Here is a 282,452-nt window from a genome sequence, read left to right on the forward strand (position 1 = left end):
ACATCTAATTAAAGAAATAATTATAGCCCAAATTTTCCAGGGCACCCTCAGCCTGTGAGCACAACGAAGTTGTGTCAATAGCAGTAATCCAAATTGCACTGGCTCAGACCCATGTGCTTGTACTGGGCTTCATCCCCCTGTAAAGTGCTCCCCAGGAACTTGGAGGAGTCTGTTGGGGGCATTTCCTACATGCTTCTCTGGATGCTACTGTGCAGATACGTGCCCTGGAGTCACTGCTGAAGTTCTGGTCCCCTCGCAGTGCCATGCTCTGGGGAGGTCTTCTGCCAGAGTATCCCCAAGGTCTAATGAGCTTTCCCAGTGTACTTGTGGAGCTCTTGTGCTCTCCAGTAGACTTGGTGGGAACCCTCTGGGGAGTAGTGGTAAGCTGGAGACTGGTCCCCAGCATTGCCCTCCATCCCTCCCAACCAGGGGACTTCTCCCCCATTCTCGGCCCCTGATTTCCTCCTGATGAGTTCTTGTCCAGGAGCATCTTGTTTCCTCTTTGAACATAGGCTTCTGCAAGGTCCCCTCTCCCCCATCAGTTCATCAGGCAGGTCTGAAGTCCATGCTGGGGTTGCTACGAGAATACGATGTTCTCAGCTAGAGCAAGAAACTCACCCTAATAAAGTACCTGAGCAAGTTTGACCTCCAGGAGGCACTGCTGCCCTTTCAGGTGGGTGGATTTTTTTGTCCTGATTGCTCTGGGAGTCCCAGCTCTGCCACCCACCCCACGCCCCTGCTCCCTCCATTCCCTGCCCCCTCACCTTGTTGCTGACACTGCTAAGGAGAAGTTGTCACCAACTCTTCAGGGCAGGAACTGCTGTTGCAAAACTCTTGCTCCATGAGATGGCAACGGGATGCAACTCTAGGTGGCCCTGACCCCAGGAGGCAGTCCACAGGCTCTGGTCAGGCCACAGAGTTGCCCAACCGTTGCAGAGGCTGTGGCAGTCATGTGAGGCGGGGGTACAGGGACGGCATATGCATGCCTGCTTGGGGCCACAGAGTCTGTCCTCTTAGAGAGTGGGGCCCACACTATTTCCGAAACAGTATTTTCAGTTGGGTGCCCAGTGAATGACACAATTTGCATAAGGCTTCTTGGGCAGTCAGAGGAAATAATCTTGTCCCACAGAGCTACTTGAATTCTCAATAACTGTCTTTATTAAAGTCTAGCTGAGTGAGCCCTGTACAAAGAGTCACCTAGACTCAGTCCCTCCCTCCAGGCCTCACAACTGGGGACTGCTCAAGTCACCATAGTGGTTGGAAGGGAAGGACAGGGAGGGCCAAGTTCCATGTCTGTGTCTCCTCTTCTGCTACCAAACCAAATGCCCTGGGGAGCAGCTGGGACTCCCACACCCTGCTGGCAGGAGGGTACAGCGCATAATCTCTTTGGGAAATAACTCAGCAGATTCTTAAACATATACCTGCCCATTTCATTGTTAGGTATTAATCCATGAGAAATACAGGCATATGTCTACACAAAGATTCGTACATAGATGATTATAAGAATTGATTTGTAATAGCCTCAAATTAGAAACAACCCAAATGTCTGGCAACAGGTGAATGTATAAAGAGGTTGTGCTATATCCATGCGGTGGAATACTATGCAACACTAAAAAAGGAACTGTGGGTATGAACAACAACATGGATGAATCTCAAAACAATTGTGCTGAGTGAAAGAAGGCGGACAATATGATTCCATTTATATACAATTCTAGAAAATGCAAACTGGTCTCTAGTGACAGAAGGCAGGCAAATGGTTGCCCAGGGATGGGAAGAGGGGAGGGGCACGGGAAGGGAGAGATTCCAAAGGGCACGGGGAAACTTTGGGGCTAATGGATGTGTTCATTATTTTGAATATGGTCGTGATTTCATGGTTGTAAATTAAAGTCAAAACTCGTCAAATTGTACAAGTTACATGAAGTGTGTTATATGTTAATGGTACCTCTGGAAAGCTGTGAAAAACAGCAAAAACAGACCCTGAAGCAGACTGCGGACAGGACACTCCCGAGCACCTTGAGACAGAGCAGTGCAGTGAAGGCTGGGCTGGGTGAGGAGGGGTGTTGAGGACGAAGCCCAGGCCATTGGGTCTATTGTTAGTCAAGGATTTTCAGAGCCCAAAGGGACCTTAGAGCGGATGGTGTCCGACTTCCTCACATTACAGAAAAGCCTAGAGAGCTGAGGGTTCTGCCAAAGTTGCCCAGGTCATCAGTGGTACATGCAGGGCTCAAACCCGTCTCCTGCCTGCCAGCCAGGCTCCTTCCACTCTCCACACCACTGTCTGGCTACTCAAGTGCTGTCTGCCTTAAGTCACCAAGTTCTGGAAGGTAGTACTGGTCAGATCAGAGGTCACAGAAGGGCTGGAGGGAGGGGGGGTGGAGTGACCAGTCCTGGGTGGGTCCTGGTTAGATGACCTGGGCTTCCTTCTGGGCACAGGGTGGGCAGCAGCGTTCTCGCTTCTTGTAATCCACAGAGCAGGCATGGCAAACCAGGCCTCCACATAGCCTGGAGCAAAGGTGGAAAGAGTGGGGAGCACATGGGTGTGTACAGGGGAGAGGGTCATGGGGTTTAAGTATCTTCAAGTCCACCTGCCTGTCTCTCATCTCCCGATAGAACAGCCCTGGGACTGTCCCAGGAGGTCTCCGCTTTCCTAAAGGGTGTCCCAATGCCCCACTCCTCTAAGGTCCTCGAATTCCAAGCGGCAGGTTCTCCTGATGGCCCACTTTCCTCTCTCCTGCTGCTTGTCCTGCCTCAGTGTCCTCTTCCCAGACGAGAAGCCCATCAATCAGTCTATTCTTGGAAGGGTTACACCGTCCCATCTTCCAGAAGCCCTTCCTGTCTGAACTTTCTCCACTGCTCTTGTTCATGTCTCTGCTAAGTGGTGGGTACTATGAGTGGCCAGCTTTCAGTAGCCTTTCATAAACGCCCAGTTCCTATGTCCCTCCCTTCCCTGGAGTGGGCAGGGGGCCGTGGGCAGGTGGAAACTGGGCTGTCCCAGAGGAAGGATTCTCTGTCCTACTCATTACCTGCATGGGTACCGCCGAGACAGCCGGCCAAAGAGCTTGCTACAGCCGACACAGCATCCAGGGGCCACGGAAGAGAGATGCTGAACCTTCTGCCACAGGCTATCCTTCTCTCTGATGGGCAGATGGAGTGGGGGTGGGGGTGGTAGAGAGAGATTAGAGAGAGGGAGAGAGAACACACACACAGACAGGAAGATATAAAGTTGGAAATGGCACAGATGGAGACTCAGAGATGGACAGAAAGAGAAACACAGAGACAAAGAATGAGAGAGGGGAGCCACACAGAGATACACTCGCAGAGACAAAAAGAGACAGAAATAGCAGGGCAGAAAGACAGACACAGGAATGGGGAGGGAGACAAAGAGGGACAGCAGGAGACAGTCACTCAGAGAGAAAGGAAATCAGGGAGTGGAGAAGGAGACAGGCACACACAGAGAAGTAGAGAGAGAAATGCAGTGGGAGAAAGACACAGGGAGAAAGATGCAGAGACAGACAGGGACCAAGACACAGACAGAGAGGGAGAGACAAATATGAAGATGGAGAGAGAGAAAGAGACACAGTGATGGGGAAAGAGAGAGAGAGAAATGAGACAGAGAGACTCACACACATAGGAGAGATCAGTGAGACTCCAGTGTCTCTGGGAAGACTCGATGATGGTGGCAGGGCCCTGTTGCCCATCAAAACCTTGATCCACTATTAGCAATGTGTTCATAGTCCTCCTCCTCTCAGGATTGCTCCCTGATGGTAGGGGGCCCCGTGGCTTTCTTGCTCCAGACTCCTATAGCATATAATGCCTGTTATCTTTTATTTGGCACTTAGTACAAACTGCCTTGGAGTTATATATGTTTATGCCCCTCCAAAACTATCGCCAGTGCTGTTTTTTTTATATGATGTGCTAGGAAGGCGGGTTGTTTTAAATTTTTATCAAAATGATACATACCCATGATGTAAAAATTGAACAGTTCAGAAGGATTTATATCAAAAGGCAATAGGCACCTTCCCATTCTAGGTGGCAAACCACTTCGTACATCTTTTAGCTTTTCCTCCTGATAGTTAGCTAACATGCTCATGGCCCTCCTTTTTGATTTATCAAGAGAGGACTCCTTCTATAGAGCTCCTTACTTTGCTGTCAGAGGATTTAGCTTAGTTATGACCATTTCCATCAAATCCTCCTTCCTCCCAATGTAGTGATATCCCTATCTTTGGTTCCTTTATTGGTTGCTATAGGACTTTTACAGGATACTCTCACACCTTTATTTCTCACTCATTCTATTATCTATAGGTAGTGTTTCATGACAGCCATTCTGTGATACAATGACGCCAGCATCCCCTTTTTCTCCCACCTCCTAACTTGTCATCTGTTCCTGCGACATCTAATAGGGTAGCCCCTAGCCACCTGTGGCTATGTGAATTTATATGTAACTTAATTAAAATTGAATAAAATGAAAACTTTAGTTCCTTAGTAACACCAGTCACACTTAAAATACTCAATCACTATATGTGACTAGTAGCTACCATATTGAACAAGAGAAATAAAGAACGTTTCTATTGTCACAGAAAGTTCTATTGGATTCTGTTCTACAATCAATATTGTTTGGGTGGTAACATTTATGTTTGTTGCATAATTACAATCATTTCCTGGGCTTTGCCTTTAAGTTGAAAAAAATCAGTGACTAATATTTACATCATTGGACAGTATGTGAGCATATTGCTTCAAGCAGAGCTATGTTCTATAACATTTGCCTTCTTGGACATTTTTTGTTTTTTTCTAGGACTGTCTAATTGCCTTTCTTTTACAGTATTTTATTTTTTAAAATTGAATTTATTGGGGTGACATTGGTTAATGTAATTATATAGGTTTCAAGTGTACAATTCTATGATACATCGTCTGTATATTGCATTGTGTATCTAATTGCCTTTCTTTGTTCCTTGTATCACTTGCCCTTAACATAGCCTAATTATTTCTGCCCACCCAGATTCTTTTTTTAAAATTTAGCTTTATTGTTGAAAGTATTGCAAATGCCCCCCTTTCCTCCCCATTCACCCCCTCCACCCTGCTCCAATTCTTCATTATATGAAGTATTTTATTGATTCTCTTTTTATCCCCAGAGACCTACTTCCTGGGCTAATACTTCTGCTACAGCCTGGATGGACTGCTTCGTGGCCTTGCTGCCCACTTGTCACCTTGGGAATCCCCTTTTGTTCTCTCCTGGGCTAGAGCTACTGCCTCCTGAATTCTACACCTTCTCTTTTCTTGACTTGCTTCCTTGTTTTTCTGGGACACATCCTTAACTAGCTTCTTAAGAAATGCTGCGTGGGAGGTTAATTTTCTGTGACTTGTTTGTCTGAAAATGCCTTTTCCTCTATCCCCTTCCCCACTTGCTCCATAGTTTGATTGGACAAAGAATTCTAGGGCAAAACTCAGCTTTTCTCAGAACTTGAAAGTATTACACCATTAATTCTTAACATTTGTTGTGTTCTACTTCTTTTATAAGTGACCCACATTTTAAAATAGTCTTCTTATCTTTGTTTTGCTGAAATTTCACAATGATGTACGTAGATGTGGGGTTCCCCCCTTTCATTTATTGTGCTGGTCACCTAGTGAAATATTTAAATTGAAACTCTATGTTCATTAGAACTAAGAAAGTCTCTCATATTTTTATCTGATAATCTCCATTTTATTTTCTCTCTCCCTTTTTTTTCTTTCTGAAAGGCTGCCTCATCTTTCTCTTCCAATCCTAGTGAATTTAGAAAAATTTCAGTGGTATTTTAATTTCCAAGAACGTTTCTCATCTTTGGCGGTCACTTTTCCTAGCATCTTGTTTCACGGGAGATGGATCTTTCTTTATCTTTGTCTCTTCCTCATGTTCTAGACTGTCCTCAAATGCCTATGAAAACTTGGTTGCCTTTCAAGTTTAAGTGGAGGCAATAAAGCTGCTGGGGCTCCAACTAGTGGACAGGATGACTGCCTAGGGCTTTCCTTTAGGAGGGACTGGACTGGGAGCTATTGGCCACACCAGACTCAAAAGCCAGAACACGATGCTCTTTTATTTGGGGCATCTCACTTTCTCCAGATAAGGACTTTTGAATTATTTGCTTGGGAGATAAGCCCCTCTACTGTTGGGTGTTCTGCAGTCTCTTTCTACTGCCTTCATCAGTTAATTTTCCTGATTTCTGCCCTTCATCTCACTTCTGCCATATATGTTCCTGGTGTGTCTGGGCCCTGAAGTTCTAACTTGGGCTAAATCCAGTATCCACTTCTCCATCCATTTTCTGGCTTCTGGAAATTAGCCGAAATCTCTCACCTGTGGCTGGCTCCTCCACCTTTCTCTCTGCTGTAAGTTTTATTCTTTTACAATCGTTTTAGTGAGAGCTGAAGATGGAGAATAGAGGATGTGAGGTCGGTCTAGCATTTTGAAGCAGAAGTCAACCTCGATGGCTTTTTTCTTTTCTTTCACTTTTTGCTTAGGGCCATATCTCCCAAAATGCTTTTTGCAAGGGACACTATATTATATAGTTTGGGACCTTGGGATGAATTTCTTTAGCACTAGGAAAAACATTTGTGTCTCCTCATGAACTGGTATATTTCCTTTGAATGCACAGTGAATTTTAGGCAACTTTCTGTGTTTCCCGTTTTGATTCTGCTGCCAAGATGCTCAGAGCTAAATTTAACCCTAATCCTAACACTTTGGGAGTATATATTTTTTGTCTGCCATGAAATCTTCTATTTTTCTTTAATAATCCTATATCTATATCTGTATATTTATCTTTCATCGTTAGCTACCTTAAATTGTTTTGTGAGATACATAGCTACTTTTTGATATATCCCTTCCTCCCAGCTGAGAGTTCCTTGGAAGAGCTCACTCCTTAAGTTTGTTTGTTCTTTTCAGGCGATTTCTCCCTTTTCTCATCTTTATTATCACTTGGATTTTGTGCAAGAGGATTTCATCTTAGATGATCCTGCAGCAACCTCCCAATTCTAGTGAAACGTGAATGCAGTGGTCTCTTATTTCCTGAACTGGGTAAAGGATGCCATATCTGTGAATCATCTCTCCATTAGACTGAAGAGCAGAGACCAGGATCTACATATGTCCTTCATCCCTCAGTGAGCTTAGTGGTTTGGAATTGACTCTGGCAAGTTCAGCCTTTGGAACCTAGGACAGCGGATCCTGGACAGGCCCACAGGCCCAGTGATCTGAGGAAGTCCAAGTAGGCAGGCAGGTGTAGGATATGTTATTACTTCTTGGTTAACCTGCCCCCTCTCCCAATTCTTTCCCAGCCTATGGGCTCCTCCCCCTTCTCCTAACTTCAGTATGTGTGTGTGTATGTGGGGGTGGGTTGGGGTGGAGGGTATGACTTAGAGTCAGAGGACTCTATGCAATTTATATGCTGTGTGTCCTTGGTGGCCAAGTCAGTCTTTCTGACCCTCAGTTTGTAAAATGGGAATAATAGCAGGGGGTTGCTAAAAAAAGGAAATGAGTTAATATATACACAAGGTCCAGAGTCCTGCTTGATAGTTGTTAGTGGTGCAGAATTTTCATTCCCTAGCCTCTACATTCCATACCATTTCCCTGTCTGCACCCCTGCCCACTGTCCCCCACTTACTGAATCAGTTCCAGCACCCGCCTCTTCATGGCATGGACCAGGTCCCGCTGCCCTCCAAGCTCCTCCTCATACATGGCGCCCCTCCTTTCAGCCTCCTGTTGCTTCTGCTCCAGCTCTGCCTGCAGCTGGGCCCGCTCTTCCTGACACCTGGGCACGAAAGGCAGGCTCAGCTGACTCAGCTTTTGACTGAGCTGGGCTGGGCCTCTGCCTGCCAGGGAGCTCTGGGGGAGCTGGTGGTACCCCCTGCAGTTGAAGTCCACACACACCCACCCATGCACACATACTACATACTATATATACACACAGTTTACACTATACGCATACCACACTACATCACACACAGACTATACATAAACGCCGCCCACTACACCCCCCACTATACATGCACAAACATATCACATTACACATATACATATACACACCAAATACATTTACGATACAGCACACGTACCACACACATATTCAAAGTATAGCACACACACCACATGCCATACACATACTCACAACACACCATACACACATCACACATGCACACCACACATACCATATACACTCACAACACACCAGACATACACCAGACACGCACACACTCAAACACATACTGCACACACATCACACACCACACACCACAAATGCACAACACATACCACACACACATAATACACACACCACACACATTCATGGCACACTACACACACTGTATACCACATACACTTACAAAACACTACATACTCTTAACATAATACATGCCACACCCCACAAACACCACATCGCACACCAAACCGAGCACTGTGTGGACTGATATCTAGAGGCTGACTCCTCACCAACTGCTCAGAGAAATGAACACAGGGTCTAGTCTTGTGTATTCCTTTAAAGGAGACAAGCCAACATTTCCATTTGTTCTCTCTTTAAAAATATTTCCATTTTACAATGTCAACTTCTGCAAAGGCATGTTCACAATCATGGCAGCTCTCTGGGGAAAGGTGGGTATCTGAGAACCCAGCAGCTGAAAACAACTGTGGTACTTGGGGAAGTGGGAGTAAGTGGCGTAGGATATGGGGCGATTTTTTGGCTTTAAAATATTTTGAAAAATTATGCTACATTGTCTTTTCAATTTAAAAAAAGTAATATTAAGCACATGGCTTTCTTAAATTTCTGTTTCAGCTTTGGGCTTGGACCCTCCTCAGCTTTATTCTTGCATCTTCTCTTTGCCTTTAGTGGTTTCCTAGAAGGTTCCAAGAAATCTGACTGGAAACAAAAAGGTCCCGCCCCTTACTCTGTCACTCAGACTGGAGGGTGTCCCGGTGGTGGTGCGTGTCCCATGACCTCTGATGCGTGTGCAAGTGAGTCCCCACGACCCTGGGCCTGAGTGTGTTTGAGGGGAAGAAGAAGCTTGCGAGAGGCTTGACAATGAATTGAATTATTAATTTTTTAAATGCTGTTGTGTGCCTGCTGCAGGGAAGAAAACTGGGTGGGCCATGACATCAAACCCACAATAGGTAGCCACTGGAACTCCAAAAAGCCAGTCCCTGCAGCCTTAAGGAAGTGTTTGCATGCTCGGGCATTGGATCAGGGCTATGTTTTGACTTCTAATGAACATTCTAGCCTTCAGCCTCCTCAGTTTTTAGCTGCTGATTTTATTTCCCTGAGAGAGTTTACTTGCCCAGCGACCCCAGGGCAGTCCCACATCTCAGTTCCAAGTGTATTTTCAGGGGAACCCCGGGCAGGTCTGCTTTGGCACCTGCTGCTGAGATGGTCTGCTGTGTCCTCCCTATGCATCTAGCCGGGCCCTGCACCCCCGCCCACTCTCAGTCTGTTCTCCACAGCGCAGTCATAGTCATCCTTCAGAAACCTCAGTCAGCCCACGAGCCCCCTGCGGAAGACCGCCCTGCGTCCTACAGCACGGGCACCCCCTCTGCTCCCGCCACGGCGGGCTTGCCCCACGCCCGCTTCTCCTGGGCCTCTGTGTTTGCTGCTCCCCTGCCTGGAGCACTGCTCCCCAGTTTTCCCACGGTTGGGGTTTCTCCTTAAATGTCACCTCCTCAGCCCTAGCCTGTTTGGCTCAGTGGTTAGAGTGTCAGCCTGTGGGCTGAAGGGTCCGGGGTTCAATTCTGGTCAAGGGCACATACCTTCGTTGCAGGCTAGACCCCCAGTCCCAGTCGGGGCACATGTGGGAGGCAACCAAGCGATGTGTCTCTCTCACATCGATGTTTCTCTCTCTCTCTCTCTTTCTCTCCCCCCCCCCTGAAAAGCAATGGAAAAAATATCCTCGGGTGAGAATTAAAAAAAAAAGTCATCTCAGAGAGGCCTTTCCTGATCCTAAATCTAGAAGACTATCCTGTCTCTCTCTCCCCTTCCCTGGACTGATTTTTCTGCACAGCGCCCATGACTGCCTGACACTGTGTTTCGACTCGTTGATCTACTGTCTATCTCCCCAGGTCTTTGAGAGCAGATGTTGCCTGCTCTGTTCACTGCTGTCCTCCCCACCCCCTGCTCACGGTGTATGTAGTAGAGGCACAATAAATATTGTTGACTGATCGAATGGGCCCCATGGCACTCCTGTTTCCTGGTGCTGAGATAATCTGTCACCAGTTTGATGACTCAGGAGCTTCTGTTACTCACCACCCACATTTCAATGACTCTCCAGTAGACCCCGAGCCCATGCCTCTCTTCTGAACCTCACTTAATTGCCTTTCCAAAGGCTCCACTTGGGTGTCTGATGGGTGTCTCAAACTTAACATGCTCCAAACTCAACTTCTGAATGATCCCCACAAACTTACTCTGCACAGCGGATGGTCACTGTTGACTCTAGCTTTCCCGGCCTGAAAACTCAGTCATTCTCCACACCCCCATTGCCACCAGCGCAGTCCGAGTCACCAGCACCCTCCCCTGCATGGCGGGGTAGCTTCCTCATTGGTCTCCCTGCTTTCACCCTTGCTTCCCCACAGACTAGCTTCACAGAGCCCTTGACGACACGGGCTAGTCCAGAATAGGCACATCTATAGAGAGAAGGCAGGTTAGTGGTTGCCTAGAGCTGGGAGGTTCGGAGGAAATGGGCAGTGACTGCAATGGGTACAGGGTTTTCCTTGGGGGAATGAAATGCTCTCAGATCGATTATGGTGATCCATGCACAACTTTGTGAATACAATAAAAACCATTGAATTGTTTAAAAAAGCAAATAAACAGATTTTTAACATAAAAACTAACAGTCACATCTTATCCCTTCTCTGCTCAGAACTCTTAATGGTTCTCACTTTACTCTCAGTTAAAGCCAATGTCTTTTTGATGCCTACTAGGGTCTCCCTAACCTGGTCCCCATTACCTGCTTGACCTTTCTCTATATCCCCTTCTTTCTTCATTCCACTGGGGCCGTGATGGCCTCCCTGGTGCTCCTAGAACCTACCATGCTCATTCCCGCCTCAGGGCCTTTGCTCTTGCTGTTCCCTTTGCCTGGAACATTCTTCGACCACATATCCAAATGGCTCATGCCTCACTTGCTTCAGGTCTTTACTCAAACATCACCTTTCCCTGACCATGCTACCTTATTTAATATCACCCCGATACTTCCTATTCCCCTCTCCTGATTCCCCCCCCCCCTTAGAACTTATCAACCTGACACTCCATGTATTTTACTTGCTTATCATATTACTGGCTGCCTCCCCCACTAGAATGTAAGCTCCATGAGGGTGGGAATTTTGTCTGTTTTGTCCACAAGAGAATTTCTGGCACATAGAAAAGGCTTGGCACAGAGTGAGCACTTTGAGTGTTTGTGGAATGACTGAATGATGGATGAGATGACAGGGAGCAGCTTGGGGCTGGAGCCTCTCAGCTGCTCCCTCCAGTCTGTCTTGATTCACAGAGCAAGCCCTTGGGCGGGCAAAGCCCCTGCATTCAGTTAGGCCCTGAATCATGGGATCTTTAGCACCAGGAGCAGCTGCTAAAATAGCAGGAGGGTGAACAGTGTTGGGTGAATTGTGTAGCATTTTTGAATCTTAGTTTCCTCACCTATAAAATGGGGGTCTTTAGAGAACCTCTCATAAGGCTGTTATGAGGAAGCGCCTAGAACAGTGCCAGGTATGTAGCAAATGATAGTTATGATTATGATTATCCAGAGGGTGAAAGAGAGGTTGTACAGTCGGGAATGGGAAATGAGAGACAGGAACAGAAGGAGTGTGGTGGGGCAGGGAGGCAGAGTGGATTGCAAAGAGAGAGGAGCGGCCCAGAAGAGGCAGCAGAAAGGGGCTGAGATGAGTACGGGAGGGAAGGGAGGGACAGGAGGTGTAGACCTATCCTGGGGCTACACAGGGAGGCTAGAGAAGGAGAGGGCAGGCAAGGGAGAAGGGAAGGCATGGGAGGAGAAGGTGGGAGCCCTTGAGAACAAAAACAATGCCCTGTATGCATCAGCATCCCAAAGTTGTGCCCCACACAGGGCTTGGTGCACAGGAGGAACTCAGAAGACGCTTGCTGACCATGAATGCCAGCAGGAGCCATGGAGCGCGGCCTGTTCCCCCAGCCTCCTGGCTCTCACGCCCCCGTGTGTTGGTGGTTGCCAAGGTTACCTGCTGAGCTGCTCCTGCAGTGCCTTCAGCTCTCTCTCCTGCTCCTTCAGCAGCTGGTCCTGATGCCGGGCCTGCTCCTTGGTCTTCTGCAGCCTATGTCTGAGGCTCTGGGGGAGGGGAGGGTAGAAGAAAGGGAAAGTGAAGATGAAGAAAGGGGGCAGAGACCCCAGCTGGGGAATGACTTGACAAACATCCCTGTGAGACTTCAGGCCATGTTTGACCACTCTTGGGTGGAAGGTGCTGGGAACTGTGATGCCTGGCTTTGCCCCTGGGTGAGCCTGGAGCCACCATGTCTTCTTTTGTTGAGGGATGGAAATTACAGAGCTCCAGGACCTGGAAGGCTGTCTAAGAAGGAGGATGAAAGAAAACTTAAAAACTATCTTGGGTGACCTTCAGGAGCTGCATCTCCAGCAAGAGCAAGTAGGTGAGATAGGCAACAATAGAATTTACGTATTAGCAGGAAACCCGCTGAGAACAAGGGCCATGAAAGCTGAGAACAAGCAACCGCTCCAGGAACTTTTGGGGACATATCTCAAATGTGAATGCCTATAGGGACTGGGCAAGTAGTATTGATGAATAGTGAACCCAGTGTGAGGCAATAGGTGGAGGTGGGGACTGTGGTGAATTGAAGAACGCATGGCTTTCAAAAGACATCCTCAAATAATAACAATCCTGTGAAAGCCAATAAATATGGATCTGTGTGCTGGAATGGTCCCCAGGCTACCACTGAAGATCTCCGACTGTGGACCAGTTTAGATGGAGAATAGACAGGTACAGAGCTCAGCTGCTCTCACCTTGACCACCTCCTGCAAGGCCACCTCTGCTTGCTCTTCCCTCCTGGTCACACTGGTCACTCCTGTTTGCTCTTGTGGCTTCACTGTGGTGGAGCCTTCCTTTGTTCCCAGGCCCTGAAGGACACTCGGCTCCCCCAGAATGCCAGGCACCTTGTTCTGCCTGTTCCTTGACATTGAGTCTGTCCCTCTGGAGCCAGAGACCAGCAGCCTCTGGACGTGACCCCACTCTGCTTCTCCTTCTTGAGTACCCTCTGTTGTTCTCTGACCTTCTGCACTGAGCAGAACCCCTCTGCCCTCACCCTCTGTCCCTGCCACCTCCTTCAGAGCCCAATTGGCCTCCTCCCTCTGCCCCTGGATGCTGGGTGTTGAGGTTCCCAGGCAGATCCTTGTCCTTGGGGCTCCCTTCTCCTGGTCTTGCTGCAGCTCCTCCCCATCTGGTTCCCACATGCCGTGGGGGGCCCTGAGGTCATCTTTCTTCTGGGGATCTTCTTTCTTCTTTTCCAGAAAGGGAGAAAGAAGCCTGTGTTGCTGGGACGTGGGGAGTCCAGCCAACCGGTCTTCCCGTGGTGCATCTTGCAGACAGCTGGCTTGGCTGGTGTGCAGCTCCTCTGGCTGGGCTCCTTTGGGGCCTCCATTTACAGCTGAGATCTGCAGAGAAGCCCCCAAACCCATCATCATCCCTCTCAGCACCAGGTCACCAAGCTGGTGCGTGGGAAAGACCAGAGAGCCCTAATCCAACAGGCTTGCTAAACAGATGGATTCCCAGGCGCTCCCACTAGAAATGCGGATTCAGCAGATCTGGGGAGGGGGTGGGCAGGAACCTGAATGCTAACACCAGGTGATCTGATCCTAGGCCCCACCTTTGACCTGGTCAGGGAGCAGCAGCGTTTCTCAATGTCCTTTACTCCCTCACCTCTAGCCTGCGCCCTTCTCCCTCCTTCATTTCTATCTTCTGCATGGATCTGTTTTCCCTTAAGTTCTCACCTCTCTCCTCTGATCCTTCCCTCTGAACTTAACTTCTTGGTATTTTCTCGTCTACAAAATGGGAATAATAATACCTGTCTCGTAGGGTTGTGGTGAAAGTTTAGATTGACCAACAACCTGCTAAGAGTCACCTCTGCCATGAAGCCTTGCCTGGGCCCCACGTTCCCCTGTGTACATCTGCATTCCTATGCTTCACGTTGCAGTGTGTTCTTTTAGGGTCTGTCTCCCTGATCAGACCTGGAACTCCTTCAGGTCGGAGACTGAGTCCTCATAGTGTCTGTACCTGGTGCCTGGAAGCTGGTGGGGGTGTAAAGTGAGCTTGTGAAATAATGATAACTGCAAACTACCACTTACTGAACATGTGGCAGGAGCCTTGCTCTGTGCCACACATGGTCTGTCCCAATGCATCCTCACCATCGCCCTGCGGGGCATGACAAATAACTTGCCCAAGGACTGTGGTTAGTAAGGGGTGGAGCTGGGGTTTGAGCCAGGTGATCTGGCTCTTCAGTCACTCCCTGAACTGAACTGAGACATCTGCAAATTGTCCAGAAGAGGTTGTTTCCTTGGTCTGTTTCCCGTAAGCTTCTGGTCACCTTCTCCAGCACCTGCTCCTCCCCTGGGCTCCACTAGCTTCTGCAGAGGGTGTCAGCGGTCCCTTCCTCTCCCTGATATCCCCACCATCTTAAGAATATGAGCCTTCGCTTCTGTGGGTCTCCAGTCCCAAGGTCCACACATTGGCCTCTCTCTGTCTGCCCAGTTGGTGCAGGGCTCAGTTACTGCTCAACCTGGGAGGCCCTGCAGAGATGGAGAAGAGGTAACTCAGAGTGAAGGTCAGGCAGAAGCACCTTCTTTGGGGAATCTTTGGTTTTCCTTGGCCTTCGTCCCCGGGTCTGGCTGGAATTGGAGCAACGGGACCTGAAAGTGAAAGGAGCAGGAGGACCCTGGGCCTCTCTCCAGAAGTGGTCTTGGTTCTTGGATGCGGGATATGCCATCTTTCCAACCACCCATTCGTCCCACCACCCTTCCCACCTTCCTGCCCTCCCAACCTCACATGTGCACCCCACTCTCCATCCATCCCTGCATCCCACCCTCCATTTATCCTTCTAACACTACCCCAGCCACCCAACAACTCTTTAGAGTGTATATTCTATGCAAAATGATGGGGCATCATGGGATTTTGCTGGGAAAATAGAAGGCTAGGGAGGTGGAGATTCAGGGCCTCAGGGAGCAAGAAAGGAAGGAGAAACAGATGGTGCTAGTGGCTGAGGGCTTGGGGCTAACTTGGGATGGGTGATGGCACTGGCAGCAGGCATGAAACGAGGCTCCCCTCCACGAGTACCACTCACTCTGAGAACATGGGCCAGGCCCCATCCAGGTCCGGCCGCTGCAGATCCAAGTCGAAGGCCACTCCATTGAGAGCATAGAGAGAGTCCAGGATGTCCTTCTGGAGTTCAGGGCACACTAGAGGGCTCCAGGGGCCATACCATTCCCTGTGTTCACAGTGGTCAGCATCCATGGCCTTTGGCAATTGGCACTGTTGCCACCCCCAACCTCAGAGAGTTTGCCTCCACTGCACACCCTAATGGGACAATTCCCCAGGCAGGGTTGTGGCCCTTGGGGAGCAAGGGGCCTAAGAACCATGGTGAGGGAGCTTCCAGGACTGGGGTTCTAGCCTCCTCTCTGCTGTTTCTTCCTTGACTTCCCCCTTCTCTCTCCTTTTAGCTGTCCTTGATATTAAACCATCCTTCTGGGCGTCAAGGGGTATGGGTAGGCCAGCAGGCTCAGATGGTATGGGTAAGAGCATGTCCCAGCAACCCTACCTGGTGAGCTCTGGGTCCAGGAGGCAGAGCTGCAGGCTCTCGGCCAGCTGCCCGTGGGCTAGGCAGAAGCGGATGAAGGCACGGCCTCTTCCCAGAGGGGTCTTCAACTGTAGAGCACACAGGGGGCACAGTGGGGGGTGGTGTTAGGACAATGGGGACCCAGTCAGCACTGAGAGGGGGGTGATGGTTGATGAGAAAGGGTGTCCTGGGACTTGAGGCTGTGGGAAGAAAAGGGATGGCTGGAGGGGGCTAATGAGAGATGAGGGACAGGTGAGGGGGGCCTTTGGTCAGTGGAGCTGGGATGGGTGAGAAAAGGGCCTTGGGCAGGCCTATGTCCCTTGGCCCCAAAGTGATCCTTTCAAGAGCTTGGTGGCAGGGCCGCATCATGCTGGGGTCAGCCTGTCTGCCACTTGGCCCTCCATACCTTGTCCTGTGAGTGAACAAAAAGAGCTGGCTCCGTTTCCCCTCGCTGCCGCCACAGGGCAGTGCACAGAAAATCCCAGTAATCCTTCCGAGGCCGCAGGAAGCTCTTCTGCTGTTTCTGGTCAAACTGGGAGCAAGACGAGGGAAAGGAATCAGAGATGCTTCCTCCTAGAACCCATCCTGTGTTCCAGCATGCTGAGCAGCACATGGCAGAGGGAAAGGGCTGGTGCAGACAAACTTGGCTTCAGGTCCTGGCTTTGTGACCAGGAGCAAGCTGCTTGACCTCTCTGAGCCTTCAGTGTTCCCATTCATTCATTCATTCATTCCAGAAATACTTATTGAACACTTACTATGTGCCAGACCTGTACTAAGCCCAGGAGATACAGCAATGAACAAATTGACCTCATGGGCTTACATCTTGGAAGGGGAGATAGACAATGAAAAAATTGAAGAAGTAAAAATATATACTATGTTAGATAGTGCTGACCACTAAGGAGAAAAAAAATAAAGTAGGGAAAAGGAATAGAAATTGTGTGGTGTGCACATGCATGTGCATATGTGTGGTGTGTGTGATATATTTGTGTGTTAAAAATTTACGTTAGGGTGGCTAGAGAAAGCCTTACTGAGGAGATACTATTCAAGTCAAAATCTAAAGGAAATAAGAAAGTGTACCATCTAAATTTCTGGGGGAAAGCATTCCAGGCAGAGGAATAGTAAGTGCAAAGGCCCTGGGGTGGGTGCATTCCTGGGGTACTTTAGAAGATCAAGGAGGCCAGTGTGACTGGAGGGCAGCAGATGGAGGGCAGACTGGCAGGAGACTCACACATGCACACCACATACCCACAGCACATATACACAAACCTCACACACACATATCCATACCCCCCCAACACCACACACATACACACATGTGCACACTCACACTACACACACATCTACATACATAGAGAAGTTGGAAGGGGGTGTGTGTATATGTGGGGGATGAGTGGGTCATGAATCACCTCAGGGGGTGAGAATGAGAACTGAGTAAGGTGGGCATGTAAAGCCTTAGCCTGGCACATAGTATGTGCTCAGTAAAAGCTAGTGATAGTGATGACTTGGGCTCTAACCCACTGCAAGGAGGGCTAGCCCTAGGACATCTGTGTCTTTAGTCTTCAGAGCAGGGTGGCTCCCCAAACCCCTCCCCACCCTGTCCCAGCCCTGCCTCACCTCACCTCTCAGGCTATAGTGACAGCCTCCATGAGTGAGGTTAGATGTCAGGAAGGACTTGCTGACTGAGGGGGATGAAGTGGCCCAAGGTAGCAAAGGAAGGGTGGTTCTTCCCTCAGTATCTGAGAAATCCCTCCTGGTTATCTGGGCCTAGAGAGGGGAGAGGGAGGGGACCAGAAGAGAGGGAAGGGGAGCAGAGGAGGGGAGAGGAGAGGGGAGGAGAGGACAGGGCCCCACCTGCAGCAGCCGCTCCAGGCAGCCACAGAGTCCGTGCAGCTCAGCGCTGGCATCTGTAACCTGATGCTCACCCCCATAGCCCTGGAGGATGGCAGAAACAGCAGCTGTGAGGGGGATGGTGGACATCGGACATCAGGGAGTGAGGTCTCTGAGGGAGAGGCTCCCTAGACTTCTCACTTCTCCCCCGGTTCAGTCCCAGAAAATCTCTCAAGACTCACTCACCTTGCAGGTCCCTGGTGACCTTGAGGGCAGCCCCGTCTTTTGCCATGAGTGTTTGAAAATGATATGATTCCTTGTGGCTCTGGAAGTTCAGCCCAGGAAGGAGCCTCTGGGTTCAGCTGTACGATCCTCTCCTCATACAAAGGAAGACTCAGAGTCCAGTGAAGGAATGTGATGTCTCTAGGGTCACAGTGAGTTAACTGGTAGAACAGAAACCCCAGCTTTCTTGTAGGCAGTATGGGAAGGTGATGGCATGGTCTCTACTTATGGAGCAGTTCCTGGGTGCCTGACATTTTTGTCTGATTCGGTCTCCACAATAATCCTAGGAGGTTATCAACTCCATTGACAAAAGGCGAAATGGGGGCTCAGAGAGGGTGAGCCTTTTACCCAATGCCATAAAGCTCGAAGTTGTGAAACTGGAATTTGAACTCAGGTCTGTGTGCTCCAGCACCCGTGCTCTCAGCCCTGATGAGTGAGTAAGCCTGTTAGTGCTCATGCCACACAGATGTTGGACTGAGGGACGGTCACCCTCTTCCCACGGGAAGCCTTGCCAGGGAGTCATCATCCTCGAGACACTTTCTCACCCTTTCCTGGGCCCCAGCTGAGTGGAAAGTGTGCATTCTTTGAGGAGAGGGAGACAGAAGTAAGGTGAGGCCCTAGAGCCAGGACTGGGGTGTGGGGAGCAGGACACCTGCTTTTAATCCTGCTGCCCTCTCCCAGTTGAACTGCAGCTTGTCCCTCCCTCCCCCAGTGGCTCCTGAGGCTCAGGGAGGAATACTGTAGCCCCAGAGGGCCAGCGGGCTTAGTCTGAGAGCCTGGAGTAAAGACTGGGCGTGGGGTAGGAAACCCAGGTGTCCCGCCTCCCAGGCTGTGGTTGCTGGAATTTGGGGTGGGTGGGAGGGAGTGAAGAAGCAGTGGGGCACTGTGGAGGGGACAGGATGGGAAAAAAAACAGAGTAAGGATGGAGGGCGGGTGGGGGATGGTGTTCAGGAAAGACTGAGCTGGGAGTCAAGGGACCTGTGTCTCCATCCTGGCCCTGCAATTCACCCTGTGGCCTTGGGCACACCACTCACCTTTCTTGGGCTTCAGTTTCCCCATATGCAGACTAGGGGTTTGGACTTAGGGTCTCTGAAGTGCCTTCCAGCCCAGATTGATTATGAGATCTGTGAACACCTATATGCATCTTGTCCTGTCCCTCATATCCATCAAGATCTCTCAGCTCCTTGCTCCTGCCATCATTTCCCCTCTCCAGCCTCCCCCAGACAAAGGAGTCTCTCTCTACTCACCTGGGAAGGCCCGGCTGGTTGAGGCATGGAGAGCAGGTGCTGCAGCCTGAGCCTGGCACTTGGGACTAATCCCTGTACAGCCTCTCAGAGTTTGCTGCCTGGTAGGTGACTCAGGCCCAGCCCAGCCCCCTGGAGGGGAAACCCTGCTCGGAGGGGGAGGAGTAGAAATCTGCCGGGGAGAAGTGGCAGAGGCAGGGTCAAGGGCAGCAGGCAGAATGTCTGAGATGGGGATGACTAGTTGGCCAAACACGACTCATCCAGGGGCGGGTAGCGGAAATTGCTGCCGTTCAAGTTTCCATCCCTTCTCATCGCGGCCAACTGCTCTTGTCTTTCCCCCTTGTCACCACTAGGTGGCACAAGGAGGCTGGGATGTTCCCCCATCTGATACTTTTACTCTCAGTTGGTGGGAGTATGACGCAGGTGGGGAGGGGTGGACAAGGGTCCCACCACGTGTCTCTCTCCTCTTCCCTCCCTCAGTCTTCTGAGGGGGCCCCCATGAGCGCTGGTCACCAGTGCCATCCTGGTACTCACCCCTAAAAGGAGGCAAGTGACCCCTGGTGATGGGCCAGGTACCTTGCCCAGGTGGGCTGTGGCCCTTCCACCCTGGATGTGCTCTGCCTCGTTGAGGCTGAGCCTGGGTCCTCAGGTTCTAGGCTGGGGTGCCGCAAGGGCTCGGGCTGGGGCCAGAGCACAGCGGGGCGGGCGCCTGGGGGGCCGCCGTCTCACAACCCGCAGGAAGCGCGCGTGAGCCCCGGCGCGCGCCCGGCTCCGTCTGCCCCCGCCCCCCCCCCCCCGCGCCCCGCCCGTCTCTCCCTCTCCCGGACTCGGTCTCCCGGGTGCAGAGGCTCTGTCCCCCTCTCTGTGCCTGTCTCCCCGTCTCTCCCTCGATATCTCTCCTTATCTGCTTCCTGCCTCTTCCGTCGCGCCGCGCGTCCCCTTCTCGCCTTCCCACACTCAGCCGGTCCGCCGCCCCAGTCCCCGGGACCCCGCCGCCGCCCCTCCCCGAGTCCCCCGCCCTCGGGTCTCCCTCTGTCACTGGCTGCTCCTGGCGCCCGTGTCACCGCCCCTCGCCCGGCCCCGAACTCCCCCGCTTCCCGGCGGTGCGGTTGAAAGGGCTCCGGGAAGGGACGGGCTGGGGGCGTCGCCGCGCCCCTCCCGACGTCGGAGGCGCCCGGGGCTGGGGGCGGGCCAGCTCCCGGGGCGCCCGCGTCCCGCCCCGGCCCAGGCCCGCCGGGCGCCGGGCGGATGGGCTGCACGGTGAGCTTGGTGTGCTGCGAGGCGCTGGAGCCCGGGGCCCCCTGCGGCCCCCAGCCCCCGGGGAGCCCCCCGGCCCCAGCGCGAGCTCAGTGCTGGGAGCCCGGGGCTTCGGTCCGCGCCGAGAGCAGGCGGCTCCTGCAGCAGGTAGGGCGCGGCGGTGATGGGAGGGGGAGCGGGTGGCAGGCAGAGCCCAGCTCACCTGAGATAGGTAAGGAGCCGAGCCAGGAAAGTGTCCATCAGCGGTCGGGAGGTGCGCAGCAAGGGCAGGCCGCCCAAGGGCACGGGCTGGACTAGGACTAGAAGAAGGCACAGAGTTCGGTTGAGGTCTCACCTAGATCTCTAGTGCCCTTGGGAGGAGGGTGATGTAGCTCCTGACCCTTAAAAGGGCAAATAGTTCTGGTGGGTTTAGGAGCCATCCGGGAGGGGGCAGGGCTGGGAGTGCTGGGACAGGCACTGACAGCGTTAATTTCCCCTGAGCTGGTCCAGGAGTTGACAGTGTGTCCCTCCTGGGAGCTGTGGCTGTTGTCCCTGACCAGGGCTCTGTATTCAGGAGGGAGGGGGCCTTCTGAGGCAGGGAGGGCCCCCGCCAGAGCAAGACTGACCTGAGAATGGTGGGGGCAGCTGGACCTTCACTCCTGCATTCTCTGTTCTGGGTAATTCCTGGAGCCTCGAAAGTGGGAAACTGACCCAGAGGGGTGGTGACAGGCTGGTGTTTGTTCTGGATGAGGCGCTTGCTGGGAAGCACCAGGTCTGGTGCAGGTGTGGGCACTGGGTTCCTCCCAGGCAGAGGAGGGGAGATATTTGGGGTCACTAGGAACTGTATCACCTTGCTCTAGGCTCCTGGCACAATCCCAGCCCACCTCCCTGTTTGGGGCTGTGAGGGCTGCAGCCTTCTAAGACTGGTTTGCTGTGTGGCGTTTGGATTATGGTGCTGTCTTATATCTTTCCACTTGGGTCCACAGAGTTTGGAAGGCTCAAAATGTACCTGTGGCAACATTCCAGCTCCCTTCTTCCCCTTCACTGGGGCAGCCAGTGAAGCCAGGCCTGTGTGTGTGTGCGCGTGTGCTTGCATACACATGTCCCAGAGTGATCCCTCTGCCCCGCTTGCCTGGCTGCCCCTGAGGGCATGGATTATGGCATATTCATGTTATACTCCACAGTGCCAGGCATAGGCTGTACTTACAAACAGAACTCTCTGTCCTTCCTAAGCTTTGGCCGGGTCATCACCACGGTGACAGACCATGGTGAGGGACTGGCCTGGGGAGTAGTTGGTGCCTGAGCCCTTGCAGTGGCTAGTGGCTCAGGTGTGATTCTGACAAAAGCCTGAGCCTAGTTTAGGGCCCAGGGGCAGGACGAGGCCTGGGGGTGTTGTCTGGAGAGTGTTGGCCGGTCTTCCCAGACTACCGTTTCTCAGTCCTGGCAAAGGGGCAGAGGGTCCAGCCAGGGAAGGTGGCATGGCAGAATCTCTGGACTTTCGGGCCCCTCCAGGAGTCATCCAGACTCCCCCTCTTTCCTAGAGCCTCATGAGTTTTCAGGGGGAAGTGAGCTCACAGTCCCCCTTCCTTCTCTGTCTCTATCAGACCCTCTTGACTTTACTTTCTCTGGTGGGTGGTGGGTCTCCTTGCTTCCATGTCTCCCTACCTCCTGCACCCCCCATGCAGCCAGCTGTGGGGTAGGTGCCAGGTGGGCCACCCCAGGCTATCTGCCGAGATGGAGGAAGGAGCCAGGGCACAGGAGCTGGTTGATCAAGGAGAGGGAGGGGAGAAGGAGGGGAAGGGAGTGTGTGTGTGGGTGTGTAGCAGCCACAGGGACAGGGATGGGGACGAGTGTCTGTCTGCATTCGGATGAGCTGGTTTCTGAGCTGCCTCTTGAGAGAGCCTGGCTTTCGCCCATGACTCACTCCCTTCTTTATCTGCAGGAGTACACTCTCCGTCCCAGCCCCAGCCTGTGCCCACTGCCCCTTGGCTCTGGCTCCGGGGGGGGGGGGGCTGTTGCTGGATGTTCTCCTTGCCAGAACCACCAGCTCCCCCCATTCATATTGCAACTCTCAGGACACTTCAGTGACCTAGGAAAGAGTAGCCAGGCTGTGTATCCCCTCGCTAGAGGAGGTATTTTACCAAGTTCTCGTGGCGGATAAACATCTCTTGGGCTCTCAGCCCCCCTTGGGAGCCAGGGCTTAGAAGCTACTCAGGCATCTGGGCTTGCAGCCAGGGCACTCCCACTGACAGTCCTGCCATCAACATGCCACCATTCCTGCCACAGAACATTCCCCTCCTAACCCCCATCCCTGGTCCACAGCCCAAGCTCCTCTCCTCTGGTCATAGGCTGTGCTCAAATCACCTGTCCCCACTCCCAGGCTCTCCCCTGTCCTCTCTCCTCTTGGCAGCCCCCTCCCTGCCAGGCTATCCTGCCCTCTTCCCCCTGCTTGCTGTCCCCAACCTTCCCACTAAGCTGACTGTCCTCTGCACAGACCACAGTGCCCTCCTCTCTGCTATCAGGCCCCATTGCCCACACTAGCCCCCTTCCCTGCCCTGAGTTTGTGGCCTGCTCCTCCTCTTTGCTTTGAGAAAGGTTGCCCACCTTGGCTCCCAAGTCTTTGGGCCCCAGCTCTGGATTATCAGAGCCTGGAGGTGTGGCTCTGTACCCCTGGGGTAGCCTCCTCAGGGTCCCATACATGCTGAGCCCTCCTCTGGCAACACATGCCAGCCTCAGGAGAAGGGAAGGTGGGGCTTGGCATTCCTCCGATGCATTCCCGCCAAACCTTTTCTGACCTGGGCGCCAAGGGGCCTGGAGGGCATCTCCAGGTGCCAGCCTCGCCTCCTCACTCTCTTCCTGTACCAATACAAGTGGGTGCTTGTCGGATGGTGGCGGGAGCAGAGGGCAGGATACTCGGGGTTGCTTCTGCCTTTTCTCTCCAAAAGCAGTTTGGACTCAGTTCATCTGGCCTTAGTTTTGAGTAGAATTTACTTCACTGTAAGTTTATGTATTTTTAAATTTTTGTTTTTATTGAGATATAATTGACAGATAACATTGTATGTACTTAAGGTGTAGGGCGTGTTGATATGATACATTTATATATTGCAATATGATTACCACAGTAGTGTTAGCTACTAGTAGTATTAGCTTTAGCATACCACGATAGTATTTCTTTTTTTGTGGCGGTAACAAGTAAGATCTGGTCTCTGAGTCAACCGGCATTTTTGAATAAGCCAGGCACCGAGTTAGGAGCTGGAGATAGAGCAGGAAAGCAGACAGCTCTGTTCTTGCCTTCAGAGGGGGGTGTCAGCCCAGTGGGAGAGAGAGAACAGAGTGTCAACAAGTGATTGCACAAATAAAGATGTTATTGGAAACAATGTTATGGAGGGGAAGTGAAGGATGTTATAGGAGATACAGATGGATCCTATTTAGACTGGGAGCTGGAGGGAGCCGCATTTAAGCAAAGAGCCAAAGTGCAAGCAGAAATTAATGAGGACAAACATTCTAGGTGGTGGGAACAGGATACTTGAAGGTCCTGAGACGGAGAAGAGTTGGGCGCTCTTACGGAATTTTACAAAGTCTTCCTTTGGCTGTTCCTGGCTCCTCCTAAGCCCTGACATCCATGTGGATTGGAAAGGATGAGAGGCACAGCCCAGAGACCTGGGGGAGGTGATCATAGTCATCTGCGTGATCGATGGTAGTGGTTTGGGTTAGAGAGGGGGTGTGCCTTGGGGAGGGCTCGGTGGGGGGTGAGGCCAAGACTGATTCAGGGGGAGAAGGGACAGGACTTGGAGGTGGAGGGAGAGGGAGTGTGAGGAAGAGGTAAAAAGGATTCCTTTTGCCTTACAAAGATGGTGGCTGATAAGGCTTCATCACACATCCCTCCATTTGAGTTTACTGAAGTGTTTCACAAATACGGAAAAGTACACAAACTGAATACAGTCACGCACCCAATGTACCCAGCACTAAGTCTGGAAATAGAGCATTGCCTGCACCCAGAAGTCCCCTTCCTGTCCTCTTCCAGTCACTAATTCCCCCCTGAGTGCTTTTCACTGTCCTGACTTCTGCCAGCATAGATTTGCCTGTTACATACAACGTCTTATAAATGGAGCATGTTGTGCGTGTTATTTTGTGCCTGACCTCCTTTGCTCAACATCATGGTTGCGAATCTCTTCCTAATTCTTATGTGTGGCTGTAGGTCATCCCTTCTTAATGCTGGGCAGTGGGCCACCACGTGAAGATGCGCATTTGTCAATTCTTTCTAGTTTGAGGCTATTGCGAGTGGCCCTGCTATGAACATCCCTGTGCACGTCTTTGGTGGTCCTACGATCTCATTTCTGTTGAGTAGCTTCGTCCCCCTGTTATGGTGGGTGTCTCTGGAGGGCCCAGGCATCTCAAGAATCAGAGGCATCATTCAATACAGGGAGCACTTCAGGCATTGTGGTAAGAGGGATGAGAGACAGCCTGGAGAAGAAAAGGGAGAAGGGTTTCCAGCGCCCTAATCTGTCCTTTTGTGGTGACTCTCCTCAACTTGCCCCCTAATGTGGAGCTGAAGTGTAGGAGGGGAAGGAGGAAGAAGCTCCAGAGACCAAGTTGGAGGGGGGGGGGTGAGGTCAGCTGGCCACTTCTCTCAGCCCTACTCACTCTCCGGGGGCAGGACTGGGTCCCTGGTTGATCAGGAGGGTGTGAGGCTGGGGATAGGGCCATGCCCTCTAGTCTTTCTTTCCAAAAGGCAGGAAGCCAGCCATTGCCTCCATGTTTGATGTATGAACTTGCCAAGGGCCCCTGGCACCAGGGCAAAGTGTGGTGCCAAGGGCAAGCAAGCTAAGGCAGCCCCTGGAGGGTCAGCAGCCTGTGAGTGGGAAGCAGAGGTTGCCATCTGCAGAGAAGCCGAGTGGTGGGGAGCCAAGAGGACCCAGGTGATGCTGAGGTTCCAGGGGGCCTTGCAGACTGACACAGCTCTGATCCCTAAGTTGACTCCCTTTCCCTCAGAGACCCCAGCCCTGGTGCTTCTGGCCAACTCCTCGGTCTCCCAGCCTGAGTAGCTCTAGAGTTCAGAGCAGGAAGCTGGGTCTCCACCCCACCCCAGGGAGAGGGCATAGAGGGGTGTCAGCTTTAGACTTCCTTTCTGGCCAAGGATAAGAGAGTGTTAGGGTGCTTCTGGTGCTATTGTTCACAAGCCTGTCTTCCCAGTAAGTCTGTGAGCCAGTGTTTTCAGGACAGAGCCAAGTTTTAGTGAACTTGGTATCCCAGGAACCTAGCAAAGGACATGCAGCATATAGATGCTCAGGCAGGGTTGCCCAATGGATGAATGGATGAATGGTGAGAGCAGGGACAGGTAGAGACCTCAGAGAAGGAGAGGGAACGCAGGTGGAGGCCAGGCAAAAGATGAAGATGATCCCTATTGGCCTTGGGCTTCCACCTGGGCCTGAGCTCCTCTGGGCACACAGTGAGGGGGCATGGACATGGGGATGGGAGCTAGAATGAGACCCTCTGGGTCAAGCTCAGGCATGGTTGGAGGTCAAATAGGAATGTCTGTAGGGTTGGAGTAGGTCAATTGACAGAGGCCTTTTTCAAGGTTTGAAGAGAGTGGGAAGGGAGATAAGACCCTGGTGATCAGCTGGGTCTGGCAGTGGGCAGCAGTCACACAGAGGCCTTTGGGGGTTGTCTTTTGGCCTCAGCACAAGCTTTTGTCTCTGCTCAACTCTTTTTGGCATTTTCTGCCAGCATCTCCTTTCCGGGAACTTCTGGGTATCCCCTTCAACCACAATTCACCACGCTCCTGCCACAGCTGAAACCACAGTTGTCAAGAATGGCCAGGTGGGCACTTAGACCCAATTCTCAGAGCCTTCTGGCAAAGGGGTCCAGATGTCCTGTAGGTTGCGGTGTGTGTGACATGCTGATTCTGCACCCAGTAGAAGCTTCTCAATTCTCATTTGTCTTCTTACTTCTCAGCCCATCTGCCTTTCCACCACCTGTTCATTCATCCATCTTCTCTTTTACCCATACACCCTTCATCCTTGTATCCATCACCTTTCCTCCCTCCTACCCACCCTCTGCCATGTACCATGCACACACACTTGGTTTTTCCAATAAGTCCTCACCTTCTGTTATGACATCCAAACATACCAACCTGAGACAATGGCAGGAAGGCCTGGACAAGCTGTCATCGGCATCTAGAGCAATCTGGAAAGCCCTCCTGGAGGAGCTGACATTTTGAACTGGGTCCTACAAGGTGAGTAGGAGTTCACTGACACCGAGGGGATGCAAGGCCATTTTAGTCAGGCACAGAGGTGTTTAGTATGTGGTGCCCTAAGGGAGCTGCAGTATAGGATGGGAGGGCAGAGGCCTGGTCAGAAGCTGGAAAAGAGGTGGGTCTGGATGGGAAAGGCCTAGAAAGTCAAGCTAAAAAGTTTGGACTTTAGACTTATGTGGGCTATAGAGAGCCCCTCGGAGGGTCAACTAATGGTGGGGAGTCTGCATTTTAAATTATTCCTGGCACAGGGCAGAGAATGGATGATGGGTGGGTGTGGGGTGACTTGAGCCTGCTGATGGGCCTTTCTCATGTGGTTGGTCCAAATGGGAATGTGTGTGTGTGTGTGTGTGTGTGTGTGTGTGTATGTGTATGTGTAGGGGTGCCCCCAGGATGCTGGTTCCCCTCCTTGTCCCTGACTTCACCTCCACCAACCCCTTCAGCCCCTAAACAGCAGCCCCAAGAACTGGAGCCTGGCAGGCCAGGAGTTAAGCTGAGGGCTCACCTGGAGGAGGTGCGGCTGGCTCTCTGCCATGTCTGTTTGGCTCAGTTTCACCTGCTGCTCAGCCCAGACGTCACTTCCACAGAGGTTGGGCAGACGACAGGCCTGGCTTTGTTGAGACCCTGAGACCAGGCTAGGTCTGTTGGCCCTGCCCTAGAAGAGTTGGTGGACAGGGAATGGAGGGGGCGGGTAGGGATCACGATTCCTGGGACCTTGTGTGCAAAGAGCCTGGCTGCCTAGTTCCTTGGCTGGCACCTCCGGCACACCCTAGTCACATGCCTGAGGGGGGCGAGTTGGGGGTGGTTGGCCAAAGATGGCAAGAAGTGGGTAGGGTTGGAAAGTGCTCTAGGGCCACATTCTCCCTCCCCTCTGCTTCCTTTGGTCCAATAGCTCAGCCTGTTCCTGCCCTGGGGTGGGGTAGTGCTCAAGGTTTTAGGATCAGGATCCTTTGGGGGCCAGAACTGGCTCTCCTCCTGGTCTCCTCTGTGTCTCATTTCCTCCTCTGCTTCTCTTGAAATCTCTCTCACCAATATCTCTGTTTCTTTCTGGGAGTCTGTGAGTTACAAGTCCCCATTCCACCCTCTTTCTTCCCCCAAAGGGCAGGAGGCAGGGACGGGTGACATCTCTCTTACAGAGGAGGCAGTGTGTAGTAGTGGTTATACCAGTGGCCTTTGGGGTTAAACTAAGTTCAATTCAGGCTTTGCCACTCCAGGGCTGTGCATTGCTGAGCATATTGCATACCCTCTCTGTGCCTGGTATCCTTTACTTCCTTAAAAGCACTCAGAACAGTGAAGGGCTCATGGATAACATTTAGTAAAGGGTAGCTGTTGTTGCCTTTGTTATGGTTATTGAGCAATTGGATTAGCTTGAGTCCGCTGAGAAACAGGATGGGATTAAAATGTGTAAAGGTTTTACTATTAAGGAAAATGCCCTAGTGGAAAGAGGGAGCCCGGAAAGGCTCGGAGAGCCTTCAGATGGGCATGTAAGTCTTACCCGGAGTGAAGGGGAGCCAGAGCGAATGAGGGTTAGACAGAAGTGTCCTAGTCTCTGTGCACTCTAAGGAGAATTCAGCAAAGGGAATCTGTGAGCCAAAATTGTCCGAGAAGTCTGGAGTCTCTCAGGACTGGGTCTGCCTTAGCATCACTCATGCGCTTCGCCAACGGAGGGGAGCAGCCCCGGAGGCACGGCCCCAGCAAGCACAGGAATGAAATTGCAAGCACACAGCTGGGGCCTTTGTCAGCCCCGCTCCCCTCACCAGGTCTGTGAGGTGCATTCTTGTGGCTGCTACAGGGCCTTGGGACATGGAGGAGGACAGGATCTTCCATCCTGGGGGTCTGAGGGGGGTTGAGGGGTACAGGAGTGTCACCCAAGCATCTGGAAAGAGGCTGCAGCCTGGCCCCAAACTGTCATGCTCCCTTCCAGGCCTGGCCTCTAAGCCTGGCTCCTGGCCCTCCTCCCCTGGGGCTTGGCTTAAGGCTGGGGCCTGGCTGTTGAGTTCATATCTTTTGCCCCAGTCCTGGTAGATGGTGTGTCCTGCTTGGGGCCAAGGGCTGACTCCATCTGGCCTTGGACACTGCTTTCTGTTCCCCTCCGCATCTTTCCTTCCTGCTTTGCCTTCCTACTTCAGCGCTGCGGGGCAAACAGGGGCACTGGGCCAGTGAGAGTCTAGGGCAGAGCGTTCAGGGAGCTGCATTGTGCTGGTCTCCACTTCCCCCCTGGACTGAGCTGTCCACCTCCAAGTTCATCCTGGGGGAGGATGGGCAGCCTGACACTAACCTTGGGTGTTCCCTGGGGTGGGCAGAGTGTGGGGCAGGGGTGTGCAGAGTAGATGCCAAGCTGCAAAACCATTAGGGAAATGAAGTTGGAGCAGGAGCAAGTGTTTCTGGACATTGAGCTGAGGCCAACTGTGGGAGGTCAGACCAGGCCCAGCCTGGCCAGAATGTCACCCCCCCCACTGGCCCTGCCAGCTCCCCATCACTGCAGGGCAGGCAGACTGCATTGAGATGTGTGAGCCACCCAGACAGCCTCTTGAACCCCAGCCACTGAATATGCTAAGCAGGGCTAATTTATTCCCTTGTTTCTTAATGCAATTGCAGCAGAGCAGCAAGGGGGTAAATGTGTTGGAGATAGCACTGGAGGGGGAGAGGTTCTCTGTGGTCTCCCACACTCTGCTGCTAGACCCCTGGCTGTCTGTGTGACTCAACATGGCCCCTCCCAGGGCTTCACCTCAGAGAGGAAGCCAGGCAGTGGAGGGAGCACTGACTTGGGGACAGGCAGCTGGATGAGTCCTTGTTTACTGCTTCCTGGCTGGGTGCCCTGGGCAAAGTAGTGTCTCTGAGCCTCAGTTTCCTCATCTGTGAAATGGAGAGAATAGAGCCCACCTCCCAGGCTGTTTGGAAGAGCCAGCTTCACAGTGCCTGCCAAGCTCTGGGACCCAGCGGGCAGGCAGCATGGTTTGAGCTGTTTACACTCTGTTCCCATTGGCACCTCCTTTCCGTCTTTTGCCACTGTCTGCAATTGGGAGTCCTGGGTCCTGAGGTCACCTGGAGATGGGTGTGACAGAGGAAGCCCTTCTGAGAGCTCTGCTCTGGGGTTCAGGGACTGGGGATGAGGGGTGGGGACAGAGGTGCCTAGAGCACCATGGCAACAAAATAGGGAGGACTTGCGGTAGAAAAGCGTGGACCCAGGGGTTGCTAATCTGGTCACAAATCTGGGCTCTGGCACTGACTAACTTCATGAGCCTTGGTTTCCTCATCTGGAAACGGGAATGACAGCACCTGCCCTGCAGAGTTAGCAAGGGGATTAAGTTGGGTAACATATGTAAAGGCCTTAGCATGTAGTAGACCCCCAATAAACATCAGTGTCTTTCTCCCCCTGGAAGGGGCCTTGAGGTCATCTGGCTGACCCCTCAACTTGCTGGCTTGGCCAAAGGCTTCCCCTCTGAGCCCCTCTCAGAAAGCAGTGGTAGGAATGGGGGAGAGCCCTGGGCTGCGGGTCTCTGACTTGGCAGGCCGGCCAGGGTTCACTTAGCAATGATGACAATAAATGCCCGAAAAAGAGCCTCACAAGATGCTCACAACAGCCCTGATGTGAAGTGATGTGATGTGAGCAGGCATTGTCACCCTCTTTCACAGATGGCAAAGTCAAGGCCCAGGGAGGTGACTTGTCTGTGTCTCACCACTGTTAGTGCAGAGTGGACGTAAGCCAGGTTTTAGGATTCCTGGCTCGGTGTGCTTGGCTTTTCTCCTGCATCTTGCCTGTTCATTTTCCACTGTGCAGGACAGTGCCCCTCTCCCAACAGTACCACGGAGGGAGGGGTTCCTTTTGTTATCAATGGTCCCTTGGGAGCAAGAAGTCATTGCCTTGTTTGACTAGTCAGTTCTCTGGGGGCCACCATCCCGGACCCTGGCCTGGCCTTCTAGCTAGACCCGAGGCAGTGTGGGGAATGGATAGGGGTCCATCTGCGGCAGCCATCCTCTTTGGGGACAGGGTGGGGTTAGACCTGTTACCTCCTTGTTCAGGCCAGGCACAGAAGCCCTGCTACCTCTATCTAAATCACCTCCAGCAGGTTAGCACTCTGCCTCCTCCAGGAAGCAACTTCTGGTCCTGCTTTCCTCCCCACCCCCTGAGCACATGAGTTCCATCCCCCACTGGCCTCTGTGGTTGTGAGAACATCCCCCATCTTGCTTCCCAGACACACTGACTGGGCATTCCAGCTCTGGGGTCTCCCCTCTCCCCCTCCCCTCCTTCCCCCATTTATCTCCTCCTCTGGGAGCCAGAGGCCCTTTGTGAAGCTCTTTGTGTGCAGTTGAGCTCCCAAGGCCGGGCAGGGGGACAAAGGGACACCCCTCACCCTTCCCCATTATCCCATCTCTTCCCAGGAGGCTGTGTGTGTGTGTGTGTGTGTGTGTGTGTGTGTGTGTGTGTGTGTGTGTGCATATGTGTGCGTGCATGCGTTCAGGTCCCAGCTTGGCATATTTTTTATGTAACTTGGGGGCAGGGAGGAATTTTGAAGGGATTCAGGGATGTGCAGTGGTCTTGGGGCCCCCACACCAAGGCTGAGAGGCCCTGGTGGGAGAAAGGAGCCCAGGTGCCTTTGAGGAGAAGGAAATAGGGCCTGGGAGTGCCTGCGGGAGGGGGCAAGTCATTGATTCTCTGGCCCCAGGAGTGGGTGCTGTCACCCCTCACCACCTCCACCTCTCTGATTCTTTCCCTCATTCTGTCTCTTTGACTGTTTCTCCCTCTCCCTCTCCTCTCCCTCTTTTCCCAGATCACTTTCTTCATACCCATTCCTTGTCCTCACCCTGGCATCTGCCTTCCTTGGCACTGCCCCTTTCACTGAGGAGAGAACAGAGAGGCACCCTTCCTTACACCCTGATGCCAGTTCCAGGGAGGCCTCATCACCCACTGCCATTCCAGTAATCTAGTCTTTTCTTGACTTATGTTCCCAACTCAACCCTCCCAGGCACCGACTAACTGCCCTGGGCCCTACTTTTCCTCCCCCTCCCTCAATGTGGGGCCCCTCCTCCCAAGGGTGCTATTTCCTAAGCCTCAGTTGTGGCTCCCCTTTACCCTGGCCAGCTTGATGAGCCCACAGTCTAGAATAACACTGAATGGCTGGCTGCCCACTGGGGCCTGGCTAAAAATAGACCCATGCTTGGTGTGCTTTCAGGATCAGCTGGGGCAAAGGCAGGGTCCAGCCCACAGGTTCCTCATGGTCTGCTTGGGGGACATATTCAGCAGGGGCTCTGGGGGCCTCCCCACCACCCAGCTACAGCCAGAGGCCTGGTTGGAGGATCTGGGAGGGATTTTCTGGTGCTGGTGGCTGACAAATACATGGGCAGATAGAGGTGAACCGAGTGCCGGGATCAATCCAGGATTCCTAGCTGGTAAAGTTCTGTAGTCTGGACTTGAACCCCAGTCCCAACTCTCAGGCTGGAGGCACAGACACTCCAGCCTGAGATGGTTTGGTTGCATGCAGGTTAAGACAGAAGTCCTCTTTCCCAGCTCGGTATTCTTTTGCCTTAGATTCTGAGCAATGACTCAACCTCTTTGAGCATCAGCTTTCCTACTTGTACGATGGACTTTCTGTCCCTTGGGGCTGCTGCGAGGCACATCTCTGCTGGGTCAGTGGTTGACAATGCTCCAGGGGCCATCCATAAGCTCACCAAGCTGTCAGCCTTTGTCCCTTTTCCACCCCAACCTCTGTCTCTTCTTGGCCCCATGAATCTGTCCCTGTGTCTGGGTCTCCATTTCCTCTCTGGGCTTGGGTTGGGTCGTGGACTCTGGCCTTCTGCCAGGGAGTGCAGAGGGTGACGGGGCAGGTGTGGGCTGGGTGCCTAGCACAGGCCTCAGGTTTGTGTGTTCTCTGAATATTCTCTCTTCTTTTTAAAAAAATGTATCTTTATTGATTTCAGAGAGAGGAGGGGAGAGGGAGAGAGAGAAACAGCAGTGATGAGAGAGAGCCATTGATTAGCTGCTTCCTGCACACCCCGCATTGGAGATCGATCCAGAACCTTGACATGTGCCCTGACTGGGAACTGAACCGAGATCTCCTGGATCATAGGCCAACATTCAACCGCTGAGCCCCGCCGGCTGGGCTCTCTCTTCTTTAATGCCTCCTGTTCTTGTTTCATGGGTGCACTTTCCTCTCTGAGCTCTCTGAGAATGTCGATACTTGTGTATCTTGAAGTTTTCTTCTCCCTGTATTCCACCTGCTTTTTCTAAGTCATGTTTCGTCTCTATTGCTTCTCTGCTAGGCTTTCCTCAGACACCTGGTAGCCCCGGTTTCAGCTTATATTTCAAGTGGACACGAAAGGGATTGTTTGTCCTGAGGGTGGGGATGGACCACAGAAGGCCTGGCTCTAGGGAGTCTGGCTGGGCTGCTGCACTGGGGAAACTGCTGTCAGTATCTTTGGGTCCTTCCTCTTGGGCTTCTCAGATTCCAGAGAAGCTTCCACTCTTTTGCCTGGGGGCAGGTACTGGCTTGGCTGCCTCATACTCAGTAAACACTCACTTAGTCCCCTCTTTCCTATCAATATTCACACCCTCAACTGTGCCCTGTGGCCCCCATCTAGGGTCTGCTATTCTACCCTCTCTGGAAAATAAACCTCATGCTGGGGGTCAGGACAGGATCTGGAAATCTAACCACTTCTTTATTGCTCTACCAGTCTTCCCGATTTAGTTTCACTCTTCCCCCATCCCCAAAGGTATTTGAGCCATTGGAAGGTTGTGTGCTGAAGAATCCAGCCCCTTCTTGGCTTTTCCTGCAGCCAGTTCAGCTTTCTGAGTCTCACGGTTCCCATTCAGCCAGCTGCTCTCCAGCTCCCAGAATTTTGACACTGTTGTCATGGGTGATAACCAAAATATTTAACAAGGGCTCCTAGAGACTGAGCTGGGAGGCTGGAGCAGGTCCTGAGGCCCCTTCTAGGCAGGGAATTAGGCCTTGTAGGTCCAGGCGAGGGCTACAGCCTGGGGAGGGTGGGTGCGCTTTAGCTACTAACCCACTGGACCGGCATTATTTTAGTGCTCGACAGCTGCAGTGGTTGTGCTGTGTGGAACACTGCTCCTAATTTCAACAGCAAAATCTTCACTGTTGCTTTAGAAGGATTTCAAGAGGGAGCAAAAGTCAATATGTGTGTTCAGTTGGCTTGAGTAACCAGAAGTATCCACCTCCCTTCTTTGGGTTCAGGCCTCTCTCACTTGCAGAAGAGCAAGATAGGCAGGCAAGAAGGCTGCGAGGGGTGAGGAGGACTGGGGGATGCAGCTCCTTCTGGGGCCCAGCTGCAGGGGATCCTCCACGCTCTTGCTCCTAGATCAACTGTCTTAGGTATGGCCTTGGGGCCATTGATAGGATGGTGAGATGTGAAGCCAGCTTGAAAACAGCAGGAGGACAGACATTAGGAAGCACTTCCCAGCCAGCCAGGGCTGTGAAACCAGATAACAGAATGACCTGGAGAGGCTGGGGGAGGGGTCTCCCTTCCAGAAGAACTTTAAGACCTGGTGGGACCCTGGTTGACCTGGGAAGAGGGCACCTGCCCTGCTCTCATGATGGTTGATTAATTGATTTCCCTTTTATTGCCTCCCTTCCTCTTTTCTTTCTCTTTCTTTCTTTCTTTCTTTTTTTCTTTCTTTCTTTCTTTCTTTCTTTCTTTCTTTCTTTCTTTCTTTCTTTCTTTCTTTCTTTCTTTCTTTCTTTCTTTCTTTCTTTCCTCTCTCTCTCTCTCTTTCTTTCTCTCTCTCTCTCTCTTTTTCTCTCTCTCTCTTTTTCTCTCTCTCTTTCTTTCTTTCTTTCTTTCTTTCTTTCTTTCTTTCTTTCTTTCTTTCTTTTCTCTCTCTCTCTCTCTCTCTCTCTCTCTCTCTCTCTCTCTCTCTCTCTCTCTCTCTCTCTTCTTTTAATAGGTTTTTATTGATTTTAGAGGGAGAGAGAGAGAAAACATGGATCAGCTGCCTCCTGCACACCTCCTATTGGGGATGGAGCCCAAAACTCAGGCATGTGCCCTGACCAGGAATTGAACCAGTGACCTCTTGGTGCATGGAATGGTGCTCAACCAACTGAGCCACACGAGCCAGGGCCCTTCCTCTGTTCATTAACAGAAAGCTGCTCTTCATGGGAGGCAGAGTTCCCCTTCTTTGGGGCTAAGGGACAACCTCCTTGCAGAAGAGGAAGTCTGTGGTGTGAGTGGCAGATGAAGAGCTCTGGGGGCCTAGAGAGAGACCCAAAGGTAGGGAGAGGCCCCATGAGGCCCCCCTCCCTGGGACCCAAAGCTGCAGGGAGAGAGCGGCATCCTCCAGGGAGATGGGAGGCTTGAGGAGGAGGACTGGGGTGGTTCTTACCTCCAGGGCAGCCTCCATACTGACATCTTCTTAGAGTCAAGCAAGACATAGACAAGAATTTCTGGTCAACCCTCATTTGCATATTCTTTTGCGTCAGGTTTGCACGTCATTTGGGCTCCAAAATGGCCAGAAACTTCCTTTAGCACCAGCTTTTCTCTTTCTGGGACTACTCAGCTCTAACCCTTTCATTCTTTCCTGCCCTGGTCCCCCATTGTCTCCAGGGTCCCAGCCCTGGGCTCTGTCCTCTGAGACACTTTCCTTGTCCTGGGGGCATGTATTTTATGTGTGCATGTGCATGCGTATGTTGTATACAATTCCTCTTTTTCCAGGCCCACTTTTGCGTCTTTCCTTTGGCCCCTTAAACAAAACATGCCACCTGTCCAACCAGTTCCCAGTCCTTTCTTACAAACTTTCTGGAACAATATGGCATTCCATCAGCTTTTTTTTTTTTTTTTTTTTTTTAAAGAGGGGTCCATCTTGTCCTCCAAATTGCTTCACAATTCCCCCCACCTCCACCCCATCCTCTGCCTCTGCACCCTTCACTCTGCCTCCCCAGAGACAGAAGGCTTAAGGAAGGGGACAGGCTGATGCTGGACAGAATCAGATCTGACTGAGGAAGAGGAAGGGGTTTCTGAGGAGTAAGGAGTAGGTGTGGATGGAAAGTGGTTTCCTATCCCAGGGATCTAAGATGACCATGGATGGTGGGAACAGGTTTTGGTTTCTATAAGAAAAACCATACAGCCCGGCCGGGGTGGCTCAGCAGTTGAGCATCGAGCTAGGATCTGGGAGATGGAGGTTGGGTGATTCCCTGTCAGGGCAGATGCCTGGGTTGCAGGCTCGATCCCCAGCAGGGGGCAGGCAGGAGACAGCCAATCAATGACTCTCATCATTAATGTTTCTATCTTTCTCCCTCTCCCTTCCTCTCTCTGAAATCAATAAAAATATATTAAAAAAAGAAAAAAAAAGAAAAACCATACAGAGGGTGCCTAGCTGAGAGAGGCTGGAGATTTGGGGACCAGGGGAGCAGGGCCAGACTATTTTCCTGCTAGGGTGAGCAGGGACTTCTAATACTGAGGTTTTATATTGAGTCATGGGAAGTTGAAGACTCACAGCTCATTTGCGGTTCAGAGGAGAGTGGGGAATAGTAGGGTGAAAACAGGGGCTTCTCTGGCAGTGTGGTACTTCACTGGAAGTTCTGCCTATTGTCTAACTTGAGGATTTCCTGCTTCAGTCCTGACTCATTTCCTCATGTTTATCTTTAGTGTGGGGTGGGAGCTCAGTAACTCACTGATATGCCTCCTCTTCTGCCTTTTCTGCTGGAGAGGCATCCCTCAACTCCTCTCTCTTCTTGTGTTCCAGCCTCTTTTGGGCTCTGGTGCCCCCACCCTACCTCTCCTCTGGCCTGCTTCCAACATCTCCTAACAATGCTATTTTGGCTTCATCCTGCTGGACTCCTGGCTCCTCTTCCTCGGGTGTCCATTCCCCAGATGGCAGGATGAACTGTGTGTTCCAGACAGGGCGCTCTTGCCCAGGGTTCTGGAGGGCAGTGTCTGTCTGGTGGTGGGGTGGGGTGGGCACTGTGCAGCCACCAGACCCAGGAAGGCTTGGGGGATGGGTGAACTTGCTTTTAAAGTCACCCCAGGGTACCCCTCCTGGTCCTAGGATCAGAGATAATTGCCCAGCAGCTCCCCAGGGTGCCTTGATGAGTTAGGTCTGGTGCCAGGCGTTTTCACATTTAATTTAATCTGCACAACTACCCCATGAGGTTAGGATCCTATCTCCATTTTACAGAAGCGGAGACAGGTTCAGGATGGAGAAATCATTTCTTCAAGGTCACACAGTTGGTATGTGTCAGGGCCAGGATTCGGACCCAGGTCTCTGCTGACTCTGTGCCTTACTTCTTCTCTGTGGGAGGTGAGAGTGGGCATGGCATACATTTTCTCCTGGCACGCCCTCAACTGTACTGGGAGGGAAGAAAGCCGAATACAGTACCATTCCCCAGGCGACACTGGGCTCCCAGAGGGCTGAGCCCAAGCCTAGTCTGGGGTGTTGCCTCCTGTCCTTGAGTCTGACTCGTCACTCCTCATGGTTTCGTGATGGGGCTGGGCTGGGGCTGGGCTGCCCAAGGGAGGCTGCAGCCTCCTCAGCCTGGTCTGCCTGGGGCCAGGCCTGCCTTGCTCTGCCCTGAAGCTAACAGAGTGAGAATAGGAAGTGCCAGAAGCCAGGCTCAGGTGGATCACAGAGGGGGTGGGGGACCCTTTGAAGAGGGGGAACAAGAAGCCGTAATGTACTGTATCATTCAGGCCAGGGACACGAATGGAGGTCCTCAGGCCCCGGGAGAGCCCCCAGCCTTGATTTGAGGGGCTGTGGGAATATTACCCCTGTCCGATATAGGGTTTGACTGGGGCACACTGAGGTGCCAGCTCTCCTGGCTTCTGGGGAGTGGTGAGGGATTCACATCTGACGGGACTTGAGGTCCCCAGGAACTTGTTCTGGGCCTGGTCCCTGGGCCAGCCGTTGCCTTCTGGTTAGGAATCAAGTTCCCGGAGAGCCTGGGCTCAGCTCCGTGGTTGGGCCCAGGAGGGAGTGCCTGGGAGCCCCAGGCCCCCTGCCTGCTTCTGAAGTCTGGGGATGAGGCCATGTCACCTTGTTTTGTGCCTCAGTTTCCCTGGCTGGCTGGTGGCACCCTATGCTTTCTGTCACTCCTTCCTTTCCTCCCCCTTCACCTATGCTGGCCTTTCACTGCTTTTCTCTGGGAGATGGTCAGAGCCTTCCACTTCCTCCAACTCCTTCCCCTCTTCACCCACTGCCCTTCTGTTTTCCTCCCTCCTCTCTCCTCACATTGCTTTCTCTTCCCCAGTCTTCAGAGGGTCCTGGGCTGAGTGGGGAGCTAGAGAGTCCTGGGGCCCCATTTCTTGAACTCTCTATTTCCTCACTCTGCAGAGACAATGGTCTGGATGACTTGTCTGGAGAGGGGTGAGGGGTGCCAGTGAGTGTGATGGGGGAAGTTACGTGGTAGAGAATAGGGGGTAGGTGCGGGTCTGCTTATTTGTCTGTATCTGTGTCCACTTGCCTCTGTCTCCTGATGTCTCTAGCTGCCTGCCAGTCACTGTCACTGCCTTTGCCTTTTTGTGTCATCTTAGTTCCTAGGACTGGGGGTTTTAACCCAGCTTTCCTTCTGAGCCTCCCACACGCAGTCCCCCTCTCTGTCCAGTTCAGGGCAGACTAGTCAGTGGGCTGGTTTCTCAGGAAGGGGAGGGGGCTGTGTGGAAATGGGTTGGGGCAGGGGGATTGTAATTGTGTTAGCTAGTTCTGATGCAACTGGGCTTCCCAGACTGGGTCCTCCTCTGTCCCCCGCCCCGCCCCCCCCCCCCCCCCTTTCTCATCTCCTCCCTCACTCTCCATTCATCTCACTCCCTCTCCCAGTTCCATCAGAATCAATTAGACAGTCCTGCTTTAATCTCATTGCAGGAGCCTGGGCTCAGACCCAGCGGCCTGGCTCCTAGGTCTGCAGTCTCCATGCTGGGCCCTGCAACGAACACCCTAGGGGCAGAGGGTTGACCAGATGACCTCAGGGCCCTCTTTCTTATTTCTCCACCCCCAGATGCTCCGCCTGCCCTGCCGTGGGAGGGAGCCCAGGCCTTGGGCTCTGGAATGGATCAATACCCACCATCGTTCCAGGTTTTCCCCCATCCCTCCCCCACTCACCGTTTATCACGTCAGCTGCTGGGTGGTGATGGAAGTCATTTGGAAAGGGGCCCAGAGGACCCAGGTTTTTCAGCTTGCAGATTAAAGAGGGCGGGGGTGGGGGGGTGGGGGGGTGGGGGGTGGGGATGGGATGAAGGCTTGAATAATGGGCTGCCAGTGTCTGAAGGCATTTATTGTGTAGAAGAGAGTGACCAAGGTCTCCTTCTTAGGCAAGGCAGGCTAAGAAGATATGGTCTGGAATTTGAGAGGGGGGGATAGAGGTTAGGTATCAGGAGGAACTTCCTGCCTGTCGAGGGTCAGAGACCTGGGTTAATGGTGGTGAAGGGGAGAAAGAGGACTTATGTGCTCACCTCCTTGGGATACCTATAACAGGAGAAACATTTCTGTCCTCCCTCTCCCCCATCCTCCTCTCCCTCCTCTCCTCCTCCCTCTGCAAGGTTGTGCGATGGGAAAGTGAAGAACCAGGAAGGGGGGGGGGGGCTTTGATCCAGTTCTGACACTGCTACTTCCTAGCTGTGTGACCCCTGGCAAGTCACCTTACCTCTCTTGGCCTCAGTATCCTCATGTGTAAATCATGTGTGCTGTGGTATGGAACCGGGGAAGGCATTGGGTCTCTTTCAGGTTTAACTGGTATCAGTACTGGATATTGGGGAGCTATTGTAAAACAGGGAGATGGGCCCCTTGTCAAGGATGGGTGGAGTAGAGATGCATAAAGACTTCACCAAGGACCCTGAAAATGACATTCGTCACTGGCCCCTCATCCAGGGCTATGGAGGGATCCAGTGGATTTGGAAGCAGGAATGGCCTCCCTCTCCGCCTCTCTTCCTTCCTTCTTTCATTCATGCAATCAATTAGCCAATCTACCAAGTAACTCATGCAACTGTTAACAACTGACAAGGTCCTCTGGGAGCTGGAATTCTGGTGGGGAAGGGGGTGAGACAATGAAGAAGTGAGCAAATCTGTCAACAAGAGATAGTGTAGTGCTTTGAAGAAATGCACCTGTTGGTGTCACAAAAGTCTGGGGACTGGAAGACATGGAAGGACTTTAATGGGGTAGTCAGAGGAGATGGGAACTAGGAGGTGACATTGGAACTGATAGGAGATGGGAGTCCAGCTCTGCAGGACCCCTATTCTGCTTCATGGACAGAAAACTTGGGGGCTGTGTGTGAGCTCTGGACTTTGTATATGGTTGGGCAGTTTAACCCTGAGCAAACCGATGAATTTCATCCCTGATGGAGGTGCTGGGGTCCTGGGAGACCCAGCCTGGGAAGTGAGACCCAAGTGAGAGCCCCAGGGGGGCCACAGGTGGAATCGCTGTGGCTGGGAGGTGGTGAAAGGGAGAAAGAGGACTGACTTGCTCACCTCCTTGGGATACCTGTGAGAAGAGAAAGTGAGAAAGTGCCTGGAGAGCAGGTACTTTCTCACTTTGCAGAGACAATGGTCTGGATGTGAGAAAGTGAGAAAGTGCCTGGAGAGCAGGCAGGCCTCCAAAGCTGACCCCATCTGATGGAGGAGAAAGGCTTGGAGGCCCCCCGGGAGCGGCCTCTGTGCATCTCTCTCTGGGTGTGAAAGCGAGACCAGAACCTCCGATCAGATGCCCAAGCCATTCTCTTCTAACAGGAGCTGCCTTTGTCCCCCCTCAGACAAAACTAGCCGGGGACAGTGGCCCCGGGGGCCCAGGACAGAGGAAGCTCTGTGCCTACCTTAAGCCAGGTGGGCCCTCCTCCCGTGGCCTCTTCCCAGGGGGCTAGTGGCTGTGACCTGCTCTCTTGTTTCCCTGACACCTTCGCTGGCTGCCTCTGGGAAGTTTCCTCTTCTAGTTTCTCCCCGGAAAAGAGGGCCTTTGGGCCCTGACTCAGGGAAAAGTTGGGGAGAAAGGCCCAGAGCAGCCCCCTCTCTGTGAATGTGGCCTCCATCCCACCTGGCTCTAGACTCTGGAATCTCCTCCCTGGCCTGCACTCAGCATCTGGGTGTCCAGGCTTCGTGAACAAGGGTGGGATGTAGAGAAGAAATTCTTCCTCCTTCAAGCCCTGGCCAGGCCCATGTGCAGTCTGCTTCCAGCCTGGACTCTAGCTGAGGAGGAGAGGCAGAGGAAGAAAGAGCGGGGTACCAGGAGGTGGCAGAGCGGGGAGACAGTCCTGGGGTTTGAGGGAGTCTGGACAAGGCAGGGGACAGGGAGTTCCCAGAGGATTGGTTAACTCTCCAAGGATGGTGGCCACCTTTTAAAAAGCTCCACTGGGAGAAACAGATGAGGAGCTGGGCGCCCACGTGGTGGCTAAAGAACAGTTGGGGTCTGATATGAGGCCCATTTGATGGAGCAGACCCTGCTCAGGCTCATCTTGATCCCTCACTTACTCCATGTTTTGGCCTCTAATGCATGATCCCTGTGTCTGAGCATCCGCATCTGGTCCATTCCACAGAGCCTTGTATCTCTGTCTCTGGTGCTGGGGGGGCCTATAAGGAAAGAGAGGAAGGAGGGGAGACCTCCTGAGCATCTGCCAGGTGCTAGATGCAGTTTCTGGTGCGTTGAGTCCTCTGAGGAAGAAAGAGATTGAGAGGCAACCTTTTGGGATTGGAATCCTCCCCACCTCCACAAAACATATAAGTTTGGGTAAAAGAGGAAGCAAAGGGGTCCTTGCTAAAACTTTCCAGGAGGTTCTGGGGATCTTTAGGATTCTGACCTCCTCTAGTGATGAAAATAGAACAGAGAACTTATGATTTTCCATAAGGCACCAGACTCCCAAGGACATACTTTGTGCCCTGTCAAAGTTGTGCACATGGAGGAGGACAGGATTACATTGACCTTCAGGAGTTGAGACACCTGGTGTGAAGCTATGTGGGGCGTGGCAGGGCCAGAGGCTAGGAGGGGAGAGCTGGGGAGAAGATCCAGGCACTGCCAGGCCTGACTTCATGTCCCCATCAGCTACTGACTCTTCTCTTCCTCTTTGGAGGGTCACTGGCTTAAGGACACCTCCTGCTGGGCAGTGGGTGGAAATGAAGGACTCGCCACCCTTCTGAGCCCTTTTCATCAGGATCTGCTTGTTAGAAAGGGCTGGATCTAGCCATCCTTTCTGTCTCTTTCTTCCTCCCCTCCCTGTTTTCCTTCCTTTTATGTTTGATGAGGGCCTTTATGCCCTAAGTGCTGAGAAAACTTTAAGAATTCTCTTAAAAAAGTCATCTTGCCCTGCTCTCTTAGTCTAGTCAGGGCCACAACCAATCTACCTGAACAACTTCCTATTTAAAAAAATCAACAAGTGATTCCTTTCCATTAAACTTCATTCCACTTGCTATGGATTAAATCCATTTTCTCAGTCTCACATCTTAAGCCATTTCCTCTGGTGCCAGGGTGGGAAGGCTGTGGAGATGGCAGGCCCCCCCTCCCCCCCAAGGAGGAAGACCCCCTCTTCAGGCCTGGAATAGACTTCAGCAGTGCAGGGCACTTTGCTGGAGATCATGGGCACGAACGAAGCAGGAGCTGCTGGGGATGGGCTCACTTTAGTGATCCACAAACCACAATTTAAGTAATGAGGGTCTAGATTCTAGACTCTACTCCACTTACTTACCTGATGCATCCTCCCACCCCAGCTTTCATCCAGAGCCTTCGTGTGTGTGTGTGTGTGTGTGTGTGTGTGTGTGTGTTAGAGAGAGAGAGAGAGAGAGAGGGAGAGAGAGGGGGGCTCCCCTTATTTAGGAACTGTTAGGGGCTGAGGACCCTGACGCCTGTTTTCCCCTCTCTAGCTATACACTAGCAGGGATCTCTTCCTTCACTGTGCATCTGCCCAGTCTCTCCCAAAGTGCTGTGTCTGCTGCGTCCTCTCATGGTGGGGAGCTGAAGTGGGGCCAGGGTAGAGGGGGGCTTGGGTCAGGGGTTAGCTCCCTGAGAAACTCTCAGCTCCTCAGGCCACATGTTGGGAAGGAGCCCCTGGTTACAGCCCCTGCGATGCTGTCTTTGTGTCTCCATTCTCCCCTGAGGAAGGGCCAGGGAGACAGCATTGACAGGAAAAATGGCCCTGAGATGGTGCCCAGGGAAGCCCAGGTCCAGGAGTACAGACAGTGTGGGGTGTGGGGGAGGGGCCCCTGGCTGGTGCTCCAGTGGCCTGTTGCTGCAGAAGAGGCCCTGACAGCTTCCCCCTCCCTCCTTTTCTCTCTGGACTTGGCTGGCTGCCCTCCCAGTTTCTCTGCAGCAACAGAACCAGGGACAAAGCTCCACCTCTCCGGGGTATGTCTGTGGGTCTCCTACTTTTCTCTGTCTTTGTTTCTCTGTATCTCTATTTCTCTCTCCCTCATGTCAGAATCCAACACCTCCTTCCCACCTCTAGCTTCTTCCCTTTCCTTAGTTCCAGGGTGACAACACAGTCACCCCAAACAATATTCCTGAGAAGCCCCACCCTCTGTTCACATCACCTGAGTACGGCAGAAGCGGAGAAGGGTGCCGGCTTCCAGTGGTGGACATGGGGCAGCACAGAAAGTGAACAGGGCAGGGAAGCGTGGGAACCTGAGCAGAGACGCCTCCTCGCTGGAGGTGACCTGTCCAGCTCCCACTCATCTGAGCTGGCTCAGCCTCCCAGGCAGGGTCCCTTCCAGCCTGTGGGGGTGTTTGGGATGCTCAGAGCTGCCTCACTCCTGAGTTGGCTGGAGAGAGAGCGCCAGGCAGAGGAGCTGGGGTGTGGCCAGGGTCAGAGGTCGGTGGTGAGTTGGGACAGCTGGCCCAGGTTGTGTTCCCTGTCCCCAGGTGCACTCCTGGGTCCATGGATTTTTTGGCTTCGGTCGTGGAAGCTTCCATTTAAGCTAATCACATTATGCTCTGGGGAGCAATATGGGAATTGGAGTGAGGTCTGGAGGGAATCCACGCACGCACACGCGCGCACACGCACACTCACTGCGGCCGGGAGCACAATGCTGCCGCCGCCGCTGCCCAGGCTCGCGCCGCCGCTGCGCCTTGCCCTCAGGTGGACGCCCGGCGCCGCCTCTGCCCTGTCCCGGCCGGCCTCTCCGGCGCGGCTCCCGGAGCCTCCGAAGTTAGCGGGGCGCCTGTGCCCATCCCCCAGCCCGCCCGGGAAGCAGGCGCGCCCGAGGCTGTGGGGCCGAGGGGAGGGGAGGGGGGGCAGCGGAGGAAGTGTCCGGGGGCGGGCGCGCCTCCCGCAGGGGCTTCCGGGGAGATGGAGGCACGTCGGGGCCGCACCGCCGGGCCCCCGCCGCGCTCCTCCGGCTAGAGGGGGCGGGACACTGGGGCTGCTCCTGCGGGGCAGAAGAGCCGGCGCACCCCAGGGCAGGGCCCTCGTCTACCGCCTCACCCACCCCTCTGCAACCCCCAAATCCGCTCTCGGAGCAGCCGGTCCCCTTCCCCGGACCCTCGCGCCCCAGGCACCCACCCTCGGGGTCGACATGACTCGGCTGAGCTGGTGCTTCTCCTGCGTGATCGGATGGGGGAAGTACCTCTTCTCCTGCCTCCTGCCCCTGCGCTTCTGCCTCCGCAGCCAGGTAAGCCCGACCGCCTCACCTAGCACCTGCCCCACCCGTCCCCGATGGACATTCCCCTCCCTCAGTCGCCTTGGCTTCCCATGCATCACCCTCCCACCCCCACGAACACACCGTCTTGACCATTGTCAGCCTGGCCGTCAACAGTCTGAGGACTGCTGGAGAGCTCCCAAGCCTGCTGCCCCATCCACCAGGGGGAGTGGCCGCCCTTTCCCCAGCGCGCAGCCCTCCTGTCCCGGCTTTGGGTCAGGAGTCTGAAGGATAGCCCCAGAGTCTGTGGCAGGGCCCTGGAGATTTGGGTACAGGGGAAGTTTCTGGGGCGTTAAGCATCCCTCTCAAGTTTCTGTGAGAGTGGAGGGTGAGTTCCTGGAAATGTCTCTTTTCCCCCACTGAGGACCCAGCATTAAAGCTGGGCAGTAACAGAGTGAGATGGAAATGGGGCATGAAGGGCTGGTGGGCGTCAGGAAGGACTTCCCATCTATTCAGGAGAATGGAAGGACCAGGGAATTGGATGGGAAGAAGGCGGGGCTGGGGCACCAGGGTGGAGCAGTAGCTGGGTTAGTGGGGCAAGAAGGGTCTGGTGGGAACTGCAGTGCTGTAGGGTGGGGTGTCCTGGTTGAGCACCTTTCTCCTTGGGATCATCCCAGAGAAGACCCTTGACAGTGCTTTCAGGGTGCATGTGTATGTGTGTGGGGGGGAGCAGGGGTGGGAGCATAGCTGCCAAAGTGTCTTGAACAGGACAAACAGCATGTAACCTTAAATTCTCCCCTGAAGGGCAGAGAGAACCCCAAGAACATGACCTTGAGCTCCTGGAGCCCTTCCATGAGGGACTGGGGGTCCTGTAATGGGGCCTGGCTTTCTGATCCCTTTTCCTCTCCTTTGGAAAACCAGAGAGTTTCATGTTTCATGGGAGAGGGGCCTCCATACACCTCTCTGGTTGAGTGCCAGCTGTAGAGCGAGTCTGCCTGGCTTCAAACTCTGCCCCTACTAGCTGTGGACCTTGGACAAGTTACTGAGTCTGCCTGTACCTCAGTTTTCTCTGGTGTAGAATGATGATTTAAAAAATACTGGCCTCATTGGGTCATTGTGAGGATTAAATGCATTTAAAGTGTTACCAAAGTGCCTACGCCATGGTAGATGTTCCATAAAAATCAAGGATATTATCTTTATTATTATTATGTCTTTTCAATGGGGATCACCCGCCTGTAGACTTCAGGCAGGCCAGATCTGGGGTAATGGGGAGGAAGGATTTCTCCCAGGATCCATTCTTTCTATCATGTAGATGGGAAGGATCCTTCCACTCCATAAGAAGCTTGTATGTTCAGCTCTTCCTCCCAGGGGCTGCCTCTGGGCCTCAGTTTCCCTCTCTGCCACTCCGCAGTGGGGAAAGGTGCCAGCAGGCTTCCGCCCCAGTCACCCAAGGTGTGCTTTGAAATCTTCTAGCAAAATGCATCCTCCGCCAGGATTGGCTGGGAGGCAGGCACTGCAGCTGTGGACCTTGGGGATGGAGCCCCATCTACATTCCAGTGGGCTCTGAGTTCACATGCTGTGTGGTCTGCATTTTCAGATTTGAGAAAAGGCAGCAAGAAATGGCCAGCCAGGACCAGGTCAGTGGTACCCCAGGCCACTTAGCAATCCCCCCACCTCATTCGCAGAAGTAGAGGATGACCTAACCTTCTCCCGGGTCAGGATTTGAGCTGGGGGCTGGCGGTGAGGGACTGGATGAGAAGCTGCAGCTGCCTTCCTCCTGCCTTTGAGGGGCCCGAGTCAGGCAGGAAATTAGAGCTGGGAAGAGATCAAGATCACTGACTCGGGCTCTGGGAAGGATTTTATTAAAAACTGTTGGGATTAGGCCCAGACACTGTCCCCACCCAGGATACTAGTGGAGGGGAGGTAGGGGAATGGGATGTGAGTGCTGGTCCTTCCTGTGTCAACTGGGGAAACTGAGGCTCAGACAGGGCCTGGTTGGAACCTCACCTTACCTCTCAGGGGACATCCAAACTGAGGAACAATGACCTCAGTCTTGCACGGGTGATGGGCATGGGGGCAAAAGGCAGGACTTCTCCTACCCACAGGGTGCCTCGGTGGGCTTTAGGGCAAGTGCCCTTGCTTTGGGCTGATGCTTCTCATGCCAGGTTTGGTGAGTGGAGCACGGACAGGACTTCAGCCTCCACTTACACCCTGGCCTTACCCTTGTGCAGTGAGCACCCCGGGCAGTGGTACATGGAGGCCCTGCTGGGGCTCTGAGCATCCCAGAGCTCAAGGGCTGAGTGTGTGTGGGGGTGGGAGCAGGGTGAACTAACCTGGCTTACCTGAAAGGGGGCCCTGTGGGCTGCAGGAGCCAGACCCTGTCCTCACTCAGATCCTGGGCCCCAGGTCTTGCCAGGACCACGGTTTTTCTCTTCTTGTTGGCTTTTCTAGAGTCACTAGCGGGCCAGTCGGTCTTATCCTGACCCATGTTTGCAGCACTGTTCTGTGTGTCCCTCTCTGTCCTCCCCCTCCCTTGACCCAAGCCAGACCTGGGCCTGAACAGCTGACTCCTTGCCGAGGCCACAGCGCCGGCCCTTGGATAAGGAATGGGCAAGATGCTAACACTGCCAAAATATGGGACCATAACTCCTAGGCCCTGGGTCACTGCCTTGCTACAGTGGCAGCAGGAAAATTCTTGGTTCCTGAGAAATGTGGAATCAGATGCCCTGGACTCCATTCTCGCACATATTAGCTGTGTGACTCTGAGCAAGTTGCTGTACTTCTCTGTGCCTCAGTTGTTGCATCTGTGAAATGCGAGCTGGTAGGAGGCTTACATGCAACATCACATTAAGTGCCTGGCTAGTTTTTTTTTTCTTTTCCTGGGGTAGGGAGCAGATTGGCAGAGTCTGAGGGGGCAAAAGGGTAGAGGTACAATTGCCGAGTGCTTTGTTGTCAGGTTTCTGTGTCCCGTGCTTGTGATATCTGCAGTTGGATGTTGGAGAGGAATCCAAGTGCCAGCTTTGCACCCCTTATTTGATTGGAGGAAGGCTTTGGTGTGTGCAGTCCAGTGTGGAAGGCAGTGGGCTGTAGGGTTGACAGGAGAAAGCTGAGGGTGTGACTGTGGTCTTACAGTGACTGGACAGCAGGTGCTTCAGAAAAACATCTAGAGTTGCTAGGGAGTCAGTTGATCTCATCCTGACCCATGCGGCAGCACTGTCCTTGCTGGACCTCTGTGTGTTCCCTCTTGCCCTCATCCTCCACCCCAAGCTAGACCTGGCCTGGGCAGCTGACCACTTCCTGGGACTCTTCCTGCCCAGCTCTGTGACCTCAGGCAAGTCCCGCCCTGTGCTCTACTGCAGTGTTGTCATTTGTGAGACAAGGGGGCTGGGTTAGGTGAGTGGTGCCCCAGAGGCAAAACCCTCCTGGCAAACATGTTGAATTTGGCAGGCAGAATGGTTTAAATAAAGAAAGGGCCAACATTTAAAATTTGCATTTTTTCATATTTTATATAAAAGATTTTATATAATATAGATTTGGGGCTTGTCTTGATAGATCAAAAGATCTGATGGTTGTGGGCTTCTGTAGCTGATGTCACGGTGGTTGTCCCAAGGAGTGGGCATCCCCTTTAGCTGGGTCTGCCATCTCCAGGTCCCTAAAGAACTCTTGCCTGCTCCTCTTATTTAAGTTCTATCGGGTCCCTGAAGGCTCTGACTGTGAATCTTACTAGTCACCCTGACCATGACCACTATCTGAGCCTGAAGGTCTTTCCAGCTCTGATGTTCTGTGACGTTCAGATTCTGTGACCAGTGGTGACAGAAAAAAAGCTTGATGCCACGGTAAGAGATGGGCTAGACAACAGGAAGAACTTTTTGATGAACGAGTGTCAAATCATAAGAAGAATCAAGGGAAGGAGCTGGGCCTTGGCCTTGGAAATTTGTGGCATCACAGAAGGTGGAGCTGGGAAGGACCTTAGAGACCAGCAGCTTGGTCATTTTGCAGGTGAGGAAACTGAGGCCAGAAGGGAGGAGTGCCAGGCTGAGGCTTATAAGGCTGTCACCTTCATTCCTGCTCTCATTCACCCTTCCCTCTGCCTCAGCTCAGCTGGCCTCTGGGCCCAGGGCCAGCCCCAGAGCCTGCAGACCTGACTGTTTCTTCAGCTGGCTGCTGAGCTAGGGGGTGGTGAGCTGGAAGGGCTCTGTGTGCAGAGGGGAGAGTGGAATTAAACACAAATCTGCTGCAGAAATGGCCAGGGCAGTGGGTGGTGTGGCACAGGGTAGTGGTGGGTTCTTAGGCTTTTGGGATTTCAGCCCAGAAAACCCAGCCAGCCCACCAGCATGTACCTAATGTCTGCTGCGTGTGAAACCCTGGTCCAGGCAGGGGTGTGTGCCCTGGGATGAGCAATACTTCTGGCCTCTGGAGAGTGTGAAGCCTGAGTGAGCTCGGGGGTTGGGTAATGAGGGGATGGAGGAGAGATGGTGCTGAAGATGAGTGGGTATCATGGGCATGTGCAAAAGTGTGCGGGTTAGGTTTACCCCAGGTCCTTTCAAGGGGGCCAGAGGGGAAGAGAAGGAAGATTTGGGGAGGTAAGAGCAGGAAAACAGGTTAGGACCTATTGATATATTGGTCCATTCCTTTTTCAACCATGTCAACCTGCTGTATGGCAGGCTCTGGGGATGCAAAACATGGGACATATCCTTGCCCAAGAAACTCTCTGCATGTGTGGGTGGGGAAGGGGACCCCAGGCTGTGAGGATGAATAATGGATAACAAGCTTGAAACAGGGTCATTATATGTAGTTAGAGACACCTCAGGTGGCAGAGTTGAACATTCAGCAGGGAGGATGGTGGTTAGGTAGCAGGAGGGACTTCCCAACAATGGTTGGTAAAGATACAGGAGAGACCTCCATAGTCTTGGAAAAGAAAAAAGAGGGATGGAGATAATTCTGGGGTCAGGATTCCTCCAAGAGGACCCCCAGCACCAGGGCTCTCCACTCCCATTTTCACTCCCAGTTGAGAGGACTGGGGAGGGAGCTGGCCTGGGGGCCGCAGGGCCCCCTTGGGCTGTGTGGGAGGCCAGACAAGTTGGTGTCACTGTGGCTTGGTCTTCACTCTCATTTCCCAGCATTTCTGGGAAGCTGCAAGGTGATTTCTCAGAACTCCCAAGATAGCTGCAGGGAGGAGGCTGGCAGGGCTGGTGCTGGCTCAGGGGGTGGGCTCAGGGGCTCTCAGAGAGGTCACCTGAAGACCTCTCCTCCCTGCTTGCCCAGTGCTCTAGCCAGAGCCAGCTGAGAGAGGGAGGATTTGTGGGAGTGTCTCTGTGTGGACACCCCCAGTGGTGGCTGCAGGGCCAGCTACACCTGGAACACCGGTCCGTTTCAGTGTTGGCTAAACTGTTGGTTGAGCCCCAGAAGGCTTAGGAGTGGGTACCGAGGGGCATTGTCATACTGGTGAGGGGAGCAGGGCAGAAACTTTGGCAGCCCCATACCTCTGCAGAAAGACTTGGAGAGATGTGAGGAGGGACCCTGATTCCGCACCCTGCCTCCTTTATCAGATCAAAGACTTAACTCAGGCACTTGTGCCAGGAGGGACCAGAATGAGACACTTGCTTCGGTGTCCTCCCGACTTCTCAGCACCACTAAACAATAAGGTGCCTGTCCCTTGAGCAGGGCACCACCTGCGTAACCGTATTATCACAGCTTTTTCCCAGACGAAGTATGAATGTTTCCTACTCATTCTGGAGGATTCCCTCTCATCCCAGGTAGCTTTCTCGGCTGGACTGTGGGCTGGGAGCCAGGGCACCTGGCTGGGCAGGTCCACCTGAGGGGAGAGGCCAGTCATACAGACTGAACCCTGGGGTTGCACTGTGTGTGGTGCTGACAGACAGTGACAGGGCATGCTTCTGGGTGGGTGGGGGAAAGAGGCAGGGGATATGTAACCCGTCTTACATGTGGCCTAGGGCACGTACAACACACGCATGTGTCTGCGTAGGAGCTCAAACGAGAGGGCTTTCTTGCCAAGTTACTCAAGCCAAGAAAATGGTCTCAGAGTGCCTACTCTGGGTGTGGCCCTGTCTTCGGCCTTTTGTGTTTATGTGAGTTGGACCGTGTGTCCTGGTGTGTGTGTGTCTCTAGCAGGGGGTGGGGCCGAGCCCTCTTGTCCTCCCCTGAAAAGCTCCAAAAAGCAGAGCTGGTGATTCACCAGCCCCACCCACCCTCACTTGGTCCAGCCTGGCCAGAGCTCCGAGAGGAAAGTTTTTTTGAGATGTGTGTGTATATGGGGATCGAGGCAGTGAGGGCCTGGGCCGATTTTGCTGGCTTTCCCAGCAGCGCTCCCTGGGAATACACTAGGATCCTGCACCCCTTTTCTTCCCACCTTGTGGACCCCAACCATTGCCCCTGGGCTGAGGGAAGGGGCAGAGGGGAAGGGAGGGCTGGTGGGCCGAGCAGGGGGACACTGTGAGGAGGAGTAGGCGGGGGAGGGGTGGGAGTGAAGACTGGGCCCTGGACGGGGAGAGAGGAGGGGGAGGAAGTGGGGAAATGCAAACCAAATGTTGGCCCGGGGTACAGCAAGAAAAACAGACTCTCGCGGGAGCCTGGAGCGGGGCTCCCTTTAGGAAGGGCAGGAAGGGCTGGGACAGATGTTTGGAGAAAAGAAAGAAAGAAGGAAAAAAAGAAGTAAGAAAAAAAATTGGAACGAAATGCATAGCCTGGGGGCTGGGCCATTCTCCTGGAGTCTCAGCCCGGTTTCTCTTGTGTTAAGGCCTGTAGCTGAGTGTGTGCAAATGAGTGTGTGTTCCAAAGGCAGGAGGGCCTGTGCGTGTCCTTGGAGATGGGACAGTGCCAAGGAACCCCAGGGTGTGCGGACTGTGCTGTCCTGCGCCTGTCTGTCCATTCATGCGGGGTTTGGGGTGGAGGGCTCTGCAGTGAGGAGATCAGAAGGCAGGAGAAACTTTGGTGGCTCACGGGGGTTGTCTGTCTGGGGGTTGGGAGGTGGCTTGGTGGTGGGGGGCCTGCCTCCAGTAGTTGTCCCTTTGCCCTATCTCCTTCACACCCCCTGCAAAACAGGGCTTCTGCCTCCCACCGCCACCAGTGGAGCCTGGGAGGAGGGAGGAGACAGGAGGCTGGGACAAGGGGGTGGAGTGGGGGGGGGGGGAGGGAGGGAGGGTGAGCTGGAGGCAGGCAGGGCCAGAGGCCCACAGATGCTGGCTACGCCGGAGCAGCAGCCTGGGATTCAGAGCTTTCTTCTCCCTGCTTCAGTGTCTGTGAGCTCAAGAGGGTCATTTGCAGGCCTCGGCTGTGGCCTGAGCTCAGGGCCCACCGAAGATGACGTGGATCTGTCTGTCCTGCATGCTGTGGGTAGGTCTGGCTGCGTTAGCTAGGATGTTGCACCCCCACCCCCTTATCCTTAGGCTGAGAGCTGGTGGTGGGGAGAGTGTTGGTGGTGCAGGTGGTGGGGGGCCTCTCTGCCTCTGATGGGCAGAAGGACAGACATACCGGAGCAGACCATTAGCTTGTGTCCTTCCCCATCAACAGGGCCCAGGCCTTGGTTCTACGGGTCAGTACACCCTCCCACCCCACTGCTCTCAGCCCCAGTTGAGTCCAGGAGCTGTGAGTGGAAGGAAGGCACCAGGAAGCTTGTTTCTTTTTGGAGCCTCTCCTGCCCCTACCTCCACCCCCACACTGGGGTGAAAATTCTTCACCCCCTTAGTTGCTCAGCCTGAGTTTGAGGAGGGGTTAGTGGCAGGGGCCTGGGGAACAGGGAGGTATTGACCTAGAAAATGAAAAGAGCCGTGCTGGAGGAGAGTCCTGCCCTGAGTCCATCACTTTTATCCCTTCTGGACCCAATTTCAGTTTCTACCTGCTGCCGTCACTTCCTTCATAGCCCCCAGCCCCCACCCTGGAGGAAGCTGTGGCCTCTCCTTTCTCCCTTCTTCCCAGGTTCTGGAAGGTGTGTGTTGGGGTGAAGGTGCCTGAGTAGTGAGCAGTCAGGGTCTGGGGGCCACATGGTGAGGGTTAAAAGTCTTGAGGCCAGTTAGGGGCAGAGGGGGGCTGGGAGAGGGTCAGCTGCTGCAGGAAGGGTTGGAGGTGGGAGCTGGAGACCCTTTCTTTGTAGGGACTCCGAGGCTGTCTTGGCGAAGGCATGCACCAGGGTCAGGAGGGCGAGGAAGTCATCCCTGGCCGAGGTTAATGTTGGTTTCTCAGAGAGTGATGGCTGGCTTGGGGGAGGGGGCTTCAGGCCGGGAATCCAGATGTGGCCTTTCCTGCCCCGTTCCCTGTTCCCAGCAGTCCCTGGGAGAGCCTCTTTCTGCCCAGGCCAGCTCAGGCTGAGGAGGTTGTGGAAGATCAGACTTGGGCAGTCAGGTGTACTTTGGGCAGAGAAGGGAAGGGTGGGGAGGGGGCTGGAATGAGAGGGTTTAGGTGGAGCTGGGACTCAGGTGTGGGGATGGGTCTGAGTAGTAGCTTGAAGGTGCCTGGAGCGTCCTGCACAGAAGATACGTAGGTGGTTTGCTGGGCTGGGGTTGACATCTGTAAGGGGGATATTTGACCAAGTCCACTACCCAGGCCCTCCAGGCTCCTTCAACCAGCTCTGGAAGGCCCTTGGAGTGTGCTGGGGACTGAGGTGGGCAGTGAGGGAGCCCCGCAGTGGGAAGATGGCAGTTAGACTTCTAGGGGTGATGTGTAACTGTGGATGGAGAAAGGACCACGTCTGCTGAGGGATCATGGGAGAAGTGCTTCACCCCTGTGAGCCTCCGTTTCTCCATGGGCCAAATGAAGACAATGAAGGGGTTGCCAAGAGGTGGCATGAGTGCCCTACTGTGTTACTGCCCTCCCTCAGAGCGGGGAGAGGGTGCTGGGGACCCATGGCAGGTGCAGCTGCTGCCACTTTGGGCTTCTCTAAGCCCCTCCACTTGCTACTTTTCCTACTCTCTCTCTGGGTGCCATCCTAGCCCCTGTCCCTCCCCAGCTCTGTGGTGCAGCCTAGTGGGCACTTCTCTGAAGGGAATGGGAAGAGGCTGGTGGGAGTGGGCTGGCAGAGGGGTGCGCCTGGATGCCCATCGTGAGGGTGAACCAGAGTCCAGGGGAGTGTAGACTGGACAGATCTGGACACAGTCCTGGCCATGTCAAGGTTCTTGTCCTCTCCTCCAGCTGCCCAAGTTAGTGTACCAGCCACCTTCCTCCCTTCCAGGTGGGCCTTGGTGGGTGTCTGTGGCAGGGAGTATATAGATGACACCAATTACAGAAAGGGAGCTCTGAGATCCTGGAGGCTTTCCCAAGGGGCTGTTTCTGCCCCAGAAGCACCTGGTGGTGGGAACTGAGTGGACTTTGACACCAGACAGAGCGAGGCTCAAACCCCAGTTCCATCATTTACCAGGTGGGCAGCCTTGGGTAAAACACTTCTTTTTTGAGTCTCAGTTTTCTGATCTGTAAACTGGGGAGAATAATAGACATTTTATATGGCTGGGGTGGGGACAGAGATAATGTATGTTGAAAGACCAGGTACCCAGGCACATAGTAAGTGCTCAGTAAATGCTGCTCCCTCCCCTACTCTGAGACCTGCTGTTTGGCTCATGGGATACCCCGTATCACTGATCTCATGTGAGGGAAGGGTGTCCCTGGGATGGGTGTTGTGGGATAGGGCCCCACCTCTGAGGCTTCTGACTTCCCAGGGACTCTGCCCAGCTATACCAAGAACTGGCTGGATCTGGGGCCTCAGGGAGGTAAATTGAGGCCTGATCTGGAAGAGATAGGTCTTGTGCCCCAGTGTGAGTGCTTGTGTGTCTATGTGTTCACATGTCCCTGGATGGGGACAGCTGCGAACATTTCATCCAAGTAATCTATTTGTAGTGCATAGTTTTAACAAGCTCTAAGAATAAAAAGCACTTTATTAGCCGAGGAGCTAGGGATATATTATGCATAACTTGATTTTCTCGGCAATTGCTCCCATTTGCCATTACATATTCAAGTATGGCTTATTTAGAAAAATAATTACATGCCTTTTAATCGAGGCTTTTGGTGGTGTGCTGATGGAGTTAGAGCTGCAGGCTCTTCCTTCCAGGGGGGCTCGCTCTGTTCTCAGGAACTGGGAAGGGGTTTCTTAGGGCTGGGCTGAAAGAGCCACAAGGCAGGACTAGGGTAAGCACAGCCCTGTACCTCCCTGCCCCTTGCCCTGAGCAAGCCATGTGGCCTCGGGCTGGTCACTGGAATTTTCTGGACCTCTCAGAAGCTTGGATATAATCCTCTGAGGCCACTTCCAGCTGCAGACAATGGGGTGTTCTCTTCCCTGGAGTTGGTGTCCTTCCCAGGATGAAGCACACATTTTTGTCAGAAGGGTCCTCGTGAACCTCCGGATCCCTGGGGTGTAGTTCCTGCCACATACCCCCCCAGTCTGACCCCTTGGCCCTGAACTCACTCTGTCAGGAGTGTCATTTGCCTGTGAGGGCTGTGTCCACCCAGGGCCTCCTGACCGTAGTTTTGGGAGCTAGGCTGCCTGGGTTGCATGTCATTCACTAAGGTCTGACATAAACCATCCTTTTGCAAAGTTTTTCAACTTTGCAAATACCGCACTGTTTCTCAGCAGCATCCAGAGGAAGTGGAGTGTGCCGGCCGGGTGCAGCATGCCTGGGTTTCATCCTGGCCTCACCATTCGGTAGCTGTGTGACCTTAGGCAAATAGTTGACATCTCTGTGCCTCAGTTTCTCCACCTACCTACAGGGATGTTAGGATTTAAGTGAGCTAATGCACGTATACATTTAGAATAGTGTCTCACTCAGTAAGAGCTCAAGAAATGATAGCTCTCATTATATCATGCACAAGTTAAAGGCTACGCAGTAAAGTAGAGTCAGGACTACAATCCTGGTCTCCTGCTTCCCATCTAGGGCCGTCCATTCTGGGAATACTTCAGGGCAGGTCACGCGGGGCCAGTGTGAATGGGGTCCTGAGAATGATGTGAAGGCCTTGGAAAGGCCGGCCTTCTGCGGGCGGCGTGCACAGTGTCAGAGCTCGGACTCTGAAGTGAGCCTGCCTGGGCCAAAGCCTGGCTCTGCCACTTTGTAGCTCTGTGTGTGTGTGTGTGTGTGTGTAAGGTTATTTAACCCCTCTGAGCCTTACCTGTGTACACTTTCATTTGAACCTCACTGTAATTCTGTGATGGGGGTGGGGAGGGGATGACTGCCTCCAGTTTCCAGCCGTGGTGAAAGGGACCCCTGCCCCAGGCCACATGGCCTCTGGGTTCCTGAAAAGAGAAAGGGTGTGGGCTGGGTGCCTTGGTGCACTGGGTGAAGGGGATTTCTGGGGAGTAACCCAGGGATAGGGAACAGTGTTGGGGAAGGATTGCAATGAAGAAACCGTCCAGTCATTCAGCCATCTAAGCACTCACCCTGGACTGTCCACCCACCTCACAGATGATCATGGAGGGTGACTTCCTTCAGGAAGGTTACAGATGTTGGGCTGAGGCTGGTGGTTAAGATAAGATGGGTGTTACCAAGAGAGAACTTGTGGAGGTATTTAAAGGGGGACCTAACCTGGATTCGGGGAGAGGAGAGGTATCAGGAAAGACCTCTCAGAGGTGAACTTTAAACTAGATCCAAAGATGAAGCTGAGAACTTGGAAGTCCAAGGGCAGGAAGTGAAAATAATTGAGGATGGCTACGCTGGGCTGAGCTGGCCAGTAGCTGGCCTGTGGACTGGTGATGTAACTGCTAGGTCTTCTTGAGATGGCTACTGACGGGCAGCTGCTGACAGACTGTGGGAAATGGTGGTTGTGCATGGTTAGGGACTTGGGACCTGCCTCAGGCAGACCTGGAGTTGAATCTTTGCTCTGTCTGCCTACCTGTGTGCCGTGTGTCCCAGAGCAAGCTCCTCTGCCTCATGTAGGATGTCGGGAGGAGTCAGGGAGAGAGCAGCACTAGCCTCTCGCCCTGGTGCCAGCCCATTAATGAGGCTCATAGTGTCCCCTTGCTGAGCCCTCCCTCTTCAGGAGATGATTTCACTTTTGGGCACAAAAAGGGACTTGCGACTTGAGGCTCAGGAATGCTGTGACGTGGTTTATGAAGGAGCCAAGGGGGAGAGAGAGTGAGAACAGGCTGGTGGGGAGAGATCATCCAGCTCAGGAACCAGTCACCAGATGGAATCCTGGGCTCCCAAGTCCCCATGTGCTCCTCTGTCACGTGGGAGGGACTCAGTGCTGCTCCCTGAGTGGAGATCTAGGGCTGCTTAAAGAGCTTTCTCCTCTGTCACATGATGCCAGCACCTGGTGTCTGTAGCTGGTGAAGGGGTGACCTCGTGTTCTCTCCCCTGAGGGCAGGTCAGTGGGAGTGGGTGCAATTATACAAGGGGACACGTGACCACAACTCCATTGGATTCACTCCTTCAGACTTGTTCTGGGACCATGCTGTTCTGGGACACAGGGGACATGGAGCAGAAGTACATGCAGACATGGGCTGCCCCGTGGGCTAGTGCAGCACGCACACAAAGAATGACAGCATGAAACACAGGCCTCGTCTAGTGAGCACTTGCTATGTGTCAGGTGCTAGTCCAGCTGCTTTTCAGGCATCGTCTCCTTTGATCCTCACAACAACCTATGGGTGTTACTATTATTAGCCCATTTAATAGATTAGTAAAGTGAGGCAGATGGGGGTTAAACAACTTGCCCAGGGTCACCTAGCTACTTGGGGGAGCAGGGGCAAGTCAGATTGCGTGGAAGGCTTTGATGGGGCCCCAAGAAGGTGCCACAGAAAGGAAGAGATGCCCAGGGGCAGACATTAAGCCTGAATCATGAGGAAGTGACCAGACCAAGGCAAACTGAGGGACATTCTGCAAAACAGTTAACCTGGACTCTTCAAAACATCAATGTCATAAAAGAGAAATCAAAAGTTGGAGTGCTGCGTCTGGATTAAAGCTGATGAAAGAAACCTAGCAACTAATTATAATGCAGGATCTTGAGTGGGTCCTGAGTCCAAAATAAAAACCAAAACAAAGACCCAGCTATAATGGATCCTATTGGGGCAAGAGGAGAAATTAGAATATGAACTGAGTGTTAGATAGGGTATGGTCCTGGTGTCGAATTTCCTCCAGTGTGATGCTTGTATTGGGGTGAGGCAGGGGACAGAGCAGAGAAAGACAGAGCAGGCAAAAGTGGCAAAATGTTAACCACTGGTGAATCCAGGCCAAGGGCATATGTGGATTCCTCTTTAAGGTTTTAACTTTTTGAAACAAAAAAAGAAGACAGTGGTGAGGAGAATGATTCTGACAGTGGTGGTGGTGAGGGGATGGTATCTGGGAAGATCTTCCTGAGGGGATGAAGTTTGAATGAGGCCTTCGAGGATGCCTAGAAGTTTACAAGCTGAGGGGGGAGGAAGGGCATCCTGGGAAGAGGGAACAGCAGAGCAGAGGCTCAGAAGTGGATGTCTGGCAGGGAGTTGGGAAGTGGGGCGTGGGGATTGAGATGGCAGGGTGGGCTGGGCATGGACCAAGGTTGCTTCCCCTGCTGGCTCCAGGGAATGCAGGTTTTCTCCTGGATGTATGGGTGGGCATGGGAGCATTTTGGGGTGAGTAGTGGTGTTAGCAACCTCAGAGAGCTGTGCTCCTTAGAGGCTGCATAGAGGCTATGTGGGGAAGAGGGGCCCAGTGTTGGGGAGTCTTGGAGGCTGTTGCAACAGCCCTAGGCAGAAATGACAAGGCCTCCAACAAGGGCACAGGAAGTGGAATGAAAGAGCCCAGGAGGGCCAAGAGATGTTTAGGAAGCAAAGCTCATAGAGTCTGGCAACGGGTTGGACTGGAGGGTGGAGGGTAGGGAGGAGTTGAGAGTGATTCAGAGTTTTCCACCCGGGGTGACCAAGAACACGCTCAGAACATTAGCTGGCTAGGGGATTATGTGGGGGGCAGGCGGGTAAGGAACTTTGGTGTGTATGTGAAGGCGAGAAGGGGTTGGGAGGAGCTTGCATTTGAGGTGCTCAGGGGACTCCCAGATGCCAGCCTACCTCCATTGGGAGTTCAAGCCTTCCCCATAGAAAGGATGGCTGATGCTAACCGGGTCCTGGAGCCCCAACCTGAGGAGATGAGACATGGAGGGGTGGAGGGCCAGGAAGGAGGGAGAGGGTGGAGCTGACCCTCCAGGTCTGTCCTAAGCCTGTGTTTTGGTGACTGTCTTTCACAAGGCTCACTGGCTCCCAGATCTCTGCCCTCTCACCACATGATCCAGGGATCCTAGTGTTGGGCACAGAGAGCCTAGTGGGGGCAGGGCTGGGGAAGTTCCTTGGAGAGGAGGCCGGAGCTCCTGAGCTGAAAGACTCAGGGTTATCATCCCCTCCACCCCCACCTCACCCCCACCCAGCTCTCCTCCCTATGGGGCAGGGAGGAACCAACAAACAGCCTTTCCCATCCCAGGGCCAAGGCCTCCTGCCAAGGCTGTCCAAGCCAGATGTGCCACACCCCTCTGGCTGGGACGTGCATCTGGCAGCCAGCTTGGCTGCGTGGAGGCTGGGAGGGAGAGGATCCCCCTGAGGGCCAGGAAAGCCCTCTGATGCTGAGTGGGCTTGTCACAGGGCCAAGGCCCTGGGCTTAGACGATGGGGCAGGATGACTTCTGGCCTGGGACCACTTTCCTCGTCTGTGCTCTGGCTCTGGAAGGAGGTGGGCATTGGAGAGACTGGGGAGCTCATTCTGTGGTAGTGCCTCCTCTGTTCCTGCATCTCCCCAGGACCATTAGGAGTTAATCCAGCAAGAAGGGGCTGGGGAGTGCTTCGTGAGGCTGTCTGCCACTTGTCAGGAAAAGGATGGTCACTGTCATAACAAGCCATGGAGGTTGACATTTTCTGGACTCGTTCACATCCTCTGCCTGTACCTGCGAGTAGCCCTGGGCAAGGGCAGGATGGCTACCAGACCCCTGGTTTTCTTTCTGCTCAGGATTTTAACATGATTGTTGGGAAGTTCTCTCCCCTTGGGTCTAAGCATGCCTCCTTACAGCTCTGCCTGCTGGGCTTCGTTTTGCCTTTAGCAACTTCACAGACCCCTGCTGGAGCATTCTTGCAATGTCAGTCCCTTCAGATCTGAAGAGAAGAGGCTCCCCCAACCTAGACATTCTCCACCCTCCTGGAACCCTTCAGACCTGTGTGGGTGACTCTTTCAACAAGATCACTAGACACCCCCTTCTTTGCCCAGGAAAGCCAAGCTGGGCAGAGTCAAGGTTACAGCCTGGGGCCACTTGCTTGAGGGTGGCCCACTGGTCTTCTTTCTGCTCCCAGGATTCTCCAGCCCCTCATGGAATGGTGGTATCTCACTAGACACCCCACTTTCTATAAGCATCATCATGTCCTGTCCTCAGCTCCCCATCCCTCCATCTCAAACTGCTCTACCTACCCCTCATTTTCATTTGGGGACTATGAGGCCCAGAGAAGGCCACTGATGTTCTCAAGGCTGTTGGCCTGGAAAGCAAGTCTCTGGACTCCTTTCCTAGTGCTCCCTCTGCAGGAGAGCAGGATGGGGTGGGGGCCAGGGGCAGCAGTGTGCTGGGCCATTGCCCAGGGGCTGCTGTGAGAGGCTGTGAGGGAGGCTGGAGAGTGTATTTGAAACCCTGTTTCTGCTCTCCAAGCCCATGCAGGGAGAGGTTTTGTAAACTCAGATTTTATGGGGTTGGGCAGACGATTCCCGGGCCCAGGGGAAAAGCCCAATGTTTGCTTGTCAGCATGGATGATTCTACTTGGTCCGCATCTGCTCACTGGGCAGCCAGGACCCTCTTTTGTGAGATTCCACTGCCCCAACTGTGCTTTGGGGAGGAGGCCTGTTTCCCTGGGCTTTGGGGGAAAGGCTGGATTTAGGGTGTAGGCAGAGAAGTCTGGGGTATAAGCTGGAATGGGGAGTTCTGCTTGACTTAGTGGGGTGGGAGAGGCAGGCTTGGAGGTGCCAGAATAAGACTGAGACAATCAGGCTGTAGGGCTTTCTGCCTCCCCACACAGGCCTTAAATTGAACCCCAAGTCCCCTCCCTATCCCTCCCCCATCCCTGGCCTGGGCTGCTGCCGTTGACATTGGGCTGGATCCCTCCCTAGAATGTCTGTGACAGATCACCCGAAGGCTGCCAGCTGGGAAAACAGGTGAGGGTGAGACCTCAGAATGCAGGGACTTGCCTGCCCCTCCTTGTGGCATGGGGACACTGAGTGAGGTCCAGAGCTGGGCAGTGCCCTGCTCCCCCCCCCCCCCCATCAGCCACCTCAGAGGAAGCTGGAAGCACCACTCCTAAAACCCAGCTCTCTGGAATCTCAGAACCCAGGCCCTGCTGCCTGGCCTAGCTACCCAGGGACACTGCTGGGCCCCTGGCACCCATACCTGTCTCTACCATCCTCTGCTCTCTCCACCTCTCCCTGGGCTTTGACTCTGCTCCCTCCTGTCTTCCAGCATCTCTGCCTGCCTTTCTCTTTAAATTTTGAGACAATATCAAACTTCAGAAAAGTTGCAAATACAGTACAAAGACCTTTTTAAAAAAATCCTCATCCGAGGATATGTTTATTTTTATTTTTTGTTTTTTATCTTTTGAATCCTCATCCGAGGACATGCTTAGAGAGAGGAAGAGATAGATAGATAAGTAGATGGAAACATTGATGTGAGAGAGAAACACTGATCGGTTGCTTCCCGTATGTGCCCCGACTGGAGATCGAACCCGCAACCCTTTCGGTGCAGGGAAGGATGCTCCCACCAACTGAGCCACTAGCCAGTGGGGGCGACCTTCCTCCTTGAGCTATTTGAGAGTAAGTTGCTGGCACGATGCCTACCACCCCTAAATACTTTCCTAATTTTCCTGCAAGGACATTCTCCTGCCTAACCCCACACAGCCATCCAGTCGGGAAACTGACACTGACATGTGACTACCGTCTCAGCCCCAGGCCCCACTGAAGTGTGGCCGGTCATGTCCTTGTGGCCAATGGAGTCCTTCCTGGCGTGGAAGGAATCAGTTCAGAATCGGCCGTTGCATTTGGCCGTGTTGTCCCTTCAGTCTCCTTCAGTCTGGAAAGCCACTCAGTCTTCCCTTGACTTTCACGACCTTGTCCCTTTTGAAGATTCGGAGCCCTGTAGTTGGTAGACCGCCCCTCAGTTTGGGTTGGGCTCCTTCCCTCTTGATTAGATGCGGCTTGTGTTTCTTCCGCAGGAATGTCGCAGAAGCGACACTCATTCTCTGTACGTCCCCCCTGGCGCACAATGCTGTTCATCCCATTACTGGCGATGCTAACTTTGATCCCTTGATTAAAGTGGAGTCTGCAGGAAAAGTTCCTCTTTCCCCCTTGGTAATTTACAAGTATGATGTGGGGAGGTGCTTTGAGACTTGCAAATACTCTGTTCCTCATCTTTCAATTTATTCAATTATTTCGCATATCAGAATGGGTTCATTTAGGCCATTCCTGTCATGTATTTTGATGCTCAGATCTTCCTGGATTTAGTCCTTGGGGGCCCCTTAAAGCTGGCTCCTGTGTCCTTTTGTCTGTCTGTCCCCCTTTGATTCTCGGGTTCCCTTTATAGTCTGCGTGTTTCTATCTAATCTACCACATTCTCTGTGTGGGCTTGTTGGTCTCTTTTTTGTCTCTGCCTTTATCTTGGTCTGTTTTCCCTCTCCATCCGATTCCCTGTGGCTTTTCTCTGTCTTCTCTCTGTCTGTCTCTTTCTCTGTCTCTGTTCACTCTGTCTTTGTCTTGTCTCTTTTCTCTCTCTGACTCTGCCTTTCTGTCTGTCTTTCATTTTCTCTCTTTTTCCCTCCATGTCTCTCATGGCTCAGTCTCTTTTCCCCAGGACTCACCACTACAGTGTCTTCATGCTGGTTGTGTGGGACACTGTCACTCTCTCTGCTCTGAACACACAAGTTGCCCCCTCCAGCCCGTCCTGGAGCTGGGAGGCTCTAGGGCAGGGTGCAGGAGGGGGGCTTGGAAGAGCAGAACCCTTTCCCTGGAACTGTGGGGTCTGCAGTCGTGTCTCGGTATGTGTCTCTGTATGTGTCTTTGTGTGTACGGACGGACCTGTCAGAAAGCTCTGTGCCTGGGAGAGGGGAAGGAGGCAGCTGCCAGTCTGTGTTCTGCTGGCCCCTGCTGCTGGAGCAGGGGAATGAACCAGGTTAGACACCAGGTTAGAGTGAGCTCTTCAGAGAAGAATGGTGCCTGAAGCAGGGGTGACTCCTCTGGAGAGTCCCACGAATGGGGGACCTCCCCCAGTGGGTGCTTGGGCTGGTGACAGCAGGTGGGAGGAGCATGGTTCGAAGCAGCACAGGTACAGGGATTTGCTTCCAGCTCATAGCTCGAGGGGTTTGGTGCCCCACCTTGTGATGTCCAGAAGAGGAAAATGAGACTGATGGTATTGGTGTGTGTGTGGCCCAGGAGCTCATGATAGGTCAGAGAAGGCTTGGATTGCCCACCTGGCTCTCATCTCATGTGTGTGGTGGTGTAGTTTTAAATAGAATATTTAACATGTCTAGATTTTCCTAATGCAAATAACAGAAAATAAAAAATAAAGATGGAAGAAGGCTTCTGGGCTGGGGCAGGAGATGGTAGTGAGTGTGAGAGAGGAACTGAGGGACGTGGCATTCTGTGCACGTGGGTAAAAATGTTAAGGACTATCAACAATAGAATTAGCTCTATTCACCCAATGGAATACTATACAGCAATGAAAAAGAAGGAGCTACTGTTCTGTGTAACCAACCACATGGATGAAACTCACAGAATGGGAATGAGTGAAAGAAGCCAGACATGAGTACATACTGTACAATTCCATTTATATGAAGTTTAAAAATCTGTCTAAATGAATCTTTGGTGATAGGAGCCCGGCCAGCATGGCTCAGTGGTTGAGCATTGACCCATGAACCAGGAGATCACAGTTTGATCCCAGGCTGTGGGCTTGATCCCCAGTGGGGGCTGTGTAGGAGGCAGCTAACTGATGATTCTCCTTCTCCCTTCCTCTCTCTGAAATAGATAAAAACATAAAAAAAAAGAAAAAAAGAAACCATGGAGGCGCCTGGGATCCCCAGATGCTGGGGTCTCCAGTTGTTACCTGGGCCTCAGTACATTGACCCCCCCGGGAGTCTGGGTCACACCCACAGCTTTCACTTTCCCTGGGTGCCTCCGCTCAGAAATGGGCTCAGGCCTTTCACACCCAAAGGGGCGCTTGCCTCTCCTTTTCCTTAGTCCTTACCTATGTCTTCCATAGCGCCCCCCAACTCCTATCCTGGGACGCCAGCCTGCTGCCTAAGCCTGATCATTGTGCTTTTCCTCCCACAGCCAGAGGATCTGGAGGCCCCCAAGACTCACCACTTCAAGGTGAAGACCTTCAAGAAGGTGAAGCCCTGTGGCATCTGTCGGCAGGTCATCACCCGGGAGGGCTGCACCTGCAAAGGTGAGCAGCTGATGAGGGGGATGGGAGCACATCTCAATGGGAATGAGGTGGCCAGGGGACTTGGCTTTGCGGATGTCCTTGGGGTCCTGACCTGGTGCTGGTTCTCATTTGGGGGGTGATGCAGAGCACACCAGATGGCAAGCCTGTGGATGTGTGTGGCTGGCACATGGCAGGTGAGAGGTGGCATGGAAATGGCACATAGCCTGTGTGTGGATGACCAGTGTAACATGAGCGGATGGCATGAAGAAAATATATGGATGGCATACAGATAGCCTGTGAACGGCATGTGGAAAGTGTATAAATAGTATGTGGTGGCACGTGAAGGCCATGTGGATGACACATGGAGGTGGTTTGGTTGGCATGTGGGAGGTGTGTGGAAGGTGTGTGAGCGTTGTGTGCCTGGCACCGGGAGTGTTACAAGAATGCCAAGCCACGGTCCTTTCCTTGTGGCAGCTTAGGGGTGAGTTTAAGAGGCCCCAAGTCAGACTTGAGGGAGGGCCTGCTGGTTGCCAGGCTTTTTCATTGTTCTTATGTGCCTGGGTTTTGGCTGTCACTGATGCCTGAGTTGGTGTCTTGTGCCACACCACACAGTGAAATCAGCAGGAGGTCCCTACACCCAATCTCAATGACTGACACCATCACCTACCCAGCTGCCCCACCACATGCCTCCCTCTCCTTCACCCCCACCTCCCATTAGTCACTTGAGTCACTGAGCTTCTCTGTAGCCATTTCAGGCTGCTGGCATTTCTTATCTGGAAGACTGACTGCAGCCCTTTGCCTCCTATTTCCGGACCCACCCTCTCCAATCCTACAGCGGGACTCAATGTAGACCTAGTTATGTCAGTTCCCTGGTAAAGCCTTGGGAGCCCCCACTACCTCCAGACAAAGTACAGACCCCTTCCCATGGCTGAGAAGCCTGGCAGGACCTACCCCTTGCCAGCTCTCTGGCCCATCTCTTCCCATCCCCCAAGTCCACACTCAAACCAGCTGCACCTTGCACAGTTCCCAAAATACCAAGTATGTCAGGTATGCCAGAGGAGCCCGACTCCTGCCTGCCCTGGAACCTTTACTCCACTTGGACTCTCTCCTTCCTTCCCTTCATGCTAGCTGGGCAGCTGGGCAGCAGAGCCTAGTGAACAATTGTTGAAGCACTTAATATTAGACGGCTTGCATGCATAGCCTTATATACTGCTCATGGCATCTGTTTTACAGATGAGGAAACCAAGGCTCAGAGTAAGAAAGTCTGTTGGCAAGGCACACAGCTGGCGGGGTTTCCAGGGTGTGTGCTCTCTGGAGGAGGGATGGCTTTTGGACCAGGAGTTTCAGCTGGGTGTTGGAAGGTGGAGCGGGTGGATGGAAGTGTGTGAGTGAGTAAGTGTGTGTGTGACTGTGCATGTGGAGGGCATCCAGGCAAGGCCTGCTATAGGTGAAGGGCGGAGAAGGGCTTAGTTTAGGGGGTTAATGGGAAGTTTTGCAATACCAAAATCAGCCACATGGTGTCGCCCTCCTCCTAAGAGTTCTGGCTGGGTCAGGCGGTGGTTTAGGGTGGGAGCCCCAGGTCTGGAAGGAATTGCTGAGGGCGGGTTTTTGTATTTTGCTTGCATCACTACCCCACCCTGAGAACCTGCTGAAGTTAGCCCCTGACCCTCCCCTAGTTCCTTCCTTCCCTAGTGTGCCTTCCTTTCACCCCAGTGACCCCCACCGCTGCTCTGAAAGGAGGCAGCAAGGGGTGGGGTAGAAGGAAGTCCCAGCACACTCACTGTGAGACCTTGCGCACATTCCTGGCCTTATGTTCCGTGATTATCTGCGGTCCTAGGCTCCCCAGTTGACCTGGCTTGAGGGCCCGGGTTGAGGAGGGAATTTGACCCCATGCGAATGGAAGGCTTCCAAGGTGAGCAGGGATGACCCCGGTTTCACCTGGTTCTGCCAGGTGTGAACCCGGAGTGGAGGTCAGGTGGCCAGTGGGCTGCCAGGCTGGTTTGGCAGCTCTGGGTGAGTTAGTGAGAAGAGGGAAGAAAGCCAAGGCCACACTCCAGAGGCACCACTAGGTGTCAGGACTGGGCCACGGAAGGACCAGGGTCAGCCCAGCAAGGTAGGGAGAAAGGCTCCTGGCTTCACAGGCCAGGCGCGCATCCTCAGCAAGAAGGTGGGTTGCCAAGCCTGGGGGCAGGGTTGGGCCCACTTGGGCTTACTGGTGGGAGCTGCAGGAGTGGGCCAACTCTCTGTGCTTCGGAACCAGGAGGTGGTGGTGGCATGAGATGGATAGACCCCCTTATCCCTCACTCCCTCCGTCCACCCATCCAGGGCTATGAGGTACAGGGGGTTCCCTGGTTGAGGGGCAATTGTATTTACCAAGCCCAACCCAAAGAGTTCATTGGTTCCTCTTCCAGTCTTCAAGTCTTGGGCTATAACATGGTGACCCTCTGGATTGTCAGCCAGGGGTGATGGGTGGTGTTGGGCGTATAGAATGTTAAGCCTCTGGACTCACAGTCTCCACCATGCTGAGGGAAATTCTGCTGCAGGCTGGGGGCAGTGAGGACACTTTCCTAGGTCTAGAGAGGCTGGGCATTTATCCCGTCCCCTCTGGCCACCCTGCTCTCTAACCTCGATGGTTCTGGCCACTTCTCATCCTCCTGTATTTCACTGTTTCATGCAATACGGCTGTAGGGGTGGGGAGCGAGACAGGGGCGGGGGAAGGAGTTGGGGAACCTGGAGTCCAGTCCTCATTTTGGGGACTCAAGGACCGCGAGGCAGACTAAGAACTAAGGTGGTGAGATGTGTGGGTGTAAGTGTGACAGATATATAGGCGAAGAGGTTACCATGAGACCTTGGCCAGCCTTCTACCTCACTGAGCCTGTTTCCTGCCATAGACCACTGGGTTAATTATAAACCCTGTCCCGTGTCTCGCAGGGGGTTACTGCGGGGAACACCAAGACTGTGTGGTCATAAACGAGTACTAGTGTGAGGGAGGCAGAGATGGATGAGACAATGGCAGGAGAAGAGATCCAGGGCCTCTCTCAGTCACCTGGGCTCTATTTCTGGCCTTGCCACTCACACAGTGACTTCAGATAAGTCACTTCACTGCTCAGGCCTCAGTTTCCTCATCTATAGATAAGGGGCTGGACTGAGAATGCTCACTGAGGCTCGGACAGCGGGAGGGCCTGGAAAGCCCCCTTGCTGGAGTCTGCAAAGGCTGGATAACTCTTCCAGTGCAGGTGCTGCCTCACCTGCGTGCATGTGAGCATCCATCTGACGGTGACGAACTGAGTGCCCTCTATGCTGGATGCTGTGTCAGGTACCGGTGCCAAGACCCAGCCCCTGACCTGGGAAGACAGACATGCCGCCAGACGATCTCAGAACATGGTGGTAAAGCTGACACAGAGGTGTGTGTGAGAGGCTGTCTCTGACTTAGCAGAGATTTTCCTGTCATGCTTCAGCAGGGAAGGCATATGTAGGCTGGGTCTTGAGGGATGTCTAGGAGTTCCTTACTTCAAACAGTGGATTTCCCACAGGTCCCTGGGGGCAGTGCTCTAAGGAGTGTAGAGCTTTGCCCAAGGGCTCTAGCCTCCTGATAGGCTGAAACCTAAGAGAAGAGACCAGAATACCAGCTCTAGAGCCCAAGGGCTGCCATCTGGACCTGGACTGAGGCCCAGACTTAGACAACTTCCCTTCTTATGCCTCTGGTCAGCCTTGAAGGAGGGGGCAGTTTCCTCAGAGTGGGATGCATCTCAGGAGGGCAATCCAGCCCTTAATGGGGCACATCTACCCAGAAGCCCTCACTGGTTAGATTTGGAGAAACTTTGGTTCAGGAGCTCTTTCTCCTGTGTTACTTTACTGGAGATCCCAGATTCTCCCCTGTGTCTGAGGACCTCCTTGGAGTCATCAGAGGCAGCCTTGCTGTGTGACCTTGGGTGAGACACTTAACCTCTCTGGGCTTGACTTTCCCATTTCTCTAAATGAGGGGCTGGACTAGATCAGAAGTCCTAAAGGGATTTCAGAGGAGCTGTGTTGTTCTTTGAAGCTACTTTAGAGGCCTGAGAGGGTAGAAAAAGGGGAAATCCAAGGAAAGGTTTAAGGGGCTGAGACCTTGAGACCCCTGCACACTTCAACTGAAGCAATTCTGGCTTTAGGAGTTAAATATATCTAGAGGCAGGATGGTATGGTGGTCTTGCACTTGGTTCAGAAGTCCTGGATTCAAATCCCAGCTTTGCCCCTTATTAGTAAGAACTTAGGCAAATTGCTTCACCTCTCTGAGCTTTGTTCACCTCACTTTTAAAATAGGACACACAGCAAAACTCCTTCCTTGGGTAACTTCAGGGATTAAATGAAATAATAGATATAAAGTGCTCAGAACAGAGCCTGGCATATAACAAGCATTAAATAAATATTAACCAGTATCATTGAGATTCCACATAAGAGTTCATCCGCATTAGTGTTAGGCTCCAAAAACAAAAGTTTGAAAACCACTGGATGAGATGATCTAAAGGCTTTTTCTTGTTACAACTTCAGAGCCAAACCCTGCCCACTCCCCTGAGACACCTTGTAACAGTCAGAGTTCTGCAGAGAAACTTAACCAACAGGGTGTGTGGATGGATGGGTGGATGGATAGATATTTATTATAAGGAATTTGCTCATGCAGTTGTGGAGGAGTGGCAAGTCCAAAATCTGCAGGGTAGGCCGTTAGGCTGGGGAGCCAGGGAAGAGTTGCTGTTCGAGTCTGAAACCAGCCTGTTTGCAGAATTCCCTCTTGCTTGGGAGATCAGACTTTGTTGTATACAGGCCTTCAACTAACTAGACAAGGCCCACCCACATTATGGAAGGTAATAGCTTTACTCAATGTCTGCTGATTTATTGTTTTATTTTTAAATATATTTTTATTGATTTCAGAGAGAGGAAAGGAGAGGGAGGGAGAGATGGAAACTTCAATGATGAGTCATTGATTGGCTGCCTCCTACACGCCCCTGACTGGGGATCGAGCCCACAACCTGGGCATGTGCCCTGACAGGGAATCGAACCCCCATCGCCTGGATCCTAGGTCGATGCTCAACCGCTGAGCCACGACCAGCCGAGCTTTGTCTGCTGATTTAAATGTTAATCTTATATATAGGAAAAAAACCTTCACAGAAACATCTAGGAAAATGTTGAACAAATATCTGGTACCATGGCCTAGCCAAGATGACACATGATATAGGCAATTACACACCTCCAGGCCAGGCTGGGAGGCCTTGTGGGCAGGTGGGCAGCTGGGTGGGTCTCTCTGCCAGCCAGGGAAGGAGCTGCAGTGGGCTGGGAGTGTGGGCCTTTATCTCCAGGGTCAGGTGCACACCGAGGCTCTGTGCTCATTTTCTGACCCGAGGCCAGGAGGAAAAGGCCATTTAGATCCCAACAATGTTGGCTTCCTGTGTTCCCGAGAGGCAGGAAGCCACTTCAGGACAGAGTATGCGAAGTCCAGTGAGGCAGAAGCTGGCCAAAGGCTGGGGTTGGGGGTGGAGTTCTCAGCCCACCAGGTAACCTACAGACCCCTCCTCACGATGGGGCTCTCAGCTCCCTCTCAGGCCACCTGCTGTGCTCTGCTGTATGAGGGCAGTGTTGATACCCATGGGTGGAGATGGGGCTCCCAGGGCTCCATGGAGTTTTGGTTTGACAGGGTCGCTCCCTACAGGGGTTCGTCTTGCAGGGTCACTATCTTAAGAGCCACCGCCTTCCTTTGGAGCTGGGGATGGCCACGGTCCACTCCAGAGGGGTTGATCCTGAGATGTGTGTCCAGGGAGGACTCAGGCATCTGCGGGATGCCAGGAAGAGGAGGTGGGCTTTTCTGCCCTGGCTTGTCCACCCCCGACGAGGAATGGTACCTTGTGCAATGGGCCTCCCTCTTACCTGTAACCAGGGTTTCCTCAACAGCATTTGGGTTTTCGGGATTGGAACCTGGGTTTCCTTCTTTTTTGCTTGGAGGGAAGATGTGGGAGGAGGGAGGTAGTGACTGTGTTGGAGAGATTGGCTGGGTTAGCACTGGCTCTCACAGCTGGGAGAAGGTGTGGAGACCATTGGTTCCAGGGGTGGGAAAGCAAGGCCTTCAGGGGTAACGCAGGCAAATAAGTGTGAGAGAGCAGGCGTGGGGGAGACCCCAGTGCTGCTCTGTGAAAGGCATCCCAACTAAGAAAGTAAGTCTTGGTGTTTTAAACGTTGAGCCAGCTGATGAAGAAGACAAGGGTGCAGGTGGAGGTGCCAGTTGACTGCCTTACTTTTTAAGCTAGAGTCTGAGACCCAGAGACGGGGATTGACTTGCTTCAAGTCACACAGCTATGTGCAGCAGTCAGGCCTGGAACCCAGCTCCCCTGATTAGGAGATGGCGGCTCTTCTGTGTAATAATAATGCTGACAACGAACATCAGGAAGATGCCACTGTTAACAGCAAACTCTCATAGAGAGCAGACTCTGGGCCAACTGCATATATTAACTCATTTAATTCTCACGACAACCTTGTGAGGTAAATGCTAGTATGACCCCTGTTGTATAGATGTGAAAATGAAGCTCAGAGAGGTTAAGTAACTTGCCCCAGCTCACTGAGCTAGGCGCGACCTGCATCTGAGCTGAGAGCCAGTCTCCATGCAGCCAGCAGGTAAGTGGGTAGATGGATCAGTGGCTGAATGGATGAAGGATTAATTAATTCCCTTAGTCTCCCCACCCCCTTACCAGGCTTCAGCGTAAGTGGTGTTTGTACTGAAGCACTCGGGAAGCACTGGCCATGGTCCTTACTTGCCCTCTCTCAGCAGGGGCTGGAGCTGAACGAAGTGGGGCTCACCCACCCTCACTGGTATCTGCTCCACTGTCTCCACAATGTCAGCTCTGCTCTCAGGGGATCAGACTGGAGAGAATCCTTCCAGTTTGAAATTTACTGCATATTTCTTGAGTCTCACCTGTATGTCGGACCCTGAGCTAAGGGGAAGGGGCAGGATTTGAAGCTGCAAAGTTGAACAGATCTCCCTTTCTGCCTTAGAGCAGCAGTTGGGTGTGAGGGAGACAAATCATAAAGGATTACTTAGTTCTCCCAGGTGCCGAGAGCTTTCCAAGGGGTGTGAGCTGAGGGTAATGGGAGCACAGAGGAGGGAGGGACCATCTTTGAATGCCTGACTGTCCAGAGAAGACATTTTGAACTGGGCGTTGGAGGATGTTTATGAGTCTGCTTTTTGCAGATTAAAAGTTCATTTGGGGAGCTTGGTGTGGCAGGAACAGATCTCTTTTGGGGCAGCATATGGAGGTGGAGGCAAGACCAGGCCATGCAGGGCCCTGTAAGTATGCTGAGGAGCTGGACAGAGTCCTCTAAGCAGCGGTGATAAGATCAGTTTGCACTTGAGAATGGTCTGTGACTCTGGATTGAAGGAAGACAAGGCTGGTGGAAGGATAATTGGTCTGGACTGGTACAGTGGTGGGCTGGGGAGGAAGGTGGAGGTTCAAAAGCCTCTTTGGAGTTACTTTCTGCACCACAATGACTAAGTGCTTGGTAGGGTGAGGAAAGGGAAGGAGTTAGAGAAAGGAGCACGCAGGTACTCAGGGAGCAAGGAGGGACCCAGGAGATGGCCCCTTTTCTCAGTTCCCAGCATTATCTTTTGTCCTCTTGCTTTCTGAGGGACCCTGTGCTCTGATTTCTGCCTTAGTTACCTGTAGCTGTGTAACGAATCACCCCAAAACTTAGCAGTTTAAGACAAATACACAATTATGACCTTACATAGTTTCTCTGAGTCAGGGATTCATGAGTGACTTAGATGGCTGGTTTGGACTCTGGGTGGCTCATGAAGTTGCAGTCAAGACATCAGCTGGGGCTGCAGTCATCTGAGGGCCTTACTGGGGCTGGGGGATTCATTTCCAAGGGGGCTCTGTCATGTGCCAGCCAAGCTGGTGCTGGCTGGTGGCAGGAGTTCTCTGCTGTCCACCGTGTGGCCATCTCCCTATGGCTGCTTGAGTGTCTTCACAACATGATAATTGGCTTCCCCCAGAGCGAGTCATCCAGGAGACCAAGGCTGAAACCACAATGCCTTTGATGACAGCCTCAGAAGTCACTTGTCATCATTTCTCAAATATCCAAATGGGTACATAAATGAACCCTATTCATCGTGGGAGGGGACCATAGATGGGTGTGCATACCAGAAGGTGAGAAACACCAGGGCCACCCTGGAGGCTGGCTGCCACTGTTTCCCTTTCTGTAACACATGTGAATATGCCATTGACCTGGGAAGTGAGAAGCCAGCAGAACGGCAGGGCCAAGTTTCAAATTTCAGCAGGAGGATGCACATTGGAGAGCAGGAAATACTGCCCTATGGGAGAAGACCCGAGAGAGATGACTAAGATGTAAAGGTGCCTTCCCTGGAGGGGACCCAGGGCAAGAGAGCCTCCTGGGGGTTGGGGACAAGTGCTTCTGAAGGTATAAAATCTATCCTCCAGGGCTTGGCCACACCTGCCACTTGACTTCAGTTTGCTGAGCTTCTGTCTTCTGGACTGTGGGCTGGGGGAAGTCTTTCCTCACTCCCGCTTTCAAGGACAAGCTCTGCATTCCAGCTCCCAGGGGCCACTCAGCCCATCGTACTGCGATTGCCCAATGATTTCTCCACCTGCCCTCCATTCAAGGGCACTTGTTGAGTGTCTGCCCACTGTGTTTCAGGCAGGGCTGCCCTGTATGGTCACGTAGGCCATTCAATGCCAAAGGCATCTACCCAGGAGAGCCTTGGAATCAGCCCATGCTTTGCTCATCAAGCCATGAACCCAGGCACGAGGCTGGGTCCAAATGGAGGAAAAGCACCTTCTTGCTGTTCCCACAAAGACACTTGACTCACCTGTGTGTCCATACAGCTGGTCTACCCAGAGGGTGGGACCTTTTTCTTATCTGCACAAAGATAATGCTGTTTGGTGCTGTGGGCCTGGAGCAGACACTGTTCCAGGTACTGGGATATGGTGTGAGTGAGACAGGCATGTTCCTGCCCTCATGAGTCTAGTGTGGGGAGTTATACTATACATATATGAATGGGAATTACCCCAAATGACTTCTGACTGTGAGCTGTGGTAAGAAAGAAGTGATCATGGTACTGCTGATAAAGAATAGTGGGGAAGCCTACTTGGGTGATCAGGGAAAGCCTCTTTGAGGAGATGGCTTTCAGGGGCTTCCAGAAGTAGAAGAAGGATTTGGCTTGGTGAACAATGAAGAGCTGGGCTGAGGGAGAGCATTCCAGGCAGCTGGAACAGCAAGTGCCAAGGCCCTGAGGTAGGAAAGAGCTTAGTGCATTGGGAAGATCAAGTCCCGGCTTCCATTGTGCTCCTTGTGTCTAAACTGGGGTTGGGAGGCCCAGAGTGGACACTTAGGGATGCCTTTGTGGTTGAATGTGAGATGTCGGGAGAGGGCTGTGGCTCAGGAAAAAAGTGTGGTGATAGGCATGATTAAATGGGGTGCACACAAACTCCAGGGGAGCTCTTCAGTCAGGTCCAACTCAGCCAACATCTAAGCCTTTACCGAGTACTAGGCACTGTGTGTGTGTATGTGATGGGGGGAGGGGTCCTTCTCTTGAAGGAGCCCACAACTGTAGGAAGCAAGGTGGTGTGTATTCTGTGAATACTTGCAAGAAGTTGGGGAATAGTGAGCGAGGCCTCCAGGGGAGGCCCCAGAACTTATCCTGGAAGACCTGGGGTTTGATGAGAGGAGGAAGGGGAGAGGTCCCTCTGCCTGGAGGCAGTGGCCGGGTGGGAACCCGCCTGGCTGGGAGGGCCTTCCAAGCTCAGGCCACAAGGCCTGAGGCTTTCTCAATTCCACATTCCAGGGCCAGAAAAGAAGGCACAGGGGGTGTGGCTGCTGCCAGAGTGGAAACACCTCCTGGAGGGGCGCTGCCACCTGGGGCAGTGGGGGTATGGGAGAGAGAGAAGCAGAAAAGCTAGCCAGATGGGCATGACTTGGGTGGCTGTGGGTGGCTACGTCCTGACGTGGCCAGGGGTGGAGAAGTCCCTGAGCTGGGCTGGCCGCTGGGGTCAGGAAAGCCTTGCTCAGCTCTGGCTGAGTCATAGGCCTGAGCTAGGTTTTGGGGCCAGGATTAGGTTTTGGGAGAAGGTCCCAGGGTAGGCCAGGGGCCAAGGTCACATCTCAGACTCCATCCAGTGTGCCTCCCAGCTTTCCCCCTAACCCCCACTCCCACAGACAAACCAGAAGCCTTAGTGTGGGGAGCCCCGGAGCCTCTTCGGGTAGCTCTGGGCCTTCATCTGTGCCTCAGTGTCTCCTTCATTCTGCTGAGAACCAGGCTGGCTCAAAGCTGGAAACGGGCTGGGAGGACTGTAGATCCAAGAGGCTGGGACACCTGGTGTAGCCAGGGGCTGTGGTCTCCTGCCTCCCCCTCCCCAGGGCCCCCAGCCCACCTGCCTCAACAGGTACTGGGCAGCCAATAAGGCCAAGTCAGCGCAGAAGCGCAGCTCAGGGACTCCTCACCCCATCTGTGGGACCTGGTGGGAGGACCAACAAGCCCCTGGGTGGAGGGCCCTGGGGGTGGGGCGGGCAGGGCTGGGACATTCCAGGCTGAGGGAACCCCTTAGGAAATTTGATTCCAGCCTCTGGTAGTGGGAGGGAGGAGCAAGTCGTGTGTGTGTGTGTGTGTGTGTGTGTGTGTGTGTGTGTGTGTTTCAAGCCATGCTATGTGAGCGTTTGTCCACATGTCTGTGTCTGAGGGTCTGCTATGAAATTGTGTGTGTGTTGGTCATGGCTATGTGTGCATGTATGGCTGAATGTATGGGTGTAGTATGGGTGTAAGTGGTTATGAGTGTCTGTGTGTGCATATGGGTGTAAATGTGTATGTGTGTGTGTGCACAGGTCCTCTTCTGCACCGTGAATTGGGTCTGTGTGACTCTGGGGGTGAGTGAGTGTGATGGTGGCTCCCCGGTGCCGGCTGCCTGCTTGGTGTGTGTGTAAGGGGAGAAGGCCCCTCTTATTCCTTGGCGCGGGTGGCGGCTGGCGTGGGGCCTGGGTCCGGGCCACCTCTGCCCCTGGCGAGGATCCAGCAGGGGACTAGGTCCCCTCCCCTCCCCCTGCTCCTTCTATCTTCCCGCGCGCGCCTGAGGGGCTCGGGCCGCGGGCCGGGCGCCTGCCCAGCCCACGGGTCCGCGTCCCGGCGTTCCCGCCCCGCAGGCCGGGAGCTGCGGCGGCCGCCCCCCTCCGCCCCTCCGCCCTCTCCTCCCCGCGTCCCTCCTTCCCTCCTCTCCGAGCGCGATTGCGGGCGGGGTGGGAGGAGATTTCACCGGAGTTTCCATTTCATACCTCGCGGCTAAACTTTCTTTCTGTGTCTCGCCCTCTTGCAGTCTGCAGCTTCTCCTGTCATCGGAAATGCCAGGCTAAGGTAAGGGGCCGCGGTCCCCGCGGGGGGTAGGGATGGGACGCACTCGGGGTCCCCGGGCTGGAATGGGGGGCGCCGGTGGGGCGGGGCGGTGCTGGGGTCGTCCCCTCCTCCTCTCTTTGTTTATGCAAAGCTTTGGGGCAGGAGCGGGCTCAGGTCAAGGTGAAGGGGATGGCCTGGGGCCGGCCGGGGGAGCGAGATGAATCTGGGTGCGGGGCTCGGTGCGCAGCCTCGTGGCTGCGGGAGGTTGCTGGTGGGGACTGAGCTCCGAGAGAGGGGCCTTCGAAGGTATTTCCCCTAGTTCTCAAGGGGGTGGGGGCGTCGAGGGGGAGGGGATGCCTTTCAATTATTCTGAATGCCGCGCAGAGCCCAGGTTGGTCGGATTTGGGCGGTTTAAAAAAACTCGGGATGGGATCACAGCCACCAGACCCTGGAGGGAAAGGGGATAGTTGGGGACGTGAGATGAGGTGGAAAGGGGTTGGAGGTCAAAGTCGCGCTGGTCCTGGAATCTCCTGAAGGACCATCCTCTTCTTTTTATTGGTCAGGCCCTGCTTTGGTCCTCAGTTTCCCCATCAGTGTTTCCTGGCTGGTGGGAGAGGAAAACTAGAAGACCAGAGGGATTGGTGGGTCCTGGTTGGCCAGGCTGGCTGGACCCCTGGGCATCCTCTAGGGCCAAGACGGAGGCTTGAGGGAGCAGCTGGTGGTGGCTTCTTAAAGTAATGGGGGGATGGATTATGATGGATTATTTGGGGAGGAAAGTAGCTCTCTGGAGGTGGAAATACTTGGCCTTAACCTTTCATATGCAGCCAATCTCTGCACTGTCTCTGTTATTGCTTATATCTCTTGTGTTATTAGCTGGATGACTTTGGGCAAGTAACTTCTCAGCCTCTGTTTCATCCTCAAGGATGCAGGAATAAAAAAAGGTTGTTATGGGGATGAGATGGGATAATGTGTGTGAAGTGTCCAGCACAGTGCCTGACACATGTTGGGCACTCAGAAACATAGCAATGAGTTATTATCAATTGGTAGCTCCGAGGGCCAAGTGTTACCATAGAGAAGGGTGCTGATGGAGCAGGCAGGTATTGGAGGGAATCCACTTCCTCCTGTGTGACCTTGCTCAAGCAAAGTACACAGCCTGGCTGGGAGCATCTCCCCACCTGCAAACTCCAGGTTGGAGTGTTCTTCTGGCAGAGGTGCAAAGGGCCTGGCTCACAGGGGCACGTCTGTACAACTTCTGCCCCTCTCTTGTTTTCCACCTTTCTGACTCCCTCAGCTTTTTCTTCCTTCAGTGGGGTTGAGTTTCTGCTTCTCCCTCCATCTCCCTCCTGTTGTCTTCATCCAGAGCAGAGTTTTTTCACCCTTCATCCCAGAATCTTCAGGTGTTCTTGCTTCTCCCCAGTTGACTCCTCCCTACACTTGTTTCTCTCAATAGCAGTGGACATTTGCACAGTGCCCTAGGCCTAAGCACTTCAATGCATTATCTGATTTTATTCTTTTAATTCCATCAAAGCATAAAACAGACCAAAAGATCTGTTGTTTTACAGATAAGGAAACTGAGGCACCCAAAGGTTGAATGACTTCCCCATGGTATCTCAGTGTAATTCCCCACTCATCTCTGTCCTGGGGCCTTTGAGCTTTCTTCTAATTGTCTCTTCTTGCCTACCAGCAGACATTTCTTCTTGAACCTCACCTGCCCCTCCCGCTTTGCCTCCCATCTCTTGCAGCAGAGGATACTGTTAGGATTAGGTGATGGATGTACTGGCAGTGAAGGGTCTGAGTAGGGCAAATGGGGGGCCCAGAGACCCAGAGAGGTGTGACAGAGTCGGCCTTTTGTTGTACAGTCACCTCCTGCATGGAGACAGAGGGATGCTAAAGGTGACTTCTGGGTGGGGGTGTAGTCTGCCTAGCAATTCTGGCAAATGCTGGGGGCTCAGGATACACCAGGCTGCAGCAATACTGCTCTGCCCAGCCAAGGCCAGCCAGGAGGGGAGAGGTGGACTGGCAGGGCAGTGGCTGGACAGACAGATGGGGTTTGTTATAAGATTTTCCTCTATAGAAAATGGGACTTACTGGTGGCGTGAGCCCCACCCAGCTGGCAAGTCTCCCCATAAACCACAACGCTTACTACTGGCCTTCCTTTTCCTCTCGCTTGAAAGGGCAATGTGAGCCCCAGAGCACACAACAGAGCTTTGTCCTCTGGATTTCATAAACATTTTGACTTGGAGGTCCTCTCGTCCATCCCCTTACCTTGAGACAGGACTCATTAAACAAATGTTTACAGAGCTCTTTTGTGTGCCAGAAACTGTCCTAGGTGAACAAGACAGATAAGGCCTTTGCCCTCATGGACCTGACATTCTAATTGGGGAGACAGACAGTAAGTAGGCAAACAAGTCATGTAAGGAAATGAATTAGAGCAGTGGGTTAGAAGGGATTAGGCTTGGGTGGCACAGGAAAACTTTGTAGAGGAAGTATTGTGTAAGATGGGACCCAACTGATGTTACATGATGATCTGAGGGATGAAAAGAGTAAGTGAAAAGGCCCTGAGATGAGATGAACTTGTTAGACTTGAAAGAGGATGTGTAGTAGAGAGTAGTGAGTCCTGGAGGGGTTTTGAGCAGAAGTGACATGAGCTGATCTTCCACTTTGAGAAGGCCACTCTGGCCTTGAGCAGATACTGGGAGATGGGCCAAAAAGCCACTGATGGTGACCAGATGAGAGAAGCTAGTGGCTTAGTCCATGGGGCTTGTAGGAAAGACTGTGAGAAGGGGCCCGGTCTGAGATGCATTCTGGGATAGAGCCCATAGCCTGGCTGATGGATGGGATGTTGGGTGTGGGAAAGAGGATGGGCTCAAGGATCTCTCTCAGGTTTTTGGCCAGAGTAACCAGGTGCACGTGGTTCCATTTACTGAGATAGATGAAGTGTGTGAGAAATTTTTAGGAAGGAGGCGCCAGGATTTCTGCTCTGCTTGGTCTCTTATTTTACAGTTCTTTTCCCACACACTGGGGATTTCTTGCTGGGGTTGATTGTCTCCTGTCCTCTCAACTTCAGCTCACTCTGGTCATCTCTCCAGTAAGTGGCTGGTTCTGGATGCCTTCATATATCCCACCTTCTAGACTGTTCCTATAGCATGAACCCATGGCTTGGAGAGGGGCTGTATTAGTTATGTGTAGCAATACAATGTAATGAAAAGTACCCCCAAATTAGTACCTTAAAGCAGTAAGAAATGTTTATCTCATCCAGTTTCTGTGGGGCGGAAATTTGGGAATAGTTTAGCTGGAGGCCTAGAGTCCTTCATGGAGTAGTAAAGATGTCAGCTTGCCTGTAGTCATTTGAAGGCCTGAGTGGGGCTGGGGAACCCACTTTCAAGGTGGTTTATTCATGTGGCTAGCAAGTTGGGGGTGGCTCTTGGCAGGTGGTCTCAGCTTTTTGCCACATAGACCTCTCCATAGTGCTGCTTGAGTGTCCTCACAACATGGCTGCTGGCTTCTTCAGAAAGGGTGATTCAAGAAGGAGCAAGGTGGAAGCCATATCTTTTATTTCCTAACCTTGGAAGACAAACACTGTTATTTCTGCAATATCCTATTGGTTACACAGGTCAAGCCCATTGAGTGTGGGAGGGGCCTATATAAGGACATAAATACCTGGAGTCAAGAATCAATGGGTGCCATCTTAGAAGCTGTCAGCCAGAGATGCCTGGAGAGAGGGCTAGGCTAACCTGGCTCCTGGGAGGCCATGGGAATGGGATGGGAATCAGACATACCTGGGTCTGAACTCTACCCCCGCTGGTTTCCATTTTTGTGAGCTGGGTTGTAGAGGATTAAGTGCATATCTGCATATAGTAGGCACCTTTCTCCTTTTCTGGAACCACAGGCGAACACTGGAAAGGAGCCCAGATAGTCTGTGCCCAGTTCCTTGCCACTTGGACCGGCTTGAGAGAAAATGCCTCAGTGCTCGGCTCAGAGTAGATGTTAAATATATGTTTATTGAACAAATAAAGGTAGAGAGATATGTGGCATCCTCAGCTTCTTTAACAGTGCCTGGTCTATAGTAGGGGTTCCAATGAAGGAGTAAAAGGGGAATAAAAGAATGTTGAGCAACTAGAGGCTCCTATTTAAAGAGGTTGGTAGGGAAGGGGAACAGATGAGAGCAGAAAAGAGAAGGAACAGCAAAACCACTTTTTAATTCCCTTCCAAAAAGCCCTCCTATCTCCTGACACAGAGATGCTCCGAACAGTAATTCTAGTAATTTACATATCTTAGTTGGGGTATAACTCACATACTGTCAAGTACACAAATTGATCAATTGGCACATGTACATGAACGAGATCAGGATCTAGAACATTTCCAGCACCCCAGAAGCAGCCCACATGTTCCCCTCCAAGTCAGTATCCCCTAAAGGAAATTATTATTTTTTTGCTTGTACCATCAGAGATTAGTTTTGCGTCTTTTTGAATTTCATAGAAATTGAATCATACAGTATGTTTACTCTTGTGTCTGGCTTATTTCACTCAACATTATGTCTGGGAGACTCATCTGTGTTCTTGTGGGTGGTGGTGGTTCATTCTTTTTTATTGCTCTGTTGTAGTCCCTGTGTTGAATCAACCACAATGTATTTATCCACTCCGCTGCTGATTGCCGTTTGGGATATTTCCAGTTTAGGACTGTTATGAACAGATCTTCTCTGAATATTGAATCACCTGTGCCTACACAGAACTTCGTAATACACACAACGTTTTCATTCCCCTTCTCAGTACTGTGAGGTGGGCAGGGCTAGTGGTAACCCCATTTACTAGATCCCAATTGAGGTCCAGGGAGGGTAACCACCTTGGCTAAGTACATCTGGGCACAGTGACCTTCTACACAACTCTGGCACTGCCCTGGGATAAATGGGTGGAGAGCAGGGGAGAAGGGAAGAGAAAATGAGAGCCCGTGAGAGAAACAGAGACGCATAGAGAGAAAGGGCGGGGTCAGGCACTGGAAACTCACCACAGCTCATAGAAACCCCACTGCCCAGCTCTCCTCCGAAATCTCTTGAAGGAAGCAAATTCTAATCCTCCTGTGGTCCCCACCCTTATATCACAGAGGGTTCTTTTCTGTCCCCAATTGTTTCTCTTCTGTTGGGGATTTAAAATGAATGGTCCAGGATTTGTCTTCCACTTTTATTTTAGCACGTGTAGTGTGTATGTATATACATAGCAGCTTTTCTTCTGTTTGGCTTTTTTCCTCACTCCCCTTCTATATGATCCTGCAGCCTCCAGGTACATTTTTTTTTAATTTATGGATTTATTTATTATTTTTAAGGAGACTTTTAACTTTAGAGCTGTTTTAGATTTACGAAAAAGTTGCAAAGATAACAGAGAGTACTTGCATATCCACACAGCTTCCTCTAATCCCCAGGTACATTTTTGAGAAACATTTTTAAACTCCTGATTTGCCCCTTGTTTTGAAATAGCTGACAAGAGCAGGTCCTTCCAGCAAAATGCTCACTGTCTATTCCAGGTCAGATAAGGGTTAAATGAAAGGACCAGGCAGCTGCCGGGCAGGCAAATCATCCATCCCTAGACCTCTGGGCAGCTCCTTCTTACCTCCTTTGGCTCTCTCCTACTCTCTTTCCAGGCCCGGCACCTCCCTGTCCCAAGTACCAGGTGGGGGGAGGAAGGGGGCTGCATCAATCCCTTGGTCTCCTCCTCTGTACTATAGGGGTTTAATTTCCATTCTTTAAGCTTGAAAGAAGAGGAAATCCCATAATTAACCCTCACCTTTCAGTCACATTACACATCACCTTCCCTGCTCGCTCATAAACACACCTGCAGCCTTCTCTCTCAGTGTGTTGGAGGCTTGTTGTATTCTCCTGCTACCTGGAATAGCTGGGCTGGGGGAGGTTCTTGGCCCCAGGCCCCATCAGTTGCTCTCAGCCCAGCTTTAAGCTCTTTGGCCTTGGAGACTGAATGTTGAGTTTAAGTCCTGACTACATTAGTCACTGACTGTGTGACCTTGGGCAAGTTACTTCACCTCCCTGAGCCCCAGTTTCCTCATTTGTAACAGGGGGATTACAGTAGGACCTATTTTGTAGTGCTCTTGTGAGCACCGTAATAACCCAACTAAAATATGAAGCTCAAAATTAAGTGGTGAAAAAGTTAATAATGTTTATTATTTTGTATTCCTCCTGCCTTCTCCTAACTCACTGAAGGTGGGGAGAATCTGTGAGACCAACAAAGCTTGCTGAGGGCACTGGTGTCAAGAACTGGACACTTGCATATGTTCTGCTTCTCTTCTCTCTCCCCATTATCCAGGAAGAGTGAAGGAATTATGAGGTGAATATAGTGTGTCTTTGGCTTGTTTGCTTGCCTCAGGGTACCTGAGATCTGTGGCAGCATTTGAGACCTGGTCTGTACATTAGAATCACCTGCATGCTTTAAATAAACTGATGTCTGAGTCTTACTCCCATATTCTGATTTAATTGGTTTGGGGCATGAGTTTTGCATTGGGATTTTTAAAAGTGGCAACCACTGGTGGGAGTGTCAAATGGCAGAACCATTCTGGGAAACAGCTTGACCATTTGGTAAAGTTAAGCATACACTTGCCATATGACCCAGCAGTTCCACTCCAAGCTGTTTACCCAAGAGAAGGAGAAATGTGGCCACAGAAAAACTTGCACATAAATAGTCAACAGCTTTGTTCACAGTAGCTCAAAACTAGAGAAACCCAAATATTCCATAACGGGTGGATAGACATACTAATTGTGATATGATGGTCCTGTGGAATACTTGGCAATTACAAGGAAGGAACTAGTGTTACAACATCATGGATGAATCTTAAAAGCACTGTGCTGAGCAAAAGAAGCCTGACACACAAGAGGATGGACTGGATGATTCCATTTGTATGAAATTTTCCATAAGGCAAAACCATCATGACAAGAAGCCGATTAGGAATTTCCTGTAACTAGGGTGGTGGGAAGACTGGTGGCAAAAGGAGGCAAGGGAACTATTTTTGGGTGATAGAAATGTTCTTTGTTTTAATTGTGGTGGTGGTTGTGCAGACTTACACATTTGCCAAACTCATAGGACTATATGCTTAAAAGTCATGCATTTATTGTATGTAAACAATATCTCAATAAAGCTGATTTAAATAAAAGCTTCCCAGGTAGGTCTCCTTTGCAGCCACATTTGAGAACTGCTGGTCTACCACTTCTCGTGACCCATCTCTGTCCTTGCTGGCTTGGTCAGCACCGAGCACAGTGCCAAGTGCATAATAATGCTTTCTGGGGTCAAGGGCCTTTCTTCTTACTTTTTGTTTTGTTTTGGTAACAACTTTATTTAGGTGTAATTCGAATACCATACAATTCACCCATTTAAAGTGTACAATTCAATGGTTTTTTATATATTCAGTGTTATGTGACCATCATCAGTCAATATTAAAACATTTCATCACCTGGAAAGGAAACCCCATCCACTACAGCTACCATTCCTCCATCCCTCTATCCCTTCCCCCACGCCTGCTCCAGCCCTAAGCAAACACTCATCTACTTTCTGTTTCTAATATTTCCCTATTCTGGAGATCTCATATCAATGGACTAATAAAATGTATGGTTTTCATGACTGCCTTCTTTCACTTAGTGTAATGTTTTCAAGGTATATTCTTTTTATGGCCAAGTAATACTCTATTGCACGAGTATACCACATTTTGTGTATCCATTCATCAGTTGATGGCCATTTGGGTTGTTTCCATCTTTTGGTTCATAAGAATAATGCTGTCATGGATATTCATGTACAAGTTTTTGTATGGTTTTCACTTCTCAGGTATATACCTATGAGTGGAATTGTTGGGTCATATGGTAACTCTAGGTTTAACTTTTTGAGGAAATGCCAAACTGTTTTCCAGAGTAGCTGACGTTAGTTTTCTAGATGTGCTGTAACAAAGTACCACAATCTGAGCGACTTAAAATAACAGAAATTTATTCTCTTACAGTTCTGGAGGCTAGAAACCCAAAATCATGGTGTGGGCAGGGCCATGCTTCTCTGGAAACTGTAGGGGAACCCTTCCTTGTCTCTTCCTAGCTTCTGGTGGTTTGCTGGCAATCCTTGGTGTTCTTGGGTTACAGATGCATCACTCCAATCCTCTGTCTTCAAATGGTATTTTCCCTATGTGTCCTCGCTCATTTTCCTTCCGTGTCTATCTGTCTCTGTGTCCACATTTTTATAAGGACACCAGGCATATTGGATTAAGGCCTAACATAATGACCTCATTTTAATTTACCTCTTAATTAACCTGAAGACCCTACTTCCACATTCTGAGATACTGGGGATTAAAGCTTCGACCTATCTTTTTTGGGGGGACACAATTAAGCCCATAACATAGCTGAACCATTTTATATCCTCACCAGCAATGTATGAAAGTTCCGATTCCTACTCAACACTTGCCTGACTTTTTGATTGTAGCCATCCTAGGGGATATGAAGTGGCATCGCATTGTGGTTTTGATCTGATTTCCCTGATGACTAATGATATTGAGCATCTTTTCATGTGCTTATTGATCATTTGTATATCTTTTATGGAGAAATATCTTTTCAGAATCTTTGCCCATTTTAAAAATTAGGTTTTTTTTTTTTTAATTGAGTTGTAAGAGTTCTTTAAATATTGAGGATACAAGTCCCTTATCAGATATATGATTTGAGATATTTTCCCCCTCATTTTGTGGGTTGTTTTTTCACTTTGTAGCACAAAAGTTTTAAATTTTGGTAGTGAAATTTATCCAGTTTTTTTCTTTTGACTCTTGCTATTGGTGCCATATCTAAGAATCCATTGCCAAATTCAAGGTCATGATTTACCTCTATCTTTTCTTCTAAGAGTTTTATAGTTTTGGCTCTTACAATTAGGTCTTTTATCCATTTTGAGTTAATTTTTATATATTGGTGTGAGGTAAGGGCATAATTGCATCCTTTTGTACGTGCCTATCCAATTGTCCCGGAACCATTTGTTGAAAAGCCTGTTCTTTCCCCATGGTATGATCTTGGCAACCTTGTCAAAAATCAATTGACCTTAGATGTGAGAGTTCATTCTGGATTCTTAATTCTAATTGATCTATATGCCTGTCCTTATACCAACATCACACTATTTTAATTACTGTTGCTTTGTAGTAAGTTTTGAAACTGGGAAATGTGAGTCTTCCAACTTTGTTTTACTTTTTCAAGATTTTTTGTTTTTTCTACATCCCCTTGAGTTTCCATATGAATTTTAATATCTGCCTATCAATTTCTACAAAGCAGCCAGTTGAGATTCTAATGGGGATTAAAGTGCATCTATAGATCAGTTTGGAGAGTTTAGCCATTTTAACAATATAGAGCCTTTTGATCTATGAGCATGGGTTGTCTTTCCATTTATTTAGATCTTTAATTTATTTCAATACTGTTTTGTAGCTTTCAGAGTACTGTAAATTTGGAACTTTTTTGTTGAATTTATTTCTAACTATTTTATTCTTTCCGATGCTATTTTATTTTTAAAATATATCTTTATTGATTTCAGAGAGAGAAAGGAAGAGGGAGAGAGAGATAGAAACATCAATGATGAGAGTCATTGATCAGCTGCCTCCTGCATGCCCCCCACTGGGGATGAGCTGGCAACCCGGGCATGTGTCCTGACTGGGAATCCAGCCATGATCTCCTGGATCCTAGGTTGATGCTCAACCACTGAGCAGTGCCCGCTGGTCTCTGATGCTATTTTAAATGAAATTGTTTTTTGTAATTTCATTTTCAGATTGTTCATTGACAGAGTATAGAAATACAATTGATTTTTATACTTGATGATTTATTCTACAGCCTTGATAAATGCATTTATTAATTCTCATAGTTTTTGGTGGATTCCTTAGGATTTTCTATATACAAGATCATGTCGTCTGTGAAGAGAGATCATTTTACTTCTTTCTTCCCACCTGAAAGCTATTATTTATTTATTTATTTATTTATTTATTTATTTATTTATTTATGACCTTCTTGCCTTGGCCAGCACCACCATAACATTGTTGATTAGAAGTGACAAGAGCAGAAATCCTGATCTTATTCTTAATATTTATTTATTGACATAAATTGATTTTCAGTTGTTAAAACAACCTTGCATTCCTAGGATAAATACCATTTGGTCATGGTATTAATTTTTCTTACTATATGTTGCTGGGTTATGTTTCTTGTATTTGGTTGAGGGTTGCATCTCTCTTCACAGGATACATTGGCCTTTGGCTTTCGTTCCCTCACAGTGTCTTAATTTGGCTTTGGTGTCAAGATAATTCTGGCCTCAGAGAATGAGCTGGGAAGAATGAGAGTTTGTGAAGAATTGATATTGATTCTTGAAACGTTTGGTAGAATTCACAGGTGAAGCCATCTGGGCCTGGCCTTTTCTTTGTGGGTAGTTATTTGATTGCTAATTCAATCTCTATATTTGTTATAGGTCTTCAGATTTTCTATTTCTTCTTGAGTCAGTTTTGGTAGTTTGTATCTTCTTAGGAAGTTGTCCATTTCATCTTAGTTATCTAATTTTTTGACATACAATTATTCATAATATTCCTTCAAAATTCCTTTTGCTTTATGTAAGATCAGTAGTAATGTTCCCTCTTTCATTTCTGAGTCTAGTAATTTGAGTCTTCTCTCTTTTATTCTTTTTTTTAATAGTCTTTGAAATTAATAAATACAGATCATTTTCTAAGGAAATAACTTAATGCATGGGAAAAGTCATAGAACAATGTTAAAGTATATCCCATTGGATGATGATGTGTTTTGTTTTTTTTTCTTTTTTTAATATATCTTTATTGATTTCAGAGAGAGGAAGGGAGAGGGAGAGAGAGAAACATCAATGGTAAGAGAGTCATTGATTGACTGCCTCCTGCACGGCCCCCACTGGGGATCTAGCCTGAAACTTGGCCATGTGCCCTGACCAGGAATCGAGCCATGATCTCCTGGATCATAGGTTGATGCTCAATTGCTGAGCCATGCCTGCCGGGCTTCTCTCTTTTTTTCTTGGTCAATCTACCTAAAGGTTTGTCAACTTTGTTCACCTTTTCAAAGAACCTACTTTCTCTCTCACTCTTACAGGAGTTTTCATTGTAATTGCTTTGTTTATAGCCATTGTTTATTGAGTGTCCTCTGCATGGTGGCTCCTTGATACTCATCTCATTGAATCCTTGAAAAACCACACATGAAACAGATGTAATTGACCACATTGTCAAATGAGAAGTCTGAGGTGAAATACTTGCCACCAGTCGTGCAACTAGCGAGCAGTGGACCTGGGATTCCAGCTCAGGTATGGGAAACTGGCTCCAAAGCCTATGGCTTCTCACTGTAGCAGGAGGCCTCCCCTGTTCCACTTTAGGCTCTACTTTCTGCTGCTGTGGCTTGTTTCCCGATTTCTAAGGGTAAGAGCCATCGATCACCATTCCTTCTCATCACCTGTCCGTGGGCTTCAGCCTTACCTGGTGAGCCCATGAAGCATATCCCCGCCACCCTCAACTTTGGTTCAGTGGATCTGGGCTTGGGCCTGGTCATTTGCATTATTTTTTAACACTCCAATGATTCTGCTGCTAGGGTCCCCCGACAACACCTGAGTAACCTGTGTTTGCCCTTAGAAAGTCCTCAACTCCACTGGGTACAGGCCCCCAGGAAGCCCCTGGATCCTCTGGCCTCTGTGTTCTTCTGGCTTCTGTTTCCCCTGGGGTAGGGGGTCAAGGATGAAGTAGGTCTTGGGTGGAAAGCCATTTCCTCTCTGGTTTATAAAAATTTGCAAGAAGTTGTAACAACCACTTCTCCACCCCAATCTTCCTAAAGTTCTCTCTGAGGTAATAGAGTGTAGGACTTTCAGGGGTTAATAAGTAGGTTTGGAGTGTGTCATAGGCAGTCTGTTAGTGCGCACACATACACACACACTCACACACACCCTGCTCCCCATGGAGGTGAGGGAGCAAGGCTGGGGGAGAAAGTGACACTGAGCTGTGACAGGCTTCTCATTTTCCTGGAATGTGGCTCCCAAAAGGTCTTGTATTTTTCAGCGATTCTGACTCTGGGGCTGTGTAAACATCACGTGGGGGGTTTGCTGCATCTGAGAGACTAAGGAGTTAGTAAGGGGGAGGGTGAGAACCATGATCAGGGAGAGAAGGGCAAATGGGAGACAGAGAATTGGAGCCAGAGAGGGAGAAAGGAGAGGGAAATCCAGGGGTCCTGCAAAAACAGGACACGTGGTGAACTGTGCAGAAGGGAACAAAAGCCAGCAGGTTCCCACTAAGAGTGTGAGGGATCTGTGAGGCCCGGATTCTGTGGTACAAGGAGGGTTGAGGGGTCAGCGTGGATCAGGAGCCCTGTCAGGGACATGGGAGGAGGAGTGCCTCCTGGACCCCTGGCCCATGCCAACTTCCCTGGCTGCTTTCAGTTTTCAGCTTGGGGGCCTGCAGTGCCTGCTGGAGTCTGCCAAGCAGGCGGAGTGAAGGAGAGGTGGGCTTTCCTCTTGTGGGGCCTGGTGAGCCTGGCAGCTGGGAGTTGCAGCCCCTGTCTCCTGGGACACCTGCCTGTGCCTGAGAGAAGCTGCTTGTCCTGAGGGAGGGCCCTGGGATGCTGCCCAAGAACCCAGTATTCACTCCTGCTTGGCTCTCCCTGGGGGCCCAAACTCAGTCCTAACATTCTGAGCCTCCAAGCCACTGATTTGGAATCATTTCCAGTGCCTGGATGTCCTGAGTGGGGGGTCTGGTGGCGTTGGAGCCCCTCTGGCCTCGGGTGCAGGTAGATCGTGACTCTGCCATTTACCTGACCTGTGTTGTATCAGCCAAGTCACTCAATCTCCAAAATATGGTTTCCTCATCCGTTTAAAAATGGTGACATTGATATCAGCCAACCTGGCAAGGGTGGTGGGAGGATTAGAGAAAATGTAGGTAAAAGCCTGGCATGTGATAGGCTCTTTCTCAGTAGATGATAACTCTTACTCTGTTACGTGAGACGCAAGGATAGCAAACAGCTGAGCGCCCCAGAAATCTGCCAGCCAGCAGGCTGTCCAGCTCTACAACAATGGCCGTGGCCCACACTCCTTCCCCTTCCCCTTCCCCTTCCCCTTCCCCTTCCCCTTCCCCTTCCCCTTCCCCTTCCCCTTCCCCTTCCCCTTCCCCTTCCCCTTCCCCTTCCCCTTCCCCTTCCCCTTCCCCTTCCCCTTCCCCTTCCCCTTCCCCTTCCCCTTCCCCTTCCCCTTCCCCTTCCCCTTCCCCCTCGTTGAGTCTTCCACCTGCAGTCACCTGCTGGCCCCCTGTGGTCACCTGCTGGCCCTCATCCTTCTCTCTGCCCAGGACCTATGAGCCCTACACCTTCTCTCTGAGGCTTCTGGCTCCTGGCTGATGAGTGACTTGGCCAATTGCCCCCCCTTGAAGCTGGCAGGCTAGGTGGGATGGTAGTGGGGGTGGGGGGCAGGGGCATTAGAAGGAAGGGGGTGTGTTCTGGGGCACAGCGAAGCACAGAGCAAGTCACAGATTAATCCCCTGGCCTGTTTCCACCTGCTGGGCCAGGGCACCCAAGCGAGGGTGTCCAGAGGTGTCTGGGTTGAAACTGGGCTCTGTTCAAGGAAGCAGGGGAGGAAGGTCACTCGTGGGTCACACATGATTGGAGGATCAGCAGAAAAGCTCCAGTGCCCCCTCCTGTGCTTGGAAAATCACACTGGCTTGAGTTCCACCATTAGTGGCTGGTTTACAAAGATCCTCTATCTTGGCACAGACACGACCAGTTTAATCTAATTCTTACAACAATACAAAAGGTAGGCACTAATACAATCCCTCAGGGCGCAGAGGAGGAAGCAGGCTGAGGTGGATGAGCAGTGTGCTCACACAGCCAGGAAGGTGACCCAGGAATTGAACCCAGACTCTGGGAGAGCCTGGAGGGGAGAGCGTGACCTGGAGCTGGTGTGGCGAGAAACCTGATCCTATGCTCACTATCTGTGTAAAGAGACAAGTTGCTTTGCCTCTTTGTGACTTGGGTTCCTAGTCTAGAAGAGTCATAAAACTGTCCCTATCCTGTAAGGTTATTGTGAGAATTAAATGAGTGAATGCATATAAAGTGCTTAGATCAATAGATAAATATTAGCTATTATTATCACTCTTCTGAGAATAAGGTCCCAGGACAGCAGCTGTAGTTGGGTTGGGTGGAGGAAGTTCTGCATTACTAAGCCCACCTGAGCCTCTAGGGAAAACAATTAGAATAGTCCCCACTGGACCAGGCTGGACTGTCTTGTGAGATGGTAAGTTCTCAGCAGCTGAGAAACTTGTGCTATGGGAAAGGAAGTGGGACTGGGGGCAGTCAAGGTGTTTTTTGTTCTAAGATTTTGGAGCACTTGAGTCAGAACTGGATTTGTTTTCTGCCTCCCCTTCTTACAACTCAGTGATCGTGGACCGTTTTCTGAAGTGCCCTCATTCTCAATGTTCTCATCTATAAACCTGGGTCATAAAGACCTCCCTGAGGATTAAACTATCTAGATTTGGAGAGTGGGTCCTGCTCTTCCTGGTGCACAGTAACCAGTGATTTGTGACAGCTGTGGTGGTGATGATGGCATCGTGGTTATTATCATTAGATGCTGAGTCTGACAGTGTCCAGGTGATGATTCCAGAGCTGGAATACTCATGTGTTCCACCTGTGTCACCTTTTCTCTAGGCCAGGTCTGTTTGCTGTGCAGTCTGCATTCTTCCTCTTCTGCCTTTTTAGCCTGAGCAGCCCTCGTCTGATTCCCCAGTGCATCTAGGGACCTTCCCAAGCTGAATCCCTCTTCCCTTCCAAGGACTTAATTCTTTCCCTGTCCTTTGGCTCTCATTCCGACCCTTATTCTGTCTTTTTTAGGGTGACTTAAATTTTTTTATTATTTTGAAATGATTTTAGACTTATAGAAAGTATGCAAAAATGGAACAAAGAGTTCCCAGGTACCCTTTGTCAATTTCCCCTAATGTTGACCTCTTACAGAACCATTGTGTAATTGCTGAAACCAGGAAATTAATATTAATCTGATGCTATTAACTAATCTACCGATCTTAGTAGAATTTGGCTGATGTTCCCATTACCACTGAATCAGGATCCAGTTCCGGACCCCACTTGCATTAGTCCCACATCTCCTTAGCCTCCTCCAGGCTGGGCCAATCCCTTAGTCTTGCTTTGCCTCTCTTGGCTTTGGCACTTCTGAAGAGCATGGGTCAGCTCTTTTGTAGAATGTCCTGAGTTTGGGTTTATTTGATTTTCTATTTCCGTCACTGCTTCTACATTTATTAACTGGAATTCTGCAGTATAGACTTATCCCTTACTCCCCCTTTGTTTATTTTTTCAATTCTTCATTTATCGTTAGATGCCGAGTCTGGATATATGCTTGATTTTATAGGTTATAATCCAGTGTTACCATTGTTTTTCTTGGATCAGATTGACCCAGTTATTGCCATTGGGAGTTTCTTTAAGTTTTGGCCTCTTTTATTTACTCCTTATTTGGGGTCTCTAGAGAAACAGAACCATGAGGGACAGGCAAGTTTGAAATCTGTAGGGCAGGCTGGCAGGCTGGACACTCAGGTAGAAGTTGATGTTGCAGTCTCGAGGCAGAATTTCTACTCCAGGGAACCTCAGTTTTTTTGGTCTTCAACTGATTCGATGAGGTCCTCTTCCCACCAATGTTATGAGTATAATCTTTATTTAAGGTCAGCTGATTCTAGATATTAGCCACATCTCAAAATACCTTGATGCAATAGTGTTTGATTAAATACTAGGTCTTATAGTCTAGCCAAGTTGACACAGAAAACTAACCATCACACCCACCCATTCTATGGGAAGCATGAAAGTCAATTAGCTTTTCACATGTAAATATGGGTGAGTGGATGGAGAAAACAGGGGTCCCATCAGGCTGGTTTGGGATGGAAGTATGCCATTCTGGGCCAGGCCTCTTTAGTTTCCAGATTTGACCTTTGGTTCCTGCCCTCAGTGAGAGCTTGGGCAAATCCCTTTCACCTGTCAAGTGGGAGGATCATTATCATTCTGGGGCAGGTAGGGGAATCAGGGCTCTGCTTCAGGTACATACCAGGACTTGCAGTCAACCTCTGGGGACATACCTGGGTACCTTCCCCACTAGGAGAGGCAAAGGTGCTGTTAGCTCCAGTTCCTCTCTCTGATCCGATTGGTTTGGAAGAGGGTAATCAGAGAGACCAAAGTGGGTTAACCACAGAGCCCAGGCAGGAATTGTGGCTGTGGGCGCACGTGCCTCTCTCTGTGGGGTGTGTGTGTGTGTGTATGAAATATCTTGAGGTCACGTGGGGAATAACTGGAGATGCAGAGAGACCTTCTGGGACTGATTTTATTCCTTTAATTCTATAAAACAGGCCGAAAGATGTCATTGTTTTACTCACCATCATCACTCTCCCTCCTGGCTTGCCACCTGCCACAGCCTGCAAGGGGGTCACAGCTGTGAGCAGGGCTCCTGAAGTTCTTTAGGCTGCTGGAGGGTGAGAGGAGAGGCCTGGCTTTCCCATACTTGGAGAAGGAGATGTGGAAACTAGGGAGTAAGGGGCCTTTGTGCAAGAACAATGAGATGTGTCCCCAAAGACCTCCCTTGTTGAGAGGGCCTTGGCATTCCTCCCACCTCCTTGTGTGTCAGCTGTCCTCCTTTCCATAAGGGGAAACTGAGGCCCAGGGTAGTTCCAGCTTCAGTAGAGGAGTGGGTACCAGATACATTCACTGAGAGCAACCAGATTATTTTCTTAGTCTTGCAGAGGACAATTGAGGAAGAAACAGGTTGAAACCACAGCTGGAGGGAGATAGGTTACTTCTAAGGAGGTTCCCTCTGGTGGTGGGAAACCAGGGAAGGGGCCCCTGCTCCAGGGGACTGAGGAGCAGCTGGGAGCCCTTGACTGGGCTCTGGAGAACAGAAGTGGTGTGTGTGGCAAGGGGAGGGCCCAGCTTTCCTGCACTGGTGTGTGAGTCTGTAGGGGGCAGGATGATAAGCTGAGCTGCAAGGACATCCAGGAGTCCCATCCTGCCTGGCACTGACCTGGAAAAAAACAGTGTAGGCCAACTGTGCCCCCTTAAGACCACATCTGTTCTCACGCCATCTCCGAATCCACCTCCGTGAACCCAGCCCCGGACAGTGATGGTGAGGAGCTCCCAGAGATGGGACTGGCGGCAGTGAGCATCCCTGGGCAGTGAGTTTGCCCAGCCCAGCCTGTTTCCTCATCTGTCAAATGGAGATTATGGAAACAATCTCTAGCTTGCTTGATTGCTGGGAAGAGCTTTGGAAATGGTGCACCTTGTGGGGTTAGTGCCCCCTTCCCGGCTGGGATGTGAGTGGGGGTCTCCTGTGTGAAGCTGGAACTCCTCCTGCCCCCCTCTCCCCCCCATGCACTGGGCGAGTTACCAGAGGGCTGGTGGGGTCTTGGCCCAGGACCCCTACCCAGGAGCTGGTCCCTCCCCCCTAGGGAGTCCTGCCACTGCTCTCTGCAGCTGCTTCCCCCCCCCTCTTGCTGCTCTCCCTCTTCCCTCCTCCCGCACCTCCCCACACTTAGGGATGATAAACCTCCGCCAGCTCTGAATAGGGCCTGACCTCAGCGGCGAGGCATCTCCCCTCGCCCCCCACCCCCAGCCGCCAGCCCTGCATTCCTGGGATGAGGTTGGGCTGCTGCCACTCACCCCTCTCGGCCTCTTTTGTCCTGGCTGCTGCCCACCCTGCGGCTTCCTTCGGTCTAGTCTCATCGGAGCCTTGAATACCAAAGGGCTCAACTATGGATCTCAGATAGGATAGTTAATAATATTAATAATAGTGGTTACTATTTATTAAGCAGTTAGGTACCAGGTTCTATGCTAAGCATGTTACATGGGCCATGTCAACGAATTCTTAAAACAGCCCTGTGAGGAAGTTGCTATTATTTCAGTTTTAGCTCAGACAGGGAGGGGAGGAGGGGAACCTGAGGCTCAGAGAGGTCTGACTGCTTGCCCAGCCTCACACAGCTAATGAACAGGTGGATCTAGAGTCCCTTGCTGCTGAAGTTCCAATACCCCCCATTCTTTCTATCCCCCCTGTTGCCCCAGCAGCTTTCTGCTCCCATAGCCCTGGTCCTCAACACAGGACCCCGGTCCTGAGAGATGTGAGAATGGGAGGAGGCAAGACTTGCTTTAGAGGCTGGGCCTCCCCGGGACATCTCAGTAGCCAGGAAAGATGGATGGGGATCTCCTGGGTGCTGAGAGCTTTGTAGAGGAAGGTTTATCATTAACATCCCCTCCCCATTTCCTAAATGTGTCAAGTTAGAAACCCAGGCAAGCAGCAGCCCTCTCAGGGCACTACCCTAACCCCTTTGTCTTCTTTTATTAACATTTCCCCTGTGAATCTCACATTTTGAGAAATTATACTCATTTCCCATTTTTATTAATCAAACACATTTGACTCCCAGCTAGAACTTCCAGGAGCCATGGGATAACCTCCATTTCCATACTGAGTTGGTGAAATTCCAGCCCAAAGCTCAGAAGTGTGACGTTTTAAAATGTTGACCGAGGCCCACAGCCTTCCGTTTCTGCCTTCCAGGTCCCCTAGCGGCCTAACCTCCATTCAGCATGCTGCGGTCTTTCCCGTTCTGCCACTTCTGCTTAACAACCGTTCAGGCGCCCCAAACCCATTGCACAGCCAGGGCCCTCCCTGCCTTCTGCTTTTTCCTCCCCTCCCACACTCATATCATTCTTGTCCTCCTTTCCAGCTCTTTCATTGTTTTACGGTCCTGCTCCGCTTGTTACCTGCCTGCCTTCGAGGCTCAACGAGCAGGCTTGGGTCTCAGAGATGTGGGTTCAAATCCCAGCTCTGCTGTCCACTGTATCCCCTTTGAGTCAGTTTCCCCATCTGTAAAATGGGTACGATGATGTCTGCCTCGGAGGGCTGGGAGAGGGTTGCAGATAGTGGAAGCACGGAGCCTTTGACAAGCAGCACTGGCTGTTACACCTCACCACTGTCACTCTCCACACCAGCCCCGTCCATCCTCGGTGGCTGGTGTCTCAGGGCGGCCACACACCCACACACGCAGGATGCAGACGAGAGTGTGGGCCAAGGACGCTGACTGCCGTGTGGGACTGCATGTCAGCTTCCCTGCGAGGAGAGCTGGCTGAACTCGCTGGTTTCCCAACTGCCGTCAGGAGTCTTCTCCTTTCTCATTTCAGCGTATCAGTCATCACCATCCTACGCTATTACATCATTAAAAAAAAAAAAAAGATTTGCTTTTTTAACCTTTTACTCATGCTAATGATTGAGTTTATGGGCTTAATCTACAATTATACATTCTTAATTCCTTCCTAAATACAAAAATAATAAAACAAAATTGCTGAGGCATGCTTCCAACGCAAGTCATCTTGTATACCACACGTTATGAAACATGCATAAGACGAACTCCGCCCCCTTCTTTTATTTATTTTATTTATTTATTTATTTATTTATTTATTTATTTGTCAGTTCTTTATTATGAGAGATTTAAAACATATAGAAGTAGCAAGAATAGTATACTGAACTCTTTTGTACTTACCCCCTGCTTCACCAGCCATCAACTTTTTGCTGTTTTTCATTCATCTGTCCCCCCACACTCCCCCCCTTTTTAAATGTGTTTTTATTGAGTTTAGAGTGAGAGGAAGGGAGAGGGAGAGAGAGATAGAAACATCAATGATGAGAGAGTCACTGATCGGCTGCCTCCTGCACGCCCCCTGTTGGGGATCGACTGGGCGTGTACCCTGACTGGGAATCAAACTGATGACCTCTTGGTTCATGGGTAGGTGCTCAAGTGCTGAGCCACCCGGCAGGGCTCTCCCCCCCTTTTCTGCTGGAGTGTTTTTAAAGCCAGTCCTAGACATTTTATCATTTCCCTGTAAATACTTCAGTGTGTATTATTAATAGGTAAGGGCTTTTAACTTTAACATTACCGTAATACCATATCACAGTCAACATAATTAATAATAATTTCTTAAGAGCAGCTAATACCTAGTCTGCGTTCAATTTTCCCTGATTATCTTAAAAATGTCTTGTTTCAGTTGGTTGGTTAGAATCAAGCAGATGAACTTGGAAAGATGATCTTGGAAACTATGCTCTGGCCTCTCTCTTTCTACAGTAGCTGTGTATCTACATATATCATTGCCTCTGTCTTTTCACCGATCAGCTGATGACATGGGATCACTTTGTCCTGAGTTCCTCCCCCTCTCCTCTCCCCCACTTCTTGCCCTGCAGCACAGTTTTCCTTTCCCGCTCCCAGCTGGGGTCTCTGTCCAGCCAGCTGTGAAATCCAGAGCCCAACAGCCCTCTCATTCCCAGCTTCCCCTCTCTGGCCTTGGCCTGCCCTTCCCATTGCCTTGTCCCCAGGAAGGAAGGAGGCTCTGGAAAGAGAGTGGCACCTTGGGGTGAAGTTGGGAGAGGAGGGTGAAGCTCATGTGCCTGTCTTCCTCAATGCCCGATCTGATAAATACCATGTCCCTCAGATGTCCATGTAAGGCTGCCTGGCTTGCTCAGAGCAGGGGCCAGCAGGCAGTGCCAGAGGGGCTGGCCAAAGGGTCTGGCTGTGGGGTCACGCAGCTCTGGGGAGCACTGCTGCCTTTCGGGGTGGCTGGCTGAGGGTGGCCAAGGCTTCATGGGAACACAACCCGTCTTTCAGCTGTGCTCTCCACTGTGGCGCCACCCCCTGTGCCCCTGTACCCTCTACTTTCATTGTCAGCCAAGGTCCTGCCCTCTCTAAGGCTGGTCCATTGAACTCAAGCTTGGGATGCTTTTCTGATCCTCCCTGATCCCATCTCCTTGGGGCTGGGAAAGTTGTGCCCCAGAGTTCCTGGGGCCTGTGTCCTTCCTCTCCTCCCCTTGCTTCCTTCAGAGGCCTCGTGCCTCTGCTCTGCGGGCTGGTGGGGCTGCCTCCTGGGCAGTGGAGGGGAAGGGGATACTTGGGCCCCTGTAGCTCTCCCAGGTCGGTCTTGGCCCCGTGTGTGTTTAGTACCAGAGGCTGTGGAGGGTGTGTGTTTGCCCAGCCTGGAGGGACTGGAATGCAGGAAGGACAACTTGTACTTTAGTCCACTTCTCAGCATGCACACAGACCTTCTCTTTCCTGTGTGGTTGTCTCTGAGGGGAAACTGAGGCCGTAGCAGGCCTGGGAGCCCTGGAGAGGAAGACACAGAATGGAGGGGAGCGTGGCAGGCCCCTGGCCAAGGTGTCTGAACTGACGGTGCCGGTGTCTGGGGCTTGTCCTGGATGGCGCTGCGGGTGGGTGGAATCCACAGGGGTGAGACACTGAGGCCGGAACGTGCCGAGGATGCTTGGGGCCACTTATCTCAGGCCAGGAATGCACTGCGGTATTATTAGCCGGCAGCCTCTAGCCTTTGGAATAACCACCGGGGTAGCATGGCAGACACCTGTCCAGTTCTGCCTGCCCAGACCACCCATGGGTGTTTGTGCTAAGTCTCCTGTGGCTGGAGTTCACGTGTGCTTATGTGTATGTGCACACGTGTGCATGCATGGGAGTATGCATGGATCCATGTGTAAATGTGTGTATGGGCATGTGCCTGTGTGGGAAGAAGTATGTGTGTGTCAGTGTGGATCTTTAGGGGCCTTTAAGCATGAGGTCTGTGTGCAGACTGTGCATATGTATCTGTACAGGAGCAAGTGTGTGTGTGTGTGTGTGTGTGTGTGTGTGTGTGCCTGAGTGTAAGTGCATGTGTTTGTGTGGAGTGTGTGGGTATCTGTGCAGGCATGTGTGCACTAGTGTGTATGAGTCAGTGTGAGTGTGCATTATTGTGTGTCTGTGTCTGTTTGTGCCCCTGCCTGGGTGAAGCAGGAAGCCCTGAGGGGGCCTTGGAAATGGGAGGGAAGCAAAGGACCGAGGGAGGCTGATTACCCTGCCAGGGCATGATGCGAGGCTGGGAGGCTGGGTGGGGGGAAGGGAGACAGCATGCAGATTGTAGGGCATGCAGGAGGGGCTGCTGGGGCTCTTGCACTTGGGGCCTAGGCCACTCCCCTTGATTGGAATCTCCAAGGCAGCATGGTAAAAAGTCCTGAGCCCTACCTACCTCTGTCACTCACTAGTCTTGTGACCTTGGGCAAGAAACTTAACCTCTGTGAATCTCAGTTTTATCCTTTGTTTGATGGTAATAATCATAGTACCTACCTAGCAGAGTCATTGGGGAAAAAAATCCTGTGCCTAGAACATACTAAGAACTGGATGAATGTTAACACACCACCACCATCAGCATGATTACGGACCCTTCTGTCTATCTTGCATCTGGTCTTGGCAGTTCCTCTCTGGCTGGGACCCCCAGGCAGGATGGGGGACCCCCAGCTGATTCTGCTCGTGGTAATGATATGGCAGCTCAGAGAGGGCATAGGATAAGCCCAGGGTTATCAGGGAACCAGGCAGAGCCCTAAGGATTCAGGCCCTGGCCCCTGACTGCCCTCGCTACCATGTTGCACTACCTTGTTCACATTCCTGGCAGTGCCTTGCCAGGCTGGAAAGGTAAAAAGGGTCTGGAAGGCTTTCTCACCCAGGCCTGTTGCCCTAGACAGCTCAGGACCGACCTATCTGTTCACCACATAGCTTCTTACAGAACTGAGTTTCCACTCCTTGTCTTAGCTACTCCCCTGTGAGACTTCTGCTTTTGAGTTCCTTGATCCCACCATGAATCCTGACTCTCTGACAGAGAGGAGCAGGGCCCACCAGGATCCTTGCTTCCTCCCCTAGTTCTGCCCAAGAGAGCTGGCTCTCTGATTCTTGATTTAGGTCCTCACATCTGCTTGGACCACTCCATCTCCACCTACTGCTCCCAACTCCGGCCAGACAGGAATGGAATTCCTAGGAAGCACTGGGCCCACTTAGAGCTGGGTCCCCGCCTGCCCTCCCTCTGCCCCTGCCAACACATCCTACATCCTTCTAGGCCTCCCTGGAACTCCCAGGTGCCAGGATGGCTGCCCCCAGGGGTAACAGGCTCAGGGCATCTCCAGGAGTATGGAGGTGGGAGAGGGCACTTTGGCGCCTGGGCACAATGGGGTGGGGGTAGGCAGGTGGGATCTGCCAGGATCCCTTATCCTGGGCAAGCTGGGCTTGTCCTGGATGCCAGCCAGACATGACTTGTTTTTTTTTTAACCTCCACCAACTACCCAGAAGAAAAAGGGAAAAAAAACCCAACAACAACAAAAACAACCACCAACTCTTTTTGTTGGAATCTGCTGTTAATGGCCGATTGGTTGTACATTATTAAACAGGCAGCTGGAGCTCTGCCAGTGTAGGGTGCTTGAGCCAAGACTCACAGCCTGAACACAGTGTTCCCAGGACAAGTCTCTGTGGGGGTCCCTGGGGAGGAGCACCCAGAGGAAGGGGCTCCAGCTGTGGCCCTTTGTCCTGCTCATCCTTCCCGCCCCAGCCTCTGCTCTGCTTATCTTTCCGAGAACAGGACCATGCTCCACCTGGAGCCTAAGCATCCTTTACCTGGGCCCTGCGGGTCCCTCATCACCCAGAACCTCTCCTTCTCTCCTTATGGTTAAGTGGACAGGCTCCTGCTTCTCTCCCTGCATGGGTGAGGCCGCCGCCAGCTCTCCTGGGGGCTAGTGTGATGCAGGAGCCTGAGCACTGGGTTGGGAGCTGGACACCTGGTTCTAGGGCTGACTCCACTGAGTTCCTCCTTATGGTGACATTGGGACTCCCTATTTGTCCTCAGTTTCCACATCACTACAAGGAGAGGAGTGGGCTGGTCAGCTCTAAATTCTTGTCAACACTTTGTGAGCCCCAATTGGGTGGCCTGAGTGGTTGTTTCCCAGAGTTTGGAGTCCTTCTTGCTCCCTCTCTGGTCCTATCAGGGAGCCATGTCTCAAGCAAGCCTTGCTGAGAGGGACTGGCCACTGACCCCATTCACATCTATTGACAGTGCCTCCAGCCAACTTGAAGCCAACCAGGGTAAAGGCCAAAGGTCCGAGGGCGACATCAGTGAGAGAACAAATTGGGAGTTCTGGAGTTAAGGTGACTGCCATCTTGGTGAAACCCACGCGACACTGGAGTGCACAGATAAAAGCGCAGTATATGACCCCGGTCACGCCAGTGGGCTGCTGCCTTCCACAGGGCCAGGCTGCTGCTGGCACGTGTGTGAGGGTCATTAGTCTGGGAACTGAGCCTTCAGGAGCCCTCTCTGAACCTCTTAAGAGATGAGATGGCAAAGCAGTGAAAAGTGCAGACTGGGACTCAGTTCTATCACCACTGCTTCTTTGCTGTCTTATTATTATTGACTCTGGGCAAGTGACTTCACCTCTCACGTTGGAGTTTCTTTAACGAACAGAAGCAGGGTTAGAATAACATCTCCTCCAGGGCTGTGGTGAGGAGAGAATGAGCGCACGCATGCACGGCCTTCTGACAGGGCCTGGCGCTGTGCGCTCATTACCTGTTAGGCTCTAAGTGCTCCATCCCTCAGGCACTCAGTCCTTTCTCTTCATATTGCTCAGCCATCCTCATGTGTTCGTGTCTCTCTTCTGCCCCAGACCAAGTGCCCCTTGAGGGCAGGCACTCTGTCTGGCTTTGCTCATGTTCCACACTCAGTCCCAGCACAGGGCCTGGCCCACTGCAGGCGCAGGCACTTAAACAGTATTTGTTGAGTGAATGGGTGAATGAATGAATGAATGAATGAGGGCCAACTGGAAAAGGGCCAGAACCAGAGAGACAGCTGAGCACCTGGAATGTGGAAAGATTCAGAAACTGTGAAAGAGCTGGGGCTATCCAGCCTGTGAAGCAACTACTGTGGGAGCTTGTGAGCGGTGCATGTGTGTGTGTGTGTGTGTGTGTGTGAGAGAGAGAGAGAGAGAGAGAGAGAGAGAGGGAAGGACTTTTGAATGCAGCTGTGAAGGGATCTGCTCTCTGAGGAAGAACCAGGAGCCACAGGAAGCAGGTTTCCACTCTGGGTGGGAGCTGTGTGGGTGTGGGATGGAGCTCTGAGGACCTGGAGTGTGCAAACAGGGCTGGCTGAGCTTCTGCCAGGTCCCAGGAGAGTCCTGCATTATATAGGGTGTCTACTAGCAAGGCCTGAGGTCCCTGGTGACTCGAAGCTGCTGCTTCAGTTAGAAGAGCAGTAGCAATCCACTGGCAGTTTTCTCATCTGTAAAATGGGTTAATAATGGTTACTACCCATATTGTTGTTAGGAGGATTAAAGTGAGTTAATACTTACAAAGCTCTAAGAATGGTGCCTGGCCCATGGAAAGCACTCAGTAAATTTGAGTGTTTATTGAACAGGGCCAAAGAGATATGCAGGGAAGAGAGATGAATCATGACTCTGGGATGGGAATGGTGACTCTTCTTTTAAGGAGCAGGATGTGGGGGGTCATGTAGGGAGCATGGAGAGCTGCTCTGTGCAGAGGGCCAACTCTGCACTCAATGCTCAGAGTGGTTAAGTTACTTCCCTGAGGTCACATGGCCAGTGAGTGGGGTGGCCAGGCTTCAGACATGGTAGGCAAATCCAAAACCTGGACTCTCTCCCTTCCACTCCTGGGCTTAGGTGGGATGGGGCCAGGTTTCTGTGATTCCCAAACCCTGGGAGGGATAGTACTCTACAGAATTAAAAAAAATGTATGGGGAGAGAGCGAGGGGTGAAATTTTGGCAGTCCGTTGCCACAGAGCAAAGGGGAAACAGTCATAAGAGGAACATGGGAGGAATGAGGTTAGATGTTAAGGAAAAGGAATGATGACATGAGGGATAGATGGAGGGGTGAGGGAAAGGGAAGTGGATACACCAAAGAGTGCGATGAAAGGATGAGAGGAACCCAAGGTTTGGTGGGATTGGGTCAGTGGGCAGCTCCAGACTTTGGACAAAAGTGCCTGGCTGGGACCAGCCTCCACAGAGCTACTGGGCAGTGGCAAGGGGATGTTTTGGGGGGGTGGGAGGGCAGTTGACAAGTACACAAGCCAGCCTGGGACAGCATGTGTGAGCCAAAGATTCAGCCACTAGCCCAGCTCCTCGCCTCCTCCAGCCTGGCAGCTGGCTTAGCTAAAGGTCAGCTCTCTTGCTGGGACCAGCATACTCCCCTCTGATCAGCGCCACAGGCCTGGCCTTGTCGGGTTCCTGTCCTGTCCTTAGTACTTACTGCTCAGCTTCTGGCTATGTCTGCTTCTTGAACATTCAGAGATAAATGGGAAATGGTCCCAGGCTTCAAGGAATTCACAAATGAAGGGTCAGAGAAACAATGGAGGTATATGTGGCAGTGGAGTTTACTCTGGCTCACATTCCCAAACAGTTTATTATGTATTTGGTGATACCTGTTGTGTCCTTTATCATCTGAAATAAAAATTGGGCCCAATTTCTTTAACCTTCCTTGTGCTTTTATTCCACAAATATTTATTGAGTGTCTACTGCTGCCCTCCTCTTTGATTTATATAGCACAGAAGAGAGCATGTTTCTGATGATGTTTGAGCAGCATGGAATAAAGTGGAACCCTCTCCTCCTTTGATCTGGATTCTATACTTTTAGTAATGTAACCCAAAGTACATTTGCCTTTTGGGGGAAGCCTTATCTTACTGCAGCTGAACTAAATTTCTGTTTTCACTAAATATTTGAGCTTTCCCTACATGAATGATTATTTATTCTGTTTTTAAAAAAATGACTTTTGAACCTTAGTTCAGGACTTTACCCCGAGAGAAATGTTCCCTTCTAATTTTAGCTTGTGTATAAAGTCGGTTTTGCATTTCAGTTCACTTCAGCATCTTAGCTCTTCTTTCTGCTTTTTTCCCTTTGTGTACTTGGTAAGCCTCCATGCTTCACCTAAGTTACTGATAAGTATGTTGGACAAGCCAGGGCAGAGGACCGAGCCCTTTGGCAAGTCAGGAAGTTGACATTGATCTATTAATCAACACCCCTAGGAATCCACTTGGCTTTCTATCTCGTCTTCAAGCATTTCATCACACATTCTGCCAACACCTTCCTGAAATCCAGATAATCTAGGTCTAGGGGATTCCCCGACCGGCCAGTCCAGGAATCTTATAATATTGGGGCTAGGGTTGTGGATATAGCTCAGTGAGGGAGGGCTGTGGGCTCTCTGGAAAGATCCAGGCTGAAGCCAATGATCTTCTCTGGGGTTGGCCGGAGAGGAATCCTGCTTGGAAACTGAGGCAGGCTCAGAGGAGGGAGGGGCTGCCGGCAGGTGACTTAGGGACGAGCTGTTGGCAGGCCTTTTCCCCATGCTTTCCTGTCCTCTCATCCTCTGCCCTCAGACTATGGTGCAAATCTGAGAGTAGGAAGCTGGAATGTAGAAGGCCTGGCACTTAGCCCTCCCTGGGGGAGTGTGTGACAAAAGGCCCGAGGCTGTGCCCATTTCTGCACTTTGAGAAATAATGGAAATGAATGCAAATGAGATGCAAATAGGGGACACTGGTGGTGAGAAGAGGGTGCCCCTGCTCCAGCTTCAGTCCAGCTTCGACCAAAGACGAACAGAAAGGGAAATGACCAGTGACCTGGGCTGTGGAGCCCAGCCTCAGGAGAGAAGGGAGGGAGAGGGGCTCTGTGGGTCAGCAGGGTGGGGTGTGGCTTCTGGAGTCTGCTATGGGGGAGCCATGGCATGGAGGGTCCCAGGGTGTGACCCTGAGATGAAGGCATCTTGGGGGACAGCCCAAAGTCATTTCTGCTATGGAGGTATTTGTGGGAGGGTGGTGGTCAGAAGGGGGAGGGTGCAACGCAAATGCACAGACATTGACCAAATGCCTAGGGTGACCTCCCAGGGTCTGGCTCCCAGTGATCTGTGTGTTGGGTTCAGCAGGATTCTGAGGCCCAGGGCCTCTCCCCATGGGACCTGGGCATGTGACCCTGCCTTCTCTGTGGTAGAGAGGGGGGAAGAGAGTGGGGGCCAAGGGTGCTAGAGTGGGGAGCCCCTGCAACTCCCCTGGAGACCACCCCTCCCCCATCCTAAGAAGATGGGTGTTTTTGGTCAACTCTTAGCCCAGTTCAGAGGAGCTTCCTCTTGGTTGTGTAAAAACCTGAGAATCTGTCCCCTTGAGTGTGTAGGTCACATGACACGATGCCCTCCAGAGGGAGCCTTGGGACCCTGAATTCCCAGTTGTGTCTTGTGGCCACACAGCCTTGAGTTGGAAGACATGGACCCAAATTCTGCCCTTTTCCTCAGCTGCTCTGTAATTTGGGGTACATCACTTAACTGCTTGGAGCCCATCTCTAAGACTGGGATACGAATCAGAGCCGCCTCCTGCCGAAGAGCACATGGGAAAGGTTTGGTTCAGGGTAGGCCCTTAAATACTCATGACAATAAAATGGAGGAAGGAATGAGAGCAGCTCCCGTCGACCCCCACCCCCTACCATGGTGGCGCCGGGAGGCCAGGGAAATCTGGATTCAACACTCTTGAGCCATCTTTCTCTTGACTTTATCTTTGTCCTTTCTTCTCTGTCTCTCTGTGTCTCTCTGTCTTCCTTTCTGTCGTGTCCCCTCCTTCCCCAGACGAAGTGCCTAACTCAGCACCTGGCCCCAACACACACAATTCATTTTGCCTGCTTTTCTCAATGGCCTCTCTGTGGCTCAACAGCCCCTGCCACCCCCAGTTCTGTCTCTCTCCTCCTCCTGGGTCCCTGTTTCTGACCCCTCTTTGTCCCACTCTCTGTCTTCCTGGTGTCCCTGCCCTCTGTTTCTCCAGCTTCTATCTCCCGTTAACAGGCATCCATTGACCGCTCGCTAGATGCCAGGCACTGCCCTGCTCCTGTCTGGGTTCTGTGTCTCCCCTTGCTGCTGTCTTCTCTCCCTCTGCCCCCATAGGCCTCCTGCCCTCCCATCCCCCAGCTCCACTGGGCTCCAACACTGGTGTTATTCAGTTTTATGAGAAACCCCCAGGCCTACCCCTGAACGGACCAACCACAACTGGAACCAGATGTGCAGTGCTGCACATGGGGATGGGAGGGAGGGAGGAGGGAAAAGGGTCTGGGCTGACTCCGAGGCTGGGGGATGGGAGATGGGAAACCTTGGGAATTCTGAGTCTTCATTGGCTAGGAGGAGGAGGAGTGGGGAGTGGAGAGAGAAGGGGCTGAGCAGACTTCTGCACAAAGCAGTTCTCACTCTGTGTTTGTGTAAATGATGGCAGGACAGGCACTGGGGAAAGCCAGGGGTGGATGATCAGTTGTGGGACAGCTCTTGGAAATAAAGGGGAAGGCTGCTTCTCTTCTTTGAAATCTTCTAGCTCCTTGACTTCTTGTCTGTGTGGTTTCTGGAGACTTGCTGAATCCATAGTTCTGTGCCCAGGTGCTGGGAAAGAGGGCCCAATGTTGGGATGGGGGGTGGTGGTGGAGAATTTCACCACCAAAGCGGCCTTGAGAGCAGCTGGAGAAGGGTGTCTCTCAGAGTACCATGGATCTGCTGCAGACCTGGGGTGGGTGGGATGCATCTGGGGCATCGTGATCTGTCTAATGATCCCCATGTCTTAGCATGGTCAGCTTTTCTGTCTGTGATTATTTAGCTTTGAAGATAAGTCTGCCAACAATGATCTTGGTGCAGCCTTGTGTAGAATTAAGCATTAAAAGTGTTCCTTTATTCAATTTTTAACCAGTCACCCATCCATCCATCTCTTCATCATTCACACAGTCATTCCGCCTTTGTAGAGAGTCTGTTAGGAGTCAACCTTGTGCTAGGCACTGGAAAAACTAGGAAAGGGGAAGGAAAGATAAATACATCTTTGCTCTGCACGGCTGGGTGTGGCTCAGCAGTTGAGCATTGACCTAGGATCCAGAAGATCACAGTTCGATTCCCAGTCAGGGCACATGCAGGAGGCAGCCAATCAATGATGACTCTCTCATCATTGATGTTTCTATCTCTCTCTCCCTCTTCCTTCCTCTCTCTGAAATCAATAAAGATATATTAAAAAAAAATACATCTTTGCTCAACTAATGGGAGATACAGAGTGCGCCTAACAAGGGTATGTCTTGGCGTCAGTATATGAGCAAGAGCCTTGGGTATGTAGAGGGGATGGTGCCTACCAAGTGGTGCAGTTGATGAAGGATCCATGAAGTGTGTGGCTTTTGAATTGAGCCCTGAATGCTGATGTGAGGAAGAGGGAACCCTGTGATGAGTAGGCTCCAGAGGCAGTGCCATCACAGAAGGCTCCAAGTGTCCCTCTGTAGAGCTGGGACTGGATAGGCTGGGGGGACAGAGACTATTTGATATCAATCAGGTATGGGTTGGAAAGGGAGGATGACACTTCTGCTATGCTGTGACCCAAAGGGGAAAACTTTCATTTTCATAACAGACTCTGCACCCACCTCTAGAGGAGCCTAGATGCTGACATGGAGTCCTCACCTCCTTCCCCTGACTAGGGCTGATTCAAGCCCAAGAGCAGCCCTTGGTCTGTAGGGGGCATGGGGTTAGACAAGATAAGGCTATTAGGAATCACCTTTGGCTCAGAGTTGGGGCCAGAAAGGACTGGGCAGGGGTTGGGGAGCCTGGGCCAGGTTTCCTATTTAGCCCAACAGTCTCTGAGGCACATTCTGTATCTACCCGTTCACAGATTGAGGCTGCTGTCAAGGCTGGTAGGTTCTGAGATGCTGGAATTTGGGACTCTGGGAACCCAGACTCTTCCCACCTGGGTGAGGATGAAGTCATCTTGCTCTGGAGGGGGAGGTGGGTATAATGACACCTCTATCTCCACCTTCCCCACATAAGGTCCTGAGAAGGTGCCCCTCTCCCACTCATCCTCAAGGGCTTCACTGTCACTGAGGGGTTGGGGAGCAGCTCTCTAAAATGCTGGCCATCTCCCCTGTGCTGGTCCCAGATGCCCCCAAATGTTTGTCCCTTCTGGGCCTTCCCTGTCATTTTTCTTTGGAAAATTGAAGCCTGAGGAACAGTTTGGTTGAATTAATAAAATTGGTGAGTGTTAGAAGTGGAAAAGATCTTGAATACCTTTGCATCCAATCTCATTGTACAGCAGGGGAAACTGAGGCCCATAGATCAGGTCACTGGCCCAGGACCTCACATGAAGATGGGAAAAGAAGGGCCTTTCAATCTCCAAAGGCTGAGTGGTGAGGAGCTTGGCTTGGGAGTCAGCCTGTCAAGTCTGAGCTCCTGCTCTATACCATCCTGTGCTGTCTTAGACAAGTCACCTAACTGTTCCAGGGTCACCTTCTTCAGATAAAATAACAGGGTGTGCCTGACCAGTGTGGTTTAGTGGTTGAGTGTTGACCCATGTACCAGGAAGTCACTGGTTTGATTCCAGGTTCGATTCTGGAGGTCAGGGCACATTCCCAGGTTGCTGGCTCAATCGATCCCTGGTAGGGGGCGTGTAGGAGGCAGTCAATCGATGTTGATGTTTCTCTCTCATTGATATTTCTATCTCTCCCCTCCTCTCCCTTCCTCTCTCTCTAAAATGAATAAAAACATATTAAAATAAATAAAATAACATGGTGATTCTAAGATTCAGTGAGAGGAAAATTGTTTAAGAGCCTGGCACGTAGTAGGTGTGCAGCAAATGACTTTTCCTTTCCCCTCGAAGTAATCCTATCTGCTTCACTGTCATCATTGAGATGGCACTCCAAATTTTGCAATCCCATTTCCCCCATCTTTTAAATTATAAAGCCATTTGTACATACAAAAAAAGTTGAAAGGATTTATGGTAAATGCTCTGGATTCTATAATGAACACTTTGGCATATTTGCCTTCTCTCATTTCTGTCTCTCCATCCATCTTATTTTTTGATGTGTTCAAAGGGAGTTGAAGCATGCATTTTATTAACTAGAGTTCAATTCAAATCACTTCTGCATGTGAAGTCACAAATGTCCAGAAGGAATAAACAGATTCAGAAGTGAGATTGTAGCCTGGCTGGAGGGGCTCAGTTGGTTAGAGCATCGTCCTGTGCACCAAAGGGTTGCCAGTTCAGTTCCCTGTCAGGGCACACACCTAGGTTGCAGGTTCTGTCCCCGGTAGGGGCCCTTACAGAAGGCAACCAATTGAATTTTTTCTCTCTCCCCTCTTCTCTCTAAGCATGTTGTTGGGTGAAAATTGGAAAAAAAAAAAAGTGAGATTCTAGTGATTCACCAGTCACAAAATGAGTGCTCTACAAAAGTTGAGAGTTGCTGTTTATCATCATCATCATCATCATCATCATCTCACCAAACATCCTTTCCACCCAGCAGCCCTTTGGCCATTTCAGTGCAGCTGTATCTCTTCCATGGGGTCCTGCCCCCTTTCCCCACCTCTGCCCCCTCACAAGCCCTTTGGCTCCTCCCTGCTGGTCCCTAGGGAGGCTGCAGGGCCTGTGGCTGATTGGACAGGGAAGCCACTCTTCTTGGCATGCCCTGCCCTGGGCGCCTGTGCCCTGCCACCGCCAGCCTGGCCTGAGCTGGGTGTGAGTGCTGCAGGGGTTAAAGAGGCGGCCGAGGGGCGGGCTGCTGGCCGGCTCCGGGAAGGAGGCGGTGCGTGCTCGCCCGCCAGCCACCACCGGGAGGAGGGAGCTGGGCCAGCAGCGCCCTCGCTCAGTTGCTCCCAGCAGTGGCACTGGGGCCAGCTCTGCTCCCTGTGCCTGCTCCCCACCTGGACACAAGGCTCACTCACGCCCTCCTCTTGGCAAACAGCTTCTTGCCAGCCACAGCTGCTGCCCCATCACTGCCCACCGCCCTGCCCCGTGAGCCTAGACACTCACCCCACCCAGGGGCTCCTCTGCCAGAAAGGTGAGTTGGGATGTGTGTATGCTGCTGGGCTGTCCTTACAGATGCTGTCAGGGTGGCTGATCAGGGCATAAATTAGGGGAGGAGGAGGTCAGGCCCCCTGATCACATGTCCTGTATGCTAGCCCCTCAGGGCAACCTGTCAGTACCCCCTTCAGATGTGTCTGAGATTTTTGCAGGGGTGTCTAGGGTGCGGTTGTCCATGCTCTGAGAAAGAGAGAGACTAGTTAGAAGTTTTGTTTGCTGGGGAAGTTGCTGGTGTTCACGGCTGCTGGAGACCCGTGACAGCAGAGGTGAGTGGGAGGGACACATCTGGGGGGGGCAGTTGGGAGTATTTTGTCTCCAGCACTCTCTTCCCCACTTGCCTGCCCATCACAGGGCTGCCTGGGGGAGAGGACCATGAGAAGAGTAGGCATGTTTTCCTCTTTATTTCTCTCCCTGCCACCCACTGGAGCTGTTATTGGCCCCCCCTCTCCTCCTTGGGGTTCTCTGTGCTCCCATCTCTCATCTCCCAAGGGCTGGCCACAGCTGCAAGGGAGGGTCTGGCAGGGGTGGGAAGGTTGGAGTTAAAAGCACTCCTCTCAGCTTGGGTCCATGCTCCCTTGCCCATGGGCAAGGCCTGGCATGAATGCCCCCTGCTGCCCTCCCCCAATCAGCATCTTATTCCTTCCTCACCCCTCTGGGCAGAAATGGCTAATCCAGGTGGTTAATGAACAGACACACACAGCTGCCTTTCACTCCCTCTCCTTCCTTCCCCCACCCGACCCTCTGATGCCCTGCCTGCCACCCCTTCCCCAGCTGGAGAATCTATACAGAGCGAATCTCAGTGTCTGTCCCTCACCCCCCAGTTCAGGACCAGGGCCAGGACTGCCTGCCCAGATGTTTTTAGGCCATCCACTGTCCTAGAAGAGGAAACTGGGAAGAGAGTGATGGAGGGGTGACCAGGAGAAGCCTGCTATGCTCCCAAGCTGGGCTCCCTGCAGGGGGTGGAATGGGGTTAGAGTACAGGATGGGTGCTGGGTAGGGGAGGGCAGGATAGGCGGTTGTGGGCGAGGCTAGGAGGGGGAACTGGAGCTAGGATTTAGAGTCTTTGGGGACAGGGACGTCTTCTGGAAGCCCCAGCGCCTGTTCCTTGTGGCAAATCCAAGCCAGGGGGGTCAAGAGGGTGTGGAGGGAGCACTCTCTTTCATTGAGTCTCTGCCTGGCCTCTTCCTGAAGCTGCCTGGGTGGGGTGGGGACCATTGTGGCTCTGACTTGGCCTTAAGTTGCTACTACCCCTGCCAGCTGGCAGCTGCTTCTGTCTCCCCCACCCTCACTGTCCCCTAGGACCTCACAGCTTGCTACAGCTGAACCACCCTTTGCTGGACCCCTCTGGCCCAGGGGTGTGGCAGGGAGGACCTGGACCTGGCTCTGGCTGGGGAGCTGGGTGGAAGGGCTCCGAATGGGACCAGTACTGGGATCTCACTTGGGGTTGAGTTGGCCTTTACTCTGCTGCCCGTGGAGGGCTGGGGCCTGGGAGGGTCTCAGTGAGTCTAAGAGGGCTGCCAGTGCTGACAGCCAGCACTTTGATCTGGAAAAGAAAATTCTTGGGTGGTGGAGGAGGCAACTTAGGAGCCTCTTCTTCCAAATCCCTGGCCTTGAACCCTCTGGCTGTCCTTCCCCATCCCTCATCCCATACTTCTTCATACTTCACTTTCCTCAAAGCCCTGATTCAGAATCTTCCATGGGGATTGTGGGGCCCAGTGAGATAAACACGGGATGCTGGTGGCCAGATGGAGGGGAGTTGGGCTGTGGTACAGCTGAGTTCAGAGGTTACCGTTTGGTGACCATCTTCTCGTCACTGATGCACTGTGACCAAAACCTTGGAGTTTGAGAACCCTCAGTTCCCCGTTTCTTCCAAGGTAGGAACAGGAAGCAGAGGGGCCGAATGGATTTGTGTTTGGTGAAGGAAGCTCAGCTTGAGTTTAACGAAGGGCTTTCTAACAAGTGTGGCAGGTCAGTGAGAGAACGGGCTGCCTTGTAAGGTAGTGAGCTTCCCGTCTTGGGGGGAGGTCAGACAGAGACTGGACAACAGCTCAGAAGGATTCCTGAGTTGGGATGTGGTTAGAAAAGATGACCTTGAAGGTCTCTTGGGATGCCGAGGTCCTGGGATTCTCGGAGTTGGGAAATTCTCTGACACCCGGAAAAGGCAGCAGAAGGGTGGTAGCCTCTGTCCTGGGGCTGGGCAGAGATGAGGACTTTACAGGGCAGGGGCCTCCTCCCCTCCAGGGTTTGGGGAACAGAGAGCCTGCTCTCTTCACACCCATTGCTCAACCACCCACCGGGTCTGCTCCAGCTGCTTCCTGCAGAGATTCTGAGTTTCTTCCCAGTCCTCTGGTCCCACTGCATGCCCTGCCTGCTGGGTAACTCCACAGCACCTGGAGCAGACCTGTGGGCTGCGTGACACTGGGGAATGGAGGGGTCAGAAGCAATACAGACCTCTACCTCTGCCCCCTGAAGTTGGAGCCCTTGTAGCCTGCTGAGGGACTAACTGGGGGCCAGTGTGGCAGGAGGGGGGAAGGAAGGGTTGCTTTGAGGTTGGGCAGCTTGAGCCCCTGTCCAGTTTGCCTACGCCCCAAAAGGGGCCTCCCCAGCCTGCCTGGAAATGGTAGGCAGAGGAGCAGAGCCAAGATCCGCAATGCAGAAAAACCCAGGGGCAATTCTCTTCTAAGCCTCAGTTTCCAAATGTGTAAATAATACAAGGTTGTCAGGGCAGCTTGAAGTGGTTTGTGTAACTAGCAGCAGGGGATACCAGCCAAGGGTGCATTCTCTAGGGCCTCTCAGGAGGAGTGTTGGAGGCGCAGGTCACCCCCCCCCCCCCCGCCTGCCTTTCCAGACCTGTTTTCCAAGGTGAGCGGTGTGTGTGTGTGTGTGTGTGCGCACGTGTTGACATTTAAGATTTCTGTACACCGAACCTCCAGAGGCTTGGGCTTCCTATGATGGGAGTGTCAAGGTGGGCTTTTGGGGTGAGCTGAGGACCCACACTGGGCCTCCTGTCCCAGCCTGCCTCTCCCTCAAGCCCCGGGACCCCTTTTCTCCCCAGTGAAGAGAGTGAAGGGGTAGGGTCTGAGGTCACCCCAGTCAACCCCCCGCCTCTGACTGGGTCAGTCCCTTGCATAGTGCTGGATTCTCCTATGGACAAGTCCTTTCCAGTGTCCAACTTCAGTCCCCTGTCTTGAGCCAGGGACTAGATGGGGCTGCTTAATTAGGACACTCTTCCTTCTGGTTCCACAGAGACCTAAAGAGCGACGGCTGGGTGTGTGGGGCAGTACCAGGAGATGCTGGCATGGCCTGGAGCTCTTAGAGAAATCCAGGCAGAGCTGGGGGACCAGCAAAGGCTCTCGGCTGCAGGCAGTGCTGGCTCCTTGGCTTATTTCTGGGCCCTAAGTCTCTTTCACCCCAGAAAGGGCACTGAGGCCCAGCTGAAGGATGTGTGCTGGAGAGGGCAGAGGAGCCAGGCAGGAAAGCCCTTCCAGTTGCTGGACTTTGAATAAAGCGAATCAGAAATGGATGTGGCATGCGAAGAGGGAGAGGGCGGTTTTGGGATACTGGAGCCAGGACTTTGTCCTCAGCACTGTACCCCCCGCCCCCCAGGCCCTAGCTCTTAGCTTTCAAAGCTGTTACGCATGCAGAGGTGTGGCACCACTGAGCTGGAACGAGGGTAGTGGGGACGGCAGTGCTGCTAGCCCGTGGGCCATGCCCACCTCCCTGGGTACCCCCTCCACCATGCATGGTCACGCTGGCCCAGCTCCTTTCTCCTTTCATATAGTCTGAAACACTTTCCCATCACTGAGGGGTGAGGCCACAGCAGGCGCAGCTGGATCCCTGGGTTGCTTCTACCCAGTTTGGTGACTTTGGCTATCTTCCTACTTTTCCGCACCTTGGTTTTCCTCAGGGAGGGTGGCTGTTCTCCACGGAGCTGGAGCTTGTGTGGGGTGGGGGTGGTGTGCCCGAGCCAGGGCTAGTCTGGGCTCTGTAACCCTGCCTTTTTAGGGCTGGAAGCCTGTAGTTCAGGCTGGGTGTTTCGGGAGGCAGGAGGGGCTGGTCCAGAAAGGCGGGTCTTGGGGAGTTGATGGGGTCTGCGGGGTTCCAGGAGTGCCGGAATGGAATCCTGTCCTTCTTCCACTCTGGGAGGGTCCCAGTCCTGTGTCCCCGTCCCCCTTCTTCAGCAGAGAATAAGGGACCTCCTCAGTTTTCCTGGCCCTTGCAAGGTTCCTGTGTTTAGCTGGATTACAGACTCCTTGAGGTCAGACCTGTGCCTTTTGCCTCCCTGGTGATCCTTGCTGTGCCTGGCAGAATGCTGCTCAGTGGGAACTGGCTGAATAAAGAGGGGTAGTGGGGTGGAGGGTTTAGACAGGGCCTGGGGAGGATTGGCTAGAACTGGAAACAAGGCTGTGCTCACCGAGAGATCTAGACTAAGGCAGAAGTGTAACTCTGGAGCCAGGCTGCTAGGGTTCAACTCAGGACGACCCAGTCGACTAGCTGTGTGGCCTTGGTGAGTGACTGAACCTCTCTGAGCCTCTGTTTCCTCAGCTGTAAAGTGGGATAACAATAGTACCTGCTTCATGGGGTGGTTGTGAGGCTCAATGACTTAGTTTAATTAAAATGCTTTGAACAGTGCCTGGCACATAGTAAGTGCTCAATAAATGTTAGTAATTTTTATTATGGTGTGTGACGATGGGGGTGGCAGTGTTCCTCCAGGAGCCCACTGCTGGGTAGACCCTTTTCTCTCTTGTCATGGTTGTTCCTTTCATAAGATGGGAGGATTGTGGGACCAGAGAGTGGAGGAAGTGGTGGCACCATGCTCCCTCAAGGAGTCCTAGCATCTGCCCAGAGAAGAGACTTCCTTCCCTGTCTCTCTGTCTCTCTGTCTCTCTCTCTGTGACTGGGAGGAGGCAGAGGGCTAAGGGGACCTCCAGAGACCTTGTCTGCCTAGGGAGCCAGTGCAAATCTGTGTTTATGGAGGATCTGAGAAAGTTGCCATCACTGTAAACAAGATGCATTATTATAAACTAGTCCAAGCTCCCCTTCTTGGATTCTGTTCCATCCCTTGATGAGAGTCACTGGATTGGAGACTCCAAGGCCTGGCAAGGACCTGCCCTGGCCTCCGGGCAGGCTTCTCTTGACCATGGGCTATACTCATAGAGGTGGAATCCACATTTTAAAGTGGGATCCCCAAAACAGTGCTGTAGGTACCCTTTAGGTCTCTCTGAAGTCTGATCTTTGTCTCCTTGCTGCAACTTTAGTTCTGTCAACTTGTTGGCAGGAGGGGGGAGAACCATGCCCAGCCCTTCCTGCATGCTCTATAGCTGTGAGCTTTGAACCAATGGTCGGGCCAGCTCCTAGCCACACTCCCTCTCCATCTCAGGCCTTTGCTCTCTCTGAGGTCCTCCACTTTCCGGAGTCCCTGATGGTCCTCATTAGCAGGGGTCAGCCCTCAAGACTTGCTAAGTGGCACTCTCCACCTAGGCCTGGTTCCCACCCAAGGAAGCTGGGCTTGCTCCGGGTCAGGTAGGGGTAAGCTCCACTTCCGGACCCCTGGCCCACCCAGCTGCAGCTGCAAAAGGCATTAAGCTTTTTCTTGGAGGAAGAATGGGCTTGGGTTGATGATGATGACAGCTGGGAAGAGTTCCTGAGCTCAGCCCTGCCTATGTTGCTTCCCCTCCTCAGCCCCTGCTCACCTCTGCTCCATTTCTAGGTCATTGCTCATCTAGACGAGGGGCTCACTTTTGACCCTTGATCTTGACCAGACCTGAGCAATCTGGTCTACCACAACCCTTTATAGGGAGCAGTCTGTGAGGTCAGCACTGGGCTTGATGCTAGGGTGGATATGGAGGGGTGGGCAGAGGGCTTCTAGGGAAGTGTAAGAGAGATGTCTGCCCTTGGGTCCCTGTGGCCCAGGGCAGGGGAGTGCAGTGTTCCTGCTGTGTCCCTGGATTCTGGATGAGTCACTTTTCTCACTGTGCCTCAGTGTCCTCACCTGTAAGACAAAGGGCTGGAGACACTCTGGGCTGGAAGTCTGTGAGTCCATCCATCTCCCTGTAGGAGCCTTCCCTAGTCGCAGGCTTCCAACTTCACCTTGGATTGACCTTGCTTCCCTCCGGGCCCTGCCCCCACCTCTGGCAGTGGCTGGCAGGAAGTCCTGCTGATTAGGGCCCTAATCACCGGCTGAGACTCCCAGAAACAGCCAAGCTGGTTAAGCAGAAAGAAGCTATCAGGAAGGGAGGTGGGCACAGGGAGAAACCCCTACTCAGGGGCTGGGGGGTTGTGGGCACATAAGGTTCCTGATTGTTCAACTAAAAGCCTTTTTGGGCATCGACGCTGTGGGGGCAAGGTGCTAGGGGTATGGGGCTGGAGAGGCCAGGGAAATGTGGTCTAGTGGGAGAGAAAGGGAATAGACAGAAGGTTTCTGCAAAGTGCAGAGGGGGTGTCAAGCAGAAATCAGTGTACACGACGAACTGTGGAGTGGAGAAAGCTTCAGAGAGGAGGTGCCATTTGAGATGGGCGTTGAAGGTTGAGAAGGAGTTCTGCAGGAAAGAAAAGGGATAAAGACTTTCTGGCACAGGGGAAGGCATGCACAAAGGCACAGTGACTCACATGTAGTATGGGTAAAATAACTGTTCCAGCCCTGTCTCCTGGTCACATAGGCTTGGGTTTCCCTCCCAAGCTTGCTAGCTGGGTGACCTTGGACTGAGCCTGTGTCTGCATCTGTAAAATGGGGTTAATATTCCACCTCATAGAGTGATGATGGGGATGAGATGAGACCCTGTTTGTGAAGTGCTTAGCTCAGTGCCTGGCACAGGAAGTGATGTGCATGGAAAGGGTGGCTTTGGAGAGAGCCAGGTGGTATAGCTTGGGGTCCGGCCTTGGGGAATTCTCTGGGCCAGGGTAAAGAGGAAGCAGTCGAGAGCATTAACATAGGAGAAACTTGACGAGCTTGTACTTGAGATTATTTGGGCAGTTGTGAAGCTGTACTGCCCCAGGGAGACCTGGGTACAGGCCATAAGCCAAGGCCCCTGGAGCCCCATGTTCAAATTCCTCAGCCCCTGGGTATGGGAAAGCCTCTCAGAGTCCCTTCATTTCTCTGGATCAGGAGGCTGAGCAAGCACTTAAATCTCCTTCCTGGGAGATCTTTCAGGCCAGAGAGCCCTCCTTGGCAAAGCTTCCCACACAAGAGGGGGAGTGGACAGACTGCAGCAGGTGGGAGTGAGGGCAGACTGTAGGCGGCTCATATTTCTAAGGAACTGAAAGGCTCCTTTTGTAGGCATCTTTCACCATCTGCCTGGCACACAGTAGGCCCTCAATGTTTGTTAAATGAATGAATGAACAAGAGTGTCCAGGGTAGAGGAGCCTGCCTGCTCAGAGGCAGCAGGTGCCCAGCCTGACTGTGAGTGGCCTGGTGAGTGTCTGTATGGGGCTGCCTGTCCAGAGACAAAAGGAATGCTGAGTGTTGCAAAATCCAGGTGCCTGGCCTGTTGCAGGTGCTCAGTGACTGCGTGGATGAGGGAGTGGGGATTTTAGGAGCTTAACCTCCCAAATCAAGGACCTATCACAAGGCAGTGTGTCATGGGGGTGAAAGTCACAGACTCTGCAGCCACACTGTCTGGGTTCGAATCCTGACCCCACCTCTCGTAGGCTGTGTGACTGAACAACTTACCTAACCTGCCTGTGCTTCATTTTATTCATTGGTGAAATGTGGGAAACCAATAGAGCTGAATCCTGAATGCAGGGCATGCTTTGTGCCCTTGGTTATTATTACTGTTACTGTTGTTACTACTGTGGGGAGAGAGTGGGGCAGGGGCTTCATGGTAGGGATGAGTGCAGCTGCCAGAGGGGTTGGGGAGTGCAAGAGGTAGATGAGGCTCCTCTGGAGGTGCCTTCTGAGCTGCCTCAGACAGCACACACAGTGGTTTCTGCTGTGGCCAGCTGAGCTGAGCTGAGTGTGGGAGTGGAGGCAGCGGCCAGGCCTGGATTCCAGGCTGGAGCTCTGGGAGAGAAGGGGCCAGCGGAGGGGAGGAGAGGTGAGCAGAGAGGAGGCCAAGACTCTCCCAAGTCCCCAGTTGGGACCCTAGGAATCCCTCCTATCATCTCTTGCCAGAGGGCCTGGCCTTTTAGCTCCAGGGCCTCCAGAAGGCCTTTTGGTCCATCTCCCTGCCTCGTGGGCAGACTGCTCCTGATGCCCTTCACCGTTAGAAAGCGATTGCTCTGTACTAACCACCGTCTGGCTTCAACTCCTTCCCTCCCTTTCCATCTTGCCTTTAGGTCTCCTGTCTCCAGTGTTACGGGATCGGTAGCTGCTTTGCAACAGGAGAGAATGAAGGTAGACTTCAGGGGCCTGTCCTGACTCAGAGAAGGAGGAAGGGGCTGTGGAGAGTCTGGTAGTAAGGGGTTCACGTGGCTTGTTTCTAGTTCCCATTTGGCGCTGTTTGACCTTGAGCAAATCACTTCCCCTCTCTGGGCTTTAGTTTCCTCATTGGTAAGATGAGTTAGGAGAGTCTTCTCTCTCTAACCAGGGCTGAATTTCTGCAAGTCCATGGATATTTCTGAACAGAGAAGCTCCTACTCTTGGGGCCATTGGAGGAGCCATCTAGCATGGAGGTGGGGGCCTTTAGGCATCTGCTGGGAAGACAGCTGAGATGCTGGGAGGTCTCTTCCAGCCCTGAGATAGGAAGATTCTTTGCCCAGTGACCATTCCTCCAGGCAGCCCGTTTCTTGGAACAGAGTTCAGAGTAACAGCTGTCAGGGTTGAGTGGGCCAGAGTCTCTGGGTCTCTGTCCCAGTGACTCAGGTGGGGATGGGCTGGCAGATTGGAGCTAGCGGGATGAGGGAAGGAAATGGGCACATCTGCTGGCTCCCCCTTGGTCACTCTCAAGGAACAGAGTGGGAGTAAGTGATGTGCTGAGGGGTGGGGTGCAGAGAAAAGTGAGTAACAGTTGTGAGTAATGACTCAGTGTCTCTGCTGGGCAGGTGGCTCCTAGACTGTGCAGAGCTGTCTGGGGCTCCGGAAATGCTCCTCAGACACCCAGCCACTGAGTCACGGCAGCTTGAGTTCTCCTGTCCATGCCTTCCTTAGGAGCTGCGGGTCCAGACCCCATGCCCACGCCCCCTGCATCCACGGAGAATGCCTCTCTGAATTAGCCCCTCCCACCACCTAGGTCCCATGGGACCGTATGTTGTGGTCTGAGCACCCAAGTGACTTGGCTTGCCTGAAGAAGTATAGATTTACAGTCTGGCTGTCCTGGGTTTTAGTCCCAGCTCAACCGCTCATAGCTGGGTCAGTATGTCCTTGAACAACTTACTTTTTCTTGCTGAGTTACAGTGGCTTCATATGGAACAAGAGAGTATTGCCTGTTGCACATATTGTTGAAAGGTTTACATGTGATATCGTGTCTGAAGTACATAGTACATAGTAGGTATTAAAATAATATGGTTGCCCTGGCTGCTGTGCTCAGTGGTTAGAGCGTCTGCCTGTGCACCGTAGGGTTGTGGATTCAATTCCCAATTAAGGGCATGTACCTTGCATGGTTGCAGGTTTGATCCCCTGCCACAGTTGGGGCACATGTTGGAGGCACCCAATCGATGTGTCTCTCTCACACTGCTGTTTCTCTCTTTCTCTCTGTCTCTCCCCCTCCTTCCCTTCCTTCCACTCTCTCTAAAAATCAATGGAAAAAATATCTTTGGGTGAGCATTAACAACAACAAAATAATAATAATATGGTCGTCCCACAATCCTACACTCTGTTTTGTCCCTCCTCAACACCTCCACCCCTCAAATTCCTGCTGCATGTCTGCGTTCCATAATTTTCAAGATGTTTATCCACTATCATATCAGATCCACCCTGCAGTTTTTACACTTGCCATCCTGTGTCTGACATCTGCTGCCCAGCTCCCATGAATGTGCCTCACCCCTGACCTTCTGTTCCAGAAGGATGGATAGGGCGCAGGTGGGTTGGGTGAGTCCCAGGGGAGTTTGTTCCTTGCTAGTCCTAAGTGGGTGGGCAGGCTCCTGTGGGCAACCTGGGTGAGCTTCCAGACTCGCATCCCCCACCTCTGCTGGCTCATGCTGTCCCCTCCCCCAGTCTGCTCTTGTGGGCCACTTTGTCACTTCCCCCTAGAGCTTCCTGAAATTCACTGTGCTCAGGGCCATACAGACTGCCCCTGCCCGTGGGTGTGCTGGCGGTGCTGCTGTGTTCCTGTCCGTGTGGCTCTGCTTAGGGTGGGGCCGGGAGCGTCAGGCAGTGACTCTGCATCTGGACCTGGCAGTGGCCCTGCTGCTGTGCACTCTATGTGTGCCTTGGGGCGCCTGAGCTGTGTGTATGCACCTTGGCAGTATCTCTGGGCCACCGTGTCTCTATCTGATGCAAGCTCTCTCTCCTGTCCATTTCACATCTGCCTGTGTTCTCAGAGCCAGATAGAGCCAGGTCTTCCACTGCCCCTCCCTCCACCCCCTTTCCTCCAGACCTGATTTCAGATGCATGCATCTTGGAGGTCCTCCCAGGGAACGAGGAAACATTACAGGGGAGTGGATATGCGTCAGATGGAGACGAACAATGCTGGTGACAGCCAGGCCTCCGCTGGCCTCCAGTGCTGGCTTCACTTCAAATCTCTGCTGCCGGCTAATTGGAGTGAGAGGGGGCTTCCTGCAACTGGGCCACAGATGGATTTAAAGGAGCAATGTGAAGCTGGGCTGCCCTGCCCTGGGGACCTCCTGCTTCCGGGGCTCCTGGTGCAGTCCGTCAGACCAGATGGGGTTCCAGAGCACCGGCCCTTGACTCGTGCTAATTGGGCGGAACAATCCACTCACTCCTGTTGCTGCCATCTGGGGCCCAGAAGTTTTCTACATGAGTGAATTTCCGGATACTGAGGCTTAGGCCATGTCAGGAGCTCAGAAAGAAAGGTGGATTTTTTCCCATGGGAATCTTTTGTATTATACTGTTCCCAGCTCTGACTTCTGGCAGATGGGACCTTAGAAATCAATGACCTCTTCTTATTCTGTTATTGTTCCTCAGTTTCTTCTTCTGTAAAATGGGTATAAGAACAGAACCTATATCACAGGATTGAATTGAGGAGTATATGAGCTGAGACACATGAAATGCTTAGAACGGAGCCTGGCACCTAGTCCGTACTATCCAATTTACTGTATAAGTGAGGATGCTGGGGCCCAGAGAAGGACAATGATATTATATGGCCCAAATAGAAGACAACTAACATTTACTAAGCATGTGCTATGTTCCAGGCATTTTGACTTTTGTCATCTTGGTCAACTTTAGTTCTCCAACCACTCTGCAAAGTACGTCTCTTTATCCCCATTTTATAGGTGAGGAAACTGAGTCTCGGGAAGGTTCAATAAGGCCTTGATAGCCACTCTGTGGCCAAGTGGTACTTGAGCCCATGCCTGACTCTCAGACCAGGGCTTTTTCTATCATGCCGCTCACCCTTTGCTTGGAAGCTCATGGCCTCTCCATACGTTTAGGAATTTGGAAATGAGGACCCACAAACAGAAGGTGTTAGGATCTTTCAGAACCCAACCTGCTCCCAGCTACCTGGATTTGGTTAGATTCAGAGAGGTGTGGAGTTAGATGATCAGACAAATGGCTTTAAGGGGTTCAAGGAACATAAAGGCCACAGACGGGCCTTGAGGATGTGGAATTTTCTCCTGGGTCAGATGGGATTGGGTTTGCTTTTCATCCTGCTCTTTTTTTTTTTTTTTTAAATTATTGATTGATTGATTTAGAGAGAGAGAGAGAGAAGCATCGATTTGTTGTTCCACTTATTTATGCACTCATTGCCTTGACCGGGGATTGAATCCTCAACCTTGGCATACCGGATGATGCTCTGAGTTACCCGGCCAGGGCTCACCCTGCTCTTTCTTTTGGCCAGTCTTAAATCTTTAAAAAAGGAGGTAGGTAGACATTGGGAAGGAATTCCTGATGGTCAGGCGCTTAGGGCAGCTTAGAGAGCCTGAAGGACTAACAAAAATTTATGGTAGTTCTTCAAATCCCAGATGTCTTTTTTTACATTCTAATGTTTCTCAAGTTGGAATGCATCTTAAAATTGAAGAGTACATTTTGAGTAGCATTTTCCCCTCTCAAAAGCTGTTAGCCAATCGATGGTGCCCCAGACAAGCTATGGCATCTTTGAGATTCAGAAGTAAGACCGTAAACACCTGCAGTGTGCAAGGTACCAGTATGGGTGGAAGGGAGAGAACTGTAGGCCATCATTGTCCTGGCTGGTGAGCAGACTCTGGTCTGTGTTAAGAAAGCAAGGGGACCCTCTGATGTCCCTATGGGATTGAGTGTGGCCCCCAGCCCCGGAATTCTTCATCTGGGGGCCTGTCTCAGCCCCTCTTCTCCTTCACCCCCCACCCCCTCCTCGGCAGCTCTTGAACCCTTTGCCTTCTTGGGTTTCCCCCTGGCGCTTAGATTTTTTTCCCATGCATCCTTCCTGTCTTACTGTCATAGCACAACTTAAGGTCAAAGACTTTTGTCCCTTAAGGTTCTCATCTAGAGACAGAAACCCTCAGTGGGGAGCGAGGGGGTGGGGTGGGTAGTCTCCCTCTGGGTGTAATTTCTGGAAAAACAGATGGACTTGAATGCCAGTGAAATAACAGCCCTCCTCATGCCTCCATCCAGCAGTTACTGGGCACTTTTATCATTCTCTGTTTCCATGCCTGCCTCCTCCTCTGGGCCACAGTGCCCCTCCTGGGCCAGGCCATTCTTATCCACTTCTGTCTTATCCACTTCTGGGCCACAGCCCTTTCCTTGACCAGATCCTTTCAGGAACTTCCTAAAAGCTGTGTTGTCTGTACTGAAGGCCGAGTCACCCAACCCCCTGCTTTAGCACCGATGTCCCCTCCCCAGGCGGGAAGAAGGGCCGAGGTTTCTTGGCTCTTTGGATCTCAGGAGAAGGCAGCTCTGGAGTCTACATGCCACACTGCCTGTCCCACACCTCTGCTTGTGCAACAGGGGCCCCACTTCCTCTGCGTCTTCCCCGCTGGGCCCTTCAGTGCTCTCTTGCTTCTTTTGTAGCTCTTATAACCCCCGAAGCTCTCTCGGTAACCTCTCACCTCTGCGTCTAGCCCCAGTCCAGAGCCTTTTCACCTCTCACTTTGGGGGCAGCTGCCTATTCCAGGATGGCCTCCTGGCCTCCAGCCCTACCCCTTGCCCAGGCCCTCTCTCCCTAGTGAATCAGGCTCTTCCAGGACCCCGGACATTTGCTTCAGCCAACCCTCGAGGCCGTGCAGTGTGGCCATGAATTGCCTCTCTGACCTGCTTTCTCCATTTTGCGCCCTGGGCCCAGCTGACTGTCCTCTTCTCGGTTCCCCCACCCTGACAACTCCCCACCCACCCACCTCAAAGGCCGTGTCCTCCATGAAACCCATCTGGTGACCCCCAACTGGGCAAGCTGCTGTGGCCCTGGGCAGATCGGAGGCTGGGAGTGCCACCAGAGTGGAGCTCTGTTCCATTACTTACTGGTTGTGTGACCTTGGGCTAAGTGTGTGTCCCCTTAGAGCCTCTTTTCCTTACCTGTAAAGTATGCTGATAGCCCCTTCCTCTGAGTGTACACTATGGACTCAAAGTGAACTTGACAGTGGTTTTCTCTGGCTGGAGCAAGGACTTTGAGGCAGAGAGGTGAGGAATGGAACTGAAAAGAGAGCCACAGCCAGGACCCTCAGCTCCATGAGGACCATATTAGGGCATCTGGACTTTGTCCCATGATGCTGGGAGCCACTGAAGGACTTAGGCAGAGGAGAGACAGACTGGATGTGCATTTTAGAAATAGTTCCCTGGCGGCCCAGTGCAGACTAGATTAGAGGAGCAAGACTGAGGGTGAGGAGACGTGTCATAGGAGGCTGTTGCAGTAATCTCTGTGATTAAGGGGGCTGGGGGTTGGGGTGGCTGGAGAGATATTTGGGCAGAGAAATTGTCCAGGCTTGGTGGGGTGGCGGGGGGAAAAGGAGGAGTCAACAACCTTGGGTCACCAGAACTGGGGGAATGGGGTGGTTGTCAATGGCCAAGCTGGGGTGCCCAGGAAGAGGCAGGGTGGGGGCAGAGCTGTGACTCCAGGTTGTGGACAGAGTCAAGCCCTGGGCCCAGCTGTGCCTTCTCCCCCTTGCTGGTGCTCCCCAGTGGTCCCACAATCCCCGCCCTAGTCTTGTGGGTTTTGTCTTCCCCCTCTCAGGCCCCTAGGTTATTCTCTTGTGCTCCCAGGGCCAGGCCCAAAGTAGGTGCTCAGGACGGGTTTGCTGAACTTCACCTCTGTGATTCTCCTGTCCACTAGGGTTCCATCCTGAGAATTCCAGCCTAGTGTGCAAGCTCAGCCCTCCTGGAGTCACTGATTCTGGGTGTGGGTGAGTGTGGCCCCTGAGCTGGGCCCTTGGGGTCTTAGCTTTGGTTAGAGGGGATGCAAATCTTCAGAGAAGATGTTTACGCAAGTAGGTCTCCAGCATGGGCAGATCTGGGTGCTGTCTTATGCCATTTTCAGTGGGTGGGGCCTGCTGGTCCCACAGCCTACTCTGCTAAGCCCCCTCTGCTGTTGCCGGGACCTTCTGGCTGAAGGCGGCTCTGAAATACTACATGCCTTCAAGTTCATGAGGAGTTGGCATACCTGGCTCTCCCCTTGTGTAGGGTTGGGCTGCTGGGCTCAGGACTGCTGTGTGTGTGTGTGTGTGTGTGTGTGTGGTGTGTGTGTGTGTGTGTGTGTGTGTGTGCGCGCGCGTGCATGGCTAGAGGTCCGGAGGTGTTTGCCTATAGAGGAGTGTCTCTGTCTGGAAAGCCTAGTCTTGAGTGTGTTGCAGGACCTGGGGTCTGGCAGTGGGCTGGGGCAGCCAGTGAGTGGGGTCTTAGAAGAGGGCTCCCAGACAAGGGGAAGGATTAGGGAAGAAGGGGGGTGCCTGGAGCTTGGAAAACAGGTTCATTAGGTCAGTGGTCCAAGAGGCACGTGGCCAAGGAGAATTTAATGGAGGGGTTGGGGGCTAGAGCCTTGGTTGCAATGGCCTAGTTGACCCTCTTGGACTCCCCTGTGTCTTGTCTGCCCCCGGTTCTGAGTTGGAGCTTGTGCTGGGTTTGGGGAAAGGGCCAGGCCCCTTCCTGCCCCCTGCTGGCCCTCTGGCTCTGGACCGGACTTTGGGCTGGTACATGCCTTCCTCCCTCCCCACTTAGCACGAGGTGTCCCTGGGAACAGGCCCCTTCTTGCCTCCAGGAACTCGATGCACTTCCTTTCCTGATCCCTTGCAGAACTCTATATAAGGGAAGGAAACAGCCAAGCAGGCTGGGAGCACGCTCTGGTGAGGACAGGCTGCCTGGAGGGGAGGGCACAGTTCTGGGGAGGAAATAGAGCCAGGACAGTGACCACCTACTCCCCAGGACCCCTTGCCGAGGGCCTGCTGCCCAATCTGGGAGGGCAGTGTCTTCCAGCCAGGCTGGGGTTCTGTCTCTTGGGTCCCTGGCCTTGTCCTTGCTCCCTCTGCCTCCCCAAGGCCAAGGGCACTTTGTAGCTGCCTGACTGTTGAGCACCCTCAGGTCCTGAAGGAGCACACACTTGCCTCCTACTTGGTTCCCAAGCCAAGCCCTTGTCCACTTGGCTGGGCCTTCCACCTTGCCCTTGCCCAGCTCACAGGGGCCACTGGGTCTTCCTCATAGAGACCAGGGGACTCATGCTGTGACTCTGAGGTGTGGACTGTTCATGGTGAGGGATAGCTGGATCTTTCTGGGACCATTGTCCCTATTATTCTTGACTACCCTGGTGTAGCCTCAGTGACCAAGGCATGGAAGATGGCTACATCCTGGTTGCAGGTTGCCTGAGTGCGGCCCAGAGGGCAAGCAGGCAAAGCTGTGGGCAGGATCGACTGCTCTGTGAATGGCAGGAAGTGAAGTCGGGAACCACTCACCTGGGGAGGGGGGAAGTGGTACCCTCCCATGCTCTGGGTTGGGGGAAAAAGTAGAGGCTGGAGGGGGGCTTTGCCCAAATGTGTGTTTTTTGGGGTGGGGATGAAGGACTCTAGGTTTTAGGGTGCCTGATGGCCCCTTGTCTCTGGGCTTTGTGGCTCCTCCTCCCCACTTGTGGGGTTCTCTGACTTGTGAAGCATCCCCACCTCCATGCCTTCCACGTTGGAGAGCCCAGTGGATTCTTGATGAGACTCCGAGGTGCTGGACTGTCCACAGATGGGGGTGGCTCTTTCCTCAGTCACCGGGCAGTGCAGGCTGGATCCTGACATGCCCTTTCCCCATCTCCGCCTTTCAGAACCTCATCCATATCCCCACTGAGTACCAGGCTCTAAGAGAGGCACTGGGGCTTCTCGATGACAGTGACCAATGAGCCTCCTGACCCCACAGAGCTTACAAGGCGAGTGGGTGAGACATACAGACGACAGATGGAAGCCATGCCCAGATGGAAGTCCTGCCATAGGTGCCTGTCCTCCCTGGTGCCTGCCCAGGGTCCTCGAGTGCTCTCTGTGCTCTCACAGCCCCCGGTACCTCTGCCACACTGTGTGCGTTGTCTGGCCGTGGAAGCATGTGGCAGGCTGGGAAAGTGGGTATTGGAGTCGGGCAGACCAGGGTGGCAGTCCAGGCACTGTCCCTGGTAGTTGTGCTGTGTTGGATCCCACAGGGTGTTGAGGGGACTGCCTGAGCCCCTGTAAGAAGAGGAGATGAATAGCCTACTTCGGGGCCCACGAGGAGCGAAGGATGGCATACACAGTGTGGTCGGCACACAGTGAGTGCCCGAACAGTTTAGCAGCTGCCAGCTGCCACTTCGGCCACGCTACTACTTCTTACGTAATCACCTCTTTGAAGACCCTATCTCTAAATATAGTCATAGTCTGAGGCACTGGGGGGTTAGGGCTTCAACATAGGATTTTTTGGGAGGGTGGACATAATCAGCTCTTAACACAAAGTGAAATGAGCCAGAAACAAAAAGGCGAATATTGTATGATTCCTCTTATCTGTGGTGCCTAGAGTAAGCAAATTCATCGGGACAGAAAGTAGATTAGAGGTTCCAGGAACTGGGGGGAGAGGGGGATGGGGAACTCTTATTTAATGGATGTGGGGTTTCTGTTTGAGATGATGACAAAGTTCTGGAGATGGTTGTACAGCACTGTGAATGCCCTTAATGCCACCGGATTGTACACTTACAAATGGTTAAAATGATAAATTTTATGTTATGTACATCTTACCACAAAGAAACAAACAACAACAAAACACTAGCAAGAGCTGAGGGGAAAAAGAGCATTTCTGCCAGGATCTTGTGAAGTGCCGGATTCAGAGACTCAGGTGGTTCTGGTTTTGCCTGGGGCATGGGCTGTCTTTTCTAGTCTAGGGGCTACAGGAGTGTGGATGTGGTGTGGAGAGCTCTTCTGGAGGGCTGGGCAAGTTTAGGAGTCTGGGGTTTCCCAGACTGAGACCTGAGGACTGGAGTGTCACCCAGTTGGAGACCAGGTCCTGCCACTTGCACAGTAGTGAGATGATGGGCGCAGCGCTAGGGGGTGCCTGGGTTTCCTCTTACTCTGCGAAGAACAGGTGGAGAACACAGACCAAGATTTCACCTGTAGCTCGCCTCTTCCCCATTGATTGACGAGAGGCAACTGTCGTGACCTTCGAGCCTCCTTTTCTTCATCTGTATAATGGAAGCAAAATGACTGACTCTGGGACAGGATCTCAGAGACATCATGCATATGGCAGGATTAGGTCCCCTGCCCTGTGCATAGTAGGTGCTTAACAAATGGCAGTGAATTTTACCACTAGCTGTCTTACAGTTGCCTTTCTTCCTCAGCCCTTGAGTCTCTTTCATCTTTCCACAGATATTTAGTGTGCACCTACTATGTGTTGGGACTAGTGATGGTCAAGACGTGTTCTTTGCCTCACGGCACTTGTTTTCTGTGTGAGGAAACATTACAGACAAGGAAACAAACACCTCTGTAATTCCGAATTGTAATTAGGTCTGTGAAGGAAGAGATATGGGGGTGTGTGTGTGTGTGTAACTTAAGGGAGTCAGGGAGAGCCTGTCTGGGGTGATGATATCTAAGCAAAAGCCAGAAGGAGGGCAAAGACTCAGCTATGCTCATAGCTGGGCTAAGAGCATCTCAGGCAGAGGGAACAGCCTAGGCAGAGGCCCTGAAGAACAGAGCCAGGCATTCAAGGGACTGAGAGGAGCTCACCTTTATGTGTGGCTTTGGGTCCTGGACAAGGAGGATGGGTACTGAATGACAGTGGAAAGGAGAGCAGGGGCCAGGTCGTGGAGGGAGCTCCTTGCCTGGGCTGGTTGCTGTCTGGCACTTTAGACCCTCATGCCCTAGGGTGGGGGAGGTGAGTCTCCAAGGACACATCCCTGTTGTTGGCATTGTTCCCAGGGACTTTTGAAGTTCAGAAAATCCTGGTGGGGGCTGACAAATGCCAGGCATCGGCCCTGGTCTGGGCCTGGTAACACTCACCTCCCAGCTGCAGCCCAGCTCCCTACCTCGCAGGCTCTGGAGCCAGACTGCTCTGCCACACTGGCTTTGGGCAAATCCTTACGCTTTCTGTGCCTTAGTTTCTTCATCTGTGAAATGAGGATAAGAACAGTATCTACCCCACACATTTTTTATTAGGATCAAATATGTCTAAGGAAAGGGTTCAGGACAGCAGCAGTTGCATAGCTGCATTCCTTAAGCTTTCTGTTACTGCTGTCCTGGGTGGCTCTGTGGAAATCAGTGTTTACTGAAGAGTCAGCCCAGGGGGCAGAGAGGGCAGGAGCATGTCTCTGTCTGGAGCCAGACTGCTGGGTTTGCACCCGGGCTCCTCTGTGGGACAGCTTATCAACCTTTCTGTGCCTCAGTAGCCTTATCCACAAAATGGGATGCTCCGGATTGCCGTGAGAATTGGAGAGTTAATTTATGCCAAGTGTGAAGAACAGTGCTGGCCTATCACAAGTGTGATGGGAGTATTGGCAGCACAGCTTTTAAAAAAAAATTTTTAATTTTTAAAAAATACGTTTTTATTGATTTCAGAGAGAGGAATGGAGAGGGAGAGATAGAGATAGAAGCATCAATGATGAGAGAGAATCATCTATCGGTTGCCTCCTGCCCATCCCCTACTGGGGATTGAACCCACAACCTGGGCATGCACCCTGACCGGGAATCAAACCATGACCTCCAGGTTCATGTGTCGACACACAACCACTGGCCTGGCTGTGCTGCAGTTTTTATTGTTATTAGATTTTTTTAGAGTTGGAGGACTGAACATCAGGCCCGCTCAGCCTGCAGTGTGTAGATGGGTCGTTAGAGGGGCACCACAGTGGAAGCTCACCTGAGGCTGACTTCTTGGGCCTGAGCCCTGTCATTGCTGTGCTGCCAGCCCTGGGGATGGGGATAGATGACAGCGCTGGCATCGAGAGCCCCTGCACACACCTTGGAGTCTGCCCCCTTTGCAGAGGGAGGATTCTTGCTTGAGTCCCCACGGGGCAGTGGGAGTGGTCACTGCTGCCACCAGGAGTGTGGAGCCACAGGGCACAGGCCACAGAGTGGCAGGGGGCCCTGGCTCTCCCTGGCACATTCCAGGTTCCTGAGAGGGTGGCCAGGGGCCAGGGTGCCGGAGGGAAGGAGAGAGCCTTTTAAGGAAACATTTCTCTGCTTAAAAAAGGAAAGAGAGAGAGAGAGAGAGAGAGAGAGAGAGAGAGAGAGAGAGAGAGAGAGAGAGAAATAAAGACACAAGAAACATGGAAACACACAACAAAGTTTGTGGGCTGGCCGGCAGGCTGGCTGGAATGCACAGCTGTTGGCAGGGGCAGAGGAGGCACCCAGGCATCAGGCCCCCTGGGTGGGGGTCCACTGCTGCCCCTCAGATCTAAGTCCTTAAGGGGCGACTCTGCTTAGGGGCTGTCTCTGCCTCTGGGGGACTGGGAAGAGACCAGGGGTCCCTTCTTTGCACTGCCTTAGGGTGGCGCTGGGAGAGAAGCCCTCCCACTTGTCTCTGAGGATGCCTGTCCATTGTGCCCCAGCCTCAAAATGTATTTGTAACCTCCCCTTACTTCCCCAACCCCAGTGCCCAAGGGGAGGGTGGAAACCTACCCTTGTGTAACAAAGAAAGGACCAGAGCAGGGCACTGTCCATGGGAGATAGCAGGAATGGGGAGAGGAGACCCTGGGGGCCTGGCCTCATCAGGTGAAACCTGCAAGCTCCAGAGTGGTGTTTGTGGCTCTGGGTTGGGAGGAGAGAGGGAAGAGGCCACTGCAGATGCAGGACTCCTGTGCTGAAAGTGCCTGGCAGGGAGGCAGTGTTCGCCTGGCTGAGACCTCGTCTGGTGGGCAAGGTGGGCAGGGAGCCCTGCAGGCCACAGCCACCTCTAGGACCTTCTCTTCCTCCTGGTCTGTTTTCCTGGCACCCTCCACCCCACCCTGGCCACTGATCAGCTGTGTGACCTTGGGCTAGTTGTTTAACTTCTCTGCGCCCCCTGCACCTCAACCAGAGGTATAGCAGTAGTTACTTATTGGGTTTTTGGAAGGATTAAACGAGTTATTGTAGGTAAAGCGCTGATAATAATGCCTGTCATACAGTACATATTCAGTAAGTGTTAGATATTGCTCCTTCTTTTTTTTTTTTGGCTTTGTATGTGATTCTCCCAGCGGTCCTGGAAGGATGTTGAGCACAGGGCGATAGACACTTTGCTGGAGAATGGGTGGGCGGGGAGCCTGTAGCATGGCTGCGTCAAGAACCGGAGATGCTAACTCCCAACCTCTCCATCCTTCCAGGGTTCAGGGCACACTGTCGCGTGGGTGTTGTCTCCCTCTGGGCTAGTGTGTCAAGAGGGGGGATCCCTTAGGCTGTCAGAGGACAGAACAGGGTTAGGTGGAGAGAGGCCTGGCTAAGGGTGGCTTGTATGAATAGCCAACCCCAGCCAAGGTTGTGGGTGGTGGCTGGGGTGGGGGGTTGCCCACTGTCCGAGGCGGCAGCCACCTCCTCTTTGGCCATCCACAGCTTGTGACCAGACACCCTCATGCCCCCAGGAGAGCCTCCCCTTTCATTCCCTCTGTGGGCCCCCTGCCTGGTGCTCGGGTCAGGAATTGGAGCCAAGATTGAGGTATGAGCTCCAAGAAAAACGTGTCCCAGCTAGAAAAAAGGAACACATTGAGTCTCTGATAAAGGCCCCTGCTAATTGTCAGGGTAGAGGTTTGGCTGCCTGGCGTGGCTAAGGGATGTTATCTTAGGGTAGGGAGCAATCCAACCCTCCCTCCTCCCCCCTCTGTCTGGAGGCCCAAGTTGCCACCTGCCCCTCCCCACCCCCCCATCAGAGAGAAAGATGAAGATGATGATAAAATAATAGCTCACCCATAGAGGGTGCTTTCAGCTCTCAAGGCCTCAGCATTTATTAGTGACCTGGTGGCTTTCTTTGGAAGTGCTGGCAGGGGCACTTCACCAACCTGTTTCCCACATGCTTTGGGACACTGCCAGCTGTCTGCAGCTCTGACCTTTGGGTGAGATCTCTTGGCATTGGGGAGAATGAAGAGGTGACTCTTCCCTTTCTAGAGGTCTTAAACATGTTTTAAAACATTTTTAAACAAATTGTACCATATTGCAGAAAATTTAGAAAATAGCACAAAGAAAAAAAAAATCCTTATTTTTTTTACCATTTAACCCCGTTATCAAAATTCTGCTGCATTGACTTTCAGCCTTTCAGCGTCTGCATATTTTTTACAGAATTTAAAAATTGTGATGTGCATTTCATTCTTGCCTTCTGCTGTTCCTCCTCCCCACTAATGATATTGCCTAAGCATTTTTCTATGTTGCTACATAATCTTCCAATGAATTCTCAAACTGGAGAGTGTCAATGTGTGAGTGGAGGGAAGGGGTGTCTAGTACTGAGGTGGTGGCTTTGGAATGATCTTAGGAGGCCCTCGTTTTCTGTGGGGATGAAAGATGCTAACCTTGCCTTTCTCTGTTCCTCCCACAGGTGGCTGCCCCCTGCATTCCTCCATCCAACCATGAATTGGTGGTGAGTGACAGTCCATTCCCTACCCTGCCAGCCCCTCCTCCCCTCTTCCCTCTGCTCCCAGCTGCAGCTTACTTCAGATCCAAGCATGCTGGCAGCCCCCAAGGGTGCTGGGTAATTAGGTAAGGGGAAGGAGGGGGCCTTGTTCTGAGGCTGAAGCTGGACTGGGAGGAAATGAGTCATGAGGTCCCTTCTGATGGGATGCAGGGCCTCCTATTTCAATCTGGAGACTAAAGTCCTTGGAAAAAACCATAAAAGGCATCTTGCCTGTCTCTAGGGCTGGCCAGGTGCCTGTTGTCCTGGCACTTACAGGACTAGGGGATGACATCTCCTCCCACCCGTCTGGTCCTGGATCTGGTACCCTTGGGGTGGAGGCAGGGGGATGGATGGATGGCATGACCCACAGAATTCATCTACCTGGGCAGTTGCTCTCATTCAGGTAGCCTGTTCCACCTCCAAATTTTTTGTCTGATTCTGCTTTTCTGCTCTCTCTCCATGTCCCCCACTCCACCCTCCCTTCCGTAATGGGACTTCCAGAAAAGCATGGATGGGGCAGGGCTCCTGTGAGTTGTGGGCTGTGGAGAGTAGCCTGCTGCAGACTGATCCCAGCTGGGTGGATTTGGCATGTTGGGAGCTTTTCCCTCCTGCCCTCTCACTGCCTTCTTACCCTTTAGAGGTCTCTTCTGCTCTTCACCCACTGCTGGAGGTGGGCAGGGCCCTGGAGTCTGGGGGGAGGAGGTCTGCATGCCTGCGGGTGTATGTGTGTGCATGTCTGTGCGTGGGGGGGCCTGTCATGGAGGGCCCCTGTGATCACAATTTGACCCACTGGTGCGGAGGGGCAAGTGATGACACTGATGTGGGTGGGGATCTGGGGGAGAGGCAAGGGTGTTACAGAGCCCAGGCAGTTGCAGGTGTCCGCACACCTGTGCGGTGACCTGCTCAGCCTGGATACTGGTCTCTTCTCCTCCAACACCCATTTGCCATGTAACAGTGGTCCTGTCCTGCCCTCTTTCTGGACATCAGTTTCCCTTTCTGTCAGAGAGATGATTGAACTAGATGCTCGAAAGGCCTTCTCAGTGCTGATAAGTATTCCCTCCATTCAGATTGGTAATGCTATAAAATAAAAGTATGGGAAAGTGCTTGTGACTTAGATGCCTCCAGACCCAGTGCAGTGCCATCGCATTCTGCACTTGGGCCCCGGGCCCTGCTGAGAAGTTCCCTTCTTTGCAGGGCCCCTCCTCCCTGGTCTCACAGGGCTCAAGTCCTTCTGGGCCTCAGCTCTGCCCAGCTGTGCTGCTCCAGATGTGGGGTGTTATTTGCATAGAGCCCAGTTGAAGGTCATCTGACAACAGTGGGGGTTGTGGGTGGGGTGCGCTGTGGGTGCTGCAGAGATGAGGCCAGAGTGCAGGCCTCATTTGGAGCCACCAGTGAGCAATCTCTCTGGGATTTTGGAGAGACACTGTGGAGGGCAGGTGGGAGGGGTGAGGTGGGGTGAGCAAACCTTTCATCAGTCCAACCCAACTGATTTGCCCCTGAGAACAGAATGTCCTTGGCTGGTCTAGGATGACTGGTGTCTGGGGTTTAGGGCTCTCCAGGCGGAAGCCAGATGCCTGGCCACTGGGAGTCTCGTGAGCTTGGTTTATGTGAGGAAGGATCAAGGGTTGGGACAAGAGTGAATGGTTGACATTCCAGCTGGTGGGGTTGCAGTTACTACCAGAAGGGTCTCCAGCCTGAGCGAGGCCCTGGAATCTTCTCATCTCTGTGATGTGCCCCACCTGTGCCCTTCACAGAGGTTGGCTCAGCCACCTGGTGGTGAAGTGGCTGTGACACAAGATTGTGCTCCCAGAGGTTCCTCCACTTGAGTCAGAACTGATCCCCAACAGTGGTCTAGAGGAGTTCGACCACCTCCCTATGGATCCTAGTTCCCTAGTCCCTGGAAATATGGCCTTGACACATTGTATAACCTCAATTTCCCTTCTGCAGATTGGGAGTTAGAAATAGTACTTAACTTTGTAAGGTTAAGAGAATAAAAGGAGCAATTAACCTGTTTAATTAATGCATATTCAGAACCCTCCAATGCCTGCCATGGCACTTGGAGTAAAAGATCGAGGTTCTTCCATCGGCTTGCACAGCCCTAAAGGACAGCTTTCCTCTCTGACCTCATTTCCTTCCAGAAGCTCTCTCGCTGCTTGCTCTGCTCCAGCCACCTAGTCCTTCTTGCTGGTCTTTGAACATACCAGTCAGGATGCTGCCTCAGGGCCTTTGCATTTGCTATTCCTTCTGCCTGGAATGCTTTTCCTGCAGATACCTTCCGGGCTCTTTCCTTCCCTCAGCTCTTACTCAAGTGTCAGCATTTTCCTTTCCCCAACAACCCTATCTCTCTCCCTGTTTTCTTTGCCCCCCCCCCCCCCAGCCTGTATCACCATCTGATAAAAGCCCCGAGTCTTATTTGCTTATCTTATTTAAGGAGCTCCCCAGCCCCCCAGCATGTAAATTCCATGACAAGGGATTTTTATCTGTTGTGTTCATTGCTGTATCCCCACTGTCTGACACACAGTAGGTACTCAATACATGTTTATTGAGTGACAGGAAGACAGGCATTCAGCTGGATGCCTGGTGCAGATGAGGTGCTCAATAAACTGGACTGCTGATGGGCAGTGGGGGTTTACTGGGGGGCCTGCCTCCAGCTGGAAGCTCTGTGCTGTCCCCAGGGAGTGGGAAAGTGGCCCTGGGGAAATGGGAGAAAGTTTGGCTCCCTGCAGAGAGCACTCAGCACCTGTTTCCTCACCGTGGGCGGGGAGGCCAGTGCTCAGAGCAGGTTCAAAGAGGGAGGAAAGGGCGGGCTGTATTTTTCCTTCCTTTTGCATTCTCTGCCTGCCCTTCAGCCTCTGCAGGGCTGGACTTAGCCTCCCTGCCCCTCCCTCTTGCCTCACACTGTGTGTCTGTGTGTCTGTCATGTTTTCTCTATGTCCCCAGCTCAACCATCTTACTTAAATCCTACCCTCCTGGGACCAGGACCATCTTGGGCACAGGATTTTAGCCCAGCTTTGGGGCCCTGCCAGCCAAACACATTTTCTGGCCTGTGCCAGGCCAGCCAGGGCAAAATGGCTTAATCTTCAACCAGTGTTTTCGTCCTATTCAATGGATGTTGCCTAAGGCCTGGGGAAGAAGGGACCTAGGGTCACCTCCCTCCTGTGGGGTGCATGGGTGTGGGGGGCAGGATGGAGAGGGGAGAGCCCTTGTTTGCCGTGGGCTCTCTTGATCCTTGGAAAGAGCTGAAGCAGCTTTTCTCAGCTTCTGAAAAGTAAGAGTCAAGAGGAATCTCCTGAGGGTGAGAGCCATGTGGAGTGTCCCCCGAGGCCGGCCAGACGCTGAGCCTCTGCACATGCAGCCTGGCACCCAGGGGACCTGCACTGGGAGAGATGGGCTGGCCCCATGGAGGGTGCTTGAATATCCTTGTGAATCGGAAGTTGGGGTGGGGTGTCTGCAGGGCGAGTGATCCAGGCCTTAATGAATCTTATCTGAGAGCCCTGAGTGGGTTGTAGGTGGCCATCTCTGGGAGATTCTTGACAATGGAGAAATGCCAGGAGAAATGAGTTCTAGAAAGCCTTGACTTTCAAAGAAGAGAGCCAACCCCAGGCATTGTCTTCCAAAGAGGATTCGTAGAGTGGTGAGGGGGTGGGGAATTCCAGTTTGTGCAACAGCTAGGGTGACTTAGTCCTGAAAAGGAAACTACTGGGGGGCGTGGTGCAGAATGGGAGTGAGAAAGTGTTGAAGGGCAAATCGGCTTCTTTTCTGTGTTCTCCAAAGTAGAGCCTAGTAGGTGGAGGTTCTTACAGAAAGGAGGAGACTTGGGTTAAAGAAAAAGCAAAGCTCTCTAACACCTAAAGTGGCACAACAGGGCAATCTGTGGGAGTTGCTGTCGGTCACTGGAACACCCACTCACTGACACCTGTTAGGGGTGAAACAGGTGTTGATGGGAGGTTCCCTTCCTGGGGGGTCCCTGGGTGGAAATCCTCCCAGCTCATGTAGGTCTTGCCCCCAGGTTGGGCTATGAAGGGACATGGTCCCTTGAGGTTAGGGCATCCATGAATGTGCTGACCACCTGGCCTATGACCCCCACTGGGAGAGGCCCCAGTCCAATGAAGGGCCCTGCCCTCGGGGGACCATGCTAAGGGGAAAGAGAGAGAGAACTATATTGTGGAAACAAGTAGTGCTCGATGGGGGGAGGTGTTCTTAGTAGAGGTAGCTTTGGGGTCCAGGGAAGGAAGGGATCAGCGTGTGCTGTGGTGGCTGAGGAAGTCTGCCTCCTGCTCTGAGTCCAGTTTAGGATTTGAGCAAATGGGAGAGAGGAGAGAAGGAGAGAGGACCTTTCAGAAGGTGGCAAGGCTGAAACAGAGGAGGGGCAGGGCCTTGGTACAGGCTACCAAGACTGATAGGGGCCAGGGCAAACCCTGTGTCCTTGCTGGGGGCATGAGAAGGCCAGGCAATGCTGTCTTACCTTGGTGGCTCTGGCTGGGGTGCTGGCCAGGACAGCCTGAGTGTGTGGAGGCAGGAACAAACATGGCATGCGTGATGGGCACCGAGGGGGTGTGAGCAGATAGAGAGGAGAGAGAGGAAGGCAGTGGAGTCCACTCAAGCAGGAAGGGGCCACGTAAGGGAGGAGTCCAAAAGTCATATTGGGGAACTTGAACTTGATGAGCTAAGCACTGAGAGCTATTATGGGTCCTTGAGTGGGGAAATGACCCAAAGCAGGGTTTGAGAGCTGGGAGTCAGCTGCCAGCTGTGGGGTGTGGCTCTCTGGTGAGGGGGCTGCCAGGAGGAGGGTGGGGAGACCAGATGAGGCTGGTGCAGGTGCTCAGCATGGGCAAAGGAGATCAGAGGGGCCTGGAGGAAGAGCCTATGGAAGCACAGACTCCCAGTTCCCTGGCTGACGGGTAGGAGAATAGCATCCAGCAGGGAGGGTGGCAGGAGGGGGTGAGAAATATTCCAGCCTAGCCCGGCCAGCCTGGAGAGCTTGTGTGAGCCAATGGGGTGGGAGTGCCCGCAGCTGCCCAGCCTCAGCCAGGAGTTGGGTGCTGGTCCGTCAGGGTGAATTGAGAAGGACCTGAGGACAGGAGCGGGCTTGCCCAGGCCCTTCCCCTGAGGGTGCTGGGAAAATCAGGCATCACATTTCATTTAATCACATCCAGCCTGTTCTTTTGCTCTGGTGGCCTCTGCCTGCCTGGAAGAGGATGTGGCCCCTGGAGCAGCTTTACCCAAACACTCAGGGGACCCTGGCTGCTGGCCTGCTCCATGCCCTCCATCATGCCCCCATTAGCTCCCCCTCCTAGGATGCTAGGAAGTAACATTCGTTAGGTGAGGGGTGAAGCGTAGAGCAAAGCTCATATGGAGCTGGCCAACCTCCCTGGAGACTCAGTTTCCTCATTTGCCGAAAGGGGTTCCAAGTGCTCCGTTTGTTGCTGCTGTAGCCACTGCTGTAGTTGTTTTTGTTATTGTCTGTTGATGGTCCCCCCAGACAGGCTGTGGGGTGTATAATGTGCCATCCTTGCCACGCCCCCTCTAAGTGCCCAGTAAATGGTGCTGCCCTGCCCTTCTTTCTTGCTTTCAGCCCCCTCCCTTCATCCGCTTAGGGTTCTATTTTTAGAACAAGTGAGCCTGGAATAACTTTCTCTGGGTCCTGGGACTGAGGGCATTCCAGCCCCCATGACCCTACCCACCAGCTCCCTTCCCTCCCTAATAGGCAGCTCTGCCCATGACCTCACAGTTTGTTGCCATGGCAGCAGATGTGATGTCATGGGGTCTTTTGGCCTGAAAAACTGCCCAGATTCCAGGCCTCCCAGGGGGCAAGAGTGGGGAGAGCTGGAGGGGGTAGGGGGAGGGTGTGAGGAATTTCTGGACGGAATGTTCCTCTGGAGGCTGAGTCCGAATTCTGTGCCAGCCCCCTCCCCCAGCCCCAGGCTTGGGTACCTCCCCCCACCCGCTATGTCCTTCTGTCTTTTCCTTCCTCCAAAACAGCAGCCCACAGATACATTTTTTCCCAGCCCGCCCTCCCCGAAGGCCGCCAACATGTCCTACTTCAGGAACCTCCAGGCTGTCATCTCAGCCACCCCCAGCCTCTACAGAACACCCCTCCTGGGGCCCACACAGTTGGCGGTGGGCAAATGCAGGCATGGAGAGAGCATGCATGTCTTTTTTGGGAAAGAATTTGAGGAAAGGATGTGCAGTTTCCCTTATCCACCCTGTGGTCACAACCCCTCGTATTCAGGAAGTTCTCTCTGATGTCTGATCTCAGTCTCTCCTACTGCAGCCCATTTCCTCCTCTTCCTATGGAAGTGGATTGAAGAGTCCCTTCCTCTGGAGGGTCTGAGACAAGTAGTCTTTAAGTCACAGAAAGCTTGTTCCCAGCATGAGGGCAGTTGACTTAAGGGTTAGAGGAACTGAATGGAGAGCATCTCCAGGGAGAGGAGACTGCATGAAGGGATGGATGTAAGGAGCAGGGTTCAAATACCAGCCCTCTTACCTACCTAGTAGCTGTGTAACCTTGGGCAAGTTATTTAATCTGGCGGACCCTCAGTCTCCTCCTTTGTAAAATGGGTTAATGCTTACCTTGTGCACATTGGTATGAGGATGTTTATGAAGATTGATGACCATGGAAGCAAAGAACCTAATGCTATGCCCAGGGCTGCATTAACACTTAATGAGTCATTGTTATTGTGTTAACATTATGAAAGGTATCTCCAGACCAGGTCTAGGAAGAGGTAGGCCAGTGAGGCCCCTGGGGTGCATAATTTGAGGAGGCATTGCTCTCAGGGTCAGGCAGGTGCACTTGGAGCAGCCTGAGAATGAAGGCCTCCTTAAATGTTTTGCCCTTAGCGCCTCACCCTAGTCTCTGCCTTGCTCCAGACTCCCGGGTTTGAGATCCTTGAAGAGCAAGACTTGGTTGTCAAGGGGCACCAGGTCCACACCCTGCCACCTGCTCCTGAGCTGAGTTCGAGTTGCCCTGCCTGGAGGCCAGGGGCATTCTAAGACTCCTGGTGAAGCTGTGGTCAGCTGCCCTCAGCTTTGGAAAGCCTGGGTCCTTGAGATCCAGGTTTTGTCCTGGGACTGGGCAGTGGGTGGGGACAGATGGGGAAAGTCCCTATCTGGGCTCCATCTGCTCTATCCTTCTGCACCTGAGCCTCAGGAGGAAGGAGGAGAAGAGCTCACGGAGAGGTGCTCAGCTACCTGCCTGTAGGCTGGCTGGGGATGGGGCTGAGGTGCTGCGAGCTGAGCTCAGCAGTGGGCTTTACAAGACTGGAGCCAAGTCCATTCTTGCCATGTATTTCACCCTGAGAGGCTGGGCCAGTCAGACCTCTCTGCACCTCAGTTTCTCTATTTGTGAATCAGGGAAGAAGGAGATGGTGTCCAAAGTCCCACTCCGAGCTGTTCTGAGGAGTGGTGTGCAAGGATGGAGGTGTGGGTGTACCTGTGTGTGTGCAAGTGTACGGGAGTGGGTGGGGGTGTCTGTGTGCTGAAGGAGCTCTGCCAGGCATTGGAACTCTGGGGCTGCCGCCTCAGAAGTCCACAGCTGGGGCGGCCTGGGAGCGTCCCTATAGCATACCCAAGCCTCCCTGCTAGGGCCTGGGGTAGGCTTGGCCTCAGGGGAGGCCCACCTTCATGTTATCAGTCCCTCGCTGTTTTCATTCCCAGTCCACCCAGAGCTGGCAGTTCCTGGGAAACAGGGAAGCAGGACTTCAGTCCCGGGAGGACTAGGGTGGAGGGGCTGGGTGGGGAGCACAGCGTGCCTGCTGGGCCATGTTTGCAAACACTGCAGGAAAACACTGGGTGTTTAGGTCAGGAGGGGTTTTTGGAAATTTTTAGCTCTTCAGAAAGCATCTCAACCAGTAAGTTGAAGGCATTTGATGGCTGGCAAGCATCTTTCTGTGGCCGGCCTCCAGCTGGCACGGGGAAGGGGTGGGGGCCAAGGGGACGGTGCTCAGATGATTGTTGGCAGGGAGAGAAGTTTCTCTTGCACTGCTGAGGCCTGTGGTTTCTAATACTGACTCAATTACTGCTTCGTGCCAGACATGGGAGGGGTGGGGCAGGAGGGTCAAGGTGGGGCAGGGTGGATGAGGGGAGGGCCTGGGGAGTGTGGGGTGGAGAGGGTAAATAGCTGCTAGCATTTCCTAAGCACTTCCCAAGTGCCGGCCCTGTCCTGGTGCTTTCTGTGCTTCTTCACATTTGATTCTTTCAACGTAGAGCCAGTCGGCCCTGTTCAGCAGCAAGGATGAAGTGACCCTCTTGAGGTCACACAGTTAGCAGCAGAGAGTCAGGACATGTCCCTGGCAGTCTGTTTAGACCAGTGCTTCTCAAAGTGTCATCCCCAGACCTGGAAACCTGTTAGAAATGCTCATTCTCAGGTCCTACCAGAGGCCTACTGGGACCCTCTGGGGAGGGCCCAGCACCTGTGTTTCGGCAGCCCTGCAAGTGTTTTGAGGCACACTCAAGGCACTTCCCAGCCCAGCCCTAATCCTCACCCAGCCACCTCACACTTGTTCGGCAGCCCTGCAAGTGTTTTGAGGCACTCTCAAGCTCAAGGCCCCCTGGCTCACACTGCTCATCAGAAGGGTCCTGGCCTTCTCGAAGGTTTCACCCAGAGCAGGACGGGGGCTCTTCAGGGCCTGTAATAGCCTGGGGCGGACACTTCATCCCCAGCTTCTCCATCTCACCCCCTTGCTGTCCTTTCTGAGCCACCCTGTCTGGGAGGCTGGTTCAGCAGACTGAAGAGTGAGGGCTTTGGAGTTGGGAGAGCTGGGTTCAGATCTCAGTTCTGCTCTGTAGACTGCATATGGAAGGTCCCTGTGATCTGCCCTCCAGGAGTATTCCTCCCTCTCCCAGAGCCCTGGACTGACAGGTGGGGGTCAGAGGGCCAGAATTTCCCAGTGGGCTCATTTGCCCCCTGCCCAGTGGCCTGTGGCTCAGCAGTCGGGTCTCTGGGAGGTGGCTGGGTGAGGATTAGGGCTGGGCTGGGAAGTGGTGGGATGTGTCATCTTTATTCCTCCAGAGCCATCCTCAGGCTCCAGGTGAGCCAACCTGGGGTCTAGAGGGGCTGCTGGATGTGCCTCCCCTCCTGCTGCTCCATTCCTGGACCCTGTCCTCCCTCATCTATCCTAAGCTGCCTTGGCCCTAAACTACCCTCAGGAGTTTTCATCCCCTGGAAGGAAGTTTTGGCCTCAGCCATCCCTCTTCTTTCTAGGCAGGAGGGGTAAAGTCTGGGCCATTTCCAGAAAGAGCACGGCTGCCTTCAGCTTAGTTGGCTTTCTTCCTCCACGTCCATCTTGGCCCAGTTCGCGCTGGTGCTGGAACCTCTCAGTGGTCATTCTGTCCATTCCTCTGTCTACAGACACAGCAGCTGCCCCTCAGGTCCTGGGCTGGGGTTGGGGCAGGCGTTTCCTATTCTGAGACACCCTGTCTTAACCTGGCCCACGCTCATCTTGGTAGAGGCTTGTTCGATGACCTTGGCAGTCGTGCTCATGTCCTTCTGCATGGTTCTAGGGCCCTGCTAACCATGCTGCTGAGTTGGAAACGGAGCCATAGAAACTGTGATCAGGGGTGGGCTTGGAGTGGGAAGTTTCTCTCTTGTTTTGGGGGAGTCCTAGGAGCCCACTTTGCAGGATGCCTTTAGCAGGAAGCACTTCTGTTGGTCTGGGCAGGGAAAGGGTGGCACTGGGGTGAGGGGCAGGATCAGTCTACAGGTGTGTACCGATGGCCCGATACTCATAAATCACAGTCCCTGGCATGAAGGGTATGGCAACTGAGTTGGTAAAAATGCTGCTTTGAATCTGTTTTGGAGGCAAGTGGGATAGAATCACAAATAAAATAAGACATATTGCCACGATGAGATTATTCATATACTAATGACCAGATAAATGGCACAGACATAGACTTACTGGAGTTGAGAGGAGGGAGACAGAGTCCTCCTTGATGGGGTGCTCAGGGAGGGCTTCATGGAAGAGGAGACCTTACAGGAAAAGAGAGGCAGCTGTTCCACAAAGAAAGGCCTGGATGTGAGAATAAGTAAAGGGATCTAGGGGGCAGGTCTGGATGGAGCAGAGCTTTGGAGCACGAAAACTGAGGTCTGTGCAGGGGCAGGGCTGGTGGGAGGAAGCCTTGGAAGGAACTTACGACCCACAGACCTCTTCTCCCAAGCTGCTGCAAATTCACATAAAGAGCAAGAGGCTCAGAGCCTAGGGTGGGGTTCAAATCCTGTTGTCCCCATAGTAGTTGATGACTTTGGGCCACTCATTTAACTTCTGCATATCTCTAAAGTGGGATTCAAAAGTAATAATGGGCCCTGGCTGGCGTGGTTCAGTGGTTGGAGCACTGGCTCACGCATTAAAGGGTCTCAGGTTCGATTCCCAGTCAAGGGCACGTATCTGGCTTGTGGGTTCGCTCCTCACCCCTGGTTGGGGCCCATGAGGGAAGCAACCGGTCCATGTGTCTCTCTCACATTGATGTTTCTCTCTCTCTCTCCCCCTCCCTCCCTGCCACTCTCTCTGGAAAGCAATGGAAAGAATATCCTCAGGTGAGGTTTAAAAAAAAAAGTAATAATGATACCCATGTCACGGGGTGCTTGTTGTGAATGAGATGGTTTTGATGAAGATGTCTGGCATGCTGGCACAGTGACGATTACTTGCTCCTTGCTCCTTTTTGAAGGGTCAGCGACTGCTTGAGTCAGAGGCCTGGGTGACGTTTGTCCAGCTGGATGTTTATAGTACCAATAGGAAGTTTTTTATTTTCCAAATGATGCCTCCTAACTTGGAGACAGCCAGGTTACATCTGAGTCTTGGGTTGGCGTCATGTCCTGCCTCAGGAGGCATTCTGTCCCCCATGGCCACCAGCCTTGGAGAGAGAGCCAGTTCGGGGATGTTTGTCCTGAGGCCTCACGCTGCTTTTTCCTTTTGTCCACAGCCTATCAACACTGAGAGTGCACCAAAGAATGTAGTGGACTCGGTGAGTGACAGTAGGCCCCGGGGTGGGGGGTGGGGAGCAGCCTGAGAGGCCGGAAAGTGGAAGATGGATTGGGGAAAGTAGACAGATGTTTGGGGACATCCTTCTGGAGTAGATTTGGGGAACTTGGGGGAAATGGTGGAGACATGGGTGACATTGGGAGCTGGGCAGCTGACCATCAGTTATGTATTTGGAAATGGGTTGCTGGGGAACTGGGCAGGCAGAGCGGGAGAGGCAGGGGTGGGAGCGGAGAGAAGCCAGTGGTTAAATGTGGGTTTCTTTATTAAATATGTAGAAATTGGGAAAGCCAGGCAGATCTTTCTGAATAGATCTTCCTGACTTAGCAGAGAGACAGATGATCTCCTCAAGGCTGCGCGGAGGTGGAAGAGAAAAACGTCAGTGGGTCCTGCAGTGGGGAACTGAGTTAGCAGCTGCCAGGCGCCTCTCGGCAATGGCCACATTGAGTGGCTTGGAATGGAAGACTCGGGTTTAAATCCTAACTCCTTCGAGCTTCTGACTGTGTGACTATCGGCAGGTTATGAGCCTGTCCATGCCTCAGTTTTCTTATCTGCAAAATGAGAATAATAATATTTCCCACAGTTGTCGTGAGGCACAAAGAAGAGGGTTTGATTAACTCTGAGAGGCCTTTAGTGGACAAAGAGAAAAGTGAAATAAACAACCAAGTCTCCCCGACTCCACCTGGGCCCTTCTGCCGTCCCCTTATCCCAGACCCCTGCCAACCCCAGCAGGTGAAAGACCTGGTGACTTTTGATTACTTTCCTTGACTCCCTTCTCTTACTACCCTGTTTCTATCTCCAGGGAGAAGGAGCCTTCAGGGGTGGAAACACACGGAAAAGCCTCGAGGAAGACGTAAGTGTGGGGAGGGGGCACAGAAGGATGTACCTGGGCTCCTGATACTCAGAGAATGGGGGTGGGTGGGTGGGTGATGTTTCACACCTCTCTTGTTCAGTGGGGCGCCAGCTTGGTTGCTAGCAAGGGAGGAGGGGCCTGGATGGTGAGCAGGCCCCGTCTATGTATACACTGGGCCTCCTGCTCGGCCTTGGTCTCCAGCTCAGCTGAGTGCAGAGCTCATTTGCCAATCACTTTGCCAGGGTGGGAGGGGGGAGGAGGGGGGCTCTGTGAGGCCTGGCTGAGTGGTGGGTGAGCAGTCACCCAGGTAAGGGCAAGGAGAATGGGCAACACTCTAGCAAGAGGGACTAAGGGCAGAGATGAAGAGGGACTCTTGAGTCCTTAGAGGGTCATCAGACCTTGGGGAACTGCAGGCTCTGCTTCTTTAGAGACAGAAAAACGGCAGAATCCTTCATGTGGCTTAAGGGCCACTGATTCAGGAGGAGCTGGAAGGTGGGCCAGCTGGTCCACCCTGCTCCTCCTGCCATGCATTTTTGGTGGAAGTCAATGAGCACATTCTTTAAATGGAAGGACCCCAGAGGAGGGCAGAGGGGCTCTCCCAGGACTCTGCTTTGAGCAATGCTTGTGTCGGGACTTGTCCTCATACCCCAGGAGCAGCCGCCCGACAGAATTGGGCCTTTTTCTTCCCCGCTCTTCTCTGACAATTTGCCCCTGTGCTGGCCTCTGCATCCTTGCCCGCCTTGATCTGCAGAGGAACAGGGAGTGGTTTTGGCGGTTGGCACAGGGGGAGCTGTTGATGGCATGAGGCCCTATCATCTGACAGCTGCCTGACCCATGGTGGGGAGGGCCCCAGAGGGAGGTGCTGGGGCAGCAGGAGGCAGCTTCTGCAGGCAGCAGCACTTCTGTGGTGAGCCCACCGCTGCTGCCACATTGCCCTGGGGCAGCCCTGCACGGTGGAGGCGTACTCCGGGAGGAGCGCGAGCATGTCTCTCAAATTAGTGGGGAAGGCTCTGTTCAAGGTATGAGCGGGTCCCCTAGGCACAGAGTACACATGTCAGAGAGGGGCCCTTGTCCGAGTTTGTGATGTTTCTGGGGCCGGGATGCAGGGGAGAAATTAATTTTTGAAGTATCTACTACTAAGGATTGACTAGCTTAATGCATGCAAAGCATATGATATGTGCTCAATAAATGCTAGCTGTCTTATGACTGTTATTTTGACCGAGGGCCAGGAGCTGGGCTGGGTAATTTTTTGATCCCGTGACATCCCCTATGGCACATGCTGTGACCCCATTTTGTAGATAAGCAAGCAGAGGCTTGGAGGGGCTCAATGACTCAATGCTTTCTCCATTTCTTCCTGGGACCATGGCTTGGATCTAATGTTACCCAGGACTTCCAACCCTTGGCGGGGGACAGGGTGGTGGTATGTGAACCAAGACTTTTAGCCAATGGTCTAGAAACTCTTATAGGTCAAGTCCTAGAACTGCTGCTCCCACCCTGGGTCTGATGGATCCCTGAAGGTAAAGCTACAGTGAGAGAGAGTGAAGTTAGACATCAAGAACTTTTTGACACAAAGGTGTGTATGACTTTGGTCTTGGGGAGGGAAAAGGTGACTGTTTAGTTGGGACTGGAGGTTTTATTTAGGAGAAAGTTTTGTTGATCTGGGATGAATGTGTGTGAAGGGGTGGGTAAGGGTGGCGTCTTGTCCGGATATGGGAGGAAGGACAAGCTGAGTTTTGGTTATTAGTCTAGTTTAAAGAGCGTGCGAAAGGCTAAGCAGATTCCAGAATGGCCTGGATACTGCAAAGGAGGAGAGGAAACTTAAGTTTTAAGGTCCCAGACACCTGTTGCTGGTTGGGTGACCTCAGGATGATTGAGTCAGTCCCCTGCCCAGCCAGTGGGTTCTCTCACCGTCTGCCCCAGGTGAAGGGACCTGTTTTCAGGGCGACGTGGTTGAAGCTCTGGGCCTGCTGCTATGATAACAGGCCTGTTTGTTGAGCTGTTTTCCTGTCTCTGGCCCATGGCCCAGGACTCAGAGCAGGAATGGCTGTTTTCTTCCGACGGTTGGTTGTAGTGGAGTTCATGGATGGTGTGCTGTGTCGCACTTTGTTTTGGAAAAATCCAGGCTGGTGGGCAGGAAGGAGAGAGGAAGGGGTGTGGCTGGAGGGCTGGTGTCGGAGGAGAGGGTGGCCACAGCCCCCAGAGGAGACATAGGAATGGGGATGGGCTCCTGACGTAGGTTGGTCACCGATTTCTGGCTGCCTGACGTGGCCCCTGGTATTGCTTACAGACCCTCCTCCCAAATGTGCCCCCTGGGGACCGGGGCTCAGGAAACAGCTTTTCTTTTGGTCCAGAGCTGTTGTGTTTGGTCTGTGGACCTCAAAGGAAGGCAGGACTCTTTCCACACAGTGGTTGCTCTAACCAGCCCCACCCAAGTCCTGGCGTTCAGCTCCCTGCTGCATGGTGGGGAAGAGGGTGGATAACAGAGCCTAAGGCCATAGCCTGAGGCGCTCAGGAATGGCTGAGTGGCAGTCAGCAGTGAGGGCCAAGGCAAAAAGAGTTGGCTGGATCTGCAGTAGGAAGGGTGAGGGTCAGATACCAGGAAGAACTTACCGGTAGTAAGAGAAGTAAGACCCTGTTTGGAGAGGCTGTGGAATTTCCTTTGGTGGTGTTCTGTCAACAAAGGAGAGACTATTTTGGTGATGACAATAGGGGAGAGTTCTTCTTGGTGCACAGGGAATCGAATCAAAAGTCCTACTATTGATCTATGTCCTGGTAGGAGCTGGGAGGAAGTTCAAAGCCATGTGGATGAAGGGCTTTGAGAGTCTCTGTGAGGAAAAGATTGGGATTACGGGCAAGCAGAGAGCTTATTTTTCTTTTCAAAATAAAATCTTTGTAGTACTATTGTAGAGCCTTCTGGTAGTTTTCCCTAAGGGCTCTAAGTGGAACAGGTCAGTGATGTGAAATCACATGAGACTGTGCTGGACGCATTTTATAGATTGCTTGGTGAGAACGAGGGGCTGCTTCTCCCAGGGCCCCGTTGATGAATACCTTTCTTCTGAGAACATAAGCTCTCTGAGGTCAGGTCCTCCTCTGGCCCCTGGTGCCTAGAATGCTGCCAGGCACACAGCCTGTAGCTCTCAGTGAAAGTTTACTGACTAAGGGAGTGAGCACAATGCTGGGTGGCAGAGATGACCACATCTTTCGCGTCTCCCAGCCCTCTTGAAAAAGGCCTGCATGATTAGACACGCTGGAAAACGCCTGTTTCTAGCCTCGTGTGTGAGGTCACCTGTGTTTTTTGAGCATTAGGTTGTGTTTGCTCACATGCCCCCTGCTCCCCCAGCCCCCGCCTATTTTTGGTTCTCTAGTTCTCCCTGTGGCTCTGTGTCCACCAACACTCGAACGTGTCACCTGTGCACATCTGTTTTCTGCCAGCGAGTGTCACATGCCCCCAAACTTTGCAGAAAACAGGAAGCCCCATCGGTTAGAGGGCAGCCCAGTGATTCATCAGCGGATGACCATCCAGCTGTTCGTCCCAGTCCTCTGCGGTGGGGTCACTGTCCAGGGCAGCTTCTCCCCTGCCTCCACTTTCCTGGCTGGCCCACTGGAGCAGAGCAGGCTTGGACTTTGTCTTATCACCTCTGGAGGCGGCATGGCCAGACTTGGTTGGGGCCAAGTTTTTATTTATCTTCCCTGGCTTTTTTGGGGTGGGGAGGCTAAGGAATGTGGAGTGTTGTAACGTTGGGAAGGGGGGTGGGGAAACGGGAGCCAGCTCTCCTGCCCTGCTCATCCTTCTCACCCTGTGCTACGGAAGCTCCAGGTCCCCCTCGGCCCTCCAGTCCCGTCACCAGGCCTGTCCCAATATCCCATTGTCTTCCTGTCTCCCTGGGCCTGGACCCTTGGTCCTGGCCACACCTCAAGCCCTGGCTATGGTTGTGGCTTACAGTTGTTTGAAGCAGCTGTGGTGGCTGCCTCCAAAAGTGGCTGTAGATCAGCAGCAGATGAATCCCGAGGGGCTATTTATAGTGGGGTGGCCCTGGGGCCTGGAGCCGGGCCGATGGTCTGGGGAGGCTCAGTGACTCCTCGTCAGGGCCCAGCAGAGTGGAGATAGATGAAGTGTTGGGTTTCTGCGTTCCTCTGGGTGGGTAGTTTTGGAACAGCCTGGTTTGGGGCTTGAAAACCAAATACAACCCTCCTTACCCCCCCCCCCCCCCACGCCTGACTCATGCAAGTCGAAGTCCTCAGGGCCAGGAGAGCTGTGGAGACAGAGAAACTTTCTGCCCCAACAGCCCCACTTGGCTGTTTCCTCCTGCTGCCCACTGAGGCTGAGCTATTCCGAGCTGGGTGGGAGCCCAGGCAGAAGGGACTCCGGGTGCTGCCTGCTTACAGCCGATGGATGGAGAGTCCTTCTCTTAGTGGGGCTGCCCTGACTTTGGGCTCAACTGGAAGCTGGGCCTCCCAAGGCAACCCACTCCCACCTTGTGGGCTCTATGGGGCCTGGAGAGGGCTGACGGGGCTTCTTTTTCCTGAGGTCGAGCCCAAAATCTGAGGGTGAATCCTGCCAGGACTTGGGGGTGAGTCACTGTTGCCTCGGTTTCTCTTCTCATTGGCAGATTTCGGTCCTGTCTCCTCCAAGAGATGGTTGCAACTTGATTGAAAAAGGCTGGTTTCTGGAGGCCCAGGGATGTTTGGAGAGTGCCAGTGGGCTCAGAGGGCTCCAGCTGGGTCTGGGCTCCTAGATGCTGGGCATCGTGTGAGGTGGCTGAAAGGATGGGCGGTGGCTAGTGGTAGAGGTGTTGCAGGGTTTTGATTTTCTGTAGAGGCGAAGGTTTGATTGTGTCTCTTACTGCCCTTTTAATTGTACCGGATATAATACGGTAACAACATATATGTGCCTTATATGGGTAATTCCTTTAAATTTTCAAACAACACGCATGGATTGGCCCACTTCATGGGTGACATTACATAGGCTCAGGGCATTAAGTAACACAAGGCTGTACAGCAGGGTGCTGTGGGACTCGGAGCCGTAGCTTTCATCACTGAGCCATTGGGTGCCCTGGGGCGTTTCAGACACCAACTTGAATCTATTTGCCTAGTTTTGTGAAACCTGACAGCCCTGGAAATGAGAGTGAGTGAGGGGGTAACATACAATGGGCGGTGGGTCCTTAGGAGCACGATCTGCTGCCTGATCTGCTTTCAGTGGGTACACGACATGCCTGGCTGCTCTTGTCCTAAACTTTTGATTGAATGACTTGGCGTTGCTGCTTTGAAGAAGAGGAGCGTGGGGTGATGAAGGCTGGAGGAGAAAGGTTTAGAGCTGGAGAGAAGGGTGTCATCCCTCACCTTTCCTTCTTTTATGTTTGCAGTCTCTGTTCCCCCCTTGGCCAGTGAATCGAGATGAAATGAGTTTCCATCAAGTCTGTAACTGTTTTATTGAGTGTGTACTCAGTACAGATAGCACCAGCCTGGGCACGATTCGTTTCTCAGCATTTGGGATTTCTTCCTTGCTGGGGGGAGGAAAGCCTGCCTCTTTGGGGGCTCACACACACTCAGGAACACTCATGCAGAATTGGCAGCGATTGCTTTTGGCTTTGAGTTGCTTTGTTTCTGGGGTGTTAGGGTGCCTGGGCTGGAATGTTGGCAGAGAAACGAGAAGAGGATCTGTGTTTGCCCGTGACCCTGACTGCGCCCTTGGACAGCTCTCAACCTGCCTCCTCCATAATGCTGCTTCTCTTTTCTCTTTTCCAGGGCTCTACCAGAGTCACCCCGAGTGTCCATCCCCATCCCCAGCCTGTCAGGTATGCTTGGCCTGTGGGGGGCACAGGGTAAGGGTGCTGGCAGTGAGGTCACTGTGGGTGTTCCCCGCAAGTCATGCCTTTGGGTCTCCGAGACCGAAGTCATAAAGCCAGTGGTAGGGAGCATGGGCAGATGTGAGAGCCTCAGCTGGAGGGTGCAGGTAGATGCCACTTGGAAAGGGTCATGCTCTTAGTTCTAGCTGGAAGCCAGCCTTGAGCTGAATTCTTTATCTACTTGCATGACCTCATCTAGGCCTTGCAACAACCCTGCAAGATAAGCATTTTATTCCCATTTGGCAGATGAAGAAACTGAGCTTCAGAGAGATGAGGTGACTTGTTAAAGGTCACACACAGGGCACTTGGCGCCTTGCTGACACAGAGCCTCCTTTCCCTGTGCCCAGGTTCTCTGGTTGTCTGGCTTGTGGCCTTCCCCTCTCTGCCTCACCTTCACCCTGAGACTCCAGAGATGAGTGAGAATCTGGCCCCAGGAAGATGGGGCCTCAGAGAAAGAGGGCCTTGTGTGTGGCTGAAGCCCCCAGCAGGTTGTGGCCCAGCTACCCACTGCCCACAGACTTTATCTACCCTTTAGAAGATCCTCTCCCCTCCTCCCCACAGCTGAGAACCACCATGGGGTGGGTGGGTGCAGGGTGCTGTGCTGAGTTGTCAGGTGGTCGCACTGTTTTTGCCTGGGGTAGGCAGTGCCCTGAGGTAGGAGCCCAACTTCCCAAGGCTGCAGCAAGAAGCTTATCTTTGGGATGAGGAATTGCCTGGGCTCAGAGCTCAAATTCACATTGTGCTCCTTACTGCAGCCCACTGGCCCTTCTACCACTTGGACCCTGTCATTGCCACCATGGAGAAGCCTCACATGACCCCTGGCTTTGCCATCTCCAAATCCCATCTACAGAGTTGGGCTCAGAGTTAACCCTGGTAGAGCCCAGGATTCTGCCCTGCTTCTTGGCTGTCCTCCCCAGTGCCACCCCATCACTTTGAAATAGCCTAGTGGTATTCCTCCTGCCTCCCTTCCAGTCTCAACTCTACCCTGCTGTAGTGAAAGGTTATCAAAATGAAATGTGAGTGTTGACCACCTTGGTTAGAGGAGGGAAACCGGATACTTGGAGGCTGGTGTTGGGGTAAGAAGGTGTGGGGGTGGGGAGCATGTAAGGTGCCCTCAGAAGCAACAGGTCACTTCAGAATCAAATTCCAGTATCTCACGATCCATTTCCCCTTCCATGAGGGCCTTTGGACTCTCCCCCTGGAAGAGAAGCTGGGTGAGGTGTCAAGATGTGAGCCCCTATCTCCCCTCATCCAGCACCCAGCTCAGGGGGCTCTCTACTTCTCCAAGGAGCTCAGATGGTGTTGGGATGCCACCTGCCACCAGGGGCCACCCGCCACTGTAGCAGCAGCAAAGGCTCTGTGCCCTCTGTTTCCTGGGCCCTTAGCAATCAGGGAGGCTACTGCCACAAAGCACTGGCAGTGGTGGGAGCTGCCAGAGGTGGGGAGAGAGCCAGGGAACAAAGGGTAGGAGTTGACCTGCCTCCAGGGAGGGCTGGAATGTGTGCTGTGGTCTGGCTTACCTGGAGCCCAGGTGAGCATGTCACCTGAGCTGCCCCTTCCCCTGAGAGGCCTCTCTGCCCACCCACAGCTCTGGAGCCAGGGGAGGACTTTAAAAGGCTCAGCCCAGGGATGCTGGAGAGCACCCAGCTCAGCCTCTTTCCTCTTCCAGAGCTGTCCCAGGATCCTTCGAGACACTTCTGCCAGGACAGGTGGCTGCAGTGTGTCCAGAGGCAGAGCTGGACTCCAGGGTTCCTGGCCAGTTCTGGCCCTGGCTCTGACTTCTGGTATCAAGGGTGAAGGCGGTGCTGACAGAATCGATGGGAACCTAGGATTGATGTCATCAATGTTTGGTTCTGACATGGCCTAATATCCTTGCCAGCCCCTGCCTAGCTCTCTTCTCTCCGGCGCCCTAGGCTGGCTGCACTGGCCTTGCCAGGGGAAGCCTCTGACGTTGGGTCTGCGTCAGGGAGCAGCCAAGCCCCTGGGATGGATATGGGGGCCATGCACAGTGTGTAGGGGGTGCAGATATCTGTTCCTTGCCCTGGGGGGCTAGATTCTGACCTAGAACCCCACTCTGCTAGTCTTCCCAGAAACATGAGTGTGAGCCAAACCATGGAGGACAGTTGTGAGCTGGACCTGGTGTACGTCACAGAGAGGATCATCGCCGTCTCCTTCCCCAGCACAGCCAACGAGGACAACTTCCGGAGCAACCTTCGTGAGGTGGCCCAGATGCTCAAGTCCAAACATGGAGGCAACTACCTGGTGAGGATGGGCTTCTCACCTGCTTGCCCAGCGCCACTCCGCCCTCCCTGCTTGCCGCCTCTCGCCTGCCTCCCAGCCGTGGGCCAGCTCTTCCTTGTCTCTTCATTCACCTGTCCTTGGCCCTGAGCGTCTCTTGTGGCCGGAATCTTCACTCCCTCTCCTGCCCAACTCTGCTGTAATGAATATCTGCAGCTGCAATGCAGCATCTGGAACCCAGTTGTGTGTGTGCACATGCGTTGTGTGCATGTATATGTTTGTGCCCACATGTGCACGTGCACACATGTATATGTGTTTGCCCATGTGTATGTGTGCCCGTGTGTGTGTGTGCATGCGTGTGCGTGTGTGTTGACCAGGAGAAGAGAATAACAATATAAGCTCATGTTATTGAGCGCTTACTACAAGCCAGGCCCTGTTCAGCAGCTCTCCGCGTATTTTACCTTTAAGACAACCCTAGGAAGCAGGTTTTGTTAGAGCTTAGAGGTGGGGAATCTACTTAGGTTCACAGTATCAGGATGTGGCAGAGCTGGCACACTGTTGGCACCTCTGAGAAGTCTTAGGGCAGAGCTGTGGCACAGGGCATTGTAAGGGACCTTGTGTTGTTGACACTGGCATTGTACCTGGCCCAGGAGAATCACCTAACAAATGTGGGTAAAATGGCCCCCAGTGTTCTCCTCTGATTTTGGAAAGGCCGACCTGGGGTGGGGATGGGCCTATCCTGGCTCTAGAGGAGGGCTCAGATCCACCTTACAAGGAGGTACATGGGGCTGCCCTTGGTTGTTCAAACAGAGGCGGCTGTAAGAGGCTGTATTAGGTCCCTGGGGCTGCTGTAACAAATTACCACAAACCAGGTGGCTTAAAACAATGGAATTTAATTTATCACAGTTCTGGAGACTAGAAGTCCAAATCCAGGTATTGGCAGGGCTGTGTTCCCTCTGAATCTTGCAGAGTAGCAGCCTGCCTTGCCTCTTCCTGGCTGCTGGTTCCTCCAGCATCCATGGTGACCCTTGGCTTATTCCTTCATAGCTCCGATCTCTGCCCCTGTGATCACAGGCCTTCCTTCTTTCCTATGACTCCCTGTGTGTCCATTCCTCTTCTTATAAGGACACCAGCCATTGGATTTAGGGCCCACCCTAAATCCAGGATGATCTCATCTCCAGATCCTTAACTACTTACATCAGCAAAATGGCCCTACTTCCAAATAAGGTCACATTCTGAAGTTCCAGGTGGATGTGCATTTTTGTGGGACACTATGCAACCCACTACAGACACCCATCCATCAGCTGTGTTGGGCATTGTTAAGAGCCTGGTTTTAAAGATCAGAAAGTTCTGGGTTTGAATATGGGCTCTGCTCTTATTAAGAAGCTGATCTTGGCTCCTTAGCCTCACTAAGTTTTAAGTTCCTCATCTGTAAATTGGGTCTAATAATTCTATCCCCACCTCTTATGGTTGTTGAGAGAATGAAGCCAGCTGGTAGATGTAAAGTTCCTAGCATGGGATGACAGGTTGTGGATATTCAAGTGACAGCTGTTAATATAATCAAGTGTGCTCCATTATGGGGCTCAAGAGTGGACTAGAAGCCATCTAAGGTTCTTCTCGACTTCGGACTCTAGGATTTTATGGGTCTCTGTGCTTTGCCACCCTCCTTCCATCCTGCCTATTCCAGACCGTGGGGTCCTCTTTTCTCCCCAGGAGACAATGCAGTGGTATTTGAGTTTCCCAGGCAGTGCAGTGGAGGTGGAGACAGGAATTACGGAGATTGGGGGACTCTCCTAGGTGTCAGAGAGCATCTGCTGGGAGAGGAGTGTCGAGGGTCTGAGAGGGTCCAGCCAGGACAGTTTGCATCTTCTGATGGAGAGTGTCCGACCACAGAGCCATTGCATCTTCATGGGGTGAGGGTCTAACATCCAGCTGTGGAACAGAAACCAGAGAAGGCCAAACACAGAACATTTAACATCACCAGGTTCCATTCAGTGTGTGGAGATGCCCACCATGGGGTGGTCCATGGGACTCGAGACAGGCTCCATTCCCTTCTCATCTATAGTTCTGGACATCTGCTCACTGAGGGGAATGGCTGAGCATCTATACTTCTCTCTCTCCCCCTCTTCATCCTGAGAATCTATAGTTGAGTTCCTGTTGGCCAGTGCATGTGTCTGATGGCATCCCATGTATGCTCATGTGTGGGTAGAATTTTCAGCAGGGGTGAGAGCAGCGTGTGAGCCTTTTCATGATCTCTCTTTTCTTCTTTCTAGCTTTTCAACCTCTCTGAGCGGAGACCTGACATCACGAAGCTCCATGCCAAGGTGAGCTCCTGTTGAGTTGGGGTGAGGGTTTCTACTCGCCTGGGAGAGGGAGACAACAGACAGGCTCCCTCTCCCTGTGGGCCCCACATCAGAGTCTTGGGGGAAAGTGCTGACAGTTTGCAAAGCCTATTATGGTGTCATCTTCTGTTTGGAAATGGGAAAGAATCTATTCATTGTTTCCATAATATAAATTACTGAAAGCAAAGCCTGATAGTGATTCCTACCCAGGTCTGCCTCCCCTGGGAGCCCTTAGGATCTTTGAGTGAGGCTGGAGCTGTGAGATTTTTAGTTTCATTGAAAGGTATTTTGGATTTAAACTGGCTGGGAGTGGCCGATGTAGACCTTCCTACCTGCCAGCTTTCTTTGCTTGCCTGGTGGGCTGTGTGGCGGGCTCTGCACAGTCCCTGCTCCTGGCTCCTGCACTGTGGCGCCTGTTGCTGTGTGACCGTGGGGAGGTAACGCACTTCTCTGGGCCTCAGTTTGCACCTCTGAAAGTGGATGGGTCAGGTTAGGTGTACTTTGCTATTCAGATCTGCCCTCTTTCCCCTTCCGCTTCTCTGGGTTGGCCTGAAAAACCAATGGTGTGTGTAGCCAGGGCCTACATAAGAGCCATGAATAGACAGGAGCCCTTTGCTCTGCCCTCTTTTGCCCTGAGCCAGGCCTTGGAGTTCTCTGTGGGAGTAGAACTTGGGGGGTAGTGCTGGGAGCCCCATCACATTTTGAGGTCAGAGTCACATGGAAGGGACCTTGGGGTCATCATCTCCAAGCCTTTGCTTTATGCACATATGAGAAATTGAGGCTAGAAGAAGGGCCTTGACTGGCCAGAAGCCCCACAGTGAGCCAGTCAAAGCTGAGACTTAGGCACAGGTCCCTGGCCCTGACCATTGTCCTTTGCCTCCACATCCCCATGTCCCCACTGGGCTGATGGGCAGGGCAGGAACCAAGGCCCAGCTGCTGGTGGCCACTGCTCCGCTACTGGCATTGAGGTGTGTGCTGCCCCACTGCCCTGGTTGACTGTCTGGGCTTCTGCCACTTCTCACTCTTGGCTTGGGCCGCAGGTACTGGAATTTGGCTGGCCCGACCTCCACACCCCAGCCCTGGAGAAGATCTGCAGTGTCTGCAAGGCTATGGACACTTGGCTCAACGCAGACCCCCACAATGTCGTTGTTCTCCACAACAAGGTCAGAGTGGGCTGCCGGGTGTGTGTGTGTGTGTGTGTGTGTGTGTGTGTGTGCCCACCCCCACGCATGAATGTATCCTTGGATGAGGGTATACACTTGCCTGTATCATTGGATTGTGTGAGTGTGTGAGTCTGTGTGTATTCTAGGGATGGCAGGTGTGTCCCAGGGGCACCCACAAGAAGTGTGGGGTTCCAGCTTGTGTGTCCCTCAAGTGTAGGGGCTGATCAACTGTGTTTCTCCTCTTTGAGACTCAGCCCCCCCCTTCCTTCTGCTGTATCCCCTCCCTCCTCCCATTCTCCCTCAGAACCACACCCTTCTCTCCAACCCCTGTCCCCTTCCCTCCAAGGCTTCTGGATGGACCCTGGACCAGTAGGCCAGCTTGAGAAATAAAGGCTTTTGTGTTTGGGGGCTCTTTCAGGGAAACCGAGGCAGGATAGGAGTTGTCATCGCCGCTTACATGCACTACAGCAACATCTCGGCCAGGTAAGAGGACCCCTGAGCCTCCCATTCTCTGGATGTTGACAGCAGAAACTGCCTCCCCCAACCCAGCCATGACTTCTCCCTTCCTTGGGGCGGGAGGGTAAAGACTGAGGGGTGAGAGGTGCTCAGGACGAGGAAGGAAAGTGCCTATCAACATCTCAGGGGCAGGAGCCCACGGCTGGAGAGCAGGAGAAAGGAGTCCATCCCACCTTTGCAGGCCTGGCTGGGGCAGCTTTGGGAGGCAGGCCCATCGACGGACACCCCACCTAGCCAGATTCTTGGGGCCTCTTTTTCTTGCCAAACTGTCTTCTGTTCCCCTGGCTGAGCAGACTGGGGGTCAGAAAGAAATGCTGGATCAGATCTGGGTCCAGCAGAACCAACTAGAAGTTATCTCATCCATCCCCCTGTCTCTGGCCAGCAGGGCCCTTTCCCACTTAGGTGTTTTGGAGCAAGGCTAGTAAACAAGCCATGCCCCGTTTTGATTCCATTTTGCAGAGAGGCAGAGAAATCCACCCATTAATCTGTTTATCCACTCAGCAGTGGGTATTGAACAGCCATGGAGGTGTTCTAGGTGCTGGGGATACAGCAGTGGGCAAAGCCAGGCCACTGTCCCCATGGACACTAAGTAAATAAGCAAGTATATCAGTAATAGCAGGTGATAAGTTCTGTGAAAGAAAGGATACCAGAGCAGGACAGTGGTCAGAGGAGGCCTCTGGAGGAGGTGATATTTGAGCAGAGACCGAAAATAGGCAGAGGAGGGTGGGACTGGCTGAGCCATGTAAAGTCTGGGCAGAGAGGAGAGGAAGGACCAAGGCCTGTGGTGGGAATGCCACATGAGGGGCTGGCGTGTTTTGAGCTGAGTGAGTGAGGGCATGAGGAGTAGGAAGTGAAAGTGGAAGGGGGCAGAACCTGAGAGCCTCGTAGGACTTGATAAGGACTTGGGGTTTATTTTAAGAGTGATGGGAAGTTGTTGGGAAAGTCAAGACAAGGTAAGCTATGTGACCAGTCACTACATTTAAAATGATCTCTCTGAAAGCCCTCCGAGGAAGGGTAGAGTGTTCTGTGGAGGGCTTGCCAGTGGGATGGCAATTTTGCAACTTTAAGAAATCCACCTTAGCCTAATCTTTGCTTAATGGTGAGTGCTTGCTGTGCACCTACTATGTGCCAAGCTCTTTAGAGATGTCAGCCCACTTGATTGCCATAACAAACTTTGAGGAAGGCAACTATCACTCTCATTTGACATGAGAGAGGAAAAAAAAAGAGGTTCAGAAAGATTAAATAACCTGCTCCAAGGTACAGGGGTAGTAATTAAAGGGTGGACTAGAGATGGGTTCCTAGTTGTCTGGCTCCAAAGCCCCTTGCAACACAGGGGATGGAGAGATGCTGAGGCTCTCTTTTCCCGAAAGTGTTTCAGCACAGGGTGGCTGGAGGACCCTGCAGGCCTGGGGAGCTGAGGAGGGGGCTGAAGGGGCTCTTGGACTTGGATGTTGGTTCATCTGACCACCTGTTTTTCCCCCCAGCGCTGACCAGGCACTGGACCGGTTTGCAATGAAGCGTTTCTATGAGGATAAGATTGTGCCCATTGGCCAGCCATCCCAGAGAAGGTGGGTCTTGCAGCCCAATGTTCACATGTGTGTGCTCACTGTACGTGGGGACTAGCCTCATGTACCCATGGGGGATGGAACAGCATGCCTAGGTAGGAGTGTACTAAACATGCATGTTCAGGGACCAGCCTGAAGGGGTTTGAGCTCAGGGACTTGGGTGAGCCCATGAGCAGCTATTTGTGCCCTCAGGTGGGCAGGGAAGTTGGCTCCTGAGGCTGGAGAGCAGAGAGGGTATCGGTGGGGACACACTGGTTGGGGTATAAGAAGGTGTATTGTATGAGAAGGCAGTGCCATTCTTGGTCCTGGGAACAGGGTTGCTTCAGTGTTTGGATGAGTCTGCAGGAGGCTGAGGTCCCTGCTGCCTGCCCTGGGGAGGTCACACACACTCACAATAACAGTCACCTTTTATGTGGTCTCATTAGAGCCCTCAACAGCCACGGCAGGAAGGAGGGACTCAGTCATTCATTTGGCAAATTTTAGGCAGTGTGCTATGTTCAAAGTGCTAGAGATTTCTAGTTGAACAGGACAAAGGCCTTTGTCCCTAGTGAGCTGATAGTCTGTTGAGAAGGGTGGACATTACACAAGTAAATATACAAACAAGACAGTTTGATAATGATTAGTCCTAAGAAGGAAAGAGGGTAGAATTCTGCTGCGATGAGAGCTGACGGGAGGGGAATGGGGCTATTTTAATGGTCATGGTCAGGGAATACCTCTCGGAGGAGGTGAATTTTAGCCCAAAGCTGAATAATGATGAGCTACCACATGATGATCCAGGGCATCCCCATTTTACAGGAGAGAAGCCTGAGCCCAGAGGGAAGGGGTATGCCATGGCCAGGGTCCACAGAGAGTAGTGGCAGAGCCAGGATGTACTCAGGGAGCTACCCCCTGGTTGTGCCATCCACCATCCTGAGGGTTACCACTGCATTCAACTTTGTGGGTACCATGCAGCTTAGTGATGTCTGATCCACAGGAAGGCACAGGTAGTGTCAGGACCAGGTGGGCCTTGGGAGTTTGCAGGTGAGTGGGAGCCAGAATGGTGGACACCCAGGCCCAGAGTGGAGAACTGGAGAGTTGGACTCAGGCCCTGCCCCCTGTGTCACTGGAGCTATGGGCCCATCACACCTGACCGTGATGGGTCATATTGGGCTACCCACTGGGGCTATGGTGCTGAATCTCTCAGGCAAGGTCTCTTGGGGCTTACCTTCTGGTGGATTACACCCATGGGAATTAGCCATCAAGGTCATTAGTGAGAAGAGCTTTGAAGGGAGTAAACCCAAACAGAACATGATGGACCACGAGAGAGTGATGGGAGTGGGCATTAGGGGCTGATTCAAAGGGCCAGACCATTCTGAGAAGATGATGTGTGAGGTGAGGTCAGAAAGGTAGAAGGAAGCATCTGAGTGCAGGTCTGGGGTAGAAGGTCTAGGCAAAGGGGACAGCAAGTACACAGGCCTGGAGGCCACAGTGTCCCATTGACTTTTCTAGCCCTTCCAAACACTTGGCAGGCAGGACCCCCTTGCTGCATGTCCTGGAGCTTCCCAGACACTCCATGCTGGAGTGTCCCCAGCTCATGTCACTCTTACCTTGTCTTTCTAGAAGTGTGCTGGCACTGCTGGGGACTGTTTCTACCATTGTAGCAGGAAGCCCTAGCAAAAGTGAGTGAGTCCTCAGGCAACCCAGTGTCATACTGTTGGCACAGGACGGCTGGTAGCCAGCCTCAGGTCAGCTGGATTAGAAACCGGATGTCTCTATGTGCAGAAAATTCTGGCTAGGCTGCCAGACACAGCAGCTGTGGATCAATGAGAATGTTCCCAGGGAAGAAATCTTAGGGAGAGAAGAATATTGGTCAAGTACCTGCTCCTGGATAAGGGATACAGACAGAGGAGCGTGATGTTACAATGGCACAACGTGGCTTGGAGAGAGCAGGCAGAGTAGTCATATCCCTGAAGCTGAAAACCTGGAGAGTGGGGAATCAGTGCTACCTCTCAGGAATATGGTTATGCAAGGACTCCGCAGTGCTCGGTGTGTGTGTGTGTACATTATCTCGTCTGCCTTGCAGCTCATATCTGCACCTACATCTGCTTATGGGTGGGTAATTCCGTTTGTGCCCAAATGTGAAAGTGCAACTGTTGGATTTACCATGCATTCATTGCCACTTTCCCGCCTTCTTGGCAGTGTCAGTGGTAAGGCATGAGGCTGTTGGAGGAGAAGAGGGCAGGGAGAGAGGGAGGAGGGGCTTGGCCTGCAGCTCCCCCATTCATTGTCACCCCACCCCCGGACTCATTGTCCCCAGCACACAGACACATCCTGTTGGCATGATCAGAAGTTCTGATAGGAACCCGCTATTCCAGGTTTCCGGTTTGAGTAATGGGGCTGGGGGCTGGGCAGGGGCCTGAATAGGAGCTGGCGCTGCCCATCAGATTATCTTGCTTGGGTTGTCCAAGGTGGCCCCACCCCAGCCCAGGGACAGAGGCCCACAGGCTTGGAGGGGGGCCAAGGAGTCAAGATATAGGAGGAGACTATTATCATAGTCATGCGAGTTCTGGTCTCACCCACCTCAAAAGCCCACGCTGACCCCCTCAGAGCTCAGATGCATTCTGATTGGTTAGGCTGACCCAACTCGGTGTCCTCTGGCCAGTCAGAAAAGGGGGAAGCACCGGCCAATGGCAGAAGGATTGGCTTCTGTTCTGGCAGATGCATTGGAGTCAGACTTCCTTCCTCTCTCCCATTCGCTCTCAGCTTTGTGTGCGTGTGCTGTGTGTTTTTGGGAGGCTAACGACCCTTTCTGAACCTAGTTTCTCCTTTCTGTTTAGGAGTGGGAATAGATTAATCCTTCCATTCTTCCAACAAGAGCTTTGTTAAAAAAACACCTGGGAGATGTTGACCCCAGAGATAGAAATACTTAGTGGAAGTTAGGTATTTTACAACACCAAATAAAATGCTCTGGAAAGACTTTCATACACTTCAGCATGATATAAAAAACTGAAAGACTATAATTATTATGCTTTTAATATTTGCTGGAGTGTCATGTGGCTGGTGGGGCTGTGCAGAGCTGACCGAAAGCCTGTGCGTATAAATGTCAGCTTGATTTGGGCTTGGTATAAGGGTGTCAGAGCTATTTGATAGTGGATCAGTCTGCCTTGTGCAGTAGTGAGCAGTTGAAGGGTGCCTGTCAGGGATGTGTGGGAGGAGTTTTGGTCCAACAGGAGATTCCTGTGCTGGGAGTGAAGCAGGAAAGAGATGCTCACATTGACCACCAGGGGGCGCTAGAGAACCCCAAATCTAGGGTTTGCTTGACCTGGCTCCAGGTCCAGGAGTACCTACTTGCTCTCCCTACCTGCGGCTCCAGGCAGCAAAGGAGGACTGTGCAGGGCTCAGGACCCAGCCACTTGGAGGCCTGGGGTATTGGCAGGGGGCTAGGCAGGGCAACCTAAGGCAGCGTTATGGTGGGAAAGAGAACATGGGATGGCTTTGCTCCGGTTCAGACCTCCTTGGCTGAAGCTGCCCCTGTCCTGCTCCAGGTATGTGCACTACTTCAGCGGCCTGCTTTCTGGCACCATCAAAATGAACAACAAGCCCTTGTTTCTGCACCATGTGATCATGCACGGCATCCCCAACTTCGAGTCTAAAGGAGGTACTGGTCCCAGCCCTCTGGCTCCCCACCCCCTCCTGTCTTCCTTCTCCTTCTCTGAAGAGGCAGCCATAGGTGGTAAAAATATATGCTTGGATTGGGATCTCAAGGGCACCGCTTCCTGAGCTTCCTTTAGCCCCACTCTACTCATTTGCAAAATGGGTTTGATACTTGCAATGCCTGCTGGCAGATGATGGATGGGGCAATGTTTTTGTAAACTTAAAATGCCTTTCAAATGAAAAGCTAGTGTTTCTTCCCCTTTCTCTTTCTATTTCTCCCTCTTTTCCTCTTTCCCTGCCCTCCCCTTTTCCTTCCTTTTTCCTCCACTTCATTCACTCTCTTCTCTCCCTCTTCCCCCTTCCACTGCTGCTGCTGTCATAGCTAAACCACCCTTCCTTACAGGGTGTCGCCCATTTCTCCGGATCTACCAGGCCATGCAACCTGTTTACACGTCTGGCATCTAGTAAGTATTCCATGGGAACGGGAGTCCGGACGCCAGAGCTCCGAGGCTGAGGACCAGGAGCAGGGTGTGTGTGTGTGTGTGTGTGTGTGTGTGTGTGTGTGTGTGTGTGTGTGTGTGTGTGTTGCCTTGAATCTCTTCTAGGAGAGGGCTAAGGGATGAAGTCAGCAAGGTTTCCCACTAGCCTGGTGGCAGAGGGGCAGCAGGGAGAAAATGCACTGCCCCCCCAGTGGTCCTTCTTTCTCTCTGCCCCCCTCGCCCCCCCCAGCAATGTCCAAGGAGACAGCCAGACCAGCATCTGCATCACCATCGAGCCTGGGCTGCTTTTGAAGGGAGACATCTTGGTGAGCGACTCCCCTCTGTCTCTAGCCCCTCCCTGTTTATTGTCTCTCTGTCTCTCTTCTTGCTCTCCTCCACCAGCCTTGGGGTTGTAGGCTCTCAGGGCTCCTGCAGGCCTTCCAGCCTCCCACAACCCTTGTTCATTCTCCTGCCTTGGAATTGGACATCCCTTCTACTAGGCTTACCTCTTGTTCTGAAACAGCTCCAGGAAAATGCCTCTCAGTGGGAGCTGTTACCTCCTGGCTTCTTGTTGGTGACTAGGACTCGCTCAATTCTAACTTCAGCCCTTTTTAAATCCACCCATACTTTTTCCATTCCAATCTGTATGCAGGAAATTCTTGAGAGGCATTTTTGTCCCATGGGATAAGACTGGCTTCTAACTCTCTGGTCTTCTAGAAGTTTCCCCAGAGATCTCTTAAGATTCTGTTTGGTGTTGGTGACACCTCCTTCACTGGGTTTGGGGTGAACCTCGGGGGCCCAGTCTTGGAGCTGGTAAAGAAGCTCCCCTGGGACCCAGTTTCCCAGCCTTGGGCCCCTGATGGGCTCTGCTCTCTCTCTCATCCAGCTGAAGTGCTACCACAAGAAGTTCCGGAGCCCAGCCCGAGATGTCATCTTCCGTGTGCAGTTCCATACCTGTGCCATCCATGACCTGGGGGTTGTCTTTGGGAAGGAGGACCTTGATGATGCCTTCAAAGGTGGGCCCATTAGGTAGAGAGGTAGACTTAGCAAGGGATAATTCTATCATAGGGTAGAAGAGCAATTATGCAGGGGGCGGGGAGCGTGGCAGCAGGGAAGGGACAACCATTTTCTGAGGGAAGTGGAGGTGGTCAGGGAGGGTCTCCCTTTGCTTCTTTTCACTGTCCTTTTTAAGTTTCATCTATATCACACTCAGGACTGAGACATATCCACACCCATCTATCCATTCATCCATTCATCCATCCATTCATCTTTCCTTCCATCTACCCACCTACCCATTCACCCATCTAAAGTTCTTCATATACCCATCTATCTACTCATTCATCCAAATCCATCCATCCATCCATCCATCCATCCATCCATCCATCCATCCATCCATTTACCTACCCACTAATCCATCCATCCATTGATCTATCTACTCACCTACCCATCCACCCACCCACCCACCCATCCACCCACCCATCCATCCATCCATCCATCTATCCATCCATCCATCCATCCATCCATCCATCCATCCATCCATCCATCCATCCATCCATCTATCCACTTATCTACCCACCCATCCAAATCTATCTATCCATCTACTTACCTATCCAAATCCATCCATCCGTTCATCTATCCACCAAATGTCACTTGTGTGTCTATATGGGCCAGGCGTGTGCTAGACCTTGAGGATACAATGAGAAAGAGATGAGTCCATAACCCCAGGGAGCTCAGTCTTGTGGGAGAACGGGACACACAAACATGATACTGTGAAGTGACAGACACCTGCAGTGACAGACATGCACAGGCATGATGGGTCCCCTAGGGAGTGGACACCATCCCTGACGTAACTTCACGTGCTGTAAGCAGTGTATGATGATCTGTGTCCAGATTGGGCTCAGGTGGAGAGCAGGGAATGGGGCTCGGACTTGGAGGAGGAGGGCCCCCCCCATGTAGTGTGGCTTGTACAGGAGAAGGATGTGTCCTGTGATGTGCTTTCCCTGCATTGGAGCCAGGAGGGTAAAGACAGAAGAGGCTGTTATAATTACAGAACAGAGTGAATGTTATCAATATTAACAAGGAAAAATAAAGGAATAGTTGACACAATAAAGGTAGGGTTGGTGAGAGGTGGAAGAAAGGGAGGGCACAAACTCCTCTAGTATAGCGGGAGTCAGGACACCATCAAAAAATGGACAGAGCCCGGCTGGGCGTGGCTCAGCGGTTGAGCGTCAGCCTAGGATCCAGGAGATCTCAGTTCGATTTCGGGTCAGGGCACATGCCTGGGTTGCGGGCTCGATCCCCAGTCGGGGGTGTGCAGGAGGCAGCCGATTAATGACGACTCTCTCATCATTGATCATCTCTCTCTCTCTCTCTTTCTCTCTCTCTGAAATCAATAAAGATATATTAAGAAAAAAAGATTTGAAAAAAAAATGGACAGATCAAGAAATAGAGGCTTAACTATAGTATTTAAAGTTTCAAAGGTAATCAGAATAAATGATGATGATAATGCCAGATTTTATTTTTTAAAAACTATCTCTTTATTGATTTCAGAGAGAAGATGGGAGAGGGAGAGAGATAGAAGCATCAGTGATGAGAGTCATTATCAGTTGCCTCCTGCACGCCCCCAACTGGGGATCGAGCCAGCAGTCCAGCCATGGGCCCTGACTGGGAATCAAACCACGATCTCCTGGATCCTAGGTCGATGCTCAACAGCTGAGCCACTCCTGGCCGGGCAACAATACCAGATTTTAGAAGAGGGGAGGTGGGAGTAGTATAAGTGAGCCAAATTATTCATCTTCATAGTGATGAATCAACAGGGATTATTTAAAACTGATGTATCTAGAAATAGTGTCATAAAAACTGTGGCTGTTATTTAGAGGCTTAGAGGTAACCACTAGTAGAAAAAGAAATCGAAATGGTTACCTCAGCTATGTAGGACTGGGGCTAGGGAGGACAAGAGACTTAATTTCATATCTATATATATTTCATATATATATATAAATATATTATCAATGTGTGTGTGTTACTTTATTCTAGAAGAAAATCTTTTATGGAGTCCTTTTTAGAAATTAATTGCCCATTTTGTTTTTCCTTCCTTTTTTTCAGATGATCGATTTCCAGAATATGGAAAGGTGGAATTTGTATTTTCTTATGGACCAGAGAAAATTCAAGGTATAAGTCAAGTTAGAATCCATTCATCATTCCCTCCCTTCCCTCTATCCTGGCCTGTCCCCACCCCTCCTTCACCATTCTATCACTGGTCTGCTCTATAACTGTCAAGTTACCTGTGATTGAAAGGCAGGCCAACAGTAAAAGATCTGGGTATCATAGTGGACCCCCAGCTAAACATGAACCAGTGACTTAATCTCTGGGTAATAAAAATAAAAAAGCAGACAGAGAGGCGCTGGGTTGGATAAACTGTTCTAGTCCTATTAGGTCATCATGCTATTATATTTAGAGACTGAGGGCCATGGAAGATGGAGGGAGTGGCTGAGGGGACACTCAAAGGTGCTGGGTAACCGATAAGTATTTCTGAAAACTGAGGTGGTTCAACCTGAAGATGAGAAGACCAACTTAATAATAGCCTTTAAGCCTTTAGACTGGTTATATGTGGAGACCAGTTGTTCTCCATCTTATTTGTGGACAGAATGGGAGGACATGAAGTTAGATTACAGACAGAAGGACTCTGGATGGATTAAAGAAAGGACTGCCAGGTCAGGGAGGCGACGCACCCCATAATGTCTGACTTGCAGCTTGTGCTGTCTTCATCCTGGGCTCTCTCTGGATGTGTAGGAGCAATTCTGCCTCTGCCCTCAGATTTCTACCTGGAGTAGAGAGCATCTTAAGAACGGGGCAGGGGAGATGGCCTGGATGACCTTGCATCCTCTCAATGTCAAGGCTATGAGCCCTGCTTCTCCCACACCCCCCTGACTTCAGGGGCACCCTCTGGTCTCTCTGCCCTGCTTCCAGGACACAGAAAAGAAAGAGGCAGAACTCAGCCAGAGGGACCCCAGCTTTCTCTTGGGGCAGGGGTCTTTATTGCTCAGTGCCCTGTCCTGATTTATCCCTATGACCTGGTATGAGCCTCTTCAAGAATGCAAGAAACCAGACCCCTGGGTTCTCTGTCCAACTGAAGCCACTGGTCCCGCCCCTCCAGGGTCAAGAAAATGAGAAGTCCCTTAGGGAGCATCCTTGGGGGATCTTGTTGGCTTCCTCTGTTTTTCCAGCTGCTGATCTCTTTTTTCTTTCTCCCACTGTCCTCCCATCCTTTCCCATTCTTTTAGGCATGGAACACCTGGAGAACGGGCCAAGCGTGTCAGTGGACTACAATACCTCTGACCCCCTCATCCGTTGGGATTCCTATGACAACTTCAATGGGCATCGCGATGATGGCATGGAGGGTAGGTGGGACCAGTGGCTTCCTGCCCCTGCACAGAGGGCCTTGGCTCTCTTGTTTGGCTGTGACACCATACCAGTTTCAAAGGAGAGGCAGAGAAGAGGTCTGAGGCACCTTGGAGAGCTCACTGTTCAGTGGGAGAAGATAAGACATGAGTGTTAAATAATGAAGACAGAGCTAAAAAAACACAGCCAGCCACACCGAAAGTGTGCCATTGGTGCCAAATGAATCCCATGGATGGCGAATGCTCTGAGGTTGGCAGGGGCGGTATTCTTGTTAGCTAGAGTGGCCTGGGAGGGCTCCTTAGAGCAGGTGGCCTTGAGTGGACCTTGAGGTGCCCCCTGGATGCCTACGCAGCATTTGTTAGATTTCTTTTAAGACCCACTGTTGCATTGCTGTAGGCTCACAGCCTGAGTTCTCTGGGGTCAGGGCACTGGGAATGTAGACACAGCATCAAGGGCCTGCAGGCTTTCATCGGCAGCCAACGAAAATGTTTGAGAGCTGGAAACAAACAGAGAAGCTCCAAAATTTGCAAAGAAAGCTACAGAATTGAAATTAATACATGTTTAGCTACGAAACCTAACATTATATCAGATGGTCAGCTGCCACTTGGGGTCAACTGCCACATATAGCTCTCAAGAGTTCAACTCTTGAGAGCTATATGTGGGTTCTGTTTATTTATATGGTTCATTTGAATATGTGATGGGATGTGGGGCGGGGCCTCCAAAAGTGAGCATGCCTGGAGCTCAGGAACTCTCTAGACGCCCTGCTTGGGGTTTGGCCGCAAGCTTGTTTCCGTGATTTGACCCCAGGACCTTGGAATGTGGGAGCTGGGAGGACCCTCAGGACCATCGGCCCACCCCTCCATCAGTTTTCAGTTGGGGTAACTGAGACTTCTTTGAAGGGAGGATCTCCTGCTTTACCCCCATGACTGGGGATGTGTCCTTTCAAGGTCACCAGTGCCCAGTGTATGGGATTCTCCTTCCAGCCTGTGCTGGTTCTGGGGTGGGGCTGCCCTATCCTGGGGACCCTGGTCCCCGTGGCAGAGCTGGGTTAGGGAGAAGCAGGCACCCTCACCCTGCCTCCCACCTCCCTCTCCCAGGTTCTGGATTTGTGGACTCCACCCTGAAAGTCTTTAAAGTTTTTTCTTGCATAAAAATTCCCCCTCTGACCTTGGAGACTCCAGAATGAGCGATGCCGGAGGAGAGCAGTGGTTGGGCTACAATTTAGGGCTCGGTGAGAGCATGTTGTTTTTGTGCAACATTGCAAAGTTGAAGGCTTCTCCTCATACCTACCCTGTTCCCTGCCCTTCCTCCCCCAAGGGGTGCAGACACCGCACCAGAGCCCTCCCCACCCTGTCCAGACAGCCCCCCAAAAGCACTCCATCCTCCTCCCCCAACCCCAACCCCAACCCCATACACTTGTGCTAAGTGGCTGAGGAGGAGGCAGAGGCTGAAAGAATTAGTCCTGAGGTACCGGTGGCTGCCAGCCTAATTGTTGTTCTTCTGGGGATGTTTGCATTTTTAACAAGAACACTTGGCAATTTGAAGGAATTTTCAATGTCTCCCCATCTCTCCCCGGTGTGGATTCAATGCCACGATAAATGTAAAAACATTTGGTAAACTCTAAAGTGCCAGGCAAATAAAAGGGAAAATAATTGAGGAGGAAGAGAGAGTGGCTGTGGAAGGTCAGGGCTTGGGACACAGTCAGCTGTGAGGGAAGGAAGGGGGCAGAGGGGACAGTGAGAGGCAGCGAGGAGGGGGAAGGAGAGGGTGAGGGGAGGCCTGGAGTCCTCTCCCACCCCCTGGCCTGCCCTCTTCTCTCTTGCAACCCACTCCTCCAGGCAGGGAATGGAACCAGTGGGACTTTTTGGCCAGTTAAAGGTCAGCTGTCCTGTAGGGACAGAGGGGCTCCTGTCTGGAGGCTGAGAATTGGCTCTATGCCTAAAGGGTGGGCAGGGGAGGCAGCTCACGGCTGTGATGTCCTCTGCCCTGGCTTGGCCTGGGAGGGGACCTGTGCAGCTGGGGTGGTCCCCAGGGCAGACCCCATCTGTCCCACTGTGTTCTCCCTGCTGCTGCGGGGCTGTAACCCCCATAGGGCCAGGAAAGCAAACTGTGACTGGCCCTGGTATGGGAGCAGGAGCATTATTCCCTCTTGCTTTGGGTATACTTCTGGAAGCCTCTAGAAGATTCTGGGGCCCAGAGGTAAAAGCATTTTCTTCTGGCCAATACTCCAGTCAAGAGAGGGAAACAGGAGGCCTGTGTCTGTCTCCCTAGCTGTGGACAAGTCCCTGTGCTTCAGTTTCCCCATGTGCCAGCTGGGGTAGGAGCACTTAACCCCCAAGATTCTGGGCTGTTCAGAAGATGCTTAAGCTGGAGCTTGGGAGAGGGCCTGGCCAGTCTCTGGAGTACTGCCAGGGCTGCGGGAGTGGCCTAGGGGGTGATGTGGTGCCCAGGGCAGCTCTGCCTGTTCTCCGGGAGGTCCTGGACCAGGAGAGGCCAGCTGACACTGAGGTGCTGCAGTGCAGGGAGTGAGCGTGTGTGCTTTAGAGCCCGCCTGCCTGGGTCCAAATCTCAGCTCTCTCCTCTGCGGCTGCATGTCCTTGGTCAGATTATATAGCCTTCCGGTGTCCTAGTTTCCTCATTTACAAACTTGGGACGCTAATAGTATCCACGTCATTGGGTTATTGTAGCAATTTTAATGGGAGGCAGTTTAGTATAGAGGTTAAGAATGTGGCCTCCAGAGTTAAACTACTGGGGTTCAAATCCTTTGACAAGATACCATCCTCTTGGGGCCTCAGTTTACTCTGCTGTAAAATGGGAATTCAGTGAACAACTTTTGGAGATCGGCAGTTGCAGAGGGGCTGCCTGCTCTGTTTTCTCATGATTCTCTGGCACATCAGTGGTGACTGTGGCAGCATCTCAAGGGTCTGCAGACAGGGTTAAAGGAGAAAACCTTGGGAGCCAGCTCTGGTTTTGCCACATGGCAGCCATGGTGCCAGAGGGTGAGGGGCTGCTCACTCAGGAATGCCTCTGGTGAGGGGCCTCTCAAAATAGGTGCGGGGTAGTGTGTCCAAGGTGAGATGAGGCCATTTCTGGAAGCAGCCTGCCTTTCCTATTTCAGGCCTGGCCAGGGAGTGGATGAGAGGCCATGCCAGGTGCTCTGGAGCCCCCCAGGTGACTCAGAGCTGAGGAGGGGCCCTGAGCCAGGCACTTTGGAACAGGAATCATCTCTGGCCTGGGCCCCACCTTGCCCCCTCCCTGTAGTGAGGGGCTGCCAGCACTGGGGTCAGAGCTCCTGCTTCTCTGGGAAGCCCTTCAGGTAACCCTGACTTAACCCCCAGTGGCACGACTATCCTGTGTTTGGCCCCTTCTGCGCTGCCTCATCCCCACCCCCCCTTCCCAATTCCGGATTAGGGTGTGTGGCACTGTGATGCTTAGTGCATTCATCCACTCGCCAGGACATCCCTGACTAATCTCAGCAGCAAAATGAAGGAAGATCCATCGGGGACTTCTGTTCTCTATAGGCTGACCTTCCAGGCTGGGGTCGCCCAGGCCAATCATAGAGCCCATCTAATGCCCTCCTGCCACAGTGGGGAAACTGAGGCTAGGGAGGGGAAGGGACTTGCCAAAGGGGGAGGCAGTCCCCATGTATGGAAACCACCTTTGCTTGATCTTAGCTCCTGCTGTACCAGCAACTACAGTGAAGTGTGGCAAGATGGATGATGTCGCCTGGGGTCATGAGAAAAGAAGTGGGGCTGATATTTGAATCTAAGGGACTGACTCCACATCCCTTCCCACCTGCCTTAGAGCTCGGCATATTCAGCATCCAACCCCCCCCCTAAGTCAGATGGCTCCCCAACATCTCAAACCCTTAAGTGACATCGGAACTTGCTACTGCACAGGGTGGCCCATTTCACTTTGGAGAGGCCCAGGAAATAGAACCAGAAATAGAGGGAAAAGGGAGAGTGAGCATGGAAGACCGAGGATGGGGTGACCATGGGTGCTTGGGGACCATTTTGACTCACCTACATTTGGGCCAGAAGGAGGGCAAGTGAAGAAAGGGAAAGAATCAGTGGAGGCGCAATATTAAGAACTTTCTAACCACAGACATTTCCAGGCCTTGAGACAGGTGACTAAGGGACAGGGGCTGCCTGCCACCTCGGGAACTCCTTACTTTGAGAGCAGTGCCCTCTGATGAACCCAATGGCCTTGTGTTTTAGTTAGATCAGGTGACCACAATGAAGTGACAAAGAGTGAGTGTTTAACACTTAAACTATAGACATTCATTTTCTCGCAGTTCCGGAAGCCAGAAGTTTGAGATCAAGCTGTCGAAAGGGTTGCTTCCTCCTGAGGCCTCTCTCCTCGACTTATATTCAGCTGTCTTCTCCCTGTCTCTTCACTGGTCTTCCCATGGTGTGTCTGTGTCCTAATCGCCTCTTATAAGGACACCAGTCACACTGGATTAGGGCCCACCTATATATTTTAAAATTTACTTGCCTCTTTAAAGGCCCTATCTCCAAATAGTAACACATTCTGAGGTTCTGGGGTTAGGATTTCAACATATAAAATTTTGGGAGCGGAAGGATTCAGCCCATAACACCTAGAAAGGAGTTCTCTGGGCTGTCCCTCTTCGGATACATGGAGCCTTGGTCCTGAGTGGGGAGGAAGTTCTAGAAGGTCTGGGGTGGGTGGAGGGGAGAGCCGCCTGTTCCTCCACCCCCTCCCTCTTTCGGGCTCTTTGTCCTGGTCCGCTTTGGTCTGGAGCCTGCCAGCTCAGCGCTCTGGCTGACACCACGTTTCACAGCCTCCAGAAGCCCCATTAGCTGCTTGGCCTGAGTTCTGAAGCCCCATGCCCAGATCTCTGCTCCCTGTGGGTGGGAGGGGGCCTGTGTTTCTGCCTATGCTGCACACAGCCGTCTCCAGATTCCTCCAGAGTGTTCTAGGGCAGGCCTTCTCGGAAGCAAGCCCCACACCAAGGGATGTGGGCTGCCCTCTGCCTCCGAGAAGCCCAAAGGTTGACCCAGCCTGAGCTGCCTCACTCCCCACCCCAGAGTCACTCCCACCCTTCCCTGACCTTGCACACTGGGTTGTTTCCAGCTTCTCACAACCTTCTAAGAGGACTGGGAGGAGGGGCTCGTGCTGAGTAAAGCAGCAGATGGCTCAGGGCCAAAAGAAAGAGAGGAGGGAGAACAGGACAAGTTCCTTGGCTTGTTAAGGTTGCAAGGGGGCTGGTCACCACCCCACTTCTGGATTTCTCCTCCTGCGTGATGCCTGGCAGCCTTTCTTTGTTTTGGTGGGCAGTCCCACCAGAGCGAGGGGCTGTGACAAGGGGCTTTGTTTTGTTCCCAAGCTTCTCAGCCCCCCGGATCTGTGAGGAGAGGCTCCCTTCTTCAGGTAGAGTGTCCTGCTCTGTAGGGCACCTACCCCCTCCTCAAATTCTTAGGCCTGAGCTGGGAGAGTCTTCCTGATGCAACCAGGGGTCCCAGTCTCTGGTGTCTTCTCATGAGCTGGGCTCATCCAAGAATTCTCAGATTTTTTTGAGAGAGAGGAAAGAAGGAGGGAGAGATACATAGCAAACAGGCAGAGACTGAGAAAGGAGAGAGAAACAGGTGAGGGACATGGAGAGAGAGACAGACAGACTCGGACAAACATTGGCCTGGGAGGCAGAGGATTTGGGTCCTGGGTGTCCTTGGTAACTCCTTTTCTTTAGATTTTCTTCATTTCCTGTAAAATGAGGGTGTCAGAGTAGTGATTTTTTTCCTTTTTAGCGCAGTCACTGTTTTGTTTTTTTGTGACTTACGAGGAGCTAAGATGGACCTACTGAGCTTCCCTCTCAGACTTTCTCAACTCCTGAGTGTGGAGTGGGAAACAGCATAGCTCAGTGGTTGTATCAGCCAGGAGAGGCTTGGTTATGCCCAGTAACAGACAGCCCCAAATTCTCTGGCTTAACCCAACAAAAACATATTTCTTGTCCCTGCTGCCTGTCCAGTGTGGGTTGCCCGGGGTCTCTGTGCATCTTAGTTACTCTAGGCTGGTGGTGGCTTCATCTCAGAGATGCTTCAATCATTGCTGCATCAGTGGGTAGAGCACATTAAGACTTGCATACTGTTTCTTTCTGGATGTGACATAACTTTTTTTCTGCTCACATTTCATTGGCCAAAACAAGTTGCACATCCATGCCTTACAAGTGCAGGGAAGTTTTGCCTAGAAGATGGAAAGCTGAAATAATGGTGAACAGACTAATCTCTACTATAGGGAGAAAGACTGTGGATCAAGAATCAGAAGTTCTGGTTCCAAGCTCTGTTGTTTATAACTGTGCTCCTTGGTCAAGTCACTTTGCCTCTCTGAGATCCAAGTGCTTTATCTGTAAAATGGGTACAACAACAGCACCTTATGTTTAGGATTGTTGTTAAGATTCAATGAGGTAATAGATGTAAAATGTGAAAAGTAGGGTGCCTGGTCTGTATCATGCTGGCGATAATTTATGTCTGTTATTATTATTACTAAAATGCTAGAGGAGAGAAGACAAAAATGTGATTTTTGAATGTATACATGCCCTCTCTTCTTAAGGAGAAGCCCACACTCCCTTGGGCCACTCTATAGATGGCTCTGTTCTGGGGACCCCGCTCTTGGGAATCAGGAGACTTCCCTCTGACACCAACTTGCTGTGTGACCTTGGAAAAGTTTCTTCCCCTCTCTGGCTGTCAGCTGCCTTATCAGTGAAGTGAGGAGGATGAATTCCAAAGGGGATTTCCAGCTCTAAAGCCCTAACGGTGATAATAATGACAAGACAATGACTAGATGATAGCTGGCCTGTGTGCCTCCCCTGTGCCAGGCCCCATTGGCTATATGTTCTCTTGGTTACTCCTCCCCGAACACCTACAGGTTGCTGCTGTTTTGTAACTATTAGGCTGAACAAGCAGAGCTGGTAGGGTGTGATTAGAAAGCCACTTTATTTACCCCTGCCCTTTAAATCTGTCCTTTGCTTCCCCTTCCCCCGAGTGACATTAGGGTGAGTCTCATGCCCTTTCTGGTCACTCTCAGGTAATTAAAGTTCCTACGGCCAGTAACAAATATGCCCAGTGCCAGTGACTTGGTACTTCATGCAGAGTTCATTCTTCCTCTTTGTCGGCATCTACCTGGCTGTCAGCTGTGTGTGTGTGTGTGTGTGTGTGTGTGTGTGTGTGTGTGTTTCAGTAGGTTTACTGGTTTCCTGGCTTATGGGAAGGGAGGAGAGGGAAGGGATCAGGTCATTCTTGCCTGCTTGGCACCATGTGAGGTTGCAGAGGCCTGCTCTGTGTGGAGATATGACTTCTGAGCTTTTTGCCAGTGGAAGGTTCTGAAAGTGTCACATGCTGATTGTTTCTATCTTGCAGCACTTTTGTAGGTGTTTTGGAGACACCCCTCTACCTCCCCATAAGTCTCTCACTATTTCCCTCAGGTGGGTGACTGCAGCTCTGTCAGATGTTTGTGACCCTTCCTCAGCCCAGGCATCCTTGCTCCCTCCAGCCTCTACCTGCGGAAGTCCCTTCAGCCCTCCAGGTGGCCCTCTTGGACAGGATCTGAGGCAGCCCCAGGCAGCTTCCTCTCCCTTTAGTTCACGGAGGCCTTAGGCACTCTTGGCCTCAGTAAAGCCTGAGATTGAGGTGGCCAAGGCAGCCCCTCACTCTGTTTTCCCTGCCTGCCTCTTACCCTTCAGACTTTCAGGCCTGAGCCTGGCACCATCTCCCATGTTCTCCGTGCTTCAGCCAACTCAACTCACATTGAACTGAGCAGACCCCCTGAGATGAGGGAAGAGCCCCTAGCAGGTGGCACTTATAGCAAAATAACTCTCTCCCCCCCAGTTCCTCTTAGAGACTCTCACCTCCTGACCCTGTTACTCCTTTGATATGGATGTACATGTGGGTGTAGTTTAGAGCCACAAAACAGTTTCTAGCCATCTCTTTTAAAAAAAATTAACAGCTGATAATATATATTCCCAATATTATATAAGAAAGTTATATTATACTGATATAATTTAATATCAGAATTTTACCCATTTAAAGTGTGCTATTCAATGGGTTTTAGTATATTTAGAGTTGTGCAACCGTACCATAACCTAATTTTAGGACATTTTCATCACCTCCTATACATTAGCAGTCACTCTCCATTTCTGTCCCTACCCTCACCCTCACCCTAATCTGCTTTCTATAGATTTGTCTACTATGGATATTTCATGTAAACAGAATTATACAATTTGTAGCTTTCACTTGGTGTAATGGTTTCAGGTTCATCCATGTTGTAGCATGTATCAGTACTTCATTTTTAGTGTTGAGTAATTTCCCATTGTGTGAACATACCACATTTTGTTTATACATACATGAGTTGATGGATATTTGCCTTGTGTCCATTTCAGGGATGTTTTAAAGAACACTGCTTTGGAAATTCATGTATGACTTTTTGCATGGACTTATGCTTTCATTTTTTCTTGGGTAGATACCAAGGAGTGGAATTGCTGGATCGTATGGTAATTCTATGTTTAATCTTTTGAGGAATGACCAGACTGTTTTCTAAGGAGGCTGCATCATCGTACATTTCTCCCTGTCAATGTCTGAAAAATTTCTCCACATCCTCACCAACACTTGCAATTTTCTTTGGTATTCTAGTCATCCTAGTGGGTGTAAGTGGTATTTCATTGTGGTTTTGATTTGCATTTCCCTGAACATTAATGATGTTGGACGTCTTTGTTAACTGGCCATTGTGTATCTTCTTTAGAGAAACGTCCATTCGCATCTTTTGCACATTTTAAAAAATTGGGGTTTTGTCTTTTTGTTACTGAGTTATAAGAGTTCTGGAAATAAGCCTCTTATTGGATATATGATTTGCAAGTATTTTCTCCCATTCTGTGGGTTGTCATCTCACTTTTCCTACTTTTGAAATATGGCATTCATTTTCCTCTATCACAACTGAGATCCAAATGCTTCCATTTTAACTTCAGATTATACTAGTATTCCCATTTTATAGGCGAGGAAACTGAGGCAGTAGCAGAGAGGCTAGGGGTCTTATCCAAGATAATATCCTGAGTAAATAGTAGAGGCGGATTCCAACATGGGGGGCTGGGAACCAGAGCCAGGGATCCACACTGTTTTCTATCATTTTAAACCTTAATCTCAAAGATTATTCATCTACAGCCTGAAATGATTTAGGCTGCTTGGTCTGATCTCTTTCCAGCCCTGGAACTGGTGGAAAACCTGCCCCATTACATAGAGAGGGAGGCTGGGTTTCAGCTCCCCAAAAGCCCAGGAGTTCTGCCTCCAGCTGCCTTAGCCAGGACCAGACAGGATGATGGAGAGCTGTGGTCCCTTTGCATTGGGAGTGAGGCAGTTAGGTAGTGGGGAGAACAGCCCCTGTGACATATATTCATAGGAGTGATGTTCTTTCCTTCTGAACTTTTGGGTAAAATATAGGAGGAACCAGTAAAAGAGGGGAGCACAAGATTGCAGGTGGGCTCAGAATATTCATTCAAAGGGTTCAGGGATCCCGGAGAGAGACATCTGCCCCTTGTCTCCGAGCAGAGGGTGATTTTCTAGGCACTGGTGCTGAGAGCCTGGAGTTCAGCACCAAACTGATTTTTGTTCAGAGATCTTAACTTGGCTGTGGGAAAGGCCAGCTCTTCTGGTCTGTGACCTCAGGGTGGGTGGGTGAAAGGGCAGAGAAATTCAAAGCTGCTACTGGAAGCTCTGTCCCTGTTCTAGCATGTCATATAGAACAAAGGGCTTACACTGCAGCAGGAGGGGTGTGAGTTAGCCACCTGGTAGAACTTCCCTGCTGTGAGAGGGTGGATCAGCCATGGCAAGGAGGTTGGGTCTTTGTCCTCTTGGCCCCACTGAGTAGATATGTCAAGAAACAAGGAAGATAGGTCTCAGTTGGGATGGTCTGCACAGAGATAGTGACAGAGGCAGTGACAAAATGCCTTCTTGAGGAGGATCTGGGGACCTTCTCCTCCCCAACAAGGGAGTCCTCTCCTGACCTCCTGGAACAATCAGAGTGCTGAGAATTCAAATGCAAGGTCTGACTGACCTTGTGGGTAAAAAAGATGACACTGGTGACCCAGCATCTGCCGGCCACCTGCTCAGCACCGTCCTTCGGAGGGCGGGGTGGGGTGGGGCAGGACTTGTCCTGATGCCCTCGAACCCTCAGCTGGCCCTGCCGTGCGAGGCAGCTGGCAGGCCTGGGGAGCAGTGTCTGCCTGCGGAACACTTGGTAAACCGATCCCCTCCTGAGTGAATGTGCCTTTGGTCCTCTGTAATCTCTGCCATCAGGTGGAGGTTGGAGGGCTGGAGCCACACTCAGAGCGGACGCAGAGCTCTTGGCCAGTGGCCTGAGCCACACCGTCTGCCCTCGCCTTGTGCTCAAATATCAAGTTGGAGACAGGGGAAGGGGAGACGGTGCACTCTCTCTCCTCCACCACCTCCCTCTTTCCTCTCCTGCCAGACCTATAGACATGGCAAGCTGGCTGGACCCGTCAAGACCCCAAGATATTGACTTCAACCATGTCCAAGAAAAGAAATTCAAGCCTTCATGAATCAAACATTTTTTCTTACCCAATGAAAGCTGTCTTTCACCCATCATTCATTGCCTCCTCCCTCCATTCCTTTTCTCAGATCACCTACTAAGTGGCAGGCACTGTGCTAGTCCTGGTGCTATGGAAAATCATGCCCTGGGGTTGCCTGCAGACAAGGGGGCGGAGGTGCAGCGAGATCAGACAGGTGCACCATTCTCTCTGACCCACAGTCAGCGGAGGAGGATCTTGGCCAAGGGCCATGGCTTCTCAGGACAGAAGCTCTTGGGGACTGCGGTGATCAGACGTGGATGGCTTTACAGAGGGGCTGTATGTATTCTGGGCCTTGCAGGTAGATGACATGGAAGACAGAATTGTTTTTCAGATCTAAAAGTGATTTAGCAGCATTGCTCAAATTCTAGAAAGTAGAGGGAAAGAAAAGCAATCAGATGTCACTGGTCTCTCTTGCTGGACTGCCCTCCATATGCATGGGGCCCAAAAGGGGAGAGTGAACCAGGAGATTAAGGGAAAAGACAGCACATAAAATCCTGCAGTAGACCAGTCCCGGAGCCCGGATTTGTCTCTCTGTGGACATGGCTGAGTGATGGCTGCTCAGGGAGCATACATGCTCGGCCTGCTGCTTTTCCTGCCCTTGGCCTGTACAGGTTCTACCCTGCCGCTTGGCTTCCCAGCCCCAGGTGGGGCAAGCTGATGCTGCCTCAGCTCTGGGCGTGGTGTGGTTAACAGCATCCGGCCCGCAGTGGTGAGGATTGTCTTTCTGGGTAATTCTGGATTATTCCTTGCTGGAACTAGTCAGGCCCTGGGTGTTTCTCACTGTTTTTGGAAGCTGTGCCCTGGCCCTCTTTCTCTCACCTAGGGCAGTTGTCCTGGGGCTGGTTCCTAGGTGCTAGCTGAGGCTGGCTTGCTCTTTGGCAAAGTTTAACCCCTTCACTAATTATCCTGGCTTTTCAGGCCCATCTCTCCATCAGCTTTCAAGAGGCAGTATTGCCCCTGGAGCTTATCTTCATCTTGCCTACTCCTGCCGCTAGCTGGTAAGCTTCTCTTCAGGGAAGAGAGCCCCTTCCTCTTGGTCCACTCTCCCAGGCCTTGCTTGCTCTCTGTCCAATGGACAGTTCTGGGGCCATTTATGGGCAGAGATTCCAATGGGTCTGGGATCTGGGACCCGTGTGTGAACTTATTCCAAATGCCAGGCATTATGCCCATGTGTGAGCCACTCCCTTTGCTCAGTTTTGGGGGATTTGTAGTAGTAGAGCCAGGCCAGCTCCCAGGTCTGCCAGGGTCTTCACCTTCATGGGTCCTGCCTCCCTGGCTGCAACCATCAGTGATGTCCAGGCTATGGGTCATGACGAGAGAGCTGCTTCTCTCCCATTTGAGAAAATGTATCAGAATGCAGGAGAGTGACAATGACGTGATGATAGGCATAACCTCGAATCCATTCTATTGAAGAAGAAAAAAACCAAATCAGCTTGTTCTTTGGTACATGGGCTGTCCTCAGTAATAGCCACTCATTTATTCAACAAATATTGCCTGAGCACCTACTATACGTGAAGTCACTATTCTAGATGCCAAGAATGTCACAGTGAACAAAATAAAGACCCTTGTCCTTGTCATGATTATGCTCTAGTGGAAGAAGGCAGACAATGAAAAATAATTTAAAAGATATAATAAGTAAATGACAGAGTATGTTAGAAGGCAACAGGTACTCTGGGAAAAATAGAGCAGAATAAGGGTGATTGGGGGGGGGGGGGGGGTGTGTGTGAAATTTTTAAAAAAGCTGGTTAACCTAGGCCTCACTGAGAAGGAACATGAGCAAGGAATTAAAGGAGGTAGAAGGAGTCAGCCGAGCAGATATCTGAGGAAGAGCATCCTAGGCAGAGGGAACAGCAAGTGCAAAGGTCTTTAGTCAGGAGCCCACCTGAGATGTTTGGGAAGCAACAAAGGGGCCAGTGTGATTGCAATGGACGTTATAAGAGGAGGTGAGGTCAGAGGTAATATGGACCAGGTCACTTAGAGTCTGGTAGTCATTGTAAGGATGTGGTTTATACCCTGAGCTTTTTTATCTAACGGCATATTGTGGAAATCTTTCCATAATAGCACATAAAGAGCCTTCTCAGTTTTATCAGCTGCATAATATTCCACTGTGCATATGTACTGTTTTATTTAACTTGTATTTTAATTTACTGTACTTAAATAACATGGGCAGTTAGGTTCTTTCCAATCTTTTACTGTTTTCAGAGATACTGCAATATTATTATTCACTTGTACAAGTATATTATTTTCACTTGTAGAAGTCTACCTGTAGGACAAATGTCTAGAAGTAGAATTGTTGGGTGGGAGAATATGTGCATATATAATTTTGGTAGTGCCATAGTGGCCTTCATGAGGGTTGTATTAATTGACATTCCCAGCCAGCAATTTGGTTAGGGACCAGGAGGAAAGTCTACCACCTCCTTCTAGGTACACCCTCCAGACGTGAGATATGGTTAAGTGCCCATTATTTCCTTTACTCCTTACGACTCCTGTGAGCTGAGTTTTCTCATTCCCATTTCTCAGATGAGGAAATAGGCACAGAGAGGTTAAATAAACCTACCAATGTTTACACAGCCAGGTGGATGCAGAGTTGGGATTCTCATGGCACCATGTCTGACTGTGGCTTCACAAGGGCGGAAGTCTGAGGAGCCCTGCCCCCCTCCCCACAAAAGTGGGCACTTGGACCCGGCAGCTTGGAGTTTAAGCCTCCTGAGAATAAGGGGCTGAGTTAAAGTGGAAACCCTGCCTGCCTGGCTCTGCCCATGGTGGTGCCTGGCATCCTGGAGACCCTGGTAAGCCAGCGGCAGGGTGGGTAGAGGCCAGCCTGAGGGACCTGGAGCCACAATGGCCCAGTCGGCCAGCTCTGGCCTCCCCTTCTCTCCCTCCCCATCACCTGCTTCAGTGGCGAGAGTGGGAGGCTGTGATCTAGCTAATTCTGCTCTGGGTGAGGAGCTGCTCACCACTGTCTGCTGGGTCAGCTTGCTCTAGGGATTGGGTTTCGGCATTTCACTGATGAAAATAAATCAACCTCTTTATTGCTCTGCATGGCCCTCGGAACCTCTGCAGCCTGGCGTGTATTTCCAGACTTCCTGTAAATCACCGTTTCAGTTCTAGCCCCCAGGGGCTCTGGGGCTGCTTCAGAAATAGCCTCAGATGAGTTTGGAACCTGGAGCCACCCAGGCAGGACTGAGCAGGACCGAGCAGGACCGAGCAGGAGACGAGGAATGGGCCCACAGTCCAGGGGATCTGGGATCCAGACAGTGCCTAGTTGAGCATCTTCTCTGAGATGGATCCTTGGGCATCTAGCACTGGCCAGAAGGTGAGGGATCATCCAGCTGTGCTTACCCTTTGCACAAAGGAGTAAGCTGAGGCCCATCTAAGATCACCTCTTAGTACTTTGGCCCCTTGACTCCCAGTCTCCTCCTTTTGCTGCCAGATGACACTTTCTCTAGGTCTGTTTGTTGTGCGGTGGCCTGTTAGGGAAATGAAATCCGGGTTAGAGAGTGGGTCTCAGCTGCTGCGGGAGGGGTGGAGGTCTGATGTCCAGGAGAACTGTCTCACTTTTGAGGGATATGAGAAAGGGGAACTGGTGACAAGACTGGACTTTCCTGAGGTTGGAGAGGGTCCTTCTACCCCAAACATCTGTCTAGATGGAGAGTGACCGTGGTGCAAGGACGTGGGAGAACAAGGCACTTCTGGAGGCTCCGACAAGGCCCTGGCAGGTTCTGTGTGCGAAGGGGACTCAGGAGTCTGGCCCCAAGTTCCCGTTTCTCCTCCCCTCCCTTTCTCTGCTCAAGCATTATTTGCACCCACAGGACTCCCCTGCAGGGACATGCGGTGTCCTGCCCCAGATGGCAGACCTGCTGGGCTGGTCTCTGACCTTGGGAGGTTGATCCAGGCCACAGGTGGGGGCTTTTTGGTTCTGGGAAGTGGCTGCAGAGCTGTCTGACTGTTTTTCTCATCTCCGACCCAGTCTTTACATCCTTACAGCGAGTCAATGCCCTGATGCTTCTTGGAGACTTTCGCCTTCTGTTGCCTTGATTGCCTTAAAAAAAAACCTGTTAGTAGCAAAGTGTTCTTTGATGTTTGTTCTCTCCTTCTCCAGGGGCAGTGAGATCAGATTTTAGCATGAAAGCTTAAAGCTTCTCAGATCTTTCCTTCTTCCTTCCTGCCCCCCCCCCCATGTCTGTATGCTGCTTGAGAACCTTCCAGAACCAGGCAGATGCTCTTCATGTGACACAAGGCTAGAAAGAAACCCGGGTGGTGCCGTCTCCTGTCTCCTGTCCAGGCCCGTACCCCATGGTGTGTTGCTTCTGTGGGTCAGGAGAGTCCCTTCCAGCTTGTCCCTCTGCAGCAGTGACTTCCTCCTCTGGCCCACACTGTTCACATGTGTGAGCTTGCACGTGATTGCCAGGAGACCCCTGGAGATGTCTACATGATCCTCCTTGTACTCATGCACACGGACAGACCCATTTAGGAAAGGAAGCAGAGACCCCCCCAGACCTGCTACCCACACCAACACATGCACCCACTCATGCGTAGAACCACATAGACCTCCATCCCACCGCAGTGATGGGAGCTGTAATTATAAAACCACATGGCCAGTTTGATAGCCAGTATTTAGTGGGGCTGTTTGGGGTTAAGAATGGGGATTGACCCTGAGTGCGGAGATGGGTTCGTGGTACAAATTGTGGATCAGTTCTGGAACAGTTCCCTACCAGCTTCAAGAAATGCTGTGAGCCCTGGGAGTATCATTAGGATAAATGCATGTAATTCCTAGGGGACCACTTTGGTGGGGACAGTGCTCACTTGGATGGTGGGGCCTGGGCCAGTTGCTTTAACGAGCATTGTGATTTTATCACCACTTTCCACTCCCTTCTTTTTGTTGGATCCTGCAGACTCTCACCCTTTGCCCATCCATCTCCTTTTTGGTTCTTCCTTGCTCCCTGGGAACCAGAGAGAATTTGAGTGTCAGAGTCAGACTGACAACGTGATCTTGAGCAAGCTGCAACCTCTAAGCCTCGTTTGTGGAAGCAAAGGAGAGAATGTGTATTACAGTCCAGGCATATAGTTAACTTGTCTGCCCCATTCTGGTGCACTCTCTCCTTCTTCCTGGCTCCCCAAGCCAACTTGGGTCCTCTCCCCATTCTGCCTCCATCCTTCCCAAATGACGACTGCTGCAGATGGTGTCCACGCCCCAGGAGCCAGTGAGAGCAGGGAGAGGCAGGAGGGAGGTGAGCAGATAGACCCCTGGCCCTTGTCCAATTCGGACATCTGCCTGGGAGTTGACAGTTTTCTTCCAGAGTAATCCTTTGGCACTCTGGCTCCCACTCTATGCGTGGGGAACATGCTTCCAAACCTGGCCCTGTCCATTGCCTCCCAGGGGCAATGCGGAGACCGTGGAAGGCTGGGGCCATGTGAGGGGTGCCCAGCGCCTGCCCTGCTCCTAGAGCCCTGACTTCTCGTCTACCTCTTTCCCTTTGCACTGGGATGGAAGGCAGAAAGTTGATCCTGCAGAGTTCTGTGGGCATTTCCATCAGGGCACTCCTGAGCTCCTCCCTCTCCCAAGTGATACCTTGACACTTGGAACCCCCAGACCTTTCTTCTCCTTGGGATTCTGCTTAGAATGATTGGGTGGCTGGATGATTGGAATAGATTGTCCAAATTGTGTTCTTACAACAATCCTGCCCTGGGAAAGCTGGAAGTCCACCTGTGCCCAGTGCGGAGCCTGAAGCCTGGAACCCCTCTCTCTGGTGTCCTTTCTTGTGGTTTCTGTGAGGTCTTTGACACTGGCCTAGGGGCCTCCCCATTTCATCAGTGACAATGCAGTTGAGGTAGCACAGGGACCAGCTTACAGGGCACTGGGCAAGTTTTGCTGTTCTTATTTCCCTCAAAGAAACATCCAGAGAGTGGTGCTGGTCTTTTGGAGGAGGACCTGGTTGAGGTGCCTGCTCAGAAGAAGGAGAAGTAGGTGGCCTCTACGTGGGAGCCTCTCCTTCCGGAGCCTGCAGTGCCAGACCTGCCTTTGAAAAGCTGGGCTCCAAGGTGGGGTGGCCATAGAAGCACTTTGGGGTTGCAAACTAACTGGGGCCCTGGCAAGGAGACACCAGGTGCTAAAGCCCCTTGACCTGCTGCAAATGCCAGGCCATCTCCTACCAACTCTGGGAGTTGGGATGCAACATTCAATTCAATTTGATGTGCAAATAAGTTGCCAAAAACATGCAGAAGAGGGTTGACATTTGATGTCCCGCTGTCAGTTAGGGACTCCTGGCACTTTTTAGAGCACACCAGGATGATAGGGGGACTTTAGGCAGATTGTGTGGTTCTTGGCTGAGTGGACTGCTTCGGACCTGGGTGGTTGGAGGTAAAGGTGAACATCTTTGACACTTCAAAAAGTTATCCTCTCTGCCATTCATGATTTTCAGATGGGAACAAACTGAATACCAGTAGCCAGTCAATTGGAGGCATCTCAGGTGGCCTGACGGATCAATATCCCAGGCCAGGCACCTTCCCAAAGTCAAGCCTCAAAAATTGTCCAGGTTGCTGGACCAGAATCCAAAGCTTTGCACTGAGAATCTCACTTTGGGGCTCCTGTCCCTCTCCCGGAGGCCTGCCCAAGTGACACTCCAGCCCCTTTACTTAGGCCCTGTGGTTACCTTTGGGAAGTACAAGGCCTTTGCATGCCCCCCCCCCCCCCCCCCTTTTTATAAGCCAAGGAAGTGTTCTGGCTTCTAGGCTCTGCCCCGTGGAGGGGAAGGAGAGGGAGAGAGAGGAAAAAAAAGATTTCCACCTTATTGTTCAGCAGCTGGAAAATTGTTGTCATCTGTTCTGCCTTTCATTTGCTGAGAGTGGAAAAAAATGTGGAAAATTTTGGGGAAATAAATCTCACTACCCTCCTAGGAACTCTTGCCTTCCCTCTCTGTCCCTTACATCCCTGACACTCTGCCCCCAGGGTTTCTCTTCTGACTTCTCCTCTAGGTACTGGGACTGTGATGGGCTTGGGACTGGAGCTGGGCTGGGGCTGGGACTGGTCTGAGGCTGTGCTGTGCTGGGGCTGTTGCTGGGCTAGAATTGAGCTGGGGATGGAAATGGGTTGAGCTGGGGCTGCAACTGGACTTGGGCTGGGGCTGGAACTGGGTTGAGCTGGGGCTACAACTGGGGCTGGGGCTGGGTCCGGAGCCTCGCACTCCATGCGGAGGGTTTGGGAAGCCACTGTGATGTCATTCAAGAGCTGCATAGCTACAGGATGATAAGTGAAGCCCTGGGGACCCAGCTGGCTGAAATTACAGACAGAGTTTTATCCCACTGGCTTCCTACAAGCCAGAGTGAGGCAGAGCCAGGAGGGGGAGAGAGTGAGAGAGAGCTAGAGGGAGGGAGTGCTGTGTGTACAGGGCAGGCAGGCTCCTCCCACCCTGACAGTCCCAGTGAGCCCGAGTAGGACACAGTCAGAGCTGGGAGCTGCAGCCATGTAGGAATTATTTGAAACTTGAGGCACGAGGAGCAGAGATCAAATCAGAGCGGTTCTTTCCCCTCCCCTTTCTCCCTCTCCATCTAGAGGGTAAGTGTCTGTCTGGCGGCTGTTTTGCCTATGTGTGTCCTTGTGTGGCTCTCTGCTGGACCTGGGGAGATGGTGGTGGGGGCTTCTGAGCCCTCCGTGCTGGATTTGCCATGGACCGGGCAAGGGCATGAGGTTGTGCAGGGCTGTGACCCTCTGCCCTGCCTTTTGGGGTGTGGACCTGGCCACCCCTTCCAGGATTTGCTGCCCTTGGGCCAGCTCAGGTCTGAGAGTGGCTGAGTTGGTAGGGGCAGCGTGTCTGAGTTGGCCTCCTTCTTTTGGGGTAGTGGCTCATGGTGGATGAGAACCGGGTGGGCAGAGGGAGCATGGTAGAGGAATGGATACTCCTGAAACATCCCCAGTGGGATGTTTATTTAGGACAACTCCCCCTCCTTCTGTAGTCTGAGCTTCGTGGCACCTCTGTGCTGATCATTCCCCCCAATGGCCTCCTGTGGGCTCCCATTCATGGCTTTCGCCCAATTTTGGCACAGCTCTTGGCGGCTTGGCCGTCCCCTGGCCAGGGATTTCTGAGAGTCCAGGCGGGCGCCCTGGCCTGGCAGAGAAGGACTTCGGTTGTTGTGGGCTTGGAGCTATTTTTACTGTCCTGAGTGTGTCTCTGATATCTGGTGCCCGGATAGGCCGAGGCGGGGAGTGGGGGTGTCAGGCTCTGGTTATAGTGCCTGGTGTGGGAGCTGAGGGCTGGGAGGCTGGCCCTGCAAGGTCTTGAGCTGTCATGTGACCTGGGCAGGTCACTCACCCTCCAGGCTCTGGTCCCTCGGGTCTGAAATAAAGGTCACGATCAGGTTTTGTGCTCCTACTCCCTTTCTCTGGACAAATTCCAGTAAGATGGTATCTGTGTAAAGTACTGTGGGTCCTTCCTGAGGAGGGCCTAGGGACATATCCGTCGTCGTCACTTGACTGAAACCTCGTATATTATATTGTGAGGACCTTGGTCTGCAGCCATAGTTGGAGAGTCTCCCCCTCCCCCCTGCCCAGGCTCCTCCAGCCACCTTCACCTTGAAGGCCAGTAGGGGGAGAGCACTGAACTTGTAGGCAGGAAGACAAGTCGTTTTGCACCTTTGTGCTGGCCTCCTGTCACATGAGGGGTGGGCAGTGGGTGAACTGACCCCTTAGGGTTCTTTGGCTCTAAAAATCCCACGGCTTTTAAAAAGCTCTTGGCTCAGCCGACTTCCCGTTCCCTCTCAGATCATAGTTCTGATGCCCTGAGGGCCAGGAGGTGCCAGTGGGAGGGGCTCTAGTTTCCATGTCCCATGTCAATGCTGACTTTCTCCATGTTCAGGGCCCACAGTCTGACATTAAGACTGAGCTCCATTTGGACATTGGGCCTCATGTCTCCTTTCTTTCTTGGCAGAATGGCAGAGGTGGCCAGGAGCGGGGCCCACAGAGGCAGGTTTGTGGGTGACACTGGTGAAATCACTTGTACAGAGGACAGAGCCACCTACAGAAACATTGACAGCAGCCCTGAGAAGAATTTTTTTCTCTGTCAGATCTCTGAAAACACAGTGGGCTCCCTCTGAGTATTATTAAACAGGGAGAAAGACAGGTGTCTGTTTGTCAAGCCTGGACCCATCTGTCCCCGCCCAGAGGCCCGAGGCCCGTGCTTGTCAGTGTGGCTTTGGTTGACACCTCCCCATGTGAACCAAGTTCTTTGGGCTGCACCTGTCCTCTGCCCTCTTCGCTTGGCAGAGGCTGTGCCTCCTCTGTGTGGTTCCCCTGCAGAGACTTCTCTTCAACCCTGATTCTGCTGATCTTCAGAACCCCTGAGAAAGCCCATTTCAACTTCAAGAAATTCCAGAACTCTCTGCAAGCTGCAATGAACAAAGGGCTACCTTAGTCCCCAGCTGGCTATGGGGTAGGGAGGTGGGCATGGGTGCAGGCCAGGACTGGGCCACAAGAGGTCCCTGCTGCCATTGCCAGACTGTCTCAGGAGGTCAAACTTGAGCCATGGGGCTGAGGTTCCCCACTGCCCTGTCCATCCTCACCCCTTCCTCACCCGTACCTCCCCTGGGTCAGTGAAAACCCCATGGGTCGCTCTGGGCTGGACCCCTTCTTGAGCTCCTCCGGCTGGAAGGTTTCCCTTTCTGTGAGTTCTCCCATTTCTCTTAGATGGAGCCCAAGATGCTTCACAGAAGTCCCAAGTGACAGAGGGGGATCCCCAGAAGCAGCACCCTAGCTGTTAAATGTGTACATCTTAATTTAAGATTCATAGATGGACTTTGGGGTGTCCATCAAACCCCTGAAATCATGTGTAAGAATTGTCTTTGTTCATTTTTTTAGGAAATTAGTCGAGGCTTTCATTAGCTATCCTAAGGGGTCCTTAGCATAAGAGAGTTAATGTCTCCTGGAGTGCCATGTGGCTGGGGAATTCTGTGGGGGATGCCATGGGGTAAGCTCTAGCTCAGCCAGTTTATGGGGACCTCTGCTGTGCCCAGCCTGTGCTACCTCCCTCTCTCTTGATATTTTAGCTGCAGTGCCTCTCTTTTCTCTTCCTTATGGGAGAAGCTGTGGTCCACCTTGAACCCCTGATTTTTCACTTCTCTGGGTGGCAGTGGAAGAAGTGTCTCAGTGGACTATATAAATCTTTCTGGGTTCTTTAATATAATGTAAGAAACATTTACGGACCACCTAGTGTGTGCCAGGCATTGCGCTCTGTAGGGCCATCCTGTATCCATGCTGGTTATGCATTGAATTCCAAGAGGCACTGTTCACATAGACCACATTGTGAATGGCCCTGTCTGGGGACCAGGCACTGGGGGGAGAGGGAAATAAAGGCCTTTCCTCAAGGGCCCTCAGTGGGGAAGACAAACAGAGGTATCAATAATGACCGCCCAGTACATGATTGGTGTCACAGTAGACATCTACAAAGGGCAGTGGAACATGGAAGAGGTTTATCTGAGTCTGGAGGACTGTAGGAGAGGTTAGTCCAAGGAAGGCTTCCCAGAGAAGTGCAAACTGTGCCTGAAGGAGGAGGAAGAGGTTTGCCAGAGAGGCAGGGGGAGAAAGTGCCTTCGGAGAGGGAACAGCATGTGGCACAGAGTAGGAAAGAACATGTAAGTAGTACGAGTAGAGTGTGGGGGTGGGTTGTTTAGGGTATTGAGGACAGTGAAGGTTAGGCTTCAAATGGCAGGCAAGGGTCGGATGATAAAATGTCTGGTGTGTTCAGCAGAGGGTGCGTAGGGCTTTACTCTGTGGGTGATGAGAGCTGTTAAAATGGAGAGAGAAGGGCCTTAGCTGGTTTGGCTCAGTGGTTAAAGCATCGGCCCACAGACTGAAGGGTCCTGGGTTTGATTCTGGCCAAGGGCACGTAGCTCGGTTGCAGGCTTGGCCCGTTCCGGGTGCGTGTAGGAGGCAACCAATTGGTGTGTCTCTCTCACACTGATGTCTCTCTCTCTCTGAAAAGCAATGGAAAAAAAATATATATCCTCTGGTGAGCTTTAAAGAAAAATTAAAAAAAAAAAAAAAAAAGAGAGGAGGATGTTCCAGGCCTAGCTCCTGGTACTCAGCTCCTGAATCCTATCTCTCAGCAAACCTGCAAGTCCGCATTTGCATCTCTGTGTGGCCAGGCTCTGCATGGTTAAGGGGTTGACTCCAGCTGAGTTGGCCATTTAGATGGAGACCATCCTTCTGAATGATGGGTGTGTCTGGCTTAAGGGTGGGGTGCGAGGGAGTATCTCCCCTCTGTCTCCTCTCCAAAAGCACATCCCTGTCCCTTCCTGGTACTCAGCCCATTCTCTGGCTTTCATGTTGCCTTTCAACAGCCCAGCCCTAGCCCCAGCCTGGCACTCTCCATGGTTGGGGGAGAGTCTGTGGCTAAAAGGTTAACATGTCCAACTTGCTCTTCTGGCTGCCTCTTGGCCAAGCTTCTGTCCTTGTCAAAGTTCACCTGCCTCCTGGACACACATGGCCTTTGAGGCCCCATTCCCACGTTTAAGGAACTAGATTCCATCTCAACCTTCCAGAGCCCCTATCTGCTTACAAACTGCCTGTGTCTGGGGTGGGCACAGTGCCTCTTCTATTGGACTGCATTGATTTTCCTCCACAATAGTTGGTCATCACTGTTCTGGGTAATGTATTTTAATGAATTGTTATTCTGCTGGACGTGGACTCAGAGGACTTTTTATCATGAAGGGTCCCATCCTGAAAACCTTCATAAATCAGACACAGTTCAAAACAGGCCTGCTGTTGGATAGGTTGGGGGTCTCTCCCCATTGAGTCATGTCAAAGGAAACTTCTTTCTTGTGTTAACCAGGCTGGCACATTTAATTCTTTGTGGTTGGGCCCTCTGTCCTGACATCCAAATAAGTGAAACCTCCCCATTGACATTAGTAAGAGAAGCAGGATCTTTAACCTCAGAGCTGGGTCAGGGTGTTACCCATTGTGTGTGCGCCAGGACCCCAGAGAACTAGTTAACATGCTGATTCCTGGCCCCACCCCAGACCTACGAGTGAAAATTTTTAGAGGTAACGCCCCAGGATCTACATTTTCTAACAATCCCTAGAGGAGAGTCTTATGAACATTAAAATTAGAAAACACCTGCCCCAAATCTGTATCATCTTAGCATCCCATGTTTATTTCTTACATGTTGTGTTTGTTTGTTTTTGGTGGTAGAACTATGGAATATTTTAATTTTATTTTTTAAGATTTCTGTCTTCTAAATTTTCTGTAATAAACTAGTATGATGTAAGTAATAAGAAAAAGCATACATTTTAATAAACAAAAATAAATACAGTAAGGGCATACAAATTTTAAATGAAAAAAGAGCTTAGTATGGGCCGGACGCGGTTTTCCTGCATTTTGGCTTGGACTGTGCTGCTAGCCCCACATGCACCTCCTCAGTTTACTGGAGGGAGCTTGGGGAGTAGGTCCACATCCAAGTCAGCTGGGGATTTTCCTCAGAGCTTTCCAAAAGCATGACTCGCACCTCTGGATGACGGCCGCTGTGGACTAAGGGCTCCTTGGTGCAGTCAAACTCAGCATTGAGGGTGGAGTCCCAGGCTTGGGGTAGCTGCTGAAACAGGAGACATATCCAGAGAAAACAAGTGGGGCCAGTTGTGCACTTCTCAGCTTCCCTGGAGAAGAGGGCAGGGAGATGGCCCATGAGACAGCATGCCCAAGAGGCTTGGGGCACGGGAACTCGCCACCCTGCCCATCTGTAACCTATATTTTCCCTCAGTTTATTCCTCTGTTCCACTGTCATCCATGCCAGTACCCACGGCCCCAACCAGGCGGGTTCCTCCCTCTATGCCCCTGACCCTCTTCTACTGGGTATCCAACTCCTCATCTGAGATGGTTTTTACCTGAACTAGCCATCCCCTGGAGGCTGCTGGGACTTTGAGGTGGATCTGGTGGCCTTCAGCTGTAGAGGCCTCACCCCCCTGAGGCCCCTGCTCTTCCTTCTCCATTCTTTCTCACTTCTTCTCTTTGCTCTGCCCGACCCTCTCTTTTGCCCTTCTTGCCTTAATAGATTGAAACTGACCTTGTGTTCCGGCTTCTTGTGGTCCTGGCAAACAGCTCTTAATGTGGCTGTGGTGGATGGGGAGAAGGTGTGGGGGGCAGGGGGCACTTACCTTCTTCTCTGATGGGAGGAGCAGGGGTAGGTGCCCCACAGGTCTGGCCAGTACGCTGGGCTTACACAGCAAAGCCCTCACAAAGGCTGGACAGACCTGGGACTGGCCTGTCCTTAGCTTTTCCCCTTGGTATGCAAAGGCTACAGAACAGCCTGGAGCATTGGGCCAGCACTGGGCCATCAGGAGCAGCTAGGCCCTACTCTGAGGACAGAAATAGACCTTTCCACCTGTATTAAGCAAACAGGATTTAATTACACAATTTACACTTCTTCGATTTTCTTACTAAGCCTTAGTGGCCTGGCAGTTATCATTCCTGATGTTGTTGCTATAAACAGTAGCCTGTGTGGGGGTAAATTACATGGCAGAATCAGTTTAATATTGACATTTTCAAAATCAATGAACAGTGGGGCCTGGCCAGCAGGGCCAGGATATTAGGTGATGGGAATCGGTGTGAATTCTCCTTCCGGCCTCAGGGATGTTTCTTAGCTCTCCTGCCAATTCCTCTTCTTTTATGCACCCAAGCAAAGTGCTGGATTGGGTCTGCTTTCATCCCGAAGGAGAGAGTCCTCTCAGATTTGCACCCAGTGCTTCTCGTTGCCTTCTACGTAAGTGTAAGTGGGGAGGCACAAGACACCCCACCCTTTGCTTTGTTTCTTTCCCCACTTCCCAGACCATGTGAGCATGGACTTAGGGGATTAGGGGTCCAGGGCATGGAGGAGATCCCTGGCCCAGGAGTAACACTGTGGCATCTCATGGTGTAGGCTGCCGAGAGGGGCCAGGGCCCAGGAATGGGCGTGCTTCTATAGGGCCAGCTGCTTTCCAGGCCATTGAGAAGGAGAGACAGCCCTTCAGACTCCCAGTAACTGGTATGAGGGGCCCATCCTCACAGGCCACCCCCAGAAATCTGAGTGGATGCCAGGCTGTACTTTTCTCCTCTGGAAATAGCCAGCTGGGATCTCTTCCTTTTTGTGTAGCAAGGCACCCAGTTCTTTGGAGAGACATGTGTGAGGGTCAGGCTCTTTCATCTGACAGTGTCGACCCCTCTGGGGGAGTCAGCCATGCCTGTAGCGGTCTCTTAGCAGCCTTTAAGTGGTTCTAGTGGTTCTCCACGCGCTGTTGGAGATTCAGACCTATCTCGCCCAAACCCCTTTCCCTTTCAGACCAGCCACATCCCTGTGTGCCCTGGGCTGTGGCAACACTCTGGCCTCTGTCACTTGGGTTCTGAAGCCCCAGGGAAAACTGGGGGCAGAGAGATGGCTCTGAAGAGTTAAGTGAATGGGCAGAGCATCCAGCCCTGGGGGTGTGTGTGGACGATGTGCCCTGTTGGACATCTCTGTGCTCTCCCTCACTTGGTGACATCATTTGGTTGGCCTGTGGTTTGTGTGTGTGTGTGTGTGTGTGTGCGCGCCCATCAGGATGTTCCTGTTTTGTGGTTGTCTGATCACTTGTTTTTGGCCGTGGGTTTCTGTATGAGTGTTTATTTTTAGAGGCTGCCACTTCTGGCCCGAGGGCTGATCCTTGGCCTTGGTAGGAGCCTGTGTTTTCTGAAATGTTTGTGGCTTTAAATTTAAGTATTTATTTTGGAGTATTGCTGCCTTTCATGTGTTCAATCTATAGTGTGTGTATGTATGTGTGTGAGGTATGAGAGCCAGTGTAGAATAATAAAAATTGTGTGCTCTTTGAAGTTCTGATTTAGTAATTCTGACTTTAAATTAATTTTTATTTTACTTTAGTTTTATTTTAATTGTCTTAAATTAGTTCTGATTTTAAACCCCAGCTTTACCAGGTACGATGTGTCTGCAAATAAATGGTTTCACCTCTCAGAACCTCAGTTTTCCCATCTTTAAAACAGGTAGAACACTCCCTGACACACAGAATTAGAAACAATGTACGTGTTAAGTATGTAACAGACTGTTTGGCGCATAACAGCTGTTGACTGCATGTTAGCTATTATTATTATTTGTGCTTGCATATATGTGTTTTCTGACCAGGAGCACCTATGTTGTGTACCCCAATAGGGCACCAGGGTGTTTGATGTGGGTGAATTCGGGATGTTTGATTTGGGTGATTACTAGTTGGCATGTGGGTCTCTGGACATCTTTGTGTCAGATTTTCTCTCTGTGTGTGTGTGTGTGTGTGTGTGTGTGTGTGAGTGTGAGTGTGAGTGTGAGAGACAGAGAGAGAGAATGAAAGAGATAGACAGAGACAGAGAGTGTGTGTGTGTGTGTTTGTGTGTGTCTTGGGCTGGGACTTGGGCTGCTGATTGTACAGGGTGTGAAATCACTGAGTTCCTCTGGGCGGGGAAGTTCTTCTATCCTGAGTCAACCCTTTGGCCTTGAGCCACCCAGTGCTCACATTTTCCTTTCAGAGAAAGTATTGCTCATGGGTCCCCCAGAGCTGTCTGTAGACAAAATGACACAGGGGACACCTCTCCCTGGTGAAAATCTCTGATTTTTGTTCTCGATCCCTAAGCTGCTTCCCTGCCCCCCAACCCTAGCCCCCAGCCCCTCTCTAGAACCTTCATGGGCCCAGCATTCAGAGCGACAGTGTGTCCCCTTTGACACGGGGCCTGCTGGCTTTGGTCCAGAACTTCCAGGTCCTTGGGAAGCTAGCAGGATGCCAGAGGCAGGTTTTGGACTGGGCATCTTGACCCCCAGGACCCCCTGCCCAATCTTAGGCTTTGCTGTCTGGCCCTGAAGCAGGGTGTTGGGATGGGTTCTGCCTAAAAGCCTGGGGTAGGAGTCTTTTTGTCCTTTCCCCTTTCTGTCACCTTAGCTCTATCTCAGGGTGCTGAGAGGAGGTTTTGGGATCCAGGGAATGGAAGCCCTTAGTGCTTTCCTTGGGAGAATAGAAGGTGTCCCTGCTTCCCACTGATGTGTTCTTTCTCTTGCAGAGGTTGTGGGACACACACAGGGGCCGCTGGATGGGAGCCTGTATGCCAAGGTGAAGAAGAAGGACTCTTTGAATGGCAGCACTGGGGCCGTCAACGCCACACGTCCTGCCCTGTCGGCCACTCCCAACCACGTGGAACACACCCTGTCCGTGAGCAGTGACTCGGGCAACTCTACAGCCTCCACCAAGACAGACAAGACTGATGAGCCTGCCCCCGGCTCCTCCAGTGCCCCTGTTGCCCTGAGTCCCGAGGAGAAGCGCGAGCTAGACCGTCTGCTCAGTGGCATCGGCTTAGAGCGAGAGAAGCCAAGCACCATGTACCACACCCAGCATCTCCGGTCCCGCCTGGCAGGGGGCCCTGCTGTCCCCTCCTCCGCCCGCCACGTTGTCCCAGCCCAGGTTCACGTCAACGGCGGGGCCTTGGCATCTGAGCGGGAGACAGACATTCTGGACGATGAGCTGCCCAATCAGGATGGGCACAGCGTGGGCAGCATGGGAACCCTGTCCTCCCTGGATGGGATCACCAACACCAGTGAGGGGGGCTACCCAGAGGCCCTGTCCCCATTGACCAATGGCCTGGACAAGCCCTACCCCGTGGAACCTATGGTCAATGGCGGGGGCTACCCCTACGAGTCTGCCAGCCGAGCAGTGCCTGCGCATGCTGGCCACTCGGCCCCCATGCGGCCCTCCTACTCCACACAGGAGGGTTTAGCTGGCTACCAGCGGGAGGGCCCCCACCCAGCCTGGCAGCAGCAAGTGACCACCTCCCACTATGGCCACGACCCCAGCAGCATGTTCCGCTCTCAGTCCTTCCCGGAAACTGAGCCCCAGCTGCCCCCCGCTCCAGCCCGGGGTGGAAGCAGTCGGGAGGCTGTGCAGAGGGGCCTCAATTCCTGGCAGCAGCAGCAGCAGCAGCCTCGCCCGCCTCCTCGCCAGCAGGAAAGAGCCCTCTTGGAGAGTGTTGGGCCCTGCAGGCCCGGCCCCCAGCCATTGGCAGAGACCCCCATGCCTGGCCTCCCTGAGTTCCCCAGGGCAGCCTCCCAGCAGGAGATTGAGCAGTCCATTGAAGCCCTTAACATGCTGATGCTGGATCTGGAGCCAGCTGCAGCTGCTGCCCCCCTGCACAAGTCCCAAAGTGTCCCTGGGGCCTGGCCAGGGGCCTCCCCACTCTCCTCCCAGCCCCTTTCTGGCTCCTCCTACCAGTCCGGTCCACTGACCCAGTCCAGATCTGGCTACATCCCCCGTGGGCATTCCTTGGGAACCCCTGAGCCGGCCCCACGAGCTGCCCTGGAGTCTGTCCCTCCTGGCAGGTCTTACTCACCTTATGATTATCAGCTGTGTCCAGCTGGGCCCAACCAGAGTTACCGTTCAAAGAGCCCAGCTTCCTCCTCTTCCTTGCCCACTTTCCTTCCATCCAACCACAGCCCTCCAGGGCCTCAGCAGCCCCCGGCCTCTCTCCCTGGCCTCACCACTCAGCCTCAGCTTCCACCAAAGGAGGTGACTTCAGATCCATCCCGAACTCCAGAGGAGGAGCCCTTGAACCTGGAGGGGCTGGTGGCCCATCGGGTAGCAGGTAAGAACCTCAGGGACCATCAGTGCTGGGCATCCCCTCCTTATTCCCTCCACATCTTCCCTCTTTGGTCTTGGTTGGTCTTGCTGGGGGGAGGTGCAGGCAGAGCCATCACAGCTCAGCAGACACTGCTTTGGCCTGGAGAAGAGGCTGGCAGGAGCCCACATACTAGCCATCCCTTCCTGCATTCATTATCTGTTAGGCTCCAAGGCAGGCACTGAGATAGAAAGATCAATGTCTTTCAGTTCCAGTCCTCAAGAAGCTTACAGTCTAGTAAGGGGACAGGTAATTCTAACAGAGTGCAATGTGTGCTACAACGGAGGTGGGACCAAAGCCCTAGAGCTTGGGGAAAGCAAAGCTTACCCTTAGGACAATCAGGGAGAGCTTCCTGGAGGTGGTGACTTTGGGCTTGGAGTACATATCTTCTAAGTAGAGAGGAAATGGTCTCTGCAACTGCCTGTAGTGCTCTTTGTACTCAGACTTCAGTTTCTTAGGGAAGGCATAGAGTAGGCTAGAGGGAGGTCTCTATAGACTCAAATTCCCTCTTGGGCCTTCTCAGAGGCATAACAAAGCCTGAGAGGTTATACTGAAGCTCTGGGCTCAGAGTCTTCAATCCTGGTGGGTCCTTCCAGGATATTTCTCTGTTTTGGGGGAGGCCAAGGTCCCTCTTCTGTCCAGTTGTCTATTAGTCCTCACTTTAGGACCAGCTTTGTATGGGAAACAGGTGCTGAGAAACAAAGCTCCATTTCCTGTCAGAACATGAATGGGCTTATCTTTTTATAGAGAGGAGAGATAGTGGATCAGTCCGAAGAGCTTATTGGGGAGGCAAAGGCAAGAAATGGAAGACTGTCCAGGGCCATATTGGGAGGGACAGGAAGGGTTCCCTTCGTTTCCATTGACCTAAGCCTATGACCATTACATGGGGGCAGCCAAACTGGGAGGGAGATCCTATGGGTTGATTTTGTTATGGAGGTAAGGCCCAGGCAGGGGTGAAGCAGAGACTGGGGCTGGGGACGGGGCTTGTGCCCAGTTCCTCAGCTGACAGGGTGGTGAAAGCTCAGGGAGGAGAAGGGGAGTCTGGGCAGCTGACTTTACCCTGAGTCCCTTTTTCCTAAATTTAGGGGAAGCTGAGTCACCATGCCAGCTGCAAGGAGGGAGGGAGACACCCTCACTGGGGATGGATGGTGGGTTTAGGGAAGTAGGCTAGCTGGCTGTTGGGCTGGGCCCAGGACCTGGGTGTGGGGACATGCACACCCTACTCCTATACTTCAGAGCAGAGCACAGTGCCCAGCTCTACTATCTGTAACTTGAAATTGGCCATAATGAAAATATTTACACCATTGAAATTGGCAATCAGGCCTTCACATCCCCTGGAGAGCTAGTTTAGCAGCACATTATTGCTTTTACAGGATAAGTAGTTCTGTAACCCTAGGAGTGAAAGAAAGGCTCCATGGGGGTGGTCCAGTTGGGGTTAATGTCTTCTGCTTTCTCCCATGTCTGGGCCCCTGGGATAAGGACTCCCAGCTTCTTTGTCAGCAGAGACACTTTTCCTCCTGGTTTTGTTGACGGGAGGGGAATGGAGCCCCCTCAGTATTTTACAGAGTTGGGGTAGTGGCCTGAGGAATAGTGACACTCTAGCCTAATGTGGGGCAGGATCCAGGGGGCTATTCTCTGGGGGAGCAGGATGAATTTCCTCCCCTACCAAAACCTTTCAATATAGCTCTCCTGGAGCTTGCTTAAGAGGAAGACATACCTGAATGGTTCAGGAAGGATGCTTATCTTATAATGCATCTCTTGCCAGCCTTTTCTCTCCTACTAGCTTATGAAGTCTTGACTATCAACCTCTATATCCCATAGCTGCTTAATCTTTGGCTGCCAAGAAGTCACAGGAAAGGGGCGACATTATTGGCACATCTCTGCTCCCATCTCCACCAACTGTGAGTGACTCAGGAGAAAGGATGAGATGAATAGAGGGGCAGTTATATTTTGTTCCCAGGGCTGTAAAGGGGCCTCGTTGGGCCATGCCCTGTTGTGAACAGTATTTCTTGTGTCAGCAGATCCTTCTTGCACAGCTTCTTTAGTAGCTCTTCAGGATGTCTGCCGTGCATGTGTAGATAAAGGCACATAGGATCAATGTGCAGCATAGTCTAGGAGCCAGGGAGGATAAACTTCCAGTACCACCTCTTCCTGCTCATTCTACTTCTGCAAGAAGCTGGAAGATAAGCTTTAATATGAGTAACCTAGAAGCTCAGATCTGAGGGAGAATGTCTTCATGGCCATCAAGTTGATCTGGTTTCTCCTGGCTTTTCTCCCTCAGGTCTTCATTTTCCTACTTGGCTGTCCTCCATGCTCAGTATTATGTCCCTGGTTCATTCCACTTTGATCCAACAACTCCTTATGCTTTATTTCAGTGTAGATCTCAGAGAATATAGAAGTAGTTTTCTTAATTTAATAAAGGGTGGGTACCAGAAACCTGTAGCACATATTACACTTTTTTGTGAAGCATTGAAAACATTACTATTATAACCAGGGACAAAGTAAGAATGCCAATTATCAGCACTATCATTTAACATCGTATTGGATGTCCTAGCCAGTGCAATAAGACAAGAAAAAGAAATAAGAGTCAGAGTTGGAGAGTCCAATCAAGTTATCTCATGATCCCGATTCTGTGACTGGACTGATCTCAAATGTCCCTAGAGGTAAAGATTTCAATGCATGTTGGAAGCAAGATGTGGATCTTATCTTTAAGGAGCCTAAAGTTTAGTAAGAGGAAAAAAGAACTGGAATTTTAAAATGAAGTCATTAATAATAATGGAAGTATGGAGAAAGTTCTGTGGGAGTGAGGGAAAAGATCACTATCCGCTAGAGAGACTAGGGAGGCTCTGTGTTGAGTGTGGGTTTTAAACAGAGCCTTGGACAATGGGTAAGATTTTGAAAGTGGATGAGGTAATTGGAAAGAGAGGGTTCATAGCGAAGACAGGAAAGCATAGGAAATGTTTGAAGAATAAAGTAGATTGAGAACATATAGGCTGTGTGAGAGAAAGCCAAGAAAGGTAGCCTGGGCCCTGCTCTGGTTGATCTTAAATACCAGACTAAGGAACTTGAATCTTACCTAGTAGCAATGTAAGAAGCTGTATTTTAGTCAGGAGAATATGCCATGATCAGAGCTGTAGTTTAGGAAGGTGTACTTGATGGGTCTGGGCAGGAAGGATGCAAAATGGGAAAGATTGATTTGGGAGATATAGGAGTTTATTAGATAGTTTAGGTATGGGGACTGGATCAGGGTGCTGACCATGGTAATGAAAAAGAAGAGATGAATACCAAGGATGCTGTGCAAGTAGTGAGTGTTTACAAATCGATTGGATGTAGTGGGTGAGGGAGAAGGAGACATCAAAGATGATTCTGAGGTTCCATGAATAGAAATAAAATGATGGTTCTATTAACAAGCCAGGAGTTATGATGAAGACCTCAGGGTTAGATATGCTGAGTTTGAGGTGATGGTGGAGCATGCAAGTAGAGATGTATGGAAGGCAGTTGAATATCCATAATCGGAGTTTGAAAGAGTGGAAAGAGCTATAGATTTTGGAGTCATCCTCACAAAAGTGAAGTTTAAATCTTTTGGGCATAGATAACTCTGTCACTGAGCATGAAGAGAAAAGAATATAGGGTGAAATGGCCATGAGGGGAATGGAGGCCATATAGTGGACTGAGAATGCATGTTCACCCTGGTGAGAGGAGATTCGGACTGTAGGCCATCACAGAAGTCTGGATAGTAAAGGGTTTCCAGGAGGAGAAGTGGGGGGCGGGGTGTCAGCAATGTCACTGTGGAGAGGTCATGAGAAGCAGGATTGAGAAAAATGCATTGGGCTTGCCAATTAGGTGGCCCCAGTGATTTTCAAAGGCATATTTTCAGTAGAGTGGTGCTGATAGAAACCAGACTGAGGGATTGAGGAGTGAGTGGAGAGGGAGTGCAGACAGCATGTCAGCTACTCTTTTGAGTGGTTTTGTGATAAAAGGAGAGAAGGCAGTAGCTAAAGAAGACAGCAAGATATTGAGAACTTTCCTTTTGTACATGTAGGAACCAACCATGAGAATGTTTTTAGAGAAGAGAGGTTGAATATGGAGGGCAGAAGGAGAAGAAAAAGTTATAAGAGAGATAATAAAATTGATAGAATAAGGTCTTTAAGAGAGTAAAAGGGGATAGGCTTAGGAGCCTAGATAGTTAAGTTAGACTCAATCAGGAGGTGAGATGCCTCTTCATGAAACAAGACAGATACAGATATAGGAAAAGTCAAGGTTTTTGACCCTAGCAACTAAAGTATGGACTTGCTCTTTATTGAGATAGGTATGGATGTAGGAAGAGCCAGCTTAGAGGGGATATCAGAAGTGTGATTTTTGCCATGTTAGATTTGAGATACCCATGAAACATCCAAGATGGTGGGACATATGGGTCAGGAGTCTCAGTGGGAGAGACCAGAGCTTAGAAATGTGAGAGCAGCCAATGTGCGGATGTGATGTAGAGCATTCTGCTGCATACCATCACCTAGAGGGCAAGCATAGGTGGAGCAGAGGTCCCAGGAGTGTGTCTGGAGCCTCACACATTCAGCTGTTACAGACACAGGAGGAACCAGCAGAGAAATGGATGTGAAGCAGTTTGTGAAGTATGGAGGAAAGCTAAATGGGCATCATTCCCTGGAGGGCGTCTTTCCCTGGAAGCCAGGACAGGGTGATAATGGTCACTGGGAGGCCCTGTGTATGAAGGTGGCTTGGGAGTCAGCTAGAGTGAATGAAAGGATGGCATAGCAGGTCCTCATAGTGCAACCAGGCAGGCTCACTTTAAGGACTTCTCAGTGGTGCACAGCAGCTTTGCGCAGTAGAAAATTGTAAGTGGCTCCCACCAAAGAGGATTTCTGTGGTAGGTGTGACAGAAGAACAAAGGGCAGAGGGAAGCTTGGATGTTGGGAGTATGACCCTTGGGCTCAGACTGGCAGGGTCACAGCTGAATCCAGGAAGAGGTAGGTGACCATGAGAGCAGAGAGAGCCCAGGATGGGGCCATGCTGACTGTGAGGGGCAGGTGACGTGTGGGGCAATGGGACTGAAATCTCCTGGTCCCAGGCTGGAGTTAGAAATTAGAGGGACGTGGTGTCCTGCCGGACAGCAGGAGATCTATCTGCCCTTTGGAGAAGCAAGATCCTAGGTCCACCCTCTCTTCTTATCTGACACCCTCCCTACCTCCCTCCAGTGTGTGTCCAGAACACCAACTAATTTTATTTTCTCTTTGTTTTTGTTTTGTTTCGTCTTGTTTAATGCCTCGTCCCCTGCGTTCTTCGTGTTTCCCATGTCCATCTGTCCCCTGTGCCATGGGTGTGGTGCCTTCCTCGCCTGGTGTCATCCCTTCTCTTCCTGCTTGCCTCCCTCCCTGCCGGCTCCCCTGGGGTGGGGTGGGCAGCGTACAACGCCAGGTTGCAGGGCATTGGGCTAAGTGTCAGCTACCGGCACCCTCTCCACCGGCTCCGATCTTCTTCCCTCTCTGGTTGGTGCTTTCCTCCCCTCCCCCCTTTATAACTCCGCTCTCAGTTTCTCTCTTCAGCTCCTCCTTCATGTACTATTTCTTCCAAACTTCTATCCACTTTCTTCCTCCTCATTTTTTCATATCCTCCCCACTTTTCTTCTCCTTCTTCTGTTCTTTTCATCTCTTTCGTGTTTCCTTTTGCCCCTCTCTCCTTTTCTCACTGCCCCCTTCTCTCTCCTTGCCCACTCCTCCTTTCTTCCTCCTCCCTCCTCCTGCATGAGCAAGTGCTCCCACTTCTGCATGGACACAGGCCTGATGCTTCCAGCCTTGGCCTTACCTGCTAGGGACAGGGTCTGGGGTAGCTAGACTCTCAGGTTCCCCATGGACACGCAGGCTTTTGCAATGAGGGTGCTCAGCGATGGTGGGCCAGGGCCTCAGCAGGAGCCAGGCTGTGCTTCCCATGGGCCACTGGGCACAAGACAGAGTGGCTCCTGCTACTCTGTCCACTCAAGTATAACACTCCCTGGGGACAGAGCACCCCCTGTGACCTCATTCCGAGTCTCTGATTTCAGGATCTATAACCTAGAGTCAGAAGCTCTGGGTGTGGTCCTGGGTCTGACTGTGACCACCTCTGTGACCATGGGCAAGTGTCTTCATTACTCAGAGCTCAATTCCCCAATGTGAAATAGAGAGATCACAATCCTGCCCTTTATATTTTACATGGTGGATTGATGTGCCCCAACATGGGGGACCCTCCATCAAGGGTCACTTTGCTCTGTTTGAGGGTTATGGAGTTCACTATGTCTACCTGAGTCTCCTGGACAAATGGATTCATAGGCTTTTAGACCTGAGGACCAAGTCACCTCATCCTTTCCCTGCTTCTCGGAGCCAGGAGGCCTGGTCCAAGGAGAAGATGATGCTCAGACTTTCCCCATGGGGTGACCTTGATCAGTTCCAGAAAAAGGCTTATTAGGGTGGTGGTGGGCACAGTTGACTCCCAATACCAATGTCTGGTATTTTCTGGACCCTCCTTCTCCTAGTCCATGGATAATGGGGAGATGGCTCTAGCAGAATGCCCCTGTCTGCCTCCTCTCCTCTCCCTCTACCTTTTTCTCGGCCCAGTGGTGGGGAGTGCAGGGTTCAGCTGGGCCTGGGATTTGGGGCCGTTCTGGGGTGGTAGGCCTGTCCTGAGGGGAGCTGGCATGGCTTGCCCTGGGGCTGCTAGTGTGATCGCCGTGTGGCTTTCTGGTGCCCTGGCCCAGCAGGTGGCCTCCCGGATCCCCTCACTTCTGGAGCCCCCGGCATGCAGTTGGACACCTGCCCTGTCATCTGGAGCTGAGGAATCCAGTCTTCTGGAAATTGGAAGGCTGGAAGGAAGAGCTGGGTCTGTGGGGTGGACGCCACCAGGCCGGGCTTGTAGGGAAGCCCTGTGATAAAGCCTGGCACTGGAGCATTTGTCCATGGGACCCGGGGTGGTTGGGGTTGGGCCCTGCCAGAGTGTATTGATGGTGTAAGGGCTATAGTCTCCAGAATCAGTGTGTGTAAATGTGTGTGTGTGTGTGTGAGGTGAAGTGGATTTAGTGCCTCAGTTCCAGCCTGCTTTAGGGAAGAGTGAGCCTTGGAGCCAGCTGCTCCCTCAAGCCCAGCACCATCCTGGGAAGCAGAGTGAGGACCCCTGGGAAATGGGACTGTTTGGGTGCCCTGCTTTTCAGGTCTGGAGACTTGCGTGGAGGCCCTGGGCTGAAGTGACCCCTATCCTGCAGGCAGTTGGGAAGACCCACAGTGTGAGCAGCTCTCAGAGGACAACGGAGGGCTCCTGAGTGTGGCAATTGTTAAAGAACACTGCATGGCCATAAGCACATCCCACTTGGGGCTGCTCAGCAGCGTTGCTGGGAAGCCCTTCCAGAGTCTTCCACTGCCTCCTTCCCCCTTTCTCCATGAGCTTCCCCTGGCTATGCTATCGAAGGGGTTCTGAGGGTTGCTCTGGGTGAAGCCTGTGTATGTGCACATGTGTGTGCATGTGTGTATGTGTGTGATGCTTGTGTGCATGTAGGGAGTGGAGCACATAGGGAGGGTGGCCCTGTGAGAGAGAATGAGACCTGGAGACTGAGAAAGGCCTGGGGTTGAGGGTGGTGGAGGGGAGAAAGGCGGCGGGGGGAGGGGAGCAGGCTTATTTTTATTATCGGTCACTTTCCAGGACGTGAGGGAGGGCTGTTCTCTCTCTGACACTGGCTGTCAGCCTGTGTCCAGATGCCCAGCTTGGCCGAGGAACAATGGGGCTCTCTTCTCTCCCCTCCACCCTGCTTCATCTCCCCTCCCGTAGGGAAAGACAAGAGAGAGGGAACATGGCTCTCCAGGCACTGAGGGGCAGATCTGGGCCTGCCAAAGGGGACAACAGTGAGACACTGTGTTCAAAGAATGTGAGAGGCCCTGGCTGGCCACTGGTGCTGTGGGGCGCTCTGGGGGGAAGGGGCTGTCCCGTGGGAGTGGAATGTGGGGTCTTCCCCCTTCTGCAGAGGGAGGCTCCCCTGCAATGCTTGAGCTCTTTGGAGGTCATTCTGGCTGTTCCCCTGCCTCTGGACAGACCGCACTCCCATGTGCCAGTCTGGTGGCAGTGGAGAGAGGAATTGAAGAGGTGAGATGGCTCTCAGATTTCCAACTGCCTTCTGCTAGGGTCTCTCATCCTCCACAGTTGGGAAGCCCCTCTGGCAGTCCAGCCTCCCCTCCAGGCATTGCAACCATCTGAACTTGGAGAGCGTTCTGGGCACACCAGGGAGAATGTTCTTTGTCCCTCTGGGAGACTGAGGGCCTCAAACAGACCCACTTTCAAGGGCAGACATCAGATCTGACACAGGGAAACTGGCTACCCCTCACCAAGGCACAGGGATCTATCTGCCAGGAAGAGGCTTCGGGCCTTTGCAGCCGGAACTAAAACCAGCCCTAATGCATTTCTGCTAACCTTGGGGCTGAACTCAGTTCCAAACCCCAAGAGCCTTTCCCAAATGGGCCTCCTTTGTCACAATTATTATTAGAAAATCAATGGCTATGTCTGTTACTCTCTAATGTTTTTGCCAGGAATGAAACTAGCAGTAATTCTGCCTCGAGCTGTCCAGGAGGGCTGAGGGGAAGGGGGCTCAGTGGGGGAGGGAGAAGTGTGGCCTGAGGGCAGGGGCACCAGCAGGGATGGTGGGAGGTGCAGGGTCTGTTCTGAGGGCTGGGGGCCCAGGATTGCAGTGGGGTCCCTGTGCGCTGCTCAAGACTTTCAGAGATGCACTCCATCTTTCATCTGGCCCTTGGTTAGGACGATGTGACCCTCAATTTTCTATTCTTAAAGTCAGGGTACTTCAAAGTGAAGAGCTTATTTGCTTTAAGTAAAACAATTTGTGAGTCCAGATTACAGTCCCCATTTGGGCTCTTTTGTCTGTTTAGATGGCAGGCAGGCTGCCTCTTAGTAATAAATAGCTCCACGTGGAGACTCAGAACACCACAGGTACCTTCTGCATTTGTAAAGGTGTGTGCCAGTCCAGCGGTTCTCCAGCCGGGGACTCTAGTTATGGTCGAGTATGAATGTCTCAGAGTGTGTGTGTGTGTGTGTGTGTGTGTGTGTGTGTGTGTGTGTGTGTGTGTGTGTGTGTGTGTGTGTGTGTGTGTGTGTGTGTGTGTGTGTGTGTGCGCGCGCGCGCGCGCGCGCGCGCGCGCGCGCGCGCACGCGCGCGCGCGCGCCTGTCCCTAGACTTGGCATTCAGCAGCCGGCTATTCATAACAAGTAAGAAGGCTTCCTAGCATGTGTTTCTCATGGCAGCCTTAGTGGCTTTGCCAGATGGGAGCTGGGAGGCTGCCCATGGTGTACAGACCCCCACTCTAGGTGGTAGATGATTTAGTCTCAATGAGGGTGATATCTGCTTGGCTTCACTGGCACATTCCTAGGGGCCAGCAGTGTATGTGGGTGTGTGTGTGCATGTGTGTGTGTGTGCGTGTGCATCTGTGCCATGGGACAGCATTCCCAGGTGTGCTGGCATGAGGCTCTTGTGGCCAGGGTCTCAGTCCCACGTAAACTTTGGTAAATCCCAGCACCTCCCCTCACCTGATCTGCTCTTAGGTGTGGTGAAGGCTGGACTGAGAACCTCCTGGCACAATATGATCAGGACTAGGAGCCTGTTCTCAGACTGGGTCTTGGCCTCTGGGACCCCAGGTGTAAGTTTTCTAGGATTCTCGTGCCAGCTTGGTGAGGCAGTGGGTTCCGTGCCTCAGCCCAGCTGTGGGAAGAGAGAGTAGGAAGGCAAGAGGGTGGGGTTAACAACATCCCCAGGCCTGTGGGATGGAAGGAAGTACAGAAAAGCAGATGGAGTGCATGACTCCAGGTCTTTGCCTGCTGTTCTGCTGGGAGGGCCAGAGTGGGAACCTGGACCAGCTTTGGGGCAAGAAAAGGGCTGGGTAGCTAAGGGCTGGCATAAGGGAAGTTGGTACGAGGTTTCAGAAGTGCACTGGATGAAGTTGGGGAACCCCAGAGAAGGTCAGCAATATTCCAGGGGCCAGTTGGGGCTGGAGACTTTATAATAAGCCTTAGTCATTTCTTTGTTCCTTCTTGGGAGCACCATTCGCAAGATGATGCATTATTCGCTCTTTCCAAAAGTTCTTCCCCACAGGCCTGATGTTGCTTGTTGGTTGATCAGTTGCCTTGGAGACTGTCTCTCCTCCCTCCACCTTCCCTCATTTGCCTGGAAGCTCTGGCCCTCTGCCTCCAGGCCTTGGAAGAAGCTGACATCTGTTTCTTGTATCAGTCCTTTGTGCTCTGGGCCCCAACCCTGAGCGAAGTAGATTCCTGGTGAAGGCCAGCCCAACCTAAGCAGGTCCCCCACCCTGCAGAGAAGCCCAGGGTGTGGTCAGAGGGAGGCAAGGGGGAGGTGCAGAGGGGAGACAAGCCCAGCTCCAGCATGGCCCCTGAGCTTGCACTGTCTTCTCTGGGGGAATTAGGCCCAATCGATCCTTTCTCGTACAATATGCTCACGGCCCTCTCTGCCCTGCCATTCCTCCCAGGGGTGCAGGCTCGGGAGAAGCAGCCTGCAGAGCCCCCAGCCCCTCTCCGGAAGCGGGCAGCCAGCGATGGACAGTATGAGAACCAGTCTCCAGAACCCTCATCTCCCCGTAGTCCTGGGGTTCGCTCCCCTGTTCAGTGCGTGTCCCCGGAGCTGGCTCTCACCATCGCGCTCAATCCTGGAGGGCGGCCCAAAGAGGTGAGTCCTCAGGTCACATTCTGGGGCCACAGAGGGTAGCAGAGCCTATCTGAATGCCCCAGGAACATGATGGTCAACTGAGTGACACTGACTTGTCAGTAAACCAGATAATTTTTTTTCTCCCCGCATCCTTACCTAGGGCTCTGGCATGTGGAATCTGGAGCTCATTTCCTTCCCTAAATAGCTTTTATGTCCTCACATCTTCCATTAACACTGAGATTGAGTTCCCTTCTTGCTTCCTAAAGAGCACTTTGAGCATCCTGGGTATGGCACAGGGGATCACAGTCTGTAAACTTCAAACCAGGTCATAGTCTGACAGTATTTTTGAGCCCTTTCTAGATAAAGGATCTTCTCTGGAGATATAATTTCAATGCCAAAATGTTTGCATTTCTGAGACGTTTCAGTGGTTTGGGGCAGTAGGTATTAAACTTCAGTGTGCGTAACAATCACCAGGAGTTTGTCAAAATGTAGATCCCCAAATCCATCTCCGGACATTCCTGCATGTTAGCTCTGGGATGGTGCCCAGGAATCTGCATTCTAGGCCTGCACTCTGGAAGCTTCTGATGCGAGTAGTCCATGTCTGACAAAGTCCAGGCTGAGTCATTCTGGACATGAATGGCTTTTGGACATCTTTTCCCTCCTGTCTTCTGCCAGGACCTAAGTCCCCTGCCCCCGGACCCTTCTCTTTGGCCCTGTTCTGAAGTATTTCCAAGGCAGGAGCTCCTGAATTCCACCTGGGCCTTACAACTGGCCTTGCAAAATAGCCACTTTCCGTTCCCTTGGCTACAAGGAGTTGTTGGGGCCATGAATGGGCAGCGTCTGCCTTTGACCTCTGTGTTCACTTGGCAGGGGTGGAAAGTCAGGCTGGTGAGGGGCATTGTGGGCTTGTTAACTGGGAAATGCCTCCTTCTCAAGATCATGACCACCAGTGTACCCCTTTTTCCTCCCTTGTTTTTCCCCTGCAGCCCCATCTGCACAGCTACAAGGAGGCCTTCGAGGAGCTGGAGGGAACCTCTCCTACCAGTCCACCACCCAGTGGGGGTAAGACCTCCCCATTAAACCTGTCTTTCCTGGGTCCCCTCAGGCACCTCTCAACCCCCCGCCTGTGTAAGCACCCTAGGTCTGTGGTAGGGGGTCCTGGCAAAGTTGGGCAGAACCACAGTCTGTCCCCTAATGGTCCTATGGCCCATTTCACTTCACCTTCCACCCCCCATTTCTCTTCTTTCCTGTTGTCCACACTCCCACATCTAAGGAGGCAGCAGGGAAGTCTTAGGATCCCACTGACTAATGATGGGGCCCCTGGGCTCCCATGGTGGAGAGCTTTCCTAGATGTTGAGAGTCTTTGCATCCTGGGTACAAAACATCTCCTACCTTAAAGTGACTCTTTGTGACTTGCTTGCGTGTCTCTGAGACAATGCTGGACCTTCTGGCTTCTAATGCCCATTTCTGTGTGCACTCAGGCTCCTCACTCAATTTCTGTCAAGGAAAGAAAGGCCTGGCATGCTCAGACTGACTGGCCTTTAGGCAGGAGCATTAGTCTGTACCCCTGATGCCCTCACTGGAGAGGCAAATCCCCAAAGGGCAGAGGTACTTCTACTCAAAGAGAAGACCCAGATGAGCACAGGAGTGGGACAGTGTTTGTCTTTATGGTAGACGAGACATGCAGAGGAGCTTGGAGAAACCCTTTGTGGGAAAGCAGTGAAGGAAGGACACCAGGCTTCGAAGGACTTGGGGTCCCTATGAAAGGCCTGGGTCAGCAGAGGAGAGAGAGGCTGGTGTTCCTCTGGGATCCGGTTGGCTGGGCCAGGCCCCAGCTATTTGTACTTTTGCCCTGGTGAGAGGGGAGGAGTGTGAGGAGGAGAGCTAGAGCTGGCTGTGTGTTCTCCCAGTGGCTGGCTGATCTGCGGAAGAAGGAAGGTGGCACCAGAACTGGGCCCTTGCTACAGCAGAACTCTTGTCGGCTATCATCTTGGGCATGCAAGAGGCTGACTTTGTGACTGGAGGCCAGGGGTCTCCCTAGAGCAGTGCTGTCCAATGGAAATATAATATGAGCCACATTTGTTATTTAAACATTTTAAAAGCCACATTAAGAACATAAAAGAAAACTGGAGAAATTAAATTTAATGATCTTTTTATTTAACCCCAGATATTCAAAATATTATCATTTCAATAGGTAAATCAATATAAAAACAGTAATGAGATATTTTTTAACCTTTTAAAAAATGTAAGAAGAAACCTGGAAACTAACTTTAATAATAGGTTTTATTTAACCCCAGAGGTCTAAAATATTATTTCAACATGGAGTGATATATTGAGATATTTTGTGCTCTGGCTGCATACCAAATCTTTGAAATCTGTGTGTGCTACGACTCTCGGTTCAGACTGGCCACAGCGCAGGTTCTCCACAGCCCCGTGGGGCTCATGGCTACCCTATTGGACAGTGTAAGCCCCGGGACAGTATGCTCAAGAGAGCTCTGTGGCCTTTTATGACTCCATGGAATCTCTCTCCCTGGTCTTACCCTTCACCTTCACACTTACTCTGATTCCCTGTTGGTCCAAACAGCCAAGATCTTGGCCATCACCCTGTTTGGGATGGAAGCCATGTGGGCCAAGCCTGGGTTGGGTTTTGCCACTTGTTTCCGTTCCCATTTTTTCTTTCTCCCCTTGGTGAGCCCTGGGTGCCCTAAAAGGGGTGGGGAGTGGGGGGGGGGATGTTGGAGGTTTCTCCTATGCTCAGGGCTGGGAGGGAGGACAGAGGTGGAGAAATGTGAGGAATTCTCCCTGAAGCAAAAATCTTGCTTGGCTTTAGGGTTACCCACTCGTCTGCCTCAGAGAAGGGCCAGGTCCTGGGGACCGGGGGCATGAACAAGTAGGGAGCTGGAGATGCATGAGGGGAGCGAAGAGAAACCTCCCACACTTGGGGGCTGGAGAGCTTTCATGGTCATTCCATGGACAGTGGCCACTGAGGCTCACTCTTTCATAATTAATTACATTGAAATTCATTTGAGTGACAAACATTAATATGTACTTATAAGTGTCTATTGCAAGACACCTCTGTATGTGTGTGTAAGGGGGAAGGGAGGGACAGATATACACATAGGCCTAGACTACCCAATGCCTGGTTGTGTTTATACACAGTTATCCCCTCTGTTGTATTTGTTTGTTGGGCATCTGAGGACAGAGTGAGGTAGAGTGCAGGAATGGGCTACCCACTGGACCTTTGTGATGTCACACTATTTTCACAGACACCTACATACACATCTGCATACACAAATAAGTTATACAAGTTACTTGCATTGAGAGATTGCATTTTTTTGTTAGTTCCTGTAGGTCTTACTGTCTTTGGGGGAAGGGAGATTGGGCCAGGGAGAGTCCCAGAGTTGCTGTGTGGAGGTGCTATACAACTGAGGGCCACAGCTAGTCTGCTGAGGCTGTGGGTACAGGGCAAGCAACCTTGGGCTCTGGCGGATCTGTGTGGCTGTGTGTCCTCAGATACCATGGCCTCTGCAGACTTCTGATGACTGCAATAGGAGACACAGAGCTCTTTTTTTTTTTTTTACTTCTCCTTGGAGGTGTGCTAGGATACATGGCAGCCGTCATTGAGAAATCTTGTGACTGGGTGCAACAATCTCTCTGTACATCAGCTCAGAGTCTGGCCTCTTCCCTGGCTGCTGGGACAAAGCCGGACAGCCCTTTCTGACCTTGTGTGTTATGTGACGCTTCTAACCTGGACAGGTGGTTTGGGAGGGACCTGGGTTTAGTGCAGGGAGCTGGTGGAGATTGGGCTTCTCCCTCTTCTAGAACACAGAGAGCCCATTGCTGAGAAACTCTCTGCCTGAGGTGTGCAAAGGGTGTGCTTGGCTGGGAGTCAGACTTTTGGCTGTGGGCTGGCCTGGGCTCTCACAGCTCTGCTGACCCCTTCTCCTCCATCTGTTCGTTACAGGATGTGCCCTCTGGATGCTCCATTTCCTTTTGTTCTCCTCTAAGTCCACCTAAGCACCTGGCTTAGAAAGACTATGTGTGTGTGGCGGGGGGGGGAGCAGAGGAGGAAGGAAGAGGGAATAATATATGAGAAAATCAGGGATAGTCAAAGAAACCTGCATGTTTGTTGTAAACCATGGCATGTAAAGGGCCTAGGGAAAGGAAAGATTTTCTGCAGGTGGGAGGGCAGGGCCAGAACAAGGACACCACATCCTGACTCACTTTGCCCTTTAAACTGCGGAGAAAAACAGACAGGAAAGGGCAGTGGAGCCTTAGCATCGCTCCTGGGCTGGGGCGGGTTCCTCGGCTCCCTCTCCTGTGGGCCCACCCCTCCCCAACAAGCCCTCACCTACTGGTACCTCCCTCTTGCCCCATCTCCTCTCCCCTGCACCTTCCCTGGCCCAGACTCATTTCCCATGTCTCCTCTCTTCTCTCCGGCACAGTGCGCTCTCCACCAGGTCTGGCCAAGACACCCCTGTCAGCTCTGGGCCTGAAACCCCACAACCCAGCAGATATCCTGTTGCACCCTAAGGGCGGTGAGTGGCTCTGGCTGGAAGGGAGGCGGTGGGGGAGGCCAGAGGGAGGAGTGGGGGTTCAGAGGACCCCTGTGGTCCTGGGCAGGACCCAGAGGTGGTGGGTTCTCCAGACCTTCCTGGAAACAAGTTGGCAGCCTGGGTTCATGCCCACACTGAGGTCTGGGGTGGAGGAAGATAGATCCCTTTGCAACCTTCCTGCCCATTGAATTGTGAGGTCAATGCCATGTCCAGTGTCCTCTGACTTGGGGATTTGGAGGCCTGGCCTCAGTTTCCCTGGTGTTGGTCAGTTCTTTGCCAGAAGCCAGGCTCCTGTGTGCCCCAGTGTTCACACACTTGTTCACACACTCATGCAGGTATACACACACGCACACAGATGCAGACATGCCCACAGACTCATGCTCCAGTCTCACACCCCCCACTTCCTCGTCACATCTCCCAGCTCCCCTTCTTCTATGGGGGATGGAGAAAGTGGGGGGCGTTGGGCCCTTAGAGGCCATTTCAAGCAGGCTGAGTCCAGTAACTTTCTCCCTAGACTCTGGTTTTGGGGCTAAGCTGGGGCTCTGGGGGCCAACTTAGCTTTTTTTCCTTAGTCACCAGAAGACTGATCCTGCCAGGTAGGAATGCACTGGCATGTGTGTGTGACCCACGCAGACACACGGCCTGGGCACAGCCTCCCACTCAGGAGATGTCTGCATGGCCAGGGACACTGAGTCACCGGGAGAAGAAGGGGCGGGGGCTGCCTCTCACTAGGCCAGCACACTCCTGCTTGAGACACAGCCCGAGAGAGCCTGGGCAGGGGCTGTGACAGGGAAGGCTTGGACTTGGAGCCATAGGTTCAGGGCCTGCTGCTCCTGAGAGCCAGGCCCTCTTTAAATTGTGTGTCCTGCGTGCCCCACCGAGCCTCCCTGGAACCCAGGATCTCGTCAGGGTGGACCTCACCCCTCACCTTGGGGCACTTCTATGAGCGTCACCTCCACCCTGGCCTCACTCCTGTTTTCCCACTTCCCTTTTCTCAGCAAAGTCTCTCTCAAGAAAGGATCTCTGTTAACTGATCTCTCTCTCCTTCTTGCTCTCCCTCTCCTCTCCATCACCTGCCTCTCTTTCCTCCCACCTCTCCTCATCTTCCCCAGAGGAGGATGAGGGGAAGGAGGTACCAGAGCCGTCGGAAGGTAAGTGCTGGCTTGCCGTGTGCCGCTTCCTGCTGTCCGGGCCTGGGAATGGCTTTTCTCACAGAGCTGGGCCTGGCTGGCTGGGGGGCAGCTCTGTGTGACCAGGTCTCAAGTGACCAGGTGCATAGCCTCCTGGTCTCTACCCCTTGGTGATGAGCTGTTGCCCTAGAAACTGCCTGAGTCCTGACTGAGGAACTCGTAGTGCAGGTTCAGGAGCAGCCAGAGCCCAGGTGCCAGTGTGGTGCCACCTTGCTGACAAAACACCCCTCCTGCCACTGCCATCGCCAGTGGCATTTCTGCCAGCCTGCCTGGGGTGCAGCAAACCCCTTCGAAGGGTGAGGGGACTCACACATGGGGTGGGGGCTCATCATTTCATATCCTGGGTGTACTTGCACGCAGAGCTCAGAGCAGGGTTCTCTACCTTCTCACTACTGACTTTTAGGGCTGGACAATTCTTAGTTGTGGGGCTGCCCTGCACATTGTGGGATGTTTAGAGGCACCCCTGGCCTCTGCCTGCTCTGTGCCAGCAGTACCCACCTACTCATGACAATTCAAATACCTCCAACATTGCAAATGTCCCCTAGGGGGACAGCCACTCCTGTCGGAACCACTGTCTTAGAGCCATGAGTTGACCTCTTGAAGCTCGTGCCCGGTTTCTTGTCAACACAAATGGTAGGAGTTCTTTTTTCTGGGATTTTGATGCCTTTGGGGCTTTCAGAAGAGCTATGGACCTGCCCCTGTGCATCTGGACACCATGCGCAGAATTTTGTCAGTTTCAAGGAGTTAGCGTGTCTGTGTCAGCTTAACCCCTAATTTAGATGAACTCCACATTGTACACGGGGAAGTAGAAAGGGGATTCAGTCTGGCTGAAAGCCTTTAACTTATTAGGAGCAGAGTTCAAGTGATGACTCAGCAGCAGGTGAAACGCTGGGGGTGCTAGCCTGGGTGGCCTGGGTATGGTTTTGTGGCACCTGGTGTGGTTTAGGCCATCTCCACCAGGGGGGCTTGAATGAAGTGGGTGTCGAAGCACCTTCCAGCTCTGACGTGTTAGATGTACTGACTTCCCACTGGGACCCTAGACCCATGCGGCCTGGTTTGTTTAAAGACTCCATCTGGTTTTCTTAAGCCTGTTTCCACTTTCCTTTGCACTCACTGCCTTGATAGTCTACCCCCAAAGCAGGCATGGGCTGTACTGCTCTGAATCTGCTATCCCCCGGGCAGGATGACTGGAGCTTCCAGAAAGCTTTGCCCACTTCCAGCCAGAGTTTGGGCAGCCATGCCAGGGTACCTGGGGGTTTTGGAACAAGGGACCCCCAGCAACTGATCCCAGAACAGAGTGAGCTGCAGCTTGTTCCTGGCTGCTGGTTCCCAACTGGGCAGGGAAGCAGGGTTAGGAGTCTAGAATAAGCTAGGGCCCGGAGCCAGGGTTCATGTGTTTCAGATGCCCACCCACGCTGTCCTCGTGGTTGCTGACTTCAACAGACTGGTGGGACCTCAAGCCCTCTCCACTGGGAAGGTCTGAGGTAGATTATCCCACAGGCTGACAGGCCCTGGCTCTTTTCCACTTTGGGGTAACACTTCAGAGGAGTGAGTATCTGCAGAACTGAGCTGAGACCTGACCATTGTCCACACGCATGACTTCCAGTCTACAAGGCCTGGAGCCCTCCCACCCACTTCCATCTGTCCTTAAGCCACGGAGTTAGGAGAGGAAGGCTCTTAGGGATCAGCGGTGCCACACCCATCATTTTCACAGCTGTGGAGCTGAGGTTGTTTTCGTGGGGTGAGGGTGGGGGCATCTGCCCAAGGTCATAGTTAAAAGGCAGTGGGGCTAAGAGTGGAATTATCTCCTGTATCTTAGTCAGGTGCCCATTTCAAGCCCTCCTTCTGCGTCCAGGCATGGTGCCCTGGGATTCCAGCGTGGGGGGAAGAATTGCTGTCGTGGCCAGGGGAGTGGGGCGGGTTAGGGGCAGGGAGCTAGGCTGTGGGCAGCCAGTTTCATTTTTCCTGACTCATGTGCTGCCTCCCCGTCAGGCTAAAGCACATTCTTTGCCGACCCTCTGAAGCTCTGCTTGCTTTCTCTGCCCACTTTGGTGGGGAAAAAAAAATGCCTGTGAGAAAAAAATGGTCAGAGGCAGAATTACTCAGCCAGGGGAAAAGTAGACTAGGGAACTCTGCTCTGGTTAAGGCACCATGCTAAATGCTTTATATTAATTTATTTACCATTTATTGATTCAGTTAGTCAATAAGTATTTTGTGTGCCTACTGTGTAACAGGCACTGTGCCAGGCTCTGGAGATACATGACAAACAGTTCCATGGTTCCTAATCTCATGGAGCACATGCATGAACAGTAGCCAGAATTAAATGATGATGCAGAATTATGTATCGAGATAAGTGCTCTGAAGGGAAGAGATACAGTTTTATGAGACTTTGCAGCAAAGAAGTAACGTTAACTTGGTGGAATTGGGATGGGAGGAGCATTTTATGTAGAAGAGAAGGGCATGTGCAAAGGCCCTGGGGTGGGAGTCAACAGCATGTTTTTTCTAGGAGCTACAATGTCAGTGAGGCCAAGAGCAAGCGGGAGCTGGGGTCTGGAATGAGGGGGCTCAGGAGGTGTGCAGTACAAAGGGGTTCAACAGTCAGGGACAGAACCATGTGGTGTCATTGTCACATCTTATTTGATAAACACAGAAGTACTGAGAAGTAGGTGCTAGGAACCCCATTTTACAGATGAGATGATGCTTAGGGATGTTAAATGACTTATCTAGGCCCACACAGTCAGTCAGGCAGCTGAGATCCCACACTGGATCAGCATGTGGAGGCTGACCTATTCCATGTGATTGCCCTGGGCACAATCTCTGAACATAAACGGTGATGTTACTGGGCATGGGGACAAGGTACTCTTTTTCCGTAAAGGAAGGAGAGGAAGAAAACCTGCAGCAGTAAAGACCTGAGGCCAACATCAAGAGTATCTACCAAGTGACACAGGGAGGAACAGGAAAGGAGACATTCAGGTTAGGTTCTGTTCATCCAGAGGATTGGATGGCACCGATTTGGCATAAAGGAAGACACATGGGACTAGAAATGGTGCCTCCTCAGATTCTTCCTGCTCTGAGATCCTTGGTGATGGGTGTACTGCGGCATCTGGGATTTTAGGGCAGTGCTGTGCAAGGCAGATTCATTGAGCACCTACTATGTGCCAGGTCCTGTCCTAGGCACTGAGGGTATAAAGAAAAGGGAGATAGCCTGGTGAGGACAGAGATGCCAAGAGACATTTCAGCATCACGTGGAATGCTGAGCGGGATAGGGACGGGATGTAATGGGAGCTCAGAGGAGGGGCATGTGGCCCAATCTATAAGGCCTGAAATTCTGACTTTTGAGCTCCTGGATTGGGACTTGGGGATCTCTTTACTTCCTCTCTCTCCCCACCCACACGTCTTCATTTACTTGGAGTGGGCAGGTGGGGCCTGTCTCTCTAGGCAAAGAGCCTCTTCTGGGAGGCAGAAAATGCACTTTAGGGTGTGGGTGAAGAGGTGACAGTGTCCCCAGCCTGGTGGGGCCAAGTCACTCTTGGGCCTCCAGCTGCTTTTAGCCGCCAGCAGCCACTTGGAATGGGTTTGAGCTCCTGGAATGTTCGACATGAAGCACCCTCCCTGGCCCCACCTCTCCCCTGCTGCCCAACCCTGTTGCCCCTGGGTGCAGCTGCTCCAGGATTGGAGGAGAGGAGGGAAACAGCAGGAGAGAGGGTGGAGGGAGGCAGGCGCTGGCTTGGCCGTGGCATAGGCAGGCGGGCAACAGTGGGGCCGCATGTAAACAGCTAATTGGAATCACCCAGAAAGAATTAGAAGGAACTTGATCCTGGCTGGGCAGGTGCGTATTCTCATTCCCATTTTACAGATGAGGAAGCTGAGTCCCAGAAAGGTTCAGCAGCCTCTCCCAGGTCCCCTGTCCAGCAAGTGAAAGAAGGGGAGCCTACAAGTTCTACATTGTACTGAGGCAGGGTGGGTAGGGGAATAGACAGGAAAAGGAGGCATTTTCAATATGGAAATCTGAGCCTGAAAACTTGGGAAAACTGAGTTTTTGGCCCAAAAGGTTGGTTTTGAACAATTCTGGAGATGGACTCAGAAAATCAAATAACTTCCTGAAGTCCCTCATGCTCTAGGTTCGTGAGGAGTGGAGATTGAGCAAAGGGGTTTTGCTTATGTCTACCTGGATCCGGAGGCCATCGCTGGTGGGAGAAGAGCTCAGACTCCAGAGGTCATTCGTGTGGGTTTTGCTTGAGTTTTGCGGTCAGCAAGACTTCCAGGGAATGAGAAAAATGAGCATGTGCCTCTTAGGTCTTAGTTATGACGCACCTCTATCTGGGTGGGGCTGGAAGGTAAAGCTCATGCGTCTGCTACTTTGTAGGACAGACACATATCTAGGTGCCAGGCACTTCACAAGGGTGCCAGGCACTTCACAAGGAGTGGATGGACCCCCTGGCTGTCTCTGGGTGGGAGAGAAGGGGTGCTGAGTGCAGTGGGGACCCTGGTGAAGCTGAGAGCCAGAAGGGTTCAGGAGGAATTTTCAGAGAATGACCCCAGGCAGTGAGGGCTGGGCTGGGAGGGTAGGCTCTGGCCTTGGGTTTCCATTACCACTTCTGTGGGTGTGAGACCCCCTTCTACCATGCTGGGTTACCCCAGAGCACAGAGCCAGCTCCCTAAGGCTAAAGACACTGAAACTATCAGCTCCCTGACTTTCAACTGGCCATATGTGCAGAGGGCCAGAGAGCAGGGTCTGGGCCAGACCACCTGGTTCCCCAGACCACCTGGTTCACACTTGCTACTGCATGACCCGATCAAGATACTTACATTCTCCAAATCCTATTTTCTTCATATCATTGTTTGCTATTTTTATCATCATTAATAGCCCTGTGGAGTTGGCTCTTCTCCAGGTGATGGGCTAGAGTTCCGGGTAGCAGCCAGCTCTGGGTGTCCCCGTGAGGCTGTGGCCCCTCTCTAGGCCACCCTGAGCCAGCACTGAGAATCGGGAGGCCATGGTGCTAGTATCCACGACCCCTGATTGGCTGTGTGTTCTGGGACAAATCGCTCCACCTCTCTGGGCTGAGGAGATGGGTTAGATCAGAGGTCAGCAAACTTGGTCAGATCTCATCCATCACTTATTTTTGTAAAGACAGTTTTATTGCAGTACAGACACGCTCATTCATTTATGTGCTGCTGCCTATGGCTGCTTTCACGTTGCAGCAGCAGAACTGAGTAGCTGTGACAGAGACCGTCTGGCCCACCAAGCCTAACATGTTTACTATCAGGTCCTTTACAAGAAGGCGTGCCTGGCCCAGGTCAGAGGACCTCTAGCATTTCCTGGTTCCAGGAGGGCCTTGGGCACAGAAGCACAGAATAACGCCTTTGGAATGGATGTGGCCTATGGCTTCTGTGAGGTGGGCAGGTGGCCTGGGCTGGTTGAGGGGGCTCTTGAGGATGCCTACTGGCCTCTGCCCACATGGACTCCAGCTTTGGGTGCTGAGGTGGCTGGTGCTACAACACCCTGCACCCCTTACCTGGAGTAGATTGCTTCAAGCTGTCTCTTTGCAGACATCCTGCTTCGTACCCATCTACTGTCACTGCTGTTGGTTGGAGGGAACTCTTTTGAAGCTAGGACAGGCTGGCAGCCTTTGGCTGGAGCTGTACACAGAACCCCAGACCTCTGTAAAAGGCCCTGTTCTGAAGGAGCATCCTCCCCCTGTAGCCACAGGCCTCTGGGCCTGGGTGCAGTGTCGGACCTTGAGGTCACTTCAGAAGCCACACCCCTAACACCATGGTGATTAGGCTCCTTCCGAAGTAGGGTTTTCTTTGGGCCCAGGGGAGGGGCTGTTCTCTGACTCAGTCACCAGCACAGTCCGGGCCAGCAAAGGCTCTGGGGACCCGGCCTGCCCGGCACTGCACAGGTTCTTGGTTTCTCAGGCTGATTCTAGCAAATGCCCTCATTGTGAGCAGAGTGTGGATCTGTCTTTGCTCAGTCATGTCCCTCCTGAGGGAGAAGGGACCCGTGCTGGGTTTGGAGGTGGCAGGGACGTCATCCAGACCTCATCATGTCCCTGGAGAAGCCCAGGGCACCCTGCTGCTCCTCCCTGCTTAATATCAAGTTTGTTTAGGGGCTGGCCTCAGAGGGGGAAGTTGGATAAGCCATGGTTGGGCCTCTAGCCATTTCACTCTCCAGGCCTTGGTGTCCTCATCTGTGAGATGGCCTTTCTGGCACCTGTCCCTCCACCCCCCTTCCTCTTAGAATGTTCTGAACACCAAGTGGAGATACTGGTGTCAGCCTCGGGAGGAATTCGAAGTGTGTCAGGCAGGGGGCTGGGTGTGCCTTGGCATGAAGGGCCTGGGCGTGGCTCACCCGCACAGGCCTGCTTTGAGGCCAGCAGGCCTGCTTCTGGGTCCAGGGTGTGGGATGAAGCCTGTGTAAACCCTGGTGCTGTCCTGGGATAAGAGCAAGGCTGGCTGGAGCTCTAGGTCCACAGACAGCCCAGACTTCTGCAGTGCCGGGGTGCCTAGAAGGGCCTGGGGGGCTGGGGATGGGGTCATCAAAGAAAAGAAGTAGCTGAAGGGAATGCCAGCTGTGGATGGGCATCGTAGTTCTGGGAGGGAAGATTCTATGATGGGCAAGTTCAGAGGCAGAGCTGGAGTCTGTTTCCGGGAAGCTTCTCCGAGTGAGACCATGTAAAGGTTCTGTGGGGCTCCCACAGCTTCTCCAAGGCTTGGGAGAGGAGTGGGCATGGGCAGGCAGGAGCCCCAGAAGCGCCCTGAGTGTGCTTGGCTGTCCCCATAGGCTGGACTCCCTGGCAGGTTTGATGGGGTCCACATTGCACCCTATGGGCCTGTGTTCAGTCTCTGTTTCCTTGCCCCTTCCAGAGCCCCGGAGCTACGTTGAGTCGGTGGTGCGGACGGCAGTGGCTGGGCCACGAGCTCAGGACCCTGAGCCCAAGAGCTTTAGTGCCCCAGCAGCCCAGGCCTATGGCCAGGACACACCCCTGAGGAACGGGACCCTGGGTGGCTCCTTTGTCTCCCCTAGCCCCCTCTCCACCAGCAGCCCCATCCTCAGCGCTGACAGGTAAGTGGGGAGGAGGAGCCTGTGGGGGGTGAGAATCAGGCCTGTGGCAGCATGGGTGAGGCCTCTTGGATCTACTAAGGGTGTGGACAGGCAGAAATAACATCCAGATTGCTGCCCCTGGAAGACTAGCTCATCAGGGTGCATTGAAAGAGCACCCCCAGAGTGCCCCATCCGTGAGGTGCAATCCCCAGGCCAAATTCAATTCCAGCATCCAGAACTGTGTTGGAAGGGGTGTGGGGTTCGAAGGTGAACCAGGCGAAGTCCCTCCCCCAAGGTTAAAACCTAACAGCAGCGATTGCTAGGTAGTGAGTGCTTCCTATGCACCTATGGCTAAATGCTTCATGTGATTATTTTATTTAATCCTCTCAGCAATCCTATGAGGTAAGTACTATTATCATTCCCTCTTTCCAGAGGAGGAAACTGAGGCACAGAGTCGCGAAGTAGCTTGCTCACAGTCCTGCTGCTAAACAGTAGCAGAAATAGGATTCAGAGCAGAGGCGCCTGGTTGGGATCCCACCTCTCTGCCTCTCTGCCAGACCTGGGTTTTGGTGCCTGAGTCAGATGTGCCCAAAGCAGATGCATAAGTAAAGTTCTGGGAGCTCAGAGTAAGGGGCTGACTTCTGGTTAGGAGTGCAGGGAGGATTTCTGGGGCTGGATGAGCATGGTGTTGAAAAGTGAGGGAGGAGGGGAAGGGCTTTCTAGAAGGACAGCACAGCCAGGACGGAAGGTTGGGGTTGTGTGGTGCTGAGGGCCCACAGCAGCAGGTGAGGAGTGTTGCTGCGGGGTGTGAGGAGGGATGTCTTGGAGGATATGCAGCTGTCATTCTGAGTGGCTCAGACAGAGAGAGCCCAGAATTGAGCAGGGGAGGGCTCTGAAAGGGAAGTCCCCCTGTTTGGGGTGCAGTGAGAAGCTGCTGGGCTGGGGTGGGCTTAATGATGGGGAAGGCAACACAAGAGAGGGAGCCTGAGATCAGCCCAGACAGGGCATAGGTACCAGGCATGGGAGGAGGCACTGGCCCAGCCAGAACTCACCTCCAGGAGGGGAGACTCTGCTGCTGACATCCCAGCCCCATGTTCACTCCCCTCCGTATCCCAGGGGGCTGGAAACTCTCCAGCCACCTCTTCACACTTCCACAGGTCCTGGATGGGCTGTAAATCCTTCACTAGCCCAATGCAATGCACCCCCTCCCAGGTCAGGGCAGGTGGCAGGGTGAGCAGAGGCAGTTTTGTCTGAATGCTAAGAATTCTGAAACCTCAAGCTAAGCATGCACCCCAGTCCACCTGCCCCCTTGCAGTCTCCTGATGGGGCAGACGGCTCCATTCCTAGGGAGGTTTGCCTGTGGGCAGAGAGTACCGTCTGTTAAAGGAAGGGGATTTTCCTCACCTGCCAGCCACATTGCTGGTGTTCAGAGAGCCCTGACATTAGGAAGTTTTCACTGTTTCTCGCTCACATTCCTCCGGTTGTATTCTTGGCTCTTTTCAGGGCTCAGGAAGCTAGCCTTTCTCCTCCGGGATTGATCTTCCAGAACTCCTTTTTGGTGTCCCACCCACCCTGCACCACTCAGCCTGACATGTCCTCCCTCTCCTCAGAATACAGGTTATTCCTTCCAGGAAGTGGCCTTTCCGTTCTGGCCCTTTCTGTGATGTGACGTAGACCTTGTCCTGGCCTGACCCCTGACTTCACCCTGCCCTTGGCTCTTGCCTGGCTCCCCATCTCACATCACCCAAGGGACCTGAGCTTATCCAAACTGGCCCACGGTGGGGCTGGCCACCTCGAGAATCCTTCCAGTCTCCAGTCCAGGCTTTGGCCCATCCTCTTACGTAAGGAGCTCCCCCGCCCTCTGGGGCTCCTGGTGCACAGCTTGCCTGCCACCATCCTGCAGCTGCTGCTCATGCGAGGCCCCTGCCAACCTTTGTCTCTCCTGCCATGTCATCGAGGGATAGAAGTTTGTGTCTGGAAAGAATCAGGGTTATCTCACCCAGCCCCCTTATTTTTTTCACATGGGAAAACTTTAACAGCAGAATCCAGGTTTTCCAACTCATAGGCCCTTGCGTCATACTTCCGTGTGGACTTGTACTTAAATTCAGAGGAGAACCTTCAGTGTGGCTGTTCCCCCAGGTACAGTCTCATCTGAACTGAATTTTATCAGTCTTAGAACTGGGTTTGACCTCTGAGCTCATCTAATCTAACCTTCCAATGGAGGATATTCCCTTCACAACATTCAGGTCAAGAGGTTAGTCAGCCTCTGCTTAAATGCTCCTAGTGATGAGAATCTCATTACTATGCAAGGGAGCCTGCTCCATTAGTGGCCAGATCCAATGGCTGGAAAGCAGGCCTTATAATGAGCTGAAACCTCCTTCCATGAGACTTCCTTGTTTTTTCTTTTTGGAGCTACCCAGGAATGAAAGCCCAATGCTAACACTCTCAACATTTAAATATAGTGATGGCACACCTGGGGAAACTAAATCAAGGTGGGGATACTTCCAGTAGGAACAGAACCCAGGTTCAGTTTCTGTGATACTGGAGTTTACAAGAGGACAGTCACCTTCAGTTTCTTTCTTTTTAAAAAAAAAATTATGGATTTAATTGAGTTGACATTGATTAATAAATTCTATAGGTTTCAGGTATACAATTCTATAATACATCATCTGTACATTGTTTTGTGTTTGCCATCCCATGTGAAGTCTCCTTCTATCACCATTTATCCCCTGTACCCCCTTCTACCTCCCCCACCCCCCTTTCCCTCTGGTTATCACCGTACTATTGTCTGTGTCTATGAGGTTTTTTTTAAAAATTAATCCTTTCACCTTTTTAACCCAGCTCCCCCAACGCCCCTCCCCTCTGACAGCTGTCAGTTTGCCCTCTATCTATGAGTCAGCTTCTATTTTGTTTGCTAGATATTTTGTTCATTAGATTCAGTCACCTCAGTTTTGATGGGAAAGAGCTCCTTGCTTTGACTTGTGGTTTGGGAGTCGGGAGTAGTGCAATGGGGAAACATGTGCTTTGGAATCAAACACAGCTGACTCGCAACCCTTGTCTCTTATGAGCGTGTGATCCTGAGCTTATTGCTTAACCCCTGAGCCTCGGTTTCTTCTGATGGTGCCACAGGGTGATGTCAAAGCCTCGACATTCCCGTGCGTGCGAGTGGAACTCTTACTGTTGTTAGTGGTGGGAGGGAGGCCTGCGTGTTCCCTGAAAACCTGTTCCTCATTAAGTACCGTTCGCTGACATCTCCATCTGCCCTTTTTCTCTCTAGCACTTCAGTGGGGAGTTTCCCATCCGGAGAGAGCAGTGACCAGGGTCCCCGGACACCCACCCAGCCTTTGCTGGATTCTGGCTTCCGCTCCGGCAGCCTGGGCCAGCCCAGCCCCTCATCGGCTCAGAGAAGCTACCAGAGTTCTTCTCCTCTTCCAAACGTGGGCAGCAGCTACAGTAGCCCTGACTACTCACTTCAGCAGTTCAGCTCCCCAGAAAGCCAGGCCCGGTCTCAGTTCAATGCGGCTGGTGTCCACCCGGTACCTGGGAGCCCTCAAGCACGCCACAGGACAGTGGGCACCAACACTCCCCCTAGCCCCGGCTTTGGCCGCCGAGCTGTCAACCCTGGCATGGCTGCCCCCAGCAGCCCCAGTTTGGGTCACCGCCAGGTGATGGGCCCACCAGGAACTGGTTTCCATGCTAACACGGTCTCTAGCCCCCAGAGCAGTGCAGCGACTACTCCAGGAAGCCCCAGCCTGGGCCGGCACCCTGGGGCCCACCAGGTTCCAGGCCTCCATGGCAGTGTGGCCGTAACTCCAGGGAGCCCCAGCCGGGGCCAGCACCCTGGGGCCCACCAGGCCTCAGGCCTCCATGGCAATGTGGCCACCACTCCAGGGAGCCCCAGCCTGGGCCGGCATCCTGGAGCCCACCAGGGCAACTTGGCCTCCAATCTCCATGGCAACACAATAGCCAGCCCCGGGAGCCCCAGCCTGGGCCGTCACCTTGGAGGGTCTGGATCCGCGGTTCCTGGCAGCCCCAGCTTGGACCGGCATGTGGCCTATGGCGGCTACTCCACCCCTGAGGACCGGAGACCCACGCTGTCTCGGCAGAGCAGTGCCTCTGGTTACCAGGCTCCTTCTACACCCTCCTTCCCTGTGTCCCCTGCCTACTACCCTGGCCTGAGCAGCCCTGCCACCTCCCCCTCGCCAGACTCGGCAGCCTTCCGGCAAGGGAGTCCAACACCGGCCTTGCCAGAGAAGTGGAGGATGTCCGTGGGAGACCGAGTCGGCAGCCTCCCCAACTATGCCACCGTCAATGGGAAGGTGTCCTCCTCGCCTGTTGCAAGCGGCATGTCCAGTCCCAGTGGGGGCAGCACTGTCTCCTTCTCACACACTCTGCCCGACTTCTCCAAGTACTCCATGCCAGGTGGGCCTCTCCTTCCCTTCCGTGTCTCCTGCTGACAGATTAAGTCCACCAGTTAGGACATCTGTCCTGCTCTCTGTCTGGCATTCTCTTGGCAGACAACTGTGGGCGGATCACTAACTTGTGGGCCTCAGTTGCCTTACCTGTATAATGGGAGTTGGAGGTGTCCTTAAAGTAAATGTGTTATGGTTGTGGTGGCTGTGGGGTCAGGGACGAGGCTGCGGGTGTTGCTGCTGCTGATGGTGGTGAAAATAACAATAACGGTAGCATTATTGTTACAATAGCATAGCCACTCTGACTTGTTGAGCACATGCTGTGTACCAGGCTCTGAGATAAATACTCTCTCATTCATCCTCATAGCCACACTTGAGGAAATGGGCTTGGAGGGCTCAGTCATTTGTCCAGGGTCAGACAGTTAATAAATGGCAGGGCCAGGCTGCCGATCCAGGCCCATACTACCCCAAATGAGTGCTCTTAAAGCATTATTGGGGTTGTTTGATCATGTTTCCCTATCTTGAGGGTTAGATGATTTAGCATAACGTTGACAATCTGCCTTCCAAACCTGGACCTCTAGAACTTTTACTAGCCCTTTGTTCCCACCTTTTGATCCCCATACGCACACATAACTAATAATAGATGGGGCAGCCAGATGTGATTTGGGACAAGGCCAGGGGTTGGACATTTCACTGGAGTCTAGTTTCTACCAACCTGCCCTCACTGAAGCCCGTGCAGGTTTGCACACTGAATTCTTCATTCATCACCAGAACTTGACCTCTTTGCTTCCTCTTAGTGGGCTCATTATCCAAACACAGAGGTCAAGGCTGCAGTTAATTTGCGCCTTCTCATCCAGACCTAGAACCTGCCTGTGTGCAGAGGGGCCCCGGGGCCCTTAGGTGTTTGAGGAAGATGGGGAATGTTTTGGGCAGTCTTGAGTGGGGTCCAGCTGCCTGGATTCAGTGTTTCACTACTAGGTCCTGCCTGAGCCTGCCAAGCCAGGACACCTACAGCGACCCCACACGCCCCTGCTTCCTGCTGCCCCCACAAGAGACATCTGGTTCCCAGCCCCTCTCCTTGGAGGATGCAAAACTTCTAGTAGTTGGGACATTTCCTGTTTCCCACCATCTTCCCTGCTTAAAATAGCCATTGGAGTCAACACAGGAAGGCACATGGGGCTGCAGCCGCCTCTGACAGCTCATTAGACAGGCCCGGCATCAGCAGAGGCCCGGGCTTCAGAGCAGAGAAAAGCAGCTTGCAACAGTTGCACGGCCCAGCTGCCTATCTCAAAGGCCTTCTTCAGGGCACAGCTCAGGAAAGGGAGCTGATCTCATCCCTCGCTGTCCTCCAGAGCCAGGTCCCAGAAGCACAGCAGAGTTTAAGTGACATGTTGAAATTGACTAAGTACTGGACACCCACCCACCCCTGTCTCTGGTCTGGATGCCCTGAGGTTTACTGCATCATCAGCACAGGCACCCTCTGCCACCACCTCTCTCTCAGTAAAGGAGAGGAGACATGCACAATTGGACTATTCCTTTTTCCCTCTTCACCCATCCCCCTTTTGGTTTTCTTTTGTGCCAAAAGATGAAAGAAAAGGTTGGAGAGTGAGAGGCACACATCCTAATACCTAGGAGGAATATAGGGTATAGCTGGCACTGAACTGGCCACTGTTTCTTCTAATCTAGAAGGTCTAACAGGAGCCATTCTATTAACCACAGAAAGGTTCCCCATATGGGCTTGGGCAGGTCACTCACCTTCTCTGAACCTCACTTTCCTCATTTGTAGAATTAGGAGGTTGGATTAGATGTTCTCAGAGGTCCTTCTAGAACCTAACTTTCTATGAAATCATCCTGGGTCTGCAGAGGGTCTGGGGTGGGTCACAAGTGTCTGCCAGAGGAGTGGGTCATGTGACACACAGGAGATGGCTTCTGAATTCTAGGCCAGCCTTTCTCCTGTTTGTCCCAGAGCAGGAGTGACTTTTTTGCCCTTATGAAACAGAACTCAGACTTTCCACGTGGAGAATGAGGAGAGGGTTGTGGAGAAGTGGAACAAAGTGGTCTTTCTGCCTGGTCCTCAAGGTTGTTATGATAAAGTTGAGAAATAGAGATGGGTTGTCTTAGCCTGCGGGAGAGAAGCTACAAGAAGCATTTAGTCTGAATCTTCTATAGAAAGGAGGAGAGGGGTTGGAGTAGGGTTTTGTCCACTCAGTGATGGTGCTGTGCCAGGCTCTCCAACAGGAGAGCAGCTCTAACACATGGTGGTTGGCAGTAGACAGAGAGGATGCCAGAGCTGCTCCAGGTCCCTTTTAGCAATACTCTGATGATGTTCGAGGAGACCAACTTTCCTAGGACAGATAACAAAGTACCACAGACTTGGTGGCTGAAAACAGAATTTATTCTTTCACAGTAGGGGAGGCCAGAAGTCCAAAATCAAGGTGTTGGCAGGGTTGGTTCCTTCCGCAGGCACTGAGGGAGAGCCCATTCCAGGCCTTTCTCCCAGCTTCTCTTTGCGGCAGTGCTTGGAGTCCCTTGGCTGTCGATGCATCTCTCCAATCCCTGCCTTTCCTTGTGTCTGTCTCTTCCCTTCCTCTTATAAAGACACCAGTCATATTGGATTGGTGCCCATTCTAATCCTGCATAACCTCATCTTAATTTGATTACATTTGTAAAGACCCTGTTTCCAAATAAGGTCACATTCACAGGTACTGGGGTTGGGACCCCCACATATCTTTTGAGGGGACACAGTTTAACCCATAACACTTTTTTTTCTCTTCCTTTAGACAACAGCCCAGAGACCCGGGCTAAAGTGAAATTTGTCCAGGATACTTCCAAGTATTGGTACAAGCCCGAGATCTCCAGAGAGCAGGGTGAGTGCTGGGGGGCTCTGGGGTCCATCCAAGGTCACAGCTGGCTGCTCCCCACCGGGCCTTTCCTAGGCAAGAAATTTAAGTAGACTCTTTCCTCTTTGCAGTAGGTGGTGGTCACAGAGAGGGGGCTAGGGTCAAGGTCAGAAGGGAAGAGCAATCCCTGTGGTGAAGTGTGGGAGAGCAGAGCTGTGACTGTAGATGCTCTTTTGAAGGATCCTTAAAATCAGCAAAGCCTTGGCTTTCTGGGCAAAGTAAAAGGCCGACCAAGATAATAGGGAACTTTAGCTCTCTATTTACATGATGTGGGAGATTTTTGTACATTTTACAGAAAAATCAAAGTTAGCATTATAGGAGTAGAGAGGAGGCCCATCTCAGGCCCCCAGGAAAAGTCTGTGTGGAGACAGGACAGGGTGTTGGTGACTACAGCCCTTGGGTTCAATCTGGACTGCTGGCTGTTTTTGTAAATATAGTGTTGTTGACAGCCACATCTATTCATTTATGTCCTGTCCGTGGCTGCTTTTGCATTGCAGTGGCAGAGTTGATTAGTTGCAATAGAGACTGCATGGCCTGCAAAGCCTGAAATATTTACATCTGGCTATTTACAGAAAAAGTTGGCCAACCCCAGTACAGAAGGACCCTTAAGAGTGTTTGAATTCTCACTTTAAAGACTCTCCTCTCGCCTAAGGAAGAATGAGGTTCCAGAGGCCTGATGAGACTTAAGGAAAGCCAGTGCCATCAACTTATTTCCTCTTCTTTCTTCATCCCCTCCCAATCCAGCCATTGCTCTCCTGAAGGACCAGGAGCCAGGGGCCTTCATCATCCGGGACAGCCACTCCTTCCGAGGAGCCTACGGGTTGGCCATGAAGGTGTCTTCTCCCCCTCCGACCATCATGCAGCAGAACAAGAAAGGTAACACTGCCTCCTTGGGCCAGGCCTCAGGACTAAGTAGTGACTGGTATGGTGTCTTCAAACCCTGGGGTGCCAGAATTCATGCTAAATTAGACTCTTCAGCGGAGCGAGTCTTGGGCTTGGGATGGTTGGGGTTAGAGAATGGAAAGCCATATTATGGGGGCTCTGTGATTGCATCTTCTTGAGGTATAGGAAAGGAGTGGTTGTCTGTCCATTCCAGGGTTCTGGGCATATTGTTTCTCCGACCCTTTCTCCCATCGAAACCCTGCACACTGGAGAAGTGATGTAGCTGTGTTGAGAGGTGGTGGGAGGATGCCATGAGAAGTGACTAATCCTCATTTTTTCTTTTCATCCCAGGGGACATGACCCATGAGCTGGTGAGACATTTCCTGATAGAGACTGGTCCCAGAGGAGTCAAGCTCAAGGGGTGCCCCAATGAGCCAAACTTTGGTGAGATTTCCCCTACTTCTGTCTCCACATCTGCCTGCAGAGTCTCAGGCCTGCCCCAGGCTCCCCCTCCTCGGGTTCTGCCAAACCCTTTTCATAGATGCAGCAGAGAAATGAACAGTGGCTTCCCCTCCTTTGACCTATGGCCCCTTCACTCTGCCAGATTCCTTTCTATATTTGTCCTACCCCACTGAGACTTGTTATCATCGTAATTTGATAACAGCTATAACAATAGCTTCTGTTTTGACCACCTACTATGTGAAAGTCACTGTCTAGGTCCCTTATCTTACTTCTGGTCTCAGGAAAATTCTGCATGGTAGGTCCCATTGTCCCATTTTATGTATGAGGACATGGAGGCTCATAGAAGCTAGACTTACCCAAGAACACATACTAGTAAGTGACTGAGCTGGGATTTGATCCCACGATTCCCTGAGTCTTCTGCTGCAGTGTCTTGAGAGGGGTCCCGGCAGTGGGAGGGGCTTGGGAGAGTTGTTGGGAGCAACTTTCTATAAAGGAAAGCGTCACCTATGACGGCTAGGGTGAGCCTTTGGAGCCTTCTCCCTTGGGTCTTGCTAACACAGAGGGAGTGGATTTTCAGTTTTGTTAGTGGGATGAGGGAGAGTAATAGAGAAGCTGAAGATTGTGGCTAGTAGGTGCAGTGAGTGGGCTTCCTCAGTGTCCTGGCCCACTTCCTGCAAAGCTGCCCCTGATATGCTGTCTCCCTTCCTGCAGGATCTCTCTCTGCCCTGGTCTACCAACACTCCATCATCCCACTGGCTCTGCCCTGCAAGCTGGTCATTCCAAACCGAGGTAGGAACCCGACACTCCTCTGTCTCTAAGCACACCCTTGAATTGGCCTCCTTCGTGTCTGGGCCCTGCCAGAGCTCCAGAACTTGGGCCAGGGTTGGAGGACTTGGATCATTTTGCCAATCTGGGGAAACTCGAAACCGCTCTCTTTTTTTAATTAAAAAAACAAGGAAAAGTTTATTAAAAAGCTTAACTCCAAGAACATACATAATTAACTTGCCAGATTGTTCTGGAAAATTCTCTGGAGGCTTAAAGAAATTCAGATTGAATTCTTAGAATAAGCCTCATCCCAGAAGAGGCACACGAAATAGGAGACAGTCATGGGGAGGACCTTGTCCAGAGGATGAGATGGGCATCAATGGGAAGGGCTGAAGGGAGGGGGAGGGAAAGGCAGATTTAGGTCAAGGGGGCATCCAGGGTGGGAGGTTGGTCTGAATGGAGAGGAGACAACAGACTGGAGAGATCTCTTAGAGGAGAGGCGGTTGAGCTCTGTGTGGCATGGGAAGGAAAGGGGATGGTCAGAGGTCCCTGGAGTTTCTAGTGTGAGTGACTCACAGGATGTTCCCTGACTGAGGCGACACTGAGCTGATAGGGAAAAGCAAGCCCTCTTTTGTTGTGGGAAGTTTGCATGGAACTGAAGAGCCTCAGTACATAGAGGATGAGAATCTGAATGAGACACTAGGCCAGCAAAGGAGATTTCAGCTTCTCTCAGAGAGGTGTCCCAGCCTTGGAGATGGCAGATGGACCCAACACTCTTCACAGTATAGCTTCTATTATATCACAGGCTTCTGGTCTCCAGCCCCCAAGTACACAGCACCCACATGAGGGGAATACGCTTGGCCCTGAACTTGAGGTCCAGACTGGACGCTGAGGTGCCTTCTCCCTATCCCCTCTGTTCAATAATAGAATATTCAGAAGTGCCCCTGGGGCTTTCTCCTCTCTCTTGGAGCTCCTGAGGTTTTAGCCTACACAGAAAATCTCGTGTATTATTTGATAGTCTCTATGTATCCAATTCGATTCATTGAATTATTAATCATAATTTACCACCATTATTAGCTTAAAAGTTCAAATACAACTTAAATAGCATTATTAACCATACAATTTAGACACTAATTAAATGAGATTTCTATAGAATTTACCAAAGTAATTCAGCAATGATAAAACAGATATTTACATTGTATAAACTAGCAGTTCTCAAAGCATGACACTCAGGCCAGCAGCATCAGCTCCCCTGGGGACTTGTTAAAAATGGAACTATTCTTAAGCCCCACCTAATCGGGATCTCGGGGGTGGGGCCCAATGATCTGTGTTTTAACAAGTCTACATACTAAAGTCTGAAACATGCTGGTGTAAACAGTACTCAATTCTTTTTAATATTGAAATTATAATTGTGCTGTATGAAGGGTTTAATGAATGAGGGCATTTATTGATCTACGCAGACATCAACACAAAAGAACGACACCACCAACTCCACGTAAAGGTATGCTTCATGCCAAGCAGTGGGCTAGCACTGTACATGGAGCATCTCAAAACCCAGTGAAACGCTTCTGTCACCAGCATTTCCGTTTTGTAGATACTTAGCACATGCTGGGCTGAGGGTCTGAACCCAGCTCTGTTGGACTCTAGAGCCCTCAACCGGTGAGCAATTATTGACCATTCCAACTGGACATGCATATACCCACTGCCAGGGCCTGCTATGAAAAGCAGTATCCATTGCACAAAATATTTGCAGAGCTCGCCTTATACCCAGCCAGACTCAGGCTTCGTTCCAGATCTGGAGTTTTAATTACTAGCTGGATTAAATTTTTGTCTCAGACCCCACAGATGACTCGAAAGATAGCTCGCGCCCTGCCAACTCAACCACCGACCTGCTGAAGCAAGGGGCAGGTGAGTGGTCACTCCAGACTAGATCCCCGCCCAGGCCTTTCCTCCTCTCTGCCCTGTCCCCTCCTGCAGGTGCAGGCTGGACATTGCTCCCCGACCCAAATGTCTCTGGGTGGGCACACCACATTTCTGGGTGCAAGTGCCTTGGCCTGAGGTTGGCCTGGAATTTTTCTGCTCCCTACTTCCTGAAGAGAGGACCTGGGGATCGCCCCACCCACTCCAGCCCCCATGACCTCTCTTTGGGTGGGTTTCTTTCAGCCTGCAATGTGCTCTTCGTCAACTCTGTGGACATGGAGTCACTCACTGGGCCACAGGCCATCTCCAAAGCCACTTCTGAGACACTGGCTGCTGACCCCACACCAGCTGCCACTATTGTTCACTTCAAAGTTTCTGCCCAGGGAATTACACTGACTGACAACCAGAGAAAGTAAGACTCTTCTGCCCACTTCTGTGTTGTGCTTTCCTCCTGTGACCCATCTAGCCTTCCGTTCATCCACCCACCTACAATTGATTTATCCCTTGTGCCCATCTATCTCCCACCCATCCTCCATCCAGCCGGCCACCCACCCACCCGCCCATCAGTCCCTCCATCCTCTTGCTCACCCACTCACCAGTTGATTCACCCATCTCTGCATCCATTCATCCCCAAGTATACTTCCCCATTTATTCTTTCATCCATGTATGTCTCCACCTATCTACCCACCCATCCATCCACCCATTTTTCCATCTCTCTACAAATATGCCTGCAATGGGTACACAGCTGCAATGCAACTGATAAAAGTACCTCCTTTCTAGAGCAGAGTCCTTCCTCTCATGCTCTCTCTAACATGTTCCCTCTCTTCCTTCCTCCTCCAGGGTCCCCCTATTTCTCACTCCTCAATGCCAGTTTCCTTTCCTAACCTTTAGCATTTGAGAAGTGTTCCTATGACTCTCTGTCCCCGTGCATTGCTTATGTCCCCAGTATGAGCAGCCCAGGCTGTCTTGGTCATAAGGGAGAGGCTGTGCTGACCTACAACAGCCACAGATGATGGGAAGGCGGCTTGACCTGTCACTTCAGTACTCATTCTGTTTATCTGATGTCTGTGCCACAGGCTCTTCTTCAGACGACACTACCCTCTCAACACTGTCACCTTCTGTGACCTGGATCCACAGGAGAGAAAGTGAGTCTCTTGTAGACACCTTCCTTCCCAGCGGCTCTACAACGCTGAAGTCTGTGTGTGCGCGCATGTGTACGTGCATGTGTGTGTATGTGTTTGTGTGTATATTTTTGGTTCAGCTTGAAGACCTGTCTGTGTCTGTGAGAGTGGGAGTAATTGTGTGAGGCATCTTTTTGAGTTTTCCCACAACAAATTTGGAGACCCTCCCGGGGACTCAAATGCCCTCTTTCACCCCCTCTGTCATGTCCCTGGCCCTGAACCTGCTTCTCCTCTCCACACTGAGGAAAGCCCCTTGGGAGGCAGGCTGAAGTTCTCTTTATCTGAATGCCCCCTAACCGAAACAGGGCTCCTCTGCCCTCCCCCAGAAGGTCCGGGTATGCACAGGGCTGAGCTCCAGGGAGAAGGTGTAGTGGTTTACGCTGTGCTCTCTCTGCAGGTGGATGAAGACCGAGGGAGGTGCCCCTGCTAAGTAAGTGTGGCTTCTTCCCCACCCCCGCTGGCTGGTCTCTGTGCTCTTTGGAGTTGGGAGGGAACAGGGACAGATTTGTGTCTACTGCATGGGAAAGGCTGATAAATATTTGTCTAAGGTAGAAATGAGTGGACAAGGCAGGGAGGAGAGTGAGGAGGAGCTGCAGTGAGGCCACCTTGGTCAAGAATGAGGGAAACTGACCAGCACTTAGCATGATGAGCAGTGAGGCTGTGTGTCCAGAGGGGCTGTGTGTCCAGAGGAGCTGTGTGGGATGGGATCTCAATGTGCCCCAGATCACAGGAAGAGTCAACAGCCCAGCTGAAAGGAGGACCCAGGTGTCCAGCCTTTTCCAAGCTTGTCTGACATTTGCCTCCGCCTTCTCCTTGCCACCAACCAGGAAGCCAGAGCTTCATGTTGGAAGAAACTCCTGTTCACTGATGACTGGGCCCTGAGAGGTCAGGGACAGAAGTGGGCTGGTCTCAGGCCAGAAAGTCATTCTCCACATTCAAGAGCAGAGTTTTGTGCTGAGCTTCCTGCTGACCTGGCCTGACTGGGCAGGGCGCAAGCCCAGGGAGCCCACTGAGGGCCAGGACTAGGGTGAGGCACATGAGCTGTCTGAGGCCCTGAATTTAAGGAGACTGTAGCTCTCAGGTCCTTGAAAGCGCTCCTCCCTGCCCTTGGGGCTGAGGTTTCTAGCCTCAATCCACTTCCCTAAGCTGAGAAAGGAATTGGCTATTGTTGAACTGGCCCTGGAAGCCTTGGAGCTGAAATAAATATCAGGAGAGGGAGGCAGGTGGTGTTAGGCCACGAGGTTGGCAGACTCTCCACCATGGGAGAACCTGGCAGCCCGAGGTGGCGTGCCATCATGCCCTCAGCTCAGAGCCGCTCCCTCCTGGTGCCCTGAGCGCCCTCCACCACACCAAGGAGCCCAGTAAGCATGGAAAGGGGATTTGGGGGCTGGCCATGGACCCAGGCTTTCCCACGACTTAGACCATTGTCCCAGATCTCTGGTTCCCAGTCCCTGGAACAGTTGAAGGAAGCCCCGCGTGTGTGTACACACATGCGTGCACAGGGTTGCAAGCAGGACCCAACTTTCTAATTTTAGCTGTCGTGGTCCAGTCCTAGGGAGAGGGGTTTCCGTCGGAATCTCCAGCTGTCCTGATTTCCCCATCTCACTCTAATTAGCAACATGCTGGCTGGGAGGGGACCTGAGCTCACATTCTGTTCTCTGCTCTCATATTTTTAACTCTGTTTTGCACTGAGAATGCCAGTTCACTCCAGCCTTGGTGCAGGGAGTGGGGGTTGGGGGAACAGGTGTGGGGTCTCCCTCCCCCTCCCATTCTCTGGAACCCAAGAGAAATATGTGTGTGTGGTGGGGGGAGGGCAGTGGCCCTTGTCCTTTTGTCTCCCTGACCTTCTCCTGGTGTCTGAGGAGATCCAGCCCTTTGACTGACAGGCGGCATTCTGGTCATTTGCTCATGTGTCCTGCGTAAGAACAGTTGGATAAGGGTGGGGCTGAGATGGACTGAGAGAAGCTGCTAGGAATGTCCCCATTTTATTTTTGGTCTCATTTCCACCTCTCACTGTCCAGTCTTGTCATTTGCCTGCAGCTCCGCCTCCCCTCTCCAGTGTCGTTTGACTTTCTTGTCAGTGGAAGAGAGAGAGGATTCTTTCTTATGTTCTCCCCGCCCCCCAATCTCTATGCTTGGGAGATGCGGAGAGGTGGGGTAGGGCGGGTGGCCTGAAGATATACTTGCTCACGTGGGTGGCTCTCCAAGGCCTGGGGCCCCTCCTTCCCTACCTTCACACCTGTCACCCCTCTCCTGCCCCTGCAGGCTCTTCGGCTTTGTGGCCCGGAAGCAGGGCAGCACCACGGACAACGCCTGCCACCTCTTTGCTGAGCTTGATCCCAACCAGCCTGCCTCTGCCATTGTCAACTTCGTCTCCAAGGTCATGCTGAGTGCCGGCCAGAAGAGATGAACTCACCCCATGCCCTGGGCCAGGGCAGTGGGGATGGGGCATGTGGGGAGGGCACCCGTGAATCCTGACCACCTTTAATCCAGGAGGAGGACTTGGGGCCAATTTTGGAGAAGGAGAGAAGAAAGTGCAACATGGGGAGAGGAAGGTGCATTGCAGAGGGGAGGGGGAGGGGGAGAGGCGGAAAGAAAAGGCTGGAAGAGGGTAACGCGGATTTTCTTGGGTAGATGGGCCCTGCGAGCCCCCAACGCCTCCCAAACTAACCAGGTCCACCTAACCCCTCGCGCCCTCCCAGAGGATGGGGCTCCTCGAAGGAGGCAAAACTGACCTCTTTGGGGATCCATATTTTGGGGGAAAATGGAAAAGTGTCTCCCTAGCCCAACTGCTTTGCAAGGAGAAATCAAGTCAAGAGAATCTTTTTCTGGCCACCCCTAGGGTACATTGTCAAACCAAAAAGAGCCAGCCTGGGATATCATGTGGCAGAACTTTTGCTTTTGAAAGTATCTCAGACCCAAGGCACCTAAGGTCTCTGTGCTCTGCCTCTGATGTATAGTTTGCGTGGGTGTGTGTGGGGCGTGTATATGTTTCCCCAGCAGAGACAAACTGCTTGTGAGCAGAGGCCACATCCTCACACTCTGATTTATATTTGCCTCAGCTAGAATTATGAACAGGTGTGCTTGTCCATGTTCCACGTGTTCGCACACACGTGCATACTGTCCAAAGACGGTCAGAGTTGGGGTGACTCAGCATCAGGGAGGGTACATTGGCCTTCTTCCCCAGGAGCACCGAGGAATATGGGTAAGAGATTCTGCCTTGGTCCCTGTACCTGCACTCTGGTGGCCCTGAGTGCTGCCAGCCCCCTCTTCTTGACCAAGACCCCAGCAGGAGTGGGGCCGGCCACCCTGCAGCATTACCCTTGTTTGGCCTTGACCAGGAGGCAGAACCATTGGTTGCAAGAGATGAAGACATGCGTTTCCATAGCCTTGGGGAAGAGATCCATCAGCCACAAAGGCTGTTGACCTCCAGGCATCTTCCCCAAGTTGTGTGGCCCAGCAGTGAGGTGGGCAGGCTGCTCCCACCAGCTCCCAGCCCTCAACCCATTCTTGGGTTTCACGCTCACACCAGCCTTATCTCAGACCGGCTTATCTGCATGATATCTTTTTGGGTGCTGGGGATTGAGCCTTCCTGATCTGCCCAGCCCTGTTCTGTCCTGCAGGGTCCCCATGTTGGGCTCATCCTGGGGAACCTGCTTCCAAGAGCCCTGCTCAGCAAGGCCCAGGGGAATTGCCTATAATCCTGTCCTCCCCTTGGCAAGGACTTGGGGTCTGACTTCTGCTGGGCTGTCCAGGGTGACTGAGCAGAGCTCTTGGGCTGCTGCCTGCATACCACATGGCCTATGTACAATACCAAAGCCTTGCTGTTCCCCCTCTGCCTCAGTTTCCCCAGCAGAGACAAGCTGCTCGTGAGCAGAGGGCAGAAGGCACACATTTAGGCCAAAAGGGCCTAGAGTCCATCTGGGCAATTGGGAACCCCCCGACCTCCACCCAAGGACTCTCAGCTGGAATGGAAACTTCACCAGGACTCCATTCTTGAGGGGCTTCTAAGCCTCTGGGGTCTCCTAGAGAGAGGCGTTGTATTGATATATAAATATATATAATATATATGTGAGACATACTGACAGAATCTGTAAGCTAATAAAATATAAGAAAAGGTTAAAAAAAAGAGTAGGTAAATTGACAAGAAGTATTTATTGTTTTCCCATGTTGCTCTATTGCCTCCCTGGGCATAAACCAATTCCCATCCCTCTTCACGTGTATAAGTGGAGCCTGAAATGTAGGGGCCATTATCCTTGGAGCAATCAGGGGTCTCCTTGCCCTGGCCTTGGCCTTCCCTAGACTTTGTCTGGGGCTCAGCAGGGAGGGGTGCATGTGTTCCATCTTCATTGGCCCCCTATTTTCTGGTGAGCCCAGGCCTTGGCCATCAGGCCCCGAGATGAGCCCATTCACCAGGGCTCGAGCGAGCGTGAGCCAGCAGAGGCCATGGGTAAGGGTGGTGGGCATGGGTAAGGTGTGCGTCTCCTGTATTTTTCTCCTCCAAGAAGCTGTATCTGTGTGGACACACTATTTCAGGGAGTTGGAGAGTGTCTAAAGAAGGCAGGGAACAGTCCTCAGCTTCCCAAAGATTGAAACCTTGTGCTTGGTGACTAAGGTTCTTCCAAAGTGCTCTTCCTTCTGAGGCTTTCAAGCCAGAGGCTGGGATTTCCCTCTCCTCATTCCCTACTTATCCCTCTCTCTTCCCAGATAGGAGAGATTCCACCCCCTTCCTCTGTAAATATCTTAACCTCCCACTGGACAGCCTGGGACTCTCTCCTCCTGGTCTGGATTCCTCTCCACACTGAGGCCGGGCGGAGTGTCAGACCCTTGGGCAGACCCGGGCTGGGGGGGTCAGCCATCTCATATGCTTGCCCACCGCCCACCGCAGCCCGCTGCCCGGCATGGCCAGCCCACCACTCAGGCCCAGCTGAATGTGATTCCTCAAGCAGGACCTAGGGGGTGCTGGGAAGCTGATCTGCTTGCTCTGGTATCACTGTGGAGGGAGTCAGTCTCCTAGAGTTTGGCCTTTCCAGAAGAATGATGGGGAAGGCACCTCAGTCTCCACAGTGGCCCCCCCTTCTGGATCAGACACTGGTTGGGAAGACACTGTAGTCCTCCTGTCTCACAGGGTAGGCTGGTGCACCCATGCGCACGCGTGTGCACACACACGCACACACACACACAGCAGCAGCACTGCAGTATATTCTTGCCAAAGATGTCCTTTAAAAGAAAGCACTTTTAATAATTATTATTATCGCGTAAATGTTTATCATTTTTCTCTCCTCCCCCTCCCTCAACATACTCGCTGTTGTTTAGTGTTGAATCTGTTTGTCAGCCAGGAGAGTGCTGTCTGGTCTTGAAAATAAGCTGGGGGTGGGGGTGGGGAGGGGCCTGGGAGCCACACGGTCAACTTGTGAGTCAGCAACACAGCCCTAGGCAGGCTCAGCCCGGGCCCCAGGCCCAGCTTGCTTTTGGCTGTCCAGCCAGGCCTCTGAGGCAGGCCTTCCAGCACAGCAGGGAGACAGGCCCAGGGATGGCCGGCCGCGTGGCTCTTCCAAGGTGGAACTAGAGGGGAAGCTGGGCACGGGAACAGTGGGAAGGTGACCCAGAGGGGAAATCGGGAGGAAGTGAGCTGTCTGATCAGCCTCCAGGGGTGACTGGAATCCCCTACCCTGAGATCACGGTGTTCTGGCTCCCTTATCTAGCCAGGTGTTTGAGGACAAACACGTTATGTCCTAGGTTTGGAAAGGCCTTTGATCCCGGTGCTCATGGAAACCTTTCCTGCAGCTGCTCCAAAAGCTTGTGGACCGCCAGGATTCCTCTGCACTGGGTTCTGGGGAGTCCCTGGGTGTGTCTGAACTGGCAGGACAGGGTGATAGGCTTGGTGGTTGTGTAACCATAAGAGAAGGCAGCTGGCTGGACAGGTGGACCCTTCCCTGAAGGGACCCCCAGGAGGGAGATGAATAGGGAGTTCGCTGCCTTCCTCTGACGGGCATGAGCGGAGGTTGGGCAGACTCCTCATGCTCTCCAGGGCTATGGAGGAATCTATAGGTGGAACAGCACCGATGCCCCGGACAGGGACCACCACCCTGCCTCCTGGGTCTTCTCCCTTCTTTGTTTTTTTCCTAGCTTCAGGACCTGGGGAGATTAAGTTGGCCAATGCCCAGACCAAAGGTGGCCTCCTGGCCCTACATGCCCCCACACTTGGGGTCCTTGGAAAAGTCAGAGGCTGGGCCCTGGAGCCACTCTTCACCCAGGTCCAGGCCCCGGAATCTGCAGACTAGAGACCCCAGGCCAGTGGTAACACAGGACGTGTGTGCGCGTGCGTGCAAGTGTGGGTGTATGTGTGTGCGTATTTTGCTCATCTCTCTAGGGAACTTAGAGTCGGGTTGGAGGAGGTGGGCAATAGGAGGATGTCAAGTTCAATATCATCCAGCGCGGAAGGAATCAGGAGGCGAGGCCTGTAGGGCACCGACCGGTGGAATCTCAGTGTGGGTGATGGGGTGGGGCTCAGATGTCCGAAATGTTGGAGGGGGACCTCTGTTTATTTCCTGCACCGGACTCTTCCCAGCAGCGAGCTAGTTGTAGAGGGATGTCCCAAGTTTGTTTTCTAATCAGTGTTAAGCAGTGTGAGACTCTCCTGCGTCCGTGTTTGGTGTGTGTGTGTGCGAGGAGCGCATCCGTGTTTGCATGCTGTTTCCTCACTTCTCTCCTCCCTCTGACATGTCACTCAAAACAAATGTAAGCAGTTTCTTCCTGCCCCACCCCATTCCTGCTCCCAGGCCCTCTGCAGGAGAAACAGAACAACCTGCCATCCTCCTTCCTCTCGCCCCCTGATTGTATTTATATAGATGGAAATATACTTTCTATTTTGTATCTTTGTGCCTATAATCTCCGCCGCCTTGTATAAACCCCAATTACGCTACTTACCCTGGATATGAATGTGTTGTACACTGAGGCTGTCCCGCTCCTGTACAGCGGCTTTGTTTCTTTGCAATCCATTGTATGGCTTTATAAATGATAAAGTGAAAGAAAAACCATGCTGTTGTCCAGCTGTGTTGTTTGGAAAGGGGTCTGCCAGGTCTCCGGTGGGCAAGGAGCAGCCTCACCCCAGCTCTGGCTGGGTGGCTCCAGGGATGCCTCTGCTGGACCACTCACCTGGATCCTCCCAGCTGCTTCCCACCATCCAGATCTGGGTTCTGATTATTGTGACTCCTTCATCCAGACTCTTTCCGCCAGAAGACAAACAGCTTAAATGACTTAAGAAATTAAAAAAGGAATTTATTGGTAAATGTGACCAAGAGTCCAGGCACGTGGACCTGGGGGCTCAAATGGTAAAATCAGGAGCTTGTCTCCATCCCCTGGCTCTGAGTCAGCTCAGTTTGCAGGCTAGTGCCACCCTGGAGGTCCTGAGTGAATTCTTTGCAATTCAGAAAGTTTGGGGTGGTACCTACTGAGCATGCTAGCACAGTGCAGGGTGCCTGGGATACTGAAAATACTCACGTGACAGCTCTAATTCCCCATTGAGCTTACAGTGCAGCTGGGAGGGTGGCTGGAGGGCTGATCCGAGCACAAGTGTGCTGAGACCCCTATGTGGCCGGTACAGTGAGAACCATGGGCAGCTTCTCACACTGGTCTCGGGTCTCCTGTACACTCAAAAATTATCAAGGACCCCAAAAAGCTTTTTTCCATATGGGTTCTATCCAGATTTGTCATGTTATAAATGAAAACAGAGCGTTTAAAAATGTTTACCAATTCACTTTCATAGCAATATTAAACTCACTACAGGTTAACATAAATAGAAATTTTATGAGAAATGATATTTTCTAAAAAATTGGGTGAAAAGAGTAACACTGTTTTGCATTTCTCAAAGCCAGTTCTTCTATTGGCTTCCACACTCACTTTGTTGTGATATCATCACGTACCTCTGGAAAACACTAGACACGTGAGATAATGAGAGTGAAAAAGACAAATAAGAGCTTAGTATTATTCAGAAAATAGTTTTGACCTCATACAACCCCTGAAAGGGTCTCTGGGACCCCTAGTCCCCAGACTGTCCTCTGAGAACTGCTGGAAGGGATACAAAGACAAGCACAGCTCCTGCATGTGGTGGAAGAGGACCGTCTACTCCAGGCCTGCTATGTGCTAGGTATTGTTGTGTCAACTTCCCAATAAACCCATGAGGTAGGTAGCATTAGACCCAAGTGATAAATAAGGAAACTGAGGCTGCGAGAGGTCACGTTGCTTCTAACGGGCACAACTGGTCTTGTCACTACTGGTGACAGCTGGCATTGGCAGACCTGCTAAGTGCCAAGACTTTGCCGAGCACGTCTGTGTGCTTTCTCATGCACACAAACTCAGTGAGATAAGTGAGATAAGGGCTGTCCTTGTCCTCATTTTACAGAGAAAGAAACCGAGGTTCAAAGAGGCCCAGAGATTGCTCAGAATCACAAAGCTGGTAAGTAAGCGGCAGAGCCAGGCTGTGAGCCCAGGCAAGCCGACCAGCTCATGCCTCCTCCTCTGCCCTCAGGGTTCACCTCAGGAGGGAAGGAAAGACCCTGGTGCGTGATGGGCAGACAGGAGACAAAACTGATGGCATTGGTCAGACAGGGTCCTCCGGGAGCTGGGCAGTTGGGCTGCCTGCCTGGGGAGTGGACAGAGCTCCTGGTGTGTGATGGGGACGTCACCCTCTGATGCCACCCAGCTGTGGAGGGACATGGATACCTTGGCTGGGCCTCGTGCAGGGGAAGAGAGACAGATGAGATAGACAGGCTACAGTCTGGGAGCTAGGCTGATCCAGCCTGGCTCTGAGGGGACTAAACAGTGAGGCAGGGTGGGGGCCAGTTGTGCTCCTGGTGCCCTGATGAGGGGGAAAGGGACTATGGCTGCTGCAGAGGGCTTTGGGTTAGGAGAAGAGTGGTCATGACACCATATTATACAGAAGACCCAAGGGACCTTTCCATTTGTTTGTATGTTGGCATCACCAGGGACCTTATTAGAAAGGCGGAGCCTTTGCCCACCACTCACCCCAGACCTGCCAACCAGGTGAAGTCTGTAGGGAGGCAAGAGGAGCTGCTGGTTATGGAAAGGGATGCTTTGAAAGGAGTGAGTTCCCTGTCCCTGCAGGTGGTGGGGAGAAGGCTTGCAGAAGGACCTTCCTAGCCTCCAACCTGGGCGTGGGCTTCAGGCACAGCCTAGGAGAGCCCCCTTTTCCCTCCTGAGCCCAGAATGCAGATGTGGCTGGGCCCTGTGACCTACCGGACATCAATCTCCTCAAGTGTGACCTGCCTTGGAGAGCGCTGACCTCAGAGCCAGGCACGGCTGGGTTTGGCTCTGACTTTGCTAGGATCTTGGGAGAGCTTTTTCCCTCTCTGGGCCCCAGTTTCCTCATCTGTGAAATGGGATAATACCCACCCTGGAAGACTGCTGTGAGGATGGAGAACATGCAGCGTGCAGGATGGCCCTGGGTCTACTGCTGGGCTATCGGCCCTCAAGGAATATGCACTCCCTTTCCTCTCCTTGTGCCTCCTGCCTCCTCCGCACCATTTCCTCAGGCCTCTGGGGAGACTTGGCAACAGAAAGGACTTGGAGCTGAAAGCCTCCCGAACGATATTGATCTCGCTGGCTCCTGAGTCCAGACCACAGCGCTTGGGGATGGTGGTACAGCCGCCTCCATGGCTCCAGCTTTTATGGGGTTTAGAGATCATCTCTGGCCATCAAGACAGGATGTCCGGGGTTTGCGCCCCTCCTCCCAGCCTCTGCTCCATCTCCTGACTCCTGGGTCGGTCTTGGGAAACCTCTCATTTTTGGGTCAGGTCCTGGGAAACTAGGAGGTGTCTATGAGGTCTCCAGCCCCCTGTCCTCCCCCAGTCCCACATCCTGTATGAGCAGATTCTGACCTGGCAGCACCATGGCCCCTCCTTCAGGGAGCTTGAGCTGGCTGGGGACATTAGGAGCAGGACCCATATGGGGCAGAGGTCCCGAGGAAGGCAGGAGACGACCAGGGAGAGATGAAGAAAACCTCACAGCCATAGAGTCTTAGAACTGGTGGAGACCTCAGGGCTACCTTGAGGTAAGTCAATCAGTCAGTCAATCAATTAATTTACCAGATATGTACTGAGCACCCACTGTGTGCAAGTGCTGGACTAGGCACTGAGCCATATTGGAGTGTTCGTCTCTCTTGCAGCACTCCAGGTCTAAGGGAGAGTGGGGAAGACATACAAAGAATTAGCAAATATGTAACTACAATGTGATGAGTACCCTGGAGGAAAGCCATGTAGCACATTTGTAAATGGAGCTGGAGGGTTGCGGGGGAGCAGAGAAGGTGTCCCTAAGGAAGCGACACTTTCCAAATGTTAGGGTACAAAGGGTGAACAGAAGTGAATTAGGCAGAGGAGGGAGAAAAGGCGTTATAGGCGGAGGAAATGGCATGTGTCAAGGCCCAGGGACAGGAGGGGCAGGACCTCCCCTGGGTGGCATGTTTTACAGCTGTAATTTGACACTCATTTGAAGGCCAGGTAGAGTAGTGGTTAGGTGCACAGGCTGTGGTGTAAGATCAGCTGGTTGAAATTTTGGCTCCATCTTACCAGCTGTGTGACCTTGGGCACATTGCTTGACTTTGCTCTCCTTCTGTTTCCACACCTGATAAACGCGGGATAATAGTGTACCTAACTCAGAGGCTGTTGTAGGAACTGAGAGTCTATACCTGTAAAAATGGCTTGGGGCAGCACCTGGCAAACAGCAAGTGCTCAATAAATGTTAGCTACATGTATTGTTTATTTGGTCTTTTTCCCCTCCCTCACTAGACTACAGAGTTCCTAAGAGCAAGGGCCAAGGCCTGCGTCTGGAGCCCCAGCACAGTGTCTGGCATGTGAGAGGCCCCCTATCAACGTTTGTGGAAGGAGTGAGGTAACTGCAAGGTCAGTGTAGCCAAGCGACGCCCAGGGAGTGGGAGGTTGGCCCAGAGAGGGTGGGTGAGTGAGGCAGGGCTCTTTTGGTCCTGTGAAAGGTTTGTTGTTTGTTGAAAGAGAAGTAGTTTTTGAAGGTTCTTAGTCGAGGGGCCATGGGCTCATGTTGGCATTTTGCAAAGATGGCAGGGCTGTCTGTCTCAATACCAGTTGAACTCCAAGCATATGTTAGATGTTGTAGTAGGTGTCTTATTAAATGTTATCTCATTTATTTATAAAATGACCGTAGGAAATAGCTAAGGAAACTAAAGCTTAGAAAGAGTAAGTAGTTTCCCCAAGACCTGATAGCTGGAAAATGCTACAGAAATGGACTTAGGATCTCTTTGTCTCTATTATTTAGAATACTAGTTCAGCTTCTACAACAGAAACCCCAAATTACCAAACACTTAAGTGTGATAGAAATTTATTTCTCTCTCAAGTAAAGGCTTTAGCTCCAAGTACTGGACACAACTTAAAGTTTCTGCTACAGTGCAGAGGTTTATGTGACAGAACAGAAGTCACAGAAATATTGTGCTTTTGTGGACTCAGATTCATCCTGGTCTAAAGGCATTGTGGGGAGGGGGGTCACGGGACCAGGGGCACATCGGTGTGCAGGGGGGAGGGGTGAAGAGGAAGAGGACCCTATGAAGAAGACAGGGCTCAGAGAGGGAGGAGGAGAGCCTGGAGGGACTGGTGTCTTAGCAGGCAAGGGGGTGTGACAGCTTCTAGGAGGAAATGGCTGGTCAACAGCCCAGCCTCCCCCTTAGAATCAAGTTGAACGAGCTCTGGGAGAAAGCCGCTGAATTTGACCATGGGAGGTCATCCTGGATTGTTCCTTTGAGAAATGATGACAGGCAGTAGGGTGGCGGGAGGGGGCCGAGGAAGCGGCTCAGCACCTCCGTAGAGGTGGTGACTGGATGAGTGAACAGGACGTCGGGAGAGACAGTATGTGTGGACAGCTCTTTAAAACCCCGACTGCTGCCCACCTCAACCTCTTTTCTCGAGCTTTGCCCTGTGTTTTCAGGAGGTCACAGTGGCCTAGGTTTCACGGCATAAAACCAGGATGGGGAAGGCAGAGACCATGAAAAGAGACTTGTCCTGGAAATCTGAAGCCCCCTTGGGGTGGCCTCTCAGGAGAAGCCCTGTGACACCGAACCCCGAACCCCAATCTTGCCTGCAGCAGTATCAGCAGGTGTCAGCTGGGGAGGGAGAAGCCTTCTCTGAATGACACTCCTTCAGAGGACTAAAACCAGGCGAACTGTATCCCAGCTGGAGATAAGAGAGGTGAAAACCAGGTGAGAGCGGCAGCCTTAGGCTTTGTGTGTGCCAGGTGTTACCTTACTGCATCTCAGCGCTTCCTCTCCTCCACTTCCCACTCGGCGCTGGCCCAGCCTCTAGCAACCCAGATACTGGATTGGTTGGCTGTAAACAAGGCAGGCAGGGAGCAGATGCCGAGGAGGGTGCCTGTCTCTCATCTGGAGGGGGGCTTGGGACCTGCAGGGGCAGCCCAGCGGAGGCGATTCCCCATCTCCCCTGTCTAGCTCCTCCACCTTTCCCTAACCAGCTGCCCTTTCTCTTTGTCTTTTTGTGCCCTCACTTCCCATCACTGCTCTTTTTCTATTTCCCAGGCAGCTTCCCAGTCTGCACCCAAGAGTCACCTATTGACAGGGGTCCTTCATGGAAGATGGAGACCAGGGGAGCCTCCCTTCGCAGGGACCTTGGAGAACAGGAAGGGCCTAGGTGTGGGGTCATGGTGAGTGGGCAGAGAGCTCAGGCAGGACTTTGGAAACCCAAACAAAGCTGGGGTTCAGTGATCTGTAGTTTTCCACCCCAGCCTTAGGTGGGCACCAGGGATGGCTTCCCAGAGTAGGCACGGGCCTATGGCTCCCTCCAGTGGCCATAAGGGACACTGCAGGCACTCGCTGTGCCTCCTGGAAGAGGTCATAGTGGGCAGCTGGCTGAGCCAACCTCCAAGATCCTGAGAGACACAGTTAATAGTGAGCTGGAATCTGAGAGTAATTGGCACTTAGAGGCAGGTTGTTTATTAAAAGCTCCAGGGGAGTGGCAAGACAGAGACCTGGCGGCCTCCATTGCCATGATCAATCACTCCTCCTGGTGGATTGGAACTGCTCCAGAGCTCCTCAATGACCTGCAGGTGGCCAGTGGTGGCAGGAGGCGGTGAGGCCCTGGGCCCAGGGTATGGCTCAGTGGAAGGGGCACTGGACAAGCAGCCAGGATATTTGGGCACAGGAGGGTTGGCCCAGAAAATTTCTCTCTCAAACGCTCTTGTCCCCTTCTCTAGTATGGCCTTTGGGACAGATGATATCTCTAGGTGCCTTTTTGCAGCCCTGTAAGACCTGTTCCATGTTCTTACTCCCTGGTCTGCAGGGCCAACCTGTCCATCCCCTGCAGTGGGCCTGCTGTTCACTCTCTCAGTTAAGCTGGCAGGACAGGTGAGCGTCTCTTACAGTTCCAATTGCCCTTTAGAAGACCCAGTGCTCTGGAAGTTCTATTTTGCTCTCCTTGTTCCTCCCCCTTCAATCTGAGTATGTTCTTGGAGGTGCCAGCTCCTTCTGAGATGGGAAACAGCTGCTTCCTGTCTTGGGGCTCTGGTCTGAAACCAGGCATGCAGGTTTCAGGATTCCTGGGCTTGGTTAGGTCACTTCCCTCTTCTTACAAGTCAATGAGCTCCATGAAGAGAGTGAGAATGAACATTCATGTTTCTCTTAAGGACTCTCGGGCCTCTGATCTCACCAAACTGCTCCCTGGTCTTTAGGAAAGAGCATCTGATTGAAAATAAATATCAGTAAGTGAGCCCTAGCGGGTTTGGCTCAGTGGCCAGAGCGTCTGCCTGCAGACTGAAGGGTCCCAGGTTCGATTCTGGTCAAGGGCAAGTACCTCTACTGCAGGCTTAATCCTGGTCCCCACTTGGGGCCCATGGGAGAGGCCACCAATCAATGTGTCTCTCTCACATTGATGTTTCTGTCCCTCCCTTCCTCCCCTCCTTCCACTTGGAAAAAATATCCTCTAGTGAGGATTAAAAATAAATAAGTGAATAGGCCTCTTTTCCCTGGAGAGAAGTGCTGGTGGGTGTGGTGGGTGCCTCTGCAGAGGCAGGACTAAAGCCCTGACAAAACAACTGGAAAACAAAGACAGAAAACCTTTCCCCTTTCACCTGCACGGAGAGCTTGGAGGCAGAGCACAGTGGGGGAGGAGTAGCCTTGAAGACCTTCCAGTTTGGGCCTCAAGATCCCAGGCCAGTTATTTGACCTCCCGATGCCTCAGTTTCCTTGTCTATAAAATGGTATGGTAATGACTTCCTGACAAAGTTATGTGAATATTAGTGATTATATATGTAGACTGCCTAGTCCACTGCTTGTGTGGGTTATCAGGAGGGAAGTAATGCTTACGGACTGCCTACGATGCGCCGGGCCTTATGTGAGATGCGTAGGATCTCATTTATGATAAACTCCATGAGGTGGTCGTTATCATCCCGATTTCACAGATAAGCAAACTAAGACTCAGAGAAGGTGACAATTCAGTTCATAAGAGCTGGCAAAAGGATTTGACTCCATGTCTATCTGCTTCTAAAGACTGTGGGCTTATTTAGAAAGGCGTGGATGGGGTGGAGGCATGAACCTTCGGAGAAAGCAGAAGCCCTTGTGAGATCAGAGGGGAACAAGACAAGAGGGAGAGAGGTTGCAGGCACAGGCCTTAGGAGGTTCAGGGCTCCTGAGATCTGGGAGCATCTCATCTCACCATGCCCTTTGAAAGCAAGGCACCTGAACTCACAGAGGGGAAGGGGCTTTCTGCAGGTCACTTGGCCTCTTAGAGCCTGGCTGGTCCAAAGATCCAGTGATAGAAAATTCTAGAATAGTCATCAAGAGGCTGATAAGGCTGGGCATGGTCATCATGATGCATCTAGGAAGAATCTAGGGCCACAGGTGACACAGGATGCAGAACCACAGAGCAGTGCAGTGGTGACTCCCTTGAAGAGGGGGTGGTGTTGGGAAGCTTGGGAAGGGGGGAGACTCCTGCCCAGACCAGAGCTGAGGGAACTCCAAGGCATCATTGTGGGGAGGGGTTACCTCTCCTGACTCTGGATGGGCTGGGATGCTCCTGGGCTCAACAGGAGAGAACCAACCTCAAGGGAATGTTGGGGAAAAGGGAAGAAGCTACAGGGAGGCAGGGTTTAGCGTCTGTCAGCTAGACGTCCAGCTATGGCCAGTGAGGCCAGTCACCTGATCCAGAATTCCCTCCCTCCTCTACAGGATGGAAGCAGAGTCCTGCCCCCTTCCTACCTCTGCCCTGGTCCTGGGACAGGGCTGGCTTTCAGGCCTGGGGCTGTAGGGGCCTTGCAGAGCGGATGTCTCCCTCTTGTGGCCGTGATGGCCGCACTGCAAAGCTAAGGCTGGAGCCGGGAGGAAGTGCCCAACGCAGCCATGTGTCCCTGATGATGAAACACTTTGAGCTCCTCCTATGTGTTGGGCTCCCTTCCTGAGTGATGTCCAGGAGCAGGTCGCATGGGAGACAGAGCAGCAGCTTTCAAGATTCCAAGCTGTGAGTGTGGTTTGCTCCGAGGTACTTTGGGGCTATAAGGGTCCCGGGCCCAGGACAATAGTGGCAATGGCAGGGACTATCCTGAGCTCCTAGCATGAGCCAGGCCCTGTGCTAGCCCTGGAGGATGCACACATGAGTGGGACCTGGCCTGTGCTCTCCACGGTCTATGCGGGACACAGGCGAGAGACCAGGTGACAACAATGCATTCATCTCTAGGGTGGAGGAACACGGTGTTAGGGGCATAGCCATTTCTCCCTGGAGGGGTTTCTGAGCAATACCCTGGCCTCTCTCCTCCTCACCCTCAGCTTTTTTCATGTCAGGAGGAGGGGTTCATTGGGTGGGGGAGTTTGGGAGGAGAAATGGAGTCAGCAGTCCAGTGCCCTCTGCTTGCTCTCTGCCCCCTTGGAGCCAGCAGGTTTTCAGGCCGTATCCATTCCAGCCTCCCCCCTGCCAGGTGGCCAGGGGCTTGTCCTGTTCAGGGGCCCGTGGGTGTTCAACACTGCTTCTGTCTGGGATGGCAGGGGCTCATTCTGAGTGATACAGGAGCAAGTTTCTGTGGCCACAGATCTAAAGTTACATTCTCCAATCAGCTCTATCACTAACATTTTGATTTTCATTTTCCAACTTATGATCAATCTCTCGATTGTCCCTGAACTCAGGTGTGGAGAGAGAATGTTACTTATTGTTCTTCCAAAGCCCTGGGGTTGTGGTGGCTCTCCGCCAGAGATGGTTTTGCCCACCCAGATGACGTCTGTCACAACTGAGGGGAAGCTATGGGTCTAGAAATGTGGGTGTAGGGATGTATCTAAGCCAGGAATGCTAAAAACATCCCAGAATACACATGACAGTTCCTTACAGTGCCGAGGTTAATAAGCCCTGGCCTAAAGCATAGGGTGTTGTGAGAAGTTAAAACAGAGGTGCCCAATTCAGCCTTGTGAAGTGGGAATTCAAAGAAGGCTTCTGGGAGGAGGTAATCTCTGACTTGGGTTTTAAAGTACAAGTTGGAGATTTCTATGCAGATAAAAAGTATAAAGAGACACACAAAAGAATATCCAGGCAGCAGGACCAGAGTGGGCAAAGGCATGGAGGGTGAGAGGCCATGGTGCAGCTGGATGGATATGTCTGGGGCAGGGGCTATAATCGGGGAGATTAGGCTTCGGAGGTGGGTGGGGCCAAGCACAAAGGGCCTTGAATACCATGCTGGGAAGTATGTTTTCATAAAGTATAGGAAAGCATAAAATACATTCAGCTAAGTGCACAAAACACCAATGTACAAACATGTCGAGTTCAATCAATGATCAATTATATGGTGTTTCCAGTTTTTGGCTGGTATAAATGAAGCTCCACAAACATTTTCTGTATATGACTCTTGGTGTTCATTCTTATAAATTATTTTTGGGGTGGGGTATAGACCTAGTAATGGAATGGCAGGGTCATGGAGCATGTTTATGTTCAGCTGTAGTTGATATTGTCAAATAATTTCCCAAAATTCCTGTAGAAACCTACACTTTTATCAGTTATGTAAAAGAATTCCCATTGTTTCCTCTCCTTCTTCACTAACACTTAATACTAGCAGTTTCTTGAATTTTAGCTCTTCTGGAGTATGTGTAATGGCAGGCATTTCATTATGTTTTTTAAAAAAATAGGGTTTAGTGGTATATAATTTACATGTAGTAAAACCCACAATTTTATGCCTACAGATCTATGAATTTTCACTAATGTATATGCTTTAGTATAAAAATATATAATATTTCCATCATCCCCAAAGTTCTCTTGCTCCTTTTTATAGTGAATCCTCTCCTGCCACCTCTGGTACCTGGCAATCACTGATCTGTTTTTTTAGTTTTGCTTCTTCCAGAATGTCATGTAAATGGAATAACGATGTATGTGGCCTCTTGAGTTTGACTACTTTCACTTAGCAATATGTTTTTGAGATTCATCTGATTAGTTGCACAGATGAGTTGATAATTTCAAAACCAAGATGGAAGCTTACAGGAAAAGTCTCAAGGAAAGGCAAGAAATAGAAAACATGGTAACAGAAATAATGAATGCCTCTGAGAGGCTCATCTGTCATCTCTTCTTTGTCATCATTTTCAGCATAAATGGTTGGCTAATACAGGAGAGTAACACGAATAGGAAAGAATGTGATAGGTTCCTTAGTCGTTTGTGCTTCTTAGAACACCATTGCCTTTTTCTGAGTTCAAAGCAAGTTCTGGTTCCAATGGAAAGCATGGCCTCTCAGCCTGCCATTGCCTCACACCCAGTCATAGAGTAACATGCTTACCTTCTTATGGTTATGCATGTATAGCTTTTCCCAATAATTTAATTTCAGGTTATCCCTGTATTTATATTTCAAGTGTTAGGTCATGGTTTTTTTTTTGTTTGTTTGTTTTTTTAATTTATCTTTACTGTTGAAAGTATTACAGGTGTCCCATTTTTTCCTGCCAATTGACCCCCTCCACCTTGCTCCCACCCCCTCCCCAGGCCTTCACCCCATTATTGACTGTGTCCATGGGTTATGCATATAACTTCTTTGGTTAATCTCTTCTCCCCCTCCACTCCCCTTCCCTCTTTCCTCTGAAATATGATCGTCTGTTGCATGTGTCAATGTCTCTGGATCTATTTAGTTTGTCAGATTCTTTTGTTCATTAGCTTCTTCTTAAAGAAGACCCTTCAACATTTCCTGTAGTGCTGGTCTGCTGGTGATGAACTCCTTTAGCTTTTTCTACCTGTGAAGCTCTTTATCTGACCTTCAATTCTAAGTGATAGCTTTGCTGGGTAGAGTAATCTTGGTAGTAGGTTCTTGTTTTTCATCACTTTGAATATTTCTTGCCACTCCCTTCTGGCCCGCAAAGTTTCTGTTGAGAAATCAGCTGACAGTCATATGGGGGCTCCCTTGTCGGTAACTTAACTGCTTTTCTCTTGCTGCTTTTAAGATTCTCTCTTTGTCTTTAACCTTTGGCATTTTAATTATGATGTGTCTTGCTGTGGGCCTCTTTGAGTTCCTCTTGTTTGGGACTCTCTGCGCTTCCTGGACTTGTAAGTCTATTTCTTTCCCCAAGTAGGGGAAATTTTCTGTAATTATTTTTTCAAATAGGTTTTCAATTTCTTGCTCTCTGTCTTCTCCTCTGGCACCCCAATAATATGATTGTTGGGCCTCTTAAAGTTGTCCCAGAGACTCCTTATACTATCTTCATATTTCTGGATTCTTTTTTCTTTTTGGTCTTCTGGTTGGGTGGTTTTTGTTTCCTCATGTTCCAAATTGCTGATTTCATTCTCAGTGTCCTCTACTCTACTGTAGATTCCCTGTAAGTTATTCTTCATTTCAGTTCGTGTAGCCTTAATTTCTGATTGGTACTTTATTATGTCATTGATGGTCTCAGTTGTTTTCATAATACTCTTACTAATATGCCTGAGCATCCTTATAACCATAATTCTGAACTCTGTATCTAGTAGCTTGCTTGGCTCTATTTCATTTAGTTCCTTTTCTGGAGATTTCTCCTGTTTTTTCCTCCGTGACATGTTTCTTTGCCTCCACATTTTGGCTGCTTCCAGGTGTTTGTTTCTATGTATTAGGTAGAGCTGCTATGTCTCCTGGAATTTGTAGAGTGGCTCTGTGTAGTAGGTGTCCTGTAGGGTTCAGTGGCTCAGCCTCTCCAGTCACCTGAGCTGGGCCTTCTAGGTGCTCCCCTGTGTGGGCTGTGTGCACTGTCCTGTTGTAGTTGAGCCTTGGTTGCTGTTGGTGTCACTGGGAGGAATTGACCCCCAGGCTAATAGGCTGTGAGGACCAGCTGCAACTACAGCCAAAGAGCTGCTGTGCTGGAGACACCCCTATGGAGCAGGATTTACTTTAGTGGAGCTTTGGCGTTCACCAAGTGCACCCCTCTAGTGTGTCCCTCATGGATGTGGTAGGGCTATAATCCAGTGTGGTCGAGTCTGACCACCAGGTGCACTGTCTCTGGGGCCTCCCAGGAGGTGCAAAGTCAGCCTCTTCCAGTGCCCTGCCCAGGGTCACCCAGCATGAGCTACACAGCAAACCGTAGTTGGCTGCTACTTGTGCTGGGCTTGAGGTGTCCAGGAGAGGCCAAGCTATGAACCAATGCAGGCTGCCGCTAGTGCCAGGCCTGGGGCCACTTATCAGGCTGTATGGGGCCCGCTGCTGCTTGTTTGAGAGATTTTAGGAAAGTCCTAAGCATGAGGCTTGAGAGGCCACTTGCACAGAAAAGCCCCTGGAAATGGCCTGGACGAGCCTGCAGGTGGGGAGGGGCGGGGCCTCCGGGAATCATGGGGCGGGGCCACAGGTGGGAGCCAGGTGCTGGCGACTCAAACACGGCGCCTGCCTGCCGGCTGTGTGTGGGGAGGACTCGCCAAAGGAGCCATGGCCTCCGCCAGCCCTTCTCCCTGGGAGGAATCCGCCCCTCCGCCTCTCGCCCGGATCTCAGGCAGGTCAGTTCCTCCCCGAGTGTCCCGGGTCCTTTCAGGCTGCTGCCCGGCGCTGGGCTCAGAGGGAGCGTCCGAGTGAGTCCGTGCCGGGCCCTTTAGAGGAGCTGCTGGGGCTCTCGCGGCCTCCGCGACCCTCAGCCACAGTCCCCGCTGGTTTCACAGCCCGAAGGTGTGGGGACGTCTCTTTCCGGCCCTGGAGCCCTGGGCTGGGGGCCTGATGTGGGGCTGGGACTCCTCGCTCCTCCAGGAAACCTCTGCTGCCGAGATTCCCTCCCAGGTTTACCCCCGGCACCGGGTGTGGGCCTCCGGCTGCTTCTCCACAATTCAGCCCCGATCCGCCCGCGTCTCCGCCCTCCTACCGTCTTGGTGCTCCTTCAGTTCCCTGGTTGTGGGGCTTCTGTTCAGCCAGATCTCAGGAGGCTCTGAGTGATGGTGGTTCTGTGTTTTAGTTGTCATTTTGATGTGGTTGCGGGAGGCGGCGGGGGACGCAATCCCTACGCCGCCATCTTGTTTCAGGTCATGGTTTTTTTAAAAAATTATTTTATCCATTCTATAACCTCTGCCTTTCTGTTTAAATGTTTAGGCCACATCTTGGTCTATTCAGGCTGCTATAGCAAAACACCACAAACTGAGGAGCATATAAATGACAGAATTTGTTTCTCACAGCTCTGGAGGCTGGGAAGTTCAAGGTCAGGGCGCCAGCTTGGCTGTGTTCCTGTGAGGGCCCTCTGCTCGGTCACAGCCACTGCAGCCGTGCTGTGGCCTCACATGGTGGAAGGGATAGGGGGCTCTGTGGGGTCTCTCTTACAGGACAGAGCATTCATCCCATTCAGAGGGGCTTCATTCTCATGATCTAATTACCTCCCAAAGGCCTCACCTTCTAATACCATTACATTGAGCCCTAGGATTTCAACATATGAATGGGGGGGGGGGGCAAACATTCAGACCATAGAAGGCCATTAATATTTAATGTAATCATTGATATGTTGGACTTAGGTCTACCATTTTAAAATTTGTTTTATGTTTATTTCACCTTTTTTTGCTTTTGTTTTTTGTTCCTCTGTTCCTCCTTTTTCTGTTTTCTTATGGATTGCTTGAGCATTTTTTGAATTCATTTTAATTTATCTATTGATTTTTTTATCCATACCTCTTTGATTTTTTTGTCATTGCTCTAAGGAGACATCCTTAACTTCTCTGTGTCATTTAAGATTACAATTGTACCACTTCACATAAAATATAGGAACCTTGCAACTCTATAGATAAATTTACAGCCTCACCTCCTTTATGTATTAGTTGTCGTATATATTATATCCACACTCATTGTAAGCCCCACAAGACAATTTCATAATTCTACATATATTTGAAATAAACAAATAGAAAAAAATTATCTTTATATTTACTCAGATATTCACAATTTCTGATGCTCTTCATTTGTTCCTAAATGTATAAATTTTCCTCTGGTGTCCCTTTAGCCAGGAGAATTGACTTTAGCATTTCTTGTAGTGCAGGTCTTTTGTCCATAAAATGTGTTGCTCTTATCTAAAAATGTGTTTCGCTTTCAATTTTGAAACTTCACTGGGGATATAGAATTCCGGGTTGATAATATTTTATTTTGTACTTTAATGATATTGTTTCCTAGTTTCTGACCCCCATAATATCTGGGAATCTGTGGTCACATTATTGTCCAAATGAAAATGTAACATTTCACTTTTCTATAGCGCCTTTCAAGATTTTTCTCTTTTTCTTAGGTTCAGCAGGTTGATCATGATGTAACCAAGAATAGTTTTATTTGATTTTACCTTGTATGGTGTTGGCTGTACTTCTTGAGTCTACAGATTCACATCTTTCACCAAATTCAGGGAGTTTTAAAACATTTTTCTTTAGTTTTTCTGCTCCATTCTCTCCTTCCCTTTGGGAATTCTAGTAATACATGCTAGACCTTTTGAAATTGTTCTGTGTGGTCCTACTCATTTTTCTTTCTATCCCCTTTCCCTTCTTCTTCAGACTGGTTGATTTCTTCAAGTTCAGTGATTCTTTCCTCTGCTGTCTCCATTCTATAATTAAGCCTATCAAGTGAATTTTCTTTCTCAGATAATAAATCTTTCAGATACAATTTCTTTTTGGTTTATTTAATTATTTTTATCTCTCTGCTGAAATTTCTGTTCCCCTTCCCCCATTTATTTTGAGCAGATTTTCATATACCCAGTTGAGCAAAGTTATAATAACTGCTTTAAAGTCCTTGTCTGATAATGTCAACATCTGGTCTTCTCAGGATTGACCTCCAGTTGGTTGTCTTTCCCCTTGAGAGTGGGTCACATTTTTCTGGTTCTTTGTATGTCAACTGGTTTTGATAGCTTGTAGCTGTGTCATAGAGCTGTTTATTTGAGAGGGACGCCTCAGCAATCAAAAGCTTAATGTCAGGCACTTACACTCCAGCTGGATGTTCTCACCTGTCACTCAGTGGTGGACACCACTTCTGCTGTGATCCTAGAAGTGGCCATTCTGTGAGGAGCTCAGGTTTTTTTAGTAGAAACCGTGGTGTGTGCTCATTTTTATTGGGGTGTTGCCCTTCTCAACCCTTCTCAGTGGAAGTAGGGTATATACAGATATCCTACATAATTAGGGTAATTCAACGAAGAGGTCATGAAACATAGGGGGCTCCAGTGCTTCATTAAACTACGTAAGCAAACCAAAACCCAAGTCAGGGTCAATGCACTCAAATCTGAAACAACAAAACTTAAGAACAACCAATCACAAACATCCTGCTAGGCCTTCCCAAATAAGGCAACTATAGCCAATCAAATAGCTTCCTTGCTTTGTGTCTGCACCTGCTCTATAAAAACCTCTCCCTAGCTCCTGTTGGTGGGATGCTCCTGACCACTTTCAGTTTGGTGCTGTCCAATTTGAATTGTTGTATGCTCAAATAAACTCTTGAAAATTTTAATGTGACTCAGTTGATTCTTTAACAATATTCAAACAAACAAAAATATGTATACATATGTATGCATTTATATGCTCACCCATGCATATTCAAACATTGTATCTATGGCCAAACACATGTACACACATTTACACCTATATTTTTATATCTCTATATATTGAAAGCTGAGTTCATATCAATATCTGCAATGCCATAGGGTTTATTCTTGTTTTCTCTCTTTCTATATTTTCTATTCCCATCTTTGATAGTGAGAAATGGCTCCCATTGTCCTTAATATATTCCCTGTTTGTTCCATTTCTCTCTCTCTGTGACCAATCTCTTTCCCTGCTACCACCCAACTCTCACCCCTTTGGTCCAGACACACTTCTCATCTTGCATGGGACATACTTATACTAAAAAACTACTCACTGTTTACCTGAAATTCCAATTTAACTTGGTATTGTATGCTTTTATTTGCTTAATCTAGTAGCCCTCCTGAAATGCTATCTCAGCTTTAGTGCTCCTGCAGGCTCAGCTGATCAGAGGCCTTCAGGTGACTGTGCCAAAGCCCAGTCCTCCCCCCCCCCCCCCAACAGGTGTTGATCCCTAGAATGCTCCCCAATAAACTTCCTGTTTGCTCATCTCCACCTTGGAGTCAGCCTCCTGGGGAACCTGACCTGCAACACCAACTCTCTGTTTTATTTTTTTTCCCTAGTCCTAAGACCCCTGGCCCACACTGATAGAAGTCCAGCTCCCAGAATAGCCTGGCCCCAGGACCTGGGTTTATTTTAGGAGGGCTTAGTAAGAGTTCAGGAGGCCAGGCCTGCAGGTCTTGTGATGGCTCTGATGCACACCAGGGGGCAGTCTTTACTCACAAGTGAACTGAAGGAGAGGCCCAGGGAGGGTGAGGGGTGGGCTCAAGCTGAGGGTGATGCCTGTGTGTACGTGCAGGAGGGCACGTGTGGGCCCTGCAGGCTGGAGCTAGAGAGTGCATGGCCTGGGTGTGTGCACGTTTGTGTGCGCCCAGGTGTGTCCCCAGTGCCTGACCCTGGGCAAGTCACTCCTGTCATCTGGACCTCAGTTTTCCTATCTGACCAATGAAAGGCTCTTTATATTCTGACAGTCTGTGTTCCTTTGATGCTTAGCACCACTGGGCCATCTCTTTAGAAATCTTTGCTTATTTAGAAGAATGAAGGATTCCAGGCCATTGATTTGAGGCAGGGACCCGGGTGGGGAGGAGAGAAAGAGGAATGGAGAGGTTTTGTTTTCTGTTCCTCAAAGCACTGCTTTAATTGATTTTAAAAAAATCTGTATTTTCCTTTCAATAAAAGCTTTATTTCAAAATAGTTTGAGCTTGTAAGTCCCATGCAAAGGCACGAGTACCCTGGGATGGTGCCTCTCAACTCATTTGCAGGAATCTGGTCCTACCACTAATTCTCAGAACTATTGGGACTTGACAACGAAGGGCCCCTCACTCAGGGGAGAAAATGAAGGGCTGAGAGCTCAGGCATCAGGGCCAACTTTCTTGATCCTTGCTGGTCATTCAGTTGTTGCACCCCAGTCTCATCTGTAGAATGGGAACAGTCATAGTGATGGAAGTCATGGTATTGTTACTATTGTTACTAAACATTGTTGAGTGTTCTGATCTCAGTTCTGACTTACTACGTCTTCATGACCCTGACCGTTCTCCCTGCAGGACGTTTGTCTGCTCATCATGAGCAGGGAGTAATGGTGCTCATTTTGTGCCATTGTGATGAACAGGGGGATGTTTGAGAAATCACCCAGCACATAGTAGGTCCTAAAAACATTCCAAGTTCCTTTCCTGAACCAGCACTGCTTTCCTATCAAAGCTTCCTTTGCCAGTCACCCTAACCTCCTCGAGGTCACAGTGATAAGTCAACCAATCCCTTTTCAGAACATCTGTGCTTAGGGCACAGCAAGAGGCTAGGCAGTCAGGAAGGCTCCAGGTGAGACTGACCAGCTTCTGAGGATATTCTGTCACCCCTGAAATATCACCATGTAACCTGCTGCTCCTCTGCCTGGGGTGGGGGTAGGAGGGGTGGAGATGTCATGTCCCCTGAAGTCATCTCTTTGGAAGTGGGGCCATGTCACCCAGCTCTGTGAGAAAGGGGATTCATGTTTGTTCTCCATGTATTTCCCCTGCACTGACCCCAACTCCCATGTGGACAGCCTGCTTCTTTGGAGCCTCTGCTTCTGGGGCAGGTGTTATAGGTTAGAGAGCAGGAATTTCTTACAAATACCAGTTTTTCTGGCTTTTTTTCTCTCTGGAAGCTTGAGTTCTTCGAGAGGCGAACCCTTTGGGGGAAAAGTCCCTGAGGCCCTTTCCTCTGGCAGTGCCCATGGTGGGAAGGACCCCCCAGTGGACTGCCTCAAGAGTCTGGGACAGGGATTCTCCGGCGCTAGTTGGCCCAGAAGCGGCAGAGCCCCTGGCTTCTTGGGGACCATGTGGCCTTGGACCAGGGGTCCCAGAACTAACCAGTGGGAACAAATGGCCAGTGACCACATGTGCTTCTCTTCCCATGATGCTGGAGAGAGGCTGGCCGCAAGTCTCATTAATGACCGAGACTGAATTTTCTGCCTCCAGGTGGGATAGGGGCTCAGAGATAGATTTAACTTGATTCAAAGACATTTTTAGAAATGACATTGCTCGCACACCTGAAATTGTGGATTTGATTTAGAGTTGCTGTTTCTGAATTTCTGGTAGCTCCCCAAGAGCCTCCACCACAGCAAATGCTCACTGAGCCCTTCTCCGCCCTGAGTGAATCACAGTCTTGCCACTGCTCAAGGCCCAACATGGTGGGCATGGCAAGGAGAGTCCAGGGTCTGGTCTCCAGACTACAGGCACTTTGAGATCTTTGGTCTTCTTGGCAAAGATTTGCTGGAATGAATGACAGTAATAACAGCCACCATTCATTGAATGCCTACCATCTTCTGGGTGTGCTTACAAGCTCTGTGTGTATATCATTTCATTAATCCTTGCCACAGCCCCACAAGGTTGATACTACATTGTGCCCATCTTCCAGGTGGGAAAACTGAGGCTTGGAGAGGTGGCCCACTACCCAAAGTAAAGAAACAAGCAAGTGGCAGAGCCAGGCTTGTCACCCAGGGGCTAGACTCCAGAGCTCCTCTTAAAGAACTTAGAGCAAGTAAGTAGTTGACTCAGCAAAATAACTAAACACTGAAATAATACATTTGTCTAATCAGGGAATGGCAAAGCAGGCTGGATTTATTTTCTGTCTTGGACACTTCTCTTCAGTGGCCCTCTCCCTCCCTGCTCCCCAACCCACCCAGTCTGTGAGGGAAGCAAGGACCCCTTGTCTGTCTCTATTGGATCCTCTGGGGGCCTCTAGTCCTGACTTTGGGCTGGGAGTCAGGAGCACTGGTGCCTTTTCTACCCAGAATGGACAGAAACGTTCTTTTTTCTTCTTTTTTCCTCAATGCCATTCTGTAAAGGCAGAAAAATCCTTGAGGAGTGAAGTCACATTTTCCATGCCCCTGAGAGCTCCCAAGAGCTGAGGAGTATTCTTGTAACCAGAGGAGGCTGGGGACAAAGGAAGCTTATAATTTTGTAAACAGAGGCTTGGGAGAGGCCTGCCTGCCATGGCTTTCCAGGGGGAGGGAGAAGGGGAGAGGCAGAATTTGGAAAAACTGGATGCTGGGGCAATTGCAGGACTGGTCAGCACTGAGGCCTGGGACCCAGGCGGAGACCCCCTGGAGGGCAGGTCAGTGGAGGAGGGGCTTTCTAGAATCTCTGTTGCCTGCTTCTCCAGTTGCTGCTCCCTAGTGCCCCCTGGTGGTTTCTGCTAAACTCCAAGTTGTTTTGCTGAAGAACCAAGATCACTGGGCTTGGGGTTAAGAGCCTAGGGTCTCTGCCACCAGCCTGGAAGGGGAGAAGCTTCTGGACTCAGAGGCGGGATCTGGAGGAGGGAAGGGAGCCATGCTGCTCACTGAGGGCCCAGACTGACCATGATATGCTCACTCTATGGCTTAAGTGTGTTTCCTTAAGCCATTCACGTGACCCCTTGACCGGGCTTCAGCCCAGACCACCTGCTGCAGAAGCCTGCAGCTCTGGGGTAGGCTGATAGGAGCCCTGAGGTGGGACTTTTCTTTTTGTCTTTGGATTTGCAGCCCCTACCCCTTTGTCTTCAAAGGGGCTTTTTTGAGGGTCTTTCTCCATATCTGTGCAGCCTTAATGAAAGCCACATGCTGAGCAAGAAGGTGCAGCTGTCACTTGCTCAGATTTAACGTGACAGGCACTGATATGGCCCTCGTCCCCAAACTTCCCTCCCAGGCAGACTGTCCCAGAGCCTGCCCACTAGGACGAGATCAGATGTTCGAGTTTGGAGAGTTATAAGAGCTTAACCTTTCACCTGAAGCCTAGTCTCTCCAGTTTAGGGAAACGAGAGCTGACCCCAGGTGGCAGTGTGCTCACCACATTTATCCCACTTCACAGTTTGGTCACTTGTGAGCCTAAGTGCTGTGGGGTAGGGGTTAGGAGTTCCCTCTCTGAACCTGACTGCCTGGACCTAAATCCTAGCTCTGCCACTGAATATCTGAAAAACCCATGCCTCAGTTTTCTTATCTATAAAATGGGGTTAATGATAGTGCTTTCCCCAAAGGGTTTGAGATAAAGCATTAAGACAGAACCTCTGCATGGAAACCAACATAAACATCACCTGAAGCTGAACTGCCTTTTCACCCTCTGCACAGCAGGATCTTCAAAGCCTTTGATAAGCTATGGACAACCAGAATTTCCAAGAAGGTTGGTACAGCAGCAGCATGTCTCGGGATTGTTTGTCCAAAGAAACCTCTTTCTGTGGAGTATCTAAAGGGATTAAAGTTCTTCTGATCATATTCTGGGTTTGCTAATCCAAACCCCTCAGGTCCCCTCTCCCAGTCACTGGGGACTGCTGGGGCTCATGGTTAGGGGGTGTCAGCTTCAGCTGGGAGGGTAGGTTAAACTTGGCCCCAGGACTGTGCCAGTGGCATTCTGTTGTGCTCCCTAGAGCCTTAGCAGATAGTGTCTCTCTGGGTTACCTTGAAAGACCTGCGAGGTTGGGGGTGTGTGCTCCCCTTCTAACAATGACCTCAGTGATGCAGGTATAAGGGTCCTGCAATAACACTGAAAGATGGGTTGATGGCAGTTGGTAAAAGTGGTTTTAGGGGAGGGCTAGCTGGCTCCAGGATGGAGGGAGATGGCCCTGGAGGAGCTTAGCTGGTCAGCTCTTACTTCTAGGACCTGGGGATGCAGGGGAGGGGGCAGAGAGGTGAGGTGGAACATATCAGAGATGGAAGGGTCCTTGGGCATCATCTGGTCCAGAGAATTGCATTAGCTGTACAACTTTTCTTTAAATGAAGCTAAAATGGAAGCCCACTAGATGAACAAAAAGAATGAAAGTGTTCTGGTTGAAATATGCGTGGGGGGGCATGGAGAACGCTGCTCCTATCCCACTCCTCTGTTACAGACAAAGGAGGTCATTCTGTGTCCCCAGACCCCTTCCACTTGCCTGCACTCTTTGTGTAATGGCTCCTGTTCTGGGAGGTACCACTGGAGCCTGTCTGCTAGGGGCTGGGGGCTGCTGAGGCTCAAGACCTAAGCTATATGGGAAAAAGCAAAGGGCTGAATGGACCCTCTCTCCTCTCTCCTCACCAGGAGTGAGCTGGTCCTCACTCCTTCCTAGCATTTCCATGATAGAGCCTTTCTCCTGAGGGGGGAACTGACAGGACTCTGGGATTTGGAAAGTGGGATCTCTCCCTCCTCAGTCTGGGTAGTAATCTCTTTGGCATTGATCTATAGGAAAGGTGATGCCTTCAGGGGTCTCTCAGCTGCCATGGGATCAGGGGTGCAAATGTTCATACCTTGGCCCAGGTTGAGTATGCACCAAGTTTGCACAGAAATCGGAAGGAGAGTGCATGTGTAGGCCCACTCCTGTGAAAGGGCCATGCTTTTGTCCCCTGAAGCTTGCAGGCTGCAGGACATTCACAGTCCTGTTTACTATCCCATAGGTCCTTTCCAGAGCCCATACCAGAGGCTTGCGGAGGCTGTGGGTTTTTCACTGGAAAGTCAGAGGTTGGGTCCAGGAAAGTTGATTTTCTTCTCCTGAGATGCTTGCAAGGGCCCCAGGCCAAGCTCTGCTGAGGGCTGGCAAAAGGCTGGGAAATGCTTGGCTCCCCTGTCATTGTGGACTCCAGCGGCAGCCTCTGGGGAGGAGGAAATCTTTGTGGAGGGCAACACAGGCTAGCCATGCTGATGAGACAAAATGAAAGGGGGATGGGTTGCCAGAGAGGTGACAGACAGATGTTCCTCTGGGGTAAAGACACTGACTAGTGAAACTGACCCAGGAAGAGGAGGAGGTGTCAGGAAGGGGGAAGGAAAAGCAATAGATTTATTGAAAAAGCCCAAGGGGCACTGTTGTTCTTCCTTTGAAGGGAAAACTATGGAAAGCAATAGCTAGGACAGGAGCTGAGTGTGAAAGGAGACAATAATGGGCTCAATTCTTTGGGATTCAAGATGCCGGCCTAGAAAGGTTGACCCCACGTGGCACGTGGAGAGGCCTCTGGATCAGGCAGAGGGAATTCTCTGTTTGGACTTTGGGTCCATCTCTACAAGGCTTTCATTAGAATGCAAACCCCATGAGGTCAGGGATTCCTGTCTATTTTGTTCATTGCTTCAAGCCCACTGCATATAGTAGAGGCAGGCACAGATTACGTCCTTAATAAAAAAAAGTTTATTAAATGTATAAGTAATTGAGTACAGGGATATAAGGAAAGGAACATTGTATCTTAGGGCAAGAGCTGAAAGTCCCTTCCAAGTTTACTCTGGGATCCTAGAAATGCTTGATGAGAGGTATTTTGGGGAATATTTTGGGTCATCCCTCTGTAAGGAACAAACTGAGGGAGGCCTTTAAATGGGGAAGAAAGCAGAGAGAAAACCAAAGTAGACTGTCCTGGTGGGCAGTTCAGGCTGGAAGACAAATAATAGAAGGTCATGGTCCAGGTGAGTGGATAGAGGATCAGGGTAGGGTGTCAGGTGTCACACCAGGTGGCCTTATCCCACCTCCTGCGACGCTGGAGCAGGTGACCTTCAGAAGTTTGGGTAGTCTAGGGATGTCTGCCAGCTAACTGCAGGGCCCGGAGCAAGAGCAGGAATGACAGTGAGACAAGGGGGGGCTCAAATTCCTTTTCTCGCCTGGCTTCCTGTTAAGATTCATTCTAGGACTTGGGACAGGGTGAGTTGCAAATGGGGTCATGTGACTCTAGTGGGGGAACAGGAGAGCCTCAAGTGTTAGACGCCAGACAGGGTCCTAACAGGAGGCACACCAGCAGCAGGCATGGGGGCAGAGAGACCCAACATAAAGAAGTCAGCTGTGTGGAGAAGAGGCTGAAGAGGGCCATTGTGGATGTCATGGACAAAACTGAGGGTCTTTGTGTGTGAGAAGTGGGCCCTCTTCTCTCTGTGAGCCAGGCTCGGAGTTTTGTGCCCAGCTAGGAACCATGTGGCACTGTCTTTTCTGTGTGACAGGGTGTCACCAGCATCAGAGAATGGCTGGGGAAGATATGAAAGAAGTAACTTGGAGATGACTGCAGAAACTAAGCATTGGGCATTTGCAGGAGAAGTCACTGAGTATGGGGAGGAAACAGGCAGGAGTCAGTATTTTGTCAGATTAAAAGAAGGGATTTTCGTAAGGCCATAATCAGGCTGGTCAGAAACCTAGGAGATGGTCTCTTTCTGTCACACAATGCTGCCTCTCAAAGCACCTGGGGGGGAAGAGTTGGAGGGAGAACGCATCCCTGGAGATGTGGCTGCAGTTGAGTGAAGAAGGAAACCAGATGGAGAGTGAATGTGATTCTTGACCCCAGTTTCAGGGAGGGCAGTTGAAGAGGGGGCCAGGGGTTTGGACTTCCAGGAACCCTAGCCTCGAGGAAGCTAGGCAAATATGAGCCTTTTGCAGGCATCCAAGGAAGCCATGGAAGAAAACCATCCATCACTTTCTCAGAGGTGTGGAGAGCTTGAGCCAGTCCCAGAATGAGGCAGGAAACCCACTTCTGGTGCTCCCAGACGGGATCTGGTATCTGTTTATGCTTATACAGGCTTCGGGTTGTGAGGGGTGGTGCAGCTAAGAGTCAGCACCTTCACGGTGGGTGAGGCAAGCTGTGGAGGGTGTACCCTATTCTGTCAGCCAGTCCTTGGGTCTTGGAACCCTTGCTGCAAGTACCTGAAAGAACATTCCAGTTATTTGTTTCAAAAACAATTTCTGAAAACCAACTACAGGCTTAGGAGCTGTGTAAACAGGGGTGAATAAAGGCAGGTGTGGTTTCCGCATGGAGTTTAGTGTCAAGCGGGAGACAGAGGGACTGATCAAGTAATCACTGACTGACATGTGTGTTCTAAGGAAATTTGGAAGTCAGAGAGGGTTTCCTTGGAAAACAGCACTTGAGTTGAAACTGGAAGGTGGGTGAAGGTGGTGTGAGGGAGGATGTGTTTTCTTGTGGAGGGATAGCATGGTGGAGACCCTATGGTGAGCAGGAGAATGGTGAGTTCAAGGACTATCTGAAAAGCAGAGAGAGGAGACCTTGCCAGGAAGGAGGCTGGAGGACACAGGGCCATGCTGGCCAGAGTAAGGCTTTTTCTTCATCCTGAGAGCAAAGGGCAGCTGTTTTAAGCAATGGTGGTGGAGAGCTGGTGTTGTACGTGACCAAAAGTGCACTGTGCAAAACTTTTTTTTAAATCTTTATTGTTGGAAATATTACAGGTGTCCCATTCCCCCCCCGATTGACCCCCTCCACCTCTCTCCCACCCCCTCCCCAGGTCTTCACCCCATTATTGACTGTGTCCATGGGTTATGCATATATGCATATAACTTCTTTGGTTAATCTCTTTCCACCTTCCACCCCCTTCCCTCTTCCCTCTGAGATAGGACTGTCTGTTGCATGTGTCAGTGTCTCTGGATCTATTTAGTTCATCAGATTCTTTTGTTCATTAGCTTCTTCTTAAAGAAGACCCTTCAACATTTTCTGTAGTACTGGTCTGGTGGTGATGAATTCCTTTAGCTTTTTCTTATCTGTGAAGCTCTTTATTTGATCTTTAGTTCTAAATGATAGCTTTGCTGGGTAGAGTAATCTTGGTTGTAGGTCCTTATTTTTCATCACTTAGAATATTTCTTGCCACTCTCTTCTGGCCTGCAAGGTTTCTGTTGAGAAATCAGCTGACAGTCGTATGGGGGCCCCCTTGTAGGTAACTAACTGCTTTTCTCTTGCTGCTTTTAAGATTCTCTCTTTGTCTTTAACCTTTGGCATTTTAATTATGATGTGTCTTGCTGTGGGCCTCTTTGAGTTCCTCTTGTTTGGGACTCTCTGCGCTTCCTGGACTTGTAAGTCTATTTCTTTCCCCAAGTAGGGGAAATTTTCTGTAATTATTTTTTCAAATAGGTTTTCAATTTCTTGCTCTCTGTCTTCTCCTCTGGACCCCAATAATATGAATGTTGGGCCACTTGAAGTTGTCCCAGAGGATTCTTATACTATCCTCATATTTCTGGATTTTTTTTTCTTTTTGGTCTTCTGGTTGGGTCTTTTTGTTCCTTCATGTTCCAAATTGTTGATTTGATTCTCAGTGTCCTCTACTGCTGATTCCCTGTGAATTATTCTTCATTGCAGTTTGTGTATAATTCATTTAAAATTGGCACTTTATTGTGTCATCAATGGTCTCACATGTTTCTTAATAGTCTTACTAATATCCTTGAGCATCCTTAAACCATAATTCTGAACTCTGTATCTTGTAGCTTGCTTGGCTCTATTTCATTTAGTTCCTTTTCTGGAGATTTCTCCTGTTTTTTCCTCCGTGACATGTTTCTTTGCCTCCACATTTTGGCTGCTTCCAGGTGTTTGTTTCTATGTATTAGGTAGAGCTGCTATGTCTCCTGGAATTTGTAGAGTGGCTCTGTGTAGTAGGTGTCCTGTAGGGTTCAGTGGCTCAGCCTCTCCAGTCACCTGAGCTGGGCCTTCTAGGTGCTCCCCTGTGTGGGCTGTGTGCTCTGATCTGTTGTATTTGAGCCGTGGTTGCTGTTGGCGCCACTGGGAGGAATTGACCCCCAGGCTAATAGGCTGTGAGGACCAGCTGCAACTACAGCCAAAGAGCTGCTGTGCTGGAGACACCCCTAAGGAACAGGATTTACTTCAGTGGAGCTTTGGTGTTCACCCTTTGAGTGTGTCAGTGGTGGATGTGGTAGGGTTGTAATCCAGCGTGGTCGAGTCTGACCACCAGGTGCACTGTCTCCCCAGAGAGGTGCAAGTCAGCCTCATCCAGTGCCTTGCCAAGGGCCACCCAGCATGAGCTCCACAGCAAACCGTAGTTGGCTGCTACTTGTGCTGCACTTAGAGGTGTCCGGGAGAGGCCAAGCTATGAAGCAATGCAGGCTGCCGCTAGTGCCAGGCCTGGGGCCACTTACCAAGCCCTATGGGGCAGCTGCTGCTTTTTTGAGAGGTTTTAGGAAAGTCCTAAGCATAAGGCTCGAGAGGCCACTTGTACAGAAAAGCCCCTGGAAATGGCCTGGATGAGCTGCAGGTGGGGAGGGGTGGGGCCTCCGGGAATCACGGGGTGGGGCCAAAGGTGTGAGTCAGGTGCTGGCGATTCAAATATGGCGCCTGCCTGCCTGCTGTGTTCGGGGAGGACTCGCCAAAGAGCAACGGCCTCTGCCAGCCCTTCTGCCTGGGAGGAAGCTGCCCCTCCACCTCTTGCCCCGATTCTAGGAAGGTTAGTTCCTCCCTAAGTGTCCCAGGTCCTTTCAGGCCGCTGCCCCGAGCTGGGCTCAGAGGGAGTGTCCGAGTGAGTCCGTGCCGGGCCCTTTAAGAGGAGCTGCTGGGGCTCCTGCAGCCTCTGTGACCCTCAGTGACAGTCCCCGCTGGTTTCACAGCCGGGAGTTGTGGGGATGTCTCGTCCCGGCCCTGGAGCCCTGGGCTGGGGGCCAGCTGTGGGGCTGGAACCCCTCCCTCCTTCGGGAAACCCCCACCGCTGAGATTCCCTCCTGGGTTTACCCCGTGGCACCGGGTGTGGGCCCGTGGCCACGTCTCCTCGATTCAGCCCTGATCCGCCTGTCTCCGCCCCTCCTATAGGTCTCCGTGCTTCCTCAGCTCCCTGGTTGTAGGGCTTCTGTTCAGCCAGATTTCAGGAGGCTCTGAGGGATGGTGGTTCTGTGTTTTAGTTGTCATTTTGAAGCGGTTGCGGGAGGTGGCGGGTGCAGCTGTTACCTAACGCTGCCATCTTGTTTCTCTCCTGCTAAACTCTTTTTGACTTCTTTGTAGAAACCATGTTAGGAGGTGAGCATAAGGAGACATGGTGTTGGATTAGACGTGAAGAGGTGTTAGCATAGAAGAGGAAGGGTTCCAGGCTCCTGGTGTCCTTAGTGGGTGCCAGTTTCTCTAATAAGCACCAGTGAATGGGACCAGGTTTGGAGGAGATGTGCATAAGTCTGGTCTTGGGCAATGCAGTGGTTTTAAAATCGGTCCACAGATTCTCTGATACTCCTTTTTTTCAAGAGGAAGAGCTTGATGCCCCTCCCCTTCATTGTGGGCTGGATTTAGTAACTTGCTTCTAATAAGTAGAATACAGTGACAATGAGGTGTCTGACTTCCAAGACTAGGTTATAACAAGCATTGTGGCTTCTACTTTGTTCCTCTCCCTTGGATCACTCACTGTGGGGGAAGTTACTGCCATGTCATGAGACGTCTATGTGGTCAGGAACTGAGACCCCCACCCAACAGCCATGTGAATGGGCCATCTTGGAGGTGAATCCTGCAGCCCCAGTCTAGCCTTCAGATGACCACAGCCCCAGCTGACATCCTGATTCTTTCCACGTGAGAGACCTTGAGCCAGAACCACCCCGCTATGCTGCTCCTGGATTCTTGACTCTCAGAAACTGTGAGATAGTATGTTTGTTGTTTTTAAGCCACTAAATTTTGAGATAATTTATTATGCAGCAAAAGATAACAAATACAGACAGCCAAGGGTAGGTGCTGGGTAGGCATTTGTTGTGGCTTGAAATTAAAATTTGGGAGTTGACAGAATTTTATGGTGGTTGAGCATTTAGGGAAACATAAGAAGAGAGAAGAGGCCCAGGTCAGGCTTCGAGAAGTTCTACCCCTTGGAGGCCCTGTGGAGCAGGATATAGTGGGTTTCAAACTGTTTTCTGCATTGTCTCTTTGGAGAGGCCTCAGGGATACATGGAGGTTTGATGAGCATTTAGCTCTGCAAGCCTCTGGGCTGGTTCATTTGGAAGAGCTCAGCTTTCTCTGTTTTTTAGGTTAGGGTTTAGAGTAAGATTTATCTGGGGAAAAGCAAAGACTTGATTCTAACACATCACAAACTACTAATCTGGTGCAATCCCTAATTTTATAGATAAGGAAACTGAGGCCCAGGGAAATTTGTGTTCTTGCCATTGAGCTTCCCTGCCTTCAGTACCTTCCACTGGGACCTGGAGAAGACAGTTGGGGATATGCAGAGGAAAAAATTGGGTCCCTGTCCTTGGCAATCTTCCCCCTAACTTGTCACACACTGGGGACAATGACACCCGTCCATGGTCCTTTTTGGTGCTTTTTTGGGGAAGGAGGCAGGAGATATGGGCTCATTCCTGGCTGTGCTAGGCATGTGACTGGTCTGAGTCTCAGTTTCTTTATCTGTAAAGTGGGGAGGAGGATTCTCCCCTCTTCCCCAGGCTGCTGTGTGGGCCATGTGAAGTAGGAGAGGCCAGAGGGCTTGTCACCAGTGACGCGCTTTGTAGATGGAGCAGGCAGGTCACTGCTGGCTGGGAATATGCAAATTCTCAGGCTACCCCCAGGCAGAATGGGGTCCTTGGGGACCTGGAGACCTGGAAACCCCCACATGATATGAATCTTCTGCTAAGAGCAAATCTAGGCCAGCTGCGTGAATGCTGGAGCTGCCAAACTTTCAACAACCCGGACTCCCTGCAAGTCAGGATGTTCCCCTGGGCTGATATGCAGTGCAAATGGACTCTTAGTTGTTCCAAGTTCTCTTGGCTCTCAAGTAGCTATGCTCTAGGCTCCCACCCCCTTGTATTCAATTCTGTAAATCTTCCCCTGAATTGTCTCTGTTTAATGTAGAATTATATGTAAGGGATGTTACATATAATGCTAGCAATCAATGTGTGTACCCATTGTTTTACAGGGGAGACTGAGCCTGCCCAGGAAAGTGAATCAAGTTGCCTAGTACTACACTGTTTTCTACCCACCTCTGTCCTCTTTCATGGTTTCTTTGGAATGATGTTTGTGATCTGCCCCCCTCACTCTTAACTGTCCTTCCTTGGCCCTTGGGCAATCCCCAGGGTGTTCTTTCCAGTCTATGGCCACATGACCCCTACTTTCACCTGGTTCTTGCTCACACACCATTGGATGGCTAACTAACACAATGCACTTGGCTCTTGGACCTGGCCCCAAGCTTATGGCTGATGGTTCCATGTTCTCCTCCTCTAGCTGGCAAACCCCCTTCTGTGTGTGAGATGTGACTTGTCAGTCCTCTTAGGGTGGGCAAGGAGTTCGTAGAAGAGGAGCCAATAGGTCCTTGGGTCTGGGTATCTCACCCCTACCCCCATCTCTCACACTTCATCCCTCCCCACCCTTCCCCATCCCTCCAGCTCCCTCAAGCCTCCAGGCTGTTTCTGAGGTTTGGAAGCAGGAGCGAGTTTCCCCCGGCCCTATATTTTCTTCTCCCACTTCTCTTTCCTTGAAACCATTTGTAAGCAAAAAACCATTTGGGGTGCTGTGTTTATTTTTTCCTAGTTCCACGGGAAATTACTCAGAATGTATAAGTATGTGTTTTCCTTAGAAAATAGATTCCTTTACATTTTGGCTTTGTGGTTCCCAAAACAAGTGGGAACCACAGAAACCAAGGCTGCCAAGAGGGTTCCCCAGCCAGGAGTCCTTTCAGCCTCAGAATTACACCCTTTCTCCTCTGGGAACCAGCCACCCCACAAGCCCCCTTTTGGACCCCTCAGCTTCTCAAGCCCAACAAGACTTCAGCCCTGGTGGGCCAGACAGCTCTCTACCAGATTCCTCCTGCTTCCTGAATTGCAATTCTAATAGGCTTCTTGCTGAAAGACTTTGGTCATTATTGTCTGGGGCCAGTGAGAGGCGCTGTATACCCTCTACATTAGGTCAGGCCTGGTGAGTCCGTGAGGAAGCCCAGATCATAGCCCTCAGTGATCTCTCTGACGGAAAGGGTACCGGGTGATGATGAACTGGCCAGGTACACAGGACAAAGGCCAGAGACTCCCTTACACAGGTCCTAGGGGAAGGATGCCAGTGCTGACCTGCCAGGGCACCTATGCATGCCCACGACTCGGCAGCTAGATGCCTCACTTAGGGGAAATCACAGGCTGGACCAGGCCTGGTGCCGGATCTTGCCAGCCGGATGTGCGGAAACCATGATGCCCCTTTCATTACCTCCTAATCTGCCCTTCTGTTTCCACTTGCTCTGCTTCCTGCTAAATTCCCTTCCCAGGCTAAAAGTTTCCATCTCTGGACTTGGCCCCAAAGTGAAATTCTTTGGAAACTTTCAGCTGAGTTCATTTAGCTCTTGAGTGGAGAAGATGGGCGAGGGACACAGTCTGGGTTCTGCTTAGTTTTGATACTTCAGATGCCAGCAAGGGTGAGAACTAGAGCTTTCCCCTGGCGGCCTGGGGTCTCAGCTGGAGTGATGGAGGAAGGTGACGCAATGGAAACAACCTAGGGCGAGGGGGGTGGCAACTGCTGGATTCCAGGCCTGGCTGGGACGAGTCCTGCCCTGCTTGCTGCCTGCTGGTCAAGGTGCTTTATTTCTCCAAATCTACGTGCTGATTCCTAAAGCTGGATCTTTTGAATGACCCGCTTCTAAGATTCTTTATGCACAGCCCTGATGCTGGCTGATGCTTTGATCTTATAATACTATTATTTTTGAAATGAATTTTGCTTCCCTCCATGTGTGGGCAGCCATGAGAAGGTTCTAGCTTCTATGGATGTCTGCGCAGCCCTGTCAGCCTCCAAATCATAATCAACCATGTGGCTGGACCACAAACTTCTCAGGCTCCGCCTGATGGAAATCAGGCAGCTGGCCCGGGAGGAATGAGCCTTGTTCTGCCCGCCCTTCCTCTCCTATTTGTTTGGTTTTCCTTGTGTTGCGTGTCAGGGACAAGCTGGTTGGGAGAAGGATATGAAACTTAGAGCCTGGTTCCACTCAGGTTGTTTTGTTTGGGAAATTAAATACAAAACATTTGGTTGATTTTTCATACAATAAAGTAATATTTTAGACAGACAGGTTGTTGGCCTGGAATTAGCTGACTTTTTTTTTTTTTTTACCCTAACATAAAAAGGTTTTTAAAAACATCAGCCATTATTTTTTAAAATGTTTGAAAAGTGGTCTCTGTGAATTAAATTCTTGCTCAGAGGGTCTTCTGTAGGTGGGAGCTTGAAGGTGCAAGTCAGATGAGTGGGGTGTGGCAGGAAAGGAAGAGAGGGACAGAGGCCACTGTGGGATTTTCAGATCACCAGAAAGTTCTGTGATCTGAACTTTGACATCATTTCTGAGACATATTTGTAAGTGGTCTAAAATGTATAGGGAGAGAGAAAGGGGCTAACCACTTCAGGGCTAGATAAGAGGCTGGTGCCACCGGGTAAGTGAGAGGCACCTCCCATACCAAAATATGCCTCCCTCCCTGACCTCTCCTTCATATCTTAACTCTCCTTCATAACTGCCACGCAAACTCTTGTTGTACAAGGTAGACAAGAATCTCAAGGGCTAAGTAAGACTGTGAGCTTGGGGGCAAGTGATGTAAGAAGAGTCACACCAACTCTTCTTACTCTCTAAACTGAGAAAAACATCATAGTACTGAGTGGTGAAACCCATTGCTTTTTAATCTGTAACGGAATTATTTGAATCAGGGACATCCTTTGGATTGTTGTTCTATAACTCCCATCACCAGTCTGAAATTTAAGCCTCCCTGCCTCCCCCCCCCCCCCATCTGAATGCAAATTGGAGAGAGTATCAAACATTGTGTCTGGCTCTTTTCCTCCAAAGGAATTATTTTCCCGTCTCCTAAACCAATTAAGTCCACCATAGTTACTGACTACCACCACGTGCCAGGCACCTGGTTGGCACTTGCAATGCAATGGGGAATCAGGCAAGTATGATCCTGGCCCTTGTGATATTTACAAAACCAATTTTTTCAAAGAGTAAGAAAACCCTCAATCTCCTGACAAATCACTGTTGCTTTCAATCTAAATACAATGAAGTTTCTTTTTAGCAGCCAAGCTCCCCCTTAGCTTGGGAACACTTGGTGTGAAAGTTTCTGAGACATTTATCTGTTGGAAAGGAGGGATGTCTCTAAGACCAGCCTTTAAGCACTTAAGAGACTGAGAGTGTCTAAAAATCTGTACATTGGGTTTGGCCACCAACTCACTGTCTCAATTGGAAAAAAGTAATTTACTTTCTCTGAGACTCAGTTCTCTAACCTGTACTGTAGGACAACTGACTTAGGTGATTCTCAGCCTCCCCTTTGACACTGACATTCTACAGCAAACACTTTAAAAATAGATAGTAAGTAGTGTGTTAGGCATGGGTCCTAAGGGACTTCACCTTGATGCTCTCCTTGATGGTCACCTTGAACTGTTTTGCACCAGGAGTAGCCTAGCCTCTCTCTGTCAGCTGTCTTTGTTTGATCAGCACCTTCTATCATCCTTGAACTGCTTTGGAAACTGCAAGTGGGATGGGTTCCAGCTGCTGATGGCCCCTGAGACTTCCCAGACCCCTCTGGCTGAAGAACCTAACCCAAAGCTTTCATGATGATGCAATTTGCTCTTACGTCTGTTTTAGCACTTGTCATGCTTCGGTGATCATTCTGTCTCCCACCAGATTGACCTATTTATAGCATAAATATTTATTGAGAGCCTGATAGTGCCAGACATTATTTTAGCCATGGTAGAGTATCTAACAAGCCCTTAAGTGCACAGAGCTGATACTCCAATGGGGAAGGAGAAGGAGAAGGAGAAGGAGGAGAAACACACACACACACACACACACACACACACACACACACACACACGATGTAATGTCTGAGTGATAAGTGTGTGAGGAATAGCAAAGCAGATTGAGAGGACAGAGTGTGAAGCAGAAGTGCTATTTGGCTCAGGTTATCAGGAAGGACTTTTCAAGGAGGTGGCTTGTGGCAGATCTGAAAGAAGCAACCACATGGGCCAAGGTGATACCTGGGGGATGAGTGGTTCATGGGGAGGGAACAGCAGGAGCAAAGGCCCCGAGGTGGGGTGTGTTGGCTGGGCTTTAGGGACAGAAAAATGGCCAGTGTGACTGAGGCGGGAGAGTGAAGGCTAGAATGGTAGGTAGGAAGCTAGAAGGGCTTTTGTTTGAAGTGTGGTGGGAAGCCCTTGGGGGGCATGAAGAAGGGGACAAAGTAAATATGACCTGATTTGGGTTTTAAAAGGACCATCTGGCTGCTGTGTACAGAGGAGATGGAAGCGAAGCACACAGAAAAGCAGGGTGACAAGTTAGATGATGAGTATGGGAACCAATGGGGAGATGATGATGGCTTGGTCAGAGTGGCAGAGGTGAGACGTGCTTATGTTCAGGATACATGAGTGTGGGCACAGACCATGGATCAATAACCTGCAATGACATCTGGCACAGAGCAGCTGCTCAGAAGAGGGGAAGTGTGTGAGAGAGAGAACACATGCACAGCTCCAGAGAGCTCACCTCTTAGCCTCTCTCTGCACTTTCCATGCCTCTTTTATTTGCCCCTGATGTGTATGTAATAGGCACAGTGTCAGTTCATCCTCTTGTTGTACCTGGAAGCTCCTATCTTCAAACCTGTTGTTTTGTCTCTGGAGGAACCTTCTTGGGTCAGGGCTTCCTTCTTTTGGGATCTGTCCCCTCACCCCCATCACCTAATGTCTGCATCACCTCAGATTGGCTGGCTTTTCTTCTCTCTTAGGCCTTCACTGTTTGCTCATGGAGATCCTCACCTGTGGCAGCCACAGTTACAACTACTGCTAGCAGTTACCTCCCTGTAATGAGTTCTGGGCTCCACCATGGCCTCCGATGGTCCTCCTATGGTAGACGTGACCCAGGCTGGTCCACAGAGGCCCTCTTTCCCCCATTCTGGGGAGAACAGGAGAGAGGGAGTCCAGCAGATCGAGTTTTCTCTCTTTCTCCCTCTGATGGGATGTTCTCAGGCACAGTGGTTATACCTAGGTTGTGTTGAGCCATCCTGTGCCAATGAGAAGCTTCAGTGAAGCTGCAGACAACTTAGAAATGCACTTCCTTTACTTCCCTGCCTTGCTTTCCCTTTCCTGCACTCTCGTTGCCTTGAGATTGTATCTCCTCAATAAGCCTGATCACTTAAGGGGTGCCTCAGGCTCATTTTCTTAGGTACTGCTCAAACATGTGATTCTAGCAGGCTCTGTCAACTGGTTCCTGATCCTTGGTCATGGTGGTGGGCACATGTTCCCAGCTAGGCCAATAAAAGTCCTTACCTGGTATCTTTTTAATTGGGACTGAAAGGACGGCAGTTGTTGCTTTTGGCATTGAACCTGATGATGTGAGTCTGAGAGTCATTGAAGGCCATTCCCAAGGCATGTGGAGGAAACCTACATGGGGGAGGAGTGCTGGCCTGCAAAGAGAAAGAGATGAGCAATGAGAGAATTCTGGATCCAATTGCTCTTGAGATCCAGCTGCGTCCTGGCCAGGCCCATAGTTCAGTTTCTTTCTGTGAGGAAATGCATTCCTCCTCTCACTGGCTGGTTTGAATAAGATTTCTCTCGTTTGCTGTATCAGTCAGGGTCCAGACAAAAACCAGAAACCACTATGAATATTTCATATAGAGAGAGTTGAACACAGGGAATTGGTTACACAGAGATGGGAGAGGAAGTTGCTAACACCCTGGGGCTGGAGGGTTAAAGGGGGGGGCATTACTGGCAACCAGCTTAGGGCCACCTGGCAGAACCTGAAACCATGGGCAGCCCCTATGGTGGCAGCTAGTAGCAAGGGGTAGAAGATGCTGCCCAAAGTGCCCAAAGCAACAAGAGAGGGCAGAAGTAGCATGGTCTCCCTCTACCTTATGCCTCCTGCTTCCTGTCTCAGCCTTCTCTCCTGCCTCCCATGTCAAAGCTGTTCCAAGGCCAGGAGCAAGGGAGCCTGGAAACTGTAGTTTTCCGCAATGTGGTGCAGAGAAGAAAGGAAATGGGGGTTGGGGGACACACAGGCAAATGAACGATGCACTGGGGTAAAAGAGTTTAGTTCACTGTGTCTGCTTTTGACTGTGAGCCCCAGAGAGCTGAGAATACTGTAGAGCACTGTGCATACCCCAAAAGTTCCTCACAAAGGAGTGGCAATGAAAGGAATTACATGGGCTGTCTAAGAACTCCTCCTCCTTGGGAGAAATGAACGGATTCTTTTCATACATGTCTCAATGCCTTTGTGCCCACATGTAGGGACTCAGTTGAGCCACAGAAAGAACCAGGTATAACCTCAATTTCCACAGCCAGTAATCTCCTTCCAGCCCAGCTACAGTAGGAGCCAACTGAATTCCAGCTCGGAAGCTGATCAGAGCAGTCTGAGCTAGGCTGGGTGCACTGGGAAGCTCTCTCTGGACTCCAATCTAAATCCCTTTCCCTGGAACATCAGATCATCCCCCTTGGGAAACCTGAGATGTGATTGCCCCCTGTCATCTAGAAGATAATTCAGGATCTCAAAAAAAAAAAAAAAAAAAAGAAAAAAAATATATTTTGAATTTGAACTGAATGTGGGCTTAGTGAATTCTGATGATGTGGCAGAAGAGGGGCAGGGACGGGGGTCATGTGAGGGATTTTTAGACTCCAGAGTGACCGAAATGACTAACTGGAAGTTGTCCATGCAGTGGGGTTTGAGGTCCAACTGTGCTCAGCAAAGAGTTTCCTGGGAACCTAATGGGGACAATTTGGGGTTTTGCAGATCATCTGAACTGAGGTTGTTTTACATATGTTGGAGGACATGCAGCTCGCTATGCATCTATATTTTAAAGTAAATAATGGGTCTCTGAGCAAACCACACAATATTGGATGCACTCAGTTTCCAGTTCCGAAGCCCTTGCTTTCTGCCTTCCCAGGAGCCTGTGGTGACCACTCTGGGTTGGGAGTCCCGGTTGCTTGGTCAGCTTGTGGCTCCTGCCAATGAGTCACTATAGCTCCAGTGGACAGGCAGCCTGCCATGCTTGGGCCTCAGTTTTGCCTTTCTGTGAAACAGGCAGAGGAGCTGGGTCGCTGAGTGTTGTGAGGAGATGAGATTTTAGCTATGTGTTATGGGTTCAATTGTGTGTCCCTCAGTTTCATATATTGAAGTCCTAATTCCCAGTATCTCAGAATATGACCTTATTTGGAAATAGGGTATTTACAGAGGTGATGCAGTTAAAGTGAGATCATTGGTGTGAGCACGCATGCAATATGACTGGTATTCTTATAAAAAAGGGAAATTTGAACACAAAGACACATGTAAAGAGAAGATGATGTGAGGATTCCACCTGCAAGCCAAGGAGAGAGACCTGGAATAGCTCCTTCCCTCATGGCCCTCAGAAGGAACCAGCCTTGCCAACACCTTGGGTTTAGACTCCTAGCCTCCAGCCCAAGCAACTTATACACTAGGCCTTCTGTTTCTTCTCACTGTGGAGTTGTCAGGAGAATTCCTGCTCTCCCCTCCCTCTTTTCCCCCTCACATCCACTCCTGTATTATCCTAAAAAGCTCAGTTCAATTATGTATTATTTTTATCTAAAAAATTTATTGTCACTAGTATGTCTTTAACTCAGAAAGCTTTTATGCTCCTGGAGTATATAAAGAAAAGAGCTTTTTGTTGGTGGCAAGGATCAGTTAACAGTAGGGATGCAAGGACAATAGATGGGATGGACGTGAGCCATTAAGAGGGGCCTACTGTCAGGCAGGGAAGTCAGATGATGGGGACCACTGGGAGGGGAGGCCGTCACCACCTCCTCCACAGAGATCTGGATGGGAAGGGGGTCACAGTCTCTAAGGTTTGACTAAAAGGCAGTTGTACTTGAAGATAGAGCTGACTGATTAAATGACTCCCAGGGGCCTTGAAGACTAGTTCCAAAATCTGGGTACATCAAATTACCTGGAGAACTTTTCAAATTTTGATCCCTTTTTATGTTAATGAAAATGCAAAATACTGTAGAGAACCTCTAATGTAAGCAGGTATTGCTTACATTAAATGGCACAGATAGAATTAGAAGCACCTGTACTCCTCTCATTTTCAGCTTGGGAACTTTAAAAACACAGATTTCCAAGCCCTACTACAGACTACTAAACCAGAATCACCAGAGGTGGGACCTGGGACTCTGTATTTCACAAGTTCTCCAGGTGGTGCTCTGCACCCAGAGGAACAGGGAGCACCTATGGATAGAGCCAACTAAACCAGTGGGATTGTGTTCTAAGTGCCTGCATCCTCTCTGTCCAGGACCCAGCTCCACACACCACATAGTCAGGCACACTGGTGCTGGTCTGTGGAGATGAGGTAGGACCAGTGGGAAATAGGGACAGAGGGGAGCTCAGCAATCAGGGGCTGCTGGTGACCAGAAGCTGGGTGAGCATTTGTGGAGAAGAAAGAAGCCAGAACTGGAGAAAGGTCAAGGGCAGCAACTCCCAGTGGGGAGAAAATGGAGGATGCCCTTTTATTAGGATATGGTGAAATGAGAATCAGCCTTCTCTCACAGATTGCTAGGAAGAGCTGCTCTTCCTGTTAGTAACAAATGTCTAACCTTCTTTCCCATCCATTCTATTTTCAGCCCCTTTCCTCCTTCCCTAGTTATACATTCATGGACAAGTCACCTTGAACCCTAATTTTCACCCCTTGAAAGTGGAGCTAATACTATCTTATCCTATGTGATAGGATGACTATGAGAATCAAGTCAATGGACATCATTCAAGTGGTTTGAAACTGTAAAGGGTTTAATCCTACCCATCCTTCACTGTCAAGATTGAGTATCATCTCCTCTGTTGCACCACCCTGGACCCCAACCTTCCTTGCTAGGCCAGAAATAATCACATTACATTTCTTCTTTCTCTCAAGGATCACATCACAGCCTCCTTTAAATTGTAATCACTTGCTTTCACATCTGTTTTGCTCACCAGACTGTGAGCCAGTAAGGACAGGATAAAAGTTTCATTCAGCATTGTATCTCTAATGCCTGCCACATGCTAGGCGATTGGCAGGTGTGTTTTGCATTAATGAATGAAGACTGTAGGTGGAGCGGAGCATTGACAGTTCCCAGTGGCCAGAGCAGCAGAGCCATACACTGGGTGGGTCCAGGCTTTGGTAGAGATTGGATGAACTTAGGCTTCTGCTTTGAAGCTGAACCTGCAGGAGGCCCTGCTTCCAATTGGGCTTTACCCAGTGCCATGGCTACTCGTGCTTCAGCTAGCTCCCTGCCAGCACCTCCTGCATCTCAGTCTACTGTGATTCCAGGGCAGTGGGGCTTGACTTGTTTGTCCATTTCAAAAGGCAAACATGTAATTTCAGGTCATGCGTGGTGCCATTTGGAAGGAAGCTCAGGTTTCTCTAAGTGGAAACAGTGTGCTCTGAAAGTAATTATGGGCTGGGAGGCATGTTCTGGAGTGAGACCCAGCATTTATAAGCAAAGGTTACCCTTCCTGCCTGGTGACAGAACAACCTGAGAAAGGCATAATCAATTCCAGTTAACCCCTATAGTGTCCCAGGAGAGCCTCCATTGTGCCTGATACAGGGATATTGGCCAGGATTCGGGACCTGGGTTTCCAGTGGACTCTCCAAGATCACTCTTTTCCATATTAGGACCTTGGAAAGGGATTAAGACCAGCTTATCATAAGGAAGGTAGGACCTTGGACCATCATGTTCCTCTTAGTTTCTTTGTCATGAGGACGTTGAGCTATTTGACTTCTTACCAATCATGTGCTGATAAAAGTTTAACACTAGGTCTCAGGAAAAAAAAAAGCCCTGATATGTAGCATCTGTTCACTTCTATGGTGTAAATACTCCTACCATGGCAGATTTCAAGCTACACTGTTATATTGTTGGATGCATATTTGGGAAGAAATGCCATATTGACTGTTGAGAGTTGGTATGAGCTGTAAAAGCCAACCTAGTACACCATTGCTTCTAACTCTGGCACCCAGAAAGTTCTACTGCTGTTATCCAGCTGAGTGTTATACAACATTTATCTGCTATTGTAATGGGCACCAAAGTTGGGCTGTCTGCTGCCATAGAAACCAAACCTGTGAGACAGATGTTGATGAAAAAGGAAAGTGACTTATTCAAGTGCTGGTAACCTGAGAAGGTGGGGCACTCTTGTCACAAAGCCCATCTCAGGGCAGGTAGAGGTTTTTATAAGGAGAGAGAGGGAGGGCAGAACAAAGAAATCAATGGGAGGGGGTTGAAAGGTTCTCTATGTGCAGGCTAGCACATTCCAATAGGGACCTAGAAACTGGTCAAGTGATAGTCTGGTGTGAGTCATCTTGGTTCTATGGTTGAAGGTCAGCAAATCTCCCAGAACTGGGATGACTGAAGGTCAGAGTCTGTGTCTACTAAAGTTAGTTTCTAGGATTTTTATACAAGCATGCTACTTATCTACAAGCTACATATTAGTCAGAGTCAGCATTTACAGAAACAATGTCAAAAGAATGGTGGGGGTGGGTTATAATCCCCACCATTACACTATGCACCTGTACAGGTGCACCCAGGGCTCGCTACATAATATGTGGGCTCCAGTGCAAAATGAAAATGCAGGCTACTTGTTCAAACAGCAGAAAACAGTGCTTTTAAAGCTACTAACACATAAAGCTTTTCTTTTCCTCCATCATCTTTCAAGGTGTTTTTAATTTGCCATTTAATGTAGTTTAAAGTAATTGAAAATTTAAAAATTAAATTGTTAGCATGAATTTTACTGTTATATTGTACAATGCCAGTTTTGGATTAAAGTGCATTTAATGAGTACAACCACTGAAACAACACAATCATATTTCATAGCTCACATGTGAATAGTGGAAATTCTCACAAAATTAACTCTGTTTTTATTTTACTTCTTGATGTGTGCACATTCTACCAGCTCTCTCTACCTTCAGCTTACTGATGAGGAGAAAAGACTGAAAGGAAAAAGATTTGTGAATTGCTCTGTCTTCCCCTTGCCTTGGCTATTCATGTTTTCTTGAATCCATTTCCTTCTCTCTGTGTTCAAGGCAAGTTCTGATTTGAATGGAAAACCTAGCTTGTCGAGGTTGTCAGCTCCCACGTTACTAAGTTGTAGACATAAAATTCACTTATATTTGCTTTGAGTCTTGCGCAACTACCATGTGCCAGGAATCCACTGGAATTCTGTGTTCATAGGGATGGCGAATGATGTATGCAAATAGGGAGGCAGAGAATAGTTGACAAGTTATAATGTCCATATATCCTGTCCTCATATGCACACTTCAGTGTCACATTGGACTTTACTTACAAAACACAAACACAGTTATTAAGAATTTCAAGACTGTTTGAGAGTAGAACTTCAAGCCCAACATAAGGCCCTTCATAGCTCAGAGACCCCATGTGCTTGCACAGGTCATGTGCACAGGAGTGGGACTTGTGTGTAACACTGCTTGTGTCTTGGGTCCTAGATTTACTGGTGAGATTCTGAGGCAGTGTGGGTGGGACTGAGAGCAGCCCTCAGAAATCCCTATCTTCCCACTACCTCATGTTTTTGTGGCAGAGGGTCAACCCACCTCAAGTTGAGAAGCACAACTGCAAAGACAGTAAACTTTGAAAGGAGGGGGAGGCCATAGGCCTAGCAGAGGGCTAGGGTGTAATACATATTTGTTAAGTAAGTGAATGCGTGAATGCATTAAAGAAAGAAAGAAGATTCAAGAAGCTTGGAGTCATTGGAGAGAGGTTTTAGGGAGAGATGAAGTGTGAGCTTCCAATGCAGTCCTGTATACGACATCCCTTCCCACCTTTCAAATGAATTCCCAGCTCTTGTCCCAGGGCTGGGAGCAGAGGGATGCAGTTGAATGACTGAGGCACCAGAAAGGCCCCTCAGGGCCCAACGACTCATGGTGAGTTAAGGGCAGAGAGAGGTGAGATCTCAGAGCTTTCTCCTAGCCAAGTGGCCCTGAAGTCACTCTCAGGTCCTGAGTGAGACCCTTTCAGCAGCCAGGCTCTATTTGGGAACTCTCAGATGTGGGGGAGGGGAGGTACGAAGGAGGGCAACATGGGAGGCCTCAGAGAGTGAGGATGGAGCAGGGTTTGAGGAGGGGGCCCGCATTTCATCTCTGGCTCCTCTTCAAGGTCTTTAGAGAAGTGCTCCCAGCTGCTTCCATCACGGGGTCCCATGTCTCACTAGGGAAAGTCAAGAACTAAATCCCCATGGATTTGGTTGTCTGGGGCACAGAAATGCCACCTGGGTCAAATGCCTGCTGCCTGCCCTCCAGCTGGAAGGCTCTACTCCCTTCTTGGAACTCCCAGAGCCTTTGAGCTGTGCCTCCACCGCTAAGCCAACCTTGTGACTTGGGCAGTGTTTGCGCTAGTAAGTAGGGCCTGAATGATTTATCTGCCTGCACTTTTCTACACTCCCACCCTAAGTGCTTATTTAGCACTGAGCTGCTGGGTCTGGCTTGCTACACACGTTGGTAGAATAGAGGGTGGAAGGTCTGTGTCTTGTATTTCTAATGCAAGGTATGTGGGCTGCTGGGCTTGTGGGGCTCTCCCTATAGTGGGGCACTATTCATCAAGGTCTTACTGTGCAGCACCAACACACAAGTCCACAGGTGACATGGTGTGGAGGCCAGGCGTAATCCTCAGCAGGTCAGCTGTTTTCTGAGCTGTGCTGGAAGAGGCTTGTTAAAGGGCACATCTTGTCCCCAGTGGCTCTCTAGATGGGAAAGGACCCAGTTTCCACAAAGAGTGAAGGAACCCTGGCCTGGTGGCTCAGTTGGTTGGAGTGTCATCCCATACACCAAAAGGTTGTGGATTCTATTCCCATCATGGCATATGCCATGCATGTTTGATCCCTGGTAGGGACGTGTACTGGAGGCGACCTATCGATGTCTCTCTCTCACATCGATGTTCCTCTCTCTCTCAAAAAACAAAACAAAACAAAACAAAACAAAATCAGTGAACATATCCTCAAGTGAGGATAAAAACAAAAACAGGGTGAAGAGACCACAGGAACAGGGCCCATGATAAAACTGGAGCTGCTGGGGCGGGTGTGAGGTGGGGGGGCATTCTACCATGTAACCAGCAAAGTCCAATTTTATCATCTGTCAAATGAGGACAATAATTAGACCATAGAAGAAGGCTGTAGAGGATCTGGTGGCTTCCTATGTCCACTTTTAGCATTTATATGCTCTTTTTGCATTTATATGCTCTTTTCTGGCTCTTTTTGCCTCAGGTCTCCTGGGTCCTCACTCTACCTGCTCCTCCATAGAGACCCATTAAGCAAATCTCCAACAGGCCAAACTCTCCTTTACTTCTGTCTCTAATCAGAACCACAATAATAACAGTAACTAATATTTAGTGGGCACTTACTGTGCACCTTACACTTTACTAAACTCTTTATATGCCTTAACCCATTTAATCCTCGTGGTAACCCAATGAGACAGGCATTTCTATTATCCCCATTCTCTAAATGAGGAAACTGAGGCTCAGAGAGGTAAAATAACTTGCCTGAGGCTGCACAGCTAGGAAGCTGAAGAGCTGGGTCTGAAAATAGGTTGACCTGAGATCATAGCTGGTGATCTTCTCCACCACACTTCCTTCACCAGCTTCTTGAATTACTTCCCATCTCAAATTCTGGAGCTGTAGATCCCTGTTGTTGCCTGACTGGTTGATTTTAAAGCTGCTTTGGGATAAGGGGTCTGGCACTTACTATCCTGTCTTTGGAGTTTTAACTGACCTCTTGGGCTTGTGGCCTAACTGTAGGGAAGGGAGCATGTAGTGCTGGAATTACATCCCTGGTGCTCTTGCTGTGAGATGAACCCTCCATTCTCCCCATGTTCTCCTTGGAGAAGCTCCATCCATCTTTGTTTCCCATCTCGGAGACCCCAGTCCCATGCAGCAGGTGGAATGTAGGCTGTTTTCCCTGACCTTGGGGACCCAATACAGTTGCTGTCTGAGATCTATTTAAAATGCTTATTGCTTCTGGGGACAGTGCTGAGTTGGACAAAAGGCACCCACTTTGGCTTCCAGACCCATGGACTCTTCAGGTCTCTTTGGCAATCAGATTCATTTCCTCTCCCAGCTGATGAGTGTGTAAAGGCAAGGGGTCAGTGTCTGTGGCTGGTAAGGCTTAAGATGCTTGGGGCTCCCATGTTGAACTCACAGAACAGCTCCCTCTGACCCCAGAGAGCAGGTGAAAATAATTGCTTCTATGAGGCACTGGCTGGAAACCATACTTTCTTCCATTTGATTTGCTGGGCTGCCACATGGACTGACATGTGAACCATTAGCCTGCAGGTCCATCTGGAGACTAGCTGTATCATATTGAGCAGATCTCTTCATTTTTGTGCCTGGGTTTTCTCATCTGTTAGGAGGGGATGTGTTTGCTCTACTTACTCCCACAGGGGTGCTGTGAAAAATCCTTGGGAGATAAGAAACACATGTTGATGAGTGGGACATGATTTAAATATAAATGAACATGAATGAAGTAGCCATTTGCTATAGAGTCATGAATTAGACCCTGAAGTGGTCATATGAAGGCTTCTGCCCAGAGGAAAAGACAACTTAATAGAAATATATTGAAAAATAATTATTAGGTTATTAGTAAACCCTGGTAAGATCAAGGTGCAGAGCAGTTAAGAACAAATTACTTATTCATGTATCATATTTGACCTATACTATATTTATGCTTCTACTTCAAAGGATAAACACTTATTTTTTAGCCTAAGTAAGGTATGACTTGATAAGAGGCAAACTTTTGTATGGATTATGCAAAATAGTTGATGCAGCTCTCTGTGGTGGATGTGGTGGAAATTCACATAAATTCTCATTTCCTCATGGATATTAATTTAATGACCTTGGAGTAAATGTACTGTCATCTGGCTCCCTGTGAAGGCATGTGGAGGGGGAATGAATGAATCCTGGAACCACCATGGCGCTGGCTTGTGGCCAACAGTGTCCTGCAGGATGTCGAGGCGAGGAACACTTTGCTCTTTGTAACCACTTCTTTTCCTTTTTAATTTAATTTCTTAATTTATTGAATTTATTGGGGTGACATTAGTTAATAAAATTATATAGGTTTCAGGTGTTTAATTCTATAATACATCATCTGTATATTTATTGTGTGTTCACCAACCAAGTCAAGTCTCTCCCATCACCATTTATCTCCCCTTTACAGTCTTCTACCTCCCCCACCTCCCTTTTCCTCTGGTAATCACCATACTGTTGTCTGAGTCTATGATTTTTTTGTTGCTTAATCCTTTCACCTTTTTAACCCAGTCCTCCAGCATCCCTCCCCTCTGACAGTTGTCAGTCTGTTCTCTGTATCTGTGAGTCTGTTTCTGTTTTGTTTGTTAGTTTATTATGTTTATTAGCTCCATATATCATTGAAATCATATGGAACTTGTCTTTCTCTGACTGGCTTATTTCACTTAGCATAATACTCTCCAGGTCCATCCATGCAGTTGCAAAGGGTGAGATTTCCTTCCTTTTTATGGCCAAGTAGTATTCCATTATGTAAATGTACCACAGGTTTTTAATCTACTCATCTACTGAGAGACATTTGGGCTGCTTCCAAATCTTGGCTATTGTAAATATCACTGCAGTGAACATAGGGGAGCATATATTCATTCGAATTAGTGTTTCAGGTTTCTTTGGATATGTTCCCAGAAGTGGAATTGCTGGGTCATAAGGCAGTTCTATTTTTAATTTCTTTGGGTAACTCCATACTGCTTTCCATAGTGGCTGCACCAATCTGAATTTCCACCAAGAAGGCACGAGGGTTCCCTTTTCTTCACATCCTTGACAACACTTGTTGTTTGTTTATTTATTTATTTATTCTTCACCAAAGCATATGTTTTTATTGATTTTAGAGAGAAAGGAACTGGGATGAGGGGAGAGAGAGAAACATCCATGTGAGAGAAACATTGATTGGTTTCCTCCTGTACTCTCCTCAACTGGGGATCCAACCTGCAACCTAGGTATGTGCCCTGATGGGGAATTGAACCTGCACCAATGGGACAACACTTCAACCAACTGAGCCACAGTGACCAGGGCTGTTTGTTGATTTATTGATGATAGCCATTCTGAAAGGTGTGAGGTGACATCTCATTGTGATTTTAATTTGTATTTCTCTGATAATTAGTGATGTTGAGAATCTTTTCATATGTCTATTGGCCATCTGTATCACAAAGGCTGCCATGAATTAGAGCCACCTCATTCTAATGGCTTTCTTGTTTAATTAATTTAACAAGTAGTATGTCATTGTGCTTTTAATTTGTACCTCTCTGTTGACTAACGATGCTCAACTTTTTTCCTGTGCTTGTTTGTCATCCACATTTCTTTGAAGGAAGTGTCTGTTTTTGTTTTTTTTTTAAATTGGGTTGTTAATTTTCTTATTACTGAGTTTTGAGAATTCTCCATATAAATCTGTACCAAAGCCCTTTTATCAGCTATATGATTTATAAATATTTTATCTCCATGTGTGGTTTATCTTTTTCTTCTGATTTTGAAGAGCAGGTGTTTTTAATTTTAATGAAGTTCAGTTTATCAATTTGTTCTTTTACCACTTATACTTTTGGAACTGCTTTTAGGAAATCTAAGATTTTTTCCCTGATATATATCTCTATATATCTCTCTATATATGGTTTTATAGTTTTACATTTAGGTCTATATTTCTTTTTGAGTTAATTTTTTTATATGGGGAGAGGTGCTGTTTCTGGTGTTCTTCATTCCTTTGTGAGATTTATTTTCCATCTGGCTTCATTTTCCTTCTACCTGAATGGATTTTCTCTAACATTTCTTGTGTGAATATGCTAGTGATGGACTTTTCCAGCTTTTTATGCTAGAAAACATCTTTATTTCACCTTTTTTAAAGGAAGATTTTCCCTAGGTATGGAATTCCAATTTTTTCTTTCAATACTTTAAAGATATTATTCTACTGCCTTCTCACTTGAACTGTTTTGGATGATACATCTGCTCATATTTTGACCTTTGTTCCTTGGTTTATAATGTATCTTTTTCTCTGACTGATTTTAAGATCATCTTTTTTATTGCTGGTTTTGAACAATTTAATTATGTGGTGTGATTTTCTTCATTTTTATTTTCTTGGCACTCATTGAGCTTCCTAGGATTGTGGGTGTATAGTTTTTATTAAACTTGGAACAGTTTTAGCTAGTATTTCTTCAAACATTTTTGTCCTACACCCCTGCCCCCAATTCTGTGACTCCAATTATACATATATTATTAGGCTGCTTGAAGTTGACCCATAGCTCACTGATGCTCTGTTTATTTTTCTAAAATTTTCTTTTCTCTTTTTGTGTCCTTTTGGGTGGTTTCATAGTTCCTATTGCTCTGTCTTCAAGTTTATTAATCTTTTCTTTTGCAAGACCTAATTTCCCATTTATTCTAACATGTGTAGTTTTCATCTCAGACATTTTAGTTTTTATCTTTAGATGTTTCATTTAATTTTTTCCAAATATCTTGCATGTTTCCACTGAGTTTTTGAACATATAGAAAATAGCTATATTAATGATTTCAATTTCCTTGTCTGCTAATTTTAACATCTGTGTCAGTTCCAGATTGGTTTTGACAGATTGATTAATCTTCTCATTATGGGTAGTAATTTCCTGCTCTTTTGAATGTGTGGTGATTTTTGATTGGATGCCATCTTAGCTGGATGTAGAGGTCACCCCCAATCATTACTTCACTGGAGTGTTTGAACCAATAAATCAGACATTGGAATCTAGTAGTCAGAATGTTGAATCCAGTCTTTGGATGTGTTTTGTTTGTGCACAGTGTTTTAAAAATGATCTCAGATGTTTCTCACACTTTAAAATGAAGAGATCTTGTGCAAAAGCATGGATTCCTTTAATTTTTTTTTAAAAGGCAGGATATCTTGCAGTGTGGCTGCCATTTCCACCAGGAACAAACAGCAGGAAAGTGGTTGCCCTATTCAGATGGATGGAAAATATCTATAGCCACTCAACTACATCCTCCAACTGTAGGCCTTTTAGTTTGAGTACCTGTTGTCTAAGATCAGTTTTCCAAAAGCAGTGCCTGAGACAAGTATCAGCATACAAATTATGTATTTATGAAGGGCTCCCAGGAGAAACTTGAGTGAGAGAAACGTGCAGGACAGAGGAGGGGCAGGAGTCAAGCAAGTTTGGAATTTCAGGCAAAGGCACACTAAGAACTTCAGCTGGATCCTGCCAGGGAATGAGGGAATAAGAATTGCCCTTCAGAGTTTGTTCTAATTAGATGTCAGGAAACCAAAGTTTTCTACTTGCTCACAAGTTAGTCAGATAGTGCCCCAGATACCTGGCAAGATGGGAAAGACAGGAAGGGCAGTAGGGCTGGGATCTTCATTGGCAGTTCTGTGCTCTTCCAGCTGTGCCAAAGAGGCTGTGTAGGGACCACCTGGGAGCCTCCACTGGTTCAGGCTGGGATGAAGGACCATCGAGAAGATGTTGTGCCCATGGGGTTAAAACCATGAATGTGAAACTCCTGCATCCTGATGATGCCACAGCTTTCTTTTCTCCAAGACTTTATTGGTGGGAAGGTGAATTGAGATCACTAGTGAAGGCTCATTTT

At 51.3% G+C, this 282,452-nt stretch overlaps 2 protein-coding genes across 8 annotated transcripts; one reads left to right on the plus strand and one right to left on the minus strand.

Moving 5' to 3' along the window:
* Positions 1–1,425: 1,425 nt before the first annotated feature.
* Positions 1,426–19,776, minus strand: RUFY4 (RUN and FYVE domain containing 4). The gene is made up of 12 exons (XM_087819382.1): positions 19,157–19,776; positions 17,874–18,050; positions 17,652–17,755; positions 16,207–16,332; positions 15,783–15,889; positions 15,309–15,452; positions 14,808–14,877; positions 12,979–13,626; positions 12,185–12,291; positions 7,626–7,772; positions 3,024–3,134; positions 1,426–2,502 (listed from the first exon to the last, which is right to left on the minus strand). Exons 2-12 carry the CDS (start codon positions 17,917–17,919, stop codon positions 2,403–2,405), a joined length of 1,710 nt encoding a protein of 569 aa, XP_087675508.1. The 5' UTR covers positions 17,920–18,050; positions 19,157–19,776; the 3' UTR covers positions 1,426–2,402.
* Positions 19,777–44,039: 24,263 nt separating this feature from the next.
* Positions 44,040–234,805, plus strand: TNS1 (tensin 1). 7 transcript variants are annotated; one of them, XM_087819600.1, is made up of 38 exons: positions 44,040–44,169; positions 63,380–63,494; positions 74,816–74,853; positions 129,450–129,491; positions 140,035–140,055; positions 140,442–140,483; positions 141,300–141,350; positions 147,096–147,145; positions 149,278–149,458; positions 151,708–151,758; positions 152,817–152,939; positions 153,358–153,422; positions 154,940–155,023; positions 158,545–158,657; positions 159,057–159,117; positions 159,383–159,458; positions 160,019–160,148; positions 162,238–162,303; positions 163,416–163,532; positions 190,158–191,729; positions 197,177–197,260; positions 202,277–202,473; positions 203,439–203,514; positions 206,898–206,990; positions 207,581–207,604; positions 208,121–208,159; positions 209,337–209,495; positions 215,066–215,264; positions 218,521–219,665; positions 222,436–222,522; positions 223,300–223,431; positions 223,789–223,881; positions 224,611–224,688; positions 226,501–226,572; positions 226,828–226,996; positions 227,661–227,729; positions 228,163–228,195; positions 230,031–234,805. In XM_087819600.1, exons 1-38 carry the CDS (start codon positions 44,074–44,076, stop codon positions 230,173–230,175), a joined length of 5,988 nt encoding a protein of 1,995 aa, XP_087675726.1. In that variant the 5' UTR covers positions 44,040–44,073; the 3' UTR covers positions 230,176–234,805. The 7 variants fall into 7 exon arrangements, with proteins under 7 accessions (XP_087675726.1, XP_016052261.2, XP_016052262.2 ...); XM_016196775.2 differs by lacking the exons at positions 197,177–197,260; positions 207,581–207,604; positions 208,121–208,159; positions 209,337–209,495; XM_016196779.2 differs by lacking the exons at positions 44,040–44,169; positions 197,177–197,260; positions 207,581–207,604; positions 208,121–208,159; positions 209,337–209,495 and adding an exon at positions 51,318–51,489.
* The last annotated feature ends 47,647 nt before the right edge of the window (positions 234,806–282,452 follow it).

This window comes from Miniopterus natalensis, chromosome 8, assembly GCF_054644295.1.
Source record: "Miniopterus natalensis isolate mMinNat1 chromosome 8, mMinNat1.hap1, whole genome shotgun sequence".
In the NCBI taxonomy this organism is placed as follows: Eukaryota; Metazoa; Chordata; class Mammalia; order Chiroptera; family Miniopteridae; genus Miniopterus; species Miniopterus natalensis.

Bases quoted from the DNA above. Each gene is read 5' to 3' on its own strand.
- RUFY4 (XM_087819382.1), bottom strand. From the start codon at position 17,919: ATGGCAAAAGACGGGGCTGCCCTCAAGGTCACCAGGGACCTGCAAG. The intron at 15,453-15,782 runs GTAGGGTTGCTG...CTGTGAACACAG, and splicing joins CTGGACCCAGAGCTCACCAG to GGAATGGTATGGCCCCTGGA. The intron at 13,627-14,807 runs GTGCTTCTGCCT...GCTTCTCTGCAG, and splicing joins CCAAAGATTCCCCAAAGAAG to ATCTCAGCTGTAAATGGAGG.
- TNS1 (XM_087819600.1), top strand. From the start codon at position 44,074: ATGACTCGGCTGAGCTGGTGCTTCTCCTGCGTGATCGGATGGGGGAAG. The intron at 149,459-151,707 runs GTGAGGATGGGC...TCTTCTTTCTAG, and splicing joins AACATGGAGGCAACTACCTG to CTTTTCAACCTCTCTGAGCG. The intron at 215,265-218,520 runs GTAAGTGGGGAG...TTTTCTCTCTAG, and splicing joins CCCATCCTCAGCGCTGACAG to CACTTCAGTGGGGAGTTTCC.